The 288,358-nt window shown below is 39.5% G+C and overlaps 5 protein-coding genes, 1 long non-coding RNA gene and 1 pseudogene across 29 annotated transcripts; 5 read left to right on the forward strand and 2 right to left on the reverse strand.

Annotated features, from left to right (window-relative positions):
- Positions 1 to 823: 823 nt before the first annotated feature.
- Positions 824 to 35,585, forward strand: NMU (neuromedin U). Of its 4 annotated transcripts, none has more exons than XM_054484422.2 (10): positions 824 to 1,080; positions 6,679 to 6,737; positions 14,886 to 14,933; positions 22,112 to 22,171; positions 23,822 to 23,851; positions 23,940 to 23,990; positions 25,940 to 26,014; positions 30,212 to 30,265; positions 31,614 to 31,653; positions 35,406 to 35,585. In XM_054484422.2, exons 1-9 carry the CDS (start codon positions 969 to 971, stop codon positions 31,647 to 31,649), a joined length of 525 nt encoding a protein of 174 aa, XP_054340397.2. In that variant the 5' UTR covers positions 824 to 968; the 3' UTR covers positions 31,650 to 31,653; positions 35,406 to 35,585. The 4 variants fall into 4 exon arrangements, with proteins under 4 accessions (XP_054340397.2, XP_054340399.2, XP_063519129.1 ...); XM_063663059.1 differs by having other exon boundaries at positions 886 to 1,080; positions 25,967 to 26,014; positions 35,406 to 35,530; XM_063663053.1 differs by lacking the exon at positions 35,406 to 35,585 and adding an exon at positions 33,527 to 33,570 and having other exon boundaries at positions 886 to 1,080.
- Positions 35,586 to 38,487: 2,902 nt separating this feature from the next.
- Positions 38,488 to 75,450, forward strand: PDCL2 (phosducin like 2). Of its 3 annotated transcripts, none has more exons than XM_054484425.2 (6): positions 38,488 to 38,690; positions 48,564 to 48,684; positions 49,890 to 49,980; positions 62,127 to 62,270; positions 69,368 to 69,576; positions 75,268 to 75,450. In XM_054484425.2, exons 1-6 carry the CDS (start codon positions 38,685 to 38,687, stop codon positions 75,420 to 75,422), a joined length of 726 nt encoding a protein of 241 aa, XP_054340400.1. In that variant the 5' UTR covers positions 38,488 to 38,684; the 3' UTR covers positions 75,423 to 75,450. The 3 variants fall into 3 exon arrangements, with proteins under 3 accessions (XP_054340400.1, XP_054340402.1, XP_054340403.1); XM_054484427.2 differs by lacking the exon at positions 69,368 to 69,576 and adding an exon at positions 64,455 to 64,597 and having other exon boundaries at positions 38,539 to 38,690; XM_054484428.2 differs by lacking the exon at positions 69,368 to 69,576 and adding an exon at positions 64,455 to 64,573 and having other exon boundaries at positions 38,539 to 38,690.
- Positions 75,451 to 84,517: 9,067 nt separating this feature from the next.
- CLOCK (clock circadian regulator) lies at positions 84,518 to 206,472 on the forward strand. 11 transcript variants are annotated; one of them, XM_063664548.1, is made up of 24 exons: positions 84,518 to 85,235; positions 124,501 to 124,653; positions 124,900 to 125,053; positions 145,600 to 145,691; positions 152,250 to 152,339; positions 154,877 to 154,936; positions 155,620 to 155,768; positions 158,509 to 158,600; positions 163,750 to 163,839; positions 170,710 to 170,830; positions 175,277 to 175,390; positions 175,528 to 175,646; positions 178,243 to 178,325; positions 178,552 to 178,658; positions 180,740 to 180,887; positions 181,441 to 181,516; positions 184,320 to 184,461; positions 185,092 to 185,192; positions 185,718 to 185,807; positions 189,607 to 189,759; positions 190,501 to 190,710; positions 191,761 to 191,963; positions 195,853 to 196,108; positions 198,767 to 206,472. In XM_063664548.1, exons 5-24 carry the CDS (start codon positions 152,293 to 152,295, stop codon positions 198,944 to 198,946), a joined length of 2,541 nt encoding a protein of 846 aa, XP_063520618.1. In that variant the 5' UTR covers positions 84,518 to 85,235; positions 124,501 to 124,653; positions 124,900 to 125,053; positions 145,600 to 145,691; positions 152,250 to 152,292; the 3' UTR covers positions 198,947 to 206,472. The 11 variants fall into 11 exon arrangements, with proteins under 11 accessions (XP_063520618.1, XP_063520621.1, XP_054340404.2 ...); XM_063664551.1 differs by lacking the exon at positions 124,501 to 124,653 and having other exon boundaries at positions 84,905 to 85,235; positions 198,767 to 198,931; positions 199,580 to 206,472; XM_063664547.1 differs by lacking the exon at positions 124,501 to 124,653 and adding an exon at positions 148,529 to 148,685 and having other exon boundaries at positions 85,046 to 85,235.
- A 1,732-nt stretch (positions 206,473 to 208,204) lies between these two features.
- Positions 208,205 to 238,170, reverse strand: TMEM165 (transmembrane protein 165). The gene is made up of 6 exons (XM_054484924.2): positions 237,692 to 238,170; positions 222,495 to 222,720; positions 217,055 to 217,230; positions 216,317 to 216,499; positions 209,731 to 209,836; positions 208,205 to 208,998 (listed from the first exon to the last, which is right to left on the reverse strand). The coding sequence occupies exons 1-6, from the start codon at positions 237,896 to 237,898 to the stop codon at positions 208,922 to 208,924; spliced, it is 975 nt and encodes a 324-aa protein (XP_054340899.1). The 5' UTR covers positions 237,899 to 238,170; the 3' UTR covers positions 208,205 to 208,921.
- An 8,467-nt stretch (positions 238,171 to 246,637) lies between these two features.
- Positions 246,638 to 286,978, reverse strand: SRD5A3 (steroid 5 alpha-reductase 3). 9 transcript variants are annotated; one of them, XM_063664555.1, is made up of 8 exons: positions 286,554 to 286,872; positions 282,200 to 282,315; positions 281,893 to 282,010; positions 274,116 to 274,258; positions 269,244 to 269,441; positions 265,765 to 265,899; positions 251,061 to 251,124; positions 246,638 to 247,655 (listed from the first exon to the last, which is right to left on the reverse strand). In XM_063664555.1, exons 1-8 carry the CDS (start codon positions 286,772 to 286,774, stop codon positions 247,571 to 247,573), a joined length of 1,080 nt encoding a protein of 359 aa, XP_063520625.1. In that variant the 5' UTR covers positions 286,775 to 286,872; the 3' UTR covers positions 246,638 to 247,570. The 9 variants fall into 9 exon arrangements, with proteins under 9 accessions (XP_063520625.1, XP_063520627.1, XP_054340902.1 ...); XM_063664557.1 differs by lacking the exon at positions 265,765 to 265,899; XM_063664554.1 differs by lacking the exons at positions 246,638 to 247,655; positions 251,061 to 251,124 and adding an exon at positions 263,189 to 263,655.
- Positions 255,743 to 266,884, forward strand: LOC129034987 (uncharacterized). The gene is made up of 3 exons (XR_010126318.1): positions 255,743 to 255,906; positions 258,485 to 258,646; positions 266,324 to 266,884. It is a non-coding gene; the product is annotated as an uncharacterized LOC129034987 (long non-coding RNA).
- Positions 280,680 to 281,285, forward strand: LOC129034986 (rRNA-processing protein FCF1 homolog; annotated as a pseudogene).
- Positions 286,979 to 288,358: the final 1,380 nt, after the last annotated feature.

The raw sequence follows: 288,358 nt of genomic DNA on the forward strand, positions 1-288,358 counted from the left end.
ATAATAATAAAGACCAGTTTTCCCTCTTTCTGTAGAAGGAAATTAGGATGTATTAGCTGGTATGCTGGAAGGGGCTGCTTCCTGAACGTTTCCAATCAAGGAAATAAAGGAAAGCATAGAGATGGAAAAAGGGAGTCAGGTCACGGTAGAAATCAGGATGCAATAGCAGCAGAAATGCGTAGAAAAAGGAGTTTCCTTAGGCTTGGAAATCCGTAGGATAACCAGCGCTCCAGACCAGTTAGAAATGTGTGTGTGGTCAAGCCCCAGCAGTCCTTTCTTCTTTATCCTTTATTAACAGGCAACTGCATTTCCCTAAGGGGTCTGTGATTTTGCAGGAATTTGGGGGAGGGTCGATAGCATCAACATCACAGTTGAACCAACACTGCCCTGATATGCACCAGGCATTCCGCTTGGAACTGGGGATAAACCGGGGAACAAAACAGAAGTGCTTCCACAGAGGTGCGTACTAGGGACTGCCGAAGCTCTGGAAGAGGTGAAGGAGAAAGGGCGTCCCACGTAGACCCAGGACACCAGAGAGCGTCGCCACTACCAAGTTTAAAAACTCAGACGGCCTGGTTTGCCATCCACATCCTGTTCCCAGTCCAGTCCTTCCAAAGGTGGGAATGGTGCATTATTTAAATTCCATTCTCTTTATCCCAGAGCGAAAATGCGTGGTACTTGGGTCAGAAACTCAGGCTAGGGGGCTCGGGTCCAGCTGCAGGGTGCGGCGCGGGCAGGCAGCCGGGCAGGGTGAAGCGAGGTAGGCCGGGGGCGGCAGGCGGCGAGGTGACGCGCGGCGGGGACCGCGCAGCCCAGCCCACGTGTGCGCGAGATTTAAAAGTTGACGGCGCGCCGGTCGCTCAGTTCTGTGTCCGGGCCCCGAGGCACGGCCAGGGCACCAGGTGGAGCACCAGCTACGCGTGGTGCAGCGCAGGGTCCCTAGCACCGAGCCTCCCGCAGCCGCCGAGATGCTGCGAACAGCGAGCTGCCGCCCCAGGTCGCCCGCCGGACAGGTGGCCGCGGCTACCCCGCTCCTGCTGCTGCTGCTGCTGCTCGCCTGGTGCGCGGGCGCCTGCCGAGGTAAGACGGCCCCGCACCCGGCCGCTTCCACGCCATGCGCGCCTCTCTCTGGCTCCACTCACCGCTCTCTTCCACCCTCTTTCTCTCACCTTTACTTGGCTTCTGGGACTTCACTTGGCTTCTCTGGTGCCGCGGGGTTTCCCGCTTCCCAGGCACAGGTCGCCGCCCCAGGGCAACTAGCGACGTAGGAGCAAGGGGCCCGGCCAGGGCCGAAATACCCAGGCCTTGCTCACTGATGCCCAGCGGAGACCCTGCGTGGGGCCGGCTGCGATAGGTGGATACTGGTAGGGTTCCCTCATCCTCGGGATTTCCAGCCCCCCCTGGCCCATGGAAACGGGTACTAAAATAGTGAACATTAAAATGTTTTCCCTGTGATTGCAATTATTGGAGGGATTGATGGTTGAAGCAAAACAAGAGTGAGTTTGATACTTCATCCGCTGAGGCAAGGTAAACTTGGCGAGTGCTCAGCCTCTTTGGTGAGTAAGCTCGTGTTATGTTGAGATAAATCTGAGCGGTACAACGGGCCCCACGCTAACCGCTTAGAAGGGGGAAGGAGTGGGCTTTGTGCCTTATCGGTTTTCAGGCACTAGATCAGGAAAAGGAATAGAGAACTTCTCATCACACAAAGTCGGAGAGGCAAGTGTGCAAGCCAGGCTTTCAGGCAGTGCGACAGCTACAGCAAGTGATGGCAGATGTGATTTGATAACAATAGGGACTTGCTGAGCTTGGCTTAGAGGGAAGAAATAGGAAACGCAAGGTCAGGGAAGGAGATCTGAAGCTTTGGAGACATAGCTGAGAAGAACGCAAACGTTCCAGTGGAGATATCATTTTCTGGGTTTTCTAAGGGTTACAGCTTACGTTTGCAGGTGCCTTATGGGGACCATCATTCATCCCCAAGTCAGGGGTCCCTCCATTGCCAACCACTGCCTGGCTATACATTTTCTAGCTTGGCAGAAGGTTCTCTTAGCTTCCCTCTGCTCTCCTGTCAGTGAGGTAAAAGTGGCAGACTGTTGTGTCATTGTTCAGAACGTTGGGTACATAAAATCACAACTGCAGAGCCTGTAGTCCAGCCCTCAATTAGAGATGGGGAAATAGAGACCATTATTCTTTTCCTAATCTATTTATTTTTATTGTTCTCCTCTCATTGTTTTGATTTTGTCCTTTCCTGAGGCATTGGAGGGGTGTGTGTGTGAGAGAGAGAGAGAAAGAGAAAGACAGAAAGAGAGACTCCCCTACTCGAAAAGCAGGATAATTTGGCTTTGAAATCCAGGCAGTCAGAAGCTAGCAGACCCAAACCTTCTCCACATAGCCAGTAGTGATACAACATGACTTTCTCCCAAGGTAAATGTTCATCTTTTAGGATTTTAAATATATTATTGGTAACTTAGGACGGTAATCTTTATCTGCCTTCTTAAGGATGCTGATAAGCATAGTTTGAATACTGACTTTGCTATGTAAAGAAAATGGCTTTCTATGCATTTGCATGCTACATACTTGCAGTGAATTTTGCATGCAGTGAAATTTGCATCAGAGATAACTGCCTTGGGGTGGGTTGGAGAATTTCAGACTGCTGTTGATTGAACAGTAACTGTAGAAGGCAGCAGCTGGTTCCTAAAAGAGATGATTCTTGGTTTTTATTTCCAAAAGAGCATATCTGCTGACATACCAATCGTCTCACAAATATCCCCAATATTTTTCAAGTAAAAGAATGAGATACTTCTTTTACTACCCAGAGGCCCCTAGATTGCCCTTTTGTGTCTTCATTCCCCTTCAGACCTGCTCTGAATACTAAAAAACTAATTTTATCTCTTTAAAAATGTGGTAGGAGGGGCAGAGGGTGAATAGCCTTGTGATCTGCCCCAGTCCTGAGTCCCTAAAGATAGCACCGAGGGGGACGTGACATACATAAGCAAAACCCAGAGATTACCATGGTCAATCATCATGCAAGATGCAACTGGATGCCTCAACAAACAACACAACAAATGTCGCAACGCCAGAGGAAAATAAAAGTGTCACTAAATGCAGCATCCTTGGCAAAAAAAAAAAAAAAGAATTAGAGCATACAATGGCCATGTGAAGATAAAGGGTCAGCCACAGATTCAGTGGATGGAAACAATTTACTATTCAGAGAACACTAGTAAAATAAAGAAGGAAACTTCCTATAGGAGGAACACATTTTGGATATCTGCAACAAACTGTTACTTGATTTTGCCTGTGACAATAAGTTATCAAATGGTCAAGACTAAGTTAAGGAGTATCTTTTCCTGCCCAGGCCTCTTGCTCATAGAATAATTCTTAACATTCACTTGGCAGTAACGATTTCTCACTTCCCAATCCGACAGTGAAGTACATACTCGCAATGAGAAAAGAAAATTGGTGCTACTTTTAGAATAATCAGGTCTGTCTTTCTTATACATAAGGTACTTACGGATGTACAAGTTATTATTTCCAGCAGAGTATACTGTGTAAGACTGAAGATTTCACTTTACTAGATAGTAATGAAGTGTAAATACCTTGAAGTTTCTCAGTGAAACTTATCAAAAACAGTACAGTTTTTATGATACAGGCACTGTCTCTGAAAACATGGAAAGTGATCTAATTACAGTATTGCTCTTTGATAGTATGAAGTCCATATCCAGAATGAAAATCACATTGACTCTAATTAACACACAGACGAAAGAAAGAATAACTCCTCCTTACGTTTGGGTTCAGTCGTAGGATATTAGTCATTTTCTTTTTTTTTTTCTTTTTTGTTGGAGACAGAATCTCGCTCTGTTGTCCAGGCTGGAGTGCAGTGGCACCATCTGGGCTCACTGCAAGCTCCGCCTCCCGGGTTCATGCCAATCTCATGCCTCAGCCTCCCGAATAGCTGGAACTACAGGTGCCCGCCACCATGCCCGGCTAATTTTTTTGTATTTTTAGTAGAGACGAGGTTTTACCATGATAGCCAGGATGATAGCCTCCTGACCTCGTGATCCACCTGCCTCGGCCTCCCAGAGTGCCAGGATTACAGGTGTGAGCCACTGCGCCCAGCCAGGATATTAGTCGTTTTCTATAAATTATAGAATTTTTTTTAAATTTTGTTTCTTCTCCTTTTTTTTTACAGTGAAACTGTGTTTACATGTTTTTTAGAACGGCCACAAAACACACTTTTTCTATGTGCCTGGGGCTAAGTTAGGCATAGTGGCCTTTCTAAGTGGCCCATGCAAGCTTGGGAAATGGAAAGAAGCAAACTCTCCATGGTCCTGATGAGGCAGTGTGTCTGAACACAGTGAAGTTGAGGTGGAAGCTTCCACTTTTACTGGGGGTCGGGGATGGTCAAAAGTATAAGAATAAAAAATAGCATTATTTAAATAGGAATGCTCTGTCAAACCGAATCTCATTTAGTGAGATCACCAGGTGTTTTATATGGAAATTTGAGAAGCACAGCTTTATCCCTTCCTGAAAACAATGAGCTCAGGGTAGGATCTACCAAATAACTATGACTTTGGGATATATGTTTGTGGTAGGGTGAGAAATATATAATTGAGAAGTGTGTAAGATTGTTTACCCACTTTGAATAGTTGTCCCATGAAAGGGGATTCTGTCAGGTTCTGAAATAAACCAACTCTTTTATGGACTTCATGACCTCTATAAGTTATTTCTAATGCTTAGTACCACAGAAAATGTAGTTGATTACTGTCATTATTATTGTTATTAGAACTTAAATGAAATAAAAGTAAAAACTTGTATGACTTCAAGGCAAGAGTTGCCTAAAACATGGTAGAATTAGGAAAAAAAATCTATCAGGATATGCAATCAACCAGACTGATTTTCTGAGTTTTTAGGGCACCCATCATCTGAGCAGTGTACACTGTACCCAATATGTAGTCTTTTATTCCCCAACCCCCTCCCAGCCTCCACCTCCGAGTCCCCAAAGTCCATTACATCACTCTATGTTTTGTGTCCTCATAGCTTAGCTCCCACTTATAAGTGATAACATATAGTATTTAGTTGCCCATTCCTTCACTTCAAATAATGGCCTCCAGCGCCATCCAAGTTGCTGCAAAAGACATTACTTTGTTTCTTTTTATGGCTGAGAGATATTCCATGGTGTATATATACACCACATTTTCTTTATCCACTTATTGGTCAGTAGGCACTTAGGTTGTTTCCATATCTTTGCAGTTGCAAATTGTGCTGCTATAAACATGTGTGTGCATGTGTCTTTTTCATATAATGACTTCTTTTCCTTTGAATGGATACCCAGTAGTGGGATTGCTGGATCAAACCGTAGATCTACTTTTGGTTCTTTAAGGAATTTCCATACTGTTTTCCATAGTGGTTGTACTAGTTTACATTCCCACCAGTAGTGTAAAAGTTTTCCCTTTTTACACATCCATGCCAACATCTATTGTTTTTTGACTTTTTAATTATGGCTGTTCTTGCAGGAGTAAGGTGTTATCTTGTGGTTTTAATTTGCATTTCCCTGATGATTAGTGATGCTGAGCATTTTTTTCATATGTTTGTTGGCTGTTTGTATATCTTCCTTTGAGAAATGTCTATTCATGTCCTTTGCCGACTTTTTGATGGGATTGTTTTTTCTCACTGATTTGAGTTCCTCATAGATTCTGGATACTAGTCCTTTGTTGGACGCATAGTTTGCAAATATTTTCTCCTACTCTGTGGGTTGTCTGTTTACTCTGCTAATTATTTCTTTTGCTGTGCAGAAGCCTTTTAGTTTAATTAGGTCCCATTTATTTATTTTTGTTTTTGTTGCATTTGCTTTTGGGGTTTTAGTCATGAATTCTTTGCCTAAGCCAAAGTCCAAAAGAGTTTTTCCAATGGACCTTCTAGAATTGTTATGGTCTCAAGTCTTATATTTAAGTCTTTGATAGGTCTTGAGTTGATTTTTAAGGTGAGAGATAAGGATCCACTTTCATTCTTCTGTATGTGGCTTGTCAGGTTTCCTAGCACCATTTATTGAATAGGGTGTCCTTTCTCCAATTTATGTTTTTGTGTACTTTATTGAAGAATAGTTGGTTTTAAGTATTTGGCTTTCTTTCTTTGTTCTCTATTCTTTTCCGTTAGTCTAAATGCCTACTTTTATACCAGTACCATACTGTTTTGGTAACTATAGGCTTATAGTATAATTTGAAGTCCAGTAATGTGATGCCTCCAGATGTATTCTTTTTGCTTAGTATTGCTTTGGCTGTGTGGGCTCTTTTTGGTTTTATATGAATTTTAGGATTGTTTTTTCTAGTTCTGTAAAAAATGATGTTGGTGTTTTGATGGGAATTGCATTGAATCTGTAGATTGCTTTGGGCAGTATGGTCATTTTGACAATATTCATTCTTCCAATTCATGAGCATGAGATGTGTTTCTATTTGTCTGTAGACATAAGTAATTCATTCTTGAGAGTAATATCTTTGTAATGTTATTAAGGTTTATTTAGTAATTATGTCTCCTTGTACTAAGTCAAATGCTGAAATATTGAAATAGGTGGGTGATGATGTACAGTGAAAAATGAAGAAAGTGTGCGAGAAAGAATTATATATGGATATTTAATTTTAGAAGAAATGCTATAAAATTAATCTGTGGCTATAACTTTATTTTTAGGTGCTCCAATATTACCTCAAGGATTAAAGCCTGAACAACAGCTACAGTTGTGGAATGAGGTAAGGAACTATCATCACACAAATTTGTAGAAACTTTACCCTTCTTTGAAATTATCATGTTAAAATGTATAATTGAGCTTTGGGAGAACTATGATTTTACCAATACTCTAATAATAAAACCCAGAATTACTATTTTTATTAAATAAAAGAGAAGGAAAGAAGAAAAGCAACAAAAATTTTTTAAATAGTTAAGAGAGCAGAAATAAGTCCTAATAACAGGATATAATAGAGTAATACAAGAACAGAGTAGTTACAGTAAATCTGTATGTACTTAAAAGACAGAGATTCTAAGATTGGATTTTTTTAATAGATCTAGAAATATATTGTCTATCAGTATCACACTTAAAACAGAAAACAAAAAAAGACTTAAGTATAAAAGGATGGAAAATGATGTAGCAAGCAAATATAAACTGAAAGAGAATATATCTCATCAAATAGAATTCAAATGAACCATCATAACAGACAAATAAGATCTTATATGTTAATAAAAGAAAACCAGAACAAGAAAATATAGACATCATTAATATACACTAATAATGTAACCTTAAAATTTATTTAACAACTGATAGACCTTCAGGGAAAAAAATAGATAAATCAACAGTTATAGTTGGAGAGTTTAATACACCTCTCTCAAAAACTGACAGTTAAAGCAGATAGCTCACAAGTAGCTATAACAATGACATAATCATACAATTAATAAATTAGAGCTACTAGAAATATTTTTCACTACTTGGGAGGCTGAAATGGGAGGATTACTTCAGCCCAGGAATTTTTTTTTTTTTTTTTTTTTTTTTTTTTTTGAGACACGGTCTTGCTGTCACCATGCTGGAGTGCAGTGGCTCGATCTCCGCTCACTGCAACCTCTGCCTCCCGGGTTCAAGTGATTCTCCCACCTCAGCCTCCCAAGTAGCTGGGAGTACAGGTGCACACCATCATGCCCAGCTAATTTTTGTATTTTTAGTAGAGACGAGGTTTCACCATGTTGGCCAGGATGGTCTCCATCTCTTGACCTCATGATCCACCCACCTCAGCCTCCCAAAGTGCTGGGATTACAGGCATGAGCCACCGCGCCTGGCCACTTCAGCCCAGGAATTTAAGACCAGTCTGGACAACATAGTGAAACCCCATTTCAGGAAAAAAAAAAAAGACAGAAATATTGTTTAAAACCTGCACTAAATAGTATACACATTCTCATTGTGTATAATTGGAGCATATGAAAAACAGAATGAGTTAGACAGAAAGGAAGAGTCCATAAGTTAGAAAAAATATGCCTTCCAAATGTTTTCCAGTTATAATGCAATAAAATTAGAAATTAATAACAAAGTATAACAAATATCTCTTCTGTTTGGATATATATAGTATTTTGGTAAATAACCTTGGGCTAAAAAGAAAATTACAAAATTTATTTAACAACTGATAGACCTTCAGGGAAAAAAATAAAAACATTATAACTTAAAATGTATAAGCTATAGCTTAAACAGTAGCTAGAGAGAAATTTTAGCTTCATATATATTTATTGGGGAGAAGAAAATTTAAAAACATTAATAAGCTAAGCATTCTGCTAAAAATGAGGTGAAAAAGAACAGGGAAAATTAAAAAAAAACAGAAATGAAGTAAATAATAAAAATAAGGCCGGGTGTGGTGGCTCACACCTGTAATCCCAGCACTTTGGGAGGCCGTGGTGGGCGGATCACAAGATCAGGAGTTCGAGACCAGCCCGGCCAACATAGTAAAACCTCGTCTACTAATAACACAGAAATTATCTGGGCATGGTGGTGCGTGCCTGTAATCCCAGCTACTCAGGAGGCTGAGGCAAGAGAATCACTTGAGCCTGGGAAGCGGAGGTTGCAGTGAGCCGAGATGGCACCACTGCACTCCAGCCTGGGTGACAGAGTGAGACTCCATCTCAAAAAATAAATAATAATAATAATAATAATGGCAGAAATAAATTTTAAAAAGAGAGCGGAGCAACAGTTTTAACAAAACCATGTATTTGTTCTTTCAGTAAGTTAAGCGCTGGTAGTACTGATTTCCAAAGGCAGAGGGGAAGGCAAAGAAACAAGATATAGACCAAAAAAGGGTAGAACCCAAGAAAAATAGAGATATAAAAAAAGTTTAAAAATAATTTTATGGATAATTGACTGTGTGATGGATGGTTGCGCAATCTGTAAATACACTAAAAACCATTGAGTTGTACACTTTAAATGGGTGAATTGTATGGCTTGTGGATTATATCTCAGTAAAGCTGTTAAAAAGAAAGTATGGACGGCTATCTGGTAATAATTTTGAAATTAGATGAAATGGATAAACTCCTAGATAAATATGCTGTGCCAAAAAAGGTGCAATGGTAATATGATAAGCACTGAAGGAACAATTTCTTCTTTCCTTGTATCACTGGCCAAGGCCTGCTTACTATCTTACACAGTAAATGTATCTAAAGCTTTTCCATAAAGTATAAACTTGCTCTAGAAGTTTGATACATAACCTTTACCCAGTTAAGAAAGTTCTATTTTCCTGTCTTGCTAAGAGTTTTGTTAATCCTAAATAAAATGTGAACTTAAATACTTTATTTGTGTCACTATTGAGATAAGCAATATGCTTTTTCTCTTTCAGTCTATAACTGCAATGAATTGCATTAACAAACTTCTTGCTCTTGAACTATTAGAACTAGTTTGAGAGTTCAGGAGATTTTGGGATTTTGGATGTAATACCAATATACATTTCTTTTCACTAGGCAAAAGTAACAAAAAAGTACAGTTTAAAATACTGTAGTATACACAATGGTGACAAAATCTGTAAGTATTTAGAAATTAACCAAAAATACACCCTAAATTTATGGAGTAGAAAATTAATTTCCAAAGAAAATAGATGATGATATATATATTTGGAGGGACATTCGCTCTTGGATGAAAAAATTAATTTGATATAATAAAATATCAATTTTCCTCATTAATTAATATAAATCCCATAAAATCAATGCAATCCCAAACAATTTCATTCACTTTAAAAAAAAAAAACTTTAAAATTTAACCTAAAATTGATGTGGAAAAATAAAGGTCTACAATTAGCTGAAAACATTTTAAATATGAACAGCTACTAGTGGGAACTTGTCTTATCAGATACTGAGACATAGTATAAAAACTGCAGTAATAAAAAAAAAGGCATGGTAATTGCATAAGAACAGACAGAATGAAACAATGGAACAGAGACTAGAGCTTGGAGAGAACAGCAATCACCACCCGTACCTGTCATATCCCTTTGGCATTTGCCATCCCAGGGTACTGGAAATTTATAGTTTCTGATTACAAGCATCCATGACTCTTCCTGTGCTGCCTGTGCTTGCGCCAGCGAGAAGTGCCTAAGAATAAATGACTGCACCACTGAGAGCAGCCCCCAATTGAGGACCAAAGGGAGTTGGTGGATGAATGCCTTTGCCACCTCACCCCTAAAGAAAGAAATATAAAAGGTAAATTATAGAGTTAGTAGAAAATCATATAGGACAATATCTTTGTTAGGAGCAGGGAAAAACTTCTTGATGAAACTTCAAATATAAATCATAAGAAACTTCAGATATAAATCCTAAGGCCAAAAACATTCATGAATTAAATTACATTAAAAGTAAAACTTCTTTCAGCAAAGGACTACATGGAAAAAGGTAAGGGCCTTTGTTGGTTTTTTGTTTGTTTGTTTTGTTTTTGTTTTTGAGACAGGGTCTCGCTCTGTCGCCCAGGCTGGAGTACAGTGGCATGACCTCAGCTCACTGCAACCTCCGCCTCCTCGGGTTCAAGTGATTCTTGTGTCTCAGCCTCCTGAGTAGCTGGGACTACAGGCATGTGCCACCACGGCCAGCTAATTTTTGTATTTTAAGTGGAGACAGGGTCTTGCCATGTAGGCCAGGCTGGTCTCAAACTCCTGACCTCAAGTGATCCTCCCACCTTGGCTTCCCAAAGTGCTGGAATTACAGGTGTGAGCCACCCTGCCCAGCCTTTGAAAGAAGATATTGACAATGTCTAAAACCGGTAAGGGGTTGCTTTTCTGGAATATACAAGAAACTACACCAAATCAATTGGATAAAGATAAGACTTCGAAATAAAAATAGTCAAAGGATAAGAACAGTTTACAGAAGAGGAAGTTCAAAAGGTTAACAAACATCTAAAACATACAAACATGTTCATTAGTAACAATGAAATGAAAATTGGGACAAGAGCAAAGTGTCACTTTCTACCTATTAGACTAGCAAAACAATTGAAATCTAGTTAATCGCAAATGTTAACAAGGATGTGGGGTCTACAAACTCTCATGCACTGCTGGGCAGACTGCCAACTGGTAGAGCCATCTGGAAAACAACCTAGATATCCCCACGATCCAGCATTCCCTCTCCTGGGTAGATAGCCCAAAGATATTCTCCCACAGATCCGTAAGTGGAGGACAGATTCAAGGAGGTTGATTATAGCTTTGCTTGTAGTGGAAGGAATTGGAGGGAACCCAGCTGTCTGTCACTGGGGAGTGGATAGGCAACATGTGGTGGGCACACATTATATAATATACTACAGCACTTGAAGCAACATACTAGATAGACACTCAGCAACATGGATAGGTCTCAATGGATAGTGTTAAGTGGAAAAAAAGTGAGGAAATATACATGCACAGAAAACAACAATATGGGTTTTACAAAAACATATACAAATAGAGGATATGCCTCAAATACACTAGAAGAGTTGCCTATGGGAGGGTGGAATGGGGGTAGGAAATGGAAATATAAAAAGAATAAATAAGTAAAGCAAGGCTAATGATGATAGTGAACTATGAACTGAGAAGAGTACCCTTTGTACCTAGGTCACCCGCAACAAAATACATAAGGGAAAAGATAAGATAGATGCTAAGTGCCAAGTATAAAACAGTCTTCAATAGTATAGAAATTCATCAAGTGTATTACGAGGGCCTCTGCCTTGATAGAATATCTAGGTACATGCTAGCAATATAAATAAGATGAAGAGTGACTTAGATAACAGATATTAATGTATAGTACAGACACATTTATTTTAGCTTGAAATATTCTATATTTCCATGGAAAATATTTGGAAAAATACTTTAGACGATAATGCTGGAAAAAACTCAGACTTGCAAAAAAAAAGTATACATTCTTTTACAGAAAAAAATATATTTAAAGAAGTTAAGATGCAGCTGGGCAAGGTGACTCAGGCCTAATATCAGTTCTTTGACAGGCTGAGGCAGGAGGATCACTTGAGCTCACAAGTTCAAGACCAGCCTGGGTAATATAGTGAGACCTCATCTCTATAAATAATAAAAAATAAGCCAGGCATGGTGGTGCTTGCCTGTGGTCCCAGTTACTCAGGAGGTTGAGGTGGGAGGATCACTTGAGCCCAAGAAGTCAAGGCTGCAATGAGCTCTTATTGTACCACTGCACTGCAGTCTGTGCGACAGCCAGACAAAAAAAAAAAAGAAAGAGAAAGAAAGAGAGAAGAAAGAGAGAGAGAAGAAAGAGAGAGAAGAAAGAGAGAGAAGAAAAGAAAGAGAAGAAAGAAAGAGAAAGAAAGAGAAGAGAGAGAGAAGAAAGAGAGAGAAGAAAAAGCAAGAGAGAAGAAAGAAGAAAGAGAGAAGAAAGAAAGAAGAAAGAGAAGAAAGAAAAAGAGAGAAGAAAGAGAAGAAAGAGAAGAGAAAGAGAGAAGAAAGAAAGAGAAGAAAGAGAAGAAAGAAAGAAGAAAGAGAGAAGAAAGAGAGAGAAAAGAAAGAGAAGAAAGAGAGAGAAGAAAAGAAAGAAGAAAGAAAGAGAAGAAAGAAGAAAGAAAGAGAGAAGAAAAGAGAAAGAGAGAGAAGGAAGAGGGAAGAAAGAAAAGAGATAAGAAAGAGAGAAGAAAGAGAAAAGAAAGAAAGAGAAGAAAGGAGAGAAGAGAGAAAAAAAGAGAAAAGAAAGAAAGAAAGTTAAGATGCTAGGAACATATAGTTAAATTTTTCTGCTTGAAGATTTAAAAATTACAGAGCTAAAGCAAACCAACACAGGAACAGAAAACCAAACACCACATTTTCTCACTCGTTAAGTGGGAGTTGAACAATGAGAACAAATGGACACAGGGAGGGGAACATCACACACCGGAGCCTGTCGGGGGTATTGGGGGGCAAGGGGAGGAAGAGCATTAAGACAAATACCTAACGCATGGGGGGCTTAAAACCTGGATGACGAGTTGGTGGGTGCAACAAACCACCATGGCATGTGTATACCTATGTAACAAACCTGCACGTTCTGCACGTTTCCCAGAACTTAAAGTAAAATAAAAATAAATAATAATAATTACAGAGCTACCCAGGCACTAGAAACACATTCTTTCTAACCATATGTAGAGACCTAAACATTTTCAATGAGATTTACCAATGGTCTCTACAGAGTTCTCAAAAGCAGTCAGTGGCATTCAAAACCATTAGAGCCATATGCTGAGTACAATGAACAAATGCTTACTCAAATGGAAAGTGGGCAAGCAGCGTTCCTGTGTCCTTCAAAGAAATGAGAACAAAGACTGAAAAACTTTGCAGTTACCTCCTAATTTGACTAACTGGGTTTTTAAAAGTCTGATGTTTTTATTCAAATGACGTTGATGTCCTGAGATTCAAGGGTTCTCTGTTCTTGAACATGGACCACCTCACACAGATGGGCAGCCTGGTCTGTGGGTGGACAGTGTTCCCCTGGAGTGGGTAATGTCTTCAGATACCTGCACGCCATAAAAAACTCGGGAGGAACTACTTCCTTCTACCCTACTGAACCACAGAAGGTGACATTTGGAGGTGATGAAGTAAGCATTGCTCAAAAGTCAGAGCTTTAAAATGGTTATCTTTTTGACTTTTCCCCTCTCATTCACTTTTTTTTCCCCTGCAAGTTTAATACAACTTAATTAAAGGATTTTTGTTGAACACTTATTCTGGGCAATTTAGCAATAACACGGCCCCTACCCTCAGTGTGTGTGTGTGAGTGTGTGTGTGTGTGTGTGTGTGTGTCCATGATTTCAGGTTTGTATGGCAAGGAAGAGGGACCAGGTGGGTGGGCGCAAAGGATGAGTGGAACAAACAATTCCCCAAATATTTGGGACATAAAGGGAAGATGAGGCTAAAAGAAGGATAAAAGTTCTGTGAGGATAAAAAGGAAGGAGACATAAGCTTATGCTTTTTCTATAATGTCTTATACCTTTGTTATTCTCTAAGTTAGGAAATAATATATTTTAGGACATGTTCAACTTGGAAGCAATGAGGAGCTTGAGAATTTATGACAGTAAAGTATAATAATCCGCCCCCTGGTATGAGAAAAAGAATTCTGGTACTGAAACGGGCCTCTGAGATGGATTACCATAAATAGGACTCAACTTCAATCATTCCAGAGAGACAAGAATCAGTTCCATTTTTTTCCAGTTCCATTTTAAAAGGCCATCAAAGAAATAAATGTCATAAACAATGCCAGACATCCAGTTTAGTGCTTAACTTCTCAGCATAGTTTTTTTATGATTAATATAAATCTCTCATTCTACCATTTAAAGTCTCAAGTTTTCTTTTTAGGATAAGGACTGAAAATAGTTGCCAACTGTAGCTCAATAAACCCTCATTATAAAATAGAACTCTCTTCCAATACTGGTTTCATGGGAGAGATCTAGTGGATTGCCTATGTTGTATGAACAATTTTTCTGGTATGCTGTTTATCATGCTGTTATTATGTTAATTTAGGTTCATGTGTCATAAAGAACCATATGATAACCAAAGGTCTGCCTTAATTTCAAGATCATTCTTTAGCCAGCTCTCACATTTCTCAGGCTAAATAATACGTGAAAGTCTTTTCCTCAATATATTAATGTGAGGCATCTTCACGCCCTAGGATGGTCCCCGTCAGCAGTCACTAGAGACATATACCCTGCAGTTAGGGGGACATCTTGAGAGAAGTCTCATTTCTAAGACTTTCTTATAAAGTTTTTGAGGCTCCTCTCTTCCAAATCCAGAGTCCTAAACTCCGGTTAATGATGGTTAATGATGGAACATTAACCATCATGGAACTGTGGTTAATGTTCCATAGGTAATGTGACTTTGTAAAATCTACTTTCTGTTATTTTCTGTCCATTCCCAGGATGTAACTGACATTTTTGTTTTCTACAGATAGATGATGCTTGTTCGTCTTTTCTGTCCGTTGATTCCCAGCCTCAGGTAATTCCAATTGAAGATATTTTGTAATAATGTAGGTGTTTGTGTAGTGCTTAAACTCTCCATTGCTGCCTTTGGGAACCTTTATGTGTTCATAAAAACATGTCAACGTGTGAGATATTATTACATTTGCTGCAGATAATAATCAGTACTGTGGACTTGTGTTGTAATGTGCTAGGGCTTTCATCACTAAATAAAATAGATTTGCAGACAATATACACATATTTTGTAATGTCAAATTAAAATGTTAATTTCAAAATCAAATTATGTGTTAAGTTAGAAATACTGTATCTGTCAGGGTGCAGTGGCTCATGCCTGTAATCCTAGTGCTTTGAGAGGCCCAGGTGGGAGGATCACTTGAGGCTGGGAGTTCAAGACTAGCCTGGGAAACATAGCAAGACCCTGTCTCCACCAAATAATAAAAATTTAAGCAAACTAACACAGGAACAGAAAACCAAATACTGCATTTTCTCACTTATAAGTGGGAGTTAAGTGATGAGAACACATGGACACAAAGAGGGGAACAATGGACACAGGGCCTGCTAGAGGGTGGAGGTGGGAGAAGGGAGAGGATCAGTAACTATTGGGTACTAGATTTAGTACCTGGGTGACGAAATAATCTGTATAAGAGACCCCTGTGACACAAGTTTACCTACATGACAATCTTGCATATGTACTCCTGAACCTAAAATAAAAGTTTAAATAATAATAAAAATTTAAAATACTGTATCTATTGCTGTATTTGGGGACAAATATCCTATCTCCCAGTTGAGTTTGAAACCATTGAGAGATGAATTTATGAGTCAGACTTTTGGAGGTCAAAGCATCATCATTATAACTGAAAAGTCCATTTGTGACTGTGGCTTCAGATCTGATATCAAGTGTGTTTGCTATAATTGCCTCCAGAATTAAACTTGCCTGCAAGTCTCAGACAGTGACTCTGAGCTTTCCACCAGTCAGATTCTCAGCCACAGGGCAGAGACCAGGCAAGAACAGCTGACCAGAGCAAGAACACTGACTCCGTAGAGGAAAGAGCTGAACTGAACATGCCCAATTTCTTCTTCTCAGTTCGCCTACCAGACAACTCACTCCTCTTCAACAGAAAAGAATTAAGAGAAGGTTTTGGAAAGAGGCCAGGAGTGCTAATCTAGCTCCTCTGCATGAACACTTAAGGAGTGGGGAATAAGTGTGTTCTTACATTGTCTTTACTGGATGATGCTGCTTTCAGAGTCATCAGCTATGCTCCTGGGGCGTACTCCCTACATAGTTTGGCCGAGGTGCCCAGGCTGTTGGTCACACAGTCTCCAGTTGTGTTTTCCTGGCCAGTGTGAAGAAACAGCCTTGTATAGTGTTCTATTTCTTCTGCCTCAACCCATCCCCTAGATACCTGCTGGAAATTTGAGGTATTAGATAGTAAAGCAAGACCAGGATCACAATAGATGATGTTTTTGAACAATATTTCAAATTATTCAAGGAGCATTGGCAGATATATATTAATAACATGAGATGATATTAATCAGCCTATATGAATTTGTGTTGTATTTAAAATTCAGGAACATCCTCAAAATCACTTTTAGGTCTTCAGTACTAAGAGGATGAATTTTAAAGCACTCATTTAAACTTCATCAAGATAAACTAATGTTTGACTGGATTTCAGTACTGTGCCTCTTTCAAGAGGAGCTTAGTAAATTTACTATTTGAAAGTTTTACATTTACAATTGAAATTGTAATAAATTTAATACTTTAAAAAATTATTGTTTTATTACATGTGAAATTAAAGCTATGCATTAAAACCTAATTTTGGTTTCACCATAGTATATTGGTGATGCTCTTATATGGGATACATTTATAGCCAGCACCTGGAATCATGCTTGAGAAGAGACTCAATAAATATCTCTTTAATTACTTAGTTAATAAAACCCAGTAGCAAACATGCTATGCAGAAATTGTTCTCTTGTAACAAATATCATTATGTCATCCCTTTTTTTTTGGCCCATTCATTAGTTTAAAAACCATATAAATATGGTTTTACTGATTTAGCTCTCAAATAAAAAATATAAATTCTGGAAGAATACATACAAAATAAATGATAATGGTTATGTAGAAAGGGAGTCTTAGGTGGATAGGACAGAAATAGGAGGACTTTTTAACTGGATATCATCTTATAATTTTTTAGTTTTGAAACTTGTGAAATTATGAATTATAAAAAACTCAAAGGAAAGAAATGAAAGAAATTATATAAAAGAGATAGATTCACAAGTCCCTTCCCTAGAAATAGCTGCTAAACTAATACAGATGCATCTCTTTGGAATGGTGCTTATGTATAGTAAGTGTATTTGGGTACCTTCACAAGAATAAGTAATATTAATAAATTAGGAATTGTTTTTAAAAATTGTATTCCTGATGTTTTGGGAATATATCATTTTATGGGCTTACTTCTGTGGCTGGGTTTCTTCATATGCTTGGTGGTCGTTGGCTGGCTATCAGCAGGGGTGGTGGAGGCAACTGGGCGAAGTGTTACTTACAGTCCAGCAGGCTAGTCTGACCTTTTTCACGTGGTTGCTGGGTTCCACCAGCAGTGGGAGAGCAAGCTCCATCACCTAAGTGGGTTTCAAACCTCTGCTTGTGACATATTTACTCATGCCTCATTGGCCAAAGCAAGACAAAGAGTCAATGTGGGGGGCCACACACACTCAGTGTCTGCGTTAGGGGACTGACTACATAAAGGCAATGGATACAGGGGGGCGTGATTCAATGGGGATATTATTATAACAGTAATTACTATAATTTCTAAAAATTGTCATTATTTTCTCAAAACATTGATAATAAACTCAATTCATGAGTGGGCAATTCGGTACACAACTGAAAACTAGTGATAAGTATAGCTATTGTTGTACTCAGATTTAAGGTTTTAGCATCACTTAGTCATTTAAAATACTAAGACATCATATCACTGCTTTGCTCCAAATCTTCCTATGGTTTCTTATTACGATTAGAATAGTATCAAAATCCCTTGATAGAGCCCACAGACCCTAAATAATTTTTTTTTAATTTTAGGTTCAGGGGTAAATGTGCAGATTTGTTATGTAGGTAAAGTGTGTTGTGGAGGTTTGGTGTATAGATTATTTCATCACCCAGGTAATAAGCATAGTACTAGATAGGTATTTTTTTTATCCTAACCCTCTTTCCACCCTCCACCCTCCACCCTCAAGTAGGCCCCGGTATCTGTTGTTTCCTTCTTTTTGCCCACGTGCATCCATGTTTAGCTCCTACTTATAAGTGAGAACGTGTGGTATTTGGTTTTCTGTTCCTATGTTATTTCGCTTAGGGTAATACCCTCCAGCTCCATCCATGTTGCTGCAAAGGATATGATCTCATTCTTTTTTATGGCTGGGTAGTATTTAGTGGTGTATATGTAGCACCAAATTTGATACAATTTTAAAACATTGTTAATTTTCACATACACTATTATCTTATTATTTATGTGATTATGTGACCATTGCTTTGAAACATTTTCACCAAGTAGAAAATGTTATCTTTAAGGTCTATATATTTAAAAATAAGATATTAAAACTTTCATGTATTTAAATCCTTGAAGAATAGTTGAGAATTGGCTTCTTGTAAAGGGGAGTTGGGGAAAATGCATTTGCTTTGAAACTTTTTCAGTCAAAATTCAATCTTACTGAAGCTCATCCAGCTTAGAAACTGTTTTCTAGGAAGAAACAACTCACATGTGTGAATTTATTCTTCTTTGAGTTGAAATACATTTTTGAAACACGACATCACTAGGTATTTTCTTTCTATTGTTTTGTATTTTCTATTTTGAAATCAGCCATAAGTGTTTATTCTTCTTTGAGGTGAAATACATTTTTGACACATGACATCATTGGGTATTTTCTTCTTATTGTTTTGTATTTGCTATTTTGAAATGAGCATAAGTGGAGCATTTTGTTTTTGTTTTTAGAGATAGGGTCTCACTCTGTCGCCCAGGCTGGAATGCAGTGGTACAATTATAGCTCACCACAGCTAAGAACTCCCGGGCTCAAGCAATCCTCCCACCTCAGCCTTCTGAATAGCTGGGACTACAGAAGCATGCCACCATGCCCAGCTAATTAAAAGAAAAAAATTTTGTGTAAAGATGGGGGTCTCACCCTCTTGACCAAGCTGGTAAGGGAAGTTATAGGGATTTTATTTCAGATTTTTGTGGGGTGACCTGTGTATTCAGCCCTTAAGTATAACCAGTGAGAAAGGATGTATCAGTGTTCACACTCTAGATTTCTCGCAGCCAACTCCCAACTCCAGGCTTAGCAGGCAATACCAATGCAACACAATAATACCTACAAATCAGAAGGCCAAGGTGCCAGGCCACACTCCTCCAACTCCTAGCCATGTGTGGTATTGGGCAAGTGACAGTCTCTTAGAACCTTACTTCCTCTGTATATGAGAATAACAATTCATGTCCTGTGTAGGACAGAATACAAATTATGTATAGTCATGCATCACTTAACGATGGGGATATACATTCTGAGAAATGTGTCCTTAGACGATTTGTCATTGTATAAACATCATAGAGTGTCCTTACACAAATCTAGATGTACAGCCTACTACACACCTAGGCTATATGGCTACAAACCTGTACAGCACATTACTGTACTGAATACTGTGGGCAGTTGTAACACACTATGTAATTAAATATATCTAAATGTAGAAAAGGTACAGTAAATACATAATATAAAAGATAAAAAATGATGCACTTGTATAGGGCACTCACCATGAATGGAGCTTGAAAGACTGGAAGTTGCTTTGGGTGAGTCAGTGAGTCAGTAATGAGTGAATGTGAAGGCCTAGGACCTTACTATACACTACTGCAGATTTCATAAACACTGTAAACTTAGGCTGCATTAAATTTATTTAAAAATTTTTCTCTCTTCAATAATAAATTAACCTAGCTTACTGTAACTTTTTTACTTTTATGAACTTTTTAATTTTTTCTTTTTCAAGACAGGGTTTCATTCTGTCATCCAGGCTGGAGTGCAGTGGCATAATCATGGCTCACTGTAGCCTCGAACTCCTGGGCTCAGATGATCCTCCCATTTCAGCCTCCTGAGTAGCTGGGACTACAGGCATGCACCATCACACCTGGCTAATTTTTTGTATTTTTTGTAGAGACAGGATCTTGCTATGTTGTCCAGGCTGGTCTCAAACTCCTGGGCTCAAGCACTTCTTCCACCTCGGCCTCCCAAAGTGCTGGAATTACAGGCATGAGCCACCGTTCCTGGCCAACTTCTTAATATTTTAGAACTTTTTTCTCTTTTGTAATGACACTTGGCTTATAACACAAACATGCTGAACAGGTGTACAGAAATATTTTCTTTATATTCTCATTCTATAAGCTTTTGAAATTAAAAATAATTTTTTTGACTTTTTAAACTTTGTTGTTAATAATGAAGACACAAGCATGCATATTAGCCTAGGCGTACACAGGTCAGGATCATCAAGATATGACTAGATGATAGGAGTTTTTCAGCTTCATAATAATCTTATGTGACCACATTGTATATGCATTCTATCATTGACTCATTGACTGACATGCCATTATGTGGTGCATGACTGTATATGAAAATGTTTTCTAATTTATTGAAACACTATATACATATGAGGCATTATTAGTAAATATCCCAAGAATTTGCATGACAAGCAAACAAATGGAATGAAGAGAACAAAGCAGACCTCTGATGCTAGGAAGGATGCACAGAAAAACTGTCGACTCCACCTGTGTCTCTAACCACAACCAACCATGTCAAGCATGTACTGTTGTTCAAAGGGAGAGAAAGTGAGACTACTGGAGGCCCTGAACAATTCTTTTCATATGTCTTTCTTTCTTTTTTTTTTTTTTTGAGACAGAGTCTCACTCCATCACCCAGGCTAGAGTGCAGTGTCGAGATTTCGACTCACTGCAACCTCTGCCTCCCAGGTTCAAGTGATTCTCCTGCCTCAGCCTCCCGAGTAGCTGGAATTACAGGCGCATGCTACCATGCCCGGCTAATGTTTGTATTTTAGTAGAGACTGGGTTTCACCGTGTTGGCCAGGCTGGTCTCGAATTCCTGAACTCAGGTGATCCATCTGCCTCAGCCTCCCAAAGTGCTGGCATTACAGGCGTGAGCCCCTGCACCTGACCTCTTTTTCATATAACTTCTAAATTAAGAATCACTTCAGCTGTAAATCAACCTGAGAACTTTACCTACATTTAATTATTCTAAGAACTCTCTGCAGTGATGTCATCCCCGACTTAGAGCTGAAGAAATGGAAATTTAGAGAGGTTAGGTAACCAGCCCAAGGTTACACAGCTAATAAAAAGCAGAAATGGAATTTGCACTGCGATAAAGTTACAGGCTTCCCAACTCCATAGCTCATGCTTTTAACCACTAATTATATTGCCCTCCCTACTGTTCTAGTTCTTCATTACTTCCAAAATGCATACATTAAGTAATCAATTGTTTATGGTGCTACTGTGCTAAATTCTGTGCAAGGCAGGTTTCGCCCCTGCTTGTCCATTTCTTCTACTCCTTACCACACCCAGCTGGCTGCTAACCACAGAGCCCTGCCCTACTTCTGTGCTCGAATGCTTTGAAAAACCTGATCCTGGGGTGTGCAGTCAGCAATCTGGAAGGGTGGTACTCAGATTAGGTGCACCACGCATGGCTTCTTCTCCTCCACTTCCCATTGTTTTCAAGCAATTGCAGGATTTTCAAATTAGCCAATAATGAGTAATATTCAGCGAGGCTCACAGCTTTGGCATGTAGATACAGATTTTGCTACAAACTGGGAAGAATAATTCCTCTTCTGTCACTGTCCCTTGTTACTCTCAGTCATAGAATTTCATAATATTTTAGCAAGTGCTGAGAACTATGTATCTAGATCACAGCAGAAGCCTTCATGAGTGCATATGTACCATTCTTACCTTTTTTTTTTTTTTCTGGTTAGAAGGAAGGCTTTACTTTTATAGCCAAGTTTTTGTTATGAGAGAAATCAAAGGATTCCAACAGTTTTAATAATCTCCAGAAGGATTCTTTTCTAGGTAGTTAGCATTTCCTCATGCCCCTAACATTTTATAGTTATCTCTTCTATGTAAACGTCGTTAAAGCAGAAGCATAACTTACATATCTTCTCATTTCTGTTAGGCATCCAACGCACTGGAGGAGCTTTGCTTTGTGATTATGGGAATGCTACCAAAGCCTCAGGTAAGGTTGAAATAGTGTTTTGTTTGTAGACAAAAATTATCCAAAAATTTCTTGGAATTTCTCCTGGAAGAAAATATGCCCAATTTAGGAAGCATTCCAAGACAAGTTAGAAGAGGAAAAATTGTTTTTGGATAAGAAATACTTCAGGTTCTCTGATATCTGAGAATTGAGCATCATATTAATGGAGCTTACAGTAATCTAATTGGGAAATCATATGGCCCCATCAAATATAAAATGAGTTCCAGTCCGGAGGAATAAATATGGGGTCATGTTGGCTCTCTTTTTTTTGCCCTGACTCATGCTACTTTGGAGAACAGATGCATCTTTCTAAGCTGCTAAGCACATCTTATGGTTCAAAGGTTAGGACATTGTACTTTGTGGGAGAGTAGGGCATTAAGAATGCAAAAAAAAAAAAGCAAATTGTATTGTCATTGTCTTGGTTTCTTATTAAAATTACTTGATTCTTCTGGGAGAACTTTTTGTCTTGGAGTGAGAGTAGATGGGAACTTGAAAAGTAGCATAAGCACCATACCTAATTTTATAATCTCTATCTTATGAATGAACTTATTTTAAAGCTACTTTATTAAAGATGAGAGCTTCAGGTTTGGAATTATATTTTTCATTTGCAATTCTAACTTAATCTGTGGTCATTGGTACACTCTGACTTCCATACTTTTCATATATAATAATTCAAAGAAAAAAAATCCATAATTTGAAACCATAAATGTTTTATGAAACTAAATAATCTCTGCCTACAATTGTATATTTATCCATTGTTTCTAATGGTGATATTGTCCAAAAAGCATAATTGATTTTTTCCTAATTAAGATAAAAGAAATGACAATGGTGTGTATTCATGGTCTTCCATTTTTATTAAAAGCAAGTGAGAAAGAACAACAACAAAAAAGGAATTATATGATTTAAAATTTTTTTTTTTTTTTGAGTTGGAGTCTCGCTCTGTCGCCCAGGCTGGAGTACAGTGGCGCCATCTCGGCTCACTGCAAGCTCCGCCTCCCAGGTTCACGCCATTCTTCTGCCTCAGCCTCCTGAGTAGCTGGGACTACAGGCGCTCCCGCCACCAGGCCTGGCTAATTTTTTGTATTTTTTTTAGTAGAGACGGGATTTCACCGTGTTAGCCGGGATGGTCTCAGTCTCCTGACCTCGTGATCCGCCCACCTCGGCCTCCCAAAGTGCTGGGATTACAGGCGTAAACCACCGCGCCCGGCTAAAAATTTTTTTATGGAAGACATCAAAACCAACTCATAACCTTCATATTTAGTGATAAACAGTAAAAATATTTGCATGTGATTCTTTCAGTCTTCTCCTCTGAATATTCCATCATGTCATGATATAATAATTTCCCATTCTACCACTGTTGAATATTTAGGATGTTTCCAATTTTTTACACTTATGAATAAAGTTGCAGTAAAGAGATCTTTATGCACATCTTTATTTGTAAACAATATTCAATTAATTTCCCATTTATTTTTAGAGCAACGGATGCTTAACTAATTTCAGTCTTATATTTTATATGTAACATGAGTCATGTGTTTTAAATAATTGTGTGTTATAACATTATAAAATTACTGTATATAAGATAGTAAAATTTTACAATATATAATATATATATAAAATATCTCTTTTCAATAGGAACAAGATGAAAAAGATAATACTAAAAGGGTAAGATGATTTTCATAAATCTATACCTTATAAAATAATAAGGGAACCATTAATTTTTATAGTGAAACTTACTGCTTTTTTTAAACAGTTCTTATTTCATTATTCGAAGACACAGAAGTTGGGCAATTCAAATGTTGTGGTAAGTTGTAGAACTACTTAGTAATCACTAATGTTTGTTTAAAAGAATGAAACTGTTTTTGCAGCGTAATAGAGCTAGATCAGAATTCAAATTTTTTACTTTAAAAGTTTATATGTGAGTAAAGGAATGAAATTCAATATTTATTATACATTTGATTTATTTTATATGTCAATTACTACCTGCACATTAAATTCATTCGTTCATTCATTCATTTAACAGTTATTTACAAAGTATTAGCTATATGCTATGTGCCAGGCACAATCCTAGGTACTAGAAATATAGCAATAAATAAAACAAAATTTAAAAAAGAAATCCCTGGCCAGGTATGGTGGCTCATGCCTGTAATCCCAGCAGTTTGGGAGGCTGAGGCGGGAGGATCACTTGAAGTCCAGAGTTCGAGACCAGCCTGGCCAACATGGTGAAACCCTGTCTCTACTAAAAATACAAAAATTAGCCAGGTGTGGTGGGGCACGCCTGTGGTCCCAGCTACTCGGGAGGTTGAGGCAAGAGAATTGCTTGTACCCAGGAGGTGGAGGTTGCAGTGAGCTGAGATCATGCCACTGCACTCCAGCCTGGACGACGGAGCGATACTTTGTCTCAAAAAAAAAAAGAAAAGGAAAGAAAAGAAAAATCCCTGCTTTTGTGAAACACATTCTAAAGACCAAGAAAATAAAAAAAGCAAATAAATAAGTAAAACATATTGTTTCAGCGGGCAGTTGTTGCAAATTTAAAAATCATTTGATCCAAGGGCATTTTTTATTTTAAAGGATGATTGTCAAAAATGTAATTAAATATAATTAGAAATATTCTCTTCTATTCCTAAGGTCTTCTTATTAGTAATTAGGCATTTAATGTGAGAATGTATTCTCTAAGGTTAGCCAAAAACCGATAATTTGAATTCAGTTCACTTTAAAATCATGTAGTATTAGCGGTAGTTTTTCTTTTTGTATGCATGGATTTTAAAAATGCTAACCAACCTACTTGGTGTTTCAATCTAGAATACTTAGAAATTATTTGACTATAATATTATTTCCACACTTGTGATTCACTTCCATGAACCAATTTAGGGAATGAGGAGCATAGTATATTTTAAACAGATATATACCTATGGAAAGGTAACTGTAATCTTAAACTCAGTCTGAAATATTTATCACGTGGAATACTACATATGAGGAGGTGAAAGATTATACTGGCTTTACACCAAGTACAAGTTGAATTAGTTAACAGGTAACTGTTATACAGGGCTCAACATAATCCATGTGATAAATGAATTTAACATTAATGAGAAGTCTCAATGTGACCCATACCTTTTTAAAAAATGCAGCCGTATCAGGTAGGTAGCTACATATCTCAAGTGTGCTTTCATTTTCTTTGGCTTAGCACCTTTACATTTTGTGAAAATGTATCTTAGTCACAGTTTTCACTATCAAGAACACATTGTCATTTTCACACATTGTTGTCTTGCTCCCAACGTTTCTGTTTTAAGTATATAATTTATAAAGGAGGTTATTAGATGTGTGTATAGTATAATCTTCCAGATTAACATGTTTATAGTGGAAAATTGCTACTGGCAGTGTGGGTTTCGCCTGGTCTGAATTATTTTGAGTAAGTCTAGCAACAGACAGACTGCCTTTTGCCTCTCGAAGAGGCAGTGAGGGGTTTTACTTGCCGACAGTTCACAAGAGAGCTGCAGCCGGCGGGAAAGTGCTTCTTCTCAATATGAGGATAAAAATCCCAGCGTAGAGCTACCAAATTTTATCCCACCTCTTGGTTTATTCTCCACAGTTCTTTGAATTGCTCCCAAAGAGCTGTTTTAGGTGACATCTTTAATTTTCTGTTTTGTCTGGGACAAGTTTAGTGGGTAAAAACAAAAACAAATAGGAAACCGTCTTGATGGCCAGTGCTGAGAAGCCATGTACTCATTCACGTGTGTGTTCATGTCCTCTCAGTCGTCTGTCGTGCATCCTTTGCTGCAGCTCGTTCCTCACCTGCATGAAAGAAGAATGAAGAGATTCAGAGTGGACGTATGTAATACAAACTGCATGCTGGCTTTGCCATTCCATGTGGGGCAGCCCTTTCTGTTAATTCCCAGCTGTGATAGTTCATCAAATGCTGCTCTTCAGGATAAGCCCACACTAATACCCAGTTAGCCAACGTAAGAGCATCTGTTTGCAGACTAAAAGAGAATTGTTCAAGCCGCCCTTCCATGGCCCCCTGCAATATTGTGTCCCTTCTAGCTGAAGCTGTGGACATTGAGGAAAGCTGGAATTATACTGTTTTCCAAAAGCCGTGACTCTCTTGGTGAGAAAATCTATCCTTGGTTTAAGAAAGGACACTGCTTGTGTCCAGTCCTTAGGTAGGAATAAGAGAACAAATAAAAGACAATGTACTGCCCCTCTGTATCCAGCTTGGCAAATAGCTAGGATGGCAAGCTTTCTGCTCAAGTATTTAAATGTTGTTAAGAGTAGGCCAGGCCTGGTGGCTCACACCTGTAATCCCTTCAACTTTGGAAGGCCCAGGTGGGTGGATCCCTTGAGGTCAGGAGTTCAAGACCAGCCTTGGCAACATGGCGAAACCCCGTCTCTACTAAAAATACAAAAATTAGCCGGGCGTGGTGGTGGGCGCCTGTGTTCCCAGCTACTCGGGAGGCTGAGGCAGAAGAATCGCTTGAACCGGGGAGGCAGAGGTTGCAGTGAGCCGAAATCTCGCCACTGCACTCCAGCCTGAGTGACAGCGCGAGACTCCGTCTCAAAAAAAAAAAAAAAGAAAAAAAATCCTAACTCTTGTAACACTGATAATTTCTAGGATTTTATATATATATATATATATATATATATTTTTTTTTTTTTTTTTTTTTTTTTTTTTTTTTGAGACGGACTCTCGCTCTGTTGCCCAGGCTGGAGTGCAGTGGTGCGATCTCAGCTCACTGCAAGCTCCGCCCCCTGGGCTCATGCCATTCTCCTGCCTCAGCCTTTGGAGGAGCTGGGATCACAGGCGCCCACCACTACGCCCGGCTAATTTTTTTGTATTTTTAGTAGAGACGGAGTTTCACCGTGTAAGGCAGGATGGTCTCGATCTCCTGACCTCGTGATCCGCCCGCCTCGGCTTCCCAAAGTGCTGGTATTACAGGCATGAGCCACCGCGCCCGACCTCTAGGATTATTTTTAAGTAACGCCTTCCCTTGTTGTAATACATTATAATTTTCAGTCTTATATTATCTCATTTTATCCTTTGAGGAACTCTGTTAGTACTTATACAAGTATTATTCCCCATTTACAAAAGGGAAAGCAAGTCAGAATAGTTGAAGGAGTTTCCCCAGATCGTATTAGTAAGAGAAAGTACAAAATAGTCTTCTGACTTCTGATCTAGGCAATTTTTTTTTTCACTATGCTGTACCCTTTATAGTTTAATCTGGGATACTTTTATTATGTTATTTTTAAATTATGTATTTTATTATTAAAAGTTGAATTCAGGCTGGGCGCGGTGCCTCACGCCTGTAATCCCAGCACTTTGGGAGCCCGAGGTGGGCGGATCACCTGAGGTCAGGAGTTTGAGACCAGCCTGTCCATCATGATGAAATCCCGTCTCTACTAAAAATACAAAAAAAAAAAAAAAAAAAAAAATCAGCAGGCGTGGCGGCGGCACCTGTAATCCCAGCTACTTGGGAGGCTGAGGCAGGAGAATCGTTTGAACCAGGGAGGCAGAGGTTTTCAGTAAGCCGAGATCGTGCCACTGCACTCCAGCCTGGGTGACAGAGCAAGACTCCATCTCAAAAAAAAAAAAAAGAAAAACGAAAAAGTTGAGTTCAGATCATCAAAGTTTTCCTTAATTTCAATACCATATTTAATTTATTCTTCTTAAAGTGCTACCCAAAGTTTTCAGGTACTTTTAAAAACGCATAGAGTTTAGTTAGGTGAATATATTCCTCAAAATTTATTTTTATGGCCAGTATTTCCTCCCTAGAATCTTCACATTCTTAAATGAAGCTTCCATCAAAGAAGACAATATCTGATGCCAACTGTAAAGAGAAATGTAAGATCTTAGGCAGTAGCCCCTTAAAATTTTAGAATTTGCAGAATGAAGAAAAAAGCAGTTGTCATCAAACTCTCTAGAAGTAATACATGCTTTTTTGATTTAACTTGTACTTCTTAAAAAGTGTTTGCTCGAGTTATGAATTAGTAAACAATTTCAACTTAAAGATTCAGTTTCTTAAAAGACACCAACAATCATTAGTGTGACTACGTTATTTCAGTGCCGTGATTTACAAAACCAAAGCTAATCAGTCAGTATTGTGGCCAGTTTAGTACATTGACTGAATTTTCCACCTTCAGTGAAACCATCTATATTTTCAGACAAATGATAAATCTTAAGGGTATTTTGCAGCTAGTCAAGTTTCCTAGAAAGCTATGAAAGAAAATAATGTAAAAGATGAATAGAAATGCAATTGCAGGAGAGTGTTCACTTTGCTGGGCCTAAGTCATCTAATTTTAAAATATATCTTTGATAGTGAAATATTTTGAATTCTTGAAGAAAGGTTTTAGATCTTAAAACACTTTTCTTAAATTTTGTTTGCTAGACATCTTCCAATTTCATTCCCACATCTTTTATCTCTACCTCCCAAATTATTTTATATGATGCTCTATGCTAATGATAAAACTCTAAAAAGATCTGTATGTTTGGGTTTAGCATTTGGAAGTTTTAAATATTTGGCATATTTAAATTTACATTTTGTCCTGCCTTTTAGTTTTTTCTCTTTAATATAATATGCATTTGAATTTTTTTAGTTTTATTATTATTATTTTTTTGAGACAAGGTCTTTCTCTGTCACCTAGGCTGGAGTGCAGTGACGTGATCATGGCTTACTGCAGACTTGACCTCCTGGGCTCAGGCAATCCTCCCACCTCAGCCTCCTGAGGAGCCTGAGGAGCTGGGTCCACAGGTGTATGCCATCACACCTGGCTAAATTTTTTTATTATTTGTAGAGACTAGGTCTCTCTGTGTTGCCCAGGCTGGTCTCAAACTCCTGGGCTCAAGTGACTCTCCCACATCAGCCTCCCAGAGTGCTCAGATTATAGGCATGAGCCACTGTGCCCAGCTGAGAACGTTGCTTATATAGGTATATAAACATATGGTTTATATGTGTACATTTTTTTAAATTTTGAAAACTTAAAAAAACTTTGTTTTATTTTTCATTGGTATATTATAATTATACATATTTTGGGGGTACACGTGATATTTTGATGCATGTATACAGTGTGTACATTTTTAAGTACAGATTTTTTTCAATATTAAGTAATTTGGGGAGTTATAGTAAAGATGAAAATTAAGTACAAATATTGAGGATTTAAGATACATTTGTTGCAAACTAAGTATTTCAGAATTTAAACATATATCAGAGCCATTTCTTAGAATTTAATATGATTGTATTCATATTACAAAATAGTTGAAAAAGGTCTTGGCTGAAAGATTTCATGGTGATAGCCATGCTGATAATGCTTTTATGATATAGGTAATTGTTAATGAAAATAGGAAGCTATAAGCCAATTTTATGGAAACCATAAAATGTTAATGTATTTTTTTCATGAAGTTTAAAATGAAATGTTTAAGAAAAAGATATACTTATTATGAATAATTGGGTCATTCCTATTAATATTTACAAATTTAAAAATTAACATTCTGCACATATAATTATATTAGGAACATCTGTCCTAAAGCTTCATTGAATAAATGTAATTTACCAAATTTGTCCCTCAATTTCAAACTACATTTCTGTAGAAATATTGGATAATATTTTTTAGCTTTGACACAATTCTGTTTTATATTTTCCCCTGCTCATGGGTTAACACATGCAATATGTATTTTAAATAAATTATTTCATTCTAACAAAATGCTGAAAGGAGATTTTAAATATAGTCAGTTATGAAGTGTCTGTCATTTCTCTTTCTACTTATTGATGAATTCACCTACAACTGACAAAATTCCTGAAAGGCAAATCTGTCACACTGACAAGGAAATTATTTTTAAATATAAGATTCTGATGATACTGCTAGTTGTTGAAAATTTTCAGGTATGATACAAAAATTCTCTATTCAAGTCCCTGATTCCCTCTATGTTTAGTTATGATAGTTGAAAGTAATTTTGACCCTCAATGTACTTTCAAGGAGAATTTGCACTTATTTTTAGTGTTGTTTGATTTGTAATGCCCTCATTTTCTCTTCTAGGAAGAATTCCAAAGTCCCTTTGCAAGTCAAAGTCGAGGATATTTTTTATTCAGGGTAGGTACATACTGTATTTTTAAAAAATCAATCTACACCAAAATTTAAAAATATGTTCCCTGTGTATTTAATTAACTTTTACATTTCAATTAAGTTTTAAAGTTTATAGATGTTTGGCATCAGGTGTTACAGTCTGACATTCACTTCTGTCAGAAGTGAATTATTGCTTCAATACCACAGTATCTCTGATCTCTGATTCTCTTCTTGATCTATTGCTCATGTTTAAACACCTCAAATAGCATTTACCTATTTGACACTTTAATTCCATGACATTTTATGTATAGAAAGTAAGTGTCTTAAAGATACACTATTCCTTATGTTCTATGGAATTATTTACAAAATTTTTAATACAGTAGATTGGAAGAGTTATGAATACTTTCACAAATTCTTAAAATTAAAAGAATCTGCCATAATAAAAGGTATAAGTAGACAGAATTTCAAGGTTACATTTCTGATTTTGTTTGTCCACATTGTCTATAAAATGTGAGGTTTTTTTCTAGGCAGCTGCACTTTGCAAAATATTTGCATCCTTAATACATTACCAGAAAGTTTTAATTAATTCATTCAACAACTATTTATTGAACTCCTACTGGGTGCTGAGCAATGTACCAAGGGCTGGGACTATAAAGACAGATAGGATTCCATTCCTATGCTCTAGGAATTTAGATAGGCTCCAAAACAGATACGTAAACAAATATAAAGTACTGTGTGAAATGCACTTGTAATCCAAAGGCTGTGATTTCCAAAAGAAAAGCATTTAATTCCAGCTGGGGAATGGAAGAGGTACAGAGAAGACTTCAAGGGCTGAATCCTAAAGAATCAATGGGAATTGGTTGATGAAATATTTAGCTAAGAAATTTCAGCTTTACACTAAAGGCTAAGGAGGGGGCAAATGTGGTAAGATTTGCCTTTTGGAAAATAATTCTAACAACAAATTAGAGAATGGATTGAATGAAGGAATTGGACTGATAGCAGGAAGGAGTAAGCAACTAAACAGCCCTGACTTCAGTAAGTTCATTTTGGTTCATATCAAATTAAAATTGAGAACACTTGTTTTAAAATGTTGGTACCATCAAGGAAATAAGCAAAGTCAAATAGCATCTAGTTCATGGTGGTCTTTGCAGCATTAGCAGCACCTCAGAACTTGTTAGAAATACAAATTTCTCAGGATTCTCAGACTTACTAAATCAGAAATTCTGGCTATGGGGTCCAGCAGTCTATGTTGTAAAAAGCCCTCTAGATGATTGTGAGGCACATTAAACACTCCTGTAAATCATCAATCTGTTTCTGTGACTATTAGCTTCCATCTTTAGTTACACTGATTTATTTCTAATCTCTTATTTTTCAGCCACGGAATGGAAGAAGGTCAGCAGGGTTCATTTAAAATGGTATGTGAGAAATAAATAAACAAATAAATAAATAAAATAGTATGCATTTCACAGTTCAACACAGTTTGACATTTTCTGTTGTTTTCAAATAGTCACAAATTAAACTATGCTAAATATATTTCTATTATTTGATTGCATGTGTACATGAATGTTCCATATAAATACTACAATGATAGGAGCTGTAAGGGCTTTATTGTAATGAGAAAATACCAGTATTTTAGGGCCTCATATGCTTTGCCTATGTCATTTATTCCTCAGACTATGTCACAATAGTAATGATCATAAGTGATTTTGTAGACATTGATCTTATCATCATTTATTGTGCAAGTAGGATATGTCAAGGAATGAATTCTTATTGCAGTAATCAGTGTCTATCATAACAGGCCAAGATTTACAGACTGAAAGTACTTCTGTCATCTAAATAACCGATACTCAAAGATTCTTTATAAAAGCTAGTGATTTACCAGTTTCTAGAGAATATTTCAAAATGTGGAAAGACATGAGAGAATGACCTCTTCTTTTGTGCTACCAGAATTTCTACCTCAGTGCTGGACATAGAATAGAAATTTAGTAGCTGTTGACTATTCCCACATGTTTAATAAATATGTTAATCCTAATATTTTATTAGACAATAAATGTTGAAATCAAACCTAAATGCAGATTCATAAATTTATACCACAGAAATAAAAGTGTATTCTATTAAGCTTTTGTGATCCTAAGTCCAGATTTTATGCTGAACATATTTTTTCAAATATATCATTCATGTTAGACTGGGCATAGTGGCTCATGCCTGTAATCCCATCACTTTGGGAGGCTAGGGCACGAGGATCACCTGAGCACAGGATTTTGAGACCCCATCTCTATAAAAACTTAAGAAAAAAATTAGCCAGATGTGGTGGTGCATGCCTGTAGTCCTAGCTACTTCAGAGGCTGAGATGGGAGGATCGCTTGAGCCCAGGAGTTGGAGGCTGTGAGCTATGAATCTTTCCTCTGCACTCCAGCCAAGGCAATAGAACAAGAACTTACCTCACAAAAAAAAAAAAAAAAAAAAAAAACCCACAACCAAAACAACAACAAAGTAAACTTCAAGAAGGCAGAAGGAAGAAAGTTATAAAAATGAAAGAAGAAATTGATGTTAAAAATAGTAAAGTAGAAGGATGGTAAACAAAGCAAAAATCTGTCAGTAATTCTTTACAAAAAATAAAATAAATTACACTAGTGTAATCAAGAAAAAGGATAAAATCATAAATATAGAAAAGTACAAATGAAAAGAGAAATTAAAACAGAGAAGAAATAAAAATCATGAAAGAGTACTTTGCACATCTCTCTACATATCAGTTTGGAAACCTGGATAAAATGGAGGATTGTCTAATAAAGTAGGTGCTACCAAAATTGACCTCAGAAGAAAGAAAAACACTAAACAGACTAATAGGTATGGGGAAAAATTGGAAAATGTTATCTAGAAACTATACCCTCAGCTGGGCACGGTGGCTCACGCCTGTAATCCCGGCACCTTGGGAGGCCAAGGTGGGCAGATCACCTGAGGTCGGGAGTTCAAGACCAGCTTGACCAACATGGAGAAATCCTGTCTTTCCTAAAAATTCAAAATTAGCCTGGCGTGGTGGTGCATGCCTGTAATCCCAGCTACTCGGAAGGCTGAGGCAGGAGAATCACTTGAACCCAGGAGGCGGAGGTTGAAGTGAGCCAAGATCGCACCATTGCACTCCAGCCAGGGCAACAAGAGCAAAAAAAAAAGGAAACTATGCCCACTCAAAACTATACTTTGTCTCAAAAAAAAAGAAAAAAAAAAAAGAAACTGTACGCACAATATACCCTCAAAAAGTACTAAGCCAATAATTTTGAATTTTTTCAGCTCAGAGAAAGAAGAAAAATTACCAAATATTTTTATGAAGCCAGCATAATATTAATATGAAAACTTAAAAGTATAAAAAATGAAACTGTAAGTAAATTGTATTTATAAATATTAATGTAAAAATTTAAAATGAATATTATTAGACAGTATTCATCAGTATACTTAAATAATTTTATGACCCCACTAAGTAAGATTTGTTCCAGCAACTCAAAGATGGTTCAACGTTAAGAAGTGTGTTAAAAGTTTTCACTATCAGAAGAAAAATTATGATAATCTCGACAGATGCTTCCGGTAAAATTTCACATCAATTTCTGATCCATTAGGAAGAGATTAATCCTTTCTTGACATGATTTATATAATGGTCTCAAACCAAGTTAGTACAGTAGCTGGCTTGTTAGTGAAACGCTTTGGAGCATTTCTGTTAATGTCAGGAACAAGATAAAGATACTCTCTAATTTCTTATTTAACCTAGTTCTTAATGTGTTAGCCAATTCAATTAGAAAAGAAAGAAATAAAAGATTCAAATAGCGGAAAAGCGAAGGAAAAATTTAATGTGCTCATAGGACATGATTAGGAACTTGAATTTGCAAACTGTGTTTGATATTAACTCCTGCTTCAGAAGAGGCCTGATAAATTATGTTCACATAAGGAATATGAGAAAACATATTTTTAATTTTGTATTTTTTCAAGGAACAAAGAACAGAGAGCTAATCGAAAAGAAACTATTTTATCTTTTATAATATTATAAATGTACATTGGCATTTAAACATTTTATTAAATAGCTTAATACTAAATGGGAAAAAATACCTGTGATTGTAACATTGAAATAAGTATTAGAGTGTTCACAATGTGAAACGGAATTTAATCCATGATTTGGTGAATTTAGTAAAAAAAAAAAAAAACCTCCAAAATTGAGAATAATTGCTTTATTCAGATTATTTTCAAGATTAGGGTGTACATAAACTAATGTACTCATGATTTCATTTTATTTTGCCAATAGAAAAACAGTATAATAATCATTTTTTCTTTGTTTTTCTCATCTGATTTTCTAAGGCGTTTCTCTATCCTGATGACCTACATTTATTTAGAAAGTGGTTAAACATAAAATAGGATGATTTAGTTGCAAATATAGGAGGAAATAGATATACAAGGAGTAAATGTAAGCTTTTGAAATAGCTTATTCATAAATCTTATTGGTATTAATGAGCTTTAGGAAGTCACTTTTAAATAGTTAAATACTGTAAACTGTTGGAAGACACAGACATACAGAATAAGTGTTCCATTAGACATAGATTAAATGATATATAGTTAAAAATATACAGACAGGCCGGGGTACGGTGACTCACGCCTGTAATGCCAGCACTTTGGGAGGCCAAAGTGGGCAGATCACTAGAGGTCAGGAGTTCGAGACCAGCCTGACCAACATGGTGAAACTCTGCCTCTACTAAAAATACAAAAATTAGCTGGGCATGGTGGTGCACTTCTGTAATCCCAGCTACTCAGGAGGCTGAGGCAGGAGAATTGCTTGATCCCGGGAGGTGGAGGTTGCAGTGAGCCAAGATCGCTCCACTGCGCTCCAACCTGGGCAACAGAGCAAGACTCTGTGTCAAAAAAAAAAAATAGATATATCTACACATATATATATTTCTTCTCTGTGTGTGTATGTGTGTGTGTGTGTGTATATATATACACATATATATACACATACTTATATATGTATATATATGTATATATATATATACACACAGCTGGGAAATATGTCAGATGCTAATGTTATCATTCTATGACAAAATATTTATAGAAATGTCTATATACAAACATTATATACACACATTCACCTGGTCGTTTACACTTTAATTCAATTTTTCTTTTTTTACAGGATGCCAGCTAATTTTCCACAGAGCAATGCTATGGAATACAAAATGTACTGACATTTTGTTTCTTCTGAAAAAAATCCTTGCTAAGTGTACTCTGTTGAAAATCCCTGTGTTGTCAATGTTCTCAGTTGTAACAATGTTGTAAATGTTCAATTTGTTGAAAATTAAAAAATCTAAAAATATTTTTGCTTAGTGTTTTAATGAGAAATACTGTGTAATAAACCTGTAAATAATGATGTTCCTTAGATACCTGCCGGGTTTGACAGTACTGGCATACACGCATTTTTTTTTTTTTTTTTGAGACAGTTTGGCTCTGTCACCCAGGCTGGAGTGCAGTGGTGCGATCTCGGCTCACTGCAACCTCTGCCTCCCGGGTTCAAGCGATTCTCCTGCCTCAGCCTCCTGACTAGCTGGGATTACAGGCATGTGCCACCATGCCCAGCTAATTTTTTTTTTTTTTGTATTTTTTTGTATTTTTAGTAGAGATGGGGTTTCGCCATGTTGGCCAGGCTGGTCTCGAACTCCTGACCGCAGGTTATCCACCTGCCTTGGCCTCCCAAAGTGCTAGGATTACAGGCATGAGTCACTGTGCCCTGCCCACATGCTTTTTTGATGTTTTCATTAAAGGCACTCAGAGAGAGTTGAGAGTTGAGTTTTAATGAGCTGTTTTAGTTTATTGTATTTGGATTTTTGTCAGTGACAAAACCACCAGCTCTCATAAATACCAGAATGCCCAGTAGCTACCAATCTTAGAATGTGAGCACCAACTGAAACTATACTAGTTGGAGGATTGGGCCATAACCCATCCAATAGTCCAATAAGCAAGTTCTGATTTATAAACTGTATAATGGATTTCTGATTGCTACAAATATATCAGAGGACTAACTTTTTCTACCAACTCATAGTATTCAATTTATCCTAAAATAAGTTACTTCACCTCGCAATATCTGAAAGGCAACCAGTCTTGTCTATTAGCAGAAAGAAAATAATCTTATTAATAGAGGATCATGAACACACATTGGGAACTTTTAACATCAAATAAATGTTTAGTGGGCACAGAATTAACTTCAGATGGAGATTGAATTTATCTCCTCTCAGGTTCCCCTTGATCTTTTTTCCTTCTGACCTCTGTCTTAGATTCCCACCTCCTCCATCAGGAAGGTTGCTGGCTGATTAGAAAGGAGTGGCTCTTTTGAGTAGGTAGAATTAGGTCTATACAGACATTCTTCAGAGCAGAGTATCTAACAAATCTTTGTCTTTCTAATGTTGACCAATTATTATAGCTTAAGTTACACCTTTTACTAACAAAGTTCCTGAATTTCACTTCTTGTCAACCTGAGTGAAGAACATAAGAAGCAGCAGAAGAGAAAAAAATACATTATTTTTAGAAAAATAAATTGCCTTGATAAGATGGGGACTTGAGAGCAAGGAGAGCATGCTGCCCTAAAACCACAAATGCATGGGGCAGCATTAGCTAGTTCTGTGCACAGTACTTCAACTAGCCTGGACTTCGGATTGTCAAAATAACAAAAGAATATTAATTTAATCAGCAGTTATCAGGGCCTCTCAGAAATCCAGAGAGACATAGGTAACATTTTTAGGGCTCCTGGGATGAAGAAGAAGAAAGAGGAAGAAGAAGAAGATGAGAAAAATACCAAGACATGATTACAAAAATTGTGATATGTTTTTAATTATTTATATTTAACAGATTCATGTCTCATACACAAACACAACAGAATATATGGGCTACTAGGAGTATGAGATTTGTATTAAGTATTAGCTAGGCACTAGAGATGGACTGGTCCCATGTTGAACCCAAGTTTAAAGTTATGTCATTAAAAACTTTTTTTTTTCTTTCCAAGTCCTGTGAGTATATCTCTGGAACTGTGTAAAACAACTTGTATAAAACACAAAGTGTTTTCCTCAAGTTCCTGGCAGCTCCCAGTAAACATCCTTTCCTTAATTTAAACACAAAGGAACCCCTACCTGTCTAGGCATCCTACCTAAAGCCAGAGCTTTTTTTTTTTTTTTTTTTTTTTTTAATTTAGACAGATCTCACTTTGTTGCCCAGGCTGGAGTGCAGTGGCGTGATCTTGACTCACTGCAACCTCTGCCTCCTGGGTTCAAGTGATTCTCCTGCCTCAGCGTCCTGCGTAGCTGGGATTACAGGCACCCGCCACGTCCTGTTAGTTTTTAGTAGAGATGGGGTTTCACCATGTTGGCCAGGCTGGTCTTGAACTCCTGACCTCAAGTGATCCACCTGCCTCAGCCTCCCAAACTGCTGGGATTGCAGGCTTGTGCCACCGTGCCTGGCCTAAAGCCAGAGCTTCTGTCACTTAAGGCAGTGGATTTTTTAAGATGGAGTTGGGGAGCCTACAGTCCCATTTAAGCATCTAATGAAAGCTCTGGCTCTTAATTTCAGAAAAAAATGTACACATACAACAAAATTACGTGTACACTTGGGGGCTGGGGGGCAAGATATTCCCTAAAATCTATCCAAATACATTGTATGGGCTAAGTGTAGTGGCTCATGCCTGTAATCTCAGCACTTTGGGAGGCTGAGGTGGGAGGATCACTTGAGCTCAGGAGTTCAAAACCAGCCTAGGCAACATGTGAGACCCCTGTCTCTACAAAAAAATTAAAAAAGTTAGCTGGGTATGATGGCACATGCATCTGTGATCCCGGCTACATGGGACGCTTAGACAGGAGGATTGCTTGAGCTCTGGAGGTGGAGGCTGCTGTGAGCAGTGTTTGCACCACTTCACTCCAGTCGGTGAGACAGAGCAAGACCCTGTCTCAAAACAAAAAAATATATAGTCTATGGATTCCAGGTTGAGAACGCCTCCTCTGAAGGGTTCTCCACCCCAGGAGTTTGTTATTTCTCCATGAAGACAGGACTCAGGGTTTGAAGGGTGCCCGAGGCTCTGAAACAATCGGTTGATTCAATGGTGGTGGTGGAGGGAAAAGTTGACAGGAATGTCAGCACCAGCACCACACAGCGAACAGGAAATGCAGTGCTTGGGATAGATGCTCCAAGACCTGGCGCGTCAGTACCCACAACCATCCCCTGTGTTAGGCCTCTGCATTGCCTGGCAACCAAGCTGCCACGCCCGCCCGTGCGTAACAAGTCCTTGTTCGCCTCTCCCTCTTCTGGCTGGCACTCGAAACCGCCGGGCCTGAAGCGGGCGCTCTTCCAGCCTGGAGAAGGCTGCGGGTCTTAATCCGTGGCGCCTCCCCAGCTGCGGGACGACGCGGGCTCGTGAGGGGCAGAGCAGCGCATCATGCAGGTGAGGGTCGGGACCCGCCGGGCCACCCTGGAACACCCAGTGGGTCTCCAGCTGGGCCCGAAGCCAAGGGACACAAATGGGGAGGGCGGACACAGGAGTTAGGCTCTAACATTTGTTCTTGAAAAGTGCTAAATTTTGCGTGCTTCTGTGTCTAGTTTTGAGAAAAATCCTCTAGGAAAATGCCATTTTTTCAGCTTTTAAGACTTGTGTCTGTCGCTGGAGAAAACGTTAAAAGAGTTGTTACGTATTGTGTTTCACACCAGAATCATAGAAATCTTACTGCTGCATACTATTTTTGACTTAACAGACCAGCAACGTTAGCCCAAGTGTAATTCAATTTGATTGTCCTTCTCCACTACCTTAAAAAATAAGAACAGAAAACCTACTAGTCGCATATGTCTTAATACCATATGTCCCTAGAGTTTCTTGCACCTCACCTCAAAAACTCTGTTAGACTTTTGGGAGGTGGAGGCGGGTGGATCACGAGGTCAAGAGATTGAGACCATCTTGGCCAACCTGGTGAAACCCTGTCTCTACTAAAAATACAAAAATTACCTAGGCGTGGTGGCGTGCGCCTGTAGCCCCAACTACCTGGGAGGCCGAAGCAGGAGAATCGCTTGAACCGGAGGCAGAGGTTGCAGTGAGCCGAGATTGCGCCACTGCACTCTAGCCTGGCGATAGAGTGAGACTGCGCCTCAAAACAAACAAACAAACAAACAAAAACTCAGACTTCCAAAATGTTTCTTAGAAGTCTCCTCCTCTGTCTAACGGTTCCTTATTAATCAGAAGCCTGTGTTGTCCTTTTTTTTTTTTTAGTACAGTAAAATTGTCTTTCTAACTTACAGAAACACCTTTTCCCCACCTGCTCCTGCAGATTAAAACCACTAGGATTTTTCTCATTTTACATATTTAATTTTGGGTGTTTGTATATACTGTATAATTTATTAGGATATTTTGAACATCAATTACATATAATTTTTTATGGCCAGTCCTTTCATGCTAATAATGGATTCGTAGCAAGCACATTTTATATGTGTGTAAAAACATTGCAGATTTGTCCTGATTTGCATCTGCTCTTCAGGATTGAAATGTCATTGACAGTGAAGGCAACATCACATTAACCTTTGTTGGTTTACTGATTAATTCAACAGCCAGCTATTCAGTGCTTATGTTTTAGATACGGACCTGTTCTAAGAGCTTACTAATGAGGGAATAAGAAGAAGACAGATATAACTATTAATGGCATGGTAAATGCCTTCATAGTTTGAGCAAATAGATTGTGGTACCTGTTTCTGTTAGATAAAATTTCATGGCTGAGGGCAGTGGCTCATGCCTGTAATCCCAGCACTTTGGGAGGCTGAGGCAGGCAGATCCCTTGAGGTCAGGAGTTCAAGACCAGCCTGGCCTACGTGGCAAAACCCCGTCTCTACTAAAAATACAAAAAAAAAATTAGCTGGACGTTGTGGCACATACCTGTAGTCCCAGCTACTCGGGAGGCTGAGGCAGGAGAATCACTTGAACCCAGGAGGCGGAGGATGCAGTGAGCCGAGAGTGCACCACTGTACTCCAGCCTGGGCGACAGAGCAAGATTCCATCTCGGGGGAAAAAAAAATTCATAGTTCATGTCTTTTTTTTTTTTTTTTTTTTTTTTTTGGAGACAGGATCTCGCTCTGTCACCCAGCCTGGAGTGCAGTGACATGATCAACCTCCCAGGCTCAAGTGTTCTCCCACCTCAGCATCCCTAGCAGCTGGGACTACAGGTGCATGCCACCATACACAGTTAATTTTTTGTTTGTAGAGATGGGGTCTCGCCATACCCAGGCTGATCTCAAACTGTTGGGCTCAAGATGGAAAAGGTACCACCTGAAATCTGCACAACAAACCTTACTCTTTTTTTTTTTTTTTTTTTTTTTTGAGACAGAGCTTTGCTCTGTCATCCAGGCTGGAGTACAGTGGTGCCATCTCAGCTCACTGCAAACTCCACCTCCCGGGTTCAAGCAATTCTTCTGCCTCAGCCTCCCGAGTAGCTGGGATTACAGGAGTGCACCACCACACCTGGCTAATTTTTGTATTTTTAGTAGAGACAGAGTTTCACCATGTTGGCCAGGCTGGTCTTGGACTCCTGACCTCAAAGGATCTGCCCGCTTTGGCCTCCCAAAGTGCTGGGATTACAGGCTTGAGTCATTGTGCCTGGCTGACAAAGCTTACTCTTAATATACCCTGCTTTTCCTGGTTACCTCCCCATAACTTGCCTCCCACATACCCTTCTTCTTTTGTTTCAGTGAAACATGGTATTTAGGCCTGAATTTTAACCAACCTCTTTGAGATACACTAATTTTCCCTGGTATCTCCAATGTATCCATGAGGTATACATACTAATAAACTCTTTTTCTCTTGTTAATCTGTCTTTTATTACAGGAGTCTGTCCCAGCTAAGACGTCAGAATGATAGAAAATTATTTGAGGTGGAACCAAAGGGTTTGGGTCCATCAAAGGATGGGAGATGAATAGGAGGGTGAACCAGAGGTAAACACATGTCTAGGAGAATTCAGGGAAGGATATCTTGGTCCTTAGTGGAACAGAGGAGAAAATGAAAAGGAGTAAACCCTGTCAAAAAACATTTCGGCCTAAGACAGCTCTCATATGGATTTGTAACCTGAGTCATATTGTTGGGTGGTCCAGCAACCTTAAACTGTGAATTCGTTATATATTGTAGCACCCTCAAATACCTGGAAGAAAAAAATATAAATCCTCTGTAGAGGAAGATGTCTTTAGTTTAGGCTTCAAGGAATTCCCATCAGTAAGTTTTCGAGGACAGAAAGCAGAAATCAGTCAGAGGTAACCAAGCACACAAGGAAATAAGCCACCATGAGACCATGAACCAAGAGAAACAGATTTACAGAGATTTTTAGATAACAGAATGATCAGAAATAGGTTATAAAACATCTGTACTGGCTGGGCACGGTGGCTCACACCTGTAATACCAGCATTTTGGGAGGCCGAGGCAGGCGGATCACGAGGTCAGGAGATCGAGACCATCCTGGCTAACACGGTGAAACCCCGTCTCTACTAAAAAAATACAAAAAATTAGCCAGGTTTGGTGGCAGGCGCCTGTAGTCCCAGCTACTTGGGAGGCTGAGGCAGGAGAATGTCATGAACACAGGAGGCAGAGCTTGCAGTGAGCCGAGATCGTGCCACTGCCCTCCAGCCTGGGCAACAGAGAAAGACTCCAAAAAAAAAAAAAAAAAAAAAGAACTTATAAATACTGAAAACTGTAAAACAGACAAATAGAGTAGAGTAGAAAGCCTTGAAATAAACCCACGTATATTTTCAAAAAATTTTTAACAAGAGTGCCAAGACCATTAAATGGGCAACAGTTAATTTTTTTTCAATAAATGGTGCTGGGTAAACTGGATATCCACATGCAAAAGAATGAAGTTGGAACCTTATCTTAGACTTTGTGAATCTGAAATATCTGAAACAGGTTTCAGTTGACTTAGAAAGTTTATTTTGCCAAGGTTAAGGATGTACCCGTGACACAACCTTAAGAGGTCCTGATGACATGCGTCCAGTGTGGTTGGGGTACAGCTTGCATTTCGGGAGACATCATTCAATATGTGTAAGATGTACATTGGTTTGGTCTAGTAAGGCAGGACAACTTGAAGAGGGGGCTTTCAGGTCAGAAGTAGATAAGAGAGTCCTTGATCCTTTTGAATCCTTGATTAGCCTTCCACTGAATACACAATTTAGTCTGGCTCAGTGAGTCTGCACTTTTACATAAACAGTAGAGCAGAGGAAGCAATCAGATATGCATTTGTCTCAGGTGAGTCTGAGAGGGATGACTTTCAGTTCTGTCTGTCCTTTGTCCACAAGGAATTTCCTTTTGGGCAAATTGTGAGGGAGGTGTGTGGCTTGTGTCTTTGTAGCTATTTTATTTAGGAGTAAAATGGGAGGCAGGTTTGCCTGACATAGTTCCCAACTTTTCCCTTGGCTTAGTGATTTGGGGGTCCTGAGATTTATTTTTCTTTCACAACTGTATACAAAAATTAACTCAAACTACATCAAAGTCCTATAGCTAAAAGTAGAAATCTCTTAAAAGGAAACATAAGATAGATTCATGACATTGAGTTTGACAGTAATTTCTTGGTTATGACACCAAAAGCACAGGTAACAAAAGAAAAAAATAAATTGTACTTTACCAAATTTAAAACATTTTTTTTGCATCAGAGGATATTATCAAGAGAGTGAAAAGACAAGTGGTGAGACACAGTGGCTGAAACCTGTAATCCCAGCACTTTGGGAGGCTGAGGCAGGTGGATCATTTGAGGTCAGGAGTTTGAGACCAACCTGGCCAACATGGTGAAATCCAATCTCTACTAAAAATACAAAAATTAGCTGGGTGTGGTGGTGGGCATCTGTAATCCTAGCTACTCAGGAGGCTGAGGCAGGAGAATCGTTTAAACCCAGGAAGCAGAATTCTCAGTGAGCTGAGATCACTCCACTGCACTCCATCCTGGGCAATAGACTGAGACTTCACCTCAAAAAAAAAAAAAAAAAAAAGACAACCCACAGAATAGAAAATATTGGCTGATCATATATTTGATAAGAGGATAATATCCAGAAGATATAAAGACTTCCTAAAACTCAACAACAAAAAGACAACCCAATATAAAAATGGGCAAAAGATTTTGCTGTAGTTTGAGTGTGTCTGCTCCAAAATTCAGTTGTTTCCAATGTGATAGTATTAGGAGGTGGGGCCTTTAAGAGGTGATTAGGCCATGAAGTCTCCTACCTTATAAATGAGATTAGATACCCTTATAAAAGGGCTTGCTAAAGAGAGTATGTCCCTTTTTTTTATTTTTTATTTTTATTTTTTACTATTCTGTCTTTTGCCACGTGAGGACGCAGTGTTCCTCTCCTCTGGAAGACACAGTGTTCAAGGTACCATCTTGAAAGAAGAGATCAGACCCTCACTGGACAATGAACTTGACAGTGCCATAATCTTAGATTTCCCAGCCTCCAGAACAGTGAAAAATAAACTTCTGTTCTTTATAATTTACCCAGTCTAAGATATTTTGTTGTAGAGTACAAAATGGACTAAGACAAACTTGAATAGATGTTTCTTAAAAGAAGATCTCCAAATAGCCAATAAGCACATGAAAAGATGCTTAACATCACTAATAATGAGGGGGATGCAGCTCAAAACCACAGTCTACTTCACACCCACTAGAATGCTTATGATAGAAAAGATGGACAATAACAAAACTGTTGATAAGGATATAGACAAATTAGAACCCTTTTGCATTGCTGGTGGGAATGTAAAATTGCGCAACTGCTGTGGAAAACTGGTAATTTCCTTCCAAATTAAACAGATATCATATGATCCAGTAATTCTCCTTCCAGGTATGTACCCAAAAGAATTGAAAGTAAGGACTTAAACAGGTATTTGTATACCCATTTTTATAACAGCTTTATTCCTAATAATGAAAAGTGAAAACTACCCAAATGTCCATTGATGGATGAATAAACAAAATGTGGTATATAGGTACAATGGAATATTATTCAACGTTGAAAAAGAATGGAATTCTGCTACATGCTACAATGTAGTTGAACCTTGAAAACACGCTAAGCGAAATAAGCCAGTCACAAAAGGACAACTATTGTATGGTTCCACCTGCATGAAGTACATAGAATAGTCAAATACATGGTAGAAAGTAGAACATAGAACAATGGTTTCCTGGAGTTTGGAAGAGGAGAGAATGAGGGGCTATCGTTTAATGAGTACAGTTTTTCTATTACAGAAATGAATAACAGAGGAAATCTTAGAAAATTAACAAACATGTAGAAACTAAACAACATGCTACTGAACAACCAATGGGTCAAAGAAGAGATTAGAAGAGAAATTTTAAAATATATTGAGAAAAACAAAAATGGAACTACAACAAAACCTATAGAAGGCAGCAAAAGCAGATTTAAGAGGGAAATGCATAGCAATAAATGCCTAAAACAAAAAAGAACAAACTAAGCTTACAGTTATCAGAAGGAAATAAATAACAAACAGCAGAAATAAATGAAATAAAGACTAGAAAAACAATAGAAAAAATCCAGAAAATCTTTGGTTTTTTTGAAAATATAAAATCAACAAAACCTTAGCTATACTAAGAATAAAGAAGACTCAAATAAAATCAGAAACAAAAGAGGAGACCTTACAGCTGATACCACAGAACAGTTACATGCCAATGGATTGGATAACCTAGAAGAAATGGATAAATCCATGGACACATATAGCCTACCAACAGTGGATCAAGAAGAAATACAAAATCTAAACAGACCAATAACAAATAAGGAGATTGAATAAAAAATAAAAAGTCTCCCATCAAAGAAAAGTCCGGGACCTGATGGCTTCACCAGTAAATTCGACCAAACATTTCAAGGAGAACTAATAACAATCCTTCTTAAACTCTTCCAAAAATAGAAAAGGAGGGAATTCTTCTAAATTTTGTGTGTGTGTGTGTGTGTGTGTGTGTGTGTGTGTGTGACAGTATCTCACTTTGTCTCCCAGGCTGGAGTGCAAAAGCGCAATCTCGGCTCACTGCAACCTCCGCCTCCCAGATTCAAGTGATTCTCCTGCCTCAGTCTCCCGAGTAGCTGGGATTACAGGTGCCTGCCACTGTGCCCAGCTAATTTTTGTATTTTTAGTAGAGACAGGGTTTCACCATGTTGGCCAGGCTGGTCTCGAACTCCTGACTTCAGGTCATCTACCCACCTTGGCCTGCTAAAGTCCTGGGATTACAGGCATGAACCACTGCACCCAGCCCTAAATCTTTTTAATGAGATCAGCATTACCTTGATATCAAAGCCAGACCTGGACATTACAAGAAAAGAAAATTACAAGCCATTATCTCTGAAGAACACAGATGTAAAAATCCCCAACAATATACTAGCAAACTGAAGTCAACAGCACATTAAAAGAATAATGTACCACAATTAAGTGGGATTTATCTTGTGGATGCAAGGATGTTTCAGCATATGCAAATCTACAAATGTGACACACCACATTAACAGAATTATGGACAAAAATCATATGATCATCTTGTTAGATGCAGAAAAAGCATTCAACCAAATTTAATATCCTTTCATGATAAAAACTTGCAACAAATTAGGTATAGAGGGAATGTACCTCAACACAGTAAAGGCATATATGACAAGCCTACAGATGATATTATATTCAATGGTAAAGTTGAAAGCTTTTTTTTGTAGACAAGGATGCCCATTCTCACTACTTCTATTCAATATAGTACCAGAGGTCTTTGCCAGAGCAAGTAAGCAAGAGAAATAAATAAAAGGCATCCAGACGGGAAAAGGAAATAGTGAAATTGTTGCTGTTTGCTGATGATGTAATCTTGTGTATATAAAACCCTAAAGTCCCCATCAAAAAAACTGTTAGAACTAATAAATGGATACAGTAAAGTTGCAGGATTCCAAATCAATATAAAAACTAGTAGCATCTCTGGCCAGGCATGGTGGCTCATACCTGTAATCCTAGCACTTTGAGAGGCCGAGGTGGGTGAATCACTTGAAGCCAGGAGTTCAAGACCAGCCTGGCCAACATAGTGAAACCTCATCTCTACTAAAAATACAAAAATTAGCCGGGTGAGGTGGTAGGCACCTGTAGTCCCAGCTACTCGGGAGGCTGAGGCAAGAGAATCGCTTGAACCCAGGAGGCAGAGGTTGCAGTGAGCTGAGTTTGCACCACTGCACTCCAGTCTGGGTGACAGAGTGAGACTCCATCTCAAAAAACAAAACAAAACAACAACAACAAAAAACTAGTAACATTTCTGTATACTAACAATGAACTATCAGAGAAAGAAATCAAGAAAATAATCCCATTTATAATATTTACAAAAAAGTAAATACTTAGAAATAAATTTAACCAAGGACATGAAAAATTCATAGACTGAAAATGATAAAATGTTGATGAAAGAAGTTGAAGACACAAATAAATAGGAAGATATTCCATGTTCATGGATTGGAAAAATTATTGTTAAAGTGTTCATATTACCCAAAGCAATCTGTAGATTCCATATAATCCTTATCAAGATTCCAATATGCTCTTTTATACAGAAGTAGAAAAAGCAATTCTAAAATCCATATGGCACTACAAAAAACTCTGAATAGCTAAGACAATCTTGAGCAAAAAGGAGAAAACTAGAGGCATCACATTACCTGACTTCAAACTATATTGCAAAGCCATTGTAATCCAAACAGTGCAGTCACATTACCTGACTTCAAACTATATTGCAAAGCCATTGTAATCCAAACAGTGCAGTACTGGCATAAAATAGACACTGACCAATGGAGAACTCAAAAATGAACTCATGCATTTACAGTCAATTGATTTTTGACAAAGAGGGCAAGAACACACAATGGGGGAAAGAACAATCTCTTCAATAATGGGTGTTGGGAAACAGGATATCCACATATAGAAGAATGAAATTGGACCCTTATCCCACTCCATCTATAAAAATCAACTAAAAATGGATTAAAGACTTAAATATAAGACCTGAAATTGTGAAAATATTATACAAGAAGAAAACACAGGGGAAATACTACACACTATTGGTCCAAGGAGTGAATTTTTGGATTTAATCCTCCAAGCTCAGGCAACAAAAGCAAAAATAGACAAGATTACATCGAACTAAAAAGCTTCTGCACAGCAAAGGAAACAGTTAACAAAGTGAAGAGGCAATCTATATATTGGGAAAAACTATTTACAAGCAATACACTTGACATGGCATTACTACTTAAAATATATACGGAACTCAAATAACAGTAGTAAGAAAACAACCCAATTTTAAAATTAGCAAAGATAATCCCAGCAGTTTGGACGGCTGAGGAGGGAGGATCACTTGAGGCCAGGAGTTCAAGACCAGCTGGAGCAACATGGGGAAACCCTGTAAAAATACAAAAATTAGCTGGGCCTGGTGGAGCAAGCCTGTAGTCTCAGCTACTCAGGAGGCTGAGGCATGAGAATTACTTGAACCCAGGAGGTGGAGGTTGCAGTGAGCCAAGATTGTGCCACTGCATTCCAGCTTGGGTGATAGAGCAAGAATCTCTGTGTCTCAAAAAAAATAAATAAATAAAAGGGAATACTATGCAGCCATAAAAAAGAATGAGTTCATGTCCTTTGTAGGGACATGGATGAAGCTGGAAACCATCATTCTCAGTAAACTATTGCAGGGCCAAAAAACCAAACACCGCATGTTCTCACTCATAGGTGGGAATTGAACAATGAGAACACTTGGACACAGGAAGGGGAACATCACACACCGGGGCCTGTCATGGGGTTGGGGGAGGGGGGAGGGATAGCATTAGGAGATATACCTAATGTAAATGACAAGTTAATGGGTGCAGCACACAAACATGGCACATGTATGCATATGTAACAAACCTGCACATTGTGCACATGTACCCTAGAACTTAAAGTATAATAAAAAAAAGAAAAAAGGAAGTTCATCTGATGGTCTTGAATGCTTATGTAGAAAAAGAAACCAAACTGTATTTGTGTATGATGTGAATTGGTTTTGCCCAATACAGTCTTCAGCAAATTTTCCATGACTTAGGAGATACTTCCTTAATATTCTATATGTGTATTCTAAATTGATATTTTATTAAAGTTTTCAGTGGAGCATATAATCCCATTAGTGCTGGGAAGCAGGAAAAAGTAGGTCACTTTGCTTTATTCTTCAAAACCAATTAACTGTAGAGTTCATGAACAACTGAATACTTGGGAGTGCTACATGTTAATGAATTTTCCAAATACATATTAAAGTGTACAACCATGTTAATTTTCTTTTCTTTTCTTTTTGTGTAGGATCCCAATGAAGATACAGAATGGAATGACATTTTAAGAGATTTCGGCATTCTTCCTCCTAAAGAAGAGTCAAAAGATGAAATTGAAGAAATGGTTTTACGTTTACAGAAAGAAGCAATGGGTATGGTTGTAGATTTGGTGGGCTGGATGATGGGAATAATACAGTTAAGTTAGTAGTAAGGTATTTCATGAACATAGTGGGAGAGAGGACATTAGAAATCATTTAATATAGGCCGGGCATGGTGGCTCACGCCTGTAATCCCAGCACTTTGGGAGGCCGAGGCAGGCGGATCACTAGGTCAGGAGATCGAGACCATCCTGGCTAACACGGTGAAACCACATCTCTACTAAAAATACAAAAACAACATTAGCTGGGTGTGGTGGCGGGTGCCTGTAGTCCCAGCTACTCGGGAGGCTGAGGCAAGAGAATGGCGTGAACCCAGGAGGTGGAGCTTGCAGTGAGCCAAGATCGCGCCACTGCACTCCTGCACTGCTCTGGGTGACAGAGCAAGACTCCATCTCAAAAAACAAAACAAATAAACATTTAATATAACCCTCAACAACTTTCAGTATTTGGATATGACACCTAAAATGACTAATTTCACATGTTGAAAATCACATGCTAATTAATAACAGAGCTGAAATATCCTTATGCGTAACCAAGTGAGCTTTCTTCTCCCACCATGTCCCTCTACCTTATTACCATCTATTTTGATCATTCTTTATAGTATGTATTATTTATCAAGATTTCCAGGTACTTGAGGGAAATCTAAATTTATGAAATCTAATTGATTTTCATACCTAGTTTTAAATGTAGCCTGTCAGTTCTATGAACTTTGAGGGAGTAATACTTTAATGTTATACTTTCTATAGTATGTATAGCTTTTTTTGGTGGCTGGCTGCTTTATGTTTGTTTAAAGATACTCTTTTTTGTTTGTTTTTTTGAGACCAAGTCTAATTTTGTTGCCCAGGGTGGAATGCAGTGGTGCGATCTCAGCTCACTGCAAACTCAGCCATTCGGGTTCAAGTGATTCTCCTGCCTCAGCCTCCCGAGTAGTTAGGATTACAGGTGCCTGCCATCACACCTGACTAATTTTTGTATTTTTAGTAGAGATAGGGTTTCACCATGTTGGCCAGGTTGGTCTTGAACTCCTGACCTAAAGTGATGCACCCACCTCGACCTACCAAAGTACTGGGATTCCATCGCACCCAGCTGTTTAAAGATACTGTTGATCTCCTTTATATAAGACAGTTTTTTCTAGACATTGACTGTATGGTAAAAAAATTTTTAAACAATTTGATAATCTATAATTTATGTTGTTTTAGTGAAACCATTTGAAAAGATGACTCTTGCACAGCTGAAGGAAGCTGAAGATGAATTTGATGAAGAAGATATGCAAGCTATTGAAACATATAGGTACAGTGATTCATTTGGGTTAATTATAAATTTTTGAATGAAGTATCATAAGAATAAAACTAAAGAGATTTGTCTTGTCACATAGATTTTACAAAGAACAAAACTAATTTTTAAGTAACATTTTGAAACTCCCTTTATATAAGGTGGAATTTTATTACATCATTACATCATTTTTTCTTAATATTTTGCCTTTGATTTAATAGAAAATTGTCCAATCATGTATAATATAACTTCATCAAGCTATATATGATTAAGGTGGAAAATAGCAATAAGAGGCCAGTAAAAAGATGGCCATGATTTTCCTTCTAGCATGATGTCTGTCAAAGGTGACTATCATTTCATGAATAATTAATTACTATTCTTAAACAAATTATTTTAGAAACTAGAACAGGTTCATACATTTCCCAACTTACTTCACAACTAAAATAAGTTGGGAAATGTATGAACCTGTTCTAATTTCTAAAATACTTTTTACAAGACCAGTATTTATCCTGATACTGAAACCAGACAAAGACATCACTAAAACAGAGTACTACAAATATCCCTCATGACTTTAAACACAAAATCTTTAAGGAAATATTAGCAAATTAAGTCCAGCAATTTAAGGAAATAATAAATCTTGATCAAGTAGTATTGGTTGCAGGAATGCAAGGTCATTTTAATAATAAAAAAACAGTGGACCAGGCACAGTGGCTCATGCTTGTAATTCCAGCACTTTGGGAGGCCGAGGCAGGCAGATCACCTGAGGTCGGGAGTTCGAGACCAGCCTGACCAACATGCAGAAACCCCGTCTCTACTAAAAATACAAAATTAGCCGGGTATGGTGGTGCTTGCCTGTAATCCCAGCTACTCTGGAGGCTGAGGCAGGAGAATCGCTTGAACCCGGGGGACAGAGGTTGCGGTGAGCCAAGATTGCGCCATTGCACTCCAGGCTGGGCAACAAGAGCAAAACTCCACCTCAAAAAAAAAAAACAAAAAACAAAAAAACCAGTGAATTGGGGCTGGGCACAGTGGCTCATGCCTGTAATCTCAGACTTTGGGAGGCTATGGTGGGAGGATTGCTTGAGGCTAGGAGTTACAGACCAGACTGGGCAACATAGTAAGACCTTGTCTCTACAAAACAAAAATAAAAACCAAAAGCCACCAGTGAATGGAGTTAGAACAGCCACACTCCAGGAGCAATGAGCACATATAGCACTCAGATCTTTCTCAGGCAGGGTGCGGTGACCAACACATGTAATTCCAGCACTTTGGGAGGCCGAGGCGGGTGGATCACCTGAGGTCAGGAGTTTGAAACCAGCCTGGCCAACATGATGGAAACCTGTGTCTTTAAATTAGCCAGGCGTTGTAGCACATGCCTGTAATCCCAGCCACTTGAGAAGCTGAGGCAGGAGAATCGCTGAACCTGGGAGGTGGAGGTTGCAGTGAGCCGAGATCGTGCCATTGCACTCCAGCCTGGGCAACAAGAGTGAAACTCCATCTCAAACAAACAAACAAACAAAAAACAAATAAATACTGTTCTCTAATAACAGGAATCAGTGCTCCTTAGTGAACTGCTTGATCCCACGGTGTGTGTTAGGAAAGTATAATATGAATATGAAGCATCTTATGTTGCCAGTAGGTAAGGAAGTACGTAAAAAAAAAAAAAAAGTCCCAGGAGTCAAATGGAAAGATCTCCCAAGGGCCAAAGTTAGAACAACTTGAACAACAAAATCAATAATTATATGATAGGATTGTAAAGCAGATAATGAAATGAATTTATAAAAGTCCATAGTGATATAAATAAATAACTTAATACAAGAACAAATTTGGAAGAAGTAATCTCTCTCCCTTACAGAAGAATTTTAATTAATAAATGTAAATGAAATTAGAGAAATAGAAAAATCACCATCAGAACAGTGGTAATTTCCTATGGGTAAGATCCAGTGATGGATGCTAAAATGATTGGTTGAAAGTTTAAACACAAACAGGATATTGCATAATTTCAAAGAATTCTTCCCCAAATATTTAGTAATTATAAAGGAGGAAATAGTAAGTTTATAGGCAGATACTATCTTAGGCAAATGATCAAGGCTAATATCACCAGTAAAATATGCTGGGAGGTGATCAAGTAACCCCTGGTATGTTGTACTGAGAAGGACATATCACCTCTGTGGTATCGTTTTCAGTAACGCATAACTTTAATTATAAGAAAACTTCAAATAAACCCTAATTGAAGAACTCTTTAAAAAAAAACAACCCACTAATGAGACATTAGGGAAAATAGCAGAATAGGAAGCTCCAAAAATCCATCTCTACCTAATCAAAGATTGTACTAGCAGTAACTGTCTGAAGTGACTGTTTTAGTACTCTGGAGAATATTGAATGCTTGTAGTTTCCAAGTGAAAACTTGGCTGGTAAATGGCAGTATCAGTTGACTTCAGCCCTCAGTTCAGTAGCAGCTGTTCATACTCAACCCCTAGCTCCATGACAGGCAGCTGACAACCTGTATTTCTGACACAGCTTGCTGGAGCCAGGGTGGACAATAAGGACCTTTTCCTCCAAATATTGGGGTTCTGTGTTCTTATTACAGATTGCTGCTTCTGAACATGGATGTACAGGGACAGAGGCTGACTGCCATTGTGTGAACTCCCACTGGCTCAGGCAGCTATCAGAGAATTTAAAAGAGCTATAACCTTTTTTAAAGATTCAAAACCAACTATGCTTTTGGGAAAATATAGAAAGCCAATGCATTTACTCTGGGGAAGATGCAGGCTCAAAAAATACCTGAGAAGACCTTAAAGCTTATACCTCAGAATGATCCCCAGCACAAAGACAGCCTACAACAAGTAAAACAAAAACAAAAACAAAACCCCAGCAAAGGAGGAGAACTTATTTCCAAAGTTACCACATAATAGGATTCAAATGTCTAGTTTTCAACAAAAATCACAAGGCATACACAAACAAGAAAGTATAGTCCATTCAAAGGAACAAAATATACTGACAGAAAATGTGCTTGAGGAAGCCCAGAAGTCAGACTTACTAGACAAAGACTTTAAGACAACTATCTTACGGATGCTTAAAGAGCTAAAAAGATAGGAATATAACGTATGATCAAAAAGAGAATAGCAATAAACAAATAGAAGTTATAAACAGGAATAAAAAATATTCTGGAACTGTGATAATAAGAAATATATATTTGATCTTGGTCCCTAGTTCCTGACACAAACATACTTGGAATTTACTGGGTGATAAAAGTACCTTTGGTATGCTCATGAGATGATCCTTGGTGGAGGGGATCCTAGTAGCTTTAGGATGAGGGCTGGTTACCAGAGGAACCAACCATGTGATTAGAAGGTTAGAACTTTTAACGCTATTCCCTGCTCTCTGGAGAGGGAAGAGGGGCTAGAGATTGAGTTAATCACCAGTGGCCAATGATTTAGTCAATCATGCCTATCTAATGAAACCTCCATAAAAACCACTAAATGATGGTGCTGTGGTCTGAATGTTTGTGTCCCCCCCAAATTCATATGTTGAAACCTAATTCCCCACCAACGTGATGGCATTAAGAGGTGGAGCCTTAGGGAGGTAATTAGGTCATGAGGGCTCCCCCTTTATGAATGGGATTAATGAATGCCTTATAAAAGAGGCCTGAGAAGGCCAGACACAGTGGCCCATGCCTGTAATCCCAGCACTTTGGGAGACCAAGGCAGGCGGATCACCTGAGTCAGGAGTTCAAGCCAGCCTGGCCAACATGGTGAAACCCTGTTTCTACTGAAATACAAAAATTAGCTGGGTGTAGTGGCCTGTACCTGTAATCCCACCTACTCGGGAGGCTGAGGCAAGAGAATTGCTTGAATCTGGGAGGCAGAGGTTGCAGTGAGCCGAGATTGTGCCACTGCACTCCAGCCTGGGCGACAGAGCAAGACTCCATCTCAAAAAAAAAAAAAAAGACTGAGAAATCTGGAACATGCTTTTTTTTAAATTTGTTTTGCCAATCTTTGCCTTTACTTGGAGATTAATCACATTAATTTAAAATTCACTTACATTTAAAGTAAGTACTGTTAAGAAAGGAGTTGCTTCTGCTACTTGGGTGTTTTCTGTATTTCTTATATAATTTTTGTTTTTTAAGTCTTCCATTACTGCTTTCTTTTCACAGTTAGCTGATTTTTGTAGTGTACCATTTTTATTTCCTTCTTTCATTTTCTGTGTATCATTTAGTTTTTTCATAGTGATTATCTTAAGGATAAAAATTAACATCTTACAATAGCCTACTTTGAATAATACCAACTTAGAGTCAATAGCATGTAAACACATCTCCATCCTTCTCATTTGTTAGTGTCACAGACTACATTGTTATATATTGTGCATCCATTAACATAGATTTATTATTATTGCTTTATGTATTTACCTTTTATATCATACAGGAAAAAAAGAGAAGTTAGAAACCAGCCCTAGGCCAGCCATGATGGCTCACGCCTGTAATCCCAGTGCTTTGGGAGGCCAAGGTGGGCAAATCACCTGAGGTCAGGAGTTCGAGACCAGCCTGGCCAACATGGTGAAACCCCGTCTCTAATAAAAATACAAAAAATTTAGCCGGGCATGGTGGCACACACCTGTAATCCCAGCTACTCAGGAGGCTAGGTGTGAGAATTGCTTGAACCTGGGAGGCAGAGGTTGCAGTGAGCCAAGATCGCGCCACGGCACTCCAGCCTAGGCAACAAAGCAAGACTCTGTCTCAAAAATTAAAAAAAAAGGAAATCAATTCCAATAATGGCTTTTACATTTTCCTATGTAAAAGCCAAATGGTAATACTGGCTATTATATTTCCCTATGTAGTTAACTTCACAATGTTCCTCGTTTCTTCATGTGGCTTTGGATACTATCTGGTGCCTTTTCATTTCAGCCTGAAGTACTCCTTTCACATATTTTTTAGGCAGGTCTAGGTCCCTTGGTGTTTTTTTGTTTTTATTTTTATTTTTTAAATCTAGGAATGCATTAATTTACCCTCATTCTTGAAGCATAGTTTTGCCAAATATCAAATTCTTGCTTTTGACAGTTGTTTTCTCTGAGCATTTAAAAAATATCAACTCACTGCCTTTTTGGCTTCCAAAATTTCTACTGAGAAACTGGCTGATAGTCTTATTGAAGATCCCTTGTATGTGATGACTCGCTTCTCTCTGCTTTCAAGATTCTCATTGTCTCTTCTTGCCTTTCAGTAGTTTATGATGTATCCCCATGTGGGTGTCTTTGAGTTTATCATACTTTTATCATACTTGGAGTTTGTTGGACATCTTGGGTTTATAGATTCGTGTATTTCATCAAATTTGGGAAGTTTTCAGCCATTATTTCTTAAAATATTCTTTATGCTTTTTTTCTCTCTCTTTTCTGTTGAGATTCACACAACATGTGTGTTGGTCTGCTTTATATCATCCCACAGACCCTTTAGGCCCTGTTTATTTTTTTTCATTCTTTTTTTTTTCTGTTCCTCAGATTTGATCATTGCAGTTGTCCTATTTTCAAGGTTGCTGATTCTTCTGCTTCCTCAAATCTGCTTTTGGAACTCTCCAATGTATTTTTTTATTTTAGTTACTGTACTTTTTTAGTTCCTCTGGTGTGTTTTACTCATAACACTTCTGACATGAAATGTTGGGGCAGAGTCCCCCACAACCAATTCTTCAACTTTCTGGACACCAACTGGTTGTTCTACAATTCATTTCAATTCTGACACTAACTATTGGAGTTAGGGAAGACCCCACATTGGGAGACTACTTCATACACACTAAGGTGTTATAATAAATAAGTTGGTGAGGATTGGAACCCTTTGAATTGCCATTGGGAATGTAAATGGTACAGCCACTTTGAAAAACAGTCTGGTGGATCCTTAAAAGGTTAAATATAAAGTTAGCATATGACCCAGCAATTCCACTTCTAGGTATATACCCAAGAAAATTCAAAACATGTATAGGAATGGCCATAGCAACATTATTCACAATAACCCCAAAATGGAAACAATCTAAATGTCATCAATCTATACAGTGGAATACTATTCAGCCATAATTGAAATGAAATGAAGTACCAATATGTTCTACAATGTGGATGAAAACATGCTAGGGGAAAGAAACCAGTACAAAAAGTCATAGAGACAGAACGTAATTACTGGTTACCAGGGCCTGGGATAGGGGATAGGGAGTAACTACAAATAGATATGGGTTTATTGTGGAGTGATGAAAATGTTTTTGAATTAGATAGTGGTGATGGTTGCACAACTCTTTGATGCTTATCCTATAGTTCTCCTGAGTAGCTCTCCTCCAGGCGATGACTATGAACCTGGGCTGTTTCATTAGGGGCTACATAATCTCAGAAACCTTTACTTCCAGTTGTGTGAATCAGAACGTGTGAAAGGTCACGTGGGACATTTTAGGGGTGAGTCATTGAAATGTATATATCACTTTCACTTATGTGGCATGGGTTGTAATCTAGTCTCATGACCTTAATCCAACTGCAAGGCAAGCTGGCAAATGTAGTCTTCCAGGTAAATGTAGCTTCCCCAGAAGAGAAAGCTATAATGATGATCACCCTACCTGTCTCCACCACAGAGATTAAAGAGCGATACCATAAATAGAAATTCTTTTATTTGTATATTCCACATCAAAATCACAAATTTAGTTGCCACCAAATTATGGCATTATTTTCATTTCTGTACCTGAATGTTTAAAAATATTACTTGTTCTTGGCCGGGCGTGGTGGCTCACGCCTGTAATCCCAGCACTTTGGGAGGCCAAAGCAGGCGGATCACGAGGTCACGAGTTCAAGACCAGCCTGGCCAACATGGTGAAACCCCCGTCTCTACTAAAAAATACAAAAATTAGCTGGACATGGTGGTGCACATCTGTAATCCCAGCTACTTGGGAGGCTGAGGCAGGAGAATCTCTTGAATCTGGGAGGCAGAGGTTGCAGTGAGCTGAGATTGCACCACTGCACTCCAGCCTGGGCGACAGAGCAAGACTGCGTCTCAAAAAAAAAAAAAAAGGATTTCTTCTAAAAATATTACTTGTTCTTAAGAAATTCTGTACTTATCTTGATAGTGCTGATTTAAAGCAAATTCCTCATTTAAAGTAAAAACAAAACAGCAAGAAAATATTTTTTAAACACTAGTAATAAATGGGAGGCTGAGGCAGGAGAATCGCTTGAACCCGGGAGGCAGAGGTTGCAGTGAGCTGAGATCATGCCACTGCACTCCAGCCTGGTGACAGAGCGAGACTCTGTCTCAAAAAAAACAAAAAACAAAAAACAAACAAAAACTAGTGATAAGCTAAAGTAATGGAACTTTTTTTACTTGATAAAAATTTTAACAAACATTAAAAGTTACTATTATGAGAAAAAGATGAATTGTTCACTATCATCTCTGTTTTTTTTTTGTTGGGGGGAGGAGGACAGAGTCTTGCTCTGTTGCCCCAGCTGGAGTGCAGTGGCCCAATCTCAGCTCACCGAAGCCTCTGTCTCCTGGGCTCAAGCGATTATCCTACCTCAGTCTCCAGAGTAGCTGGGACTACAGGCACATGCTACCACGCCCGGCTAATTTTTGTATTTTTTGGTAGAGACAGCATTTCACCACGTTGGCCAGGCTGGTCTCGAACTCCTGACCTCTAGTGATCTGCCCGCCTTGGCCTCCCAAAGTGCTGGGATTACAGGCTTGAGCCATGATGCTAGGCCTCATCTCTGTTATTAAACACCATACAATAGGTCCTAGCCAGTATCTTAGAACAAGATTTTTTTTAAAAAAAGATGTAATATTCAAAAAAGGAGAGACAAATATTATTGTGTAGATAATTAGCTGTAAAATAACAAGGGAGTCAGCTCAGAAGCTCTTCTAGCTAAAAAGATGAAAAAAATTTATACATAGCAATAAACAAATCTGCAGTATATTGTTTGTGGCATATAATACTAAATTGGCCTTTTTGACATATATTCCCCTTTCTCTTAGTGTAGTCCAGTACCATGGAAGCTAAAAAACTAAAAGGATATTTCTCAGACTTTATTGCAGTAAAGGTAAAGAATATGATTTAGACATTTCACCAGGGATGTGAATTCAGAATTAAGTGGGGAAAAAAGCTGAAACACACGGCCGGGCGCGGTGGCTCACGCCTGTAATCCCACACTTTGGGAGGCCGAGGTGGGCAGATCACAAGGTCAGGAGATCGAGACCATCCTGCTAACACGGTGAAACCCTGTCTCTACTAAAAATAGAAAAATTAGCCTGGCATGATGGCGGGCGCCTGTAGTCCCAGCTACTTGGGAGGCTGAGGCAGGAGAATGGCGTGAACCCGGGAGGCGGGGCTTGCAGTGAGCCGAGATCGCCCACTGCACTCCAGCCTGGGTGACAGAGACAGACTCCATCCCAAACAAACAAAAAAAAAAAGTAGAAACACACAAAGCATCCATTTAGTTGGTACTAATCTAGAATTTGCATTATGGTTTTGGAGCCATTATTCTTTTTTTATTTTATAATTTCAACTTTTATTGTAGATTCAGGGGATGCACATGCAGGCTTGTTACACTGGTACATTGCATGATGCTGAGGTTTGGGATGTGATTGATCCCGTCAACCAGGTATGGAGCATAGTGTCCAATGGAGCCATTATTTTGGCAACAGTTTCTCATCCTCAGATTATTACTAAGGAGATGGGTTTCTAGAGACAAAAGTTGTTACACCGGCTTTCTGATTCTCAGAATAGTTTGATAGTAAAGCCAACAATGGAGTGGTAGTTCCAGATTCCCTAGTTTCTGGATTGTGGTAGAGAAAGCCTTGGCATACCAGTTTTGCATGTTGTTTTGAGAGTCATTCCTGGTATCCCAGCCTAGAGCCTGCTCCTTCTTTTTATTGGGTTGATAAAGCATTTAATTCCCCCATATTAAGCTCTTTTCTGCTTAAAATAGCTAGTGGGCCTTCTGTTTATGCAACTGAATCCCAACTGATAGGCTTGTTAGGTGAAAAATGCAGGCCATTGAACACTGTGTGTACTTCTAATGGCAAAACCAGCCCATGTATTTACTGTTCTCCCCTGCCCAATTCCATTGAAATAACAGAGAAAAATGTGAAGGAGGAAGAAGTGGAAGAGGGGAGGAGGAAGGGAAGTTGTTGATAGTTGTACCATTAGAGCATGGTGTCATCATTGGAACAAGAATATTTTGAAATTTCTGAATGATATTAAGCCAGTAAGATCAAATTGCGGGAAGTTAGATACTCGGTGCAAACAAAGTAGGGCTCCCAGAAGAACTGTGGAGTAACTCTAGGTTCCAAATATCTGGGCCAGTGGAGGAAAAATTGAAGGACTTCAATTTGAAAACTGTGAGAGGTCCCCAGCCTTGGGTTACTATCCTTGGCATTCTCCTCTAGGTTTGATTTTGCTTGGATTACTGGTTACGTAAAGTAAGAGGTTTTATTTGAAATGTTAATAGCATGGGAAATAAGGTCAAAATGTTTTAAAATATACCCAGGGTTTTGTTTTTATTCAAGTGTGTCAGGATATGGTTGCTATTGAAAGGATAGTTGGTTACTCACAGTTTCCAAGAGGAGGGGTGCATGCCACATCATGCCACACAGGGGCCATGCAGTGAAGCACCTGAATTGATCAGAAGGAGCAAGGGGAAAGCATGGGCATAAGGCTTTTATTGTGGTTTCTGTGGGAAAAGCATGGCAAGGCAGGGTAAGCAGAGTTAGGATTGGCTAGTTTCAATAATTTTGGTGGGCTCTGGGCTGTAGAGGCTATCTCTAGTTGTTTGGTACCTGGCCCTGGAATGATTAGGGCAGGGGATCATGGCTCAGTCTGATAAATGAAGTGATTGAAGGTATGGTCCCTAGATTGATTGGTTTGCATTTGAAGAGTGTTTGCTATTTCATGGAGTTCACTAGCCCTGGGAGGGGCAGACTCTATGAAGTCAGCAATGTGTCAGATGCCAGAGCATCAAGAATACATAAAATAAGAAAATATGGTTAATACACAGAGAAAGAAAGGGAGTAAATACTCCCAGCAAACTTAGAGGTATAGAATCATGAAATGTTAATAAACTTGCAGACAGTCAGAAACCATTTAGATTTGCTTCATGAATCCAGGCGTTCAACAGCGAAATTGTCAAATTATGTAAATGTTGAGAGAGTTGGTTTTTTAAACAGTTTCAAGCTTCTCTATGGATAGATAAATAGATAGCAACATTTATTGAATGCTCACAGTGTGTCAGGCACCCTGCTAAGAAATTTACATGTATTATTTCATTTTTTTCCCAGTAATCCCTTGTGAGTAGCTATTAGTATTATTCCCATGTACAGTTAGGGAAACTGAAGTGTAGAGAGATTAAATAACTTGCCCAAGCTTATGCTATTAACAAGTACTGGAACTGGCATTTAAACCCAGTGTAGTCTGAGCTTAGAATCCAAGCTCATAATCACTCTCCTCTACTACCTCTCTATCTATAATAAATCTATATTTATAACAAGTAATTACAAATATCCACAGAGGCTTCAAAGTGAAGATCATCTTAGCATGATAGTTACTAACATTTAAATGGGGATAATAATAGTACTGGCTTTGTAACATTTTTACAAGGATTAAGTTCATTAATGTTATGTATTTAAAATAGTGCCTGGCAACATAGCAAGCACTTGGTAAATGTTGGATATCATTATTCTCCTTAATGAAGTATTCAACTTGTACATGAGAATTTGTTGGCACAACATCTAGATAAACTCTCTATAGCTATGATTTAAACCTAGTCTTTTTTTTTTATTACACTTTAAGTTTCAGGGTACATGTGCACAATGTGCAGGTTAGTTACATATGTATACATGTGCCATGCTAGTGTGCTGCACCCATTAACTCGTCATTTAGCATTAGGTATATCTCCTAATGCTATCCCTCCCCCCTCCCCCCACCCCACAACAGTCCCCAGAGTGTGATGTTCCCCTTCCTGTGTCCATGTGTTCTCATTGTTCAATTCCCACCTATGAGTGAGAACAGGCGGTGTTTGGTTTTTTATCTTTGCGATAGTTTACTGAGAATGATGATTTCCAATTTCGTCCATGTCCCCACAAAGGACATGAACTCATCATTTTTTATGGCTGCATAGTATTCCATGGTGTATATGTGCCACATTCTCTTAATCCAGTCTATCATTGAATCCAACTTACAAGGGACGTGAAGGACCTCTTCAAGGAGAACTACAAACCACTGCTCAGTGAAATAAAAGAGGACACAAACAAATGGAAGAACATTCCATGCTCATGGGTAGGAAGAATCGATATCATGAAAATGGCCATACTGCCCAAGGTAATTTATAGATTCAATGCCATCCCCATCAAGCTACCAATGACTTTCTTCACAGAATTGGAAAAAACTACTTTAAAGTTCATATGGAACCAAAAAAGAGCCTGCATTGCCAAGTCAATCCTAAGCCAAAAGAACAAAGCTGGAGGCATCACGCTACCTGACTTCAAACTATACTACAAGGCTACAGTAACCAAAACAGCATGGTACTGGTACCAAAACAGAGATATAGATCGATGGAACAGAACAGAGCCCTCAGAAATAACGCCGCATATCTACAACTATCTGATCTTTGACAAACCTGAGAAAAACAAGCAATGGAGAAAGGATTCCCTATTTAATAAATGGTGCTGGGAAAACTGGCTAGCCATATGTAGAAAGCTGAAACTGGATCCCTTCCTTACACCTTATACAAAAATGAATTCAAAATGGATTAAAGACTTAAACGTTAGACCTAAAACCATAAAAACCCTAGAAGAAAACCTAGGCATTACCATTCAGGACATAGGCATGGGCAAGGACTTCATGTCTAAAACACCAAAAGCAATGGCAACAAAAGCCGAAATTGACAAATGGGATATAATTAAACTAAACCTAGTCTTAAATACAAACAAATTTAAAAGTTAATAGCAAACTTCTTGTACTTTCCAATATCCATGATAATACAAATTTGCATATAAAAAGAGAAATTGGCTTTATAAGATCATTCATGGTTATCCCATCATTTAAAGTGTTTGATATGGATAGGCATTATATTCATTGCCCTAAATTGTTATTACATATGAGAATAACCTTAAGAATATGACAGTAGTCTTATGTAATTTAATTTCATGTTTTAATTAGAAAGAAGCGGTTACAGGAATGGAAAGCTCTTAAGAAAAAACAAAAATTTGGAGAATTAAGAGAAATTTCTGGAAATCAGTATGTGAATGAAGTCACAAATGCAGAAAAAGATGTGTGGGTTGTAATTCATCTATACAGATCAAGGTAATTACCATAGTATTTCAAAATGTTAATATACTATTTTAAAAGACATATTTTTGGTTTTAAGGTTTTACAAAGTATATAACAGTACTCAAGAAAAAGCAACTATATACTGCACACATATACATCCATAGAGTTTTTGATAGTCATTGGCTTCAGGGATTAAATTAGGTATTTTAAGATCTTTTCATTTCTAATTTCAGGAACTTGTCACACTTTTTAGAAAAATAAGCACCTCTTTGGTAGTTTTGTTAAAAACTTTTTATTATAGAAAATCTCAAAAACACAGAGAAGTAGAAGGAATGAGAAAATGAACACTCTAAATATTGACCATACAGATTCAACAAGTAACCTTTTGCCATATTTATATAATTGTTTCTATGTGTGTGTATATTTGCATTTGTAGAAAGTGAACTGAAAGTAAACTGAACATAGCATGACGATTTATTCCTGTGTACTTCAGCATGCACCTTCAAAACATAAAGGTGTTGGAAAGAAAAAAAATTCTATTTCCTGTACCCATTTTAGGTTTATTAGCTGGGGCCCTGCAAATTGGACGGACAAAAGACAGGTTAACAAGAGGAAAACAAACAGAAGTCTATTAACAAGTGCTTTACACATACACATAGGAGAGCTCAGTGATAAGTAACTCAAAGGGGTGGTTAGAACTTGGGCTTATGTAGATTCTTAACAAAAGAACAGCAAATTTGTAGAGAAGTGATAAGACAACAGAAAGGGTCTTTGAGCTTCTAGGAGTGACAAACTGTGGGATGGTAAATACATGGGTGAAACTATGTATTCAACTTGTTGAATGTATATGGTCGATATTTAGTGTTTAATTTAATAGAAATTAAAGGTTGTTTTAGCAAGGTTTGTTATATAGATTCCTCTGGTGCCTCACTGGGATGATAAGAATCTAGAGCTTTATCCAGTGATGAAGAGTGTCCTGCCCTTCCTGGTAGAGACAGGAGTGAGGATGTTACTGGGTGGAGAATATTTTTCTTGTGTCTGTTTCTTTTCAGTTGTCTTTAGCTCAAAATAATCCTTATGCCAGAGTAGCTTATTTTGGTGTGGCATACTATGAATCCCTTCAAGAACGTTCTTCTACATAACCACAATACCATTTTCTCACCTAACAAAATTAACAGTAATTCCTAATACCATCTAATACGTCATCCTTACTCAGATTTTCCCAACTGACTTAAAAATATCTTTTATGAATACATATGTTTTGGACAAGGAGTCAATCAAGAATTATGCAGCACATTTAGATATATCAGCTCTCTGAAGTCTCTTCTAATAGAACAATTTCCCTGCACCCCTGCACTCCCCCATTCCTCCAAGACAGTTAATTTAAAAATACCTGGTTGTACTAAGTGTTACCCACTGTCCCTAGGCCTCACCAGTCTTGTCTAGTAAATGGGGAAAGTAGACTTTTGAATGTCTCTCATTCAGTCCTTCTAGCTTTAGGTCCCTACCCCTCTGCCTCAGGGCTATAAACCATTCTAGGAACAGAGGCCATGACAGCAACCTTCACTGTCCTTATCTCAATCTCTGAATAATAAATGTTTTTATCTTTAGGTCCTCAGGGAAATTATGTACAGAGCAATTTATGCAAATTATAGCCCTGTATATAACCCTGTGTAGCCTGTATGGCTATACTTTGCAGTTCCTGAGTCAAATTTTGACAGGACAACATGCCCCATAAAAGAAAATGCCCCATAAAAGTTATTTTATTATAACTAAAACTCTTGGTAGATTAATTTTTAAGTAGTTTTAAAGTATTTAAAAGAATGTGTTGACCTAAAAGGAAGAGGCTGAGGCACAAAATATAATTTAAAGAGTTTACTTGAGCCAAAGTGAGGATAGCTGCCCAGAAGACTAAACCCAAGTAACTTTGGATATGATCTCCCTTTGGCGTTTGTTATGAGCAGGTTTGTGAAGACATAAAAGGAGGACAGGGAGTGGACTGATACAAAGTTGTTTGTCAAGAATTCTCTTTGGCTTAAGGAAATAACATTGATTAGTGATTGGCACTATATTGTTAAGCTATAAAACTTACAGTGTCTGAAGTATTATTGGGTTGATTTATAGCTACTTGGAAGCAATAGCAAGCAGTTTCAAGAGATGAATACATAGGTCAAGAAGGGAGTAGGTTGTAATTCTCTCTTTTTATATTTGATACAGGGTCTCACTGTGTTTCCCAGGCTGGAGTACAGTGACAATTGTAGCTCAATGCAGCCTTGAATGCTTGGGCTCAAGCAATGATCCTCCTGCCTCAGTCCTCCAAGTAGCTTGGACTACTGGTCTGCACCACCACATCTGGCCAGGTTTCAAAATTTTTTTGTAGAAATGGGGTATTGCTATGTCGCCCAGACTTGTCTCGAACTCCTGGCTTCAAGTGATCCTCCTGCCTCAGCCTCCCAAAGTATTGAGATTACAGGCGTGAACCACTGTGCCTGGCCTGCTGTCTCATTTTAATGACTCCGTGGGGGTAAACATTTAAAAGGACTTGCATTCTTCAGAGAAAAGTTATTTCCTGAAATCACACTTCCATATTACCTATCCTATTTATTTGGTTAACCAGTTTGTAAATGCTGCCTGTAGATCTCACAAATAAGGAAGAGAAACACGGACATTTATAAAACAGGGATCTGCTTGTGGTAAATATTATATACTGAAGTGGTTTACTGAATGTTTTTTCTGATCCTGTGTGATTAGCACAGTAGATATGGCTTCTAAGTAAAATTATCTAGTTTAATGGTTACTTCCAGATAAATTACTAGTTTTTAGAAATGATTTTTAAAAAATTCATAAAGAGGTTGAATGTGTTATAGTCTGCTTCAAATTGTTGTATGCTTTGATAGACTCAAAAAGAAGGATGTGGTTTCAAAATACTTTAAATATTTGTGACCTTCTCAGAAGGTTTTTCTGGGCCACTCTAAAGTAGTTACGTATTAGTTTTCTGGACATTAAGAAAATACATTCCTGGGGCTGGGTGCGGTGGCTCATTGCCTGTAATCCCAGCACTTTGGGAGGCCGAGGCAGGCGGATCACTTGACGTCAAGAGTTCAAGACCAGCCTGGCCAGCATGGTGAAACCCCATCTCTACTAAAAATACAAAAAAAAATTAGCCAGGCTTGGTGGTGCATGCCTGTAGTCCCAGCAATGTGGGAGGCTGAAGCAGGGGAATGGCTTGAACCCGGGAGGTGGAGGTTGCAGTGAGCCAAGATCGCACATTGCACTCCAGCCTGGGCGACAGAGCAAGACTCCAAATCAAAAAAAAAAAAAAAAAAAAAGAAAAAGGAAAATACATTCCTGTGTTGGTATAAAACATATATTTTGAAAATTAATCTGTAATCCAAATTTATAAAATATAACAGAAAATAAGTGTGTTACAAATATTCTTTAGAAAACTTTAGTTTTTAACAATGGATTTACTGGCCAGGCTCGGTGGCTCATGCCTGTAATCCCAGTACTTTGGGAGGCTGAGGCGGGTGGATCACCTGAGGTCGGCAGTTTGAGACCAGCCTGGCCAACATGGCAAAACCCTGTCTCTACTAAAAGTACAAAAAAATTAGCCGGGCATGGTGGTGTGTCCCTATAATCCCAGTTACTTGGGAGGCTGAGGCAGGATAATCGCTTGAACCTGGGAGGCAGCTCTGCAGTGAGCTGAGATCACATCACTGCACTCCAGCCTGGGCAACAGAGTGGGACTCCATCTCAAAAAACAACAACAACAACAACAACAACAACAACAAAATTGATTTACTTACAGCTTTTTAATATTGTAAAGTTGAAGAACAGCTGTTAACTTATGTTTTTGTAACCACCCAATGGGTTCATTTTGCCTGCTGCCCACATAGAGCCAATTTATCAAGACAGGGGAATTGCAATAAAGAGTTTAATTCATGTAGAGCCAGTTGAACAGGAAACTAGAGTTTTATTATTACTCAAATCAGCCTCCCCCAAAATTTGGAGGCTGAGGTTTTTCAAGGATAGGTTGCCAGACCACAGAATGGGTACTGCTGATTGGTTGGGAATGCAATCATAGGGATGTAGAAAATGATCCTTGATATGGTTTGGCTGTGTCCTCACGAAATCTCATCTTGAACTGTATTTCCCATAACCCCCATTTGTCGTGGGAGGGACCTGGCGGGAGGTAATTTAATCATGGGGGCAGTCACCCTCATGCTGTTCTTGTGATAATGAGTGAGTTCTCACGAGATCTGACGGTTTTATAAGGGGCCTTTTCCCCTTTTGCTCAGCACTTCTCATTGCTGCCACATGTGAAGAAGAATGTGTTTGCTTCCCCTTCTGCCATGATTGTAAGTTTCCTGAGGCCTCCCCAGCCATACTGAACTGTGAATCAGTTAAACCTCTTTCCTTTATAATTACCCAGCCTTGGGTATGTCTTTATTAGCAGCATGAGAATGGACTAATACAGTCTTCATGTGTGCTAAGTCTGCTTCTGTATGGGTCCACAGGACTGCTTGGTGGGTCCAGGTAGAGGCATCAGTCATCAGAAATGCAAAAACCTTAAAAGATATATAAAAAAGACCAATCTTAGGTTCTACAATAGTGTTGTTACCTGCAGGAGTAATTGAGGAAGTTGCAAATCTTGTGACTTCCAGAATAACGGCTGGTAATTGTTTAAGTGTCTATCTTAGCAGAATTCGGGCTCCTCTCATCCTCCTAATCTAGTCTTCCCTTAGCTTTACAAAGGTGGTTTTAGTTTTGGGGAAAAGCTATTATCATTTAAACTGTAAACTGAATTTCTCCCAAAGTTAGCTTGGCCCAAGTCCAGGAATGATTCGGGGCAGTTTGGAGGTTAAAGGGAAGATGGGGGTTGGTTAGATCAGATCTCTTTCACTGTCATAATTCTCTCACTGTTAAAATTTTTACAAAGGTGGTTTAATTTTTAGCTACTTTCTATCAATTTTATAAAAGGGTGGTGTTTGTTTTTTGATTAGGCTCCTAAATTCTATAATTTCAATGGCTCTTTACCATTAAATTGATAGGATTAGACCCACTTTTTATCCGAATGAAGGCTTAGCCTCCTTAAGGTGCCTTACAGGGATCTAACTCAACCTGGGCCAGTAAGCCTAATGATTTAGCTTTAAGTCAGTCTTGTTTCTGGTTTTATTTAATCTTATGCCTGTACCCCAATTCTAATTTGGGGCTTTTATATTATTCTTATACCCAAATGTATATTTTGAAGCTTGAATACCATAAATAGGCTCTTGTTTTGTGATGTTAGAGGTCTGCCTCATATTTTACAGCTCTTCTGGGGTTAAAGTTCTGGCCCTGAACCCCAACACCAAATTTGTTCCCCTACTACTTGCTGTCAGAACTGTCTTCGGGCAACCCTTTCTCCCTGCATCACAATCTGTTATGCAATATTCTCTTAATTCTATACTTTTCACTGCCACCACCAATACCTACCTGCTTTCTGCCATTCACACTACTGACCCATCCCACAAATATGTGTTGTACCACTGACTGAGCTTTCATTCTGACAAAATTTCTAATGAAAATTATAAAATTTCTCTGAATTAGGTATTAGTGGACTCATTTCACCTTGAAGGAAATCAAAAAATTTTACCCTAAGATATACTTTCTTGACATATTTTGAGATGGGTGTTCAGAGAGCCAGCAAAACTGAAGTAACCCCGTAAAGCTGTCTTTTGTGGAGGGGATTTGCAACTGTAGAGAAAATCTGCATTCATGCAGTCAGGCCTTCTCTGAGGGCCTTCCCTTGTCTGATCTAGGACCAAAGTTAACTGAGAATCTGATGCCTTTAAAGGTCTAAAAGAAACATTTACCATCTATTCTCTTTGAGGGCTGCTACCTATAAGGTTTCATCTACATAACAACACCACTTTTGCTAGCCAGGCCTCCTCTTCTCTGCCTCCCATAGCCTGTCTTGTCACTGTAACCTGATTTACCCCAATAACATGTTTTTGGCCATGCCAGAGCCTCCATTCTTTCTGTAGCCTCAAGATGGCATATAAGCTTCTGTACCCCATTGGAGGGTTTGGGTAATTACTTTGTGTTTCCTCTCTCATGTACATGTTAAGAAACTTGTGTGCCTTTTCTCCAATTAATCTGCCTTTTGTTAGTTGATCTTTCGGTGAACCTTCCTTTGGAGGGCAAAGAAGTTTTCTCTTGGTCCCTAAAACCTTGCATTTTTTAGTAGAGACAGGGTTTCACCATGTTGGCCAGGCTGGTCTCGAGCTCCTGACCTCAAATGATCTGTCTACCTTGGCCTCCCAAAGTGCCGGGATTATAGGCTTGAGCCACTGCACCCGGCCCAAATTGAATATGTTTATGTAAAATGGAGAAAGAGTCTTTGGAGAAGGAAAGATGAGAAAACAGGAAAAGAGGGAAGCAGAATAACCAACAAAGGTCCCAAGGGAGATGGAAGGAATGTGGAATAAAGTAGAGGTGAAGGGATTCACTTGAAAGTTTGATAAACTGGGAGAAAAGCGACTAATTGATCAAGGAGTGTGATGAGAATTAAGTGATAAAGCAGGAAGAACTGAGGTTGTGGTCACACTTCCAATCAATATTAAATTTCTGGTAAGGAATAGTTCACATGCCACACCAGGATGTGGCATGGAGTGGGATTCCAAAGACTGTGGAAGAAGTTTGTTGGAGTCAGGAAAGACAGTTCTGGATATGATTAAACTCATTACCTGGAAAGAAGCTCATGATGGCAACAAGGGTTGGGATCCTTTTGTTTCAACTCAGAACTGCAAAGGATTTCCTAGAAGTGTCCTGTTTTTTTTTTTTTTTTTCTACAAACTGGGAACCTGCTTGAACCAAACTGATGCTCAGTTGGATGTAGTTTCCCTAAGTTAAGCATCAGCTTGCCATGGTAGCTAGCTTCATTCCCTGGCTATAATGGTGCTTGCAATAAAAACCAGAGGACTCTACATACAGTTCTTCATTGCTAAAGGTAAAAATAGAGGATGATAATAATATGCTTTTATATTAATCTAAGATATATTTTTGCCATGGCGATATTTTACTTATTTCATTAGACTGAGATGAGTAGCCCATTTATTAAAGATTGTGTGTACTGTTTCTCTTTTTAGCATCCCAATGTGTTTGTTGGTTAACCAGCATCTTAGTCTTCTAGCAAGAAAGTTTCCAGAAACTAAATTTGTTAAAGCCATCGTGAATAGCTGTATTCAACACTACCATGACAATTGTTTACCAACAATTTTTGTTTATAAAAATGGTCAGATAGAAGCCAAATTCATTGGAATTATAGAATGTGGAGGGATAAATCTCAAGCTGGAAGGTAATGTTACAAATTTTGTTTATAAAAATGATAGGTGAAAACATCCACAAACTAACAAGTATCCTGAAAGTTTACTTCCTTAGTACCAAGGTTTTTTCCTTGCTTCTAGTCTCTTTTTATATGCCTCCAGATTAATTTTCCTATAGTAATACTCTAATAACACCCCCTTCCTTAAAATCCTTAATAGTTCTCTGTCTCAAGTAAGTTAAAAATTTAGAATCTTCTCCTTTAGAATCTCCACCCACCTCTCCAACTATATTTCTCAGTGCTTGCTAGTTTCTGTTCCTGTTAGGCTGGTCTTCAGCCACAACCTGCAAATATACATTACTCATTTGTGCCATCACACTTTTTTACACATTCTCTGCTTGTACCTAATGTATTCTACCTTTCTCTATTATCCAAATCCAAACTTTATTCCTTCATGAGTCTACTCAATTTTTATTTACCGCATTATGTAACATTGGACCAATTCGTAATCTTTTTCTTCTCTACTGAATTTCTATAGCGTATATTCTCAATGCATCTTTCTTTTCACTTATTAGCATGACATCTAATTTTGTTGATGAATCAATTCCCTTTGAATTTTATCTTCCTAAAAAGTGCACAGACCATGCCTCCTATTACTTTATTTTTCTTGGCACACAACACAAGACTTTCTATTTTTATCTTCTTTAATTGTTTTTACTTCCTAAGGTCATTTCTTTGATATATTCATTTTTTCTCACTGCTTTAACTCGATTTTACAAAACTAAAAATCATTTTCTCTCACCATTGTGTTAAAGCCATCATGAGTGGCTGTTTTTGTTTTTTGTTTTTTTTTTTTTTTTTTGAGACAGACCCTTGCTCTGTCACTCAGGCTAGAGTGCAGTGGCATGATCTTGGCTCACTGCAACCTCTGCCTCCCTGGTTCAAGCAATTCTCCCTGCCTCAGCCTCCTGAGTAGCTGGGATTACAGGTGGCCACCACCACACCTGGCTAATCTTTGTAATTTTTAGTAGAGATGGGGTTTCGCCCTGTTGGCCAGGCTGGTCTTGAACTCCTGATCTCAGGAGATTTGCCCACCTCAGCCTCCAAAAGTGATGGGATTACGGACGTGAGCCTCTGCCCCTGGCTGGTTGTTTTCAGTAGGTATTCTTTGACTCTGTCAGTCCCCCAAAGTTGTTTTTGCCCTTACCGAGACCTCTGATACTTTAATTGTTTCAGAATTTTCCCATTTTTCTTTTAGTCTTCTAAGGCCTTTCCTTGTTTCACCACCTTGTTTTTGTAGCTTGGACCTTTTCTTTTTAATTAAAAAAATTAACAACGTAAGAGTACATAAAAGAATACATAGAATAATAATGTAGTAAGCATTCATGAAATCATTATTGTCTTCTCTGTTTGGGATACTATAATAAAAATACTGTAAACTGGGTGGCTTATAAACAAGAAACTTTATATTAATATCTCACAGTTCTAGAAGCTGGGAAGTCCCAGATCAAGGCGCCAGCAGATTTGGTGTTTTGTGAGGGCCTGTCCTTCATAGATGGTGACCTCTTCATTGACCTCACGTGGTGGAAGGGGCAAACAAGCTCCTTTTGGCCTCTCTGTTCACTCATTTCATTGATGAGTTCTCTGCCCTCATGGTCTAATCACTCCTAAAGTCCCCACCTCTTAATACCATCACCTTGGGGATTACGATTTCAGCATACGAATTTTGGGGAGACACAAACATTCAAGACCATAGTAATTACCAAAAGTAACAAATGTGAACATTTGTTTATGCTTCCTTCAGCTATTTTTTTGAGATAGCATCTCACTCTGTCACCTAGGCTGGAGTGCAGTGGCACAGTTATGGCTCACTTGCAGCCTTGACTTCTCAGGCTCAAGTAATCCTCCCACTTTAGCCTCCTGAGTAGCTGGGACTACAGGTGCCGGCCATCACACCTAACTATTTTTTAAGAAAAATTTTGTAGTAGAGATGGGGTCTCACTATATTGCCCAGGCTGGTCTCAAACTCCTAGGCTCAAGTGATCCTCCCACATTTGACTCCCAAAGTGCTGGGATTACAAGCATGAGCCACCATGCCTGGCCTATTTGCTTATCTTTTGAAAACACATTGCAGATAAAGTTGAAGTTACCTGTATTTCCATACTTAGTCCTGTTCCCCTCCCTGCTTCCTTAGGGACAAAAACTATCATGAATTTAGTGTGTATCTTGTCCCCCCCCCCTTTTTTTTTTGAGAGACAGTTATCAGTGAAATTTATTGGTGTATTTTAAGCATTGTAGAAGAATATGCATAACATAACATTTACCATCTTAACTATTTTTAAGCATACAGTTCAGTGGAATTAAGCACATTCACATTCCATCACCATCATCCATCGCCAGAAGTTTTTTCATCTTACATAACAAACTCTGTACTTGTTAAACAAAAACTCCTCAGTCTCCAATTGCTTCAGCCCAGGCAATCACCTTTTTAGATTCTGTCTCTATGAATTTGACAGCTCTAGATACCTCATATAAGTGGAATCATATAGTATTTGTCCTTTGTGACTGACTTATTTCACTTAGCATGATGTCCTCAAGTTTCATCCATGTGGTAGCATGTTATCAGAATTTTTTTCCTTTTTAAGTATATCTTGTGTATCCCTTCATCTGTTAATGGACACCTAGGTTGTTTTCACCTTTTGGCTACTGTGAATAATGCTGTTATGAACATGTGTATACAAATAATATGCTCATCTCCGTTTTTAATTCTTCTGGGAATATACACAGAAATGGAATTGCTAGATGATATGGTAATTCTATTTTTAATTTTAAAAGGAACTATCTGGTCTTATTGTTATGGTTTAACAAGTATATCTATAGAAATAGAAGGAATAATTAATTGCAAAATTGAAAGTATTTAATAAAGGGCATTATATTGTAGTATCATTCTGCAACTTGCTTTTTTAAAAATCTCAACCATAGTATTCAGAATCTCTTATTTCATATATGTCTGATTCAATACCTTTATCTCCTGTCTAGCATTCTATAATCAGCTATTCCTCAATTTATCATTCCCCTACTGTGAGAAATGCGAGTTGTTTGCGATTTTCCCATTATGAACAATTCTGCTGTGGCCGTCATTGTGCCCACCTGTGAGAGTTTCTCAAGGGCGTATGGAGAATTGTGGGGTCGTAGGGTATACACACTTTCAACTTCACTTGGTAGTTCATAGACTGCTCTGTGAGTGAAAGTACCAATTTATCCTTCCATCTGTGTTTGAAGATATACCCACATCTTCACCAGTTCTTGTTAATTTTAGACTATTGGTTTTTTGGTCAATCTGATGGATATGAAGTGGTATCATTTCATTGTTTAAATTTGGATTTCCCTGATTACAAGTGAGGTTATGGATTTTTTCATATGCATTGGTCATTCTGATTTCCTCTCCTGTTTATATACTTTGTCCATTTTGTCATTTGTGTTTTTTCATTGATTTATAAGAGTGCGTGTGTGTGCATATGTTGTTTCATTGATTTATAAGAGTGGGTATGTGTGCATGAATGTGTATGTAAAGTTCTGGATACTATTTTTATAGTATTACTAATATATTCTCACCAGCTATGGCTTATCATTTCGATTGTCAGATAAAAGTTATGATTTGGCATAGTGAAAATTATTAATCTTTTTCTTTATTTTGCACTTTTCATGCTTTCTTTTCAAAACCTTTCTGTATTCTCAAGGTGAAAAATATATTCTCCTACACTTTCTTCTAAGCGTTTTAAAGTTTTATTTTTGAGCTTAGGTCTTGAATAACATTGGGCTTTTGTGTATGATTTGATGTAAGGTATTGTATTAGTCTATTTTCACGCTGCTACTAAAGACATACCTGAGACTGGGTGATTTATAAAGGAAAGAGGTTTAATTGACTCACAGTTCAGCATGGCTGGGGAGGCTTCAGGAAACTTACAATCATGGCAGAATGGGAAGCAAACGTGTTCTTCTTCACATGGCAGCAGGAAGGAGAAGAATGAGAGCCAAGTGAAGTGGGGAAAAAGCCCCATATAAAACCATCAGATCTTGTGAGAACTCACTCAGTATCAAGAGAACAGCATGGAGGTAACAACCCCCATGATTCAATTACCTCCCACCCACAACACATTGGGATTATAAGAATTACATACAGTTCAAGGTGAGATTAGGGTGGGGACATAGCCAAACCATATCAGGAATGTATCTACTTTTTTTCTGTAAAAAAATGCAATTGTTTCAACACCATTTGTTAAAATTTCACTTCATTCTTTTTTTTTTTTTTTTTTTGAGACGGAGTCTTGCACTGTTGCCCGAACTGGAGTGCAATGGCGCGATCTCGATCTCGGCCCACTACAACCTCTGCCTCCCGGGTTCAAGCGATTCTCCTGCCTCAGCCTCCTGAGTAGCTGGGATTATGGGTGCCTGCCACCACGCCCAGCTAATTTTTCTTTTTTTTTTGTATTTTTAGTAGAGATGGAGTTTCACGGTGTTGGCCAAGCTGGTCTCGAACTCCTTACCTCAGGTGATCCGCCCTCCTCAGCCTTTCAAAGTGCTGCAATTACAGGTGTGAGCCACCACGCTCGGCCAACCTGTTTAATTTTATAGGCTCACAGCTGGAGGGAAATGTGCCTCAGTATGAGCTGTGTCTTGAGTCTTACCTATATCTGATTTAGATGAGACTCTGTTTGAATTGATGTTGGAACAAATTGAGACTTTGGGGGCTACTGGGATAGAATGAATGTCTTTTGCATGTGAGAGGACATGAATTTTGGGGGCTGGGTGGAATGGTATGATTTGAATGTGTCCCCCAAAATTAGTACTCTCCAGTAAAACAGTGTTGAGAAGTGGGACCTTAAGAGGTGATTAGGTCATGAGGTCTCTGCCCTCATGAATGGATTAATGTCATTATTGCAGAAGTGGGGTTGTTGTCATGAGAATGGGTTTGTTTTAAAAGTGAGTTCAGCCCTCTCTTGCTCTCTCTCTCACTCACCTTCTCTAACTCACTTGAATTCTGCCATGGGATAACTTCAGCAAGAAGGCCCTCACCTGATGCAGGCCCCTCAACCTTGTACTTCTGAGCCTCCAGAAGTATAAGAAATAAATCTCTGTTCTTTATAAATTACTCAAGTCTCAGGTATTCTGTTATCACAAAACAGATTAAGACCCAGTTTAACCATAATTTCTCCCTTTCAGTATAACTTTGCTGTATCCAATGTATATTTTGACATTGTAGTACTTTTACTGTCACCCGGTTCTAAAGATATCATCAGGCTGGGCATGGTGGCTCACGCCTGTAATCCCAGAACTTTGGGAAGCCAAGGTAGGGGGATCACTTGAGGTCAGGAGTTTGAGACCAGCCTGGCCAACATGGTGAAACCCTGACTCTACTTAAAAAAATAACAAAACTTAGGTGGGTGTGGTGGCGTGCACCTGTAATTGCAGCTACTCAGGAGGCTGAGGCATGAGAATCGCTTGAACCTGGGAGGCGGAGGTTGCAGTGAGCCAAGATTGTGCCACTGCACTTTAGCCTGGGTGACAGAGTGAGACTCTGTCTCAAAAAAGAAAAAAAAACTATAAATAAATATATAATCATTTCCATGGTAATATTACTAAGAGTCAGCTCCTGTTCCACATAGATGAAAAATTATTCATTTTTTCACGATTTTTAACTGAATGATGGGTTATTTATTACAGAACTTGAATGGCAGCTAGCAGAAGTTGGAGCAATACAGACTGATTTGGAAGAAAACCCGAAAAAAGACATTGTAGATATGATGGTATCTTCAATTAGAAACACTTCTATTCATGATGACAGTGATAGCTCCAACAGTGATAATGATACCAAATAGAAATATTCAATAAATAGCTTTTAGTATATGTGTACTGAATGTTTTACTTATGACTGCTTTTATAATTAGGGATCAGAAAAGTCATAAATAGATTTTATTTTCATTTTTATATTAGAATTACGGCATATATGTCATTTTAAAAATTTCCAGGCATTTCAGAATATTCATTGCCTCTGAAAAAAATAGAATTTGGCAGCCGGGCATCGTGGCTCATGCCTGTAATCCCAGCACTTTGGGAGGCCAAAGCGGGCAGATCACCTGAGGTCGGGAGTTCAAGACCAGCCTGACCAACATGGAGAAACCCCGTCTCTACTAAAAATACAAAAATTAGCTGGGTGTCATGGCACACGCCTATAATCCCAGCCACTTGGGAGACTGAGGCAGAAGAATCACTTGAACCCGGGAGGCAGAGGTTGTGGTGAGCCGATATCGCGCCATTGCACTCTAGCCTGGGCAACAAGAGCGAAACTCCATCTCTAAACAAAACAAAACAAAACAAAAAAACAGAATTTGTGTTAAGCCTTTAGTATTTTTCTGTGGTTTATCCTTTTTCTAACTCATGTTGGACAAAAACACAAATGTTACAAGACCTTTCTTGCTTACTCACTTCCAAAGAGAACTACAAATTAAAGCAATGAAAGAAAACCATGAAATTTTATTTAAGTCAACACATTTTAAAATCTAGAGACTTAAGTAAAAAGTTTTAAATTTATGACCATAATGCTTTTTCTTTGGAATCCCTTACCTATTAAAACATTAACCACTTAATAGCATAATGCAATTAATAGATTCTGAAAAGTACATAAAAAACATCTCTATTCATTATTATTGTTCTGAGTAGTTACTATTAAGTTAGAAAATTACTAAGTATTCTCATTAATAGTTAAACTATAGAATCATTAGAACACTACACCATGTAACTTTCTAAATCCTGAGCAGAGGTGAGAAAAATATATTGTAGGATGACCTATTTTTAACAGTAATCACAGAAGAATTCATCATGAGAAAATATACATTAGTACACTGCAGAAGGCCTATAGGATGTTTCGTCTTGGCATAATAATGAACACCACTTTTAGAGGAAAGGTTGGTAAATCCAGCATATAATACTTCAGTAACAGATTTTTTTCTACTTTGTTTGTATTCATGATCCATAATTCTCATTATGGATGTTCACTGATATTTGTAAGAGAATCTAGACTAGGTTTAAATGCCTAGATTACAAAAATAAATTGGTGAGAATTGAGGCAGTTGAACATTGAGTCAAGAAAAGGCTCTTTCTTGCTATTGGTGGGGGTTTAGGGATCTTAGAGGCTACAGAGAACCATGAAGTGGAAGGAAAGTTAAATACATATTTGAGTAAGGTAATGAGAATTTATTTCACCAGGTAAAATCAATTGATCTAATTCTGGGAAGGATTAGGAAAATTCTTCTGAGATACATCTTGGGACTAGATGAAGGAAAGTTCAGAGAGGTCCCACACAGTGGTCTTTATTACAGCATTACACACACATGTCAGAGAGGTAATTACCTAGTTTTATTTATCCAATTCCTGAACCTTCCAGAAATGGATGGATAAGTTACTATTCAGGATAAAAATAGCTGTGGAAATGAAAGGAAGAGCCATCTTCTAAAGTTACAATGTAACTCTAATGCCTATAATGCATATAACATCTAATGCATATAACCATATTTATCAAAATAACATTCATATACATTATTTTCCCCATCAATTGAAACCAAATGCAGAAAGTCCCCCTAAATGTAGTCTTTTAAAAAGTAAATACATATTTATCTGTTTTCTTTTTAAAGTTAAAAGAACAAAAGAAATACTAATAGTATTTTGAAGAGCTTAAAAAAGATATTTATTTCCCTTTGTCTTAACTCAGATCCACCAGGTGGCAGTAAGTTTTTACCCACAAACAGTTCTGAAGACTTTAACATTTGTAAAAATAATAAAATTGTATCATGTTAGAACTGACTGCTTGTGATTTCAGCCCCGCTCTTTAACAAAGTGCACACACACATTCTTTTAGCAAGGACTGATTGATGCCTACCAACACAGGTCACTACTACTTCCATAGTGCTTCATGTATACATTCTCATTTGACTAGGGTAACAATATTTGTCAGGATATGCAGAAATTATTTAATATGTAATATTGTTCCCCATTTTACTGAATGAATATTCAATGGAGTACAAAGTTAGTTTTTTTAATTGCCAATATTCAGTCATTTTTATCTATAAAAATTGATATTTTATCCTAATATTTTTGTCTATTCTTGGCAACTGTGCTCTATTGAATCTCCCTTCTCTATTTTATATGCCTTTCTTGTCAAAATGTGGTCAATGTGGTCCTAGAATCAGCAGCATTCCTAAGAAGCTTGTTAGAAATGCAGAATCTCTGGCCCCATCCCAGACTAACTGAATCATAATTTTCATTTTAATGAGATCTCCAGGTGATATGCACATTAAAATTCGAGAAGCACTAGACAGCAAATCCTTTAAAGACAACCTGAGCATCTTCTTTTACCCATCCCACAGTGTGGGTTATTAAGTCTGTCTAGTTGAACACTCCAGTGTCAGTTCCAAGCAAACATTCTCTGGCTGAACTTGTGACTTAAGCAACTCTGAAGATGAAAGGTGGGGTTTTTAACCAGTTTTTCCCTCTCCTTTTGAGGTAGGAGAATAAGGTCTGGAGGCAGGGAACCTAAGGCTGTTTCACGCCAACTTCCTAGAGCTAGATTTAAAGGAAAACCCTAACTTTCCATGCCTAAGTAACAAAAGGACCAGAGGCTACTTTGCAAACCCCCACCTTCTGTGCGTAGCAGATGGGAAATTGGCTGTCTGCAACCAATCACACTGATTGCTGGCTGAGAGTTCGTTTGCAACTTTGTAACTTCACCTTAGCCTCTGATTGGTTGCTTTTGGCAACCACTCAGACCAATTGCAAGCCACCACTTCATGAAATGAAGTGGCCAATGGGAAGCCTCTAGGGGGTATTTGCACCGAAGAAGATTCTGAGCCACTGCTCACGCCTGCTCCCACACTGTGAAGTGTACTTTCGTTTTCAATAAATCTCTGCTTTTGTTCTTTAGTTGCTTTATTCTTACTTTCTTTGCTTTGCTGGGTGTTTTGTCCAATTCTTAGTTCAAAACGCCAAGAACTTGGACACCTTGCAGTCAAGACCCTCTATCAGTAACACATTCAGGGCCTATCCCTCTAGTGTTGGGGACTGGGAGAGAGAATAGGGATGAAGGGGATAAATTTCCTTAACTGTACAATGAATACTGCATCCAAATGTTCACTCTTTAATGGGGCACATTGAGTTCTCCTAGAAACTCTGAAACAGCTTCCCAACTGCACAGTCCCTCGATCGACACAGGAGATGGAGCAGTCTTAGCTCTATCTCTAACTCTCTTAGTTTCCTCTCCCAGAAGTAAATCCAGCCTCTTGCTGCTAGAATTTCTTTCCCCCTTCAGTGTCAAGATGGTTCAAACCTGGACAGCATTTTCTATGCAGCATCAATTGGCCCATGAGAAACTTACACATCCTTGGTATCCTCGCTATACCACATGGTAGATGTTGTAGATTGCTTTATTTCAGCCCACTCCCTGGCCAGCTAGTTCTCCAACTCTTTTCCTGTTTCATGTAGGTACAAGGCAATATCAGCAAGTTTGACAGTGAATGAGATGCCACTCTCCCTCCCTCAGTCACCTAGCTGATTCTGTTGGAGTCTTGTTCACTTGGGGTAGGGTGAGGCATAAAAAGGAAAGGAAAAACCATAGTACACCCCAGGAACCTGGCTTCCGTGATTCTGTCAGGTGTTTTTCCTCTTGCCAAGTGTTGGACTTATGTGGTCTGAGGGTAGAGAGTTGGAGGTTTTGGCTATGGTAGATCCCTTTTGTCCAACTTTTATCCTTGGGTGAAGGAGTGGGTATCTGACCCCAAATGTTGGCAGCTGTTTAGAAGGTGAGGTACTTCATGCACTTGTACCCTATTTTAGATTTCAGTCAGCATCTTCTTTACAAGTATTAGCTGTATCTATTAGTGTTACATATTCTTGCTGGTTCTCAAGTATTCAATCACTAGAATGGTATTAGTCACATCATATTTCACTGACTGATTTTAGTTTGTTTGTCCTTTGTACTTTTGAGAGGTGAAGCCACCTGGGCTTCTGGGTTGGGTAGAGACTTGGAGAACTTTTGTGTCTAGCTAAAGGATTGTAAATGCACCAATCAGCGCTCTGTGTCTAGCTAAAGGATTGTAAACGCACCAGTCAGCACTCTGTAAAAACGCACCAATCAGCATTCTGTGTCTAGCTAAGAAGGATTGTAAATGCACCAATCATCACTCTGTGTCTAAAGCACTCTGTGTCTAAAGGATTGTAAAGGCACCATCAGCACTCAGTAAAATGGACCAATCAGCATTCTGTAAAATGGACGAATCAGTGCTCTGTAAAATGGACGAATCAGTGCTCTGTAAAATGGACCAATCAGCAGGATGTGGGTGGGGCCAAAGAAGAGAATAAAAGCTGGCCACCCAAGCCAGCAGGGCAACCCACTCAGGCCCCCTTCTACACTGTGGAAGCTTTGTTCTTTCACTCTTAACAATAACTCTTGCTGCTGCTCACTGTTTGGGTCCACACTACCTTTATGAGCTGTAACACTCACTATGAGGGTCTGCGGCTTCATTCCTGAAATCAGCGAGACCACGAACCCACCAGAAGGAACAAACAACTCCGGACGCGCCACCTTGAAGAGCTGTAACACTCACTGCGAAGGTGTGCGGCTTCACTCCTGGTCAGCAAGACCACAAACCCACCAGAAGGAAGAAACTCTGGACACATCTGAACATCTGAAGGAACAAACTCCAGACACACCATCTTTCAGAGCTGTAACACTCACTGCAAGGGTCTGTGGCTTCATTCTTGAAGTCAGTGAGACCAAGAACCCACCGGAAGGAATAAATTCCGGACACACTTTCATGCACATTAGGCTGCCCCTTGACAATAATCTGCCTAGTCATAATTTAGGATAAAGATGATCCTAAAAATCTTCTTTCTGGCATTTCATTCACTCATTAAATCATTCGTTCACCTCAGGCATTGGTGGTTTTGTTTGTTTGAGATGGACTTGCTCTGTCACCCAGGCTGGAGTGCAGCAGCGTGATCTGGGCTTACTGCAGCCTCTGCCTCCCAGGTTCAAGTGATTATCCTGCCTCGACTGACTCTTGCTCTGTCACCCAGGCTGGAGTGCAGCAGCACAAACTGGGCTCACTGCAGATTCTGCCTCCCAGGTTCCAGTGATTTTCCTGCCTAAGCCTCAGACTACAGACGTGCACCACCACACCCGGCTAATTTTTTTGTATTTTTAGTAGAGAGAGTGTTTCACCATGTTGGCCAGGTGGTCTCAAACTCCTGACCTCAAGTGATCTGCCTGCCTTGGCCTCCCAAAGTGCTGGGATTACAGGCGTGAGCTACCACACCCAGCCTGGTTTTTATTTTTTAAATTTAATTAATTTATTCTAGTGATGGGGTCTTACTACATTGCCCAGGCTATTCCTTAACTCCTGGGCTCAAGCAATCCTCCCGGCTCAGCTGGAACTACATGTATGTGTCACTCTACCCAGCTCACCTGAGGTATTGAAGTGGATGCTACACATACAGTGGCAAAGAAAACACATGGTTCTCGCCCTTCTGGAGTTTATCTTGTGGTGGTAGGGAAAATAGTTAATAAGAAAACAAATATCATATATACATATAACTAATATATACATAATTTAAACTTAACAAGTATTATGGGGGAAACTGGACACAATAGAAGAGAATAACTTTGGATATTATTGGTGGTGGGGGGGCAGGTGGGATGTTGGAAGGAGACCTCCTTAAATAGGGTAGTTAGATCTTTAGATGTGATGGTTGAGAAGGAGCCAGCCATGAGAAAAGGTAGGAGGGGTCCAGGCAAGGGCACAGCATGCATGAAAGCCTGAGAGCAGAGAGAAATTAGCAAGGAAATGAAAGGCAGTTTCTGGGTTGGAGTGTCACAGGAAAAGGAAAAAAATGGTAAGACATGAGGTTGGAGAGGTAGGGAGGGGCCACATCAAACAGGTTATTGTGACCATAATTAGAAATTTGTATGTAATGGGAAATGACAAAAGGGGTTTTAGAGCAAAATAACGTGACTTCATTTATATTTTCAAAATAATTTGACTGCTCTGTGGAGAATAGATTGAAGGAAGCATCCAAGATATTTGTGATACGGAAGAAGAGACATCAGGTAGATAACCAGACATGTGTGTATAGAGCCCAAGGGAGAAGTAAAGGCTGGAGTTAAAAATCTGTGAGTCATTTCAGCTATTCCTAGGGTTCCAACAAGAAATTGTAAAGATTTACAACCACCATCATCACCACCTAGCCTTTATGTAGCAGTTTAATTTACCTTTGATCATCACAGTTCTCTGAAATGCCTAGTCTTGTAACTTTACAGATAAGTACCTGAAGCTCAGAGGAATTACTTGATTTGCTCACTATCTCTCAGCATTAGTCAGAATTTAAGCCAAGAATTTTGACCACAAAGTCTATAATACTACCTCAGCTATGAGGCAGGGTTTTGTAGTTCTGTTTTAAAGGGATTAGAAAGAATATGAGTAACTGAATAAACTATGCAAGCTTTAAAAAAATACTTAACCTTATATTTTCTATTAAGCATATCTTAAAGCTTCCTGTTCTCCAATTCACCTTAAAGTATGGTAGTAAAACTAGGAATGTCAATGAATGAATGAGTTACTATGAAAGAACAGATATGACTTTGTGACTGATGGGACACAGATGTTAGGGCAAGAACTAGAGCAAAAGAGACATGAAAATTACCCAAAAAGGAACATCATTGACAAGAATAGCCAACATTTCTATGGGATTTCTTATGTACCAGATAAAATTACAGACACACATACAGACACACACTGTCTCAGTTACGCTATGAGATAGTATTGTAATTATCCCATTTTACAGATGAGGAAATTAAAGAACAGAGAAATAACTTGCTTAAAGTCATGCAGAATATTAGTGGTGAAGCTATGATTTAAATCCAGGCAGTTAAGATCCTAATTTTGTACTCTTAACCACTATGATACGTTGCCTACCAACTGGGGGAAATCAGTTGACAGAGGAGTTGGAAATACTCAAGTTTAAATGATAGCAAGGTTCACAAGAAAGAGTGAACAGAATATCTGAAATTATGTTTAAGGCTATGGAATATAAATTTAGGATCTATGAAACTATGAGGCAGGATTTTTGTTTTATGGAAATGTGGGATCTGGAAGTTGGAAAGGCTATTGGAAATATACAATACAGGCTGGGTACAGTGGCTCGCGCCTGTAATCCCAGCACTTTGGGTGGCTGAGGCGGGTGGATCACTTGAGGCCAGGAGTTCAAGACCAGCCTGGCCAACATGGTGGAACCCCATCTCTACTAAAAATACAAAAATTAGCTGGTGTGGTGGTGGGAGTCTGTAATCACAGCTACTTGGAAGGCTGAGGCAGAAGAACTGCTTGAACCCGGGAGGCAGAGGTTGCAGTGAGCTGAGATCATGCCACTGTACTCCAGCTGGGCAACAGAGCAAGACTCTGTCTCAAAAAATCTGTCTCAAAAAAAAAAAAAAAAGACATATCCAGTACATTTTTTTTTTCTTGGAGAGAATGTGGGAGAAAGGAGAAGCTGTGAACTGAACCGTGGGAAATCTTCAAGCAGTGAGAGAGGACTGGGCAGAAAAACGGGGGATTATCAACAGGTCTTGGTAAATAATTAAATACAGTGAAAGAGGGAGGAGTCAAAGATAGACATGGTTCGATCTTGGTGACTGAGAGGACAATGAAATCATTAAAAAGGGCAAAGGTATTTTGAAGATAATATGTTCTAGATGGTGGGGAATATAAGGAGGGATCAGTGTCTCTAGAATAAAATTCAAAAATCCATCCTAGGGAAAGCATTCAAACCCTCTCTTGTCTGGCTGCAACCTACCTTATCAGTATTACTAACTTTGCCTCCCGTCTTGCTACCTACCTCTTGTCAGTCGGGACTCTTGATTGCATGTGAAAGAAAACCTCTCACTGGTTTAAGCAATAAAACAGATGCAAAAATTTACTGACTGGTTTAACGAAATTTCCAGAGGAATCTAATCTACATTTGTTTCCAGGCCTAAAACATGTCTTTAGGCCAAACCTCTGTCTTCAAATCTGCTTTTTTTCCATGTTGCCTTCTTTCTCAGAATTCACGTGTGGAAAGATGGCTCCAGGTCTCCATTCTCCCAGATTTAAACCCATTGGTAAAGAGGTAACACCCTTCTTAGGAACTGTAGTTTGCAACCGAGGATTAAACTCAAATATGCCTTCCCCTTGTGTCCTGCTCAGACCATATGGACTGAGAGTGAATAAATTATAGTTCTTCAAAGGAAATTATCAGAATAGGGAATGAATGCTGAACAGGCAAAAATGTCGACCAAAATATCTTCTGCTATATGATGGGGTAAATTAACAAATCATGTTTTCCCACTCCTGAAAGAAAAATCCTTAGGTGAAGGATCAAGGATCTGAATAAGTGCTTCAGTTTGATGTTCTTTTGCCCAGAGCATACAGCAAGAATTGAAAATGTTTACTGAGGTGACTGTTACTTTAAAGGCAGGATTTTATGGCCAGAAAAGTGCATTTTTTGAAACAAGAAGATGGCTTTTATTTCAAATCCAAAGGATATTCATTAAAACATAGGAATTACTAGGAATTAAGACTGTACAGATCTCTTTTCCAGTAGAAGCACTGAAATGTGCTTTCTCATGTAGACCAAATGTGCCTTAACGCATCAAGGGAAGTAATTTCCCGAAGATAAGTAGTAGTCACACGTTGTTCCAACGAGGAAATCCATGCAAATTAGGGTCCTGGTTTATTTCTGATGCTTCATTCCCCATCTTCCATTATACTGTCACTTGGTTTTTAATAAAAGGCCAGGGGAAAATCTCCAAATGAGCAAATAAATCCCGACCTCCTGTCGCTTCCCTCCTCCGGCCGAGGGCGCATGCCCTGTCTCCCCAGGCCCACCCACCAATAAGAAGCAACCCAAGCCGCGCTCCTTCAGGAGATGGGAGAGGATGTTACTGGCGGTCCAGGCGCCTTTGCAACTCTTCTCTCCCCGTACCAGGAGAGGAAACGCGAGTGATGCCACTGGGGGAAAAAGTCTCCTGCCAACACCCGAAAAATCTAACCTGGCGTCGGCAGTGTTTTGCTTTGGAAGGGAGAGCGGGTTCCCTTTCTGGCCTCCGGATCCCTCATCCGGCAGGAAGCTCTTCCTCCTCCTCCTAGCCCCCGGCATACGGGGGGAAAGCCAAAGGGCCTCCAGGACCTAAGGCTAGCGCTCTGCCGGCCGGCCGCGCCCTCCACCCGACCAGGCCCCGCCTCCCCGGCTTTCTAGTAACCGGCGCCCTTCCCGGCCGGGGCAGGGAACGGTGCGCCTGCAGAGCCAGGTTTCGGCCCAAGGGGAGCGGGAGTCTCTTCGGGCGTCCGGGATCCCCTGGCGCGGCTCCGTGCTGCCTAACGGGGCAAGTCGCATGCGCACCGAGCCGCGCCGGGGAAAGGGAGAGTGAGGGGAGGGGCGAGCGCAGAGCCTCCGCCGGCCGTCGGAGCCCGCGGGGTTGCTGACGACGCATGCGCCGGGAGGGGGCGCAATCACGGACTCGGCTTGCGGCTGCCGGTTTAAAAAAGGAAACCCCGGAGAGCGAGAGCGCGAAGGAAATCTGGCCGCCGCCGCCGCCGCGAGCGCTCCGGGTGAGAGGCGCCCGCCCGGTGGGCCCAGGGCCTGCCGAGCGCCGGTTGGCTTCCTTGGCGGCGCATGCGCGCTCCCGGGCTGGTGGAGGAGGGGAAGGGAAGGGAGGGGGAGGAGGAGCTGGCCACAAGAGCGGCGAATTTTTGGGGGGGGTGGGTGGGGGGCGCCACTCACAGCCCCAGGTGCTGCTGGAGGTGGGAGCCGCGGCGCCTCCTGGACACAGGCGGGGTAGTGGTTCCGAGTCACCGCAGCGGGAGACCTGGGTGGGGGAGGGAAGAAGCCGGAGCCGCCGCAAGCCACACGGTGAGGGCGCGGGGAAGGGGAGGGAGCGGGGGGCGGTGTGTGTGGGGCCGGGGGGCGGCGGCCAAGGGTGGGGAAGGCGGGAGCTGAAGCCCAAGTTTGGCGTCTCGTTCTAGTGTGTCTTTTCCCAGGACTTCGGGCCGAGGCCCGCCCTGCCTGAGAGGCCCTCTGGGGCAGCTGGGGTTACCTGCGGGGCAGGGGCGGGAATGGGGTGCACGGCGGGGCCGGGCGGCTTGAGGGCGCTCGGAGCTGCGGCCGATTCCAGCAGCTGGGAGGCGGGGAAAGCCGGGGACTGGGTGCCGAGAGAGCTTTCGCTGGGGACCCGCTAGGCCTTGTGACCCACTTTATTCCTGTCACCACTCGGGCACGTTTGGAGCAGCGCCCAATGGGGCGCCGGGGAGGCCAGCTCCTCCGAGGAACCCCCGCCCTCCCGGTGCGGCCCGCGTGCCGCGGTCCGCAGTCCGAACGGCCGCCGTTGCCGGCCGCGGGCTGGTTCCGTTAGTGGTCGTGGTTCCGGGGTTCCGTCCCTGGACAGCGCGCGGCCCTTAGCGTCTGACTCCAGCGACCGCGCGCGGGTTCGAGGATTGGCAGCGAGGCGCTCAGTTTCTCTTTTTCCGTCCACCCGCGCTTCCCATTCCCCGGTGACGACCGCCGCTGGCGTTTGTAGATTTCTTTCCGCCAGTGAAGCTGGGTTTTCTGGAGTTGGCTCTGGCGCTCTGGCCCCTGGAGTGTAATTTCCTACACGCAGCGCCGCAGAGTTTATATTCTTTGAAAGTGTTTGTAGCTTTGTAGAGGTCCTTTTGTTGATGGTAGGTGAGCCTAATTGTGCAAGATAAAAGCCTCAGTCTCTGACCTGGCAGATGAAAGATCAGATCAGATTGTGGTTTCCTGCTATTAGAATGCCATGCTATTAGACTTTAAGGCTTTCTAACCTTCTTTAAAAAATAAAAAAAATTTAACGGTGGAAGAAAAGCACAAGAAGTAAACTTTTACAGTCGTTGATTTGACTATAACGCTGATCCCCCCAAATCAAAGGTAATTTCACTTTGAAGATTGCGTTCTGATTTGTAGCTTTAAGCGATTAGAGAAAATTGTGCAATATTCCCCTCTACCTGTTTGAAAATAAACATTCTTAAAAGGATGTAATTTAGATAATGAGTTGCTTTCTCTGAAACTTATCCCTTGGGACACCTCAAATCTGATTGGTTTTCAAATCTTGGGGGAAGGAAATTAATTCCAGTGTTAAGTGGTTGGCTGAACAGAATGTCTTGAAAGGTTAGCCTGTAGCATTAGGAGAAATACCTAAACGACGAGTTAATGGGTGCAGCACACCAGCATGGCACATGTATACATATGTGACAAACCTGCACGTTGTGCACATGTACCCTAGAACTTATAATAATAAAAAAAGAAAAAAAAAACCTGAAGAAAGCAGACTGAAAATGTTCTAAAGCTAGGCATAATCAGTTATGAAAAAAGAATAAGGAAGCTTTCTACGTACTAACATGGAAAGATTGCAAAAATTTGTTATGAAGTGAAAAAAGCAAGGTGTAGTAGTACTTTGTGATTAATGTGTTACATCTTAAGGGCGAGGTGAAATAATACAAATTTATGTTTGCTCTTTATATAAAGAAATTATGGGAGGATTTAGAAAACTAGTAACAATAGAGGAGAGGGAGAAAGTCAGGGAATGGTGGGAAATGAGATTTATTATGTGTATGTCTTCATGTTTTCAAATTTTTGTGTATATTATGGACTCATAAACTGGATTAAACAAAAATCCTCCTCCCCCAAATAATTTGTGTGATTTTTGTTGCCTAATTTATGGTGATTTGAGTCATTTTCAATATGATTGCTTTTCATATTTTTTAGGAAAATCAACTAAAAAGGAAGTTTGGGATACATTTTATGACTATTTACACTTTAGTTTTTAAGATTGCAGAGGTCACAGGCATTTATCTTTTAAAGATGTTTAATTATATCTTGCCTTGCTAAAATATATAATGACTGTTTACATTTGGCATTATGGCTGGATTATGCTGCTTTCAGAGTGTAGATGTGTTTCCCCCTCCTCTTTTTTTCAGGAGTCATAGATGGGTAAAATTTTACTTAACCCCAAAGTTTCATGACAAACAATCGTGAGGAGAATGTGAACATTCCCTTAAAGTGCTAGTAAACTTGATTGTCCAGGTTAGTTTGCTTTTCAGGTTGGGAAACTTTTCTTTCTTTTGAGGAAATCAAACATGAACCCCAGTGAAATGTAAATTGGAGGGTGTGTGTGTGGGTGTGTGTCTGGTTGTTTCTCATGAAAAAATAGTGTACAAAATGAACTTTTTTTTAGGACTGTGGATTGTTGAAAATCTGTTTAATGAGGTTAAGACTGCACAGGCAGCTGTTAGATGAGATATAATTTTAGGAGGGGACCCTCAAACTCCCCCGGTGACTAATATTGTATAATCAAAGTAGTGAATAGTGAGTAATGGATTGCAGTTGCTGTGGGCATTTTTGTAATATTACCAGTATTCTTTTTTATTTTGTAGGATAGGATACTTGTATTATTTCTGTTTGATATGTAGGTTTTTCTAATAGACTTCTGCAAAGTGTCACTTATTTTTCATTTGAATTCCATGTGGGTCCATTCAATCTTTTTAAAAAATGGAATTACATTTCAATATTTTTTTTTTTTTTTTTTTTTTTTTTTTTGAGACGGAGTCTTGCTCTGTCACCAGGCGGGAGTGCAGTGGCGTGATCTTGGCTCACTGCAACCTCCGGCTCCCAGGTTCAAGAGATTCTCCTGCCTCAGCCTCCCGAGTAGCTGAGACTCTTATTTTTAAAATTACAGAAGTAAATTGATGCTCATAAGTTAATACAGTGTATATATAATAAGTGACAACCCCTTTACATCCACTTCTAGCTCACATTCCTCCCCAGAGGAATCTAGGGAGCACAGCTACTGTTATACCCTTGACTGAAGGGTAACACTGTTAACACCACTGTATGATCTTCTAGATCTTTTTCTGTGCATTTGCAAATATGTCCTTTTCAGCCTTGAAAACGGAATCGTCTTGAATGATCATCTGCTTTGCCATTTTGCCTCTAGTATGGGCTCTGTTATTACCTACAGGACAGGGACATGACTTGGAGCCTGTCAGAAAGCTTAACATCTGATATAGACCATAGGTCATACTCATCTTTTCACTAGTGAGGGGCCAATTGTTATGGAGGCATTTGCAGAGTTTGAAGGGAGGTCATACTGATGTGAGTTTTATCTGGTATAGATTTAATTCACTGTAAACTTCGAGCGGCCGAGGTGGGAGAATGGCTTGAGCCCAGGAGTTCAGGACCAGCCTGGGCAACATAGTGAGACCTCTTTGCTACAAAATTTTTTTAAAAAAAATTAGCCAGATGGGGTGGTGCGCACCACAGTTCCAGCTAATTGGGAGGCTGAGGTGGAAGGATCACTTGAATCTAGGAGTTCAGCCTTGGTAACAGAGTCACACCCTGTTTTAAACAAAACAAACCCAAAAAGTGCTTGGATTCTATGAATTTTATAGGACTCTATTTAGAGTCCAAGTTTTAGGATTTTCTTTGGCTTTTGACTTGATCGATAGTGTATGGGTTAAACTTTGATTTTTTTTCCTTCTGTACTTGCTTGTAGACTCCTATGAAAGCCTGGTAGATTACACCAGCCTCTTGAGCTCCTCTGAAGTGAACCTAAGCAGACTGTCCTTAGCTAAGGGACACTGATACTGACTTGGATAAAATTTAGCTTTTGAAGGGAAAAGGAGAGAAGAGGCTCTTTGGTCTGGCTTTTGCTTAACTGACAACAAACAACTAATATGCACTACCCTCTCCTCCATCCATCCCTCTGGTTCTCTAATAGTTCCAGAGGGATTGTTTTAAACCAGGTTACAAAGAATTACCAAACTTTAATTCTTTTTAGCTGATAGAGTTTGCAAAAAGTTCAGAGTATTAATCAAGACTATTTACTATGGGAGATACCTAGAAAGATGCAGTACAATTGACCCTACCTTCAGTGGTTTTGAAATCTAGTATGGTTAAAACAGCATAGACATTATTATTATTATTATTATTTGAGACAGAGTCTCGCTCTGTCACCTGGGCTGAAGTGCAGTGGCGTGATCTCAGCTCACTGCAACCTCTGCCTCCTTGGTTCAAGTGATTCTCCTGCCTCAGCCTCCCAAGAGTAGCTGGGATTACAGGTATCTGCCACCACACCCGGCTAATTTTTGTATTTTTAGTAGGCACGGTGTTTCTCCATGTTGGCCGGGCTGGTCTCGAACTGCTTACCTCAGGTGATCTGCCCACTTCAGCCTCCCAAAGTGCTGGGATTACAGGCATGAGCCACCGTGCCCAACTGAAAAGCATAGACATTATAACACAGGGTAGAAAATGACAGATTTTATAAGAAAATTACATACAACATTTGTAAGGATGAGCCTATTTCTGGCTGTTTTTTTTTTTTTTGGTTGGGGGAGAGACATGGGGTTTTGAGGGAGAATACGTATCTCAACCTTTTAATTAGTTAAGAAAGGAAACTTAGCTCAGATCTTAGCTCTTGATAATGTAAGGAGTTGTTATGTTCTTTTAGCAGGCATCTGTGAGACTGATAGCTATTTCGGTAGTTTTTTTTAAGCTTTCCCGCTGGAAAGAACCATTTGATGTTTTATTTGATAATTATAATATAGCCTCTTTAATCATTTCAGGATTGCTAGAAAAATTAGGAAATTAAATCCTATCAGTTAACTGTTGTCTACCATCAAATATGTCAGCCAGTGTTTATATTAAAAGAAAATTGTTTCCTCTTATCTCAATCTTGAAACATATATTTTATGTCACCTCTTCCCCACATTTTTACTTCTAGTGCTGTGTCAAATAAAGCATTTATTTACTGTGACTATTTTAATAAAACAACATTGTGGGGGAAAAGTCAAAGTTCCGCATTGTAGCTAAACCTTTTGATGTTTATCTGTTTCCTTATAGATTTTACAGATGCATAAAGTAAAACATTTTTTAAGTTCCTTGTAGGCATTACACCAATGGCTGTTGCATTTTCTCCTTTTCTGAATCAAAAATTCTAGATGGAGTTGTATGAATTATTTATAGAACACTCAAGTGTCAGAGCAATATAATTGTTACTAATTGACTGTAATTACATAATGGCATTTATATTTACAGGTTGCTTTACAACCATTTGTTAAAAGCCCTCTTAGGTGTAACTTCTGTGAAACAGGTAGATAAAGAGATTCTTGTTTTTTTCCATTTTTTTGATTATGCAAATATTAAATTATTTAAACTTATTCTTACAGCCTCAACTCTGAGTTATTACTTTAGTTCGATATTTCACAGAGATGTAATTCTGTTAATTTTAAGTCTTAGAAGTCTACAGAAATCACTTGTGAAAAATAAAATTTTATGGATTACTTTGTCTTTTAAAGTATGCTGTTTCGGATATAATTTGCTTTTCATTTTTCAGAAATATTTTCATTTTTTACATTAATAATGACGAATATTAAGTTTCTTTTTCAAAGAGGTCACATTCAGGTACTTAACATTTTTAATTCTCATCCCAAATAGTGGAAAATTGAATGTGAGGGGTATCTGGCTGTGACATGTTACCCCATTGATCCCCAGGGTTGATTCAGCTCATCTGGCTGGCTCGGCAGGTGTCCCCTTCCTCCCTCACTGCTCCATGTGCGTCCCTCCCGAAGCTGAAGCTGCATGCTCGGTCAAAGAGGACGACCATCCCAAATAGAGGAGGACTGGTCTTGGGTCAAGGGTATACGAGTAGCTGCGCTCCCCTGCTAGAACTTTCGAGGAAGCTCTCAAGGTCCAAATAGTGGAAAATGAAAGTACAGGTTGATTCATGTTGGGAGGTTTTGGTATTTAAAAAAAAAACTAAAAAGCACACATGGGGGATATACCAATAAAGGTTAGACCATATGCCTAGCTAAGAACTTATCATTTGTATTAAAACATGGTTTAATGTAAAGAGTTGCCTTTCTCCCTCCCCCCCCTCCCCTCCCCTCCCCTCCCCTCCTCTCTTACCCCCAATTAAAAAATAGCACATCCCTAATGTAGAAAACTTGGGAAACACTAAGAAAGCATAGATTACATTTTAGGCCGGGCACAGTGGCTCACACCTGTAATCCCAGCACTTTGGGAGGCCGAGGTGGGTGGATCACTTGAGGTCAGGAGTTTGAGACCAGCCTGGCCAACATGGTGAAACCCTGTCTCTACTAAAAATACAAAAATTAGCCGGGCATGGTGGCGGGTGCCTGTAATCCCAGCTACTTGGGAGGCTAAGGCAGGAGAATCGCTTGAACCCAGGAGGCAGAGGTTGCAGTGAGCAGAGATCATGCCATTGCACTCCAGCCTGTGTGACAGATCAAGACTCAGTCTCAAAAAAAAAAAAAAAAATTAAAACAGTATCGTTGGAGATCATACCACCAAGAGTGTTGTTGTTAATCTTCTTGATTATCTATCTGCTTCCTGCATTTTGTTGTATTTGTGTACGTATACTTATGTATACGTAAGTATATATGTATACATACACGTATATGTATACTTATGTTATGGGCTCATAATGTAGTCCACTGTAGTGCAAGCTGTTCAGTTAACAGTGAATCATCAACATATTTTCATGTCAGTATTTTTCTGCTATGTGATTATTTTTAGTAGGTATGTAACATTCTCATCCCTGTGTAATAATTTACTTATCAATCTTCTGTTGGACATTGAAGTTGTTTTCAATTTTTAGAATATTAATACGGTCACTTCCCTATATCATGCATTTTGATACTGGCCTACCTACTATCAGTGATTTTTTCTATTTTTGTTTCTCTGAAAATATCTCAATTTCACCTTTTTTTTTTTTTTCTTTTTTTTTTGAGACAAGGTCTCACTCTGGCACCCAAGCTGGAGTGTAGTGGTATGAACATGGCTCACTGTAGCCTCCACCTTTTGGGCTCAGGCAATCCTTCACCTCAGCCTCCTCAGTAGCTGGAACCACAAGCATATGCCACCATGCCCAGCTAATTTTTAAATTTTTTGTACAGGCGGGGTCTTGTCTTGTTGCCCTGGCTGTTCTTGATCTCCTGGGCTTAAGAGATCCCCCCATCTTGGCCTCCCAAAGTGCTGGGTATAGGTGTGAGCCACCATGCACGGCAGTTTCACCTTTTTTGAAGTGGTTTTTGTTTTTTTGTTGTTGTTGTTGTTGTTGTTTTTTGAGACATGTTTTTGTTGTTGTTCTGTTGCCCAGGCTGGAGTGCAGTGGCGTGATCTGAGCTCACTGCAGCTTCTGCCTCCTGGGTTCAAATGATTCTCATGCCACAGCCTCCTGAGTAGCTGGTATGACAGGCATGTGCTACCATACCCAGCTAAATTTTTTGTATTTTTAGTAGAGAGAGGATTTTGCCATGTTGGCCACATGGGTCTCCAAACTCATGGCCTCAAGTGATCTGCCCACCTTGGCCTCCCAAAGTGCTAGGATTACAGGCATGAGCCACTGTGGCTGGCCTGAAGTGTGTTTTCACTGGCTATAAAGTTCTAAGTTGGTAGTTACTTTCTTTCAACACATTAAGAATGTTTGGTCGCTTTCTGTCTTCCTTTCTGTTTGTTGAAGTCAGCTACCATTCTTATTGAAGGCAATGTATTAACTATATTCTTGCTGAGGATAATGTGTCTTTTATTTTTCTTTGGCTACTTTTAAGACTCTGTGTTACTTTTAAAGCACTTTGACTATGATGTGTTCAGATGTGGTTTTCTTTGTTGCTTTATGTTTATAAAGTTTTTTGAATCTAGCTGGATGCCTTTTAGTTTTGGAAGGTTCTGTTATCACCTTTTCATATATTCTGCCCCTTTTTTCTTTTTGGATCCTAATTACACATATATTAAACTTAATTACCATGTTCCACATGTTGAAAAAATTTTTTTTCTGTGTTTGGATATTTTCTATTGACCTGCCTTCCAGTATGCCAAAACTATCTTCTCTTTTTGTCAAAACTAATCTTTTATGTTCTTAATTTTACATTGTGGTTTTGAGTTCTAGAGTATTCCTTTGATCTTGTTTTATAGACTTGTAATCAACTCCAGTTCTCTTGAACATACTAATTATAGTTATTTAAATGCTTGTCTTTTCCAATATCAGCTTCATCTATTGGTCTGTTTATCTTGTTTGTTTTTCTGTTGGTTATTGGTCATATGGTTGTACTGTTCTGTCTCTTCACATGCCTGGTAAGTTTTCCAGGGAACTTACCCATTTCATTTAACTTGTTGCATTTATTGGCAAAAAGTTGCTTATAATACTCTATTATTGTTCTTTTAATATCTGTAGAAAGTGTAATGAGTCTAATATCTGTATAACCTGTAGAGATTTAGTATCATTCCCAATACTAGTAATTTGTCTCTGCTCCCCTTTTCCCTGATTAGTCTGGCTAGAAGTTTATTGATTTTATTGAGGTTCTTGAAAAGTTAACTTTCAGTTTAATTGACTGCCTATGGTTTTCTTATTTCTGCCCTGGTCTTTATTTCCTTTCCTCAGCTTACTTTTGGGTTTAATTTGTTTTCTTTTTCTGGTTTCTTAAGATAGAAGCTGAGGTCATTGATTTGTGACCTTTTTTCTTTTCTAATGTAAGCATGCTATAAACTTCCCTTTAATTGTTTATAATTTATTTGTTTGTTTTTTGAGACAAGGTCTCACTACTGCTCAGGCAGTACAGTGGCATGATCATGGCCTATTGCAGCCTTGACCTCTCAGCCTCCTGAGTAGCTGGGACTGCAGGCATGTGCCACCATGCCTAGCTAATTTTTTATTTTTATTTTTATTTTTTTGAGACTGGGTCTCACTCCGTTGCCTAGGCTTTAGTGCAGTGGCCCAATCATGGCTCACCACAGCGTCGATGTCTCGGGCTCAAGAGATCCTCCCACCACAGTCTATTAAGTGCTGGGACTACAGGCATGTGCCACCATGCCTGGCTAATTTTTGTATTTTTTTGTAGAGATAGGGTTTCACCATGTTGCCCAGGCTGGTCTTCAACTCTTGAGCTCAGGCAATCCACTTGCCTCAGCCTCCCAAAGTGCTAGGATTACAGGTATAAGCCACCACACCTGCCCAGAGTTTATTAAAATTTTTTCTGAAGACAAGGATGTCACTGTGTTGCCCATGTTGGTCTTGAACTCCTGATTTCAAGCAATCCTCTTTCCTTGGCCTCCTGGAGTGCTGGGATACAGATGTGAGCCACCACTCCTGGCCATTTCCAGTTTTTGATATATTATGTTTCCATTTTCATTCCATTCAGAGTACTTTATAATTTCTTTCCTGATGTCTTATTAGGTCTATAGTTTATTTATAAGTGTGTTATATAGTTTTCAAATATTCGAGGATTTTCCAGAGATCATTGTTATTTTTAATTCCATTGTAATGAGAGAATTTTAAATTTATTTGGATTTATTTTATGGCCTAGAATATATTCTATCATGGTAAGTGTTCTTCATGTGCAGTTGAAAAGAATGTGCGTTTTGTTGTTAGTTGGAGTGTTTTAGAAATGTCAGTTAGGTCAGGTCTGTTGATTGTTTTGTTTATGTCTCATAATTTTTTATTGACTGCCAGGCATTGTGTAGTAAAAAAATTAAGTAAGCATTACCAGGTAATGGTACATTTTGCCAGACTGGGAGAGGGGTGGGGGAAGTGGAAGTTCATTTTCTATGCAGATAGGCTAGGGAGCTGTATTATCTGTTTGCATTACTATAAAAGAGTACCTGAAACTGGGTAATTTATAAAGAAAAGAAGCTTAATTGGCTTACGGTTCTCCAAAGTGTATAGGAAGCATGGTGCTGGCATCTGCTTATAGTGAGGCTTAGTAAGTTTCTAGTCATGGCTGAAAGTGAAGGGAGAGCAGGTGCATCACATGGCAAGAGTGGGAGCAAGAGAGCAAGGTGGGGCAGGTCCCAGACTTTTCAACAACCAGATCTTGTGTGAACTCACTTACTACTGAGGAGATGGTACTAAACCATTCATGAGGGATCTGCCCCCATGATCCAGTTGCCTCCTACTGGGCCCAACTTCCAACATTGGGAATTACATTTACATTTCATCATGAGATTTGGAGGGGACAAACATCCAACCCATATCAGGAGCCCATCATCTTAAATTATGTGGAGGCTGGGTTGCTATTTTAATAGTTTGCTATCCTTATTTTTCCTTGTTTTTTCAGATGTTGTCTTCTAAGGCTTTCATTTCAAAGCCTGTTGGTCTTGTCCCTTTAGCAATGCCAAAGGTAGGAAATTTCACTTTCCTTTCAAAGTTTTTTAGTTAACTTTGTAGCCTTTTACCCTGCACGTTTTAAAATTCAGCAAATATGCTGAGGGGAGATACCACCTTTGAGCTTGAGGTCCTTGCGTGAAACTTTTTAGGAGAATTAGTCTCCTAGTTTTGTTATTCCAGCCCTGTGTGAACACCAAAAGCTGTCCTGGCTTCTGTGTTCCTCAGCAACAATATTTTACACAGGTCAGGCCTCAATTTTCAGCCTCTAGCCCAAGCAATAATTAGGAAATACTCCCAGGGAAAAGACAGATGCTGGTCATCTAAATACCTTTAAAATATTCTCCCCATCTCTGAGGTGGAGGTTGCAGTGAGCCAAGATTGCTCCACTGCACTCCAGCCTGGGTGACAGAGCAAGACTCCATCTCAAAAAAAAAAAAAGATTCTCCTGTCACTGGAATTTTAGACCTTCTTCTTTCCCATGCTTCCACAGCTCACTACCTTTAAAAATATGATTTTTATAATTTATTTGGCTTTTTAAGTTGTTCTTAGCAAGAGTATTGGCCTGCTTCAAACTAGTTCATTTTACCTAAGTGCAGACAATTTCCTATTATTATTATTGACATTTATTTTTGCAGAGATAGGATCTGACTTTGTTGCCCAGGCTGGTCTTGAACTCCTGGGCTCAAGTGATCCTCCTGCTTTGACCTTCCAAAGTATTAGGATTACAGGCATGAGCCACTTTAGCTGGCCCCTGTTATTTTTTAAAGGTATGCAGAATACTCAATATTTATGAGCTGTTTTATGTAGTGTTCTTTAGGTATTTTGTTGTTGGGTTTCAGTTTTTTATGTATATTTTTTAAAAATTTTTATTGGGATATAATGTATATATGTTAAAATCTGCCCAATTTAAGTATGCAGATTGAGTTTTGACAAACCTAAACGTTCTTGTAATCACCACGGTCAAGAAGCAAAAAAAATTTTTTTTTATACTGATACGAGGTCTTGCTGTATTGACCAGGTTGGAGTGTAGTGGCAATATAGTGAGGCCTTTGGCTCTCCAAAAAAATAGAAAAAAATTAGCCAGACGTGGTGGCATGTGCTTGTAATCCCAGCTACTCAGGAGGCTGAGATGGGAGGATTGCTTGAGCCCAGGAGGTTGAGGTTGCACTGAGCCATTGACTGTGCTGCTGGACTCCAGCTTGGATGACAGAGCAAGACTGTCTCAAAAAAAAAAAAAAAAAAAAAAGTCACTTTATGCAGAAAAGGCTGCTGAGATTTTGTTTAGGGTTGTATTTACTCTATAGATTAATTTAAAGAAAATTGATAGCAACATTGAGTCCTTTGATCCTTGAACACAATATACCTCTCCATTCATTTAGGCATTTCATTTTTCTCAGTAGTGCTTTAAAGTCTTTTAGTATACCTTTAATGGTGGTCTTCATCTTGTTCATTCAGCAAGTATTTATTGAGCATTCTGCTGTTTGCCAGCTACTATCCTATCTGCTGGGGAACAAAGCCCTGCCTTCAGGGAGCTTATGTTCTTACTGAGGAAACCAGATGAGAAACTAGTGAGTTAAATATATGCTAGATGGATATTTGTATTGTAGAGAAAACCAAATCAAGGTGTAGGAGATTAGAGTCTATTAGCATGTGAGGATAGAATGGATATCTTAGTTTTGGCTGCTATAACAAAAATACCCAGGAGTATTAGATTCTGCAGTACAACAGCACATAGACTGTGTGCTGTTGAATTTGGTTTGCTAGTATTTTTTTTAAGAGTAAGAAAATCAGTATTCATTAGATTTATTGCTGTAGCTTTCCTTTTTTGTGATATCTTTGTCTGGTTTTGATATCAGGGTAATGCTGGCCTTTTAGAATGGGTTTGGAAATGTTCTCTCACATTTAGTTCTTTGGAAGAATTTGAGGAGGATTGGCTTGGTGATAGTTGAGAGTAGAATAAGCACTCGTTTCAAGTTTGGTATTGTTCCACTGATGCTCCACTTGACTCACTGCATATTACAACTGTAATTATTAATTACTTCAGTGCTGTTAATCATAGGGTAGTACAAGCTAGATTAAATGGCAAACAAATGTACAAAACATTTTATTACTATTGGGTTCTGTATACATTAATGTTTTAAGATACAGGCAAAAAGGAAAACATCGAGAGTTTACTGAAAAGCAAAAGTTTTGTAGTGTGTCTTGAATTTAGTAAACAAGTATCCACTCTCCTGCATCTTTTTTTTTACTTTTTTTTTTTTTTTTTTTTTTTTTTTTTTTATTTTTTTTTATTTTTATTTTTTTTTTAAATTTATGAAGTATTTATTGATGATTTTTGGGTGTTTCTCGGAGAGGGGGATATGGGAGGGTCATAGGATAATAGTGGAGAGAAGGTCAGGAGATAAACACATGAACAAAGGTCTCTGGTTTTCCTAGGCAGAGGACCCTGCGGCCTTCTGCAGTGTTTGTGCCCCTGGGTACTGGAGATTAGGGAGTGGTGATGACTCTTAAAGAGCATGCTGCCTTCAAGCATCTGTTTAACAAAGTACATCTTGCACCGCCCTTAATCCATTTAACCCTGAGTTGACACAGCATATGTTTCAGAGAGCAGGGGGCTGGGGGAAAGGCCATAGATCAACAGCATCCCAAGGCAGAGGAATTTCTCCTAGTCAGAACAAAATGGAATCTCCTATGCCTACCCCTTTCTACACAGACACAGCAACAATCTGATCTCTCCTTCCTTTCCCCACACTTCCCCCCCCCCTTCCTTTCAACAAAACCGCCATCGTCCTCATGGCCGGCTCCCGATGGTCGCTGTCTCTTCGGAGCTGTTGGGTACACCTCCCAGACAGGGCGGCCGGGCAGAGGCGCTCCTCGCTTCCCAGACGGGGCCGCCCGGGCAGAGGCGCTCCTCGCTTCCCAGACCGGGCCGCCCGGGCAGAGGCGCTCCTCACTTCCTCCCAGACCGGGTGGCAGCCGGGCAGAGGCGCTCCTCACCTCCCAGATGGGGCGGCCGGGCAGAGGCGCTCCTCACTTCCCAGAGGGGGCGGCCGGGCAGAGGCGCTCCTCACTTCCCAGACGGGGCGGCCGGGCAGAGGCGCTCCTCACTTCCCAGACTGGGCGGCCGGGCAGAGGCGCTCCTCACTTCCCAGACTGGGCGGCCGGGCAGAGGCGCTCCTCACCTCCTAGACGGGGTGGCCAGGCAGAGGCGCTCCTCACTTCCCAGACGGTGTGGCGGCTGGGCAGAGGCGCTCCTCCCTTCCCAGATGGGGCAGCCAGGCAGAGGCGCTCCTCACTTCCTCCCAGACGGGGTGGCGGCCAGGCAGAGGCGCTCCTCACTTCCCAGAGGGGGCGGCCGGGCAGAGGTGCTCCTCACTTCCTCCCAGACGGGGTGGTGGCTGGGCAGAGGCACTCCTCACCTCCCAGACGGGGCGGCCGGGCAGAGGTGCTCCTCATCTCCCAGACGGGGCGGCCGGGCAGAGGTGCTCCTCACTTCCCCCCAGACGGGGTGACGGCCGGGCAGAGGCACTCCTCACCTCCCAGACGGGGCGGCCAGACAGAGGCGCTCCTCACTTCCCATACGGGGTGGCAGCCGGGCAGAGGCGCTCCTCACTTCCCAGATGGGGCAGCTGGGCAGAGGTGCTCCTCACTTCCTCCCAGACGGGGTGGCGGCCAGGCAGAGGCGCTCCTCACTTCCCAGACTGGGCGGCCGGGCAGAGGCGCTCCTCACCTCCTAGACGGGGTGGCCAGGCAGAGGCGCTCCTCACTTCCCAGACGGTGTGGCGGCTGGGCAGAGGCGCTCCTCCCTTCCCAGATGGGGCAGCCAGGCAGAGGCGCTCCTCACTTCCCCCCAGACGGGGTGGCGGCCAGGCAGAGGCGCTCCTCACTTCCCAGAGGGGGCGGCCGGGCAGAGGTGCTCCTCACTTCCTCCCAGACGGGGTGGCGGCTGGGCAGAGGCACTCCTCACCTCCCAGACGGGGCGGCCGGGCAGAGGTGCTCCTCATCTCCCAGACGGGGCGGCCGGGCAGAGGTGCTCCTCACTTCCCCCCAGACGGGGTGACGGCCGGGCAGAGGCACTCCTCACCTCCCAGACGGGGCGGCCGGACAGAGGCGCTCCTCACTTCCCATACGGGGTGGCAGCCGGGCAGAGGCGCTTCTCACTTCCCAGATGGGGCAGCTGGGCAGAGGCGCTCCTCACTTCCTCCCAGATGGGGTGGCGGCCGGGCAGAGGCGCTCCTCACTTCCCAGAGGGGGCGGCCGGGCAGAGGTGCTCCTCACTTCCTCCCAGACGGGGTGGCGGCCGGGCAGAGGCGCTCCTCACCTCCCAGACGGGGTGGCCGGGCAGAGGCGCTCCTCCCTTCCCAGACGGAGTGGCCAGGCAGAGGCGCTCCTCACCTCCCAGAGTGGGCGGCCAGGCAGAGGCGCTCCTCACTTCCCAGAGTGGGCGGCCGGGCAGAGGCGCTCCTCACTTCCCATAGGGGGTGGCAGCCAGGCAGAGGCGCTCCTCACTTCCCAGATGTGGCAGCTGGGCAGAGGTGCTCCTCACTTCCTCCCAGACGGGGTGGCGGTCAGGCAGAGGCGCTCCTCACCTCCCAGACGGGGCGGCCGGGCAGAGGCGCTCCTCACCTCCCAGACGGGGCGGCTGGGCAGAGGCGCTCCTCACCTCCCATATGGGGTGGCAGCCGGGCAGAGGTGCTCCTCACTTCCCAGACAGGGTGGCGGCCAGGCAGAGGCGCTCCTCACCTCCCAGATGGGGCAACCGGGCAGAGGCGCTCCTCACTTCCTCCCAGACGGGGTGGCGGCCAGGCAGAGGCGCTCCTCACCTCCCAGACGGGGCGGCCGGGCAGAGGTGCTCCTCATCTCCCAGACGGGGCAGCCGGGCAGAGGTGCTCCTCACTTCCTCCCAGACGGGGTGGCGGCCGGGCAGAGGCACTCCTCACCTCCCAGACGGGGCGGCCGGGCAGAGGCGCTCCTCACTTCCTCCCAGACGGGGTGGCGGCCGGGCAGAGGCGCTCCTCACCTCCCAGAAGGGGTGGCCAGGCCGAGGCGCTCCTCACCTCCCAGACGGGGCGGCCGGGCAGAGGCGCTCCTCACTTCCTCCCAGACGGGGTGTTGGCCGGGCAGAGGCGCTCCTCACCTCCCAGAAGGGGTGGCCAGGCAGAGGCGCTCCTCACCTCCCAGACGGGGCGGCCGGGCAGAGGTGCTCCTCATCTCCCAGACGGGGCAGCCGGGCAGAGGCGCTCCTCCCTTCCTCCCAGATGGGGTGGCACTCTCCTGCATCTTAAACAAGCACTTTGTTTTTGTTTAATTTTTTTGAGATGGAGTCTCACTCTGTTGCCCAGGATGGAGTGTAGTGGCGCAATCTTGGATTACTGCCTCTGCCTCCCAGGTTCAAGCTATTCTCCTGCCTCAGCCTCCTGAGTAGCTGGGATTACAGGCGTGTGCCACCACGCCTGGCTAATTTTTGTGTTATTCGTAGAGACGGGGTTTCACCATGTTGGCCAAGCTGGTCTCAAACTCCTGACCTCAGGTGATCCACCTGCCTTGGCCTCCCAAAGTGCTGGGATTACAGGCATGAGCCACCGTGCCTGGCCTTAAGCACTTTTTCACAGATTTATGAACAATCACAAAAATCTTCAGTCAGTGAAATGATTTAAATTACTTTCTAGGCAGAAAAATATTCTAATATGTATCTAAAATACTTAATTAAAAAGTGTTGAAAAAATATTCGGAGATCAAAACTTTTAGGTCATCATAAAATAAATTAGTAACATCATATTTTGGCTTCATTCTTTAGCATGTGGATATTCAGTTTTCCCAACACTGTGTGTTGTAGAGACTGTTTTTTTCTCCATTAGGTAGTCTTGGCACCCTTGTCACAAGTCATTTGGTGGTAAGTGCAAGGGTTTATTTCTGTTCTGTTCCATTGGTCTGTAGCTCTGTATTTATGTCAGTACCACACTGTCTTGATTACTGTTGCTTTGTAGTATGTTTTGAAGTAAGAAAGTACGAGGCCTCCAAATTTTTGGTGGTTTTTCAAGACTGGTTTGGCTACTTGGGGGTCCCTTGAGATTCTGTATGAATTTTAGGATGGTTTTGTTTCTATTTCTGCAAAAATAATGTCATTGAGAATTTGACAGGGATTACATTGAATCTGTAGATTGCTTCAGGTAGTATGGACATTTTAACAGTATTAACTCTTTCAGTTTAAAAACACAGAATGTTTTTCCATTTATTTGTATTCTCTTTGATTTCTTTTAGCAATGTTTTGTAGTTTTCAGAGTACAAGTCTTTTATCTCCTTGGTTAAGTTTATTCCTAGTATTTTTATCCACTCTACCCCCCCGTCCCGGCCCCTTTTCTTTTTTTAAAGAGATAGGGTCTCTGTCACCTAGGCTGGAGTGCAGTGGCACAATCATGGCTCACTGTGACCTTGAACTCCTGGGCTCAAATGATCCTCCTGCCTCAGCCTCCCAAGAAGCTGGGACTAAAAGTATATGCTTCCACACTCGGCTAATTTTTTGGTATTTTTATAGAGAGATAAGGTCTCAAATTCCTGGCTTCAAGCAGTCCTCCCACCTTGGCCTCCCAAAGTGCTAGGATTACAGGTTTGAGCCACCATGGTTTGCCTTTCCTCTTTTGATACTATAGTAAATTGGGATTTTTTTTTTTTAATTTTCCTTTCCAATTGGTCATTTTTGGTGTATAGAAACGCAACTGATTTTTGTGTATTGATTTCGGATCCTGAAACTTTGCTGAAATCATGTATTAGTACTAACAGTTTTTTTGTGGATTCTTCTTTAGGGCTTTCTGCATATAAATCATGTCATCTGTATACAGAGATAATTTCCTTTCTTATTTGAGTGCCTTCTATTTATTCTTCTTGCCTAATTGCTCTATCTAGGACTTCTGGTACTGTGTTGAATAGAAGTGATAAGAGTGGGCATCCTTGACTTGCTCCTAATCCTAGAAGTAGTGTTCAGTCTTTTACCATTGAATAGGATGTTAGCTGTGGGATATTCATATATGGTGTTTATTATGTTGAGATAGTTTCCTTCTATTCTTCATTTATTGAGTGTTTTTATCATGAAAGGGTGTTGAATCTTGTCAAATGCTTTTGTTCATCAATTGGAATCATGTGGTTTTTGTGCTTCATTCTATTAATGTGGTATATTACCCTAATTGATTTTTGTATGGTGACCCATCCTTGAATTTCTGGTATAAATCCCACTTGGTTATAAATCCCACTTGGTCATGGTGTATAATCCTTTTAATGTGCTGTTGAATTTGGTTTGCTGGGGTTTTTTTTGAAGATTTAAAAAATCACTCTTCATTATGGTTATTACTGTGGTTTTCTTTTCTTGTGGTATCTTTGTCTGGTTTTTATATCAGGGTACTGGTGGCTTTTTAGAATGAGTTTGGAAATGTTCTTTCCCATTTTAGTTCTTTGGAAGAGTTTGAGGAGGATTGGGTTAATTCCTTTTTTTTTTTTTTTTTTTTTTTGAGATGAAGTCTTGCTCTGTCGCCAGGCTGGAATACAGTGGCGTGATCTCGACTCACTACAACCTTCGCCTCCTGGGTTCAAGCGATTCTCCTGCCTCAGCTTCCAGAGTAGCTGGGGCTATAGGCGCATACCACCATGCCCAGCTAATTGTTGTAGTTTTAGTAGAGCTGGGGTTTCACCATGTTGGCCAGGATGGTCTCGATCTCTTGACCTTGTGATCCACCCTTCTCAGCCTCCCAAAGTGCTGGGATTACAGATATGAGCCACGACGCCTGGCCTGGTTAATTCTTTTAAATGATTGATAGAATTCTCAGTAAAGCCTCCTAGGCTTTTGTTGTTGTTGTTGAGATCTGCTTTTATTTCTTGATTTACTAACTTCAAATTATATCTATTGACTCACTGCTAAGAAAGATGAGGATTTAGCTTACTTACACTTTACTTAATTATAGTGCTAGGGCTGTTTTTTTTTCTATGGGTCTAAAGTCATAATGCTAGTGGAACTCAAGAAATAAAATATTTACTTATTTCTTCTTGTACTTCATCAGTTTTTCGAAATCATGCCACTAGATTGCTTTATATTCTAGATGACTTTTTGTTCATCTTTTCCTCCCACAGTTTGTAATTGTCTTTTTTTCTTGATAGAGAAATATATACCTTTATCATATCCTCAGATGTTTTTCCTGCTTGGATCATAATATCTATTAACTGTTAGGTGGAATGCCTTTTCCTGGAGATATCACTCTTAGAGCCCTCCTACTTCCTGCTTCAGTCTTGACAGGTTGGAAGCTGCTGTATATGTGTCATTCTGAGATATTCTGTGTCTGCATTTCTGGTTAGATTTACTGTTTCTTAGATGCTACATCTTCCTCTTTTATGGCATTCTTCCTTTTTTAGCTGGAATGTATTTACTCTTTTTTTTTTTTGCGATGGAGTCTTGCTCTTTTTCCCAAGGCTGGACTGCAGGGGCACAGTCTCGGCTCACTGCAACCTCTACCTCCTGGGTTCAGCTGATTCTTCTGCTTCAACCTCCGCAGTAGATGGGATTACAGGCGTTTGCCACCATGCCTTGCTAATTCTTGTGTTTTTAACAGAGACAGGGTTTCACCATGTTGGCCAGGTTGGTCTTAAACACCTTATCTCAAGTGATCCACCCTCCTCGGCCTCCCAGAGTGCTGGGATTATAGGCATGACCCACTGCATCCTGCTTTGAATGTATTTTAAATTAACTTCAGTATACAGAGTACTTACAATGTAAATATTGTGAATTCTTGCATGTTTGAAAATAGCTTTGGCCTGGGTCTTAATTGCTTGGTAGTTTGGCTGGGTGTAGAAATTTAAATTGAAATTAATTCTCTCTTACAACTTAGAGGTTTTTGCTCTATTCTGTTGAGCATCAAGATGATAAGATGTCTGATGCTATTCTGTCTTGTTATTTTCTAAATGATCCTTTCCCTCACTCACAAAGATAAGCTTTAGTATCTTATCTTTGTCCTTCGTAGTTATGGAATTTTATAATTATGTGTTTAGATATGAATTTTTGTCATTCTTTGCTGGACTCAGTATGTCCTTTCAGTTGAAATGCAAGTGTCTCCCTTCAGTTATGGAAAATGTTCTTTTAGTATTTCCTTGGTAATATTCCTTAGTCTATGTTTGCCCATTTTGGGATACTTACTAGCAGAATATTGGCTTTCTTGATTGATCCTCATTTCTTTATCTCTTTTCTCAAGTTTTCTGTCTTCTTTATGCTGTATTTTGACAGATGTTTTCAATTATATGTTTCTGACCTGCGAATGTTTATAAATTGTTAATGAGTAGCTTTTGCTTATTTTCTGCTGGTATCATTTCAAGAGACAACACAGGATAGTAGCTAAAAGCATTCACAATGGAACCAGACTTCCTGACTGTGTGGGTTTAGATCCCAGCTCCACAACTTCAAAACCATGACCATGGGCAAATGATTAATCTCTTTGTCCTCAGTTTCTAATCTACAAAATGAGGATAATAATACCTACCTTGTGAGTAAAGGAGTTCATATTTGTTAAGGATTTGTAACAGTTCTTGGCATAGTGGACTCTTGTATTATTATTTGTTAAATATACCTATTTTTGTATAATTGAATGCAGTATCTTCAGTAGTCCTTTGAGAATATTTTGTTCTATTTTGAGATTTTTTTCTGTGTCCTGAATAAACTGTGATTTTTTTGAAGTCAGTTTGATCTATTTATTTATCTTGGTCTGGGTGGGACGTAGTGGCTCATGCCTTTAATAACAGTACTTTGGGAGGCTAAGGTGGGAGGATTGCTTGAAGCTAGGAGTTTGAGACTAGCCTAGGCAACATAATGAGACCCCATCTCTACCAGAAAATTAAAATATTAGTTGAGCGTGGTCATGCATGTCTATAGTCCTAACTACTTGGGAGGCTGAGGCAGGAAGATCACTTGAGCTCAGGAGTTCGAGGCTGCAGTGAGCTATGATTGTGTCACTGCACTCCTGCCTGGGCAACAAAGTAAGACTGTCTCTTTTAAAAACTAAAAAAATAGATAATGTCTTTATCTTGGTCTTTTTCTAGCTATTTCTTATTGTATGTCTGGGGATCCTCATTGTTAGTTCATGGTTCTTGCTAAAGGACCATCTTGATTATGTTAGGTACTGCTGTTGGTTTCCTGTATTGTAGTCATGGACTTGTTTTCTAATTGCTATCTTGGAATGAGAAGACTGTTTGGCAACTCTTTGTACATAGTTGGAGCATCTCTTGTTTGCTGGCAAGTTAGGTTTAGGGCAAAAGATCAGGCTTAGGAGCTTTCCAGTTGCCATATAGAAGTGGGCTCTACAGATACTGACATTCACACCAGAAGACCCAGTTTCTTTCTGTTCAGTTTGTTAACTGTCTTTAGGAAAAAAAAGAGTATTTCACTTTTTGTACTTACAGGTGACACTGGCCCTTGCTTAGTCATTGAGGGGAGCCTAGAATCTCTGAAAGATTGACTTAGACCTCCACTGTAGTCCTTTCATGTATAGATTTTGGGCTGTGCTTCACTTAGTTCTGTTTAAACTTAACACACTTGGGTCTGCTTTCTGTTCTCCGGAAATCTGTTGTAAACACTTTCTCTCTGTTCTTTTCGTTGTCTTATAGATTTATTCTTTTTTGTTTGTTTTTATATGCTCATTTGTACAGACTTTCTGCATGGAGGGGCGGCAAACATGAGTGTTTATCACCATCATCATCTCATTCACTCCCCAGGTTTCTTTAAAATAAGGCAGTTGGGGGGGATGAAAGAAATAGTCATTTCACCCCTAAATACTTCAGTATATTTAATTAATTAATTTTTTTTTTGAGGTGGAGTTTTGCCCTTGTTTCCCAGGCTGGAGTGCAATGGCATGATCTCGGCTCACTGCAGCCTCTGCCTCCTGGGTTCAAGTGATTCTCCTGCCTCAGCCTCCCAAGTAGCTGGGATTACAGGCATGTACCACCAGGCCTGGCTAATTTTGTATTTTTAGTAGAGATGGAGTTTCACTCTATTGGTCAGGCTGGTCTCGAACTCCTGACCTTAGGTGATCCACCCACCTCAGCCTCCCAAAGTGCTGGGATTACAGGCATTAGCCACTGCCCTTGGCCTCAATATATTTATTTTAAAACATAGGATTTTTTTTTTTTTTTTTTTAGAGACAGGGTCTTGCTGTGTTGCTCAGGCCGGAGTGCAGTAGCCCAATCATAGCTCACTGCAGCCTTGAACTCCTAGGCTCAAGTGGTCTTCCGAAAGTACTGAGATAATAGGCATGTGCCACCATGCCCAGCTAATTTTTTAAATTTTATAGTAGAGATGAGATCTCGCTGTGTTGTCAAGGCTGTTCTCGATTTCCTGGCCTCAACTGATCCTCTCACTTAGGACTCCTAAAGAGCTGGGATTACAGGTGTGAGCCACCACACCCAGCTGATATTTTCTTTCATAATCTCGGTGTCATTACCACACCTAACAAAATTAACGATACTTCCTTAATATCATAAAACACCTAGTTCATATTCAGCTTTTTCAAAAATGCCTTTTTGTTGCTTTATTTGAATCAGGTACATACCTCCCAGTTATGTTTTTTTAGTCTTTTAAAATTTTTATTTTATTTTCTCATTTTCAGTCATGCCTATATAATGATTGAATCTTTTTTAAAAAAAGGTATTATTTGGGAGAGGAATGACATCAGTTTGTAGATCACCTTTGATAGAAAATATTTGGGCAAGATATGTGTTGTATAGTTTTGTTCTCTCTAATATCCTAAGAAAGCAAAATCTGCCCCAAACATGCTTTTGTTTTTACAGGATGTATTAAACATATACAATAGTATATAGAATAGTAAAATGAACTCCTATGTACCCATCACCTACTTTTAGTGATTTATTTACTCAACACCTCTCGTTTCATCTATACCTTAATCTCCTTACCCTCTTCTAATATTATTTTGAAGTATATTCCACATATTATTTGTCCGTTAATATTTTAAAGTATATTTCTAAATATGATTACCACAGTAAAGACTCCCAAGTCTTTTTACCCTCCATGTTGAAGGAACTGGGTCAATTTTTCTTTATAATGTTTCACATTCTGCGTTTTCTTACTCCTTTTGATGTCATTTTACTTATTACTTTCTTGTATTCATGTAACTGGAAATTGGATGTGAAGCAGTGTTTCTCAACCCTTTTTTTTTTTTTAATTGTTGCCTCCTTACGGAGTTTTTAGAGCTTTTTTTTTTTTTTTTTTTTTTTGAGACGGAGTCTCACTCTGTCACCCAGGCTGGAGTGCAGTGGTGTGATCTCGGCTTACTGCAAGCTCTGCCTCCCGGGTTCACGCCATTCTCTTCTTGCCTCAGCCTCCCGAGTAGCTGTGACTACAGGTGCCTGCCACTTTGCCCTGCTAACTTTTTGTATTATTAGTAGAGACAGGGTTTCACCGTGTTAGCCAGGATGGTCTAGATCTCCTGACCTCGTGATCTGACCACCTCGACCTCCCAAAGTGCTGGGATTATAGGCGTGAGCCACCATGCCCGGCCTAGAGCTTTTTTTTCCCTTATTGTCTACACTGCACCTTTTCCCCAGACCTGGGGGCAGACACAGTAGTGTGATTTGGAGGATGAGAAACTGTCATTTACTGTTAAAGATTTCTTTGCCTTCTTGAATGTGACATTGCTACTGTTGAGAATGTATGATCTAAAGGTTCATAGATTCTAGTTTGACTCTTAACAAGAATATTCTGTAAGTAGTACTATTACTACATGTTATATCATGATATGTGGTTGTCCCAGTGTTAGAGATGTTAAGATTGATCAGTGAATTCAGTTGGTGACAATATGATCCATTGTGAAATTTACCATTACTTTTTCTCCTGATGGTTTTTAGGATTGATGATTTTTGCCTATTTATGTCATTTCTTTTGTTCTTAGTTGAAATTTTTCTTTAAAGGAGTAGCTTTCAGTACTTTGGTCCCTTTGCCTACCTTGAAATACAGTTTGACAGGCCAGTCAAGGAAAATGCTTTGTTAATTTCCTGTTACAGGTTGAATATCTCTTATCTGAAATGCTTGGGATTAGAAGCGTTTCAGATTTCATATTTTTTCAGATTGTGGAATATTTATAGTATACTTCTCAGTTGAGTATCCCGAAAATCTGAAATCTGAAATGCTCCTTTGAGTGTCATGTTGTTGCTCAAAAAGTTTCATATTTTGGAGCATTTCAGATTCTGGATTTTTGTATTAGGGATACTCAACCTATAGTTAAACATTTTCGTATTAACCCTTGCCATACCATCAGTACACACTGGAATTTTTATTTATTTATTTATTTTTTTGAGCAGTTCTAACTATGGAAGGACTAATAATTTCTTGACTCATTTTTTCTTAAAGGCCTTTGAAAGAAGAAAGGTAACATATACTTAAAATTTTTTTTTTATTTGGCCAGGTGTGGTGGCTCATGCTTGTAATTCCAGCACTTTGGGAGGCCGAGGCGGGTGGATCACTTGAGGCCAGGAGTTCGAGACCAGCCTGGCCAACATGGTGAAACCCTGTGTCTACTAAAAATACAAAAAATTAGCTGGGCGTGGTGGTGGACACCTGTAATCAGCTACTGGAGAGGCGGAGGTTGCAGTGAGCCAAGATCGTGCCATTGCACTCCAGCCTGGGCAACAAGAGCGAAACTGTCTCAAAAAAAAATTTTATTATTCATTTATTTTATTTTTTTAGAGACAAGGTCTTGCTCTGTTACCCAGGCTGGAGTGCAGTGGTGTGATCATAGCTTATCATAATTTCCAATTCCTGGGCTCACGCGGTCTTCTTGCCTCAAGACTTCTGAGTAGCTAGAACTGTAGGCGTGTGCCACCATGTCTGGCTGTTTTTCTTTTTTAAAATTTGTTCTAAAGAACAGGGTAAGTGGCCTAGGCTGGTCTCGAACTCCCAACCTCAAGTGATCCTCCCATGTTGTCCTTTCAAAGTGCTGTGATTATAGACATGAACCACTGTGCACAGCCAAAATTTTCTTTTTAAAAACTGAATAAAACTCATTCTGTCTTTCATTGGTTATATTCCTGTAGCTTTAAGGATTGTGATGTCATCATTCTGAGACTTGTTTCATTACTAAGATTTGTTTCATTTCATTCATAACAAATTACTCATCAATTATTTCCATCCCTCCTAAAAGATAATATGAAAATGGAAAAATGATGGAATCACCTAGGAGAGTGATAGAATATGGAAATAAATTGTCACTATTGTATTTTTTTTTTTGTTTTTAAGATTTTTGCATTTCCCAAAGTATTATATCATCTTTCTAGAAGTTATAAGTCTGGAGATATCATCATTGTAGGCCGCTTTCAGCTTTCATTAGAAACAGTTGAGAATTTAGAAATTTTCATTTCTGCCCATTATGGCAAAGAGGAAAAATTACAGGAAGATGTTTCACATCTCTTTGACAAACCAGCACATAAATGCAAAGAGAAAAATAAATGCACCTCAGGCTTTATTCAATAGAAATTTCATGTGAGTCACTGGACCATCATTCTCCAATAGAAATTTTATGTGAACCACAAATGTAAGTAGTAGGTATAATTTAAAATAAAAAAGTAAAAATAGGTTAAACGAATTAAGCAAAATCTCAGGCTGCACTTATTCATATAATAGGTGAATTTTCTCAAACTCAGAAATCAATGCATGAAGAATTATATTTCTGAGTGTAAAAATATAAATATAGTTATTCTTGTCAGTCATTTAACAGGTATTAATATTTTCTTTTTTCTTTTTTTTGTTTTTGTTTTTGGTTTTGTTTTTTTTGAGACAGAGTCTCATTCTGTTGCCCAGGCTGGAGTGCAGTGGTGTGATCTCCGCTCGCTGCAATCTCAGCCTCCCAGGCTCAAGCAATTCTGCCTCAGCCTCCTGAGTAGCTGGGACTATAGGCTGGTGCCACCATGCTCAGCTAATTTTTTTTTTTTTTTTGTATTTTTAGTAGAGACAGGGTTTTGCTGTGTTGGCCAGGCTGGTCTTCAAACTCCTGGCCTCAACTGATCCGCCCGCCTTGGCCTCCCAAAGTACTGGGATTACAAACATAAGCTGCTATGCCCGGCCGGGTATGAATATTTTCTGGTGAGCCTTACACCATCCTGTTTTGCTAAAATGATGTGTTCTTTCATCTTTTATGGTGTCTGCATGCCAAAATTTACTGGATAACAGTTTGTAATGCTAAAGACATGTAACAAAGGTGACTGGAAGGAAACAGATTATTTAAAAAGAAAAAAGTTGTTGGATTGCTCATTTTAATTGGTGCTTAAAAACAAGAATGTTTTACAGTTTGGAGCAAAAAAAGATGGTATCCACTCTTCAATAAAATTATAAGCCATCAAAGGTTTCAAAGACTTCTTCAATTTTTTTTATGATGAAATTGCAAGAAGAGTAGAAATATTGATAAGCTGATATAAAATTAGAGATATGTATTAGAAATCTGGAGAAGTATTAGAAATATAGTTGAAATGTATGTAGAGATGTATCTGGAGAGGTATTAGAGATGTATGTGAAACCTGGAAGCAGTACAGGATGATTATGTTCCAGATTCATGCGTGGATGATCAGTCAGTTGCATTCAGAGGACATTACCCATGTCATGTAGATACATTTTCAGAGCCTCAAAAAATGGAATAAAAATTTGGTTGTGATATATTTTTCAGTGTCAATATTTTTTCATTATCCCTTTATTCTCGTATAAATAATTCATAAGATGACTTGAAAACATAAAGGGTCCATTGGACCAAGAAGGTGTAAATGGTGATGACTGTTCTGTACCCTGAGGGTTGACTTGATACTCTAGCTACTCTTTGGTCACAAGTGAGAGTTTTACATTTGTTCGTTTGTCTGGTTTTGTTTGTTTGTTTGTTTTTGACGGAGTCTGGCTCTGTCTCCCAGGCTGGAGTGCAGTGGTGCGATCTCGCTCACTGCAAACTCTGCCTCCCAGATTCATGCCATTCTCCTGCCTCAGCCTCCCAAGTAGCTGGGACTACAGGTGCCCACCACCATGCCTAGCTAATTTTTTTTTATTTTTAGTAGAGACGGGTTTCACCGTGTTAGCCAGGATGGTCTCGATCTCCTGACCTCGCGATCTGCCCGCCTCGACCTCCCAAAGTGCTGGGATTACAGGCGTGAGCCACTGTGCCCAGCCTGTTCGTTTGTCTTATGCTAAACAATACACATTATATGTTACCGTCCTTCACAATTTCTTTTTATTCAACCTGGCCTGTCTCTGGCCAGTAGGAGCCCCTTCAGATTTGCCTCTAGATCTTTTTTATATGACCATATTAGGTTTTGATAGCTTCCTTGCTTTCAAGCTTAGAGTTAGTCATTTTATATGGTTCAGAAGTAAATGAATGTGTGTGTGTGTGTGTACATGTGCATGTTTGTATGTTGTATATGGAGATGCATACATATATATGAGGGAGGGAAAGTGCATTCACAAATACATATATATGGTGGAAAGTGTACAGATGTGGCAAATTGTTAACAGTTGATGAATCTAGGTGAAGAATATATGGCTGTTAATCTTATTATTCTTTAAGGGGTAGGATACCTGTTTAAGTTACCTATTTTTCCAACTGCTTATTCTGTTCATGAAGTTTAGCATGTTTTCTTATGTTTATTGGTTCTTTATGCTTCTTTTTAAAAAAAAACAGTTTATTACTGGTTGACATCTTTTGTCTATCTTTTTTTCTTACTGATATGTAGTATCTTGTTACGAACTTTGGATACTAATCTTCTGTGGTATATTTTCTTAGTCTGTGGTTGTCTTTTCATTTGTTTATGGGATATTTTGGTAATTAGAAAAATTAAAAATTTAAATTAAATTAGATTTCAGATTTGAATTAGAATGAAGCCAAATATTTTTTTTCTTTAAAGTTTATGCTTGGCTTGTTTTCCTTAGGTTTATGATAGTTTAAGAAAGTTATTTTCTACCTTATAGATATGAAGGTATTGTGTGTTTTCTTCTAAAAATTGGTATGTTTTGCCTGCATATTTGGGTCTGAAGCACTTGGAATTTATGTTTACGTGTGGTAAGAAAGAAATCCAGTATAACTTTTTGCCTTATTTGGGTACCTGTTGTCTCTACCATTAATGGATAGTCCATTCTTTCCCTCTTTGTTTATAATGCTGCCTTTTTAATATACATATGACTCTATTTCTGATCTTCTCTCTATCTCTGTTTTGAAAGACCCATATTACAAGGCTTGATTATTTGTAGGACTGCCCTCTCCATTTTCTTCTTCAAATTATTGTAGCTATTCTTAGCCTTTTGCTCTTCCACATAAATACTAAGATCAGTTTGTCTACTTACATACACACTCATATATGCATACCATATGGACACAAATCAATATAAGATATTAGTAAAAATTGCATAGCATCCATAGATGTATTTAGAGAGAATTCAGAGGTGAGGAAACTGAAATTCAAGCAAAGTGAATAATTTGCTCAAGTATGTCTGAGTCTGAGGCCCATTTCTTTCCTTTGCATACTTGTGAAGGCCAATAATTCATGGGGCGTTACCACTATGGTATAACCATAGCAAGAATCAGAATTTTGAGAGCAGCAGCACACATCTAAAATGTATAAGTGAGCTCTATAAAACATAGTAATTTGAGCCAAGTGTGTTGACGCACGCCTGCAGTCCCAGCACTTTGGGAGGCCAAGGCAGGTGGATCACCTTAGGTCAGGAGTTCAAGACCGGTGTGACTAACATGGTGAAACCCCGTCTCTACTAAATACAAAAAATTAGCCAGGCGTGGTGGCGCATGCCTGTAATCCCAGCTACTTGGGAGGCTGAGGCAGGAGAATTGCTTGAACCTGGGAGGTGTGGGTTGCAGTGAGCTGAGATCATGCCATTGCACTCCAGCCCGGGCAACAAGAGTGAAACTCCATCTCAGAAAAACATAGAAATTTGAATTTGTGTGACAGATAAATTAAGGGACACAAATTACCGTAGTTCCATTTAAAATTGAATTTTTTTCTAGTACATTTGAGAAAGAAACCATTTTACCAACGTCAAAATTGCACTTTTGTAAGAATATCTGTAAAAATATTGTAGACTGAAAAAACAGTGAGCATAGACTTGGAGGTGTGACAAAATTTGATGTATGTAGGGAATAGCAAGTAAATGGGAAAGGTTAAATCATGAGAGACTTGAAAGAGAAGGTTGAACCTTGGGGACTAAATCTGGAATTCACAAAGGAGTTGTTATAGGGAGCAATTTTTATATCAAGAAATTTGAGTGACATGATCAAATATGAATGTTAGAGTCTTCTGATATAAAGCAAGGGATGGATTCTAGAGGGCTGGTGCTGGAGGCAGGGGATGGGAAGAGGAATTTATGAAGATTAATTCCAGTCACAGAATTGGGAAAATTGTGAAGGAGTAAGGGAGAAAGAATATTTAAAATTCCTCTAAAATTTGTAGCTTGTATGAGTTTAACATTACCTCACTTTGTTTCCTTAGAACTGAACCTTAGTATTAAAAGGATTTGGGAGGGAGAAAAACCCTGTATGTCTACTGTGGATTTATTTATTTTAAATTTATATTGTAAAATTAATATAAATTTGAAGCTGGGATACCTGTGTCAACAGTCTGTTTTGCCTCAGGTGTTGTTTTCTAGGAGTAGTTCATACTACAAAAGCAGAACCTCATAATGACATTTTTGGAGTTGAATTTTCACCAGTTCATCTGCATATTAGGGAAAACTATTGCTGTTAGTAAATGAGGCATTGATGACCCTTGGATACAGTTGGCATTGTAATTCTAAAGCTTTCATCTGTAATTAATGGGAGTGAGGCTCATAGAAATCAAGGTGTTGGGAGAAAACAGATACTTCACTTGATTGGTGTGGGGGCAGTGATAATTTTAAGGATTGAGGTATGAGGTTTTTGTTGGTGGTCTTAAAAAAGTGGTTCGATTTAGCACAACTAATTTAAGGCATACTCTGGAACCCAGAGGGCTTCTATGACAGTTATAGAATAACAGAATCTTATCCTGTTGACTTTAGGGAGACTATGCTAAAATGTTGGCCTTGAATTCAGATTATTAAGGTGATACAACTGCAGAGAAGACTAAATATGCAACCTTTGCAGGTCTTCTGTGTCTAAGTCAGGGCCCTAATAGGGAAAGAGTGGATCCCTGTACTTCAGAATTTTTAATCCTGCAATTCATGCTGAAGCTTCCTGGCAAGGAGAAGCATCCCATTTCCCTTTGGCAGAGGAAGGACCCCCTGCCACCCCTTCTGTCATCATTGCTTGAAGACTGTGCAGTGACCCCATAAATGTTCAATGATGTTTATTTATTTTTATTTATTTTTTTATTTTTTTGAGGGAGATTTTTGCTCTGTCACCCAGGCTGAAGTGCAGTGGCCAATCTCGGCTCACTGCAGTCTCCGCTTTCTGGGTTCAAGCGGTTCTCCTGCCTCAGCCTCCTGAGTAGTTGGGATTGCAGGCGTGTGCCACCACACTCGGCTACTTTTTGTATTTTTGTATTTTCACCATGTTGGTCAGGCTGGTCTCGAATGCCTCACCTCAGGTGATCTGCCCACCTTGGCCTCCCAAAGTGCTGGGATTACAGGCATGAGCTACCGCACCTGGTCCAGTGACATTTATTCTTAAGATCTGCCTCTACTATGACTCATTATCCTCTGGTTAATAACTATAGTCAGGGTCTTAGCACATCCCAAGAAGAGAATTACAAGCCCTACTCTGGAAAGAACTATCCTGTATACAAAAAGAATTGCAGGACTGCAGGCTCAGTGGCTTGCACCTATAATCCCAGTGCTGTAGGAAGCCAAGGCAGGAGGACCACTTGAGTCTAGGAGTTTGAGACCAGCCTGGGCAACATAGTGAGACCTTGTCTTTACAAAAAACTTTTTTTAAAAATTGGCTGGGCATGGTGGTATGTGCTTGTAGTTCTAGCTGCTCCAGAGGCTGAGGCGGGAGGATCTCTTGAGCCCAGGAGTTTGAGGCGGTAGTCAATTATGATTGCTCCATTGCACTCCAGCCTGGACAACAGAGCGAAACCCTATCAAATAAAAATAAAATAAAATAAAATTGCAGGACTTGAATAATAAACATCTGGAGAAACCAGGGAAACAGGTATGAGAATGTTTTGAAAGGTGTTGGATTGGGTAGGGGGCAGAATATAAGGTTAGCTTGAGGAAAATGTATTGACATGAGGATACTCGTTGATGATCTGGGGTTCAGTGTCATCCAAGGGCATTGGAACTGCCTCTTATAGCTTGTGGGTTGTCTTAGTCCATTTGGCTGCTGTAACAAAGTATCTTAGTCTGAGTAATTTATAAGCAACAGAAATTTATTGTTTACAGTTCTGGAGACTGGGAAGTCCAAGATCAAGGTGCTAGTAGATGCAGTATCTGGTGAAGGCCCATTCTGGTGCCTTCTTGCTGTGTCCTCACATGATGGAAAGGGAGGGGAACAAGCTCCCTCAGGCCTTTTATAAGGGCACCAATCTCATTGATGAGGGTGGAGCCCTCATGACCTAATCACCATCCAAAGGCCCCATGTCTTAATACTATCACATTGGGGATTAAGTTTCAACATAAGAATTTTGGAGGGGCACAAACATTTAGACCATAGCACTGATATAGTTCTTTGAAGTCTGAGCACAGTGAGTGTCTACAGTCAACCTTTTAAGCAAAGATGGTGTCATGAGGAAAACAATAAATATTTGGGATTTTTGTTGAAGGATTAATACCCTGTGGGAAAATCTTTGTCAGATCTCTTATGTCTCTTTAGCACTGGTCAGATAAATTCTCCCCGTCTTCTCTCCTCTGCATTTACCCCAAATAGGCCAGTTTTCTCATGGCTCTGCATAGCTTGGTAATGTCATACCTCACATTTGCTTTGTCTCCTTATCTGCCTTATTTTCTTTAACTTTCTCTTCATATCCTAACATTATACCCTCCCTTCCCTAAGTGTCAGCTTATAATTTTTGCCTCAGGTTATCCTTTTAAAGCTGAAACAGTAGCTCCCAAACTTCTATGGCCACAACTCATAGTAAGAAATATATTTTATGTTATGACCTAGTACACTCATACACACTCATAAACACATATCTGAAACAACAGTTTCAGGAAATACCCTTTACCATAACTAGGTGTCCTGCGATCCGACTCCCCACCCCCCACCATGTTTCATTTTTAAAATGTACCAAAGGGTAAAAACATTTGTAATTTTGTTAAGGGTATTGACATAATGTTCTCTATAAAGTTTATATCAATTTATACTCCCACCAGCAATGTATGTGAGTAATGAAAAAGCCAACATTCTACTACTACTATCCCATAATCATTAAGGAAATTGATTTTGTAATTCTGAAACTCCCCAAAAAGATATCTCTAGGCCCAGTTGGTTTCACTGCAGAGTCTAATATACATAGTCTCTTCTAAAAAACAGAAGAGAAGGGAACATTTCAAGTATTATCCTGATAGTGCAACCAGACAAAGGCAGAACAAAAACAACAAATTAAAAACCAATATTCTTTATAGAGACACAAAAATCCTTAACAAAATATTAGCAAATAGAATTCAGCAACATGTAAAAATAATCTTTTGTGTTTTGAGATGGAGTCTGGCTCTGTTGCCCAGGCTGGAGTGCAGTGGTGTGATCTCGGCTCACTGCAACCTCTGCCTCCAGGGTTCAAGTGATTCTCCTGCCTCAGCCTCCTGAGTAGCTGGGACTACAGGCCCGTGCCACCAAACCCGGCTAATTTTTTGTATTTTTAGTAGAGACGGGGTTTCACTGTGTTAGCCAGGATGGTCTTGATTTCCTGACCTCATGATCTGCCCACCTCAGCCTCCCAAAGTGCTGGGATTACAGGTGTGAGCCACCATGCGTGGCCAAAAGAATCTTATACTATAATAATGACATGGAGTTTATTCCAGGGATACATGGCAGGTTAAATATTCAAAAATTAGTGTGATCCACCACATTAACAGGCTTAAGGAAAAATCATTGTCTTTTTAACTGATGGTTTGTCCAAAATAATGTTATCAACAATGTATTCAATTATATGTGCTTATATATACACGTATGTATATATGTGCTTATGTAAAAGTGAAATGAATGACAGGAATGATATAAAGGATAGGAGGGAGGTATTAGGATTATTACATGGTACTTGCACTACCCATAAAGTGGTTTAGTGTTATTTGAAAGTAGACTTAGATTTGTTGTAAATGTGTATTGTGAACTCCAGGGCAACTACTAAAAAAAAGTAAAACAAAAAAGTATGCCAAGAAAGGAGAGGAAAATATAATCATGTAAAACTACAACAGGCAGAAAAAGACTGGAAGACTAAAATAGGAATAAAGAACAGAAAGCAATCACAAATATGGTAGCTACTAATCTAACTGTATCAATGATCACTTTAAATGTTAGTGATCTCAGCACACCAATTAAAAGACAGTGCCAGAGTGGATGAAAAATCAAGGCTTAACTTTATGTTGTCTACCAAAAAAACCCACTTTAAATATAGATACATAGATGAAAAGAAAATGGATGGAGAAAAATACAGTATGCTAACACTAACCAAAAGAAAGCATGAATAGCTATATTAATTTCAGACAGAGCAGCTCTCAGAGCAAGGAAGTTATCTGGAATAAAGAGGGGCATTGCATAAATAATGATAAATGGGTCAGTTCTCCAAGAAGATATAGTAGTCCTAAACATCTGTGCAGCTAACAGTGGAGCATGTAAGTATGTGAGGCAAAAACAGAACTGCAAGGAGAAACAGATTAATCTGCTCTTATAATGGAGACTTTAATACCCCATTATCAGAAACGGACAGATGTAGCAGGCAGAAAACCAGTAAAAACATAGATGAATTCAACAGTGCTGTCAAACAACTTGATATAATTGACATCTATAGACTACTTCATCCAACAACAGCACAATACACATTCTTCTCAAGCCTACATGGAACACTCGCCACAAGAGACAACATTTTGGGCCATAAAACACCTTAACAAATTTAAAAGAATAGAAATCAGACAGTATCTGTTCTCAGACCACAATATAATTAAAGTAGAAATCAGTAACAGCTGGAAAATCCCCAAATACTTGAAGATTAAACAACACCCTTAAACAACACATGGGTCAAAGATTGTCGAGAAATCTATTAAAAAAATTTTTGTTTTCATCTTTTTTTGCCACGCTACACTGACATATCAAGAGAAATCTAAAAATGTTTTGAACTAAATGAAAATGAAAACAACTTAACAAAATATGTGGGATGCAACAAATGCAATGCCTAGAGGGAAATATATAGCATGGAATACATATATTAGAAAAGAGTAAAGATCTAAAACCAAAGTTTCTGCCCTAGGAAACTACAAAAAGTAGAGCAAATTAAATCCAAAGTAAGCAGAAGAAAGGAAACAATAAAAATTAGAGCAGAGGCTGGGCATGGTGGCTCACGCCTGTAATCCCAGCACTTTGGGAGGCAGAGGTGGGTGGATCACGAGGTCAGGAGATCGAGACCATCCTGGCTAACACGATGAAACCCCGTCTCTACTAAAAATACAAAAAATTCAAAAAATTAACTGGGCATTGTGGCGGGCGCCTGTAGTCCCAGCTAATTGGGAAGCTGAGGCAGGAGAATCGCTTGAACCCGGGAGGTGGAGGTTGCAGTGAGCCGAGATCGTGCCACTGCACTCCAGCCTGGGCAACAGAGCAAGACTCCATCTCAAAACAAACAAAACAGCCAGTGAAGTGGAAAACAAGAAATCATAGAGAAAATCAACAAAACCAAAAGCTGGTTTTTTGAAGAGATTAATAAAATTGATGTACTTCCAGCTAGGCTAACTAAGGAAAAAGGATACATATTACTAATAGAAAACATGAAAGTAGAAATCATAACAGATTTCCATTTATATTAAAAATATAAAGGAATATTATGAACAACTCTGTGCCCACGAATTTGATAACCTAGATGAAATGGACCAATTCCTTGAAGGACGCAATCTGCCAAAAGTCATACAAGAAGTAGACAATCTGAATAGGCCTTTATCTATTAAATTGAGTCAACAATTATTTATAATCTTTTAAGATAGAGATCACCAGGTCCAGATGGGTTCATTGGTGAGTTCTAATTCTACCAAACATTTAAGGAAGAAATTACACCAGTATTAACATTCTCTTTTGCAAGGCAGAAGCAGAGGGAATACTTTCTAACTCTTTCTGTGAGGCCAGTATTACTCTGATACCAAAACCAGACAAAGATATTGCAAGAAAAGAAAACTGTAGACCAATATCTCTTATGAACATAGATGCAAAAATCCCCAACAAAATATTAGCAAATCAAATTCAACATTTATAAAATGAACTATATGCTATGATCAAGTGGAATTTATCCAAGGCGTGTAAGAAATTAATATAATCCATTACATTAACTGGCTAAAGGAAACCAAATCATATGATCATATCAATAGATGTTTAAAAAACATTTGACAGAACCCAACACCCATTCATGATTTAAAAAAAAAAAACTCTGTAACTGTAAAACTTGGAATAGAGAGGAACTTCTTCAACTTGAGAAAGAACATCTATTAAAAAATCTACAGCTCAGCAAAGGGGCGGGGGGATAAAAATGTTCTAAAATTAGATTGTAGTGATAGTTGCACAACTCTGTAAATACACTAAAAAACACTGAATTGTAGGTTTTAAATGGGTGAGTGTTATAGTATGTGAATTGTGCCTCAGAGTGGTAAATAATAATTTTTTCAAAAGAGGTAAGGGGACATAACAGCCTAAATGCAGTGAAGAGCGTCACTGAATTAGGTGTTGGTATTGGGATATGAATGGAAGATTAAAAGTATTTTATGAATGTGAGAATAAAACTATAGCTAACGTTTTATGTAATGGTGAGAATCTAGAACTTAAGATTCCCAGTAAGATCAGGAACAGGATAAGGATGTCCCGTTTTACCACTCCTTTTCACATCATACTGGAAGTTCTAGCTAATGCAATAAGAAAAGAAAATGAAATGAAATGTATACTGATTGGGAAAGAAGAAATAAAACTCATTTTGTTTGCAAGATCATATGGTTGTCTATGTAGAAGATCCAAAAGAATTGACAAACTGGAACCAATAAACACAAGGTAGCAGGATACAAGGTTAATATGCAAAAGTAGATTATGTTCCTATATACCAGCAGTGAACAAGTGGAATTCTAAAATTAAAAACACGATACCATTACATTAATATCTCCCAAAATAAATACTTAGGTATAAACCTAATAAAATATATATAAAATATGTACAAAGAAAACTTCAAAACTCTGATAAAGAAATCAAACAAGAACTAAATAACAGATGTTCATGGATAGGAAGACTATATTAACAAGATGTCAGTTCTTCACAATTTGTAGACTGAATATAATTCTAGTCAAAATTGCAGTCTGTTGTAGATATTAACGAACTGATTCCAATAAGTTTATATAAAGAGGCAAAAGACCCAGAATAGGCAACTTAAAATTGAAAGAAAAGAACGAAATTGGAGATCCAACATTGCCTGACTTCAAGACTTAATATACAACTACAGTCATCAAGCAGTGTGGTATTGGTGAAAGCATAGACAAATATTTTAATAGATCAGTGGAACAGAATAGAGAGACCAGGAATAGATCCACATCAGTACAGTCATGTGTCACTTAATGACAAGGATACATTCTGAGATGAGAAATGCATTGTTGGATGATTTTGTCATTGTTCAAATAACATAGAGCATATTTACACAAACTTAGATGTATAGCCTGCTCTGCATCTAGGCTGTATGGTGTAGCCTACTGTTACTAGACTGTACAGCATGTTAACTGTAGTGAATACTATAGGTAATTTTAATATAACAGTAAGAGTTTTTGTATCTGAATGTAGAAAAGGAATGTAAACATACAGTATAAAAGATGATGGTATACTTTATATAGAGTACTTACCATGGAGCTTGTCGGGCTGGAAGTTGCATAGGGTGAGTCAGTGAGTGAGTGATGACTGAATGTGAAGGCCTAGGACGTTAGGGTATACTGCTATAGACTTTGTATACACTGTACACTTAGACTACACTAAATGTATTTAAAAAGTAATTGCATTACAATGTTATGATGGCTACAACAGCTATAAAGTCACTAGACAATAGGAATTTTTCAGCTCTGTTATAATCTTATGGGACCACTGTCATATATACGGTCTGTCCTGAAACATTGTTATGCAATTCATGATTGCATAGTCAACTAATGGTTCACAGAGGAACAAAGACAATACAATGGAGAAAAGATAGTCTTCAGCAAATGGTACTGGAACAACTGTCCACGTGCAAAAAAATGAATCTCGACAGACCTTATACCCTTCATAAAAATTAACTCAAAATGGATCAGAGACCTAAATGTAAATTGTGAAAGTATAAAACTCCTAGAAGATAACATAAGAGATAATCCAGATGACTGGGTTTGGCAGCGAGTTTTTATCCTCAACATCAAAGACATATTCCGTGTTAGAAAAAATTAAATTTAATTAAAATTAAAAATGTCTGCTCTGTGAAAGGTACTTATCAAAAGAATAAAAAGACAAACCACAGACTTGAAGATATTTGCAAAAGACATATTTGATAAAGGACTTTTATCCAAAGTACACAATGGACTCTTAACAGTAAGAGAACCAACAAACCAGTTAAAAAATGGGCCAGGTACGCTAACAGATACCTTACCAAAGAAGATATACAAACCTCAAGAAGCATGTGAAAAGATGTACCATATCATCTGTCATCATGGAAATGCAAATTAAAATGAGATACTACTACATACGTATTTGAATGGTGAAAATCCAAAATACTGACTACATCCCGTGCTGGTGAGGATGTGGAACAACAGGAACTCTCATTCATTGCTGGTTAGAATGCAAAATGGTACAGCCTCATTGAAAGGCAGTTTGGCAGGTTCTTACGGAACTAAACATAGTCTTACCATATGATCTAGCAACCAAAGAATTGACAATTTCTGTCCATACAAAAATCTTTATATGGAAGTTTATAGCATCCTTTTAAATAATTGCCAAAACTTGGAAGCAACCAAAATGTCTTTCATTATGTGAGCGGATAAACTGTGGTATGTTCAGGCAATGGAATATATCATTCAGTGCCAAAAAGAAATTATCTATCAAGCCGTGAAAAGACATGGAGAAATCTTAAATGTGTATTTACTAAGTGAAAGGAGCCAATCTGAAATGGCTACATATTGTATGATTCCAACTTTATGACATTCTGGAAAAGGCAAAATTATGGAGGTAATAAAAAAATGAATGTGGTGTAGGGGTTAGTGAGGGGAGGGATGCATATGCGGAGCACAGAGGGCTTTTAGGCCAATGAAACTATTCGGTATGATATGATAGTGGATGTGTGCCATTATATTTGTCCAAATTCATAAAATGTACAGCACTAAGAGTGAAGCCTAAAATTTTGGGTGATAAGGATGTGTCAGTGTAGATTTGTCAGTTGTAGTAAATGTACCACTCTGGTGGGGAATGTTAAATATGGGGAAGGCCGTGCATTAATGGAGTCGGGGTACATGGGAAATCTCTGTACTTTACCCTCAGTTTTTTATGTGGACCTGAAACAGTGGTATTAAATTAGAAAAGCTAAAGGAACCAAATTAATGTTCTAAAGTCTTTTTTTTGTTGATATTTAAGCAGTACTTTTCTGATAGAAGAGTCGCTAAAGTGCTTTCAATATTGTGTCAAGAAGTATTGTTGACATTTCTGAGAATGTTGTCAGTACAAGAAAATTAATAGCCATGATTGGACTGTGTCATTAAAATTATACTAGATAAATAGGATAATGAAAGCACTTGCTTGATAGTGATGTTGTGAGGATTGAATAAATACATGTCAAGTGCTTAAAACAGGGCTTTACACATAGTAAAGTGCTTAGTAATTGTTAATTATTAGTTGAGAATTGTGATGAGACTTTTTTCTCATTCTGCGCAATGGACGCTTGATCAGTTGATTCTTTTATCCATCCATGGCAAGGTCAGCTGTTGGCCCAGGGCAGTCATTCCTTGGGCTCTTGCAAAAGTCCCCTGAAATTCCTCTCCAGAAACTTTTAGCTTCCTGCTCAGAATTTCAGAATGGCTAGTAGATTGCAGTCAAGTGGTAAGGGTTTAAAATGGGCTCTGCCTTTAGCGCTGTGTGATTCAAATTGCTTCACCTTTTACTTTCTTTCTTTGCCCATCTTGTCTCAGGAAATGCCCTTTCTCATTTCCTGTTTCATTCTGAACATCTACATTGGACTTCTTTTACTTCCACACAAATGTCATATTTTCACCTACACCTAGCCATTTGAACACACTGTTCCCTTTGGACAAAAAATTTTCTTTCTCACCTCTTCCCTCTTGCTTTATTTGGCTAGATCATACACATTCTTGCATTAAATTCTCCCCCTTTACGAAAACCTTTTTTTTTTGAGACGGAGTCTTGCTCTGTCGCCCAGGCTGGAGTGCAGTGGCGCAATCTCGGCTCACTGGAACCTCCATCTCCCGAGTTAAAGCTATTCTCCTGCTTCAGCATCCCCAGTAGCTGGGATTATAGGTGCATACCACCATGCCTGGCTAATTTTTGTATTTTTAGTAGGGACGAAGTTTCACCATGTTGGCCAGGCTGATCTTGAACTCCTGACTTGAAGCGATCTGCCTGCCTTGGCCTCCCAAAGTGCTGGGATCACAGGCGTGAGCCACCGCGCCCGTCCCAGGAGAACTTTTCTAACCAATTTCCAGCAAACTGGTTTGTATCTCTATTATGCTTTCCCTTAACACCATTGTGATTTTTCAAACTTTTTGTCCCATTTATGGTTGAGTTCCCAGAGGGGTTGATGAGATCTGATCTGTTTATTGACACATTCCCAATTCTTGGCACGTAGAGGAGGCTTGCAATACATGTTCTATACATCGATGAAACAAAAATACTAGTGATAATAATATTACTTAAAATTTGGTTAGCTTTATTTCAGCAACTGCTGTTTTTTTACAGAATTTTTATTTGTTCCCGCAAAGCTGCTGAAGCTCAGAAGCTGATTCTATCACATTGTAAGATGCCTTTGGATAATTCTACAGTCCTCTTAAATGAATCTTTAGAACTTGGCGCGTTTCACTAGATACCTTCAATCATCATTTTGAGCTCAAAGGTATGCTATCTTTGTTTTTTTTCCCTTAATCATGGTAGGGTGGGATTTGCAGTGTCCTGGTGGAAGCATAGGACAAGGAATTATAAAAATACTTGGGGAATGATCTGCTACTTTCCTTTGCAGCTTTTATTTATCTTTAGAATTTTCATTCTTATGAGGAGTAAGAAGGTTATTCATTGGGAAAAATAATTGAAATCCAGATGGAAAGTATTTTAGCAATTCCTGAAATTTCTCAAAACTAGTGCTCAAAAGTAAGAATCATAACTTATCTTTTCCTGAGTTTAAGGAAGATGATTTGCAAATGACTGAAAGTCGAATAAGAATTATTTCCTGCCAGGCTTTAGCTATAGAGATAAAGTGTCAGTTGACTGAGGTAAAAGAAGAGCCAGACTGCAGCTCCTCTTTACAAGCAGGCCTTCATTGGGGTCTGCACATCACCAAATTTATTCAGCCTGGTGCCTGCTTTGGTATGACTCATGAGCTAAGAGTGGTGTTTGCATTTGTAAATGGTTGAAGAAAAATCTCGAAGACTAACTCATGACATGTGAAAATTATATGAAATTTAATTTTTAGTGTTTATAATTTTTAGTGTTTAGTGTTTAGTAATTTTTAGTGTTTATGAGTAAAGCTTTATTAGAATATTAGCCACTCTTATTTTTTAGGTATATCTATTTTTAGTCATACATATTTTGTGTATGACTGCTTTTAGGCTATAGCAGCAGTTAAGTACAGTCATGTATTACATGGTCAGTGATGGACCAAATATACGACAGTGGTCCCATGAGATTATAATGGAGCTGAAAAATTGCTATTGCCTGGTAACATCATGGCCATCATGTCATCATGGCACAACCTGTTACCTTTTCTATGTTAAGATATGTTTAGATACTCAAATACTTACATTGTGTTACAGTTGCCTTGAGTATTCAGTACCATTGCATGCTGTGAAGGTTTGTAGCCTAGGAGCAATAGGCTATTCCAGATCGTCTAGGTGTGTAGTAGGCTATACCATCTAGGTATAGAAATAGTCTGTGATGTTGACACAATGACAGATTGCCTATGCATTTCTCAAAATGTATCCCCATGACACATGTCTGTAGTTACAGCAGAGACCCCAGCACTTTGGGAGGCCGAGGCGGGCAGATTATGAGGTCAGGAGATCGAGACCATCCTGGCTAACACGGTGAAACCCCGTCTTTACTAAAAATACAAAAAATTAGCCAGGCGTGGTGGCGGGCACCTGTAGTCCCAGCTACTCGGGAGGCTGAGGCAGAAGAATGGCGTGAACCTGGGAGTCGGAGCTTGCAGTGAGCTGAGATCATGCCACTGCACTCCAGCTTGGGCAACAGAGCAAGACTCCGTCTCAAAAAAAAAAAAAAAAAAAAATTTACCCATGTGGCCCTTTACAGAATTAAGTTTAGCTGATCCTTGCTCTACATGGCTGAAGAAGTGTTTATAGATTTGAGTGCTATGGTTTAAGAGATGAATTGGGGGGAAATTAGAGAGAGGTAGGAGTCCATGCCAATTCTCAGTGACTTAATTGTACTTTTTTCTTTAGTGGAAAGTATAACCCATATTCTAATTATATTGACCTGTGTTGTTTTAAAATAGTAAATCAGGGGAAATGGATTCTTCTATTATTTTTATTGTGAAATGAGTATGTGGGAATATGTAGAAAGAAAATTAGTATGCTACTCTGTTTTTAACCAAGTTTTAATGTTACTATAATACCTTACATACCTAATATCTTAAGAACTTAAAAGATTAGTTGATGACTGACTCAATGAAACAAAAGTAGTTCATTGGAGATGAAAGTACACTGTCCCTTTGGAGTCAATGGATAGGCCTAAAGGATATGGTTAAGGAACTCTTGTAGTCAGACACAGGCAGGTTACGTACTATATTAGGAGATAGAAGACCATAATTTTTGTGTTTACCTTCTTTGTCCCTTGAGAACACTTAGCTATGTGACTCGGGGCACATTTAACACTCTGAATCTAATTGCTTCATTTCCAAATTAGGGAAAACTAATACCTTTACTGTCTGAAAACAGGAGTCTTGGTGGTTTGCTAAATTACCAGTTTCCTAAGAGTGGGTACTCTGCCTTTTTAGCTCACCACTGGATTTCTCAACTCCACAGTTAGCATAGGCCTGGCACATATTTGGCACACAGTAAATGTCCAATGAAAGAACAAGGTACGTGCCAGTTCCAATAGCTGTTATGTCTATGCATGATCAAAGTCATTCCCCTTTCTTTAAAGGTTTGCTTATTGAGACTGGGTGTTTTTGTTAAATGGAGGAGAGAATTTTGATGAAAATAGTAATTTTCTGTAGATCCTTTTTTAAAAAGTTATTTTATTTATTTATTTTAATTTTTGAGACAGAATCTTGCTCTGTCACCCAGGCTGGAGTGCAGTGGTGCTCTCTTGGCTTCCACCTCCACCTCCTGGGTTCAAGTGATTCTCATGCCTCAACCTCCTGAGTAGCTGGGACTACAAGCGCGCGCCACCATGCCTGGCTAATTTTTGTATTTTTAGTAGAGATGGGGTTTTGCCATGTCGGGCAGGCTGGTCTCGAACTCCTGACCTCAGGTATTCCCCCGACCTCAGCCTTCCAAAATGTTAGGATTACAGATGTGAGCCACCATGCCTGGCTCCCCGCCCCCCGCCTGTTTTTTTTTTTTGAGACACAGTCTTGCTCTGTCACCCACGCCGGAGTGCAGTGGCATGATCTCAGCTCACTGCATCTCCCAGGCTCAAGCGATCCTCCCACCTTAGCCTCCTGAGTAGTTGAGACTATAGGTGCATACCACCATGCCCAGCTAATTTTATTTTTTGTAGAGATGAGGTCTCACTATGTTGCTTAGGCTGCTCTATAACTCCTGGACTTAAGTGGTCCTTCTGCCTCAGCCTCCCAAAGTACTGTGATTACAAGTGTGAGCCACCGTGCCCAGCCTAGATCCATTTTCTACAGATACCAATCAAATCATTGGCCAGATTTATTTGTATAAATTGATTATATATGCTATTTAATAGAGAAAATATAAACCTCTAATCTAAGAATTGCTGATCTCAAAGAAACCTGGAAACCTCCTCATTATAAAGCTTTAAAATGTATATACTATAGACCGGGCGTGGTGGCTCACGCCTGTAATCCCAGCACTTTGGAAGGCCGAGGTGGGTGGATCACCTGTGGTCATGAGTTTGAGACCAGCCTGGACAGCATGGTGAAACCCCATCTCTACTAAAAATACAAAAAATTAGCGAGGTGTGGTGGTGGGAGCTTGTAATCCCAGCTACTTGGGAGGCTGAGGCAGAGAATTGATGGAACCTGGAAGGCAGAGGTTGCAGTGAGCCGAGATTACACCAGCCTGGACAGAGCGAGACTCCATCTCAAAAAAAATTTAAAAAAATAAAATATAAAATAAAATAAATACCATATTGCTAAAAAGCCACTCTTGAATAGGAAGATTTATGTATTTTTTTATCTAAGTCTTCTGAACTTTTCGCAACTCTTACACTGAACCTCTTTTTTTAATGGAACTTCCCTATATAGTTTTTTTTAAGAATTCAACTTTTAAAATCTTATCTTGCAGGATACCATGTAAAGATAAGATTGTTTAAAAGGTATTTAGCAGAAGCTGAGTGTGTTGGTATGCACCCCTAGTCCCAGCTACCCAGGAGGCTGAGTCAGGAAGATCATTTGAACCTAGGAGTTCAAGACCAGCCTCGGCAACATAGTTAGGCCCTGTCTAAAAAAAACAAAACAAAAGATATTTACTGAAAGAAAAGTGTTTCAGCTTAAAGAAGTCTGGGTAGACATGACAGCTAAATGCAGTACATGACCCTGGATTGGATTCTGTACTGGAAGAGGGAAAAAGTCTTGGAGGGCAGTTTTTGCTCAACTAAAACAAAAAGAGAGAGAAAATAGGCATTACATTAAGATACTGTATAACTGTTAAGTTTCCTGAAGTTGGTAACTATACTGTAGATATTTAAGAGAATATCCTTGTTCTTAGGAGGTATAGTTGAAGTATTTAGAGGTAAAAAGGTATGATATGTGCATTTTACTTTCAAATGGTTCAAAAATATGTTTATGTATGATATGGACAATAATGCAAAATGTTGACAATTGGTCAACAGGATTGTTGTTGACAGTTGGTCAAATCAGGGTAAGGGATATGTAGAAGCTCTTTGAACTATTCTTACGCCTTTTCTGCATGTTTGAATGATTTCCAAGTATAAAGTTTAAGAAACATGTTTAGCAGCTATGTATAAAAATGGAAATTACATCCCGTTAATTTTATTTTTTATTTTTTATTTTGAGACAAGGTCTTGTTCTGTCACCCAGGCTGGAGTGCAGTGGTGCAGTCACAGCACATTGCAGCCTGGACTTCCAGGGCTTAGTTGATCCTCCTGCCTCAGCTTCCCAAGTAGCTGAGACCATAGGCACGTGCCACAACACCCAGCTAATTTCTGTATTTTTAGTAGATAAGGGGTTTTGCCATGTTGCCCAGGCTGGTCTTGAACTCCTGAGCTCTAACGATCTGCCTGCCTCCGCCTCCCAAAGTGCTGGGATTACAGGTGTGAGCCACCTTGCCTGGCTACTGTTACTTTTAAATCAACATTTATTTCCATTAAAAATACACTTAGAGTATTGCAATAGGACTGTTTAAAAAATACAGTCCTCTTTTTTTTTCAAACTGCTTTTACATATACTTTGTTTACATGATGGTACTGTTATTGAAAAGAATTATTTTGTTGGGTGGCATATCATTATGTGATCACAAGTATAAATATTTCTTGTTCTGTGGGTTTTTTTTGGTAGGGGGGTTGGGGGGGACAGAGTCTTGCTCTGACACCTAGGCTGGCATTGTCTCGGCTTACTGCAACCTCTGCCTCAGCCTTCTGAGTAGCTGGGACTATAGGTGTGTGCCACCATACCTGGCTAATTTTTGTATTTTTAGTAAAGACAGGGTTTCACTATGTTGGCCAGGCTGGTCTCGAACTCCTGACCTCATGATCCGCCTTCCTTGGCTTCCCAAAGTGCTGGGATTACAGTGTGAGCCACTGCACCTGGCTTGTTCTGTGATTCTTTGCTGGATTTAATATGTTTATGACTTATGTTTTATAAAATAGGTTTAATTATTTTATAGTAATACGGTAATGAAATACAACTTTGCTAATGTAAAAAATGCAATGCAAAGATGAGCTCTTTATATTAGCAGTATTTTTCCTGATTATCCGAGTTATTTTAATCGTAGGGTCATAGTTAAATACCAATAAGTATAATTTAGAACTTAAAAAATTCTTGAGTACAATTTACTAAGTTTTTATTGATCCTGTACTTTAATATGTTCAGTTCAGATTCATTAAAAATTGATTTTGTTCTCAGCTCCATAAAAATACTTTGTTTAAAAGTGGGTCTGGTTTTACTACCATATATTTATTATATTTTGAAGGAAATTCAAGAATAAGGGTTATTGCATGTGTTTCTTAGAACGGTATTAATACATTTTTGAGCATTTACTTTGAGGTATTATATTTTAAGCACTTTACATTTAATAATTATTTCATTCTTATAACAACCTTATTGTGATACATTGCCTTGATTTGCTGAATGTTTTCAATTCCAGCTAAAACTAAGCTTAGATGTGAAGCCTCAAGTTGTGTTTTGTTTTTGTTTTGTTTGTTTGTTTGTTTGTTTTTTTGATGGAGTCTCGCTGTGTCGCCCAGGCTGGAGTGCAGTGGTGCGATCTCGGCTCACTGCAAGCTCCACCTCTCCAGTTCACGTGATTCTCCTGCCTCAGAGTCCCGAGTAGTTGGGACTATGGGTGCCCGCCACCACACCCAGCTAATTTTTTTGTATTTTTAGTAGAGACAGGGTTTCACTGTGTTAGCCAGGATGGTCTCGATCTCCTGACCTCGTGATCCGCCTGCCTTGGCCTCCCAAAGTGCTGGGATTACAGGTGTGAGCCACCGCTCCCAGCCTTTTTTTTTTTTTTAACCTCTTTTTGCCAAATAGAAACTGTGGAAACTAGTGATCTGGGATGTAATAAAGAAAAATTGATTGTTTATAATTACACTAAGAAGAAGTACCTGCAGTGTTCCAATTTTCTAGTTTGGGAATATTGGATAACTCTAGCTTCAAGCTGGACTTTCTGTTGACCTCATGTTATGGGAAGGATCCACATACCAAAACAATTCCTCAGTAATTGTGTTAAGAAAGAACGTGAACATGACTTTTAGTACCCACAAAGAGGCAGGCTGATGTAGAACTTAGCTTTACTAGACTTTTTAATTTCATAGACAAATAACCAAAAAAAATTAAATTAAAAAAATCAAGGGACTGACATGATATCACTAACTTTTTTTTTTTACTCTTTCATCAAATTATAACACACATATTATAAAGTGCATAAATCCTGAGTGTCATTTTGATGAATTTTTATGAAGTCAACACCCATTTAACTCATATCAAGAATAAGATATAGGACATTTTCATCAACCCAGGAGCCTCCTTCATGCCCCTTAACAGTTATTACACACTCCCAAAGATAACTATTATGTGACTCATTCAGTATTGTCTATTTTTGAATTCTGTGCCTAGCCTTTTAAAATCTTGTTTATGACTCATCCATGTTGATGCATGTAGCAGTGGTTCATCTTTTCTGTTGTTGCTGTGAAATACTTCATTGTATGGATATGTCAGTATTCTACTGTGATGAACATTTGGGGTGTTTCTAGTATTGGCTGTTATGAAGAATACTTCTGTGAACATTCTTGAGCATGTCTTTTGGTCCACATGTGTACACATTTCTGTTGAGTAGACACCTAAGAGTGAAATTGCTGGGTCTTAAGGTATTTGGCTGTTTGGCTTTAGGAGATTATCCTAGTCTTCCAAAGTAGTTAAATTAACTTACATTCCCATTAGTAGTGTACAAAGAGTTCTCATTGTTCTACATCCTCACCAACACTTGAAATTATTAGTGTTTTTAATTTTAGCTCTTATGGAGCGTATGTAGTAAAGATCTATTGTAGTTTTAATTCATAACTCCCTGATGATTTAAAAGGCTTAGAATATTTTCAAATGCCTGTTGACCATTTGAATATCCTCTTTTGGGATATGACTATGTCTTTTGCTGATTTTTCTGTTGAGTTGGTTGTCTTGATTATCCCAGAAATAGATAATTTCAGTTGTTCACTTGTATTGAAGATATCTTTCCTAGTCTTTGGCTTGCTTCTTCACTCTTAATAGTGTATCTTGATTAAGATAATTTCTTAATTTTAATAAAGTCCATTTTATCAAATTTTTTTATGGTTAACGCTTTTTATGTTTCATTTAAGAAATCTTTGCCTACCCTAAAGCCAAGAAGATGTTATCTATGTTTTCTTCTATAACCTTGACTGTTACAACTATTGCATTTAGGTTTATGTATGATATATGTAAGCCTCATAGTTCATTTTATTTTCTGTGTGGAAGTCCAGTTGTTCCAGTAGTATTTATTGAGAAGATCATCCTTTCCCTACCGTAATGCAGTAGTACTTTTGTTGTAATTCAAGGGACTGTTTATTCATGGGTTTATTTTTGGACTCTATTCTGTTGGTCTGTCTGTTGTGCCATTGCCATACTCTTTTAATTACTGTAGCTTTATAATAAGTCATGATATCTGATAGTTTAAATCCTCTAATTTGTTCTTCAGAATTACCTTGGCTTTCGTGATCCTTTGAATTTCAATAAAAATTCTGCACTCAGCTTATAAGCAGTTCTCCGCACCACCCGCCGCAAACCTGATTGGATTTTGTCTAGCTTAATGTAGAATTTATAAATCAATTTGGAGATATTGGATGTTTTTCATTGTTGAGACTTCCAGTCAATTGCGAGGTTGTATGCCTTCTTATATTTAAAGACTTTTATAATTTCTCTCAGGGTGTTTTGTTATTTTGTGTGTAAAAAAAGGTCTTACGTGTCTTTTGTTGACTTCGTAAGATATGGTAATGATATTGTAGTTATGTTTTATAAAAGCCCTTGTAATTTATACAGATATACTGGACTGTTTACAGTTGGAATGATACAGTACTTGGGATTTGCTTCAAATAATCCGAAAGAGTGGAGAGGAAGGGAAGGAGCAAAACAGATGAAACAAGATTGATTAGCCATGAGTTGATAATTGTGGAAACTGGGTGATGGATATATAGGATTAATTATATTGTTCTTCTAACTTTGTGTATATTTGTAATTTCCCATAAAAATAGGTTTAAAAAAGTGTAATATGACTAGTCTAAAGGTAATGGTTATTTCATTTGATTGTTCACAGTCAGTTACAGATTGAACTCCTTGTTCTACTCTTTCCTCCTCTTCTCACTACTGCACTTGACAAATTTAAAAAAATATGTATAAGCCAGGCATGGTGGCTCATGCATGTAGTCCCAGCTCCTTGGGAGGCTGAGGCGGGAGGGCCACTTGAGCCTAGGAGTTTGAGGTTGCAGTGAGCTGTGATTATGCCACTACACTCTAGCCTGGGTGACAGAGTGAGATCCTGTCTCTTAAAAAAAAAAGACAGAAATTTTAATATAAATAAATACTAAAAAGTGTAATGATTATAGTACATTGAAATACACAAATATATAAGAATTCAATAATTCATAATAATTCTTTTAAAAAACCCTCATATACACCAATTTATTATTCTGAAAATAATTGGTAAGTGAAAGGAAAAAGTCAACCATTTATTAATCTTTTTCTGTACAGATTATATTCCAGGACTACCAAATAGTTAAGAGGGAAAGTATATCTTTAGAAGAATTGTAGCTATTAAAAAACATTGGAGGTCAGATGTGGTGGCCCATGCCTGTAATCCCAACACTTTGGGAGGCTGAGGCGGGAGGATTGCTGGAGCTCAGTAGTTTGAGATCAGCCTGGGCAACATAGCAAGACCTCGTCTCTTCTAAAAACACAAAAATTAGCCCTAGGCATGATGGTGCTTGCCTGTAGTCTCAGCTGCTGAGGAGGCTGAGGCAGGAGGATCACTTGAACCCAAGAGATCAAGGCTGCAGTGAGCTGAGATTGTGCCACTGCACTCCAGCCTGGGTGACAGAATAAGACCCTGTCTCAAAAACAAGCACAAAAACAGACAAACAAACGGAAACACTGGAGAACGATCGGCTTACAAACTCACCACAGTGCATACTCCTAATGAAATAGTGATTCTAGATGACAATTAGTCGTGACTACTAAAGCCATTAGGTGAAATTTAATTGGGAAATGGATAAAACATAATGGATAGGCCAAAGTGGAGTAAGCCTCTCTGATTGGAACTTAAAACCCCAGTTAGGCCGATGCTATGGCTCATGCCTTTAATCCCAGCAATTTGGGAGGTCAAGGCAGGAGGATTGCTTGAGCCCAGGAGTTAGAGACCAGCCTGGGCAACATAATGAGATCTTGTCTCTGCAAAAAATTAGAAAGTGAAAAATCAATAGGGCATGATGGTGTGTACCTGTAATCCCGGCTACACTGGGAGGCTGAGGCAGGGAATTGCTTGAGCCCAGGAGGTCGAGGCTGCAGTGAGCTGTGTTCACACCACTGCACTGCAGCCTTGGTGAGAGAGTGAGGCCCTATCTCAAAACACACCACCCCCCCAAACAAAACAAAAACAACAACAAAAACCCTCTAGATAGAAACAAAAACAATTATCTGAAGACTTTCGAAAGTAAACAGTAATAGGCAAACTGAGAAGGGAAGTCAAAACCTGAATAGCTTGTGTAGTGCTTAGCTTACCTTTTTTTTTTTCTTTTTGTTATCCAGCTTTAACCAAATGGTAGGCTGGGTTGTAGAAGTACATATTGAGTGCAGCAGTTAACAAAAACTCCCAGAGAAACCCTTTATTTCTAGTCATAGGACAAGGAAAATTCCCCCCTTTTTTTCTCTCCCAGCCGTGCCCTGAGACCATCTCCACTTGTAAAATTACATTGCCATAGTGGTACATGTACTTAAAATCCCAAGAAGAAAGCCATCTCTCTGGCCAGAGGAATTGGGAAAGAGAACTCTGGAAGCTGGAGCATGCTTTGGAAGTCTCAGAGAAAAGAGACCTAGTTTGGGGGGAGATTCCCTAATTGTGTGTATGAACACACAAAGGTCCTACTGCATCCATGAGCTACACGTACATGGAACAGAGCCAAAGAAACATAGCAAAGACCTAGAGAGCTGAACTATGGTGTAAACCACTGCTCAAATCCCAGAGTTGCCCCTGAGAGATGCATGCGGAGGATAGATTTAAGCAGCATTGTGAAGGCTTTGAAAACTGAAACAACGATTGGTACTGTGGCCTGTTAGGAACCAGGCTGCACAGCAGGAGGTAAGTGACTGGCTAGTGAGCGTTAGCGCCTGAGCTCTGCCTCCTGTCATATCAGTAGCAGCATTAGATTCTCATAGGAGCATGAACCCTCAGGTGAACTGAGTGCAAGGGATCTAGGTTGTATGCTCCTATGAGAATCTAACTTAACAAGCGTGATGATCTGAGGTGGAACAGTTTTGTCCAGAAACCATCCCCGCTGTCCATGGAAAAATTGTATTGCATGAAACCAGTCCCTGGTGCCAAAAAGGTTGAGGACTCCTGCTTTAGAGGATGTTAATAGAACCTAGAATCTCATAACTTAATATCTAGAATGTCCAGGATATAATCCAAAATTACTTGACATACAAAGAAACAGTAAAATCTGACCATTTTTAAAGGGAAAAGAACATAAGCAGATGACAACTCTGAGATGATCCAGATGATGGAATTATCAGAAAAAAGCCTTAAAGTACTCATGTTCATGAGGTAAAAGTGAACACTTCTGAAAGGAGTGGAAAAATAGTTCTCTGAAAAATAAAAACTATATGAAATAATCAAATGGAAATTTCAGAGCTGAAAAATACAATATGTGAAATACAGATGTACTGCATGGGCTCAATAACAGAATGGAGATGACAGAAGAGTCAGTGAGCTTAAAGATGAATCAGTAGAAATCCCATCAGATTTTGTGTCTTCTGTATCAAGAGTATATGTCTGTTCTATAATATACTTGTTATGTCCATGTTGGATTCTGTGAAACCTGGTCACAGGCCTTCTGGCTGGTGGATTCTTGTACTATCTACACATCCTCATTTATCCTATATTTACTCCTACTTACGTGATGCAAAGACCTGTGCAGTTTGAGCCCCATCTCCCCTGCCACTCCACAGATTGAGATGTGGTCTTGGCCTGCCGTTTTCCCAGACCTTGTCATTTTAGGGTAAGGATCAAACAGTCAGTGGGTTAAAATAATAATAATAATAATAATAAGGAACTAGATAGATCAGTTTTTTAAATTTGAGAGCTTTGAAAGTAAATAGGGACAGAAAAGCAGAAATGGATAATATATGTATAAATTATATATTGCAAAATCTTCTAGTTCAAAGGGAGTACATTTTTTCCTAAATATAAACTTAGATATAATGATTATTTTAGTGAAGAAGACATGCTTTATGGTAGTTTTTTTCTGAATTATCTGTGGTTCAGGATGCATCTAAACTTCTTTGAAATACTTTTCAGATGATTTTGAATTTGCTTGTCCTACTTGGCTACACAAAAGCAGCTGGCAGTTTACCCGAGTTTTAATAAGTCAAAACAACTGTCTTTTCAGTGAAATGATTATTGCACAAAGGATACTTGTGGCCTTGAAAATTGATGCATTTTTTGGTGGTGTTTTAAGTGGCTCTGGTGACCTCATAGATGTAGTACATAATATGTCAAACATTGTCATTATATTTATACATATTAGTTGTATGTTATTAAGCATCTCATGAATTAGTTCTAAGCCTAGTATTGTCATAGTACTACTTAATAATCAGATTTCCTAAGAGGTCCCTAGAGGATTTATAGTACTAATGAAATTCTGTACTTCTTTTAGGTTGATAAAATTCTGTATCTCTTTTCTTTTTCTGGAGATCCATCTCAGAAATCTACATACATTTGCCCTTTTAAAAAATAGGCTTCTACAAAGTCTGGGGTTTAATTCATCTTTTTTGGACAATCTGTTTAGTGCATATAAATTATATCATATTTGTTTATGGTGTAACAATTAGTTTTCCAAAAGGGGAAATATGCGCTAGTATTCATTTGGACATTGACAGATTTTTCCGTTCAGAAGAATATCCGTAGAGCCTGTTGCTACCATATAGCAATAAAGTTCGACTTTAGTTACAGTTGAACTCATGTAGCCTGAATTGTCATACACATTATTTTCCAATTCCCTTTAAGAAATATGAAAGGTTAAGATAGTTCAGAAGTTAAGAACTACTGGCATAGTACTGTAGTCTTTTATCTATTAATAGATCAAATTATCCTTTGATGTTTCATCTTTCCCCTCAAAAAATATTTGATTTTGTCTTTGCCAAACAGAGACTTCTTGGTCCATGGTACGTGGTAGGCAGAATACTGACCCTTCAGAGAGGTTCATATCCTGATTCCTGGAATCTGCCACTATGTTAGGGTACATGGCAAGGAATAATTAAGGTTGCTAATCAGTTAACCATAAAATATGGAGGTTATCTTAGATTATCTGTGTGGGCCTAATGTAATAAGAGAAGAAAGAGGCAGAAGAAATGGCAGCCCGAGAAGGACTTGGCCTCCTGCTGGCTTGAAGATGGAGTAGAGGGAGCTATGAGCTAAAGAATATGGGTGGCCTCTAAAGCTTGAAAAGGCAAGGAAACATTCTCTGCTAGAGCTTACAGGAGGGAATTCAGCCCTGCCAACACCTTGATTTTAGCCCAGTGAGACCTGTATTGGGCTCTCACCCGCAGAACTGTAAGATAGTAAATTTGTGTTGTTTTAATCCATTAACTTTGTGATAATTTTTATAGAGGCCATAGGAAACACATAGTACCTCTTCAGTTTTTCACTAATAACATAAAGTTTATATCGTGATTAGTTGAATCCTGATGTGAATGACAATATGATTTTCTTGAAGGTCAATTCCGGTTTATTGTATTAAGATATTTATGTTGATAATATGTTGGGTACTGATGGACAAACCTTTGTTTTACATAGAGGTCTTCATTTTCTACTATCTAGGAATTGTGACGTGATTCCTTAGTGTAGCTGGAGAATAAGGAGTCTGTGTACAGTAAAGTAGAATGGGAAATGAGGAAGGAGAAATAAGACTAAAGCTAGAAAGGAAAATTGGTGTCTTGGAATGTGATAAATAATCTTCAGAAGCCTTAGAGCCCTGAACAAGTTTTTCATTATTTGCATTATATGTGTTTGTGTTAGTAAATACTGTAAATTAGAATTTTAAAAAGTTTTCATAGTCAGCACAACTTGAACTATATTAAAGTGGTAAGCAATCATTACATTTTGCCACCCTATAGCTTATCAATATGATAAGTGTATAAAGGACTCAGTGGTCAAAAGGAAGGCTAGAGTTTAGAGAAACATGAAAAAGAATGAAGCATTTCTCATAGAAGATAATTAACAACCTAACCAGTCATTGACTGTCACTGTATTTAGTCTTCCCGACCATGTCAAATAAACTTGCTTTACTCCCTTGTGCCTTTACTAGGAAGAGAAACTGAGGCTTCAACAAAGATTATGAGCTGGCACAGTTTTCTTTTTCTTTTTAAAGACCAAACATAAATAAATTAGAGCTATATTGTCAGTTTTTTTGTTTTTGTTTTTTTGTGTTTTTTTTTTTTTTTTTTTTTTTTTTTTGAGACGGCCTCTCGCCCTGTCGCCTAGGATGGAGTGCGGTGGAGCAATCTTGGCTTAATGCAACCTTCACCTCCTGGGTTCAAGCGATTCTCCTGCCTTAGCCTCCCAAGTAGTTGGGATTACAGGCGCCTGCCACCACGCCCGGCTAATTTTTGTATTTGTAGTAGAGACGGGGTTTCACCATGTTGGCCAGGCTGGTCTTGAACTCCTGACTTCAGGTGATCCACCCGCCTTGACCTCCCAAAGTGCTGGGATTACAGGTGTGAGCCACTGTGCCCAGCAGTTTTTTGGTTTTTTTAAAAAATGTTTGTATTGTCTTTTTGCGTCAGGTGGATCACATGCTATCCCAGTTTGTGAGAGAGAGGGGTTAGGTGCTTAAAATTGAGGATACGGAGGGTCTTTTGGATATTAGTAATGGTGAATTCTGGGGTAACACTAGCAGAATGAGTGGGAGGTGGGGTGGAACACAAAATTGTTGCAGAAGAGATCAAGGAACTGACTGGCCAGTTTGGGGGGATCATTTTGTGTACACTGAAATTCAAAAGAGGTATTGGAGAGGGTCGCACCCTTCGTGGAGTGAAGGGGCTTATCCTGGGGTTTGTGAATGGCTACAATAAGGAGGGGATAATAGCTGATGTAGTCTGGTGGCATGAGAGTCAAAGCTAAGGTTTTAGGGAGGGAGAGAATAATTCAGAAATGACAATGAGTTACAAGGAAGTTCACCCCGCCAACAGGGCTTGGTCATCTGAGATATGGGAGAGTAAATACATTTTATCTCACATGGGAGAGAAGCCATCGTTTGAAAGGGCTGGAGCTAGAGCAGGACTCCTAGGGGGGAGAGAGGTTATGGCTGGTGCAAGAAAGGTGAAGAGTGTGCAACAACAATACTGAAGAAATAGGATATTTTAACGACGATATGTACCATGAGTTCCAGAAGACACTGCAAAAGGATTTCGGGAATTGGGGGAGGAAGAGAAAAGGGGTCAGTGTAGGGACATACAGAGTATATAGGGATGAAAGTATATAGGGATGGGGGATGACTTGGGAGTCTTGGGCATTTCTTGTTGACTCATGTGAAAAGAATGGAGGGCATAATGGGATTTGCTTTGATGATCTCCTATGCAGGTTGCTGTAAATACTGAAAGGGAGGTGTTGGTGAGAGCCAGGTTTATCGAGATAAACCGGATTCTGTATAGTTTTCTGTTGCCTACCATACAAATAACCACAAACTTAATGGCTTAAAACAATACAAATTTATTGTTTTACAGTTCTGCAGCTCAGAAGGCCAACACAAATCTCACTGACCTGAACTCAAGGTGTCAGCGGGCTGCATTTCTCTCTGGAGGCTTTAGGAGAAAATCTGTTGAATCTGTTTCCTTGTTTTTTCCAGTTTGTAGAGGCTACCTGAATTCCTTGGCTTGTGGCCACCTTCTTTCACTTTCAAAGCCAGCAACTTTGCATCTTTTTAAAAGAATTATTATTTCAATAGGTTTTTGGGGAACAGGGGGTGTTTGGTTACGTGGATAAGTTCTTTAGTGGTGATTTCTGAGATTTTGGTGCACCCATCACCTGAGCACTGTTCCCAGTGTATGGTCTTTTATCCCTCATCCCCCCTCCTATCCTTCCCTTCCCCCTGAGTCCCCATAGTCCATTGTATCATTCTTATGCCTTTAACTTGGCATCTTTTTGACCCTTCTTTCTGGTATATCAAACCACAGCTAGGAAAGGTCCTTTGCGCTTAAGAACTCACGTGATTATTTTGGACCCACTTGGATAATGCAGGATAATCTCCACATCTCAAGATCCTTATCCTTAATCACATCTGCAGTGTCCTTTTTTGCCATGTGGGGTAACATCTTCATAAGGTCCAGGGAAGAGGGAATGGACATTCTTCGGATGCTGTTATTCTGCCTACCACAGGGCTCCCTCTTTCTTCCTGCTGGTGTTAGGATGAAGGCCAGGTGTAGAGTGGTATACCTTCAGATTTATGGTACCTGATTACATGTGAAATTCATTCTGAGGCTTGTGCTCTCCCTCCACCTTCAGGTTTTATGTGGGGCTTACTTGGGGCTGAGGACAGGTGTAGGCCTCAGTCTTATCTCTGAAAAGGGGATAAGGTGCTCCTATACTCTGTGGGCAAGATCAGTCTATTACATGAATACGAAGCTCAGACATTACTTGAAAAATATATATTAGTTGAATTGTTGGAATAGTATTGTCCCACTAAGAGAACTGTATTAATTTTTTAGTTTTTGTTTATTTAATGAGGTTTAGTGAATATCTTACATCTTGACATTCAGCAGGCTAGAGTTATAGTGTCAGTTGATGCTTGTCTTGAGCCAGAATCCTCTCTGGTTCTAAGAGGTCTAGTTCATAAAACCGGTTTGGGATGTGATTCTTATTCTTACAGGTCAGTTTTCAAATTTAAATTGATTGTAGAGATAGCTGTAAAACCAAATATGTGTTTTATTTTGCCAATATCTTATATTGGTTGTAGAGGTGGCTAATACATTCAGTATTGAATAAATTGAAAACTACTGTTTAATTTCATTTTTTCCTCGTACATTAAACAATGAATCTAAAAAGTATTAAATATTTGGGCCTTTCTTTGCAAGTTAAAATAGTTTTTCTCTTAGAAATAATTACTGTTTCAGTTATAATACAAAATCAGTAATTTGCAGAAGCGAGTTAGAATTTTTCATAAATGGTAATAAACGTAGTTAAGGTTTGTTCCTTAGGTTTTGTATTATACCGGTCAATTAAATTTCAGCACTACTTTTAATTAATGTTAATAGATCCGTCAGTTCCCGAAATACCTGTGGTATCAGAATTAACAAACCTAAATTCCAAAGTAGGTCAGTGGGTCAGTAGGTTATTAGGTTAGGGAAAAACTGTAGTTTTAATTTTTAAAATTCAAATTCCTGAGTTAGCCATTTGTAATTAATAATTTTAAAATTATTAACTAGATGAAACTTTTTTTTCTTTAAATGACTAGAACATAGAAAAATAGTCTCTGTTACTTAAGTTTTCGTTCTCTGGAATAGATAACAGGTTCTGTTTTATCTTATTTGCCTCCTCATGTATAGCTAGGCCTCTAGTATTGGACAGTTAAAAGAAAAAGAAAAAAAATGCAGCACTTAAGTTTTCTGATTATAAAAGTAATGCATGTTCATGGGAGAAATTTTAGAAAGTACTAAAGAAAGAACAAAAAACACCATCCATAAACTACCTAGGAGCAATCACAGTTGATACTTTTGGTATATTCAGGTTTATGTCTGATATATTTTCATGCCACTGTTAATGCAGTTAGACATTTAAATTTGTTCTAGCTTTACTGTTTTTATTTTATTTTATTTTTTTGGAGACAGAATCTCGCTCTGTCACCCAGGCCAGAGTGCAGTGGTGCTATCTCGGCTCACTGCAACCTCCGCTTCCTGGGTTCAAGCGATTCTCCTGCCTCACCTCCTGAGTAACTGGGATTACAGGCGTGTGCCACCATGCCCAGCTAATTTTTATATTTGTAGTAGAGATGGGGTTTCACCATATTAGCCAGGCTGTTCTTGATCTCATGACCTCAAGTGATCTACCCGCCTCGGCCTCCCAAAGTGCTAGGATTACCGGCATGAGCCACTGTGACTGGCCTAACTTTATTATTTTTAATAATATCTCAATGAATATAAATGTTTAGATGTATCTTTGATTATTTTCTTATTTCTCAAAGTGAAATTACTGGGTCAAAGGGCATAATTTTCAAACCAATTTATTTTTTAAGCAAGAGAAATTCCTCCTTTCCCTGGTTTATAAATTCCTTCTATTCCTAGTTTGTTGAATGGTGTTTTGTTTTTTTTTTAATCATGAATAGGTGTTGGATTTTGTTAAATGCTTTTTCTGCATCAATTGAGATCCCTCATACGATTTTTATCCTTTATTTTGTTAATGTGGTGTAGCACATGGATTGGCTTTATTAATATATGTTGAACCTTGCTCAGATCCCAGGGATAAATACCACTTGGTTATGTGGTGTAATCCTTTTAATTTACTGTTGCGTTTGGATTGGTAGTATTTTGTTGAGAATTTTTCATCAATATTCATCAGGAATATTGGTCTATAGTTTTTTTCTTATGGTGTCTTTGGCTTTGATATCAGCATAATGCTGGCTTCATAAAGAGTTTGAAAGTGTTCCCTTTTCAGTTTGTTGGAAGCATTTGAGGGGGATTGGTATTAATTCTTTCACTATGGTAGAATTCTTCAGTGAGGTCATGTGTATGGTCCTGGCTTTTCTTCGTCGGGAAGTTTTTGATTCAATATAATTACAAGTTATACGTGTCTGCTCAGATTTTCTTTTTTTATTTTATCATTCTGACTTACTGATTAATTTGTCTATTCTTAAAAAAACTATGTACTCTCCTGTAAAGTCATCTGTGCTGTGGCATGCAGTCTTCTCTTTGTTGTATAGCATTCCATTACATGAATACCACATTTTGTTTATCCATTGTGCTGTCAATGAACATCTGGGTTGTTTATAGTTTTAGAGCATTATGAATAAAGCTGCTGTGAACTCTGTTCACATTTTCTATTCATGATTCAGCCTTGGTGGTAGATGGCGTATTTCTAGGAATTTATCAATTTTTTCTAGGTTATCCAATTTGTTGGTGTATATTTATTGAGTTGTCTCAAAAAAATACTTTTTTATTTCTGTGACATCAGTTGTAATTTCTCCTTTTATTTCTGATTTTGAGTCTTCTCTTATTCCTAGTGTAGCTAAAGGTTTGTCAATTTTGTTAGTCTTTTCAAAGAAACAACTCTTAGTTTTGTTGATTTTTTTTTTTCCTATTCACTGTTTTATTTCTACTCTAATCATATTTCCTTCCTTCTGCTCTCTATGGGCTTTGTTCTTCTTTTTCTAGTTCTTTGAGGTATAAAGTTGCATTGTTTGAGATCTTTCCTTTTTTTTTTTTTCTTTTAGCACACCTACTGACAGGAATCTTTCTTCATTTTTAATGCAGTCATTGACTGAAATAAGATTCCCTGTCAGAACACTTTTGCTGCATCCCATACATTTTGGTATGTTGTGTTTTCGTTTGTCTCAAGATGTTTTCTGATTTCTCTTTTGATGTCTTCCTTGACTCTTTGGTTATTCAACAGTGTGTTTAAATTTCATCTGCTTATGAATTTTCTAGTTTTCCTTCTGATACTGATTTCTATTTTCATTTCACTGTGATCAGAGAAGATACTTAGTATAATTGAACCTTAAATTTGTTAAAACTTGTTCTGTGCCCTATTAGGTGATCTGTCCTAGAGAACGTTCTCTGTGTACTTGAGAATAATGTGTATTCTGCTGTTGTTGGGTGGAATGTTTTGTGTATGTCTGTTAGGTCCATTTGGTCTATACAGTTGGCCTTCTGCATCTGAAGGTTCCACATCTGTGGATTCAACCAACTGTGGATAAAAATATTCAGAGAATAAAACCATTTACAAATAATACAAATTTAAGAAACCAATATAGTATAACACCTATTTACATCACATTTACATTGTATTATGCATTATTAAGTAATCTAGAGATGATTTAAAGTATAGGGGAGGAGGCACATAGGTTATATGCAAATACTACATCATTTTGTATAAGGGACTTAAGCATCTGCAGATTTTGATATTAATATTTGGTGGGGGGTCCTGGAACCAGTCCATCTCAGATAATGAAGGATGACTGTACTGATACACTGTTTAAGTCTATGCTTTCCTTCTTGATTTCTCTTGGATTGTCTGTCCATTATTGAAAGTGGGGTATTGACGTTTCCTGCTACTATTGTATCTGCTATTTCCCCCTTCAGTTCTATTGATGTTTGCTTAATATATTTGGGTCCTCTGATGTTGGGTGTATATATATATATATATATATATATATATATATATATATATATATATATATTTATAATTGCTATATTTTCCTAATGAATTGACTGTTATTACTATATAATGTCCTTCTTTGTCTCTTGTATTTCACTTTACATCTATTTTATCTAAGTATGGTCACTTATACTCTTTAGGCTGCCATTTACATGGGATATATTTTTCCATTCTTTCACTTTCAGTTTCTGTTCTTAAATCTGAGGTGAATCTTGGAGACAACATGCAGTTGGATCTTTTTTTTTTTTTAAATCCATTCAGCCACTCCATGTATTTTGATTGAGGAGTTTAATCCATTTACATTTAAAGTGGTTACTGATAGAGAAGGGCTTGCTGTCTTTCTTGTAGTGCTGTTGTCCCTCTTTTCCTTTCCTCATGTTTTTCTCTGTGTTTCTTATTTATTTATTTATTTATTTATTTATTTATTTATTTATTTATCTTTTGTAGTTGTGCTTTGACTCCCCTCTCATTTTCTTGTTTCAGTCCTCACATGTGATTACCATGGGGCTTATATATAAAAACACCTTATAGTTAAAACAGTCTGTCTTAAGCGTATAACAATCTAAATTCAATTGCATATAAAAATGTAACTTTCTTACTCTCCCCTTGTTATTGATGTCACAATTTTATCCTTTTATGTTGTATACTCATTAACATTTTTATAGTTACAGTTTTTTAATACTTTTATCTTTTAACTTCTGTACCAGAATTAAGTGATTGTTTTAGTTTATTCATGTTTTAAGTTATTTTGTTTTCTTTTAGAAACAATTTATAGAATTTAAAATTGGTTATATACATTTTTGTGACAGAGTTCTAAATTTTATTTTTAAAAATTATTTTAAAACCCTTTTAATGATAAACTTCTATGTAAGTTGAATAAATCTAACATTTTTTCTTGTTTAAACAGAATTCTGAGACTTATGGTTGGTCATATAGAAGATTACCTTGAACCTATAGTTTCCTGAGGAATCAGTTTAAAAGATCCAAAGAGTACAAAAGGTAAAGAAAGGTGCATCTTAGAATGCATCATAAAATGATATTTTTCCAGAAAAATAAAAGAATCCATCAACTATTTTGACACACTAATTTAAGGAAAGTTTAATTTAAAAAAATTTTTGTGTGTTAATTTACCGCCAAATGTAGTATCAGCTATGTTCTGATAATTACTTTAGATACTGAGGATTCAGTGATGAACAAGACAGAAGCTGTCCCTGCTGTCATGAGAACCACCTTCTAGAAGAATAATAATACACAAGTGAGAAACACAAATAATACAAAGTGAGAAATTTGTGGTTTGTACTGTGCAGATAATTAAAATGGATAAATGGATAGTGTAAGGCTGGGCACTGTAAGGTTTGTGCCTGTAATCCTAGCAGTTTGTGAGGCTGAGGTGGGAGGATTGTGTGAGCCTAGAAGTTTGATACCAGCTGGGGCAACATAGTGAGACCCCATCTCCACCAAAAATTTAGAAATTAGCTGGGCATGATGATGTATGCCTGTGATCCCAGCTACTTGGGAGGCTGAGGCAGGAGGACTTGAGCCTAGGAGGTTGAGGCTACAGTGAGCTGTGATTGTGCCACTGCATTCCAGCCTGGGAGACAGAGTGAGACCTTGTCTTACACATACAAAAAAAAAAGGATAATGTGGTAGAGACTGGTGACTGCTTTCATTAGGCAGTCAGAGATAGCCTAATTGAAAAAGTGGAATTTTAATTGATATCGGAATGGCAAAAGGAGCCAGCTGTGTGAAGATCTGAGCGAAGAGCTTTATAGGTAGTGAGAACAAGAAAGACAATGAAATGTTTGAGGAACATAAAGAGCATAATGTGCCTGGAATACAGTAAATGATGGGGAGAGTATATGGAGATCAGGTTGGGGGAAAAAACTGGGAGAGAAGCAAATTTACAGAAGAAAGTTAAGTGTTCTGTTTTAAGTATATGACATTTTGGACACCTTTAAAATCTGTAGAAATTTCTGAAAAGCAGTTGGATATCTAACTGCATTTGACAATCTATTCTAGGGGTGTGGATTTGGGAGTCATTGGCATGTAGAAGTGTGATTTATCTAGGAAGTGTATACAGATTTAGAAGGATTCAGCCCTGGCACATGCCAGTATTAATTAGAGGAGAAGGAGCAGCCAGCAAGATGAGTAGAAAAGCAGGAGAATATTCTGTCACTGGAACCAAGAAAAGAATGTATTTAATAAATGCAGAAGTGGTCATCTACATCACATATTGCTTAATGGTCAAATAGAGAATAAAACAGCCATTAGACTTGGCAATATGGAGATTTGGGATAACTAATAAGAGTGAGCAATTTGAGTGGAGTGGTGGGGATGAAAGCCTAATTAAGAGTGATGAACAAAGAATATGGGAAACTGCTAGAGATGGCAAACAATACAATTAAATTTTATTTTCTCTTGAAACCTTACTGAAGCTAAAGTAAGAAGATTTTTACGAAAGACATAACAGGACACAGAGAATGGAGAAGAAACAGTAGCAACAAAATTTGGGACTGCAAAAGGGAGCATAGTAACTTTCTTGCAAATCCCAGGATCCTAAGCCTGCTGTGGGAAAGCTGAAACAAACCTCTTGGCACTGTAGAACCTCTATAATTTTCGTGAATTGAAAACTATTTCTGGAAATAGGAGTGATGGTGGAACTAAAACAGGATGATTTGTTGCAAATCTATTTAAAGGGTAATTATATTCCATGGATCCTTTTCTTAACTTTGGAACCAAGGCAGCCACCTTTTTCCTATCTTAGCAGAAGTCTGGAGATTTATTCCCTATTAAGGATAAAATAAAGGAGCCACAAACATGGCTGAGAATGGGGGTGACATGTTAAAAATAGAAGGGTTAAGAACCCAGGGTACCAGGTTTTTATACTCTTCAGGCAAGAGTTGAGAAGATACGTAATTCTTTTTTCTGAATTATAATCATCTTCAAAGAAAAGATCTAAAGATTCTGACATTGAGAATTCCCCAAAGAAATATTTCAACCTGATAGCCCTACAATAAAGTTAACAGTCAGCAAGCTGTATCACACAGAGCTTCAGTTTTTTTAGCACTTACCCTTAAATATGAGCTCATGTTCAGAGATCAGTAGACAGCTGAGGAAAAACCTCTTACGTGCAAGACAAAGGCCAAACCAAAAGGTAAAACACCAAGTTAGGCTAAATGGAGAGCAGTTAGGTGGGTGAAAATTAAACGCAAATCTTAGATAAAGGTAAGAGGGATGCTATATCCATGAAATATGAATGAGAAACAGTAAGAAATGAAATTAGAAATGAAAAACTCATTGGAAAGGTTGAAAAATAAAATCTATTGAAAGTAGAGCAAAGAGCCAAAGAAATGGAAAATGGTAGAGAAAAAATAAGAAAATTACAACTGTCCAGGATCTCCAATGTTCAAATAAGTGCTCCAGAAGGAGAGAGGGGAAATAGAGGGGAAAAACAAATAATAGAGAACAACTCAAGAAAACTCTCCAGAATTAGAGGACATGAGTTACCAGTTAGGAAAAGCCTGTTGAGTGACCAGTACAGATATAAAAACAAGCCAAAACAGGGCATATCACTGTTCAATTTTAGAAAACAAGGGAGTTTCCAGAGTGAAATAAAATAACAGGTGACATCTAAAGGATCAGTAATCAGAATGGCTTTGCACTTCTTGACACCACACTGGAAGCTAGAAGATAGTGGAGCCTTCGGCATTCAGAGGGAAGAGTGATTTTCAACCAGGTATTCAGTATCCAACTAAACTATTGATTAAGGATAGACTAATGACAGTTTTAGACTTATGAAGCCTTAAAAAACTTACCTGTCATGTCCCCTTTCTTAGGCAGTTATTGGAGGAATTACTCAACAAAAATAAAGAAGTAAACTAAAAAAGATGAAGGCATAGGATACAAGTAACAGGGAATATGACCTAACTAGAGACCCAGGGAATCACCAGGATGATGATGAATAATGATCACAAGAAGACAGCTGGTCCTCAGGTTAGTAGATAGTTTCCAGTCCCAATTAGAAACAGGTTGGAAGATTTCTAGAGATACAGCTGTGAGAAGGTGAAATTGGTAGAATGTGTAATGTGTTTGAAGAAATAGTAGATATAGACAGGGAAGAATTTGTAGTTGGTAGTAAGTTTAAACAAAACTAGGTAAACAATAAAATGGTAACTCTAGGAAAAACTGCTCAAAAGGAAAAGTAATTATAGTATACTATATGGCTCAGCTGTGAATTGGCATTTACGGAGTCATAATGATGTTAACTCCAAATATAACCACCTAACCAAAATTATGATATTGAGAAATTGGGGAAATGTGCATGTGTATGAATAAAATAGTAATGTGATGCATGTTGAGCTGGGAAGTCATATCACCAGATGACTCTGATCTCAAGTTGCTTAAGTAAAGGAGCATTTGATTCCTAGCTGTAACTTGATCCTTTATAGTTGGAGAACTTTGTTTTTTGGAATTTTTAATTTTAATTTTAATTTGTGTGGGTACCTAGTATATATATATATTTTATGGGGTACATGAGATGTTTTGATAAAGGCATGCAATATGTAATAATTACACCATGTAAAATGGGATATCATCCCCTCAAGCATTTATCCTTTGTGTTATAAACAATCCAATTATACTATTTTAGTTATTTTAAATATAACTGGTGAATTTTGGATTCCAGTAACTGCAACTGATCTTTTTGAAGACATTGCATATCATTGTGGTCTAATGTTGAACTTAAAAAATAATGAAATTTATTCTATATTAGATTATATGTTTGACATTCCACTTCAGCTTGTGTAGGGAAGTGGCATGGCATCTGTATCCTTAGACTCCACAACATGGACAAATGTGACTAGCTAGTCTCTTTCTGAATTGAAAGCGTGGGACTTGCAGTAGTCTGCAAACAAAGTATTTTGACTGTTCCACCTTACCAGTTTGTCTTGTTAAAGTTAATTTGACACCATTTTAAAAAGTTTAGGGAAATCTTCTAACGTTTGCTCTAGGGTGCATGTCTAGCCTATTTTACTTATTCCTTTCCCTTTCCCTTAAGTAAAATGTGTATGTCAGTTGGCTGAAAAGATGAAGATCTTGCGCTAGACTGTTAAGAGTTATATCTGACCGGTCATGGTGGCTCACACATGTAATCCCAGCATTTTGGGAGGCTAAGGCGGGCGGATCACCAGAGTTCAGGAGTTCGAGACCAGCCTGACCAATATGGTGAAACCCCATCTCTACTAAAAATACAAAAATTAGCTGGCTTCTGGTGGTCCGGGCCTGTAATCCCAGCTACTCAGGAGGCTGAGGCAGGAGAATCACTTGAACCTGGGAGGCAGAGGCTACAATGAGGTGAGATCACGCCACTGCACTCCAGCCTGGGCCACAGAGGGAGACCCTGTCTCAGAAAGAGAGAGCTATCTTATGTTGTTCTATTAGCTGGACGACAAATAATTTTTAGAAGAATGTTGTTAACAACAATAGTAAAACAGTGTAATAAAGCATCAGCCTGTATCTTCTAAACTATATTGGATTCACCCTTCTAGTAGTCAGCAAGGCTCTTCCTGTAGTATAACCGTTAATTCTTGGCATTGTCCAGTCCCCGCCACCATCCCCCGCCGTGTTTTTGGTAGTTTGTCTTATTTTCTACCTTTTGATAATTAAGCCATACTGATGGCTTACTGGGTGCCTTATAAGGCTCAGATCTGGCCTTTTGAACTTTTTACTGTTAACAATTCTTTTTGAATTCACTGAAATTTGCCCTATTACTTTTATACTGTTCTTCTTGTTCTAGTGATAGAATCAGCCTCAGTTCTTACCATGAAGATAAATATGTCTGTTGGACCAGAGGGATGTACTTAGGTGGTCTTTAAATTCTCTTCTACCTCTAAAATTCTGTAGTTCTGTGTTCCATCTGCTGATACTACCTCAGACACTTAAAATCACAACATTTCATCCTGGTGTTAATCCTTTTTATTTTATTATTTCTATCTTTGACTCTGCCACTCATTTTCTTTTAAAAACTCTTAGCCCTGGGTATGGTAGCAAGCACTTGTAATCCCAGCTACTCAGGAGGCTGAAGTGGCAGGATTGCTTGAGCCCAGGATTTCAAGGCAGCAGTGAGCTATGATCATGCCACAGCACTCCAGCCTGGGCAACAGAGTAAGACCCCATCTCAAAAACAAAAAGAAAAAAAAAATATTCTGAGCCCTTCACAGTTCTGCTTCTGCAGCCGTAACCATACAGGCAATGCAGCAATGTTACCAGGGTTATTCTCCTTTCCTTTCATGAAGGTGCATTTGAAAACAGTGACTGAATGTTTAGAATCTCATGTTCTTGTGATATCTTTAATCTTCTCTGGTTTAGAAATGCTCCGTTGAGCATTTCCTTTGAATGTTGAACATTATGTTGATGCTCAAAAGCTTTCAGATTTTGGAGCATTTTGGATTTCAGGTTTTCAGATTAGGGATACTCAACCTATAGAATATAGAGAGACAAATTTTAGGCTTGTGATCCAGCTTTAAAGCAGTAAGTTTTGCTTCCTTCAATTTGGGTATGAGACTCTTTATAGTAAGACTCTCCTGTACTTGACTTGCCTTTGCCAGTTTACCGCTTGTATTCTCAAACTTTATGGTCTAGTAATTAAAACTTTAAATTGTAACATCTCAGGTATTTCATAAGGAAAATGCTAAACCTCTTAGTTTCTCAAATACGATATTCTTTTGTCTCACTAAGGCCTGTGCTTTTACAAATTGCCATTCCTATCGCTTAAAATTCTTTCACCTATTACCTGTTTCTGTCCTCCAGCCTGTTGCTTCTCAAACTTAAGTGGTCATACATTATCACATGGAGCCCTTGTGAAAATGTAGATTCTGGTTCATTAAGATTTTGCCTTTGAAAACAAGCTCTCAGAGGATGGTGATGCTGCCCATCCCTGCACCATATTTGCATTAAAAAAGAATTTTGACTCCCTGACAGACTTACTGTCATCAAGAATATTTCCTCTTGTTTCCCTCCTCTAATTCCCATGGGTAGACATAATTGTTCCTTGCCCAGTGATAGCATTACACAGTATATGTCTTCATTATACCTCTTATTATAATTATTTAGATATCTATCTTCCTGCTCAATTGCAAATTTTTCCTACAGGGACTGTGTCTTTCACTGTTATGTGCCCAAAGCCTGCTGTACTGTTTAGCAGAAAATAGGCTTTCAACAAATATTTATTGCTGAATAGATGGTGTTATTACAGACTATTTGTAGTTATATAGTCAAATATGTACTGAATATTGAGAATGTCCATTTTATTTTGATTGATAGTAAAGAGAAAGTTAATATGAGCCTGAATTACTTTTTTTCTTGTAGTTGTTTTTTAGGAGGGAAAAAGCCTCAAATGTACCTCAGCCCTAGGTATTTGCTTGAAAATAACGTTCTGGTCTTCAGTACAAACAAAACGTTTTGAAGTCTCTGTGATAACATATAGTATTTCTCAAGATAACTTTGTGGAAGTAAGATTTTTAGAAAACTAATGACCATTTATTTTTCTTTTCACCTAAGGAGAAGTACAAATGTCTGCTACAAGACGAAAACGTAGTATGTTATGTTGTTTACCGTAAGCTGTAGTAAAATGAGCTCGATTGTTGACAGGTATGTTTTTGAAGACTTATTTTAAGTTATATATAGTTATTTTAAAATGCACTATTAGAATAATGGTCTATATGAAATTGATAGAAGGAGTTTTATGCCTAAACATAATTACTATTGCATTCAGTTTCTGTATTAAACAAATTTAGTATAAAAAAATAAGTAAGGTATATCAGTATTTTCCAGAGGCAAAGTCAGCAGCATATGGCTTGTGTGTTTTAAATGAGTCCTGACCTGTAATTTTTAGTGATTTGGTCATAGCTTCTCTGAAGGAAATTCTGACAGTTGCAAATGTTTCCTTGGAACCTTCTAGAGTCTTTTTTCTTCTTATCTAACTTCATCCCTTCAAGCATCTTAGTATTTGTGACTGATAAGAGGTAACTATAATTAGGATTTCATTAGTTAAAATTGTAATCTTTACATCTTACTCTTGGGAAAAGGGTAAATCTCCATATTCCTTTGATTTTAATACTTGAAATTTTTGGAGGAGGGTGGAAGGGGGCAGTGAGGGTTAAAAAACTGTCGGGTACTGTGCTCACTACTTGGGTGGTGAGGTCATTGGTACACCAAACCTCAGCGACACGTAGTCTACCCACATGAAAAACCTACACATATACCCCTGAACCTAAAGTAAAAGTAGAAAAGAAAAGACTAAGTTGTCTTCGTTTTTTACATTTTAGCATCTCTTATCATAATTTAATTGGTAGCACTCTTTTTTTCTTTCTTAAGGGCACATAAAATAGTGGTAATCTTAACAGTCAATAATATCTTAAATTTGATATAATCCAACAACATTTTTAAAGCATCTACTCTGACAGCAAATGTACAGAATACTTTTTTACATGTTATTTAACCTCAATAATTCTGCAAGATTTTACAAATGAGAAAACTGTAGGTCAGAGAGGTTAAATAACTTGTTTAAAGTCACATAGCTAGTAAGATATGATCTGGAATTTTTACTTGTGTTGGTTTGTCTGACATTAAAGTTGTTAATGCGTTTATTGCACTGTTCAGTGTACTCCATCTGTTGGGGATTCTTTAAGAGTTTTGCAGCTAGACTTGTACATAGAAGTGACTTTTGACATCTAGGGACAGATTTTCTCCCTTTTTATGAGCTAGATAGTAAAGATGTATACTCCACCAGAACTTGAGATCTGAGGAGCAAGAAACTTCCTTAAAGAGGCCTGCCTGCACCATGTCAATAGCTTTGAACCGTGCCATAGTTACAGGTGGAATTAATGATAGTCTTTTTCTTGGAAAAGATATTTCTTCACTGCCTTTGATGGATAAAATATGAATTTGGCATTATGCTTTTCCCATTCTAGATAGTATGACATCTAGGGATGACATTTGTGTTTTCAGACATAAAGCAGTGATTATTAATATGGGTTCCTTATCTCTGAATGTCATGAAAGTTATGAACTCTGTCCTCGGAAAATTCATATACATATAAAAATTTTTTATAAATTTCAGGGCCTAGTGCCCACCACCATGCCCGACTAAGTTTTTGTATCTTTAGTAGAGACTGGGTTTCACCGTGTTAGCCAGGATGGTCTCGATCTCCTGACCTCATGATCCACCTGCCTCGGCCTCCCAAAGTGCTGGGATTACAGGCGTGAGCCACTGCGCCTGGCCTCATCTCCCATTTTTATACTTGTTTCTATCAACTAGAAAATGAGGCTGGGTATGGCATCTCACACCTGTAATCCCAACACTTTAGGAGGCTGAGATAGGAAGGTCATTTGAGCCCAGGAGTTCAAGACCAACCTGGTCAACATAGCAAGACCCCATCTCTACAAAAATATAAAAAAAACTAGCCAGTCATGGTGGCATGTACCTGTGGTCCCAGCTACTCAGCAGGCTGAGGCAAGAGGACTTCTTGAACCCAGGAGGTTGAGGCTGCAGTGAGCCATGTTTGTGCAACTGCACTCTAGTCTGGGCAGCAGAGTAAGACTCTGTCTCCAGAAAAAAAGGAAAAACTGTAGGAAAGCAGCTAAATGTCTTGTTCATTGCTTGCTAAACATGTCCAGAACAGAGCACATGAGTGCTAATACATATTTGTCAAATGAATTAGTAAATGAATGAAATGTATTAATATAAGTTAATGCATTACATTGTGATGTTTACGAGTAATTTGTGGTTTTAGAAAGTAAATATCTAAGAAAAAGTTTAAATTATGCTGTTATAGTTAACAAAAATAATTTTATATAATGGCAAACACTGACTTTCTATACGTTTTTACTGATTACTGAACGTTTGAAACAAGATATTTAAACTGGTTAAATTCTTGTTTAGCGTGATGTGTTCATAATATAGCTAAGTATAAATACTTTTACAATTTATGTAATAAGCTTAAAAATATAATTATTACTGAATTTTGATTTTCGAATGTTTACTAGGAAATAGATTAGTAGTTTGAATGTTATAACTCATTAACTTTACAAAAATCATAGGGCATAACTGAGTTGATTTACATGTCACTTTAGTATTGCTGTTGCTTAGTGAGTCTGCTCTTACTTTCTCTATCCGCTTTCTTTTAGAGATGACAGTAGTATTTTTGATGGGTTGGTGGAAGAAGATGACAAGGACAAAGCAAAAAGGTAGTTTGATTAGAGATATAAAATACTAAATAAATGAATACTAGATAAATATAATGGTAAATAAATAGTGAATTAATGATTTCCAAAAGCTATGTGCTTTAGGAGTTTAGATATATTAGCAAGGTGGAAGAACTTAGAATATTGGTATGTAGTTTATAAATTAAATATCTTCTGACCATTTGGAAAAGTATTATGCTTTGCTTAAACAGAAACTGAATTAGAAAATCTGACTTCAAAGCAGATAATTACAGGTATCATAAAATGATTGTTTTATAAATAATCAAGTTTATTTTTCTCAATAGCTCTTTGTTTACTGGTTACTGCTTCACATAGAATAGCATCTTTATTCGTTTAGTACATATATTTATAATAACCATGTAAGTTAACAATCACTGAAAGTATTAGATTAAATAAAAGTTGTGATTTGAATGCAGTTTTTCTTATTGGCATTTTCATAAAAACGTGTATGTCAAATGCATGATTTGTAAAATTTTCTTTAATAATAAACTGAGCTGAAAAATTATTGCCCAAATTAACTGTATATTGTTGGTAACCTGGGAGATATTTGTTACCATCTATGTTGACAGACGTACATGCTGTGTCATGTCTAAATTAACATTGTATTAAACTACTTGTGTAATTAAATAGATTGTTTAAAAAATGCATATTTTTCATTTCATCAGAGTATCTAGAAACAAATCTGAAAAGAAACGTAGAGATCAATTTAATGTTCTTATTAAAGAACTGGGATCCATGCTTCCTGGTAATGCTAGAAAGATGGACAAATCTACTGTTCTGCAGAAAAGCATTGATTTTTTACGAAAACATAAAGGTAAATTTTTAACTTTGTAAAATGGAACAGACTCTCAAAGCATTAGTTAGAATCTTGGCAGAGATACTTAAGATTGGATGCTTCCTTGGCTTTTTTAAGAGAGAGAAATCAATTGCGTTTTAAAAGATTTCCTAATATATTCATTCTTTCATTCAACAAACATTTATTCCGTGCCTACTACATTCTAAATCCTCATAATGCAGGGTAACAGTCCTGGATTTGAAGTAAGTCAAGCCAGGGCAGACAAACATGTAAGCACATAATTACAAATATGAGTAGTGCTTGTAAACTGTTTGCAGCAAGAACACAGGAAAGAGTATGTCAGGGAGACTTTAAAAATAGTTGATTTTTCAACTGAGTCTTTTAGATTAAGGAAGACAGTGTGTCACACAAAGGGAACATGTGCAAAAGCAGAGAGTTCATTGACACTGAAGCATGTTTGTGTTGGAAAATTATGGGTGTATTTGAAAGAAAGGAAAAAGCTAGATAGTATAAAGTTCTCGTGTCATTTTAAAAGGTTTCAATGTATATCTAGTAAATCAATACTATAAAATAAAATATTTGTTAATAGAAGAAAATCATCTTGACAAATGAGTCATGGAAAGAAAATTTAAAGAATATTAAATATTTTGGTAACAAATAATAGATTTAAAAAAAACCTGTAAAAGGAAATTTCCTTTTTCAAATGCAAATGAAACTGTAAAGCTCAGGACAGTTAGTAATTAGTGCCTCTGTTTTACTTCTGCCTAGCTCAGTTGGTAATGCCTTACCAGACTGGTTTATGCTCCACCACTCGTTGAAACTGTTTTTGTTAATTTCACTAATGACATTACCTTCCTATCCCTCAATAAAGCAATAGTTTTTTCTTATACTGCATCTTCTTCTGCATCTGTACAGCACTGGAAATTTTTATCCCTCCTCCCTTGGCTTCCCTTATATTGTACTTTCTCCTCCCCCTTTCTAACTGAAACTAACTTCTTTCCTCTCTTTCTACCCTCTAAATGTGACATTCCTAAGTCTTATCCTTGTTCTCTTGCTTTCTGTACACTCTTTCTCTTGCTTCATTCCATAGCTTCAGCTATTGTGTCTCTATTAAACTACCAGATTTCTATTTTTAGATGCAAACATTTTAGCCATGTATTTCCAGATAACTTCTAGACTTTCTTTTGCATGTCCTCAAACTCAGTGCATCTAAAATTGAATTTATTTTCATTTTGTCAAGTTACCTCTTTCTCTTAACTTGCCTTTTTTCATTTTTATACCACCATCCTTTTAGTCACCTAAGACTTAAACCTGAAAAAATTTTAGGATTTTTTTCAGCTTCCTTAGCACCGTATCACAGTTGCCAAATTCTGTTGATTCTTTTGTAAATGTGTCAATATTTATTGCCACCGCTATTATTACATTTTACCTCTACAAATAGTATCTCACTAACCTCAGTGCCTGTTGTTAAATGGCACACTCATTGAAACCAGTCCAAAGGTACTAGGAGTTCAATAAATGGTTGTTGAATGAAATGAAATGCATATATTTCCCCCTGACAATAGAGGATGAATTTTGGGATTAGGTAATTTTTTTTTTCAAAATCAGATATGTAATTCTCACAAAAATAGTATTTCTGTTAAGGTAAAAGGATTTTATATACATATCATCCTAAAATAGGCCTGTGTTTAATGAAACTTGATTGGATTTGTTTGTGGATTTAAATTCTTTTCCCAAATATATATAATTGATGTGAATTTGAAAAGCACAACTATATTCCACACATTTAGTAGCTCTACTTCTTAGTTACTCTTCATATTCCACTACAGGCATTTCTAATATGCTAACTTTTGATGAGGGACAGTATGCTGTATTTCTCTATCTGATGATAAAATCAGAATTTAGTTTATACTTCTTACTACAAAGTAGAGTATATTTTGTAGAATATAGTCTATGACATAGATTTTTATTCTGCCTGCTTGTTTTAATATGTCTACATTTAAAAATAGAAAAACATTTGTTACTAGGTTTCATCATTTATGAATAGCTTTTTCATAACTAAATCTATTAGAAGTATGTAGTGAAATAAAATAGTAATAATTGTGACAAACATATGTCCCACAGCAGGGATCTCCAAATTTTTGACCAGCTCTCTACTATTGTACAAAGAGGACACTAAGAAAAATCACTGTGGGAATATTACTGTAGTAAAGTTTTTGCATAAAATGTTAATTTAGTCTCTTTAATTAATTAAGATAGAGCACTTAAGATTGGGAAGAAGCTTTTTGCCCAGCAGTAGGCAGGCCTAAGGCCTTCTTTGTTGAAAGCAAACCTAGTGACCTCTTTGGCCTTTTTCAGCTAATTTCCCTAGTGCTGCTCTAGACATTGCTATTTGAATGGCAAGGGAAGGAAAAGGAAAAAAAGAATTTCTTCAGAATTCTTGGAGCAAAAATCTTCTTTGGTCATTGTGTCAAATAGGAAGCAATCGCAAGCCCATCCGCAACATAGCCATCAGAGCACCAAGAGAAAAACTGAAGAGACTGGTATTACCAAGAGACCAAATCCAAGGAGATAACTTGCCATGTTATCTCAAATATTTCATCATACCAAAACCTGGACCTCTTGATATCTACCCAATAAATGTTAATGCCTATGGTTGTCATCTTTAATTAGAATGGGAAGAGACAAGACAACTTGTAGGGCTTTTGTACTCCTCCGGTGGTTGGAGTATGCCACTAATATGTCGATCTGTTTACAGAAATCACTGCACAGTCAGATGCTAGTGAAATTCGACAGGACTGGAAACCTACATTCCTTAGTAATGAAGAGTTTACACAATTAATGTTAGAGGTATGTCCAGATTTAATTTTTGAAAGTTTTATTTTCCTCAAAAAAGAAATCACAGGGTGACTTAATATACAGGTGTACCTTGGTGATATTGCAAGTTGAGTTCCAGACCACTGCAATAAAGCTAGTATTTCAATAAAATGAGTCACATGAATTGTTTTGTTTCCCTGTAGTCTATTAGGTGTGTAATAGCGTTATATAAAAAATACTGATCATACCGAAATTTAAAAATACTTTATTGCTAAAAAATGCTAACAATCATCTGAGCCTTCAGTGAGTCTTAATCTTTTTGCTGGTGGAAGGTATTGCCTCAGTGTCAGTGGCTACTAACTGATTAGGGTGGTGATTGCTGAAGGTTGGGGTGGCTATGGCAATTTCTTAAAATGAGTCAGCAATGAAGTTTGCTACATCAATTCACTCTTCCTTTCAAGAAGATTTCTCTGTAACGTGCAATGCTGTTTGATAGCATTTTACCCAGAGTAGAACTTCTTTCAAAATTAGTCAGTACTCTCAAACCCTGCTGCTGCTCTATCAACTAAATTTATGTAATATTCTGTATCCTTTGCTGTCATGTCAACAGTATTCACATCTTCTTCAGAAGTAGAGTTGATCTCAAGAAATCACTTTCTTTACTCATCAGTGGAGCAACTCCTCATCAGTTCAGGTTTATTAGCAGATCACAGCAGTCAGTCACATCTTCAGAATCCACTTTTAATTCTAATTCTCTTGCTGTTGCCACCACATCTGCAGTTACTTCATTCACTGACACCTTGAACCCCTCAAAAGTTATCCACAAGGGTTAGAATCAACTTCTTCTTAACTCTTGGTAATGTTGATATTTTGACCTTCTCCCATGAATCACAAATCTTCTCATGCCATCTAGAAGGGTGAATTCTTTCCAGAAGGTTTTCAGTTGACTTTGCCCAGATCCATCACAGGAATCACTGTCTATGGGAGCTGTAGCCTTATGAAGTGTATTTCTTAAATAAGACTTGAAAGTCAAAATTATTCCTTGACCCATGGGCTGCAGAATGGATGTTGTGTTAGCAGGCATGAAAACATTAATCTCCTTGTACATCTCCATCAGCACTCTTGGGCAACCAAGTACGTTGTCAGCGAGCAATAGTATTTTGAAAGAAATCTATTTTTCTGACCAGTAGGTCTCAACAGTGGGCTTTAAATATTCAGTAAGCCATGTTGTCAACGGATGTGCTGTCATCAGATGTCCTGTCATCCAGGGTTTGTTGCTGTATTTATAGGGCATACTTCTTAAGGGCTTTGGAACTTTCAGAATGGCAAATGAACATTGGCTTCAACTTAAAAGTCACCAGCTGCATTTGCCCCTGACAAGAGAGTTAGCTTGTCTTTTCAAGCTTTGAAGCCAGCTTTGGCTTCTCTTTTCTAACTATGAAAGCTCTAGATGGCATGTTCTCCCAATAGAAGGCTGTTTGATCTGCACTGAAACTCTGGTATCTAGTGTAGCGACCTTCATCAATGACCTTACCTAGGTCTCCCGGATCACTTGCTGTAGCTTCTACATCAGCACTTGCTGCTTCACCTTGCACTTTTATGTTATGGAGATGGCCTCTTTCCTTATATCTCATGAACCTACCTCTGTTCTCTTTGAACTTTTCTTCTGTAGTTTCCTTACCTCTCTCTGCCTTCACAGAATTGAAGAGCATTAAGGCCTTGCTCTGGATTAGGCTTTGGCTTAAGGGGATATTGTGGCTGGTTTGATCTTCTGTACAGACCACTCAAACTTTCTCCATATCAGGAATAAGGCTGTTTCACTTTCTTATCATGCATGTGTTCACTAAAACTTTTCTTTTTCATTCACAACTTTGCTACTTGTTTGGTTGCAAGAGGTCTAGCTTTTGGCCTGTCTCAGTTTTCGACATGCCTTCCTCACTAAGCTTAATCACATCTAGCTTTTGATTTAAAGTCAGAGATGAGGGACTCTTCCTTTCACTTGAATACTTAAAGGCCATTGTAAAGTTATTAATTGGCCTAATTTCAATATTGTTGTATGTCTCAGGGAATGGGGAGCTCCAAGGAGAGGGAGAGGGATGGGGGAATGGCCAGTGAGTTGGTGGAGCAGTCAGAGCACACACAACATTTAAATTCGCCACCTTATGTGGGCGAATCACCATTACAGATATAATAATAATGGAAAAAGTTTGAAATATTGCAAGAATTACCAAAATGTGACACGAGACACAAAGTGAACACGTACTATTAAAAAAAATGATGCTGATACACTTGCTTGACCCAGGGTTGCTACAAACCTTCACTTTGTGAAAAAACGAAAAGCAAAACAAAACCCAGTAACTGAAGTTCAATAAAGTGAAGCACAATAAAACAAGGTATGCCTGTATAAATAGATTATGGCCATGTCTCAAGTCTGAAGCAAGGTAGAGTATTTTGCAAATTGAGTTATTTTTCTGTTTGTATTTTAGATGGGACAATTAATTGTGTGATTAATTCTTTATGTATTCAACAGAAATGTTACCCTACGAAAATTTGTTAGAGTATAAATATAAACATTTAAACCTGTACTTTAAATCAGAAAAATAAGTGAATAATTTTTATATATTAACTCACTGAATCCTTTATGAAGTAAACACTAGTATCTATGTGTCATAATAGCTGGTATTATGAAGTAGACAATAGTATCTGTTTCTTGCTTTCAGATGGGGAAATTGAGGAACACTTGTCTTCTTTTTTTTTTTTTTTTTTTTTTTGGAGACGGAGTCTTGCTTAGTCGCCCAGGCTGGAGTGCAGTGGCACAATCTGCCCACTGCAACCTCTGCCTCCCAGATTCAAGTGATTCTCCCGCTTTAACCTCCCAAGTAACTGGGATTACAGGCATGTGTCACCACGCCCAGCTAATTTTTTTATTTTTAGTAGAGACGAGCTTTCACCATGTTTGTCAGGCTGGTCTGAAACTCGACCTCAGGTGATCCACCAGCCTTGGCCTCCCAAAATGCTGGGATTACAGGTGTGAGCCTGGCGAACAGTTGTCTACTTTTGACCCTATTATGAAATAATAATACTGGCATTATTGTACTAAAGGGTTTAAAAAAATAATTCATGAGTTTGCTCGAATGACAAGATTTCTAGTGCTATGTTAGCGAAGACTGGGTTTGCTTGAGCCATTCTAGAAGATAGGCATCTACTCAAAATAAGTTCTTTGTGATAATCCAGATCTCTTTCCCAAAAGAAGGGGACATGGGGGAGGGTACCATTTTCTATATATTCGTCAGTTACATAGAGTTAGGAAAGGTTACTCTAACTCCCAGCTCTATAAATTACATACTGCAAGTATTTTTACTTGTACTACACTAGTGCTGCAGATACAAGGATTAATAAGATATACATGGTTCCTATCAGAGGTCACTATCCTTTTCGAGCGCCATTTAAGTAAACAAGAAATTAGAATTTAGTATGTTAGCCATTTTAATAGAAGAATCCCTCTTATAGTATCTTTTCTGCTGTGTATCTTCTACTTCTTCTCCACTGGATCTTCCTTTCCCTTAGACTACAAATATACTTGCTCTTTTTCCAAATGCCTTCTCTTGATACTTCACCCCCTTAGAACTGTTTGCCTTTTTCTTCCCTTCTAAAGTTCATGAATGAGTGACTAGTAATAGCCTTCTGATTTTGTACTCATTTTTAAACTCATTGTAGTCTGACTTGCCTTCCTGTTAACATAACTTTTTGAAAATCACCAAAATTCATTTCTCATTTTCTTATTCTTTATCTCATTTTATACCAAACCATTCCTCTCCTCTTCACTTTGTCATCCTCTCTTCCATTGATTCCTTGATGACAGTGTATTCTGTCTTCTCTATCATTTTCTTTTTTGTAATTTTAATTTTTATTACTATTTTGAGACAGGATCTCACTCTGTTGCTCAGGCTGGAGTGCAGTGACATGATCGTGGCTCATTGCAGCCTCAACTTCCTGGGATCAAGTGATCTCGCCTCAGCTTCCCAAGCAGCTGGGACCATCAGCATGTACCACCACACTTGGCTGATTTTGAATTTTTTTTCAGAGACAGGGTTTCACCATGTTGCTCAGGCTGGTCTCAAACTCCTGGGTTCAAGTGATCTTCCCGCCTTGGCGTCCCAAATTGCTACCGTCACAGGCGTAAGCCACTGCACCCAGCCTTCTCTGTAATTTTCTCTGGCCTTTTTCTCTTCCTCATCCCTTATATGTAGATAATTCTTCCAGGATTTGTCTTTTGTAGATCTCATTTCTTCAGCTGTCACTTCTGTGCCTAGGATTCTCAAATGAAAATACATTGTAGTGTATAAAATACAAAATTGCTTTTTTATTAAGTCTTGTACTCCCTGCTCTGACTTCTCTTCTGAAATCGAACTTCACATTTCTCAATGCTTGCTCAAAGTACTTTCTTTATTCCTAATACTACTGATTTCATTCAGATTCCCATTAAGTTCCTTAATTATTCCAAAAGCCACTATGATTTTCCTAACTGAATTTTCTTTTCCCTCTAAATCCATTTTATACCCTGCTTCCACACTAGTCTTATTGAAGCACAGCCCCCTTCCCTAAAATCTTCTGTTGGCTTACCATTGTATACAGAATAAAATTCTTATGTCTTAACCTTATATTCAAAGCCTTTTATGATATGAACTCAGCCTAATTTTTCACCTTAATTTCCTGCTACTGCCTTTTACTTTATTCTTCATATATCTCCTTAAACTTCAAATGTACACCTCTGTGTTAACATATCCATGATAATAACAAAGTGTTCCTTTGTGTGCCTACAAAACATTGTTGATGTCTTGTATGCTTTGGAGACATTAGCATCTTCAAATAAGCCATAATACTGTATATACATGGTTGGATCATGTAATATACCTAGTGATGAAGGTGGAACATTGTCTCTATCTTTTAGAGACCAGTTGTCCAATAGATGGCCAGAGAGAGACTTTTTTTCTCCAGAAGCATTTAAAAATGAACAAAGATACATACCAAGGTATTGTAAAGGGGGAAAGCTAGTATTAAATTTTGACAGAACTTTGGATATTTCCATATTAAATCCTTTGTCATTTATCTCAGATTTTTATTTCTGTCCTGCAAAATACTTTTTTCTTTTCATTTAACATATCATTATGTTTAATTTCAGGCTCTTGATGGTTTTTTTTTAGCAATCATGACAGATGGAAGCATAATATATGTGTCTGAGAGTGTAACTTCATTACTTGAACATTTACCAGTAAGTATAAAGATTCTACAATCTACTTCTTATTAAAATGCCTATTTTAAATATTCTAAAGCACTGGGAAGTGGACTTTGAGAGCAATGTACAACAGTCATTAAAGGGGTAGGGATCAGAGCTCTAAGTATGTCTTTGTTTTAGCATGTATTTTCTCAGCTCAGTCATAACTAATCTGTACTAACTTAATATTCAACTATAGTTATGCATCACTAAATAACGGGAATATGTTCTGAGGCACTTTTGTCACTGTGTGAACATCATAGAGTATACTTATAAAAACCTAGATGTATAACCTACTACCCTCTTAGGCTATATGGTATATATAGCCTGTTGCTCTTAGACTACAACCTGTACAGCATGCCGCTGTACTGAATACTATAGGCAGTTGTAACACAGTATTTATATGTTTAAAAATACCTAAACATAGAAAAGGTACAATAAAAAATACAGTCTCAAAGGTAAAAAAATGGTATACCTGTACAGGGCACTCACCATGAATGAAACTTGCAGGACTGGAAGTTGCTTTGGGTGAGTCAATGAGTGAGTGATAAGTGAATGTGAAGGACTAAGACAGTACTGCACACCTTTATAGACTTTATAAACACTGTACACTTAGGCTACTTTATATAAAAATGTTTTCTTCAATAATAAATTAGCCTTAGCTTATTATAACTTTTTTACTCTTGTAGTAACACTTAGCTTAACACTTTGGGAAGCCAAGGCTGGCAGATTGCTTGAGCTCAGGCGTTTGAGACCAGCCTGGGCAACATGGTGAAACCCTGTCTTTAAAAAAACATAAAAATTAGCCGAGTGTCCTGGTATGCGCCTGTGGTCCCAGTTAATCCAGAGGCTCTAGTAGGAGGATTGCATTGAGCCTAGGAGGCCAAGGCTACAGTGGGCCGTGATAGTGCCACTGCACTCCAGCCTGGGTGACAGAGCAAGACCCTGCCTCAGAAACACAAATGCATCATACAGCTGTACAAAAATATTTCCTTTCTTTATGTCTTTATTTCAAAAGCTTTTTTCTATTTAAAAAACTTTTTTTAACTTTTTAAACATTTGTAAAACTAAGACACAAACATACACACATTAGCCTAGGCCTACACGGGGTCAGGATCATCAACATCACTGTCCTCCACATCCTGTCCCATTGGAGCGTCTTCAGGAGAAACAATAGGCATGGAGTCATCTCCTATAATAACAGTGCCCTTTTGAAATACCTCCTAAAGGACCAGCCTGAGGCTGTTTTAGAGTTAACTTAAAAATATATATATATATAAGTCTGGGCGTGGTGGCTAATGCCTGTAATCCCTGCACTTTGGGAGGCCGAGGCATGCAGATCACCTGAGGTTGAGAGTTTGAGACCAGCCTGACCAACATGGAGAAACCCTGTCTCTACTAAAAATACAAAATTAGCCGGGCGTGGTGGTACATGCCTGTAGAATCGCTTGAACCTGGGAGGCAGAGGTTGCGGTGAGCCGAGATCGAGCCATTGCACTCCAGCCTGGGCAACAAGAGCGAAACTCCATCTCAAAAAAAAATGTAAATAGAGAATACTCTAAAACATTAGAAGTATAGTAAATACATAAACTAGTAAGATGATTGTTTATTATCATGTACATGTGTACTGTATATAATTTTATGTGCTAAACTTTTATATGATTGGTGGCACAGTAGGTTTGTTTACACAAGCATCACCACAAACACAAGTGCAAAGGATGACCAATGAATTGATCTATGACATTACAACAGATATGACATCACTAGACAGTAGGAATGTTTCAGCTCCACTGTAATCTTAGGGCCACCTGTGGTCATATATGCAGTCCATTGTTGATCGAAACATTGTTATGCAGTGCAAGGTCGTACCACTTTATCTGACCTCTCTTCTTCCTGTCTTCTTTATTCTAATGCTAACTTTTTAGCGTTTCCATTTTAATCAGCCTGTTGAAAATGTTAAATCACTGAGAATGTCTTGAGAATAACTAAATTTCTGCTGAGATACTTGTTGCAATTTTTCTCAATAGAAATATTTTTCTCAATAGAATTACTTATAAAAAACACTCTAAAAATAGAAGATACAGAACTTTTTATGCTGTGTGACTTTCAACTGATAATGTCATATTGGCCATATTTTAATTCATTATCTATATGACCAAAAGGGTGGAGTATTAGAAAAGTGTATTTTGTTTCATTAGGATGGCGAATACCTGGTTTATGTGCTTACTTTTTTTCTAATGTGTATTTATTAATATCTACTCTGTGCCAGACACCATGCTAGGTGCTGTGCCACAGCTGATAGGCTTTTGGGGGGAATTTTCAGTTTTTAATATGTAAGGATGTTACTGAAGATGGAGCTCATGGTATAAATATTCTAAAGTTACTTATAAACTACTCTTAAAATGCCTCTCTCTGTCTGGGTGCAGTGGCTCACACCTTTAATGCTAATGCTTTCAGAGGCTGTGGTGGGAGGATTGCTTGAGGCCAGGAATTCAAGACCAGCCTGGGCAGCACAGTGAAGCATCCTGTCTCTACAAAAAATAAAAAAATAGCTTATCTCTCTATAACAGGGTAAAGTAATTCTGCTTGTAAATGTTTCTTTCAGGAGATATTGAAAAGTGGTATTTCTCTCCCTCTGATTAGTCTGAAACTTCATACCTTATAAAGAGAATGAATGGATTTTAGCACTTAAAAGTCCAGGCTCTAAAGGGGCATTTTTTAAAGTCGAAAGCCATGCAGTACATAATTTGCTAATTTCTTTGGTTCATACAGAAAAGAACTTTGACTTTACTACTCTTCTGGGGCTTTATTTTCTAGTAAGCTCAAATAGTAGGATAAGCCCAACATTTAAAAACTTGTTTGAGAGTAAAACATGAGATTATTAGCAACACATAAGTAAACTAGCATAGGCAGAAAAAAGGACAGACTGATTAACTGAGTTTTCTGGACAACTTAAAAAAATTTCTTTTCATAGCAAGAAAACCCAGGGAAAGAATCCCATTATAGGATTAAGATAATGTTTAAGTAATTTAAAATAAGTATAATTATATGCTTTAAAACCATATATAACTGTATTAGGTTTTGTCATGTTTACAGAAACTATATAATCTAGTCATAGAGCATTGTTTGCAATGTGTTCACACTTTCTAAAAGCTTGCTTCTTGGCACTTGCTTGAATTCCATTCAGAATTAGATGCCCTTCATCTCTGTTTTACTGTTGCCTTGTATGCACTACTGTCATGATACAGAGAATTGTAATTTTCTGTTTATTTGGATAGTTATGGTAGTTGTAGCTTCTTAAAGGCAGGAACTTTATCTTTGTGTCCAGAGGAGCTAGCTAGTTTCTTGGAGAGTCACTCAGTGATTATTTGTTGAAGGTATGAAAATGAGTATGCTACTTAATTTGGCTGTTTTAAAAAAATCCCTTTCTAATCTTTAGTGAGTTTAATTGCCCTTTGAAATAGACAACATGTGATAGATCTCATTGGAATTGAATTGTTTGATTAACACTTCCCTCAATAAAAACGCTCTCACCTTCCCATTTTCTTCTGGACATTTTAAAAAATATTTTTAATTTTAGAACCATTTTTAGATATACAGAAAAATGGACAAGGTAGTACAGAGAATTCCCATGTGCCCCATACCCAGTTTCCTCTGTTATTAACATCTTCTAGATTTTAAAAAATTGTTTGTGTCATCCAATCACTAAATGGTAACGCTGACCTAATATAGAAAAAACAAAGGCTATTGATTTATGTCATATAAGTAAATCAGCAGAACTTATATTTCCTTTTCATGAAACGAGTAAGGGAGATAACAAGATCCAAGTAGTTACCATTTTCTTTTCTTACTTTTGAATTGTGTTTGAGAACTGAGTGTATGTATCATCACATAAAGTATGGTCAGCCTCATTTAGAGATTTTAAGTGTAGCGGTTAATGGAAAGTTTGACACCTATTAAAGTGGCAGGAGAGGGAGAATGGTTGGGGGAGGCATTGCTTGTGATCATACTACTCTTGATACAGGCATTCATTTTCTTTTCTCTATGAATATGAAACATCCTATGAAGTTATAGATGAAAAAACAAGGATAAGATAGGTCACATCATAATTTACCGAATAGTAGTAGAAGAAATTGTTAGTAACAAATAATAGTAGAAAACTATAATCATTCTCAAAAATGAAAATTTTAGTTCCTATTAATATTTCAAGTTGGTGGCATGTTTTTCTATTAAGATGATGTATTAGTCTGTTGTCACACTGCTATAAAGGACTCCCCAAGACTGGGTAGTTTATAAAGGAAAGAGGTTTAATTGACTCACAGTTCAGCATGGCTGGGGAGGCCTCAGGAAACTTACAATCATGGCGGAAGGGGAAGCAAACATGTCCCTCTTCACATGGCAGCAGGAAGCAGAAGTGCTGAGCAAAAAGGGGAAAAGCCCCTTACAAAACCATCAGAACTTGGGAAAACTCACTCACTATCACGAGAACATCAGCATGGAGGTAACTTCCCCCATGATTCAATCACCTCCCACTCGGCCCCTCCCATGACACATGGGGATTATGGGAACAACAAGATGAGATTTGGGTGGGGACACAGCCAAACCATATCAGATTACTTTTTGCATCAATATCATATACTATATTTTGATTCTTTGTCAATAGAAGGCAACTTTCTAGCATTTGTGTTATTCAGGCCTGACTATTTATTTATTTATTTATTTTTTGAGACAGAGTCTTATTCTGTCACCCAGGCTTGAGTGTAGTGGTAGGATCTCAGCTCACTGCAGCCTCTGCCTCCTGGATTCAAGTGATTCTCCTGCCTCAGCCTCCTGAGTAGCTGCGATTATAGGTGCACACCACCATGCCCAGCTAATTTTTGTGTTTTTCATAGAGACGAGGTTTCTCCATGTTAGCCAGGCTGGTCTTGAACTCATGACCTCACACAGTCTGCCTGCCTCAGCCTCCCAAAGTGCTGGGATTATAGGTATGAGCCACTGCACCCAGCCATGCCTGAATTTTTAGTTCACTCCTTCAGTTGTAGAGGCTTTTCAGACTTCCAGAAAAATCCTTTATTGAAATACAGATATATTTTTGGTGTAGTTATCCCTTAAGCCATTATCAAATACCTCCTTAGTCTAAAATCATTTATTGTACTAATAACTGTTAAACACAAGGCACGGTGTTAATGTGCCTTGATTGGAAGTGAGAAAGATAAAGTTGTAAGAGATAGGCCCCTTTTATTCACCTATAGGGCAACAGGACATAGACATTAAAATATAGTCAACCTTTGGTATCCATGGGGGAATTGGTTCCAGGACCCGCTGCAGATACCAAAATGCATGGATCATCAAGCCGCATAGATAAAATGGTGTTGTATTTACATGTAACTTACACACATCTTCCCATTTACATTAAATCATTTCTAGATTATTTATAATAACCAATACAATGTAAATATGTGTTATAGTGTTTAGGGAATGATTAGAAAAATGTCTGCACGTATTCAGTACAGACATAACCATCCGTTTTTTGTTTGTTTGTTTTTCCTGAATAGTTTTGATCCATGGTTGACTGAATTCTGCTAAATGGGAAATGAATGATACAAGTAATAAATACTAGAGGAATTTTATTTTTAATGTGGATTATGGTGTTAAGGGAAAGCTTTCTTGAAAGAAGTAATTTGAACTGGTCTTTGAAAGGGGAAAGATACAGATATGTAGAGAGAGGGGAAGGTCATTTCACTTCATGGAGTGGGCTTGGAGGGCTGGAGAAAAGACAGAAGAAATGATGGGAATGTGTGGCCTATATGAAGAATAGTGTTAGGTTGGTGCAAAAGTGATTGTGGTTTTTGTTATTAAAAGTATGGCACCAACCTAATACAACACCCCTTTCTCCCCTCTTGCCATTCTTACTGCCTCCGTTTGTTGTTGTTTGTTTTTTGTTTTTAAGCAGTGGAGCTCTTCAAACAAAATCTTCACAGATGCATAAAATAAAAACAAAAAGTATAACTGCTTTAGTTTAATGCAGGGGCAGGACCCTGGGCCCTGCTTCACAGCTCCTTTTTACTTCCCCACCCTCTAGTCCTACCTTTACAGGCCTTGAGATACTGTCTCAGCATCCCTAGGATTCCACAGAGCAGTTTGAAACACAGGAAACCAGGTAGAATGCATAGTAGCAAATGTAGAGTCATGGAAGTTTCGTTATCAGTGGTACTTAAGTATAGGAACTATCTTATTCATCTTTGATTCCACAGCCATGGCACATTGTAGCCAACCTGATGTTTGTCAAATTGCTATTGATTAATCACGATTAAAGCTATTTATTAACAAGAATTCGAATGCTTAACATATTGTCCTTTTGAGGGGAGATAACTAAACACAAGGGTTTTGTACAATGGGATGCAGGATAAATGCCAGGAAAAGATGAAATAAAGGACACATTGGACAATTGAAATCACATCGAAACAAAATCTCCTCTTTATTTAGCTTGTGCGTCGTCCTTTATAGTAGGATATACCACCATTGTTTACCATAGGTTTGAGTATATGGTAAGGCTATGACTTGTTGCCAGAGATTTTTCTTATGAACTCTCTTGGTCCCATTGTATTTTGAAATGTTCAAAACATTTTGGTGAAACACAGCTTTGCAAATAATTTATCAGGCTTTCAAGGTCATATTGGTCATGGATCGGATGACATTAGTATCATCTCAAACTTGTTTTTTGAGATTTGGTCTATAACTTGACATTTGTTGGTTTTCACAGATAATTGAAAGTTAACTGCTGTGTTTAATAGCAATTATGTACTTTTAAAGCAATTGTCTCTTGAATCATTAAAGTTATTTTACTTTTAACAATTTTCTTTTCAGTCTGATCTTGTGGATCAAAGTATATTTAATTTTATCCCAGAAGGGGAACATTCAGAGGTTTATAAAATACTCTCTACTCATCTGCTGGAAAGTGATTCATTAACCCCAGAATATTTAAAATGTAAGTAGTAGCTGTTAAGCAAAAAAGTCAAATGTTATATTCCGTAGCACTATCCTTTTGCAAGTTTATGAAAAATACAGACTTCTTTAAATACAGCATTACTCCATATGCCCTATTAGGTCCTTTTTCAATGTTAAAATATATATAAAATGAAATTGTGACCGTATTAAAAATCTGTAATCTATTTCAGTGTATATTGAAATCCCATTTTATTTGTTATAATAAATCCTGGACTCCTGTTATGCCATAAAGCTGTATTTTATGCAAAAGTGAGACCTGGCAATATATTGTTATTAATTTATAAATAAAACTTTATTTAATAAGGGAAAATTAAACATTCTAATTTTCACCATTGTTAACCAATTGGACACTCAAACTGGAAAAAATTTCTCTGTTTCTTTTAAAATTATTAAATATAAAGATAAATTATCTACTTTATTAATTAAACAATTAAACAGTCATTTGTTCGATGTATCTAATTTGCTAGGTACTTGTGCTGTATCATAAAAATATCAACAATAGTGAAAATAGTTCTCACCATCAAGATACACAACATATTATGGTAGAATCAGATATTTCTAATAGGTCCATTGACAAATTTATTTGACCGGAGTACCTCATTTTCTTCATATATTACCCTGTATAAAATCCAGAATTGTTACAGCAGTACATTTGGCCATTAGCTATTAGATACCTTCTTTGATCGCCTTTTTCTTTATTTTTAAATGTGTCTCATCTGCTAATACTGACATTATCTTAAAGGTTCTTTGTATTTGAATCCTCAAATTCTATAGCATACTGTCTAAAAATTGAGGTATACACACACACATACACACGCACACACAAATTTGTATGTATCTATAACTTTGGTAAGAGTGGATGGCCTTTCAGCGAGAGTTGAGAAAAACTAGACTTGGAGAATTCATTTCAAGCCTTGTTTTAAAACCAAGTTTATATGACATTGACCATTAGGCCATTCTAGTCTGGTACTTAGAAAGATTTAGGCTGGATATAATAGATGCCTACAATTAATATTTGAAGCCATGGATGGAATGGATTGCTTGAGGTAAATATATAGAACAAGGAGAGAAAAATTAGAAAGGTGGAACCCAGCCGGGCCCGGTAGCTCATGCCTGTAATCCCAGCACTTTGGGAGGCTGAAGTGGGCAGACCACTTGAGGCTAGGAGTTTGAGACCAGCCTGGCCAACATGGCGAAACCCCATCTCTACCAAAAATTTGCTGAGCATGGTGGTGCATGCCTGTAGTCCCAGCTACTTGGGAGACTGAGGTAGGAGAATTGCTTGAACCCCGGAGGCTGAGCTTGCAATGAGCCAGGATCACACCACTGCATTCCAGCCTGGGCGATAGAGCGAGACTCTGTCTCAAAAAAAAGAAAGAAAGGTGGAACACGTTGGAGATAGCAATAGGAAGACAAAGGAGAAGGCGTTTGCTTTGAAGACCCTACTAAGAATAAAATCGGCTGGAGAACTAAATAAAAGCCTTTGGCAGAAAGAGCTTAGGCTTCTGCTTCCAAGAACAGAAATGAAAATGGCAAGAATACTTAAGAAAAGTCTTAATTAAATGGCTTGCTGATCTCCTAGTTAAACAAGTGATATACGAAAGATTTCTTGCCCCAGAAAAAAGAAAGTTTCATGCCAAAAGAACTTGTGTTTTAACACAAGGTAAAACACAGGGAAAATTGCTTAGAAAATTCGGTAGGTCATTTTGGCCATGATGAAGTTGAGGTTATACAGGTGGTAAAATTTGTGTCTAGAGAAGGAACAAGGACAGAGTGATAAAGGGGCTAAGGAATTTGAGTTTTATTTTTTACAGAGTAGAGAGCCAGTGAAGGAGGTTTGGGTAGTTTTGTTGTCTGCAAAAAAAGGAAAAACAAAATGAGGTAAATAGTGGAAAGTTCATTTGGAGGCGGCTAGGAAGAAGACTTGCAGCAGTGGGTTGCCTACCCCAGGCCTACCTGGCTTCTGCTTCATAAAGAGGCCCTGAGTCTGAGAGCTGAATAAGAGCCCTGGATTTCTCATCATAGTGGCTCAACTCAGGCTGTGCTCACCTGACCTGCAGATTTCCTACTATACAAATCAAGTGATAGCTTTATGGAGTTACTCCTCAGTTTCATTCCTAGGGTTCAGTTAAACACAACCAGAGATCTTATGGATCAGACCATTCTGATGATCAAGCTGGCCATCCTGCCTGGTACAGTAACTATGACTACTTTTCCTGTAACAGCTGTTCTGCCTCCTGGAGGTCCAGGTCTTCATTGCAGTGAAAGCATCTTTCACCAGCATCTCTGGCCTAGAAAGAGCAGCAGTACCTTGCTTATAAAAGTTGCTGCCACTTTCGTCATCTGGTTTGGGAGACTAAAAAAATCGCTGAGGTAGAAAATTTTGAAAAGGACCAGACTGGAGACAAAAAGGAAAACCATATAATCCTAGCAATAAAAGTAAGGATGGGCTGAGCACAGTTGTTCATGCCTATAATCTCAGCATTTTGGGAGGCCAAGGCAGGCAGATCGCTTGAGCCCAGGAGTTCAAGACCAGCAATGGGCAACATGGTGAAACACCGTCTATACAATAAAGAGAAATAGAAAAATTGGCTGGGGTGTGGTGGCACATGTCTATAGTTCCTGCTACTCAAGAGGCTGAGCTGGAGGATCACTTGAGCCCAGGAGGCAGAGGTTGCAGTGAGCTGAGATTATGTCACTGTAGTCCAGCCTGGGTGACAGAGTGAGACTTTTTCTCAAAAAAAAAAAAAGGATGGAGAGGAAAGTGTATGACTGTTAAGTGTGTAAACTCAATAGGACTTGATGTGGTAGGCTCAGGTGACCAAGTGACTAAGAATCATCAGTGGGGAAGGTTGAAGATAGTTAGATATTGAACCTATTAGGTTAGATGATAAAGCCATCTATGATGATAATAACCGAAGAATATAAGCTTGAAGTAGTGAGCAAAGAAAGGTGTTACTAGTCCTTGAGTGCTGAAATAATACCATGAAAGTAATTACAAGTCTAAGAGTAATAGACAAGACTAAATCAGAGTGGCAGAATGTGGAGGCATAATGAATACATATTTCGGTTACCTAGATGCAAGGTAATTTGCAACTGCACTAAGTTGGCAGGCTTCCTTGGTGAAATAAGTAGCAGGTCTTGGTGACAGATTAGGTTAGGGACTTGTGATGGGAAGAGAAGAGACCAAATTGATACGGTTTCTGACTTGGGAAATAAGCATACATAGATGAAGGGAGCTTGAAAGAAAGATAAATTCACTTTCAAATATTTTGAATTTAAGTTACTGATGGGACAATCAAGTACGAATGTCCTGAAAGCAAATGATAGGTAACTTTGTCTCACATAAAATGCTAGAATTGGAGAGAGTGATTTAGGATCAGAAGAACCTTTGTGAAAACCCCTAGTATGAAAATGGATTAGCAGAAGAGATAGGAATAGTCAGTAAGGTAGGAAGGTAAGTTTATGCTGTGGGAATGACAAAGGATGACTTTTAAGAAGAAGTGGAAATGAAAAACCATGAAGTTAACGATACAAATGTTAGTAATCTTGAGAAGAATAATTGCTGTAGAGGTGTAAGTCACAGTGTGTGAAGTTAAGGGAAATGAATATATGGAAGATGGAGCCCATAATGAAAAGGAAGGAGATCTATAATACCAAATAATTAGCAAAACTCCTTTGTTTCAGATGGAAGACCTGAGCAAATTTAAAAGTAGATAGTAAGGACCCTTGGCCAGGTGCAGTGGCTCTCGCCTATAAATCCCACCACTTTGGGAGGTTGAGGCAGGAGGATCGCTTGAGCCTAGAAGCTTGCAACCAGCCTGGGCAACATAGTGAGACCCCATTTCTACAAAAAATTAAAAATCAGCCAGGCATGGTGGCTTACACCTGTAGTCTTGGATACTTGGGAGGCTGAGGCAGGGGGCTCACTTGAGCCCAGGAGTTCAGTGCCACAGTGAGCTATGATCATGCCACTGCACTCCAGCCTGGGTGACAAATCAAGACCCTGTCTCAAAAAAAAGAAGAAAGTAAGGACCCAAAGGTATAGATGCTAAAGAAATAAGGAACAGTGATGTGGCCCGGGTCCTAGAGAAAATAGGAAAGACTATAAATGGTAGAGATGGAAGGATTAGCTTTAGAGTGTGAAGCAAAACTTTCCTTTGAAAGTGAGTAAAGAATGAGAAGTATGAGTAGATAAAAATAGGGAAACATTAAGTTGTTTGCACCAGAAAATCTATTTTTTCTATTAAAGACAAAGTGAGGTCCTCTCCTGAAGGTACTCTCCTTTTATGAACTAAATGTCATTGGCGACTTCTGTTGGGGAAAATAATGATTGTAAACTTACACAACTTTTATGATCTTATGTGGTATATCAATCATTGTTTTATATCACAAATATGTGATTTTTAAAATCTCTTTATTTCAGCAAAAAATCAGTTAGAATTCTGTTGTCATATGCTCCGAGGAACAATAGACCCAAAGGAGCCATCTACCTATGAATATGTAAAATTTATAGGAAATTTCAAATCTTTAAACAGTGGTGAGTTAAAATGCTTCTCTCACAATGTGTTTTAACTTGTTATTTTTCTATGCTCTTAAAGACATAGATGTTTGAATATCAGTAACAATTAGGTTTTGCTGGCATAAGTGATGATACATATTTCCCTATCGTTTTAGTATCCTCTTCAGCACACAATGGTTTTGAAGGAACTATACAACGCACACATAGGCCATCTTATGAAGATAGAGTTTGTTTTGTAGCTACTGTCAGGTTAGCTACACCTCAGTTCATCAAGGTATGTTTCTAATTTTATTTCCTAAAGGGGATTTCAGTTCATATGCTGAGAACTGCCTGAAACTTCCTGCAGACATTGAGGTGGAATGGCTATGAGTCATTAAATATGCATGATAATATTTTTGAAACAACGAGTTATCAAGACACTCATTAAATTGTATAACTAATTTTTTAGTATATATCCTTTGCAGTTAACCAGTAATTATTATATATCAATATTGCCCTACTTTTGTGGAAGATTTTAGGATCCTTTTGTGTGTTGTTCATTATCTCTATTAAAAGGGAAAGTCCAAAAATCTAGGATTTTAGAATCTTTATTTTTAGAAGGTCACTTTTAAATTTTTATTTGAAATGTACAAGTGGCTCTTTGCCACATATAACTTACCTTTTCAAATGTAAAATTAAGTATTTTATTTTTATTTCCTGGACCCAACAAACAGATGACAAGTAGGGAAGTGGGAAAGTGAAAGAGTTCAACCACTAGAAACTGACTGGAAAGAGGCAGCCAGGCTAAGATTTAAAATTTTGGCGGGGCTAGGCGAGGTGACTCATGCCTGTAATCTCAGCACTTTGGGAGAGCAAGGCGAGAGGATTGCCTGAGCCCAGTAGTTTGAGAGCAGCCTGGGCAACATGACAAGACCCCATCTCTACAAAAAATACAAAAAATTAGCCAGGCATGGTGTTACACACCTGCGGTCTCAGTTACTCAGGAGGCTGAGGTGGGAGGACGATTTGAGCCCAGGAGGTCGAGGCTGCAGTGAACTGTGTTTGCATTTTATTTTGAGACAGAGTCTCACTCTGTCTCAAATAAATTTGGGGGGACATAGTATAGGACAAAGTACTGAATTAATAGAAGATCTTAAGCCAGTCTTGCTTGGTTTGTTTTGATCTTATGAAATAATAGTTGTTAACATTTGAGTGCTTACTACATGCTGTGTATTTTACATGCATTATCTCATTAATTCTTATGACAACCCTATAAGGTAGATGCCATTACGATCCCTCATTTTACATTATAAGGAAACAGAGGCTTAGGGAAGTTAAGTTACTTGCCCAAAGTCTCAGCTATTAGTGATGAAACTGGGACTTGATTCTATTAATTAATAATTGTTTTTTTCTCAAAGTCCAAGCTCTCAACTATTACAGTGTGCTGCAGGTCATTCAGGGACACAGAGGCAGGATGGAATACATTGTTTAGTATGACTAGAGTCTAGGGTTAGTGTGTGGAGGAGGAAGAGATAGTGGGAGGTAAGGCAGAAAAGTAATCAGAAACCAGAAATCAAATTTGTTTCTTGTTTATTTCTCCATGCTGAAGAGAGTTTAGCACAAGGAACCATTGAAGGTTTTTTAGCAGGGAAGTCGTATAATATTTGAGTATTGGTAAGGTAATTGTGGCCCTAGAAGAGAAGATGAGTTGAAGGACAGGGAGACTGGTGAACACTGTAGCAAATCAGTGATGGCAGGGGTCTAAACCAATGCACTCAAGATGGATGAGATAGAATTGATTTTTAAAATACTTAGATGAAATGGAAAAGATTTAGTAATGGCCACTTAGATGACGAAAGGTAAAAATGAAAGAGTATGTTTTTTTAACTATCAGATTTCTAGACACTGGCCACTACACATGTATAGAATAATACAGAAAATTCTGTGACTGGGTGTGAGGAGTAAAGCAATTAGTTTATTTTAGGACATACTGAATTTGAGATGTATGAGGACATTCAGATATTTGGAAATATGGAACTGTAATTCAGGAGAGAGGTCTGAATTTTGAATAAGGGTTTAGAGGCATGTATGAATGGAAAATGTGTAGAGTGAGAAGTACCCACCCAAAAGCTTGCATCTAAGGGTTATTTATTACCACTTTCTTTAGTACTGGAAAATTAAAATGTATTAACTTGTTTAGAAGGGCCTGCATTTTGGCTTATGCCTAGAATCCCAGCACTTTGGGAGGCTGTGGTGGGCAGGTTGCTTGAGCCCAGTAGTTGAAGACCAGCCTAGACAACATAGTGAGACCCTCACCTCTACAAATAAAAATACAAAAATTAGCCGGGCGTGGTGGTGCATCCCTATAGTCCCAGCTACTTGGGAAGCTGAGGCAGGAGGATCCCTTGAGCCTAGAATGTTGAGGCTGCAGTGAACTGAGATCACACCACTGTACTTCAGCCTGAGTGACAGAGTGAGACCCTGTATCAAACAAAGAAATAAGTAAATATATACATACATAGAAAGAAACAACTAACTAACTTGTTTAGGAAAAGTTATCTAGTAATGACTATTTAGTTATTTATTTATTTAACCTCCATCTCCTGGGTTCAAGTGATTCTGCTGCCTCAGCCTGCCGAATAGCTGGGATTACAGGTGCCCGCCACTGTGCCCTGCTATTTTTTGTATTTTTAGTAGAAATCGGGTTTCACCATGTTGGCCAGGCTGGTCTCAAACTCCTGACCTAAGTGATTTGCCCACCTCAGCCTCCCAAAGTGCTAGGATTACAGGTGTGAGCCACAGCACCTGGCCATGACTTATTTTTATATGTAGCAATATTTAATATTCTTAAGGACACAAAGTATTTATAAATTTTAATTATTTATTTTTAGGAAATGTGCACTGTTGAAGAACCCAATGAAGAGTTTACATCTAGACATAGTTTAGAATGGAAGTTTCTGTTTCTAGATCACAGGTAATTCCATTTTTAAATTCCATGAAAAGGTAATAGTCATATATATACATAGTTATATAATTCTTGAAATTAATGGATCAAGAGCAAACTTTTTTTTAAATTAGGACTTTGAAACCTGTTTCCATTTTTTGAAAAATAAAGCCCCCCCCCCCAAATTTTATTTCTAGCTGGAATATTTCTTATTATGGAAAAACTTATAATAATGATTGTTTTCTGTGTAATTTAGGGCACCACCCATAATAGGGTATTTGCCATTTGAAGTTCTGGGAACATCAGGCTATGATTACTATCATGTGGATGACCTAGAAAATTTGGCAAAATGTCATGAGCACTGTAAGTAGATTTTAACATTTCTGGTGATAATAACTGTTTATATAAGCAGAAGTCCTGTCCTGAAATGATAGGTAGGAAGACAGATTTATAATCATTTTCATATTTTTGAAATATGCTAAAAGATTTTGCTTTATGTATATAACCAATGTAGTAGGAATCATAGATCAAGTTTAAATTAAACGTGTTCCTATTTTTATAATAAGTAGAATTTTATAATATTGCATCTAATACACCTTGTTCTGAAGCATGTGAGCTCTATATCTGGAGTAAGAGAAGTAGATTCCTTTGAAAATTGTAATACTTCAAACTTTTGGAGTATTGTTTCCTAAATTTTGATTTTGAGGCATGTGAATCTTTTCAGGAGCTAGGTACATGTTTGGAAAATCTGTCTTAGAAAGCTCATAGTAAGTGCTTGGTGTTATCTGCTTATTATTATTGTTGTTAGAGCAGGAGCATTATCATCCTTTGTGCCAGGCACTGTTCTAAACACTTTACATCTATTATCTCCATTATTCTCCATCACAGTTCTAAAAGGTAGATACTATTATTATCTTCATGAGTAAGCTGAGAACACAGTAAGGCTAAGTAATTCACCCATAATTTCATAGCTCATTGGTGGCAGAGACAGGATTGGAGCCTAGGCCTACTCTTTTTATCACATGTATTTATTTTAGAAGTTTGTTTTAATGATGAGGTTTGTCTTAATGATATGTTTTATTTGCTTCTCTGATCCTCTTCCCAGATGCTTACCCTCTTGAGTGTTCACTAAAGCCTAACTAGATATTTTAGACCTTTTCATGACGTTTTATGATGCTGTTATAAACCTCTCTGTATAAAAATGAAGCAGGTTGTATAATAGCATTAACTCTATGGAAAATTTTCAGAGTAAAGTCATTTCAGCACAAAAGATGTGGGCATTAAGCACCATGATGTTGTGTAAAGAGCTGATACCTCTATTAACTAGCTGGGTAACTTTGAACAGCAAGTTTGTTTGTAGACCTTGATTTCCTCCTTAGAGAGTGAGAGGCGGTGGCGGTGGGGTTGGGGGGTGGGAGGACAGATTGAGAGATTCTTGACTAGCATTTCCTAAGGTTTGTTCCACCGAATGTTGGTCCATAAAAAAAAGACTTTATAGTCAAGGAAGATGGGGAAACACTTCATAATCCCTCAGAGAATCTGCACATGCATTAGCATACTCTAGGTTTTGAGAAAACTGAAGACACCTATTTAACAAAAAGTTTCCCAAATTAATTTAACTACAAACCCCCCCTTTTTTTTTTTTTTTTGAGATGGAGTCCTGCTTTGTCACCCAGGCTAGAGTGCAGTGGCGCGTCTCAGCTCACTGCAACCTCCACCTCCCGGGTTCAAGTGATTCTCTTGCCTCAGCCTCCTGAGTAGCTGGGATTACAGGCACGTGACACCATGCCTGGCTAATTTTTGTATTTTCAGTAGAGATGGGGTTTCACTGTGTCAGCCAGGGTGGTCTCAAACTCTTGACCTCAAGTGATCCGCCCACCTCTGCTTCCCAAAGTACTGAGATTACACGCGTGAGCCACCACACCCGGCCCAAAACCCATTTTTTTGTTTAATATCTGTTAAAAACGCTTCAGAACTTAAAATCTACAGCACATGTTTTGGCAGTTACTGCACTCAGTTACTTCAGACAGTGAAGTTATTTTGATTTTGGTTAGTTAAGGTTGAAAATTAAATGCTTCAAAGATTCTGTGCCTGCCAGAGTAGTTAGGAGAAAAAACTCAGGGGTGATTATTTATTGTTATTACCCTCTGTATATCTAGGCAGGGGGAAGTCAGCAGTGTGAATTCTTAAGTATTAATTGTGTATGGAAAGATTGTAAGATCAGCAGTGACTAGCTGTGAGTTGGGCACTGTAGATCTGATAATTGCTTGGGACCTTAAACTAGCTCTAAAGAATAACATTTTCATATTGACATATATGTTATCAAAAGGCCAGAAAAATAATAGTGTGTGTAAACTTAAATGTAAATGATAGCTTTTGGTTAAAAAACAGAATCTTTATGTAATATGAATTAAAGAAAAAATATTTTTCTATTTTCCTTTTAGTAATGCAATATGGGAAAGGCAAATCATGTTATTATAGGTTCCTGACTAAAGGGCAACAGTGGATTTGGCTTCAGACTCATTATTACATCACTTACCATCAGTGGAATTCAAGGCCAGAGTTTATTGTTTGTACTCACACTGTAGTAAGGTAATAACTCTTCTAGAGAATTTCTGAATTATTGTAACATCCTATGATGATTTTGGCAATGTAACTTTTATGTGTAAGTTGTTACAGAACTACAAAATGCTCTTTTCTCAATTGCTGACAGATCCTTTCAATATATTATTAAATTTACTTATAGGCATTATATATAAATATAATATAGGAATGATATCGATATATAAGGCTTGATATAAATTTTGTGCTTTACAGCAGAAGTTGTTACTGTCATTTATGTAGTAGTGTCAGTCATGTAAAAGGAAAACTGTAGGTAGATAAGCATACACTTCCTTTATTTAGCTTTTCTTAATTTAAGTATTGTGTGGTTATGGATCATTTACAGCAGTGTATGAAACTTTAAGATACCTAGAAAAATGCAAGTTAAATTAAGACATTATAGGTATATTTTAGGTTTGTGTAGCACACAGCAAATAGTCTAGATGAACAGATGAGACATATAACAACACTGAATAGTTACAGCTGTGCAGTATTTTAAACGAATGACCAAACACTAAAATTTGATTATTTTTTCCATTTGTAGTTATGCAGAAGTTAGGGCTGAAAGAAGACGAGAACTTGGCATTGAAGAGTCTCTTCCTGAGATAGCTGCTGACAAAGTATGTTTCTTATAATTAAAAAAAAATTATTTTTAATTTCTCCCCAATAAAAGATGGAACTCAATAATTAATAGGAAAACTATTTTTCAAAAATACTTTATTTCCTCACTTATAACAGGGATGTGATTATACTTTACTACTTATTTTTAATTTAATATTTTAGAGTCTCACCTGCCTCTAAAAAGAAAATTGGATGAGAGATGTATCTGATCTCAGATTAAAACTACCATTTAGTCCCAGTGATGTACTAGTATCTGGCTAGGTTATTTATATGAATTATGAAATATAATTTACACTTCAGATATTTTTATCGGGTAAGTAATATCCCCACTTTGAAAATACTGAAATTGGGGTTTCAAGAGGGGAAAAAAATCTTCCCTAAAGACACTGGCTGGGAAATTATAGTCAGAATTGGAACTCTGCTTTCTTTTTTGTTATATCAGGTCAGAAGTGTAGTATGTTAGTTATCTATAGCTGTGTAACAACTTACTCCAAAATTTAGTGATATAAAACAGCACACTTGTTATCTCCTAGTTTGGTGAGTCAAGAGTCCAGGCACAGTTTAGCTGAACCCTCTACTTCAGATTCTGTCATGAGGCTGTAACCAAGATGTTGGTGGGAGCCACAGTCATCTCAAAGTTCAACTGAGGTGGAATCTGTTTCCACCTCACTTAGTGGTTGCTGGCACACTTCAGTTCCTCATGAGCAGTTGGACTGAGGGCCTTGGTTTCTTGCTGGCTGAAGGCTATCCTCAGTTCCTTTCCAGGTGACCTTTTCCATCAGAGCAAGCATGCAAGATGAGCCAGGGAGAGAAACTACCTGCAAGATGGAAGTCACAGTCTTTTGTAACCTAATCACAGGATTGATACCTCACCACTTTTGTCTATTCTATGCATTATAGAAGGAAATCAGTAGATCCAGCCCACACTCAGGATGGGAGGATTATGCAAAGGCATGAATACCAGGAGGCAGGAATTGTGAGCCATGTCAGAAATTGCCTACCACAGTATTTTTGGACCTGCAGAAAATAAGTAGAATGAAAAGAGTCAAAAATCTATATAAAACTTGAGTTAAATAGGCAGCATTCCAGGGGACAATATGGTGGATGTCATTCAGTCATTCAACAAATGTTATAAAGTACCTTCTACCCAGCATGGATCTAGATGCTGAGAATACAGCACTGAATAATACAAACAACTTCCCTGCTTTCATGGATCCCACGTGAAAGAACTTTTCCAAAGAGGTTTTGTATGTTTAGAAGAAGAGGACATAGTATGTTTTGGTAAAAGGTATTATTTTCTGAGAAAAGTTCTTAAAATCTAGGGTTCCTTGATTAGGGGACCATTATGAAAACTGAAGTAATACAGAGATTAATTATCCTTCTTTTTCCCTTATGCAAAGATTCAATCCTAGTAAATCCTAAATTAGTCCTGTTTCCAAAATACACTCCAGCTATGTCTACTTTCCCACCATATTTACTGCCAGCATCATGTTCCACCTGGGGTTTAGGGGCGAGGTCCTTCTGAGATATTTTTGAGAAACTTCAATGTGTGGATAGTTTCAAAATCGTGAATTTTGATGGGATCACCAAGGTGATGGGCATGTCTTGGAGCACTCCAATATTAAGAGGTGATAGAGACAAGGAAGAATCAACAACAGGGGGGTAATAGCTAGTAAGTTAGGAATAAAACCAGGAAGTTACTTAGAAGACAAGAGTATAAGTGAGGAGTGAATGATCAGCTTTATCAGATTCAGCTGAAATAAGTTAAATTTTAGATGAGTGTTGAGAACTGAGCATTGACTTTAACATTTAATTCATTGGTGATCAGTAAGAACAGATTTTGTGGAGTAGTAGTGTGAGTGAAAGTGTGATTAGAGTTGGTTTAAAAGACAATTTTCCAGGATAGGGGAATTAGGGACAGTGAATAGGGAGGGGTTTTGCTACAAAGAGAAGAGAAATGGGGCAGTGGTAGGAAGGGAAAGTGGGCTTAAAGGAAGTTTTTCCTTTTGTAAGTTAAGAGAAATAACAGCATGTTTGTATACTGATGAGAATGAGCTGATGGAGAAAGAAACATTGGTGATGGGAAAGATTAGTGTCTCTGTATGAAACTATGAAACTCTAGCTCCTGGGCTTAAGCAATTCTCTTGCCTCAGCTTCCTGGGTAGTTGGCACCACAAGCATTCACCTGGCTTTCTCCCCTATGTTTTCTTGTAAGAGTTATGTAGTTTTAGCTGTTAACATTTAGGTCTGTGATTCATTTTGAGTTAATGTTTTTTTTTTTTTTTTGAGATGGAGTCTCGCTCTTTTGCCCAGGCTGGAATGCAGTGGCAGGATCTCGGCTCACTACATCCTCCGCCTCCTCAGCCGCCCGAGTAGCTGGGATCCACAGGCACCTGCCACCATGCCTGGCTACTTTTTGTATTTTTGGTAGAGACGAGGTTTCACCATGTTGGCCAGGCTGGTCTCAAACTCCTGACATCAGGTGATCCGCCGCCTGTCTCAGCTTCCCAAAGTGCTGGGATTACAGGTGTAAGCCACCACACCTGGTCTTGAGTTAATTTTTGTATATGGTGTAAGAGATTCCAACTTCATTCTTCTGTTTCTTTAAATAGAAAATGAAGCCAAAACTTTCTGGCTATAACACATAAATTTTCATTTCTTTACATGTGTATGTACATACAGGTACTTTTGCCTTGTTATAGACAAAAACTGATTTTGTTGTTGTTGTTGTTAACAGTATTGTGAATTTGAGATCTCTGAACTGAACCACAAGAAAACATTTATTTTACTCTGTGTCCATAGAGCCAAGATTCTGGGTCAGATAATCGTATAAACACAGTCAGTCTCAAGGAAGCATTGGAAAGGTTTGATCACAGCCCAACCCCTTCTGCCTCTTCTCGGAGTTCAAGAAAATCATCTCACACGGCAGTCTCAGACCCTTCCTGTGAGTACTCTTGCTTCAAAGCAGACTTCGTTTAAAGTAACTAACTAAACTTTTAGTTACTTATATCAGCATTTCTCATCAAACGCTTTTTTAAAATTAAAAGTTTTTACATTTCTGAAATGTATTAACCTTTCCAGTGAGTTAAAGGGACATTGCCCACTTTCAGCAAAGAATTAAGTTCTTCAAGTAGCCTATTAAAATGTGTAGGTGGTAATGGTGGTGGTGGTGTTTTTAATCATCCCTCAAAAAGAAAGGCAACTATTTATTGTGTTTTTTACTAGGGCCAGTATTGTGTTTTTTACTAGGGCCAGTAAGTACTATTCTGTTTTTTCTTAGGTTTGCTTTTTGAAAATTTTTTATTGTCTTCTCTTTATGAAGACTTGTATAATTGTCATTAAATTAGTGACTTTTTGTATTTAAAATTTTCCTATTTCAAATATTTTCTTTGTGCTCATAAAAAGATAGAAGTAACTACATTGAATCATCTGTCATGGACTTCACTTTCATTGAATGGTTTGGAAAAATAATTCAAAGCCATTTTTATTAACTGAAATACATTTTGAGATTAATCTTTAAAAACTGTATTTTATAAAGTACTAATGCTCTTCTGATTTTGTTGACTAACTTCAGCAACACCAACCAAGATCCCAACGGATACGAGCACTCCGCCCAGGCAGCATTTACCAGCTCATGAGAAGATGGTGCAAAGAAGGTCATCATTTAGTAGTCAGGTAAGCTCTTTAGTGGATATTCTTCTGAATAAAGATTTATTAAGAGGGGAAAAATGATCTAAATCTTCAGAAATTCATCTATTTGTTACCCCTCTTTGTAAAAATCAAAGTAGTTACTGATATGTGACACTTACTCAAGACTTCCTTTTTTTGTATGAAGTGGTTATCGTATGTATTGGTCCTTTTAATTCTTTTTCAAGTAAAATGTTAGTTTTTTTTTTTAATTGTGGAAAGCTCATAATTGATAGCTGTTTTATGTCTAAGTTCAAATACCAGTTGTCTTAAGTCTGGCCAACTTTTATTGAGAGCTTGTTCAAGGTACTGTAGGAAGTTCCTTGGAAAATAAAAGATAAATAGGGAACAGGCCTTTCCAGTATAGATGGGAAGACATAGCTGTATTCAGCTAACAAAAGTATGAGGCAAATGGTAAGTTTATTAATATGAATATCATATTGATATTTCTGCTGGAAGTACTCATGTATGGGAATGAGAATCACTTCAGTGTTATTTTTTATTTTGCTCTAGTCCATAAATTCCCAGTCTGTCGGTTCATCATTAACACAGCCAGTGATGTCTCAAGCTACAAATTTACCAATTCCACAAGGCATGTCCCAGGTATTTTTTGGTTTTTGTTTCAGTTGTGTATTTGAATATGATAAATTGCTTTTAAGCTAATGTAATTTTTTAAAAAATCCAGGCTTGCTGGCAAGCACCTGTAGCCACAGCTACTTGGGAGGCTGAGGTAGGAGCACACACACACACACACGCACATATATAATTATAGTTACAGATGCAGTGAATCTTAACTGGGGTCATTTAGGATATCTGGGGACATTTTTGATTGTTGTAATGATTGTGGGGTATCACTGGCCCTTAGTGAGCATGGTCCAGGAATACTAAATATCTTTCAGGATGCATAAGAGTCTTGCGCAACAAAGAATTGTCCTGCCTAATATGCCATAACACTCCCTCATTGAGAAACACTGTAGACATAAAGATATTAAGGATGAAATGTAGCTGTTCATTTTGTTCTTCCTATGAATACTGGAAGAGTTGAGTAACTTTATTTGTATATTCATTCTTTAGATATTTATTGAGTTCCTTGTGTGTAACAGGCATTGCAGATGCCGACAGTACAAATATATGTACTAAAAAACCATTACATCTAGAGGGAATGACAGATGCCTACAATACCATGTTATATTGCCTGTGCTGGAAGTATATAAGTTGATATGTAAGCAGATTGTGTGAATCCTTAATGCAACCTGAGGAAGTGAAGGAAAACTTTCTAGGAGAATTGTTTCTTGGCCTAAGTCCAGAAGGAGGCCTGAATGTGGAAAGTAGCCCAAAAAAAAGGGGAGTAATTCCAAGAGTGATGCTGTGTTACTTTGGAGCCTAACTTCTCAACTTGTAATTTATGACTCTGTACTCATTCAATGCCTCAAACACATTAAAAATACTATGGAGAAGTAGTATTTTTCTTCACCTTTTCTGTTTTGTTTGGCATTAAATATACCTTAACTTAGCAGGTCTTGATTTCAAGGAATGATCATTAATAATAGGTGAAAACAATTTTTTAAAAATAGGTCCATCTTATATGGTTAATTCATACATATATGATAGGAGATACATACTTTCTATATTATTAGTTTTTTAATCTCAGGATTCTAAAGCATTTCTTAACGTGTTATGGGGATATTTTCATGAAATAAAGGATATGTACTATGTCAAAAATGTTAGTAAGCATTCATATCTCACATTTTGTTCACCAATAAAGCCAAATGCTTTGCCTCTTAGTTCTGTGGTTTTACTTCCTGTTATCCTGCCTTCTGTGTTTGTTACTATCTTCTTTTGTACTTTATAGAAATCCTTTAAGTGCTATATTGCTATCAATATAATGCTTGTCCAAAGGTACAAATAACTTTAGTTATAATAAAATAACATTTGTATGACATAAATGTAACTTTTTAGTTTTTTTTTGAGATGACGCCTCACCCTGTCACCCAGGCTGGAGTGCAGTGGTGCAGTCTCGGCTTACTGCAACCTCTGCTTCCTGAGCTCAGGAGATCCCGCCTCAGCCTCCCGAGTAGCTGGGACTACAGGCACATGCCACCACACTCGGCTAATTTTTATATTTTTAGTAGAGACAGGGTTTTGCCATGTTGCCCAGGCTGGTCTCAAACTCCTGGACTCAAGCATTCTGCCCACTTCGGCCTCCCAAAGTCCTGGGATTACAGCTGTGAGCCACCATGCCCAGCCATAATTATAACATTTTGACTAATAAATTAAAAAAAAAAAAAAAAAAAGCTTGAGGGAGTTGTACTAAATTTTTAATATTTTCTCAACCACTTAATATATGATATGGTCTGGTTATTGTTAATTTCCGAAATCAAAGTTGTGTGCCCTGAAATGTAATTTAGTATCCCAAATACAGACTATTGAAGATAGAGTTAAAAAGCTTTGGATGGGAAGGACATTTCTCACTTTTACATACAGTTCACTGTAAGAGGCTACTTTAAGACAGATTTCCTTCTAATAAAGTGAAACTCTTTCTGCTTTTATACTGTATCATATACTGAAAATTCATGGGAATAATTAAAGAGCCTGTATAGACTTAAGAGATGAATCACCAAATGTGGGTAAATTATAAGCAGGAGAAAATAGGAGCTGCTCATGACTCAAGTAAAACAGAAATAAGATTGAAAACATAATTTTATTTTCATTCATGTATGCGTTTATTCATTCATACTTGCCTAGTCTTTAAAAGCCCATGTTCTGTACTTACCAGAAGATAGTTTCCATTGAAGATAGAAGTGAAAATATTATTATTGGTTATCTGTCAGATTTTTGCAATTTTGGGTAATTCTACTCATGTACACATAGAGGACATTCTAGGGATGACAGAAATTGATGCAAATTAACTCCAGGTGCAGACTACTTTTTCCTTTGTTAAGGGGTAAAAATGAAGCTAAGAAGTTAAATAAGCCTGGGCATGGTGGCTTGTGGGAGGATTGCCTGAGCTCAGGAGTTCAACACCAGACTAGGCAACATAGTGAGACCCCATCTCTTAAAAAAAAAAAAAATTAGGCAGGCATGGTGGCATATGCCTGTAGTCCCAGCCACTTGGGAGGCTGAAGTGGGAGGATTGCTTGAGCCTGGGTGGTTGAGGCTGCAATAAGCTGTGATCACACCACTGCGTTCCAGCCTGGGTGACTCTGTCTCAAAAAAAAAAAAAAAAAAAAAAAAAAAAAGTTAAATTTTTTTCCAGTAAGTGGTAGCCACAGTATGAGCTCAGGTCTTGTAAATCCAGGGTATATGTGTAATCAGTCAGTATCCAGTCAGAAGCCAGAAGCATACCAGAAATTTGAACAGGAATAATATAAAAAATTATTAACTGGTAACACGGATTAACTCCTAAAAGTAGTAAAGAGAACTTAAAGAATATAGGAATAAGTCCGGGTGTGGTGGCTCATGCCTGTATTCTTAGCACTTTGGAAGGCCGAAGTAGGAGGACTTCTTGAGCCAATGAGTTCAAGACCAGCATGGGCAACATAGCAAGACCCTATTTCTACAAAAAAATATATTTTTATATTAGCCAGGTGTGGTGGTGCATGCCTGTAGTCCCAGCCACTTGGGAGGCTGAGATGGGAGGAGCTCTTGAACCCAGAAAGTTAAGGCTGTAGAGAGCCGTGATCGCACCACTGCTTTCCAGCCTGGGTGACAGAGTGAGATCCTGTCTCCAAAAAAAAAAAAAAAAAAAAAATGTATATATATATAGAAGTAGCAGATGCAGAGAGCAACCACTAACTGTAAGGTAGATGGAGAGTACCCAAGGAAGGAACATACTTAGAAGACTCCCCACAAGCTCCTAACCTCCTCTTCCCCCATGCCAGGCTAAGATGCAGATCTTCTTGGGGCAAATGCGGCTATAGCAACTGGATAATAGAGAAGTTCACTGACATGCCACAGATTAGAGCTAGAGAGCTGGAAGCCATCAGCTGGGATACTGGTAAAGCTTGCAGGGAAGCTGCCCACTAGGATGTCATTGAGACTTGCTGGAAAGCCACCTGCCGGGGAGCTGACAAGGCTAACTGGGAAGCTTCACGTTGGCACCCTGACATAAGAGCAAGAAGGAAAAGCACCAGAACCAGGAGTTGAGCACTTTCTTGGCAGTGTCCCTCCAGCACCACCTACTGATGTGGATAACTTTGTGCCTGCTGGCAAAGGAGAAATATTTTGAAGGTCCAGGTCCAATATTACAAAGCAGAGCAAAGATGGGTGGATTAGAAACTAAGGGGCATAAGTAGCATAACATCCTTCACTCACGTTATACTGCTTACTTTTCACGTTGTGCAATTATAAGGAGTAAGTCATTCTAAAATATATTACACTTTTTCCATACGTGGTACTTTAGTTTCAGTTTTCAGCTCAATTAGGAGCCATGCAACATCTGAAAGACCAATTGGAACAACGGACACGCATGATAGAAGCAAATATTCATCGGCAACAAGAAGAACTAAGAAAAATTCAAGAACAACTTCAGATGGTCCATGGTCAGGGGCTGCAGGTAATTGTTATATTTGAATACAAAGCATCCCATTCACATTTTGGATTTCCAGGAAAATTAACTTTTCTTAATTAAAAGTGAGATGCAAGAGATACGTTTTATCAATTCAGTTCAATAAATATTCACTGGTTACCTACTCAGTATGATTATACTTACAGTCTCTAAAGATAATTCATTTCTGAGGGTATTTCTGTCAACATCCTTGTTTCTCCAGTCATCTTTTTTTACCAGTCCAAATTTTAGTAAGTTTGAATCCATAATATAAAAATTATATTTTACATAAAGTTTTAGGTACATCTTGGGTACAGAATTTATAAATCAATCATCAGTAGTATTTTTATTAAGATACCAGTATGTATGATTCAAATTAGTCTTGTATGACCAACCAGCAGGACCACTCTAGGAGACTATGACTTTGGTAAAGGGAAACTTGGAGTGAAAACTACTTCTGTCTGATGTTATAAATTATAAATGATAAGTGATACAGAGCTGTCAGTCCACAGACTAACACTAGTTATACTTTTTCTAACAATTGGAAACATGGTAAAATTAAGATAACTGAAAGATTGAATATAAAGTTTCATATTTTATTGACTACTTATTTATTGCTAATTCTTCAAAGTGACAGCCTTGTTACTTGCTTTTTAAACGTACTTTGTAGCTTGATTTTGCCTTCTTTTTAATGCTCATTCTTCTTTTCAGTCTACAAAGCTCATTTTAACATAATCTTTATTTTTAAAGATGTTTTTGCAACAATCAAATCCTGGGTTGAATTTTGGTTCCGTTCAACTTTCTTCTGGAAATTCATCTAACATCCAGCAACTTGCACCTATAAATATGCAAGGCCAAGTTGTTCCTACTAATCAGATTCAAAGTGGGATGAATACTGGACACATTGGCACAACTCAGCACATGATACAACAACAGACTTTACAGAGTACATCAACTCAGGTAATGTTACTGAGCACACCAGGCTATGGAGTGATCAGTGGTTGGAAGGCACACTATAGCTGAAACAGAAATAAAGCTCTAATGATAAAATATCATTTCAAAATTTAATAGCATTTAGAAAGTATAGTATTGAGAGTGATTTTTAAAATATTTTGTGCAAATCATATTAGTATCAAATATTTTCAGCTTTTTTTTTTCTTTTTTTTTTTTTTTTGTGACGGAGTTTTGCTCCTATTGCCCAGGCTGGAGTGCAATGGCGTGATCTTAGCTTACTGCAACCTCCGCCTCCTGGGTTGAAGCGATTCTCCTGCCTCAACCTCCCCAGTAGCTGGCATTAAAGGCACCCACCACCACGCCAGGCTAATTTTTGTATTTTTAGTAGAGATGAGGTTTCACCATGTTGGCCTGGCTGATCTCGAACTCCTGACCTCAGGTGATCGCCCACCTCAGCCTCCCAAAGTGCTGGGATTACAGGCGTGAGCCACTGCACCTGGCTGAGCTTTAAAATATGTCACAATCTGCTTAAAGATGTAGTCTAGTAGTTATACCAAGTTCTTGTAACTTAGACTATTTCTGTATTTTAAAAGGTATGATTTGCTCAAGAGGCTGACCAGGAAGCCTGTTCCCATATGTGCAGAATAGACTGTTGGGGGAGAGGGCATAATGGTTTATTGGATATTCCAGAAAATGTTGGTAATTACTGTAGATCTGTGACTATAAATCTCAAGGATTTAAATGAAAAATAGAAAAATGCCCACTAATTAGTCATTCACTTTGGGCATTTAACAGAAATTCTTTGGGTATATTTTATATCATCTCTATTACAATCACACTCCTTTCTAAAGTCATAGCTTGCCTTCCAGCAAGATATTCAAGACTAATTCATTCTCAGTTACCACGAGTCATTCCTTTGTGGTTATATTTCCCCCAGAGTGATATATCCTGCCACTTCTTTCTCTGTCATATTGTTAGAATGATGAATTCTAGCATACTTCCCAAATAATTATTTTCAGTTAATCTGTCTATAAAATCTCTCTTTATTTTTAACAGAGTCAACAAAATGTACTGAGTGGGCACAGTCAGCAAACATCTCTACCCAGTCAGACACAGAGCACTCTTACAGCCCCACTGTATAACACTATGGTGATTTCTCAGCCTGCAGCCGGAAGCATGGTCCAGATTCCATCTAGTATGCCACAAAACAGCACCCAGAGTGCTGCAGTAACTACATTCACTCAGGACAGGCAGATAAGGTAGTTGTCATATTTCATTTGTTATTTTGAAAATTGTAAACCGATTGATTAGAAAACAATAATTTGATTTTTTAATCAAATTTTTTAATGTGATTTTGATGAGATGCTCACTGCAGCCAATGTTCTTAAATTTGAAATAAAAACACAGAATGTATTCATTGTTTAAAGACTTCATAATTAAAGGGTAACAACAAATTTTTTTTCTTGTCCAAAAATATGCTACAAAATATTATAGAATACAAATTCTACAGCACACTGTTAGAAAAGGTTTATGACAGGCTCTGTGTCACTATGAAGCTTTTGTCTTTTCAATATAGATGCTAGAGAATTTCCATGTAGTAACAGTGGTTAGGGTAGCTTACCTTTTTTAAGTTTGTTAAATGCTCAAAATATATTATCTCAAATTGTCATTTATTAAAAGAAAATGTACGTGAGGGCCTCCTTTTATTTCCCAGATAAGAAAAAAGTGAGTTTTCAGTAATTAGCCCAGGGATCTGTAGCTAGTTAAGGTGATGAGGAAGGGAGCTCTGAACACAGACCTTGGTGTCTTCATTTCAGTGCTCGAGTGCTTAAGCATGTATTACAGGAAGGTTTTGTGGACTGCTCTGGAAAAACAACCATCTGTGACTTATTCTGGTGCACTGATCACCCAAGTAGTGCACATTCTATCCAATATGTAGTTTTTTATCCCTCACCCCCACCATCCTCCTCCAAAGTCTGTTATATCACTCTGTATGCCTTTGCTGTACCCATAGCTTATTTCCCACTTACAAGTGAGAATACATGGTATTTGGTTTTCCATTCCTGAGTTACTTCACTTAGAATAATGGCCTCCAGCTCCATCCAAGTTGCTGCAAAATGCATTACTTTATTCTTTTTTTATGGCTGAGTAGTAGTCCATGGTGTATACATACCATATTTTCTTTCTCCACTCATTAGTTGATGGGCACTTGGTTGATTCCATATCTTTGGAATTGTGAATTGTACTGTGTTAGACGTATGTATGCAGGTGTCTTTTTGATACAGTGACCTCTTTTCCTTTGGGTAGATACCCAGTAGTGGGATTGCTGGATCAAATGGCAGATCTACTTTTAGTTCTTTGAGAAATCTCACGTTCCCACCAGCAGTGTATAAGTGTTTTCACCACATCTGTGCCAACATTATTGTTTTTTGACTTTTTAGTAATGGCCAGTCTGGCTGGGTAAGGTGATATTTAATTGTGGTTTTAAGTTGCGTTTCCCTGAACATCTGTCTTTTGAGGGGGACAGAAACCACATCTTAGCAAACATTTGAAGGCCTACCTAGATGAGCATGGCATCGTCCCTTCCCCAAGGGAAAGACCAAACTAGTAAAAGCAATAGAAAGATAAATTGTTTGGTGTGATGAATACTTCAGAGGTCTTTAGAAAGGAGGAAGTGAGCAGTTTTTTGTTTTGTTTTGTTTTGTTTTTGTAAGCAGTTTCATGGGTTGAGGCAAGCAGGTGAATAAAGGTGTGATCAGGAAAGCTTCACCAAGGCAGAGATACTTGCCCTGACTCTTCAAGACTTTAGCTTGGCTTTGGGTGTGGGTGTGGCTCGGAGTCTAGGGAGGCATTCTGGGCAGAGGAAGCCCAGAGTATACAAAGCTGCAGAAGTGTGAGTTACACGAAAGCAGATTAAAGAAAATGTTCTTATCACATTTACCAGTGAGCCATGGGCTAATTCAGGTATTAATTTCATTTAAGATTATGGAGAAATCAGCACTTAGTACTTCTGTGACTAAGTGTACTTTGTAAATATTACTTATTTCTTTGGACTTTCTTAATATGGACAATTTTAATTCTTTTTTGTTTTACATTAAAGTATTTGGTTGTGTAGTATATAAAATACAGTATTTTATTTTCAAGATCTGTACTAAGTGTAATATTGTTACATACTTTAAACAGTTTGTAAGTACAGTTATGTCATGCCACATGTACGTTAGGGTCATATCTCACTGTAATGACCAATGTTATAAACTAACTTCATCTCACAGAAAAGGCAAATGGAAATAATATTGTTCCACAAAGAAGCATCATTTTTTTGTGTGTTATTGTTCTTTCATTTCAAAAAGCAAAAGGAAGCAGAGAAAGAAGGAAAAATTAATGAATTCTAGCACAGAGGACGCTATGCTGCGTTGATAAATTTATAAATTGAGAGTTTTTATTCACTGGTAGAATGTCATTTGGTTTTGAATTAAATTTATAGGATACAATTTTGTGTAAATTTCTTCTATAAACCTAGAGTTTAAAAAATTACATTATAATAGCTTTGTTTATTCATGAACTGTGTGCCAGTGTAGCAGATGAATCATGTGCCACATATATCTGACTCCCCTAGTACCTAGTAATTTTATAAAAAGAAAAAGGTTTTTTTCTTATAGATTAAAAAAATTTTTATTGTGGAAAAATACAAATGACATAAAAGTTACCATGTTAACCATTTTAAAGTATACAGTTCATTGTCATTGAGTACGATTGTTACCATCTGCCCTAACCATTTCCAGAACTTTATTCATCTTCCCAAACAGAAACTCCATACCCATTATACAAGTCCCCATTCTTCTCTCCCCAACCACCATTCTACTTTCTGTCCCTGTAAATTGGACTAGTCTAAGTACCTCATATAAATGGAATCATACAGTATTTGTCCTTTTGTGAATGGCATATTTCACTTAGGATAATATTCTCAGGGTTCATCTATGTTACAACAGTTGTCAGAATTTCTTTCCTTTTTAAGGCTAAGTAATATTCCACTCTACTATGTTTTGCTTATTCATTCCATCTGTCAGTGGAGTCTTGGGTTACTTCCACTTTTTGGCTCCTGGGAATAACGCTGCTTATGATTATGGGTGTACAAATATCTCTTTGAGTCCCTGCTTTCATTTTGGGGGGTATATAAGCAGAAGTGGAATTCCTTCATATAGTAATCCTATAGTAAATTTTTGAGGAACTGCATACTGTTTTCCATAGTGGCTGCACCATTTTTACATTCCCACCAGCACTGCACAAGGTTTCTCTACTTGCTTGCCAACACTGGTCATTTTCTATTGTTGTTTGTTTTTTATAATAGCCATCCTGATGGGTATAAAGTAGCTTCTTGTTGTGGTTTTGATTTGTATTTCCCTAATGATTAGTGATGTTGAGTACCTTTTCATGTGCTTATTAGCCATTTGTGTATCTTCTTTGGAGAAGTGTTTGTTCAAGTTTGACCTTTGCCTGTTCTTTTAATCGGGTTGATTGTTGGTGAGTTGAAGGAGCTCTTAGACATTCTGGTTATTAATCCCTTATCAGAAAGATGATATGCAGATATTTTCTTCCATCTGTGGGATGGGAGAGTTACCTTTTTACTCTGTTGATAGTGCCCTTGATTCACAAGATTTTTAATTTGATACAGTCCAGTTTATCTGTTTATCTGTTCTTTTGTTGCCTGTACTTTTGGTATCATATCCAAGAAATTATTGCTAATTCCAGCTGCTAATTATTGCTAAATCCAGTGTCATGAAGCTTTTCCCCTATGTTTTCTTCTAAGAGTTTTATAGCAGTAGCTCTTATGTTTTGGTCTTTGATCCATTTCAAGTTAATCTTTGTCTATGATGTGAGGTAAGGATCTAACTTTATTCTTTTGAATGTGGATATCCAAAAACGTTTTGTATTTTTGTTATACATTGATCTTGCTGTATGAATTTTTTGTTTTACTGTTATACCAAAGGGAATCTTTTAAAATGAAACAAAGTAGGAATATACAGACCTTGAAAAACTAAACTGGCAGTGTCATTGGGTATTATCTTAGGTAAGTATTTACTCCACTGCCTTTTATGATGTATACCTTGTACTTTGGACTCCAATTTTTTTCCTTCTTTCTTCTAACAGGTTTTCTCAAGGTCAACAACTTGTGACCAAATTAGTGACTGCTCCTGTAGCTTGTGGGGCAGTCATGGTACCTAGTACTATGCTCATGGGCCAGGTGGTGACTGCATATCCTACTTTTGCTACACAACAGCAACAGTCACAGACATTGTCAGTAACTCAGCAGCAGCAGCAGCAGAGCTCCCAGGAGCAGCAGCTCACTTCAGTTCAGCAACCATCTCAGGCTCAGCTGACCCAGCCACCGCAACAATTTTTACAGGTAATTCTCCCCATGGGGAAGCTGCTTCAAACTCATTTACTTTCATGTAATGAAATTAAGCATTAAGTGAACAGCTTTGTGAGTGATGTGAAAAATTCACAAAAGCTTATTGTACAGTTTAAATCTCTACAAAGATAGAAAGCTTGTCCTGGTTGGCGATTTTTTTTCTTCCCTTGCCCAGTCGTTGGAAGACTTTAGACCTGCCATTGGGCATACCCAGTTATCAAAACTGCTGGATAGAGTGAGTGGCCTACTTCCTGCCCACCTGTTTTCTCAGTCTCTGGCTAGAGTTTCTGGAACTTAAGCAAGCACCTCTTTCCTCCTTTTTCTAGCCAACCATAAACTCTACTCTGTACAGAGCAGGGATTTCTTTTTACTAGTATAGGTGTTACCTTAAATTATTTTGTTGAATTCAATCTTATTAAAATTTTTCAGTTGTAAATTAATATCAGGAGAAAAACCATGGAGGTGTAGTATATCTATGAGCTAAGTATATGTATAGCTAAGAACTTGGGCTGTAAAGTCTAGCTGCCCTGGGGTTGAGTCACTGCTGCACCACGTACTGCGTGACCTTTGGCAGGTTGCTTACTCTTGCTAAACGTCACGTGTAAAGTGGAGGTCATAATAGTTGATACCTCATGGATTAATAATGCTTGTAAATCACTGAATACAAGACAAGGCACATAGCTAGCTGTTATTTGTGACCGCTGTATTGACAAATGTAATAGACACTTGGATTAGCCAAAATATAGACACAGATATCATGTAGATTAATCAGACAGGCTCTCCTTATCTATAGGATACAGAAGAAAGTCACTAGGCAAGATCCTCAGCAGAGAAATGAACAAAATCCTTATCTGGACCTCAGGATCCTCACTAGAAATCTACCTTTTCCCCTTCTGGCCTAGCTGGAGCAATTTTGAATGTAGGCTAGTCTGGATGTGTACTAGAGACCACTTCATCTAGGCCGGGCCCTTATCATCAATTTCTGAGTTATATAACATGTGATGTGATTATCGTACTCTATATTCAGGCATAAATATAGTCTTAATTTGTCACCCTTTGTGTCCTGGTCCAAATATAATCCTTGTCTTTGTGATGTAGAAAACTAAAACAGGCTAGTTGCCTAAATATCTGAGAGTCATACAGTCTCTTAGACCTTAAGCCTATGCTGCAGACCTAACTGGGGTAGCTACTATTACAAATAAATAACAAAACAAGTTCTAAATTATTATGTAGGGAAAATGTATCCAATGAGAATTAAGCATAAGCTGAAAAAAGGAGAGGACCTGCCTTAACATCTCAGTCTTCTAAGTATGTCAAGGAACAAAGGCCCTTAAAAGAATAAACATTCTCAAAAAAAAAAAAAAAGGCATCCCAAAGACATAGGACCCACAAAGAAATAAGATAGGCAATACCCCTCATAAATACACTTGTATGTAGGTAATAAATACACAATTTGGCTTTTTTAAATTATGTAATACCTAGTTTTAAAACATGCTCCTGTTGTAATCTTATAAGGCTCATAAGTATCCTGAAGTCTTTGCCTTACACAGCTTTTCCTAATAACAAAGAGAGAAAGAAACCTCTGAAAGTCCTTGACAGCGTAGTAGTCTTTAAGGTTTGTCAGGGATTTGCTCTTTTTTGTGTGTGTTTGTGCATGTTTCTTTCATATACATTTGCAAAAATTGCCCACCACAGCTCCATTTTGAAATTAAGAACCCTGCATCAAGTTGTACTGTCAGTAATGGGGAAAGGACTTTCATTGTAAAAATTCACTTTCTTTCCGTTAACGATTTTTTGTATCTGAGAGTTTTACATTAATGAACAGCATGTCAGAAGTAAAAATTTGGTGAAAGGAACAGAGGCTTATATATTTGAGTCTTGCCCAAAGTCACACAGCTTACTTATGTAAATGGCAGAGCAAAACTCAAATGCAGGGCTTCTGTCTGCAAATCCTGTGCCTTTTTTCGTTTTGTTTTGTTTTGTCTGTCTTTATACCACACTGCTGCTTATTGGACCTAAGGCTGCAACTTTGCCTTCATATTTATGATGCTTTTAAATAATATTTAATCTTTATTAAGAACCCAATGTGGTAGGCACTGTTATTCCTATTTTCTAAAGAAAGAAACTGAGGCCCAGAGAAGTAAACAGCTTGCCCAGGTCACACATGTGGTAAGTGGGCAGCCCAAGTTTGAACCGTTCAGTCTACCTCAGGGCCCACACTCCTGGCCACTGAACTGTGCTGCTCCAACCAGCCGAGCGAACCTGTGTGCAGAAGGCATTGTCTGGCTTCACAGTATTTGTGTTTCATATAGTCATGACTATGCTCAAATTTTATAATTTAAAATATGGGTCTTTAGGACATAAAGTGAAAGAACATGTGTGATTTGGCTCAAGATACAGATTGCTTTCTGTATCATAAAATCTGCAGCTCAGATTCCTTTAAAAAAATGAAACTCTCTCATACTTTCAGAAAGAGGGAAGGCCTCATAAGCATTTTCCAAATTAGAATTTTTAAACCAGAGAGTGAAAGTGATATGCATTATGTAGAATTTTAAGGATTTTGTCCCTATGGACAGGGGAGAGTGTGAGTAAATCTTATGTGGGTGCCATAAAGGGAGTAAAGCAATGCTGCATAATCCATTTGTTTTTTAGACTTCTAGGTTGCTCCATGGGAATCCCTCAACTCAACTCATTCTCTCTGCTGCATTTCCTCTACAACAGAGCACCTTCCCTCAGTCACATCACCAGCAACATCAGTCTCAGCAACAGCAGCAACTCAGCCGGCATAGGACTGACAGCTTGCCCGACCCTTCCAAGGTTCAACCACAGTAGCACATGGTGCTTCCTCTCTGACATCAAGGGAGGAAGGGGATGGCCCATTAAGAGTTACTCAAATGACCTGAGGAAAGGAGGGAAAGTTCCAGCAGTTTCATGAGATGCAGTATTGAGTGTTCTAGTTCCTGGAATTAGTTGGCAGAGAAAATGCTGCCTAGTGCTACAGATGTACATTAAATACCAGCCAGCAGGAGGTGATCATAGGGGCATAGCCAGTTCTGACAGTGTTTTAGGTGCCTGGATATTTTTTGATGGAAAAAGAATATATTGCCAAATGTTAAGAAGCTCAGCTATGAAATGACCTCCAGGGAATCAGAAAGGCACTAATGATGTTAGTAACTTTTAGTGGTTCTGTGCCTCTTATCAAGTGTTACAGAGGACATACCACTGCCATGTCAGGGGTTTGCTCACAGTGATGCCATGAAGACAGTCCAGTAGACTTGGTAGCGACCCCCTCCCCCAACCCCTCTCCCTTTTCAGATAATGATGGAACAGTAATTACTTTCAGAATGTTGTGTGGGTTCAAATTCTCTATGTACAGATGATGTAAAAATATGTATATGTCTAGATAAAAGGAGAGAAAGCAAAACATTTTGTATGCTGCATGAAAGCGTTCTCTCTTCCTTACAGGTATGAGCACCTTTCCTGAGATTCTGACACCACGTGCAAACTGATCCATCCTCTGTCTTTCCTTTTGTTTACAACACAGTAGTGTTCTGTTCACTTTTCCGGGGCACAAGTTTTTTTGTTCATACTTTGGCTGTGATGTCACAGTTTGTTCAGTGAGGTATGATGTGCTGCTGGGAACGGATTTTTTTTTTTCAGGTTAAATTATTGATACAACAGGATTTTCAAGTTATTCAGAAATATCCCTCATTTCATTATTTTTCAATTATGTTTGAAAATAGGATTTGCACTGCTTTATTTTAGGTGGTTGGGAGTTTTGATTGCATATTTTGTTATAGTTCATAGTTGGAAATATTTGCGTAAACGGTTTTCAACAAGCCTGAAAGTAATTTCAAGAATGTTTCAGTTATAGAGGTAAAATTTGCACACAAAACATCTTAGGCACTTTTTAACATTCTCAATCATGGGAATTTTAACTTTTGGGATTTGTTGAAATATTTTTTATTATCCTTCACAATTTCAATGCTTCTTTTAGTCAGAAATAATTCAGGGTTATTTGAGGGGAAAAAACCCCATAGTGCCTTGATTTTAATTCAGGTGATAACTCACCATCTTGAAGTCATTGTCCGGTTTCCGTAGCAGTTTTGAAACCTTAGTACCTTTAACAGCATGTGGGTGTCAGTGTCATTATTAGTCTCCTACTAAGTTCCTTTGAAGACTGCTATCAGTCTCTTGGACTGGAGGTACAAATAATTTAGAAATAAAAGATGACAACCTAACACTATCATAGTTATTAATGTGATCCTAAAATTGTTTCCTAAATCAGCATTTTTCTTTAAAGTTAGTCATTTAAGAATTTACCAGAAATATTTGCTCAATATGATCTTGATATTCCTACAAAGAAAAAAGAAGGGGTAGGGATTTGACTATGCCTTCACTACAACGTTAGAATATTGTAACTCACATGCCTTGTAAACGTGAACTAAGATTTCCTTTGGCAATATCATATTCTAAAAGTAATAAATTCCAATACAAGTTACATACATTTTAAAAACATTTTATAGATTTTATGGTATTAATGAAATTTACAGTGAACAAGAGGATTAGTAGAAAATACGTTATTAGAATATAAAAAATGTTATTACTGAGGAAAGGGAGGAGAGGACAAGTGTAATAAATCAAAGTTGACCTCAAAAGAAAATGTGTAACAGAGTTGAGGTTGTTAAAACAGAAAAGGTTCTGAACAATGAAAATTAACCTAATGCAGAATTGCTAGGTAAACAGGTCAGGGGAATGCTAAGCCAGTTCTTAAGACTTCTCTGTCCTCTGCTTTGCTGTTGTCCTTAAGGCGTATACTTTGTCTTTCTGCAGAAAATTGTACCTGGCTACAATTACTTTGAACATTAATGTTGAAAAAACAACCAAAGAAAATTGGTACTTACCCTTCTACAAAAGAAGTGCAACTAGATACCAATCAGTAATTAACATATCAAGGAGCTCTTCTAGCTAAATGACCATCCAGTATAGATTTCCCACATTCCCATGAATATCAAGAATAGTTGTCAGAATATGTATGTACCTGAGCATATGTACACAGACAAGGGGGATGTTGTGGAATATGGCAATAGCATTGTTCTTCTCCCCTTTCAAATTGCCTTTCTTGACCTTATGCCATTCCATATATGTCTGAGTTGTGCCTCATTTATTTATTGGCAATACCTAGTGATATGGATTTAGCTAACAAAAGATATGAAGAACTATTATATTGAGGCCTGTCCTCTACATACCACACTTAAAAATGGTGAACTGTGAGTACTACTTAGGTTGACAGCAACAAAGCATAAGACAAGCCCCAGGTAAACGTCTAAACTGTTTACTCACATTGTCCTACTCCAGCCCCTTCAATTATTTCCCATCTCCACAAATAGTCGGGGAAAAAAATTAAAATTTTCCTTTATGATTCTTACTGCTCTTCGCAGCTCTTTTCCTGCTTAGAATTAACCATTGCTAATTTAAAGGAGCAGCTAGCTGCTTTTCTTTCAGTCTGAAGCGTAGTAGTGGAAGAGGCAGTAAGCACCAGCTGCCTCTTTGCTGCTTTGTTTTCCTCCTGATTCTCTTAAATTTGGGTTGCAAAGCTATCCCGCCCCCCACCCTGCCCCATGAAACTTGAGCATTCAAATGAAGATTCAGCAGTGTCTGTTCTTCATTCATTTCTATAGCCAAAGCTGTTAGTTCAAATCCCAAATCTATAGCATTTAAAGATAGCAAATAGAAACACCTTCCAGCTTAAAAAAAATAAAAATAAAAAGTCTTCCCTCTGCTTTACTCTCACAGGTATTCATCTTTCTTAAAAACACTTATTCTGGGTGGTACGTTTTAGGTAAGAAACTATTGAGTTTCAGGAAAAATGCTAGCTACTCTGCAGTTACTGTGCTCTGGACTTGCAGTTATCATAGTTTTGGGGGAGTCAGTATTGTTTAACAAATGCAAGTGAGAACTACAAGGGTTAATAAAGCTGCTCCTCAGAGTGGTGTCAAACCAGAACCCAGACACTTAAAAAGTACTTCATTTTTTGAATGGAAAATATTGGAGGAACAAGTATGGGAGATGCAGGTAGCACGTGAGTAAATACTACAGTCTAGCCTTCGAGCATCCCAAATTCTGGGGGTAACTTGACGGTGCTGTGCTCTCCTTTGTCATTTATATCTGACTTAGGAATGGAATAGTAATAACAAGATGCCAGTGATTTGGAATAGTTTGTTATAGAATATTCAGTGCAAAATAGTGAAAATGTTTGGATTCTTCAGAAGTGCTATAGTTGTTGGTCATTGCCTTAAAGCAGTCTGCTTGACGCTAGGAGCACTGAAGCAGTCCAGCTCCATCAAGAGCATTGTTGAAGGGAGAAGAACCCTTGTTCAGGAAGCCTTAGAAAGGGATCCTTAAAATAGTACTCTACGCAGACAAGTGAAAATTCTTTTAAACTGGATATTACTCAACATGTTTTCAGATGTTTCCACTACATTGAGGCAAACTTTTTAAAAGTGGAATGCAAATAGCATTTTACTTTAGTATTTCTGCTTTTTTCCGTTTCTTTGGTAATTGAAAGTTTGTTGATGAATATTTGTGTAAAACGCATTCAAGTCTATAACCTTTCCAATTACCTGTGGCCCTGTCTTAGTCCCACGGGAGTCCCTGTTGGAAGGGGGTAAACACTGGATATTAATGTTGCTGAGTGAGTCTTTCTAGCCAGGACAAGCTGATTGGAATTTTTGAATGGTAGAGAAGAAACAGCACAAAGGCACTTGCCATTTTAAGTGTTTGGAGAAAGAGAACCTTTTAAGTTTGGATTGGGTGAGCTTTCTTCTAAAAGGAGCTTCTGAAGTAATTGCAAAGGAATAGAATCGACTATTTTTATAGTATATTTAATATATTTGTATATAACTATGAGTATAATAGGAACCCTCTACATGTCTCCCACTTTTCTAATTTACTTCCCCTTTTGCCATAGCACTAGTATAGCCTCATCCGCATGGGTAATGTGCCTATTGTCAGCCTACCAAAAGATAGTGCTGCTGCTTTATGAGACAGGTGAGAAAACCCAACTCTCATGCCTGGGGATCCTTTACGGAAGGAATAGCACACACTTTTAAAACAACAAACCACAGTCTAAAAGCATCATTTTGAAATGTAACAAGCACTTTATTGCAATTACTCATTTTGATAAAGTTTATTCTTCGGCGTTAACCATTTCTAAAGGATCCCCAAATCATCACTTACTTAGGTGAAATTATATAAAATGACACATTTCTGAGAAATGTTTAGGTCCAGTGAACCGTAGTTGGTTTATGGGAGTGATTTCAAGATAGCCAAATGAACTTTGACTTTTGTTTTGAATGTGGTGGAGTCAAGAGATTGTAGATGCCTAGTTTGATTTAAACACTATTATAAACCTATCTTGCCTATTGTGTGGACACCAAAAGAGACCAATGAGCCTGTTTATTTTTCAGAGGTCTAGGAAAATTGCATCCGTGTGAGTAGATGTACAGAACTAATCTAAAAGTGATCGCTAGTAATATTTTAGAATATAATAATTTCAAGAATCATTCTGAGTGTTTTAAATGTGCCCTGAAATGTTGGCATGTCATTTCAGCATTTCCATTTGAATTGCTCTTGTAATATTTTTGCACAAAAAGGACTGAGAAAAAGACTACTTTGGTTAAAGGAAAAAAATAGTATAATTTGGTCTTTAATTTTAATGTCTCTTGTGGAAACACTGGGGATGAATTTTGTTGGCACAGTTATTCAGGATATTTAAAACAGTGTTGAACAGTTCACAAGAAATTAAGCAAACTTGGATTTTAAAAATTAAAATACTTTCTTTCCATGTGACTGTTTTGCATAGTTTTTTCCCCCTATGTCATAACACTACATTCCTTGTTTTTCTTAAATAAAATACTCTGCAGGTTTTGTTGTGAGTGTTTAACAGTATTTTGTAAGCTGCCTGGGTTTCCTCAGGGAAACATTATTTAGTGGAATAGGATATAGTTTATGGAGAGACAATTAAGTGAAATTCCATCACCACCACCAGCAAACACTGAGGTGCTGCATTAAGTGACAATCAAACTAGTAAGTATTTATGAAAGAATTTAGAAAGGGGTTCAAAGAAGCAATTGCTTTTAAAGCAGTTCTCTGGGGTTCTTGAATAAAAATGGCTAAATGTATTTATTTATATTTTAAAATATCTGTGTGTTCTGTTCTCTCATCAAAGTGATTTCGGTGTCATGTATTTAATTTGTGGTTTGTTTTGTTTTGCACCATATTCTTCTTAGAGAACTGGCTCTGATTTGGGGTGCAGTCACCAACTCTCATGATAATCTTTACGGACAGTCTGAATCTACTTTACTTCAGGACGGCAGTGGAGGGGCCAACTCCAGATGCCCCTGCACTTCCCTCCTCAAGTCATCTAAGAAAGAATTTTAAAAATAACTCCTTTCAAGTCTGATTCATACAGTTCCAACCTTTTTCTAGTTTCACTTGCTGCCTTCTCTGTTTTATGGGCACTTTTTGTGTGATTACTTCCCCAACACAGCCAAAGGCCAGTATGACAGAACCAATGGCACATGATGCCTCTATTTTGCTCATTTGGGGAAATGTTAATAAAAGAAATCTCTTTTAATGGCTGTCATTATCATATCCATATTAAAATCCATTTAAAGTTCTTAAATTTGGTGGAATAATGTATACAGGCTGTAAACTTCTACAAAAAAATGTTGGCTGTCTTTAATATGGTGTCATGTTACGTGTTCCTTTGAAAACAAAACAAAACTTCCATACACAGCACTGCCCAGTAAAGCAGTGTTGGAATATTGGAAGCCTAGACATTTGAGGATCCTTCTTGCTCACATGCATTGGAACAGAATCCTCCACTTTAGGACTCAGAGAAGCTATGGAGTCCCACAGGCTAGGTATAGCACACAACTTAGAGAATGGTAGTTAAAGCACGTCAACCACAATTGAATTTAATGATCTAAAAAATATTTCTTAACTCGGAGGGTTAAACTGAAGATACGTTTTCAAATAAAAGCTATTACATTTCTTAGGAAACAAACTGTGACATCGCTTCTAAAAATGACTTTCAAATGTTTATAATGTGTGTTTTTGAGTTGGCTTGGACTAGTGTAAGTTCACTGCTGGCAATGATTACGCCAGTAGTTAAGTTAAAATAAGTTGTTACCCTTCAGATTGATGTCTTGTATAACCAGACAATCATCTTCAAGCAAAAAAATTGGCCAGGAAATGTTTTTTTTTTAAAAAAAAAAAAAAAAAAAAAAAAAGATGTGTCAGCCAGAACAGTTATCATTCAGACCATACTGGAATGATTTTGAAATCTTTACTATGGTGTAAGTTGGGGAAGGCCTCAGTATGGCACTTTCATATTCACTCTGTGTAAAGATTGAAGCCCAAAGATGAGTTAAATTCAGTGCTGTATTGAAACCAGTCAGTGCAAAAAAAAAGTTTTACCTTTGTAAATTTTTCATTGTTAACATCAGTTGGTAGTTGTTAAAACATGCACCAAATTCTTTATAATGTTCTGTGTGGTTCTCAATGTGATATTGTTGACATTGCTGTCCTTACTGCTTGGTTCTTGGTTTTAAATTAAAAAGTAGATGTAGCCCATCATTTTTACTTCCAAAACGGTGGAGCTAAAAACGGCTAATTGATCTTGAGATAAGAATACCCTTTACTAAGGCAAAGATTTAATTGAAATCCAAATTGATTTATAGAAATGAAACTGACATTTTCCATTTGTTGTCTTCTGCCGAAATTCTGAATTGCATACACGCATGAAGGATAATGAATGGTTTCAACGGTGCTATATTAGGTTCTCTGATTTTCATGACCTATGTATGTTTGGAAATACAATATTGTATAAAATGTGGATCGTTTTGTTACCGATTTAATATTGCCATTTTAATTTGGTGTAACAATTGGTTACACTTATTTTTCAAAGCTATCCTTTGAGGAGAAAGTCAAAATGTGTTGTTAGCCTACCTCCACTCAGGCCTCTTGCTGTGTAATCATTATCCCAGGTTATGATGTGCATAGCTTTTAAAACTGCGTGTACTATTATTCTGCTCTTTCCCATACTCTTGTCATGTATTCAGAACCTAAACGTATAGCAAAAGAGCCAAGCAGTAGCAGTTTTTGTAAATGTAAAAATAATTAGATCCAGACTTTGTTTCCTTCCATTTTAAAAATAAAAAATACCTCAGTGCTATGTTTTTCAGTATCACCTGCATTTCTCAAAAAATAACACCTGCTTCATGTGGCACATAACTTGTAAGAATCACATTTTGGATTTTAAAGAAAGACTATTAAATATTTTAAGATCACTATCAATGACATTTCCCTTTCTTTCATTCAACAATGGAGCCTAATTGCAGTAGCGATTTTTACCTTGTAGCTTAGGTCTGACCAACAAATTCTCAGAGGAATTATGTCCTGCTACAAGATTGTGGCGCCTCAGAATGCGATGCTGTTGTTATTCGCATATGAAGCTAGTAATGGGACCAAGCTACCTGAACCTGAGGTTAGGCGATGATGGTGCCAGCTACTCTCTACGAGGAATAGTCTTTTCTGTTATTAGAAAAAACGGCTGGGCGCGGTGGCTCACGCCTGTAATACTAGCATTTTGGGAGGCTGAGGTGGGTGGATCACCTAAGGTCAGGAGTTCAAGACCAGCCTGGCCAACATGGTAAAACCCTGTCTCTATTGAAAATACAAAAAATTAGCCGGGCGTGGTGGCAGGCGCCTGTAATCCCTGCAACTTGGGAGGCTGAGGCAGAACTGCTTGAACTCAGGAGGTGGAGGTTGCAGTGAGCTGAGATTGCGCCACTGCATTCCAGCCCAGGTGACAGAGTGAGACTGTCTCAAAACAAAACGTATTAGTAGGCCAAGCACGGTGGCTCACGCCTGTAATCCCGGCGCTTTGGGAGGCTGAGGCGGGCGGATCACAAGGTCAGGAGTTTGAGACCAGCCTGGCCAGCATGGCGAAACTCCATCTCTACTACAAAAAATTAGCCAGGCATGGTGGTGCACGCCTGTCATCCCAGCTACTCGGGAGGCTGAGAGGCAGGAGAACTGCTTGAACCCGGGCGGTGGAAGTTGCAGTGAGCAAAGATCACGCCACTGCACTCCAGCCTGGGCAACAGAGACTCTCTCAAAAAAAAAAAAAAAAAAATACTAGTTACAATTCCTCACTCTTTCTTTATAATAATAATCTACTAAGGCAATATAGACTGTCTAACCACAGAGTTTATCTTAATCCACAGACATTGTTTTCTACCCTTTTATACTTCCTATAGCAGAGAACTACAAATAATATGACCTTTTTCACCAACATGTGCTACTTCTAACTAACTTGGCATTTAAAAGCTACTTTTTAGCTGAAAACCCCTCTTTAAGATCTCCACAGTAGTAGCTATCTTCCTCACAGAGTTACCATGTAGGACAATTGCTGCGTCCTACAGTGCTGGATGATTAACTGGGTTCTTTCGCAATCTCTTCAAATTGCAAACTACATTGTGGACCTTTGTAGTAGCTCATAAACCTGAATTGCTCTGGGTCTCCTATTATACCTCACACAAATAACATGGATGTTTCTGTAGAATTGTCCTTCAATTTAGTGAGGCTATTAATGGGAATGTTACTGCATATGATTCTAGAATATAAAAGGCTGAGAGAAAGCAGCTGTTATGCTACTTGGGTGAAGTAATAGTCAAATCAGAATATACTCAAACGACGGTGACGACTGAAGTTGCTATGAAAAAATGAGGTAGTCTTAGCATAATGAATGACGTTAGGCTCTGGAATTAAACAGCCTGGTGTGACTACCATGTAACCTTTGGTGAGTGAATTTTTTTCTTTCTTAACCTTATATTAGTACCTACTACCTCACAGAACTGTAAGGGTGACGACAGTGCTTTCGAACAATGCCTGGCTCCTGTTTAGCTACTTTAGGCGTATCTCAAGTATCTCAAATATTTAATATGTTAGTGTTTTTACATCAGCTTTAGAAATTGGCCTATCAATACTGATAATTGTATACGACACACAAGGAAAAACAAGCACTGGTCATACCACTTTTATTTATATTGTTATCTATGTTACATTGTTTATTCAATATAGAAAAAATATGAATACATTCATAGTATTCTCTTTTAATTTGGTAATTCCACATTGTCAAATATTGACTGTTTTTATATTGGGTGTCCTACCCAATTAAAAAAAAAAGAGGAAGAATGACCTGGCAGACAGTTCTTGTTGTGCCATGTTATTGATATAACAGTAATATCATATATGTCTCTTTTTTTAAACACCTAATTTTGAAAAGACCAATGATTAAACTACTGCTTACTGGCTCAGGGAAATGTTTTAAGAAATAGAAATTAATTCATTCTTTCCCCAAGAAAAGCTTTAAGGTAAACATCTTAAAACACCTAAGTGATGAAGGAGAAAATTTGTATTCCTTAACAAGGGGTCAGTGCTGAAAGAAAATTGCATGGTAGACCCCACTGTACAACGGTTCTGCACCAAAAGAAAAATGAGGACCATATTAACATAATTATGCTGGAGAGAAGAAAAACTTAGAAGTCAGGTTTCTTTTAAAACTCCTTGTTACAAATAGAATCAATGAGTATATCTCAGACATAATAATGGGTCAAACTCACAAAATCAGTGCTACAAAATACAGTATTTTTCCATCACTTTTAGTTGTAATGTACACTATGTACAGAAAGATAATATTACCTATTTTAAACTAAATACAGATGAGCAAACAGCTTGTTAAAAACCAGAATCAGGGCTTATAAATAGTGCAGAAAATGCAAACGCCAAAAAAACGATGCCTCCTATGATTGTCACTGGAAGAGAGAGAGAAAAAAAGTCAAATACAGCAAAATTCCTATACCTTGATACTGTACAAAATGAAAAGGGAGCCGATGAGGCAGCCAATTATTCTTCCAATCTATTAAACTAACCTTGAAAACAAATTAGAATCACTTCAACCCCTTTTACATAGCAAGGAACAATACTTAACATGCTTGACTGTGAACACTAAGAATCAGGTTTTTCTCCAGCACTGTTTTGAGAAATGACAGGATTGTATTAAATCCAGGCAGTGCTGGCAAGCAACAGTAGAACTATAACTCATGTTAAAATCCAGTCATAAAAGAAAATGTTCAAGTCTTCTGACTAGCAAAGAGACAATTCTTCCATCTCTAGACCTAACTGTGGCTTCACAGGACATACTCAGCAGAATCAGTACATATGGTCTCCACATGATTCCAGTCTTGTAAGACACATTTTTAGAGCCAAAAACTTCTCATACTTCCAAATGACAATTGTTTTACTAAGATAATATGTTAAGAAGCAACTATGAATTCAATAAAAATGACCTTGTATTTTGCTAACTTCTACACAGGTGAAAAAAGTCCGTATTTGCAATACCAGAAGTAATACCTCTATAAGAGATGGTAGGTAATTACAAAAACCAAGTATACTTCAGCAGCAGAAATTTAAATAATCAAAGCTAACACCCTTTAATCTCTCAGTGATTCTACAATGTTATCTGATTTGTAATTTTCAAAACTTACCAGTTCTGACAGAGATTTTCTGTGCTATCATTCTTCCTCCAATTACTGCCAATCCCGTGCACAGGCAGTGCCCCACAGTTCCACCCACGGCTACACCATAGGGGTCCTGGAAGCAAGCGTCACAGCATTAATTCAAAACCAAGGTGACAACTGCTGCTTGAGAACCGTAACAATTCAGAAGCATTAAAAATGGTGGCCAACGATTAAAAAGTATAATAGTTATAAAAATGCAGGTGTATAAATTTATGAAAGGTGTAATGGCTGCTTGAAGGAATACGTACCAGTTATACTTAAGACTAGACCTAAAAGTTGAAATAAAATCCTGATGAAATAAAGCTAATCGAACCTTTCAGCAGTTATTAAACTTCCTTCACAGTCAATACGTAGCACTGCTATGACAAGTGCTAGGGAGGATTTTAAGCTAGACATCCGTTCCCTCAGGTACTGCTTGGTATTATGAGAAACTCAGTCAATCCTTTACAGAATAGTATGCCTCTGCTTCCTGGGAACAGAAACCCTGCCTCAGTGCCAGGAACCAAGGATTTATCCAGTGAACACATGCTACCTGAGCAAAGCAGGCACTCAGATTAGGGGGAGAGGGGTATTTAGTAAAAGTTTCCCAGAAGACAGCCCTGAAGAATGAGCAGGGGGTAGTGAGAATGTGATTTTTGTGGGAGAAGGAACATGTAAATAGAAAGCAGAGGCCAGCAGTACCAGACAACCAGCTGCAGAGCCCTTCAGCATTTCACAAAAGGAGGTCATGAGGGTAGGTGGGAGCCCAGGTCAGGGAGGACCCTATCATCTTGGAGTTTAAACTGTGTCCTCAGACACTTGTTAGTTTTTAGCTGGAAAGTAACAGAACAGATTTATGCTTTAGAAGTCCACTAGGCCAGGTACAGTGGCTCATGCCTGTAATCCCAACACTTTGGGAGGTTTGAAGCAAGAGGATTGCTTGAGCCTGGCAGTTTGAGACTAGCCTAGGCAACATAGTGAGACCTCATCTCTACAAAAAAATTAAAAATTAGCCAGGCATCCTAGCAAGCACAAGTGGTCCCAGCTGCTCGGGAGGCTGAGGTGGGAGGATCATTTGAGCCCAGGAAGTCGTGGCTGCAGTGAGCTGTGATTGTTCTCCATCCTGGGCAACAAAGCAAGACCCTATCTCAAAAAATTTTTAAAGTCTAGTGGAGAGAAAGAACCAGAGGGGAACAAGACTAAAGGAAGGGTGATCCACTGCGATGCTACAGCAACAGCGCTGGGAAGAAACTGCATTGCCCCAGATCAGGGTAGATGACCGTAGGCAAAGAGCAGGTGAATTTGAGAGAAATTAAGAAGGCAAAATTAACATACCTCCATGATAAATGAATGATAGGCTTTATGGAAAAATATCAGAGCCAAGCATAGTGGAGCCAGCCACTCAGGAGGCTAAGGCAGAAGGATCACTTGAGGCCAGGAGTTCAAGACTAGCCTGAGAAGTACAGCGAGATCCTGTCTCTTAAAAATAAAATAATGGTGCAGTGGTTCATGCATGTAGTTCCAGCTATTCAGGAGGCTGAGATGAGAGGATCACTTGAGCCTGAGTTTGAAGCTACAGTGAGCTATGATCATACTACTATGCTACAAATTCCATCCTGGGTGACAAAGCAAGACTCCCATCTCTTATTAAAAAAAGAAAAATTGGCTGGGTGCAGTGGCTCACGCCTGTAATCCCAGCACTTTGGGAGGCCGAGGAGGGCGGATCACAAGGTCAGGAGACTGAAACATGGTGAAACTCCGTCTCTACTAAAAATACAAAAAATTAGCCGGGTGTGGTGGCAGGCACCTGTAGTTCCAACTACTGGGCAGGCTGAGGCAGGAGAACTGGCTTGAATCCAGGAGGTTGAGGTTGCAGTGAGCTGAGATCGTGCCACTGCACTCCAGCCTGGGTGACAGAGTGAGACTCCATCTCAAAAAAAAAAAAAATCAAGCATGACACCCTAGTTTCTCTTCCACAATTCTTTGGATGAACTATGGTAAGACCAATGTGATTTTTAAAGTTAAGAGTCAGTTGAATCAGGGTGGGCAGACGGTTCACACATGTAATCTCACCACTTTGGGAGGCCGAGGCAGGCAGATCACCTGAGGTTGGGAGTTTGAGACCAGGCTGGACAACATGGTGAAACCCCGTCTTTACTAAAAATACAAAAACTAGCCAGGCTTGGTGGCACATGTCTCTAATCCCAGCTACTCGGGAGGCTGAGGCAGAAGAATCGCTTGAACCCAGGAAGCAGAGGTTGCAGCAAGCCAAGATTGTGCCACCACACTCCAGCCTGGGTGACAGAGCAAGACTCTCAAAAAAAAGAGTCAATAACCCTGTTATAGAGAAAGCAGAAAGAGAAGAATGTTGAAGGCATAATCATGAGGGACAAAGGCAGCATTCAAGGAAGGACAGAGAAAGAAGGGTCCACAGGAGAAAGCAAGTGAGGTGGCCAGCCAATCACCTCTTGTAAGGACCAACGGAGGCACCATCGAAGGCCACGGGGAGCTCAAAGCACAACAACGTTCCTGGTGAGGCCAGAAATTGGGTTCCCATGGGCTAAGTATGCAAGGAGAACAGAGCCAAGGCTTATTCCCATCACAGCCAAGCCCTCTGACACTGCAGGAGGGAAAGAGTGGGATTTGCGATGTAGAATTGAAAAAAGGGGCTTTTTTTTTTCTTTTTAAAGGATGAGAAAAAATTGGTACACAGAAACACTGCTCACAAAATGGCTGGGAGAAAGGCGAAATCTAAGCATATTATAAGGGTGGGATTCAGAATACAGGAAGGCAGAGGGGGCTGCCACTGTGATGGGTGGGAATGAAGAAAGGGAACTGCTGCTGCTCTGAAGAAGAGAAAGCCCGCTGTCGGGCAGTGTGTGTGCAGAGACAGGAAACTGGCTGAAGCATCCACTGTGAAGAATGGAAGACTGGGACTACATTTCCCAAATTCTACTTGTGTATTATAAACTGCTACCCACGAAGATGGTTCTATTTGAAAGTAATATTTAGGCTGGGCGTAATCTCAGCACTTTGGGAGGCCAAGGTGGGCAGATTGCTTGAGCTCAGGAGTTTGAGATCAGCCTGGGCAACATGGCAAAACCCCATCTCTACAAAAAATACAAAATTAGCCAGGCGTGGTGGTGGGAACCTGTAGTCCCAGACTCGGAAGGCTGAGGTGGGAGGACAGCTTGAGCCCAGGAGGTGGACGTTGAGGTGAGCTGAGATTGTGCCACTGCACTCCAGCCTGGTTGACAGAGCCAGACCCTATCTCAAAAAAAAAAAAAAAAGAAAGAAAATATTTAAAAATTCACTAGATTAAGTAAAATAAACTAGTATTTAACTAGTTGCTTTAATACAGGATTTTTCAGTCTTTATTTGTATACTGAGTCGTCGTTTTTTTTTTTTTTTTTTTGAGATGGAATCTAGCTAGCTCTGTCGCCCAAAGTGGAGTGCAGTGGCGCGATCTCGGCTCACCCGGGTTCAAGAGATTCTCCTGCCTCAGCCTCCCGAGTAGCTAGGACTACAGGCATGTGCCACCACGCCCGGATAATTTTTGTATTTTTCGCCATGTTGGCCAGGCTGGTCTCGAACTCCTGGCCTCAGGTGACCTGCCCACCTTAGCCTCCCAAAGTGCTGGGATTAAACGCGTGAGCCACCACACCCGGCCCGAGTCTTAAAAAGAAAAAACAAAACACCAGGGATATATTATTTGCCAAATTTGACTCTGAATTTCTTCCTTCCCCCTCACCCTTTTTTGGCCTAGAACCAATTCAAGTCTCAAAGGACACTAGGATTATATGAAATCCAATTTGGGAACATTAAATCATGTTGGAAGCAAAGATAAAACTGCATACTAAAATGGCCTGAACTAGACAACTGCATGGTTCATAAGAAAAATTACCAACAAAAATAGGAATACTAAGGGAACAGGAAAAGACACAACATTTCTGCCATTTAAGAGCTCATTAAATATCCCTGCAGTGCAGTTAGTATGGAAGTGTGGCTAACACTGAATGTGCCATATCGGGGACCGTGCTAGATACCCTGCGTGTGTTATTCCATCTGCAAACCAATCCACAAAGCAGGTAATCCCCATTTTTGGATGAGAAAATGAAGGGAAGTGCAGTAATGTGATTATACAGCAAGAGACTCAAACCCAGTCAGCACGTGCCATACTGCTAGAATGGACCAGGGTGTCTCGTAGGTAAGGAGCCTCAAGCCTTTCACACGTCACTCTATGGCATAGAGTCTATGCCATAGAGTATAGAGAAAAACGCACTGATTCTGCTGTCGTGATAACTCACGCTGGTAGAACCACTACCACCTCAACAAACTGGTTACTTACTTTTGAGTCCCAACTGGCAATCTGAGAGCCAATAAAAGGCTAGAAATCAAGAAGAATATAGGGTACAGCCATTAAATAAATAAATATATATATATATGTATATATGTATTTTTAAGATAGTGTCTCACTCTGTCACCTAGGCTGGAGAGCAGTGGTACCATCTTGGCTTACTGCAACCTCTGCCTCCTGGTTTCAAGTGATTCTCCTGCCTCAGCCTCCCTAGCAGCTAGGATTACAGGCACCCGCTACCACGCCCAGCTAATTAAAGTGATATTTTTAAACAAAGTTTGTTTTATGAGAATTAAATGAAAATCAGAGTTCCATTTTTTTTCCCAAAATACAGCATTTTTGAAGCTTCTCTGACAAAATAGCCTTTCCCATCTATCTTAGTCCTGGCCTTCAACTGTCTTATATTTTAAACCACAGCCTATAATTAAAGAACTTGTTCTTTTATGATAGTTCCAAGGAATTAGAAACAATCTTAATCTTATAAAAAGAGAATCTGATATAAACACAGATAAGAAATAATACTAGTTAAGATGAAAAAGAGGTTGAAAAGTGGCAGCAGTATTCCATTCCATAACCGTCTCCACGGGAAATCTTAATAAATCCGTGTGAACAATGACAAGTGCCTCATATAAAACCTCGCTATTCCCCTCAAAAGAAAAATTAAAAAATAAAAAACCAATGGGCATGTTTTAAATAAATGGCATTGAACATCTGAAGAAGGCCACAGCCAGCCAGCTTACTCCCTCACACAAGTCACCCGATCTCTCTGGGGGTCAGGTTCTTCATCTGAAGAATAAAAGCCACAAGATGAGCTGAGGTCTCTAGCTTCCCACTCCAGAACTTAGGATTCTTGGGCTACTTAGGATTCTTGGGCTAAGACTCAACAAAAAGTTCCTACACAGAAACAAACAAGTCACCTAGGCCAGAGCAGTGACTCTCACCTACAATCCCAGAAGGATTATTTGCAAGGCTGAGGCAGGAAGTTTCAGGCCAGGAGTTCAAAACCAGCTGGACAACATGGTGAGACCCCACCCCTACCAAAAAGTAAATAAATAAATTACCCATAATAGCAGTACACAACGATAGATAAGCACTGAAATAAAAATAATGTTTTCATTTCGTTAAGTCTTTTTTGTTCTTTTTATATATTATTTATTTAATTTTTTGAGACAGCGTCTCGTTCTGCTGCCCAGGCTGGAGTGCAGTGGTGCAATCTAGGCTCACTGTAACCTCTGACTCCCCGGTTCAAGCAATTCTCCTGCCTCAGCCTCCTGAGTAGCTAAGATTACAGGCATGAGCCACCTTGCCCGGCTAATTGTATTTTTAGTAGTAGGGGGTTCTCCATGCTGGTCAGGCTGGTCTCAAACTCCTGACCTCAGGTGATCCGCCCACCTTGGCCTCCCAAAGTGCTGGGATTACAGGCGTGAGGGACGGCGCCCGGCCTTCTTTTTATATTTGAAAAGTAAACCTCCTTTAAAAATTTTTCCATGTCACTGAAATGATGTTGAAGAGTGAATATTCTAAGAGCTACACAGAGATCTGTAAACAGTTGAACCAATTTTCTGCTGGATTATTAGGCTGTTTCTAAATTTTTACTAAGTTACAATAATTATAAGTAGTCTGTGCAACACTCAATTTTAGTGTAACAGATGAACCAAAAGCTATACACTTTTTTTTTTTTTTTCCAGACTGGGTCTCCCTGTCACTAAGGCTGGAGTGCAGTGGCGCGAACACAGCTCACTGGAGCCTCAACCTCCCGGGCTCAAGCAATCCTCCCACCTCAATCCTGCTGAGTAGCTGGGACTACAGGTGCATACCACCACGCCCGGCTAGCTACACATTTTTAAGGCTTTAGATGTGAAACACCAAAATGGCCTTCAATAATATTATACTGATTTATATTCTCAATAACTATAAAAAAGTTCTATGATAAGAAAACCAAGCTAAGATGACAAGTACCACGGCATCATCTTGGCAAAACCAAAGGGAAAAGGATGAGTAAAAAGAGCCCAACTGAGCTTGGTTACAAGAATTTCACCTGCAGGTAGCAGGAACTGGGAGGAGGCCAATTTTAGAGAGCAGCAGAATTATCAGATGTAAAACAGTCTTGCCTATGAAGGAATGCTGTGGCCCACTTGAGTGTGTCCAGTGTTTTCTGGAACAAAGTAGTATTAATTACGTTTCATTTTAAACAGTCTCCTCTCAAACATCACTCACCTCTCTAGCTGCCAATACAATTGTAGTTAGTTGAGAGCGATCACCCCATTCTGCTAAGAATGTTAATGTAAGAGCTTGAACAAAAATGGGTGAAATAAAATGCAACCACTTTTTCTGAGGTACTGTTATGCTTGTACCCGTTTCGACATCTCCCGGTCCATTTAAAAGTTTGGTTCGTTGAAACTAAAATAAATAATAAACAAATGAAAGTAAGCACAGGAAGCAAATCAAAATAGCACACAAATCACTTAATTTTTCTAAGTGTTTAAATTCTATGAAATATGCTCCAAAAAAACTACGTTTATGTGACCTCCAAACCTCCCCTCTGAACCACTGGTCTCACACAGCAACAAATGCTATAGTCTCAATTCTTCCGTTTCTCCTCAGCAGAACGAACCAAACAGTATTTACTGCTCTGCTCACTTACTATCCTAGACACTACGGGAGAAACATGTAAAATTATAAAATACAGTTCCTGCTTTTCAGGAGCTTATAATCAACCTAATTAAGGAAATTGATTACCTGTGTTCAGTATTCATCTGTCACCTTCCTTTCTCTACTACATTCACACCAACCCCAAGTCAGATCACAAACAGGTATAAGAAAAGAACAAAGCAAAAGAAGCTATTTTTGTGTAGCCCCGCATATCACACAGATGGGGCCACTGAGAAACCTCTGTAGAGTGTTTATTCCTAGTTGAGTGCCTTTTTGGTCCAGATCAACAGTGCCATGGCTTACTTCTTCATCTTTCTTCTTTAATTCAGCTTGAACTTCTTCCAGTTCCTCTTGACCCTCATCAGGGCTCATCTTTAAGCCTTCCCGAAGCATTCTAATGCCAAAAATGGCAAATAATACAGTTGAAACATAGTATGTATAGACCCTGGGGATGACTGTGGTGGCATAGCCAAACAAAACTGGAAAAAATAACAACAGTATGTTTGTTAATCGAGTGTGTATCACCACCAACTAAAGGAACAGTTAACTTCAGAAACAATAATTTATCACTGTTAAAAGAAAAATGGTTCACATTAGAAGCTAATCTAGTATGTAATAAACTCAAGTATTTCCAGATCTTTCTCTCCACCAATAATAAACCATTAGGTCTAGCCCAGGCCTAACACAGCTTACTCAGAAGCCAATGGTCCAGTTGAAGATGGCACATCTTCCTGAGAGATGTTAAGTAAGATATTGAACTCCTTTCCAGGCATGTTCAGTCAGAGGCTGGCTTGCCTTATGTTGTGCAAGGCACAGTACCTGGGGTAGAAGTTAGCTCTGAGGCCCTCTCAAGAGCTGAGATTTTATAACTGGGAAGTCACGCCACTTGCATAGTGGTATTTCTTCATCACAAATCTTTAAATTACAAACTTCTAGTGAAGAATCATGACAAGATTCTCACATAGCAAGATTCAAACTCTGCTCCTTTGTAACTATTTAAAATAAGTACATTTTATGAAAAAAATCTAAAAATTTCTTATAATATATATTAAAATAATGTTACAACAGGCTCACACATTCAGTTCCACTCTTTCCCACTGATAAGGAAAGACATCTGTGTAAGTTATATAAAAAATGATGCCTGGAACTATATCAAGAACTCAAATCCTAATGGTGAAACACAAGTACATCAGTAATACTAATTCAGTAATTAAAACTTAAAAATTTGGCTGGGCAAAGTGGCATAATCCCAGCACTCTGGGAGGCCACGGTGGAAGGATTGCTTGAGTCTAGAAGTTCAAAACCAGCCTGGGAAACATAGTGACACCCTGTCTCATAAACAAACAAAAACAAATATGTAAGGAACAGAGGACACGACCATACGTATAATAAATACAATTACTCTGGCCAGGCACGGTGGCTCATGCCTGTAATCCCAGCACTTTGGGAGACTGAGTCGGGTGGATTACTTGAGCCCAGGAGCTTGAGACCACTGGTCAACATGGCAAAATCCTGTCTCTACAAAAAAAATACAAAAATTAGCCTGACGGGGTGACACACGCCTGTGGTCCCAGCCTACTTGAGGGGCAGAGGTAGGGGGATCACTTGAGCCCAGGAGGTCAAAGCTGCAGTGAGCTGCGATCATGCCACTGCATCCCAGCTTGGGCAACAGAGTGAGACCCCATCTCAGAAAAAAAAAAAAGAAAGACAGAAAGAAAGAAAAATACAATTACTCTTTAATTCACCAGCTCTTTTTATAAAATGGGTGCAACACTTAAAAATCTGCCTGAAAATTAAATGTATAACCTGTACGTAAATAATTCCCTACATTACAAAACTGAAAAGATGTTAAAATCATGGTTAGAAATGTAGCAAACCTATGTTTGTGTGCACATCTGTATTTAAATTATTGTGTGTGTGTATATGTATGGATGTAAATTTGTATATATGTATGTGTACACACAAGACACAAGCATATATTTTCTAGCTCTGTCCACTGAAAAAGACAAGAGGCAAAGACATCTCAGTAACAAGGAACTCAGTAACCTTGCACACCTAGATCTTGGGTTATAATACCATTCTCCCCTAAAAAGCTCCTCAAAGCTCCGCTGAGAAATGGCCAGTTCCAGGACTGGGCAGAGCAGGTGCATGATCAACCTGTAATATCTTGTTGTACTAGAAAGTGAGGAGCAAAAACAAATGGGAGCATGCCACAAAGACACAGGACACAGTTTGGAGAGGCTCTCACTGCCCTAACATCGGATAATTTAATCAGCAAAACAGTTAAATAATTAATTATAAACCACTGAAAAAAGGAATCCATGAGTTTGTACTGCTAGTAAAAAGACAAACAAACGGGAAAGGAATGAGAGCTCTTGCTGGCAGTAGAATACCAAGGCTCACTGGTGAATAGGCAAGAAGTATTAGAATTAAAAGCATCATTTTGCAAGCATCAAGGAAAGATTTAATTATGCAAGAATCATCAATTGATGCAAAATCTTTGGAGAAATTTTGATGAGGAAGAGGGTATTTGTACTGTCTTTAAGTATATCCCTACAGATTAGATATTAGTTGCAAGGGAAGACAAAGACAACACAGAAAAGAAATACTGACTGGGTCACCAAAATTAATGTCACCAATGAGGAATAAATGGACACCATGTGCTTCCAGATAAGACATTCTTGGAGAGACAAAGTATCACCTATGCAATTTTCTAGTCAGGAATGCCTACCTCAATCTAACCATGAGGAAACATCAGACAAACAAAAAATGGGGAACAGTCCATTCCTGGGGTAGAGGGAGGAGGGATACACTGTATTCTCCCAAAAAAGTTGATGACAGAAAACATTTTAAAAAAAAGGCTATGGATATATTTCAGATTAAAAGACTAAAAAGATAATAAATAACTAAATGCAATATCTGACCTAGACCGAAGGGAAAAACACTGATATAAAGGACATTACTGAGGGGTCGGAGGCAAGGGGAGGGAGAGCATTAGGACCAATACTTAGTGCATGAGGGCTTAAAACCTAGATGATGGTTTGATGAGTGCAACAAATCACCATGGCACATGTATACCTTGTGTAACAAACCTGCACGTTCTGCACATGTATCCCAGAACATAAAGTATTAAAAAAAAAGTGGTTAAATCTATAAAACTAAATAAAGCTGTAAAAGAGAAGGAAGATGTAGAAATAAAGACATATGATTTAACAGTTGAGGCAAAATAATAACATAAAGACTGTTAAACCCACTTAAATTACATAAAACTGATATCACAAGTGAAATATTTAATAAATTTTATGTCCTTTCTTTTTTTTTTTTTTTGAGACAGAGTCTCACTCTGTCACCCAGGCTGGAGTGCTGTGGCACAATCTCGGCTCACTGCAAGCTCTGCCTCCTGGGTTCACGCCATTCTCCTGCCTCAGCCTCCCAAGGAGCTGGGACTACAGATGCCCGCCACCAAGCCCGGCCATTTTTTGGGATTTTTTTTAGTAGAGACGGGGTTTCGCCGTGTTAGCCAGGATGGTCTCGATCTCCTGACCTCGTGATCCGCCTGCCTCAGCCTCCCAAAGTGCTGGGATCACAGGCGTGAGCCACCGTGCCTGGCCTATGTCCTTTCAAAAAACAAGAAAGGACATTAGGTCATTGAAAATTAAAATATGGATGACAGATTCAAGTACTGTATCAATACATAATATATATTAAATGTTGTGATTACATGTGTGCATTATGTCGCTTATAAATAATGTATGTATATGTACACACTATAGACAGGTATTTAAACAATGTGTATATACACACATTTACAATTTTATTTAGATAGAGCACAAATGCTAAAACAAATGGGATAAAATGTTAACAACAGGTGAATCTAGGCAAAAGGTATTTAAGTGTTCTTCGTACTATTTTATTTTTGCTGCTTTGTAAACTTAAAATTATTTCTATAAAATGTTTAAAAATTGTAAAATGATGGGCCAGGGGCCAGGCGCGGTAGCTCACGCCTGTAATCCCAGCACTTTGGGAGGCCAAGGCAGGCGATCACTTGAGGTCAGGAGTTTGAGACCAGCCTGGCCAACATGGTAAAACTCTATCTCTACCAAAACATACAATAAGTAGCCAGGCGTGATGGCACGTGCCTGTAGTCTCAGCTACTTGGGAGGCTGAGGCAGGAAAATTGCCTGAGCCTGGGAGGTGGAGGTTTAAGTGAGCCGGGATCATGCCACTGCACTTCGGCCTGGGTGACAGAGCGAGAGTCTGTCTCAAAATAAATAAAAAGATAAATAAATAAAAATTTAAAAAATAAATACAAGGTAAAAGAATGGGCAGGCACACATACTTATAATATCAGTACACTGGGAGGCTAAGGTGGAAAGATAGCTTGAGCCCAGGAGTTCAAGATCAGCCTGGGCAACACAACCAGACCCTGTCTCTACAAAAAACAAAAAATTTAGCTGGGCATGGTGGCATGAGCCTACGGTCCCAGCTACTCAGGAGGCTGAGGTGGAAGGATCACTTGACCCCAGGAGTTCCAGGTCTCAGTGAGCTATGATCATGCCACTGCACTCCAGCCTGAGTGATAGAGCAAGACCCAGTCTCTAAAAAAAAAAAAAAAAAAAAACATAAATAAAAAATAGCCCTATCATCTCATTAAGAGATGTATTTCCAATTTTTTAAAATGATTATTTAAATTTGTAATATATTCTCTTTGAGTACTAATAACTATTAACAACTCAAGTCATGGAGTTAACACTTGAGAGATTTACCAGGAGAAATTTACAATATCTTTGAAAATTCAATGATATTAAATGCTTATTTTTATTGCAGGCAGATATGATGGGGTGATCCATACGTATATTTCTTTAGGCTCGTAACGTGAAGCAGTGAGGGTGGACAAGGAAGAAAGAAATCTGTAACTGGTTTGTCATCGATTAGCTGTAAACACCATCGCACTTGGACCAGCTTTGTAATAAATTTTGAAGCAAAAATTTATAATCATTAGAGTAAAATTAAGGAAAGTAATGAAAATATAAATTATAGGAAGAAAGAAATGAAAATTTCCAACTGTTAAAAAAGTATATTCACATTTGTTTTAAAGGAATGATGGTGATAGTGGGTATCAAATTGCTAATGGTATTTAGAGTCACTGGGTATATTTTAAAAACACCCTAAGTCTCTTTTTTTTTTTTTTTTGAGATGGAGTCTTTATCACCCAGGCTGGAGCGCAGTGGCGCGATCTTGGCTCACTGCAACCTCTGCCTCCTGGGTTCAAGCGATTCTCCTGCCTCAGCCTCCTGAGTTGCTGGGATTACAGGTGCACACTACCATGCCCAGCTAATTTTTGTATTTTCAGTAGAGATGGGGTTTCACCACGTTGGTCAGGCTGGTCTCGGAACTCCTGACCTCATGATCCGTCCACCTCGGCCTCCCAAAGTGCTGGGATTACAGGCGTGAGCGACTGTGCCCAGCCCTAACTGTCTTACTTTATACAATATAACAGAAATTAGATCTTTGCAATTCCTTAAATTTAAGATGAAAAATTTTAGACAACTATGCGAGAGGGGGTACAAAATTATTTTAGAGGCTACACAAGGAAAGGATACACAAGGAAAAGGTTGGAAGACCACAAATATGGTGTAAGCCAAATTCCCATATGACTAGGTTAATGACTCAAGGACTCCATGTCACACAACATGCTTTCCCTTTAATTCAGCGAATTCATGAGGGGGAAAAGCACACTCACCTGACAAGCATGTCATTAGTCCCAAGGCAAGCATTGCACCAGCCAGCACGGTCAGGCGGTTATAGCGCATTGCCATGATGGCTGCTATAAAAAAGGTCTTATCACCCAATTCAGATACAATGATAACTGATATGGCAGCGACAAATGCATGGATAAATCCCAGATTAGTTTGGGTAGCAGGATCTTCTTTATTGGTATGAACTGGAGCTGCTGGTGTAAATATTTTCTGGAAAAAAAAAATCAGTTACTTCTTAAAATCATTATTCAAAATTATTTTATTTTGCATGTAAATAAGATTTAGTTTTTTTGAAAATTTTCTTGTCACGGTCATTACACTTATTTACTGTCTAATCACTCTGAAAGCCATCAGTAATGACAGTAACCTCCGATGATGGTTGCTACAATTTGAGTATCCCTTACCTGAAATGCCTGGGACCAGAAGTATTTGGAATTTTGGATTTTTTTAGATTTTGGAATATTTATATCATAGTTGAGTACCCCTAATCCAGAAATCCAAAATGTTCCACTGAGCATTTCATGTGAGTATGTCAGTGCTCAAGTTTCAGATTTTGGAGCACTGTGGGTTTTAGATTGAGGACACTAAACATGTATAATGCAGATTTACATATAATTCTCCAAAACAATTTTAAGAACAGAGTACAGACCTGCTATATCCATGCATTAAAATTCCCTTTTTTTTTTTTTGAGACAAAATCTCACTGTCACTCAGGCTGGAGTGCAGTGGTGTGATCTTGGCTCACTGCAACCTCCACCTCCCTGGTTCAAGCGATTCTCCTGCCTCAGCCTCACAAGTAGCTGGGATTATAGGTATGCACCACCAAGCCCAGCTAATTTTTGTATTTTTAGTCAAAACGGGGTTTCTCATCATGTTGGCCAGGCTGGTCTCGAACTCCTGACCTCAAGTGATCCACCCACCTCAGCCTCCCAAAGTGCTGAGATTACAGGTGTGAGCCACCATGCCTGGCCAAAATTACTTTATTTGTTAGGCATTTGTGATTTCAGATTTAGTTCTTAGCTACATCTCATTCAAATTTGTATTAGTAACTTGCATGAAGGACCCAGGTATGTTTAAAAAACACTTGAATGACAGGAAGCTAAGAAAAATTTCATTAACACTCTAAAGGACAAAGTAAGACCCACAAACCTCAGCAGGGTATAGAGAGTTGGTTCCAGCTAAGACAAGTTTAATACAGCTGTTTACACCGACGGTCCTACGCTGAAGTCTAAAAATATCTTAGAAGGTAAAGTGGCACGGTGGTGGAAGCCTATAATCCCAGCTACTTGGGAGGCTGAGACAGGAGAATTGCTTCAACCTGGGAGGCGGAGGTTGCAGTGAGCTGAGACTGAGCCATTGCGCGATGGGCAATGAGTGAAACTCTGTCTCAAAAAAAAAGAAGGTAAAGTGGCCTAATGAAAAAGGCAAACCAGTGTCTTGGCTGTCATTACACTGTAAATGTGACAAAGCTCCAAAAAAGCAGTAAGCTCTTCGCTTGAAGGAGTTAATGACAAGTCCAACGTTATTCTATGCTGCTCAGATGTTCCCCAAAGTTCTATATACAGTTCTAAAGCACTGTACTGCCCTCTGAAGATTAGCAGATGTCAAAGACTCTAAAACCAGGGACGGCAAGTTACTGAAGCCAAAACCCAGCCTATAAGAGCAAAAAAATGTTTTTTACATTTTTAAGAAGTTACAAGAAATAAGAAGAAAGAGAAAGGGAGGGAAGGCTGGTGGGAGGCAAGGAGGGAGGGAAGGAAAGGAAGATTATGCATCAGAGATTGGTAGCCTGCAAATACATGGCAACTACAAAAAGTTTGCTGACTTGGCTCTAAAACAATCCCATGATGGACCAGGAAGGACGGGGTATCATGTTCCAATAATTGGGAAAGTTTATATGTGAATCTATCCAATCTATACGGTCCTAAGAGGCAGAACTAAAAAGTTAGAGATGGCAGGTTTTAACTTAACAGAGAGGAGAGATTTCTATCTCCAAAGACGCACCCAAAGTTGGAATAGACTGCTAGAGGAGGTGGTAAATACCCTTCTCTTCTCAACATCTGAGTTCCAGACAAGGGAACCACCACTCCCAGGAAATGGGCTAGAAAAGCAGTTCTCAACCAGGGCGATTTTGTCTCCCAGGGGACATCTGACAATGCCTGGGGACATTTTTAGTTGTCACAATCAAAGGGGAACTACTGGCACCTAGTGGGTAGAGGCCAGAAATGCTGCTAAACATCCTACAATGCATAGGACAGCCCTTCCACAACCAAGAATTATGTATCCAAAATGTCAACAGTTCCCAGACTGAGACGCCCTGGGCTAGATAAACCACTTCCAAAGGTCTCTTCCAATCCTAATAACTTATTTTTAATTTTTAAAGCTTATGAATCTCTAGAAACCCAAGAGATAACAAAACAACAACTTCCTTTCTCTTCCAATATTAAGAATCCTTATATTAAAAAAAAAAAAAAAAAAAAAAGGCATTTCAAATGCCAACTTGGCTCTGACACATTTTCCTCCTGAAAATGCTTTTTAAAGGTTCGTATAAAATTTCAGGATCTGAAATCCCAGAAAAATTTTAGGAATAAATATACACCATTTATGATCACTTAGCTCTAAGCTCAAACACAAAATGTTTACTTTTTAAATCAAACACAATAGTGATCAAAGCTACATAGTCTCATGGTTTTATAATTGCCAGCCACAAAACCTCAGCCACATTATTTAATCTCTGTTCCTCTGCAAAATGTAGGGATAAAATAAAATTTGCTTTAAGATACAGACATGCACCACATGATGACATTTTGATCAATGATGGGCCGAATATACAGCAGCAGTCCCATAAGATTATAGTACCAAATTTTTTACTGTACCTTTTCTATGTTTTTTTACATATATGTTACAACTGCCTACAGTATTTAATATAGTAACACACTGTACAGATTTGTAGCCTAGAAGCCATATGCTATACCATTTAGCCTAGGTGTATAGCAGGTTATACATCTAGGTTTGTGTTGAGTACACTCTAGGACGTCTGCACAACAATGAAATTGCCTGATAATGCGTTTCTCAGAACACATCCCCATCATTAAGCGATGCATGACTGTAAAACAAAACAAAATTTTAAAAAACTACATATTCTTAAAACCTTCCTATACACAAAACACAAGAAAAATAAACTTAAAGCTTGTTACATACTAAGCTGGTCCTGGGTGGCCAAAATCATACAACCAATCATGGTGACAAGAACTTAAAACGAAAAGTATCAGGGTACTGTGAAGATAGAAGATCTTTTTTAATTAAAATATTAACAGGATTAAAAAGCGATCCATTACCATTCCTTCACTGCTATGTGCAAAGATCATCTTCTTTGTCTAATTCACCTTCACAGGGACACAGTGTAGTGGTTAAGTGTATAGGCTCTGGAATCAGACTGCCAGTTCATAGCCAAGGCATTATCAGTTACGGCGTGACCTTGGGCCAATAGGTACACCTCCCTGTGACTCAAATTCACCTGTAACTTAAGGGCTACCTATGTCTCAAAGGGTTGCTGTGAGGATTAAATGAATAAAGCCCTTTAGGACAGTGCTCAGTACACAGTAAGTGCTCAATTAGTTTTTGTAGTGCCACAAAATATGAACAGTTGAATCTTCCTGAAACTAATTTCATGTTACTTCACCGTTTTAAGAAACGTAATGGTCTTTTCATACCAAATACTTGATTCCGGTAACTATCCAACAGTTCTCACTGAAACACATACTAGGTTCCCCAAATGAACCTGCTTCTCCATCCTGAAGGATGAGCCAGAGCAGAGTCTAACAAAAAATCATGCAGCCACAAAGGTAGGCCACATAATACAATTTTACATTTTCTGGTAGCCATATATTTAAAAGTAAAACCAGGTAAAAATTTTAATAACATTTTACTTAACCCTATATATCCAAAATGCTATTTAAATTATAAGCAATATTTTTAAAACTACTGAGACATTTTAACATTCTTTTTTTCATACTAAATCTTCAGACCCTGGTAGGTATTTACTCACCGCACACCTCAACTCTGGACTAGCCATATATCAAGTGCTCACAGCCACACGTACTCATGGCTCATGGTTACAGTGCTGGGCAGTGCAGCTCGAAAGCATGACACGCTTTTGCTAATCACAAGCCTTCAGCCACACAGTCCTTTTTCCCTTCCCACCTCCTTTTCATTATCCCCCTCTTCATCCAGATTCCTCAAGGTCCAACTCAAGTAGAACCTCTTGAGAAAGGCCTATCCCAGCAACTCCAGCTCTTAATGATCCTGACCCACTACAATAAAACTGAATGCAAACTGTGGGCAACGAGTATGGGAGGCCTATTACAGAAAAAAGTTCAAGATAGGAACACTCAAGGAATTGACCTTTTCGGATTACAAATATGTATAAATGTAATGCTATCATTTGTAATAAAGAGACAAAATAACTAAATGTCGGCTGGGCTCGGTGGCTCATGCCTGTAATCCCAGCACTTTGGGAGATGGGTGGAGCCCTTGGCCCAGGAGTTCAAGACCAGCCTGGGCAACAAAGTGAGACCCTATCTCTACAAAAAATACAAAATTAGCTGGGTGTGGTGGCACACACCTGTAGTTCCCAGCTATTTGGGAGGCTGTGAGGTGAGAGGATCGCTTGAGCCCAGGAGGTACAAGTTGCGGTGAGCAGAGATCACATCACTGCACTCCAGCCTGGGCAACAGAGTGAGACCCTGTCTCAAAACAAAGAGAAAGAAAAAAACAACTAAATGTCCATTGATAGAAAACTAGTTAAATAAATGGTAGATCCACATAACGGAATATTATAGAGCTAAAAGAATAATAAGAATGTTCTATACACTAATATAGAAAATCACTAAGATATTTTGAAGTTGAGAAAAAGTATATACTAAGTATGTGTGTATGTGGATGGTGTATTATAAATACACACCAAGTCTCAAGAAACAAGTTAATGATGAATGTTTCCAGGAAAGGAACCAGAATGACTAGAACAGGGGTTGGCAAACTTCTTCTAGAATAAAAAAAGGAAAAGAGACATAACTTCTCACTCTACATTCTTCTGTATCTTCTGGAATTTTTAACTTTCACACCATTATAGACACATGCTATGTACCATTTCAAAAACCTCTTGACCCAATATCTTATGCCAGCTATGGAGGATCAATTTCTTGTAAGCTGTGACTGACTTCAGGCAGGTCCAACCAAAAAGCACTGCTCTGTATTTACTCATTCACTACCTGGAAGTGTGGGGAGTCAATAGTTGTGGGGCAACCAATATGGAAGCTGGGTTCTAAGATTCATTTCATAAGCCTCCTGGGAAGTTTCAGTGGGATTCAGTACTAGTCACTTATGGAGTGGCTAACTTGAAAATACATCACTCCTTTTCTGCATATACTATCTCTTTTCTGTACTGACAATGTGAAAGAATACAGGCATGTTCTGAGAACAAGAAGTAAACCATCAGAAGAATGGTTGGGGCAAGATGAGACAGATAAACTGGGCCTGAAATCCATTATGTTTGTGGACAAGCTCAGAGGCAAGAGGGAAGTCCTTACATATTTTTGTGTAACACATAAACACCATCAAGGTACTGTGACCAATTATCAGGGCAGAGTGGAGAGTATCAGCCACTGGATCAATCAGGAGGTCAGCTGCATGAAACCTGTGTTAAGACAAATAAGAGAAGGAAAAAATTCTGCACACGATGGAAAGAAAAATCACTAGACCTTTAAAAAAGGTAGGCGGGGTGGGGGGAATCAAAGATGGTGGTGAGGTTTTCTGGTTGGCAGAAATATTAGTACTCTTAAAATGCTATTATGTATTTAGTACTCTTAAAAGGTATGTGGGAAAGGGGAATAAAAACAAGGGGTTTGGTTTCATATACATTCCACTTGGGGTGATAAAAAGCATTTCAAATGAAGGTTTGAAAGAGGTTATTGGAAATGAATCACCACAGTTTAACCTAGGACAGCCTCAAGGTATGTAGCCTCAAGGTATGTAGCCTCAAGGTTGACAGCCTCCGTGTCCTCAATAGGTTCTTGGAAACTGCAACTTTAAGTGAAATGATGTAAAAGAAAACCAAATTTTTTCTCTCATCAATGTTATAATAAAACAACACTGAATTAAAATGACATCATTGATGTCATTTCAGTTAAAGTGACAATTTCCAAGAATCTATTCATAACATTAAGTGAGGATGTACTCTATCTGGTTGCTGGCAGCCCAAATTTATCAGCTAAAGCTCTTCAAGTAGATGAGATTTCCAACAGATAAGGCAAAGAGATAAAGTTCAAAGAATGCACCTTAGAGAATGTCTTTATTTAAAGAAGGTGGAGGGAGGAAAAAATAGGAAAAAAAACTATCTTAGATATTTCGAGAGCCAGGCAGCAACTAAAGCATCACAGACCGTCAGGTTAGGGTGAGCGACTAACTAGATGCCAGATATTTTCAGACATATTGTTGCATTTGATACTCAAAAAAACTTAGGAGCTGTTTTAAGTTTTAACACAAGAAAACTGAGGTCAAACAGGCTTCATTATTCTGCCAAGTTCATACACCTGAGATGGATTCTTAAAAAGTAGAGAATTAACAGTGTCAAATGAGAACTGAAAAAGATCCCTGGATTTAGCAATTTGCTAACTTACAAGATTCTTTCAAAAAATGGAATTTGTGGTGGCTCATGCCTATAATCCCAGCACTTTGGGAGGCCGAGGCAGGAGGATTGCTTGAGGCCAAGAGTTTGACGCCAGCCTGGCCAACATAGTGAGACCTCATCTCCACAAAAAAAATAAAATAAAATAAATAAAATTAGACAGGTGTGGTGGCATGCACCTGTAGTCCCAGCTACTTGGGAGGCTTAGGTGGGAGGATCACTTGAGCCCACTTGTTCCAGGCTGCAGTAAGCTATGATTGTGCCACTGAACTCCAGCCTAGGCGACAGAGCAAGACTCTGTCTTTAAAATTAAAAAAAGAATTTCAAGAAAAAGGCAAGGACTGAAGCCAGATAACAACATACTAAAGTAAAGTGAAAAAGCAGCAAATCCCCTAGTTAGAAGTTTGGTTTATAAAACTGAAGAAACTAATATGGCTGGGCACGGTGGCTAACGCCTGTCATCCCAGCACTTTGGGAGGCCGGGGTGGGCAGATCTGAGGTCAGGAATTCAAGAGCTGCCTGGCAAACATGATGAAACCCCGTCTATACTAAAAGTACAAAAAAAAAAAAAAAAAAAAAAATAGCCAGGCGTGGTGGCGCACATCTGTAGTCCTAGCTACTCGGAAGGCTGAGGTTGCAGTGTGCCAAGATTGTGCCACTGTACTCCAGGCTGGGCAACAGAGCGAGACACCGTCAAAAAAAGAAAGAAAGAAGGAAGGAAGGAAGGAAGGAAGGAAGGAAGGAAGGAAAAAAAGAAAACAAAACAAAACTAATAGTCAAGTTAAGATTAAATGAATGACCTTTTTTTTCTTTTCCAAAATAGGAGAAACATATGAACATGTGTAAGCAGATATAAAGGAAGCAATGGGAAGGGAGAGAATAAAGGCACTGAGGGAGGAGAATAGGAACGTGGACACAGAGAGGAGGTACACAAAGGATGACAGTTTTGTCCAAAACATGAAAAAGGCAGAAAGTACAGGCACAGAAGAATATACTTAGATGCATACAGGATTAGATGCAGTGTGCAATTCCAATTTTGGTATTCCACTATTCAGTTATACAGTGTTATATATCATGGTAAGTAATGAGATACTAGTGTTTTGGTACAAATACCACTATTTCAGTATTTTAATAATGTCTGAAACACACCTTACTTACATCTTGAGAGCAGAATTAACAACTTAGATTTTTTTTAAAAAACTTGCTTAATAAAAACTCTTTTCTAGTTAAAATTTTAATTCCAAATTTAAAAATTGTAAAAAAAAAATGAAAAAAGCACCCTCATTTAGAAAGTATTCTTTTATACTTTCATGATCCTCAAGAGAAGGAAGAAAAAGAAAATCAAAGAAAAAAGTAATTCCTATTCTAGAGTTCAAATAAACACAAATGTGACTGTATTGAAATTGATACAGATACCTGCATCGGAATCTCCATCTATACATGATGAAACTAGAGAAGATGAAAATGCTTTCTTTGAAACAAAATCTACAGCTTGCTACCAAGAAAAAAACTGATGTCCCTGCAAAAAAACAAAAACAAAGTTGCTCAATAAGTTATCAAACAAGAGGTGAGATTATCTGAAGACAAAGGAGTCAGAAGAAAATGCTTACAATTTGCTTAACTGTCTCCTGGGCACTACTAAGTCAAAAAAAGCTTTTTTTTAGGGGCCGGGTGTGGTGGCTCATTCCTGTAATCCCAGCACTTTGGGAGGCCGAGGCGGGGGCAGATCACGAGGTCAGGAGATTGAGACCATCCTGGCTAACATGGTGAAACCCCGTCTCTACTAAAAATACAAAAAATTAGCTGGGCGTGTGGCGGGCACCTGTAGTCCCAGCTACTTGGGAGGCTGAGGCAGGAGAATGGCGTGAACCCAAGGCAGAGCTTGCAGTGAGCCGAGATCACGCCACTGCACTCCAGCCTGGGCGACAGAGCAAGCCTCCATCTCAAAAAAAAAAAAAAAAAGGCTTTTTTTAAAAGTTGTAAAAATGTGCACAAAAATATATATGCACTTAGGCCGGGCATGGTGGCTCATGCCTGTAATCCCAGCAACTTGGGAGGTGTGGTAGGTGGATCACTTGAGGTTGGGAACTTGAGACCAGCCTGGCCAACGTGGCAAAACCCCATCTCTACTAAAAATACAAAAATCAGCTGGGCGTGGTGGCATGCACCTGTAGTCTCAGCTACTCTGGAGGCTGAGGCATGAGAACTGCATGAACCCAGGAGACAGAGGTTGAAGCGAACCAAGATCTCACCACTGCACTCCAGCCTGGGTGACAGTGAGACTCTGTCTCAAAAAAAAAAAAAAAAAAAAAATATATATATATATATATATATACACACACACACACACACGCACATAAACAATGACACCACAGATAAACCTGATTTCAAAAGATGTCATTAAAGATAAAATATTTTAATTTTCATTATTATATATTTTTGTGAATGGTTTCACTATTTTTAAATACTTTATTAATGTTACTTGTTAATTTATTAGAATTTATATGTAATATTTTGTTATAAAATTATCTTTTTTGTTCTAATGAAAGTTTATTTTTATGAATGTTGTTTTGTAATGTATTTATGCACTTGAAATTTATTAAGTGTGTTTAGTTTGATTTTTTTTTTTTTTTTGAGACAGAGTTTTGCTTTTGTTGCCCAGGCTGGAGTGCAGTGGCACGATCTTGGTTCACTGCAACCTCCACCTCCCGGGTTCAAGCGATTCTCCTGCCTCAGCCTCCTGAGTAGCTGGGATTACAGGTGTGCACAACCACGCCCAGCTAATTTTTTGTATTTTCAGTAGAGATGGGGTTTCATCATGTTGGCCAGGCTGGTCTAGAACTCCTGACTTCAGGTGATCCGCCCACCTTGGCCTCCCAAAGTGGAGGGATTACAAGCGTGAGCCACTGCGCCCAGCCTTCATTGATTTTTTTTTTTAATGAATTTTTTTTGATGACAGAATACCACTAAATAAATTCAGTATTAATACAATTACCTTCTGAGAAGGTAATTATGAGCAGGCGTCCTTATAACTGATGGCCTCAATCTTAGCTGTATAGAGGCTAGAATTAGGAGGCTGGACTGGGTGGAGTAGGACTGCAACTTAATGAAAACAGAAAAAAGTTTAAAATGTTTTGTAGAAGGTACTCTCACAGCTGAAACATAATAAATAAATGAAATACCAAAAACAGTAAAGTAAAAATATGATAACAAGAACTGGCACTGAGTCAGGTAATGATTTTGTGGCTTTATTAAAAGTGCTATGCAACCAGAGTCATTCTTCTTTGGACTTCCAGAATATGCAATAAAGCATAAATGACTTTTATTAAATCTATCTGATCTCCCTCAACTCAAAGGACTTATGTTTCTTATATTACATATTCTGCCCAGGGAAGGAGTAAGAAAAAACTATTGAGTAAGTCACTAGAAACATAAACTGCAGAAAAGATAGGATCCAAGTAATCAACAACACTTTTTATCATGGGTTTGTAAATTGGGGGTTAATCATGATTGTAAGCTTCATATTACCAACTTTTTTTTAGCCTAATTATAGAGAAAAGTACATACTCAATGTAGAATGAACTGTTAGAAGTTCAGTCACCTTGCTTTTAGCACTCTATAAGATACAACTAGGTTTTTATAACATATCTTCCACTTGAATGTCTACTAACCAAGGAGAGATGCTTCCCCCCTCCATTTTCAGAAGCCCACTCTCACACAGTGGCACAAAAAGGTTAAATTTAAATATCCTACCCTCTTAAAAGATCTACTGCATGTAGTTGCAAAGCAAATCCGTTGAAACTTACATATTCAGCAAGGCTCAACTCTTGCTAATACTGCTGTTAAACTGTACTTTGATCATTTCTTACCTCCATCAGGTGGACAAAAATAGCAAATGACACTTACATTACATAGTTTAGAAAACATGTCCAGCATAGTACCGTAGAGGAAAAAATACTTGAGTAGTATCAAAAAGTTTCATAAAAATATAATTAAGGCCAGGCGCGGTGGCTCACGCCTGTAATCCCAGCACTTTGGGAGGCCAAGGCGGGCAGATCACGAGGTCAGGAGATGGAGACCTCCTGGCTAACACGGTAAAACCCCATCTCTACTAAAAATACAAAAAATTAGCCGGGCCTGGTGGCGGGCGCCTGTAGTCCCAATTACTCCGGAGGCTGAGGCAGGAGAATGGCATGAACCCAGGAGGCAGAGCTTGCAGTGAGCCAAAATCGCGCCACTGCACTCCAGCCTCGGCGACAGAGCGAGACAAAAAAATATATATATATATAATATATATAATATATACACAATATATAATATATATAATATATACACAATATATAATATATATAATATATACACAATATATAATATATATTATATATACACACTATATAATATATATTATATATACACACTATATAATATATATTATATATACACTATATAATATATATTATATATACACTATATAATATATATTATATATACACTATATAATATATATTATATATACACTATATAATATATATTATATATACACTATATAATATATATTATATATACACTATATAATATATATTATATATACACTATATAATATATATTATATAATATATATTTTATATATACAATATATTATATATAAATATATATTACATATATAATATATAATATATGATACATATTACATATATTATATATAATATATATATTATATATATAATATATATATTTTATATAATATATTATATGTAATATATTATATATATAAAATAAAAACAAGACAAGGCCAGGCATGATGGCTCATACCTGTAATCCCACCACTTTGGCAGGCCAAGAAGGGAAGATCCCTTGAGCCCAGGAGTTTGGAGCAGGCTGGGCAACATAGTGAAACCCTGTCTCTAAAAAAAAAAAAAAAGGGGGAAGAAAAGAAGACAATTATATTCTATTATAATACAAAATTAGAATAAACAATAATAAATAAATGCCTAACTAAAATGAATCACCAAGAATATATGAAAATATTAAACGGAAAAATCATATTATATTATACCCGCCCTTCTCTCCACACCCCTAGTTTTAAAGACAAGGATCCCTTCCCAGCTACTCAGAAGGCTGAGGCAGGAGGATGGCCTGAGTCCAGGAGCTGGAGGCTGCAATGAGTTATGAGCTATAAGAAGACCTTGTCTTCATAAAAAAAATTAAATAAAACTTTAAAAGACAAGAATCCTAAAGACCATTTAATATGTTTACTAGACACTGTTGCTACCACTGTGGCATTCTGCATGGCTGGATTTTTCCCAGCTTCTTAAAAAGGATATTAGTAGCTCTACACCTACCATCATTTCTATCTTAAAAATTCCAATATGACTAAAACTTCAACAAAATACCTGCAAAGTTACATATTCATAATCTCTCACTCACACAATTAATCCAAAATAGTTATTGTTTTAAAATAAACGTCATACTGGGGTAAATGACAGGGCTAAAAGATGAACACTAAGAATTAAGTTCATGAATCAGCGTTTCAGTTCAATTACTGAAGTGGATATGTCAAGTAGGGTCAGGTGAGCCCAGGAGTGACAAGCAGGGCAGTGTTAATGGGAGCCCCACTCCTAAGCATATGGCTGGGGGCAGCAGGGCAGGCAGAGGGAAAAAGATGGAGAAGCCCACTCACTACTTTGCTCTCCCCAAGTGGACTAAAGACCCTGGCTTCACATGTTAAATGATTCACACTTCTTGTACACCTTTCACATCACTGCATTATATCTCTCTGTTACTATGGGTTATTTACTCGTGAGTTCCAGTGCTTTTGATCTTCTCTTTTTCTCTTTTTTAAAAAAACTTTATAAGAGTCCCAGAATTAACTATACAGTCAGCTGAAACTAAATTGTCTAAACCAACACCAATCCAATAATGGTTACAAAATCACATTATATCCAGCAGATGATAAAAGCTTAGTTTTCTTAATTCCATCTGGTGGATCCCTTGCAACTTAAAAAAAAAAAAAAAAGGTTGGATAGACACTATTAAAAATCGAGGTTTTTTTTTTTTTCCTGGTTGAGTTTATTTTACAGCCAGTTTTTCCATAAAGGTATTTAACAGCTGATATAAACTTGACATGCAACTATTTCAACCCAGTCTTAGAAAATTACTTAATAAATGCCAAGAACAGACAAGGTCTTCTGGAATAGACAAAGATGAGTAAGCCAGAGTCATGCTCTCAAGACACCTAAAAGCTAGTAGGGGCAGATAAAACATGCACACAACTTGCAAGAACCCAAGGCAGCAAGATGTATGTGTAAACATGCCACAATATACACAATAAAGCTCCCCAAAAAAGGAGAAAGAGAAAGCTAGGCTCAAGATCAAAAACTGCACCAGCATACAATCCAATAAACCATTAAAATCCATTAGTGAATTAAATAAATCAAAAGAGTAAGACACAATGAACGCTAATAAAACTTAGTAAGGCACAGAAGTCCAGATTCTAATTCTGGTTCTGCTGAAACTAGCTTCTAGCTCTGTGATATTAAACCATTATTCCTTCCAAACCTCCTCTACCTGTTTAACGTGCTGTTGTGAGGATTAAATCGGCTCACAGAATCTTCACTTCCCAGTAACTTTATCGTCCAGCTTCCCTCCCATACCAGAATCTCCTCATAGGCAGTTAATTATTCAACTCCTTCCTGAGTACTTCCAGTAAGGGGAACTTCATTATTTCTCAATATCGATTACTACATCTGGGACAGCACTGATTCTTACAAATGTTCTTGCTTAGTGAAACCAAGATCAGTCTCTCAGAAAGTTCTATCCTATGGTCTTACACAGAAAAACAACAGAAAACTGGAAAAGCCTAAGAAAGTAACATGTAATGAAAACATGAAACACGAAAACAATGCACCGGTGTGAGAGCTCACCAGCACTTGGGAGGCCAAGGCCGGAGAAGAGCTTGAGCCCAGGAGTTTGAGACCAGACTCGGCAACATAGTGAGACCTCCTCTCTAAAAAAAAAATAAAAATTAGCCGGGCGTGTTAGCACACGCATGCAGTCCCAGCTACTCAGGAGGCTGAGGTGGGAGGATCAATTAGAGGTTGCAGTGAGCCAAGACGGGGCCACTGCACTCCAGCCTGGGCGACAGAGCGAGACCCTGTCTCAACAAACAAAAAGGAAAAAGGAAAGGAAAGGAGAAAGGAAGGGAGAAAGGAAAAGACAAAGGAAAGGAAAGGAGAAATGAAAGGAATGGAAAGGAAAAAGGAAAAAGGAGAGGAAAGGAAAGGAAAGGGTTAGAGATAAATCACCCTTAACCAAGAAATTTTAGGGAAAGCTTCAGAGTAGGTATCTGCTGGTTCTCCAAGGTGGGAAGAGTTGATCCGTGGCTTCAAACTCCAGGTCTTTTTTTTTTTCTTTGAAAAGGTCTTGTGTTAGGGAGGAACTGGCAAGAGAGCACAAAGCCTGTCCCAAAGGGCTCTTGAAGAACATTCTTTTTTGCAGATGAGCATATCCCTTTAGCATATGAGCAAGAAAGCGGTGGCTAAAAAGCCTGGAGGTGAGCTGGAGCCAGATCAGCAGAAACCTGAACATCACTCTCCTAAAAAGGCTGGACTGAAAATTAGTGGAGGCAACTCACCGACGACTTCTGACAAGATGGCAGAATTCAATGTTCGGGAAGATTAGTTACGTGGAGATGGGCTGGATGTGGCCTGGGTGGGAGTGGGGGTTTGAGTGCCACACTGGCCGGGATTCAGGGAGCAGATACTGGAAATGACGACAAAGCCCACGACTGGGAGAAGGGAGAAATATTAAAAAACTGCCAAGTGACTAAGGACTGATTCTATTAACAGATTAAAAAGTTGATTTATAGTATCTCTTAAGGGAAGGACAAAGTACAGGATTCTGTTTTACTTATAAATGTAGTTTTGGCAACCCACATCGCTGCAGCACGCTGTACTGCCGGAGACTAATCCCTCTGCGTTCCTAAAGGCTACTTCCTGCTAGCCAAAGCACATTTTAAAAAAGTGACAGTCATGGTTCATAATCCATATTTATTTGGCAAAAAGCACAGGCAGTGCCAAGTTGAATTTGGGTAAGCAGTTTGGGATAAGCTATTTCAACAATGAAATGGCCGATGTGATGATCCTCAGGGAACACAAAAAGCCTAGCAGTCTTCTGTTAAAAACTTTTTGGTAGGGATGAGTCTTTCTAGCTACTCTAAGACACATCTGATCAACAAAACGCCCATCCCTGAGCAGCATCTTGGTCCTCCGGAGATCAACGTTTATAGCGGGCTCCTCTTGGACTCTCCCTCTCCCTTTCCCTAAAGGAGCTGGCAAGACCAGGCCTCACCGGAAAACAGCGCAGCCGACCGCCCTCCACCCCGGGAGCAGGGGCCGGGATCCCCTCCCCCAGCCGAGGACGGCGGAGTGCGGCGCTCTCAGAGGCCTGGAGCCTGGTACCCCCGCAGCCTCGCCCGCCCCATCCCGGCTCGCTCACCTCGACCCGGGCCGGCTCGGGGCCCTGCACAGCCACCGGCTGCGGCTGCAGCTGCTGGGCAGGCACCGGCGGTTCTTTGTTCCGGTGGCTAAGGTCTTCATCTGGGCCGGCCCGGACCGCAGCCGGGGCCCACAGCAGCGGAACCAGAAAGAGCAGTAGCAGCCGGGGCGCCGATGCGCGGCCGTTCCCCGGAGCCACGGCCGCCATCCCGCCTGCCGGGCCGGCCGCGCACGGGCGCCGCAAGAGGAAGTGCCGGCGACGGGAAGCCTCGACCCCGAACAGCCTCCGCGGCTCGTCCTCACGAGTCGCCGCCGCCGCCGCTTAGGGAGCAGTCAGCACCATCCGGGAGGTGCAAGCAGCGGGAGTGAGGTGAGGGGCAGGCCTGAGTCCGCAGCCCCGGGTCAGCGCCCGTCGTCTCCCGCGGCGGCTGAACTGGAGTCAGCCAACCGCCTCGGCGCGGCCCAGCCCCGACTCCTCCTGGCCCCGTCCCTGCCCGCGACGGCCTCCCATTGGCCCGGCGTCCGCCTTGGCGTCGTGACGTCCTCGGCCAGGTTGAGGTGCGGCGCGCGCCCTCCTCCCATTGGACCCGGCGCTCCCGGCAGGTACCCGGCGCCGCGTGTCCTTCCTCTGCTCGCATCCTCACCGCGCCGCGCCCGGGGCTCCCTTTCTCTCTCTGTGCCCCACCGTCCCAGGACTGCGGGGCCCTTCACTTCTGCTTCCTCCTGAGCCTTCCGCCGTAATGTCCGCACCCGCTGTTCCCTGCGCTTAGTCTCTCTTAGAGGTCAAATTAGTGCCAGCGCCTCTGGTTACGTGGCGCTGAGTCGCAGGCACTGTCACGCCCAGCTCTGTTCCGCTCTCCCCCGCCGAGCCTCTGTGCCACCCCTCCATGTGGCCACCTACCGCCAAAAACGTTCTTAGGAGCTCAAAATGCTGTTTTTTTTTTTAAGTTCTGAAATGGGATTTGGAAATAACATGAAATTTTTCAAGCCTTGTTTTAAGATACTGCCTGTAATTACCCCAGACCAAAAATGGCTAACGTTGCCCTTGTCCAGTATGGCCTTGACGTTTTGGGTGCATCTTGTTTTGTGCTATTCCTTAGACCCTTTAAAAATGCTGGGCTTTTGAAAAGACTTTTGCAGGATGGAGCTTTGAGTGGGCAAGACTAGAAGACAGGAAAGGATGGTTAGTTAGGCTTGAGAATATTTTTACGTCTTCCCAAAAGAAAAAGTGAGCTACTTAATTACCATAAGTTTGAGACCTAGTCCCTAATAAAAATCGATAGTGCTAACCATGTGCCAGGCACTAATCTTACACATATTTACATACAGTAAATCTGTACTCAGTAAAGAGCTAAGGAAGTTTATCACTAACTGAAACAAAAAATTAATTCACCAAAACAATCTGTGGGAAAGTGGGCAAACCTACTTTGAGTTTACCGAAGATAACAGTGTTTGTCATAGGATAATAAAATTTCCGTCTGTTTTTTTGTTTTGTTTTGTTTTTTTTTTGTTTTTGTTTTTGAGACGGAGTTTCGCTCTTGTTGCTCAGGATGGAGTGCAATGTCGAGATCTCGGCTCACTGCAACCTCTGCCTCCCGGGTACAAGCGATTCTCCTGCCTCAGCTTCCCGAGTAGCTGGGATTACAGGCATGCTCCACCATACCCGGCTAATTTTGTATTTTTAGTAGAGATGGGGTTTCTCCATGTTGGTCAGGCTGGTCTCGAACTCCAGACCTCAGGTGATCCGCCGGCCTCGTCCTCTCAAAGTGCTGGGATTACAGGCATGAGCCACTGCGGCCAGCCTCCGTCCATGTTGTTCTGTCCGTAATTCCCCTTCTTCCATTCTCTCCTTGTAAACTCCTACTCAGACTTCCAAAACCTATTCAAACCTCCACTCTCAGAAGTTTTCCGCAACACATGGCGTTACAGAATTTGTCACTTGTTCCTTCATGTTATAGCTTTATGCATTCTTCTATTATTGTGTAAGTAGGATGCCTCCACTTACAGTTTGGGGTGTGTTAAAAGAAAAACCTTAGACAAATTAAACTTAACAGCGTTTAATCAAGCAAAGAACCCAAAGAATGATTTGCAAATCAAAAAGACCGCAAACCAAAGTAAGTTCAGAGAGGCTCCAGTCTTGCCGAGTGGTCGGAAAAAATAAAGTGACTTACAGAAAACATAATTGAGGGACAGAAACAGCTAGATTGGTTGTAGCTCGGGTTTGCCTTATTTGAACACGGTTTAAACAGTTGGCCACTTGTGATTGGCCAGAACTCTGTGATTGGTACAAGAATAGGTTACAGTCTGTTTACATACCCGATTAGGCTACAGTTCACTATGTATGGGGAAACCTTGAGGCTGAACTTAAAATACGTAAGGAGGCAGCTTTACACTAAATTTAACAGATGCAAGTATCATCCCTGGAGTGCAAATGTTTGAGCTTTCATAAGCCAGTAATAACATAAAACCCAGAAGCCCAAACTTCTTCAACTACCTCCCCTTAATGCATACAGGATTTGCTGTGCTTAAAAGGGGCCTGAAAGGGAGGCTTGAGGTCCCAAGGGAGGGACCTGAAAGGAGCAGCTTAGGCAGAAGACAGAGCCAGAAGGGTGAATGTAGCAAAACTGGCTGTGTGTCCCTCATTGCTGAAAGCTGCTTTGTTTATTTTCTAGGATGGGCTGCCCACACTCCAGGGCTTTCTCACAGGAAGGACTCCTGGCCAAATTCAGTCATCTCAACATATGAGGCAGTGAGGACTTCTGGGCTACAGCTGCAGGATGCTGAAGCACTAGCTGCTGAGCGTGCAGTGGCTCAGGGGCAAGGCAGCAAAGCTATTTGGCAGAAGATGTAACATAAATGGAGATGAAGCATTGGCGAACTGGCACAGTGGTGTCAGCAAAGCATCAGAATCTGGGCCAGAGTGAGACCTTTCTAGCCTGCCCCAGTGTCACCCTGATCCAAGGGCCTTCAGGTGCTGCCAGGCTAGGCTCTAGGAGTCTGATTCTCATGGGATCTGGTATTTCTGTTTCCACATACATCTACCTCCTGGGGTCTGTGCTCAGGCATGCTAAATCAAGGCTGGTTCCAGTTTTCACCACCTTGAGGGTTTAGAGCCATGATCCTTCTAGTCCTCATTGGTGACTAACTCCCTTAAAAAAAACAATTAAAAAACTATAGGAGCTTTCCTGTAACCTTTCTTGAAGGGCAACTGAAGCTACTTATTTGACCCCCTACCCAATAAGGATGTGGGTGGCTCAACAATTCCAAGATGATTTTTTTTTTAATCATAGCCTACACCGATACACTCTTACTAAAATGTAACCACTGTCAGGCATCCTATGGAAAGAAACCCTACTACATGTGCATTACATTGTATTTTATTTAATTTATTTATTTATTTATTTTTGAGGTGGAGTCTCGCTCTGTTGCCCAGGCTGGAGTGCAGTGGCAAGATCTCGGCTTATTGCAACCTCCGCCTCTTGGGTTCAAGCAATTCTCCTGCCTCAGCCTCCTGAGTAGCTGGGATTACAAGCATGTGCTACCACGCCCTGCTAATTTTTTGTATTTTTAGTAGAGACGGGTTCACCGTGTTAGCCAGGATGGTCTTGATCTCCTGACCTCGTGATCCGCCCGCCTTGGCCTCCCAAAAGTGCTGGGATTATAGGCGTGAGCCACTGTGCCCGACCTATATTTTATTTTTTATTTATTTATGTACAGATGGAGTCTTGCTCTGTCACCCAGGCTGGAGTGCAGTGGTGCGATCTCGGCTCACTGCAACCTCCACCTCCCAGATTCAAGCGATTCTCCTGCTGCAGCCTCCAAAGTAGCTGGGACTCTAGGCGCCCGCCACCATGCCTGGCTAATTTTTGTATTTTTAGTAGAGACAGGGTTTCACCATGTTAGCAAGGCAGGTCTCGAACTCCTGACCTCAAGTGATCCATCCACCTCGGCCTCCCAAAGTGCTGGGATTGCAGGTGTGAGCCACTGAGCCGGGCCTGCCTTGTATTTTAATGTCTTTTATTCCAACATCCTTACTAAGCCTTAAGCTTCTAGATGGTAAGGTTATGCCTTTTATCTTTATATTCCTAGCACCTAGTAGATTATATAAGAAGGTAATGGGAATGGTTATCATTAAAGTAGTAGTAAAACTTTATTGAATGCTATTCTGATCCAGTCAGAGCACTAAGTGTGTTACATGAATTATTTCTATCCTCCTTTTTGCAAATGAGAAATCTGAGACTTAGGTCAAGGAACTTTCCCCAAATTACACAGCTAGTAAGTAGCAGAATTATGCCTCATACCCGTTTGTTGAATTCACCTATGCTCCACTTACTGAAAATCTACTTTATGAAAATTTAAACATATAAGACCAGCCAATTAATTAATGGTGAACATTTTCATTAACTGTTAGAGATTGCTGTTTCTCCACTCTAGGGTTCTATGAAAAGGACTGTTTCCTGCCGGGTGCGGTGGCTTATGCCTGTAATCCCAGCACTTTGGGAGGCTGAGGCGGGTGGATCATGAGGTCAGGAGTTTGAGACCAGCCTAGCCAATGTGGTGAAACCTCGTCTCTACTAAAAATACAAAAGTTAGCCAGGCGTAGTAGTGTGTGCCTGTAGTCCCAGCCACTTGGGAGGCTGAGGCAGAAGAAGCGCTTGAACCCGGGAATTGGAAGTTGCAGTGAGCCAAGACCCCACCACTACACTCCTGCCTGGGCGACAGAGAGATGCTCTGTCTCAAAAAAAAAAAAAAAGAAAGAAAAGGACTATTTCCTGGCCTCTCTCAGTGCCTTCGTCATTCCCCTCTGATGATGTAGAGTCCATCTGAGCAGGGTAACTGAGCATATTGGGCTCAGCTTCATTGCCTTCTTCCTCTGGGGAGACAGACCCCTAAGGGAAAAACATTATCTGCTGTTCTCTCCGGGGCTTGCCCCTAGCCCAGTGCAGCCTGCAACTCAACAGCTCTTGATTCTGAACTTCAGTATTAGCCCAGCCCACCTGGCCACCAGACCTAAAACTATTCCTTCCAACCCGGCCTCCTGTCTGTGTCACTCTCTGTTTTCATCCTCAATGTTTCAGAAATAGGGAGAAGTGAGCTATTTCCTGAGCTCTGCTAGAGAACCCTCCTTCCCCATAATCAGCAAAGGGCCGATTAAAGTTTTTTGCCTTAAATAGTCCACAGAGCAAAGGTTGGTTAAAGAAGCCAGGGCAGGGAGATATGAGGAAAGAGGAGAAGCAAAAACCAGAAACTTCACGCTAAGAGTCAACTGAAGATCATTCAAATTTAAAGCACTCAGGCTGGGCACGGTGGCTCACACCTGTAATCCCAGCACTTTGGGAGGCCGAGGCAGGTGGATCACCTGAGGTCAGGAGTTCGAGACCAGCCTGACCAATGTGGTGAAACCTTATCTCTACTGAACATACAAAAATTAGCCGGGTGTGGTGCCGTGCGCTTGTGGTCCCCACTACTTGGGAGGCTGAGGCAGGAGATGGCTTGAACCCGGGAGATGGAGTTTGCAGTGAGCTGAGATCACACCACTGCACTCCAGCCTGGGCAACAGAGCAAGACTCTGTCTCAAAAAAAAAAAAAAAAAAAAATTAAAGCACTCAGCAAATGTAAGTGAATGACGAATAGCAATTTGCGACTTGCTTGACCTTCTCAACTCTTTAAAGCTCATGAAACGAGGCACACTGCTACCCATCAGCTTGCTAAACCCCTTTAAATGATGGGGATCTGGACCCTTGTATGCGAACTTTGCTGGTGCAGGGGAAAGGGAGGGCAGCCCTTTCCCTACATTCTTGGGCTTTCCTAGGTTTCCACAAGCAGGCTGAAAATTCCAAAAAGAATGCTAAATACATGCTCCAGGTTCATTTATCCAACTGTTTCCTTGCATCTCCTTCTGGATGTTTCACAGGCATTTCCAACAGAGCAAGGGCAAAACAGGTCTTTTGATATCCCTCCAAAAACCTGTTCCTCCTTCAGGCTTTCCATCTTAGTAAATGGAACCAACATCCATCATATTAGATTACTCCATTAGATTCCCCATACCCCACATCCAATCCACCAGCAAATTTTGTCTCTAATTTTAAAATCTATCTGAATCTGTTCACCTCTATCTCCACTGTTACCACCTTGTACAAACCAGGTGTCATTTCTCACCTGGACAATTAAATGGGCTCCTAATTGGTCTCCCTGCCTCTGCCAATCTAGAATCTAACCAGCAGCCAGAATGAGCTTTCAAAATTAAAATAATTTCATTCCACTGCTTAAAAGTAATGACTTCTAAATGGACAGAGAATAAAGTCCAAAGCCCCTATCTCTGAATGAAAGTTTAATGTGAGCTAGGCTGAGTGCGTTGGCTCACGCCTGTAATCCCAGCACTTTGGGAGGCCAAGGGAGGTGGATCACCTGAGGTCGGGAGGTGGATCACCTGAGGTCAGGAGTTCGAGACCAGCCTGGCCAACATGGCAAAAACCCATTTCTACTAAAAATACAAAAATTAGCTGGGCATGGTGGCAGGCGCCTGTAATCCCAGTTACTCGGGAGGCTGATGCAGGAGAATTGCTTGAACCCAGGAGGTAGAGGTTGCAGTGAGCCAAGATTACGCCATTGCACTCCAGCCTGGGTGTCAAGAGTGAAACTCTGTCTCAAAACAAAAAAAAAAGAAAAGAAAGTTTAATGTGAGCTACTCCTGCCTCCCTGTGTGACCTTGTCTCTTGGCTTTCTCCACCTCATGTGCCATGCCCAACCAAGAGCTTATTTCCACCTCAGACTCTTCATACTTCTGGTTTTCTCTTCTGAGAACACTCTTTTTTTTTTAGGTCTTACTCTGGTCATTTAGGTTAAAGTTCACTTCCTCAAGAGCAGCCTTCCCAGACCACCCATCTAAAATAGACTCTTCCATTCACCCTTGTCACTCTGTCTCATTGTTGGTTCTTTTTAAGTTTGGGGATTTTTGTAAGTTTTTTCATAGCACTTATCACTATCTGAAATTATCTTTTTTTTTTTTTGAGACAGAATCTAGCTCTGTTGCCCAGGCTGGAGTGCAGTGGTACGATCTCGGCTCAATGCAACCTCTTCCTCCTGGGTTCAAGCAATTCTCCTGCCTCAGCCTCCTGAGTAACTGGGACTACAGGCATATGCCACCACACCTGGCTAATTTTTGTATTTTTAGTAGGGAGGGTTTCGCCATGTTGGCCAGGCTGGTCTCAAACTTTTGACCTCAAGTGATCTGCCCATCTTGGCCTCCCAAAGTGCTGGGATAAAGATGTGAGCCACCACACCTGGCCATCCTGATTATCTAATTGTTTACTTCTTTTTTTGTTTTGTTTTGTTTTTCAAGACAGAGTCTCACTCTGTAGCCCAGGCTGGAGTGCAGTGTCGTGATCTCCACTCACTGCAACCTCCATCTCCCAAGTCCCAGTTGAGCACGTCTCCTCCCTCAGCCTCCTGAGTAGCTGGGATTACAGGCACGCACCACTGTGCCCAGCTAACTTTTGTATTTTTAGTAGAGACGGGGTTTCACCATGTTGGCCAGGCTGGTCTTGAACTCCTGGCCTCAAGTGATCCACCCGCCTTGGCCTCCCAAAGTGCTGGGATTACAGGCGTTAGCCACTGCGCCCAGCCTGTTTTTTTTTTTTGAGACAGGGTCATGCTCTGTCACCCAGGCTGGAGTGCAATGGTGCGATCTCAGCTTACTGCAACCTCCGTCTGCTGAGTTCAAGCAATTCTCATGCCTCTGCCTCCCGAGTAGCTGGGATTACAGGCATGTGTCATCATGCCAGCTCTTTTTTTTTTTTTTTTTTTTGTATTTTTAGTAAAGACAGGATTTCACCATACTGGCCAGGCTGGTCTTGAACTCCTGACCTCAAACGGTCTGCCCTCCTCAGCCTCCTAAAGTGCTGGGATTACAGGTGTGAGCCAGCATGCCCGGCCTTTGTTTACTTCTTATATTTATTATCTGTATTGGCAACTAAAATGTAAGTGTCATCAGGGCCAGAATCTTGTCTAAAGAGTTCCTGGCTGTAGAAGACACTCATACATGAATGAATAATTAGTTTAATGAAATTCTGACAACAAAAAGACAAAGGCAAATCTAGACACAGACATAGTCTGGCTCAAAAATACAGATTTCTGATCTGTCACAGCTTCATCTTTGAAAGTCAGCCTCATTCCATACCCACCCCTTCCTCCCAAAAGGCCTGAAAGTTTTGAAGTGGCTTCTGTGCCTTCTTTGCCCTTGGCCTGCCTCCGAGAGACAGAATTCATCTGACTTTCCACTCACTTCCTAGTGACCTTGAGTTCATTTACAGCCAAAGACAATAATGGGTCTTTAACTCACCAAGAATCCTTCAACCCAGGGCACTCCACCTCCCCCAGTTATTGCCAAGTCTGGTTTAGGTCTGACAGCAACTGAGGCTATACCCTCCATCCCCTCCATCCTCCCCCAGGTTAGGTGAAATCCTCTCTCCATTGTCAAGTCAAGGTGTGAATTTTGATGAAGCTACTCAGGGCAGAGAGGTGGTTGGAAATTAGGTGGGGGTGATACTCTTTCATCAAATTAAGGCTCGGGTATTACCAAGAAGTAGGGTCAAAATTACGTCAGCCAGAGAAATATAAATCCATTAGACTAGAGGAGGATCTTTAAAATGAGAAAAAGTTGCAGCCATGGAGTAGAAGACCGTCTGATTCCCTCTTCCCAAGCGTTGATACTAGAGCTTCACCGCCATGAAAAGTCTATGGATGCTGAGACCTGTGCTCCCCTTCTCTCTGAGGCAGGCCTACAGAATTGGGCGTGAAACAGCAAAGGATGGCCTCTGCTTCCACCACCATCAGAAATGTTACATTTTCACCAGTGCACCATAATGTAGCAGTCTCTTATTGTGAGGTATCACCTGGAGTTCTTCGTCTCATGACCAAGAAAATTAAGGAGCGTGGATGCAAAGGGTGAAGTTGCAGCGAAAGTTTAATAAGCAAAAGAAGAAAGCTCTCCACAGTGGAGAGGGGACCCGGAGGAGGGTTGCTGTTTTTACAGGTGACTGCAAAGGCTTTTATAAGAACGGGTGAGGGCTGGGCATCTCATTTGCATAAGGCATGAATTTCTGGTAGCTCCACCTCATCCTTCTAGTGTGCATGTGGGCCCTTAGCTTAAGTTTTATTCCATATTGCTTTGTTCCCCTTACTGTGCATGTGTCAGGGGATGGAATTTTCCACTGCAGAAATATCTGGGCAAGTCATCTGTGTAGACTTTCATATCTGTGCGGCTGTGGGAATGTCTTAGGCAAGGCCACCTGTGCAGATCCCCTTATCTGTGCCTGCAGCTTGATTTTTCAGGCTATTCTTTTGTTTGAAAGAATTTAACCAAGGACGCACCCTAACTGATGCCTGAAAGGTTTCTTCCTTTCTCCTCTCTCAGTATCTTCCCTTGTGGACTACACCAATGTCGAAATGTTCTTGCTAAAAATGATGCAGGGAGAAAGACAAAGTTATAAAGTTGGCATCCACAATTTTTCCATCTTGCCCCGCTCCCCAATTTAAATGAAGGAAAAAAAATTGGTGAGGTCTCCAGCCCTGTCTGAAGCAGGCATCCATTATCCTGCTCAGGTCAGTTGCTGCAATGGGAAGCATGACCTCATGTTTTGTCAGATGCACCAAATTTTCAAGAGAAAAGCCAGAGAGCTGAATATTTGTGTGAAATTTCCTAATTTTTAAAAGTTGGCAATTATATCAAATTAGGATTATACTCCACTAAACATAACATAAAATCGAAAAGAACATGCAGCGTAAATGAGAGAGAAATGTTTTCCTTCATTAGAGGCAGTTCAGTGGCTCCACAGAGATCAGGGATCCAGGTTCCTTCCAGCTTTCTGCTCTATCATTCCTAGGGGGTGACCTTTATCTTCATGGCCCAGTGTGGCTGCAAGAGCTCTAGCATCCAAGTTCCCAGCAGAAGGATGGAGGACTGGCTGGAAAAACAAGGACACACAGGGTATGCATCAGGTATGTTTCAAGGGAGCTGCCACAAAACACATCTGCTTACACCTTATTGGCTAGAACTTAGCTGCATGGTGACAGCTAATTGCAAGGGAAGCTGGGAAATGTAGTCTCTATTTCAGAGGCACTTACTATAGGGGAAAAAAGGGAGAAAGGCTCTTGGGGTCAGCAATTAATAGTCTGTGTCATAGTAACTATATCAGTCAGGGTTCTCCAGAGAAACAGAACCAGTAGGAGGCATACAACAAGTCTGAAATCTTAGAAAACACCAGCAGGCTGGAAACTCAAGCCAGATTTTTACGTTACAGTCCTGGGGCAGAAGTCCTTCTCCAGGAAATCTCGGATTTTGCTCTTAAGGCTTTTAACTAATTAGATGAGGCCTACCCACATTATTGAAAGTAGACTCCTTTACTTAAAGTCAACTGGTTGTAGATATTAACTATATCTGCAAAATATCTTCACAGCCACATTGTTATTAGTGTTGTAACGAAAAACTGAGCCCCACAGCCTAACCAAGTTGACACATATAATTAACCATTACACTAATTCACAATTTTAAAAACTGTGCATACAAAACAGTAGCTATGAGCAGAGTATGACCTGCAGCCTGCCAGTTTGCAATCCTTTCTTTGCATGTCAGAGCAAGGGGCTTGGCCCTTTATAGACCTACGATGTAATAATACCCTAACCACATACCCACCATACGACTGGAATCACACATACACCGCCACAAGAGGTCTGCAGTGAAGGTCCCAAAGTCCCAGACAGTATGTAGAGAAATAGTCCTGTTTTTTGTTTGTTTTGCTTTTACCACTGTGGAATGCTATCTGATAACACACTTTTCTCACTCCTTTCTGACTCATAAAATTATTTTCACTGTAAAACCCAAACCTCAGTTGCTAGGTAGTGATTTGGAGTCACAGGAGGGGGCAGTGAGGGGAGAAGGCAGGGAGCTGGGGCTAAGAAAAAGCCTAGGGCTTTGTCAGCCTATAATCACCAACCATTCCACTCACCCAGTACCACTCAGACAGAGGAATGAGACTCTTCTATGCTCGCCCCAGACAGTTCTTATCTGGTGTTCCTCTTTCAAAGTTGTCATGCTCTAAAGTTGTGTTGTCACTGATTTGTAAGAGCAGTTTATATATTGTGAATATTTATTTTTTCTTTCTTACGTGTATTGCAATTGGTTTTTCTAATTTTTAAAACATTGTTTATGATGTCTTACACTGTAATTCTTTACAGGCATACAGCTTTTCTGAGTCTATTTGAATAATATAAGTACTAGAAATGTGGCTAAAATTGGCCCATTAAAAGGATTGGGCCAGGCACAGTGGCTCATGCCTGCAATCCCGGCACTTTGGGAGGCTGAGGTGGGCAGATTGCTTGAGCTCAGGAATTTGAGACCAGCCTGGGCAACATGGTGAAATTCCATCTCCACAAAAAATTAAAAAAAAAAAATAGCTGAGTATGGTGGCATGTGCCTGTAGTCTCTGCTACTCGGGAGGCTGAGGCAGGAAGATCACCTAAGCCCAGGAGATAGAGGCTGCAGTGAGGTATAATTGCACCACTGCCCTCCAGCCTACGTGACAGAGTGAGGAAAAAATAAAAATAAAAAGGAGGAAAAAAAAAGCATTGACATACTTTTTTTTTTTTTTTTTTTTTGAGACAGGGTCTAACTCTGTCATGTAGGCTGGAGGGCAGTGGCGTGATCACAGCTCACTCCCAGGGTCAAGTGATCCTCCTGCCTCAGCCTCCCGAGTAGCTGGGACTACACACGTGCACCACCATGCCCAGCTAATTTTTACATTCCTTGTAGAGACACAGTCTCACCCTATTGCCCAGGCTGGTATTGAACTCCTGGGTTCAAGTGATCTTCCTGCCTTCACCTCCCAAAGTGTTAGGATTACGGGTGTGAGCCACTGTGCCCAGCCAGCACACAAATTATATCACCTAGAAATCGATCATTTCACTAAAAGCCAGGAGATAGAACTAAAATTATTTAGGGTAAATATGTCTTATGTTTCTTAATTCAGCAACAAATTAGTTTTATGCAACAATCATCATATAAAAATAAAAACAATTAAAATTCAGTGGATCTTTTTTCACTTTATGGGAAGCAGATTTGGTTTATCTGGCTTCAGTGCTTTTCCCTGCTGTTTACTTTTCACAAGTAAGTCATCTTTATTGTCATTTTGTTTTTACTGCAAAGTTCATTGGAGTCATCATTTTTGAAGAAACCAAAAATAGATGAGGTGGGCCCATATTGTGGTGGCCATTTCTCTGATCTTTGGAAAAATAGTTCTCCATATTTGAAAACTAAGAATGCTCATAGAAGGACAATCTAATAGGCTTGCTATTTATAAGATACCTGAATTTGACTCCCATTTGAATGGATGTTTATCACTGTCAAACTTCTGCTTTGGACAGTAAAACACATAATTTTTAAATTATTATTATTATTTTTGAAACAGAGTCCCCTCTTGTTGCCCAGGCTGGAGTGCAGCAGCATGATTACAGCTCACATCAGCCTCGACCTCCCGGGCTCAAGCTATCCTCCTACCTCAGCCTCCCAAGTAGCTGGGACTATAGGTATGTACCACCATACCCAGCTAATTTTTTTCTATTTTTTGTAGAGATGAGGGTCTCACTACATTGCCGAGGCTGGTCTTGAACTCCTGGGTTCAAGCAATCCTCCTGCCTTGGCCTCCCCACATGCTGGGATTACAGCCATGAGCCACTGTGTCCAGCCAAAACTCCTAATTTTAATGAGAATGGCATCCATTGAAGGCATTGTCCCCAATTGCTTTGTGACATCAGTCCTGGATCAAATGCAAACATATTTTTCCTTATGACAAATTCTGCACTAAAGCCCACAGTATTATTTACTCTTTTCTTCTTTCTTTCTTTTTTTTTTTTTTTTTGAGACGGAGTCTCTCTCTGTCGCCCAGGGTAGAGTGCAGTGGTGCAATCCTGGCTCACTGCAACCTCTGCCTCCCGGGTTCAAGCGATTCTCCTGCCTCAGCTTCCCGAGTAGCTGGGACTACAGGCATGTGCCACCACGCCCAGCTAATTTTTGTATTTTTAGTAGAGACAGGGTTTCATCATATCAGTCAGGCCGGTCTTGAACTCCTGACCTCGTGATCCTCCTGCCTTGGCCTCCCAAAGTGCTGGGATTACAGGTGTGAGCCACTGCGCCTGGCTATATTGCTTTACTCTTAACATAGATTAAATGCCTATTACCTGATAGATTTTGTATGGCACACATTAAGAACACGCATTTTCTTGCATTTCTTGCTCTTTTTCTACCCTCCTTAAGCATTCATAGGCATGCATTGTCTACTATGATGGCTTATAACAAAAATCTGTAACACTCTTACTTGTGGTCATTGCTGGCTATATAATTCGCTGAGCCCAGTGCAAAATGAAAATATGGGACCTCCTCTGTAAAAAACAGGAAAAAAGTACAGTTAAAGATACTAATGTAATGGGATAATAGTGATACTGGAGTAACTACATGAACTTAAACATTGCAAAACTAATAGTTGTGATGTCATAATTTTATATAATACAATAAACAATAATCATTCATTAATGTGACGTCCTATTATATTTTTCTGGCTCACTTTTCTGCAAATTCATCAAAATGTATTCTTTTCATTTCACTTTCATTTTCAACAGATATGAAATTTATGTCATACAATTTCTTTACCAATAGATAAGACTGAAAGCAACACCAGCCAGTCTTGGGAAATATAAAATCGCAAATAAATTTTGATAATTTTTCATTTTGTAAAGGATCTTTCTGCTGATGCAGCTGTTAAGAGTGTTTCATAAACTGTGACACTGAGATACATTTCTGATAAATTATTTTGAAATATAAATTTTAGTACTTCTAGAGTTGTTGGTTCTTGTGGAATGATTTTTCTAAAGGGACTTAACTCCTTAGACAACTCAGTTTTATGTAAAAGTTTGAATTTAATTTTAAATATAAATTTACACAATGATATTTTAATGTTTCTGCAGACATAAGGAAATATTTCCTGAAACTTGTGGAGGTTTTACAAGAAACTGAAAGTGGCTTCATAATTTGCATATAATTCATAAGGCCTGTTTATGTATTCTGTCACTGACTCTTCAATTACAAGAAAAAACATGTTTAATTATCTTTCTGCTAAACAATTGGTTTGTACTTCCTAGGAAAATAGCATTCTTTTCTGTAGAATGTGACAATCTTTAAACTTAATTTCTGTTTCTAAGCCTGAGGTTATTTGCTTTGCCATGTTGTAGTAGTTTTCAAAACTAGACATTCTAAATCCTTTAAGAATTCTAATAACCCCCTGCTATGCTATGACAATATTCATGTATACACTTTTATTGTATACATGTTGTACTAATTTACTGAGAAGTTAGCAGAATGAGTTCCTGTCCCAGTACTCAGTGTGGAGAGTTACTATTTGTGCACATGATGCAGGCCCAAGCTCTGGGAACGGACATGTGAGCTGGTCTCCCACTGCTGGTCCTGGTAATGTCGATATGCAGAGCCCTTTCCTGTCTTTGGAGCCACAGCCATTGCTGTCCTGACTATTACTCCTGCTGCCCGCCACCATCACCACTGCAACTGGGCCCAGGTACTGGCTCAGCTGCACTCTGGACTGCCCTGAATCATGCACACATGCATGCATTCCCAGCTGGGGTGTTTCCACTGCTCATGTGCATGCTTCATTGTCTCACTGGCTTCACTTACCAAACACAAATTCAAAGATAAAATCACTAAGAATTCCAAGACAGCAACAGCAGAGGATTAAACCAAGCATGGGCCCTTTCTGAGAGTGCAACTGCACAGCATATGGTCCTATAGATAGTCTATTAGGTGTCAGGATTTGGGCTTTGTGTAGAAGAGAGGATAAGGTGGTGAGGAAATGATGGGCACTGACAGATTTCCTCCATGATCTTAACTTAAAACAATAGGTTGTTGATAAATCTACATCATCTTCATACTGAAATGAATGCTCTTTGAGAGCAAGAATCTTGTCTTATGCAGCCCTGTATTCCCCATGGGACTGACCTCTGTGCCTTCCATACAGCAGATGTTAAGTACGTTAGGTTGAACACATAAATTGCTATTCGTCTGTTTCAGAAGGGTAACGTGTAAAGAGTTGGAAACAGGTGGTCCTTTTATATAAGGCATTAAACTGATCAAAACTGGTATAAAAAAACTGATCTTCTTGTCTGATCCAGGAGGAGAAATATCATTAGTAAGCATTGTGTTTTCTGTGTTCTTTCCACAAATGTGCCCTGTATAAACTTCCTGAGTTTGGTAAAGGAGAATCCTTCTGGTTTTGCTTGCACATACAGAGAATCGCATGATGGATTTCATTTTTTCCCTTTTGTTTCCATGTCTTAAAAGCAAAATCATAGAAGGAAACTCTATGGACAATTTCAGATGGAGAAGAAGAAAGGATTGGAAGTTCAATTTGGCCATGACAATTAGGTGGGAAAGGGTGATGAAACTTATTAACCTAATAAGCTAAAGTACTTAAAGTAATAAGAAGTAACTTATTAAACTAATAAGCTAAAGTCCATCCTTTTCCATCTATTACTATGGGCTACATTTTGCACTGAACATTATTTACGTTCACTGCATAAGGACAGAAAGGAGGGATAACATTATAGAGGAATGAGTTATTTCCCATTTACTGGATTACATGGTTCCTGTAGCATGAATTTTTTTTAACCTCAAAGATTTTACACAATCTACATGTCAAACATTCATGACTGGCTGGGCGTGGTGACTCACGCCGGTAATGCCAGCACTTCGGGAGGCCGAGGCGGGCGGATCACCTGAGGTCAGGAGTTCGAGGCCAGCCTGGCCAACATAGTGAAACCCTGTCTCTACTGATACAAAAATTAGCCGGGCACGGTGGCAAGTGCCTGTTAATCTCAGTTACTCAGGAGGCTGACGCAGAAGAATCGCTTGAACCCGGGAGACAGAGGTTGCACTGAGCCGAGATCATACCACTGCACTCCAGTCTGGGCAACAGAGTGAAATTCTGTCTTGGGAAAAAAAAAAAAAAAATCATAATCACTAGTCATGCTATTAGTTAATAGCAGATCACAGGATTATAGGTCTAGACGTGAGGAAGCAAGAAATCTCAAGGTGCTGATTTTTTTTTAAGTTTATGGGAAGAACAAATATTAAAGATCTAAGTCTCTAAGTTAAAGACTAATCACTGTCCTCTTCACCAACAGGTCTTAATCTTAATATTTTGAAGAGTAAATATATTTATTCCAATTCCCACAAATGCTGCATTTCTCTAATAAAACCTGATAAAGGCCGGGTGTGGTGGCCTGTGCCTATAGTCCTAGCTACTTGGGAGGCTGAAGTAGGAGGATAGCTTGAGCCCAGGAGGTCGAGGCTGGTGTGAGCCGTAATCATGCCATTGCACTCCAGCCTGGGTGACAGAGTGAGACCCTGTCTCAAAGAAAAAAACAAAACAAAAATCGAAAAACCTGACAAAAAGATGTGGATAAGATTGTAACAGTTTATGGATTCCTAAACATCTATTTTGCCTTTCATTTTACTTCCTCCTTGTGAGAATTGTTACCAGATTCTTGGTAATATAAATGCACAATTGGATGCATTTCACACATGTCAATATAAACTGCATTCAATCTTTGAAAGAAAGATATTGCAATTCTGCAACAGAGTAAAGTAAGCCAGGGGACCTCGTTACTTACGCAGATAACGGTAACGGAGTCATACATTTAATAAATGTTGAGTGTCTACTATATATCAGGCACTTTACTAGTGCTGGGGATATATCTGTGAACAAAACCATAAAAACAAAACCAAAAATTTTTGCCCTCATGTAGCTCACATTACATTGAGGAAACACAGGCAAAAAATAATGTACCGAAGTGTGTTGGGGGCCGAAAGATTGAGGGTCGTGATCAACTCAGTATACCACTGGAGGCTATATGAGTAAACAGCAGACTGTTCTCATAAACACAGAATGTTGGCAAACTGACAAACTGCGTCTGCCACCAGAAGGAAAGCTGAGGGCAGTCACGCCCCACGTGCTGTGTTTCTTGTGATTAGGTACATCTGAAGCCTGTTAGTAATAATATGCACCTGTGACCAATTAAGCAGCTGACCAATCGTTACCTCCTCCTCTCTGCTCTTTCTACCCAATAAATAAGAAGGGCTGTGGAAACTCAGGGGCTGCCTTTGCTCACTAGAAGCGGGGAGCTCTCTTCTTTCCTGATTCCCTTCCTTTAAAATAGTTTCTTTTGTCTTAAGTTTACATTTCTACGTCCGTCCCTTCCTTCAGTCTTGTAATGACGGTCTCAAGCAGTAGCAGTGGCAGTCAGTCACATAAGTGAAAAAGTACATTGTAGAGGTTTATTTCTACAGAACAATCCACCTCAAAACCAGGTGACTCAAAACAATAAGTATTTATTATTGCTCACCAGAGCAAAGGGAAAGGAAAATGGAAATGTGTGTGTGATAGAGAGAGAAAGAGAAAGAGGAAGAGAGAAGGAGAGGTACAAGGGGGTTGGGTTGCAATTTTAAATAAGGGGATCACCTTATTGAGAAGGCAGCTGTGGTATGCAGCCTCTTTGATGGTCCCCAATAGTTTGAATTTCCTGGGCTTCCTTGAGGTTTTGCCATGTTGCCCAGGCTGGTCTTGAACTCCTGAGCTCAAGCAGTCCACCTTCCTTGGTCTCCGAAAGTGCTGAAATTACAGGTGTGAGCCACTGTGCCTGGCCTGGAACTAGGGCCTTTAGTTCAAGAGCCCGTGGGGAATTGAATCCTGCTAACAACTATGTGAGTGGGCTTGAAGGTGGGTCCTCCCTCAGTAGAGCTTAAAGATGAGACAACAGCCCTGGGGACATCTTGACTGCAGAGAATCCTTGAGGCAGAGGCACCCAGCTAAGTTGTACCTGGAATTCTGACCCCCGAAACAATGAGATAATAGATGTTTGTTTTTAGCTCCTAAGACTTGGAGTACTTTGTTACACAGCAGTAAATAACTAATACTGTGATGTTTGAACAAAGACTTGAAGAAGCTGAGTGAGAAGGCCATGCGGATATCTTGGAGAAGTGCATTCCAGGAAGAGGAAAAGCCAGTGCAGAGACACTGAAGCAGGGCATGACTGATGTGTGTAAGGAGCATCATATATATGATCATCTACAGTCCACTGAGGAGAATAGCAGACGAGGTAATGTGTGTGACTGGGAGCCACAACATATTGGGCCTAGTGGGTTGTTAGAAGAACTTTAGCCTTACTCCGAGAGAAATTGGCAGCTGTGTTGCAGGGTTTGGGACAGTAGTGGCATGATCTCATTTATGTTTGTGAAAGATCACTTTAGCTTGTGTTGAGAATTCTCTGTACGGTATAAGGGGGAAAGCAGGGAGCTCACTTAGTTGCAATAATCTAGGCAAGAAATGAACGAAAATCATGATGGTAGTTTGTAGAAAGATGATAACAGAGGTAGATTCTGGACATGCTCTAACTGGAGACCCACTGATTTCTGGATTGTGAAAGAAAAAGAAGAATCAAGGAAGACTCCATGGCTTTTGGTTTGAGTAAGTGAAAAAACAGGAAAAATGTAGGTGGATCAGGTGTGGGGAAGAGGAAAATCAGAAATTCACGTTTAATCATGTCAAACTTGAGAACAGCTAGTGCTGTTCAAGTCAAGTAGAGCTGTTAAGTAGGCAACTAGATATATGAGTCTAGAGGTCAGGGTGATGTCTGGGCTGAATATATAAATTTAGGAGTTGTCAGCATATAAATAGTATTTAAAGTTATGAGACTGGATGAGATCACCAAGTATTGATAAAGAAAGGGACCCAGGACTGAGAACTGGGGCAAGTCAACATTCAGACATCAGGAAACAGAAGAGATCAGCAGAGGAAGCTGGGAAGGAACAGCCAGGGAGGCAGGAGGAAAATCCACAGTGTAGTGTCTCAGAACCAATTAAAGAACGCATCTCAAATGAGGTAACCAACTGCTACCATGCTGGGATGAACACTGAGAAACAACTGTAGGGTTTAGCAGCGTGGTCGTTGGAGACCTTTTCAAGAGCAGTTTAGTAAAGTTCTGAGAGCTAAAAAAAATAAAATAAAAATAAAAAAAGTGACTGTAGGAGATTTAGCGGTGGGAGGGAAAGAACCGATGTTAGTAAGAATAGACTAATCTTTCCAGGAGCTTTGCTGCCAAGGAACCAGTGAAATCAGGTGGTGTCTGGTGAGGGAAATGGAGTTAGGTTTTAAAAAGATATTTGGGGCCAGGTGCAGTGGCTCATGCCTGTAATCCCAGCACTTTGGGAGGCCAAGGCAGGTGGATTACTTGAGGTCAGGAGTTTGAGACCAACATGGTACAAACATGGTGAAACCCCGTCTCTACTAAAAATATGAAAATTAGCTGGGCGTGGTGGCACACGCCTGTAATCTCAGTTAGTCAGGAGGCTGAGGCAGGAGAATTGCTTGAACCTGGGAGTGGAGGTTGCAGTGAGCCCAGATCACACCACTGCACTCCAGCCTGGGTGACATAATGAGACTCTGTCTCAAAAAAATAAATAAGTAAAATAAATATGAAGATATTTGGGCCTGGTGCGGTGGCTCACACCTGTAATCCCAGCACTTTGAGAGGCCGAGGTGGGCGGATCACCTGAAGTCGGGAGTTCGAGACCAGCCTGACCAACATGGAGAACCTCATCTCTATTAAAAACACAAAATTAGCTGGGCATGGTGGCGCATGCCTGTAATCCCAGCTACTCGGGAGGCTGAGGCAGGAGAATCGCTTGAACCCAGGAGGCAGAGGTTGCAATGAGTCAGGATCATGCCATTGCACTCCAGCCTGGGCAACAAGAGCAAAACTCCATCTCAAAAACAAACAAACAAACAAACAAAAACACATTTGGGTCAGGCGCAGTGGCTCATGCCTGTAATCCCAGCACTTTGGGAGGCCAAGGCGGCCCAATTGCTTGAGCCCAGGAATTCAAGACCAGCCTGGGCAACATGGTGAAACCCCGTCTCTACAAAAAATACAAAAATTAGCCGGGCATGATGGTGTGCACCTGTAATTCCAGCCACTCAGGAAGGTGAAGCAGGAGGATCACCTGAACCCAGAGAGGTCAAGGCTGCAGTGAGTCGTGATCATGCCACTGCATTCCAGCCTGGGTGACAGAAGGGGACCCTGCCTCAAAAAGAGATTTGTCTTCTGATGAGAAAGTGGGAATGTTGAGAAGAGGGCAAAAAATTGATGTAATAGAGGGAAGAATGGCCAATGTCCTTAGGTGAGTGAAACGGAATCCAATCTAGTGCTCAAGAGGGCTGAGTTTTGGGTATAAATTCCAAGTTTCTTTACAGTTTCAGGAAAAAAAATGTAAATGGCTGAAATGAACAAGAAATATTACTGGTGTCTTATATAGTAGTCTCTTCAAGTTATTATCTGTGTCTTTCATTGTCTTTCTGGTATTTTACAACTCTGTAAATGGCAGACAACTGATAGAAATGCAAATAATTCTCTTCCATAGACATACAAGTGAATTTTGCCCAGTGGAGGCACAGTTGATTCCCCTCCCCCATTATAGAGGCCAGTTGTGCATCTATTAAGCAAATTCATTTTGACTGCCTCATACCTATACATGTATCTGTTTCTAGGATTATTTTTTAAACTGGTTCCAACATCTGAGTGGTTCCTTTGCGAGTTAAGTAAAATCTTTGGCACATGTTCATTTTATATTTACATGAGAATTTATATGAGAAACTTTTTTTTTTTTTTTTTTTTAAAGAGGCCAGGTGCAGTGCATGTAATCCCAGCACTTTGGGAGACTGAGATGGGAAGATCGCTTGAGGCCAGGAGTGCAAGACCAGCCTGGGCAACATAGCAAGAACTTGACTCTACTAAAAAAAAAAAGGATCCTTCAACTTCAACAATAACAACACGAGGGAAGGTAATGCACACACAGATGCTTAGGTGGGTGGAAGTGGTGGTGCCAACCGGTGCAAGTTCTTTCCAATAGCTTCACTTTTCTGAGAAAAGAAAAGATGTAAAATAGGAGAGTGGCAAATGGACTAGAGAATTTTATTATGACTGCAGCATTAAACGCCACTTGAGGCCAGGCAAAGTGGCTCATGCCTGTAATCCCAGCACTATGGGAGGCCGAGGCAGGCGGATCACCTAAGGTCAGGAGTTTGAGACCAGTCTGGCCAAAACGGTGAAACCCGTCTCTCCTAAAAATACAAAAATTAGCCAGGCGTTGTGACGCTCGCCTGTAATCCTAGCTACTTGGGAGGCTGAGGCAGGAGAACTACTTGAACCTTGGAGGCAGAGGCTGCAGTGAGCTGAGATCACACCACTGCACTCCAGCCTGGGTGACAGAGGGAGACTGTCTCCAAAAGAAAAAAAAAAAAGCCATTTGAGGTTAGTGGTCATGAATTTAAAGTGCGCTGTTAATGGATTGAATTTCTCCAGGCACAGTTCAACTGCATAGGTGCACACGCAAAGGAGGGAGGGTTGAATTTAACCAGGATTTTCACTTTGCTAAGTGAGTAGGCAAAAGCAATGTAAGGAGGCAAGAGAGTTGGGGATATATATAAAGGACTGATTATAATGATTTACTAGGAATTTAATCCAGGTAAGGAGGTAAGAGAAGACTCATGAGAAATGAATGACAGTGAAAATGTGATGAGATCAAAAGACTGGAGATCCCAGTAGAGTTGAGAGATTGTTGGAGTTGCAGTACTAAAACAATGAGCTGGAAAGGCAGGTGTTAGTAGTCAGAAAGGAAGAAAACAACACTATTTCTGTTTAGGGTCAGCATTCTAGCATCTGAACAGACATCCTACTGTGCGAGGATCACTTACCTGCCAACCACCACACTCCCCTTTCTGTGTGTAGGAGGACAGGTGTTTTCCATGGAGTGCTTACTTCTTCCTCCTCCTAGTCTCTTTCAATGTGATGATTCCATGCAATCAAGTTTTTTTTTTTTTTTTCAAGAGTGAACAAAATCTGCAGACAGGCAGGCAGCATGATGAGCAGGGTCTCTGTGGAAGGTTGTGCAGTTTGTACACTGCACAAGGGACACTGGGCTGAGATCCATCCTGAGCTCTGCTCACTGACTGTGGCCCCATCACCAGCTGACTTTTTTGGCCCACAAAGGCTCATGCCCTGCCACCATGGGGCTGTTCCTTGGGTCGTGCCTTTTCTACTTCCCAGAAAGGTGCTGTGTAGGCCAGGGAGCTCTGATAAAGACTGCATATGCACCATGGGGTTTAAGCCAGAGGGCTGAACTTGAGAGAGATGTGCCCTTTTGTTGAAAAACCCCTTGTGGACTGGTATCCTCAAATTGCTTCAAGCATTCAGTCTTTTTGAAGGAAGAGACCCGATATTATACTTTCTCAATTATATGCATAAAGTAGCTCTTGACATATAGTTTCATTTGGATAATTAGGTTTGACTTCTCCCAAAACCAATACTTGGCTTTCTAAGAGATCACTGCTATTTGAGAAAAACGATGAGGTATCATATGCATTATTAATGGATCACTGGCCTCTCCACTGTTTCTTGTCTATTTATCAGGAAAATCTTAGATTAGACTAATATATTTATGAAAAACCAGTTGTATGTTGTTTTTTTTCCCCCCGATAAGTAATGTGAAAGAGTGGGCAGAAGTTGCTTAGATAGGTTACAGGGGTAAAGAAATTCGACTTGCTCATTTACTGTTTTAAGGTCTTCTTTAATATATCAGCTCATTTTGAGTGATCTCACTTATCAATGGTTCTTGAGTTTTCAGGCACCTTATGCAAATGTTGCAGTCTCCTTAAACCAAATATCTATTAAGCTACATACACAAATATCTGCGACGGTTTTTTTTTTTTTTGTAGGAATTCTAGCAATAATCACTTGAAGTAAAAATCGAATACAAGGCATAGCTTTGTAGAGACAAAATAATCCATGGTTAGAGTAAGTAAATGTTAGTGTGTAGGATGAGCTTCACAAAAACAAAGGCCATTTTCAGCACACTTTTAGTCAGCAGTTAATCCAGGGAAGGCTGCTAATGAGGTAGTTCAATGTCAATTCCCCTGACTTAATGGTAGTAGAAAATGAAAGATTAAGGCTATTTAACTAAGCCAACAGGAAAATCATGAATCTCTACCTTGAAGCTATTTCTGGGTCCTTGTGAAGAATTTGCAAAGTCCCTGATGCTCTCCCATTATGCACATGGAATATTTTCACCAACACAAAGAACAGTGCTGATTCTGACACTGCAAGCACTGCACAATTCTCAATTATTTCCCATCGGTGACGCTTTCACCAAAGGCCATGCTATGTTGTTCTGAACCCCTTTCAGGACATCACTATTTTCTCTTTTATCTTTGCCTAGAAATGTGACGTTTGGGCAAAGAAGGAAAAGGGATGAGTAAGAAACAGGGATGAGTGGGAGAGAGACAGCAGGAAACAGGGGTGGGAAACTGGACACTGCAGCTTTCTCACAACCCCTGACAGGGTGTGTCATGGGATGCTCATTATTTTACTTAAGAGTACAATGAGATTCCAGAACATCAGCCAAATCTCTAGTCTAACCTGGGCATAAAACTGCATGCTAAAATAAAATAAATTTTTCTCCAAATAATTTATTAAAAATTACACTTGATATTCATATGGAAATTAAGACCAAATTGCAATATGTTTTCCATTTCCAATGTACAAAGAGTTTTGTTCCTGAGAATGGCAAATTCTAAATGATAAGTAAAATAAATATGGCATTTATTTAAGTAGACTGATCCACAGGTTAATCTTAAGTGGTGTTTGGTTGATGGGAGAGAAAATGCTCCATCAGAATTGTTGTAAGAACTTTTGAATGTGCTTGACATGCATCTAGGAGCAGTGCCTTACACCTGTAATCCCAGCACTTTGGGAGGCTGAAGCAGGTGGATCACCTGAGGTCAGGAGTTCGAGACCAGCCTGGCCAACATGGTGAAACTCCATCTCTACTAAAAATACAACAATTACCTGGTCATGGTGGCATGTGCCTGTAATCCCAGCTACTTGGGAGGCTGAGGCAGGAGAATCGCTGGAACCCAGAAGGTGGAGGTTGCAGTGAGCCAGGATCCCACCACTGCACTCCAGTCTGGGCGACAGAGTGAGACTCCATCTCAAAAAAACAAAAAACAAAGGAATCTTAGTTTAACAGTTTCGGGTTACAGCTCCAGGGATGGGGGTGGTAATGATTGACTATGCATTTGATATGTGTCTTATTAATCATAAGGTTCTTTCCCCCATAGCAAAGTACATATAAATGCAAAGCTTTAGTGCTTAGCTGACTATAATAGGACATCTTCATAAAAGGAATAAACTTAACACCTCAGCCAATAAGCCAGAGAATCTTATGCTGCACAAGTGTGCAGTTTTAATATGCTGCTCAGGCTATAGCATTATTTTTTAAGTTTTTGGTTTTCTTTTATACCATGCATTTATTTCCTTCTGAATTAATCACAGGTATTTTCTTTAACATAAGCTATTTTAAGTGTAAACTTTATTCCTGAATATCTTCAGATACATTCTGCTAGTTCAAATAAACTCACACAGACATTAATCCAATTTGAATAACTACATATGAATGAGGCTACAGTATTATTCAATCGAGTGTGTCACTTCCGTTCATGAAGGCTTGCTATGCATAAATATAAAAATATTTTATCTTCTGATGCTTTCGGTTTTGAAGCACTCCCTTCAAAGGATGTAAAAAAATATTAAATAAAAGAGCTTTCAAAGTGTTCTGTTAGGCTATGATTTGAGGGGGAGATGAATGGAAATGGCTATTGATAGTTATTTAACTGGAGATCTTTGTGGTAATATGTGAAAGTATAAACTAACTCCAACAAACTCATTTTCCCCTGAAACTTTTGGTGTAAAATTATATATTATTATTATTTTGAGACAGGGTCTTGCTCTGTTGCTCAGGCCAGGCTGGAGTGCAGTGGCGTGACCTCCTAGTGTTACCACTGTACCCTTGACCTCCTGGGCTCAAGCGATGCTCCCATCTCAGCCCACTCCCAAGTATCTGGGACTACAGGCATGTGCCACCACTCTTGGCTAATTTTTATATTTTTTCATGGAGATAGGGTTTCACCATATTGCCCAGGCTGTTCTCGAACTCTTGGGCCCAAGCGATCTGCCCACCTTGGCCTTCCAAAGTGCTGGGATTACAGGTGTGAGCCATTGTACCCAGCCTGTTATTATTTTGAAAGGTTATTCTGCTTTTACTGAAATGCAACAAACAGTTATTGAGAACCTGCTATATTATTATATAGTCCATTCCTACTAGGCTACCGCAGCCATTGATGATCTTCCTTTGTGTGTGTGTGTTTGTGTGTGTGAAGCTGTTTGTATATTTTCGGTTAGTCTGCTTGTGAAGCAGCTTGGAGAAGTCTCATCTACTTTTTATCAGTTGGTTGGTTTTATAAAGCATCTCAGAAAGTGGACCCAGAAATCGCAGATCTACCATTAGTATTTATTCTTTGAAGATACTTTGGAGATTCATTTTCTTGAGTGGCACTGCCATGCTCATTCAGTGAAAACTTGTGGGGTATAGAAATGGAATGGAGAGTTTCAAACAGCTTTGCCGAAACTGTACTTTGGGCTCCAGACTTCCTTAGGCATTGAAACCATCACCTCATTCTTCATGACTGAGGTTAACTTAAAACAAAAATGGTAGGAAAGCTTTCCTATGCTTCGGGTAAGAGACAAATTTGCTTTTGTAGAATTGGTGGCTGAGAAAGGCAGACAGGGCCTGATTAAAGAAGACATTTGTCACCACTAGCCACCAAGTTAAGTTGTGGAACCCAAAGGTAACAGCCATGGAAACATAGATCATCAGCTCTGCTAAGTAGTTAGGGGAAGAAACATATTCAAACCAGTCTCCAAATGGGATCCTGTGGTTACAGTGAATGATCACTCCTGAAAGGGTAAAAGAAGATCTCATAAGCATTTAAAGGTTTGAAAAGAAAGTTTCACCACTTCACTCCCAAATCATTTACAGATTTTTCTTTTTTTTTTTTTTTTTTTGAGGCAAAGTCTTGCTCTGTTGTCCAGGCTGGGGTGCAGTAGTGCAGTCATGGCTCATTGTAGTCTCAACCTTCCAGGCCCAGGCAATCCTCCCATCTCAAACTCCCCAGTAGCTAGTACCACAGGTATGCATCACCATGCCTGGCTCATTTTTTGAATTTTTTGTAGAGATAGGGTCTGCCTCTGTTGCCCAGGTTGGTCTCAAACTGCTGGGCTCAAGTGATCCTCCCACCTCAGCCTCCCAAAGTGCTGGGATTACCAGTGTGAGCCAACCTGCCCAGCCCAGAAACTCTTACTTAGAAAAGAGTATCATACATGTGTGTAAACCACCATCCTGTCACACTTCTACTGTCAGTCTATTACATATTGAAAAGTCATATGCTTAGGTTAAATTGTCAACTGTCAATAGCACAAGAGAAAAGCCAGTTACTCCAGCAATCCCCCAAGCTAGTAATTAAGAGCTCAGACTACTCCAGAGTCAGACTGCACAAGTTTAAATCCTGGCTCTCCCACTTACTAGCTGTGTAACGTTAGATAAGTTGCTTAACCTCTTGTGCCTTAGTTCCTCATCTGTAAAATGAAGACTGGACCGTAGTCATCTCATGTTGGCATTCTGAAGCTATATGTAAAGCACTCAGAACACGGCCTGGGACAAAATAAGTACTTGATAAATATTAAAACTATTCAATTTTTTGGCTGGGCGCAGTAGCTCATGCTTGTAATCCTAGCACTTTGGGAGACTGAGGTGGGCGGATCACCTGAGTTCAGGAGTTCAAAACCAGCCTGGCCAACATGGTGAAACCCCATCTCTACTAAAAATATAAAAATTAGTCAGATGTGGTAGCACACGCCTGTAATCCCAACTACTTGGGAGGCTGAGGCATGAGAATTGCTTGAATCCAGGAGGTGGAGGTTGCAGTGAGCTGAGATGGTGCCACTGCACTCCAGCCTGGATGACAGAGTGAGACTCTGTCTCAAAAATAAATAAATAAAATAAATAAGTAATAGGCCAGGTGCAGTGGCACACGCCTGTAATCCCAGCACTTTGGGAGGCCGAGGTGGGTGGATCACCTGAGGTCAGGATTTCGAGACCACCCTGGCTAACATGGCGAAACCTTGTCTGTACTAAAAAATACAAAAATTAGCTGGGCGTGGTAGTGTGCACCTGTAGTCCCAGCTACTTGAGAGACTGAGGTGGGAGAATCACTTGAACCCAGGAGGCGGAGGTTGCAGTGAGCTGAGATTGTGCCATTGCACTACAGCCTGGGTGACAGAGCGAGACTCCGTCTCAAAAATAAAATAAAATAAATAAATAAATAAATACAACTATTCAATTTTTTTTTTTTTGAGACAGAGTCTAGCTCTGTCACCCAAGCTGGAGCGCAGTGGCGTGATCTCAGCTCACTGCAACCTCCACCTCCCAGGTTCAAGTGATTCTAGTGCCTCAGCCTCCCAAGTAGCTGGGACTACAGGCACCCACACCACCACACCGAGCTAAGTTTTGTATTTTTAGAAGATACGGGGTTTCGCCATGTTGGTCAGGCTGGTCTTGAGCTCCTGACCTCTAGTGATCCTCCTACCTTGGCTTCCCAAAGTGTGGAATTACAGGCGTGAGCCACTGCGCCTGGCCTATTCAATTTTTAATATTTCAAAAACCTAATGGAAACTATACCTGTGATAAGTCAACACAAGCTAACTTAAAGGTGAAGTTTCTATGCCGTGGCTGGTACTAACTCCATGGTAACACTAGCTCTCACATGCTGATCAGACGCAAAACGTAGAATCACAGAATGTCAGGGCTACTCGAGTCTAGAGAGGTCTTTCAGTGTAAGGCTCTCATTTTCACAGATGGGAAGATCAAGGGCCAGAGAAGTGTCTTGCCAAAAATCAATATTTGATACAGTCAACTAACTAGGGCAGGAAGGAAAAGCATGCAGGACCATGGAGAACTAACTTCTGAGGGTTAAAATCCATATGCGGAGGCTCTAAAAGAGGTCTCACCTGCTTTATTTTTCCTGAGATTGCCGAGAATAACATGGCACTTATACTGATGGGCAGATGACCAGATGAACATCATCATCCCAAGAATATGGAACCACCGTGCTTGCATCAATAGATTTTTCCCTGTTACGTAGGCTATAGGAATGAGAATTGTTAGCCAACACTAAACAATTTCACAGGCTCAGGGAATTAAACATATCATTTAGTTAGCAGAAACACAATTATCCACTTATTCCGTTCCTCAATATCCTAATATAATTTCCCAAGTACAAAGAGGGGAACCTGTTCCTCAATATCCCGATGTAATTTCCTGATGTAATTTCCCAATTACAGAGGGAAAAGCCCTGTCTCTCTGGACAAAGGAGATATGTTCCTCAGCTACGGGCAGCTTCAGTTCCCCTGGCAGAGAATTCCACACAGACACATTGTCTTGCTTCTTCTCTAAATGGTTCAAGCACAAAGTTCAGCTCCCCTACTGTGATCTACTTTCGCATGGTAAGACTCCTTTGTGTTTCCCTTGCTAAGTCCAGTTTTAAGTCTTCTTTCTTATGTTTTACAGTGAAGAAAAACACTTTCTAAGGAAATCTCTCTCTGAGCTACCATCTGGCTAGGGAGAGCCTGAAAGCAGAATGCTGACTTGACTAGCTCTGGCCAATAAAGGAAATCACCAGTGGAAAGGCTACCAGGGGGCTTCCTCAAAAGAGAGGGACGGTAAACTGCAAGACGAACAACTCGATGCCATCCAGGTCTGGATGAGAAAGAAGAGTCGAGAGACTGAGTTTCAGGAGTGGAAACACTCAAAGCATCATCTTCCACTTTCTTCTCTGGCTGCTAGGAGGAAGGGAAAAACAGACCTTCTGAGGACCTGCGGAGCAAACCACTGGCTTCAGAAAAGCAAACAGGGACTTCCCTCTGAGCAGCAGGAAGCAGTTAGCCTAGTCGGAGGCTTGACTGAAGAAACAAATGTATCCACTGATAATGGGCAAGAGCCTGAGGCTCTGGAGCCAAGGGGGAACCCTAAAAAGCTGATTCAAGTAAGAGAACCAAGGATCATGCAATTCCACATGGCCACCTCGAAGCAGGAATCCGTTAATGATACTTAAGGACTGATGAAAATCCACCGGTCTACCTGTGTCAGTTTATTTTAAAAGCTTATTTTATATAATCAATCTACTATAGTCTTTTACTGTTTACAAGTTTAGCCATTTAACTACTAGGTTATATTTTTATAAGTTCAAAACAGGCTAGGTACAGTGGCTCACACCTGTAATCTCAGCACTTTGCGGGGGCCAAGGCAGGAGGATCACTTGAGGCCAGGGGTTTGAGACCAGCCTGCCAACATAGCGAGAACCTGTCTCTACAAAAATGAAATAAGCAAAATACTAAAAATACAGTTTTAAATCTGACAGACTTCAAGAGCAAGTCAACAGGATGAAAACTTACAGTGTCTGGAAGTTCAAATCACTAAGTCCCTTACGCTAAATGCAGAGAATTTACCTACAGGAAAAAGGATTTGTTAAGGGTAATGCCAGAATTATAATGCAGGAAAAGGGAGGCAGGTGGAAGGCTCACATTTCCTCAGTTCTACTCAGTATTTAATTATTTGTTTATTCACTAGTTACTTAAGGAGTGCCTCCTAAGCCTGGCCCTGCTGAAGGCACAAAGGATAAAGCAGGGAATAAGTCAGGCAAGATCCCAGTCCTTATAGAGCTTACATCCTAGTTTACAGATAGTCTTCTTTTCACTTTAAGAAGAACCCTGTGAAATCAGTATGTGTCAGTAATTACTAATGAAGGCTCTGAGGCTCAGAGTTGCTCAATGAGCTGGACGCAGGCCCATCAGACTCCGGAGCCCATGTTATTTCTATCACACCCTTTGGTTGGCAAATGCCCCAATGTGTTTTCTCTCAATGAATTACTGAAACCAACTTTCCCCATATTGTCCCAAATGATCCCAGATGACCCTTGAAGGACAAGGAGGTGAAACAGAAAACAGCTTCCGAAAGGAGTGCTTAGAAAGCTATTTTTGTGGGCTCCTCCTCCTCGACTGTCTACGCAGGAGGGAAGGCAGAAGCTGAGATGCAGCCAGTAGAGGAAACTCCGGGAGAGGCAGGTAATGCCAACAGTCACAAACACGCTGAAAGCTAGCAGCCACCAAGCGCTCTGCAAAGTTCCTTTAGGGGGAGAACCAGCACTGCCCACCAGGAATGACAGCCCCTTCCATGGTACTGGCTGGCAGAATGCCACCACAGATATGCCGGGGAGGAATAAGTTCAGAGGAATCAGAGAGATGCTAGCTAAGTGGCTGGAGCCAATCAAATAATTCATGAATTGAGAAAGATCGTCAATAAATTCTCCTTTAAAATCACTCCTCTAGTCAGAGGCCTTAGGTTGAGCTACGGCAATAGGGAGACGACTTTCACGGGGCACTCATACCAAAATCTAACCTGAGGAGGAAGCTCACTCACAGATTGTTGGAAATCGCTAGACCTCAGCCTGAGTTTACAGGGATGGACAGGGCAGCTGGAAACACAGAGCCCTGGGTTTAGAGACAATGGTCATTACAGACCTACAGGGTCTAGACTGACAGATACTAAGGCTGCAAGGTCAGGTTAACCTCAGCACTATAAACTCATTCCCATCACCCCAAGTGACTTGAATTCTTTATAATCATGCACTGTTTTTACAAAAATGGTAGTCGTATGTGTTAGGTAATGTCCCCTTCTCTCCCCATAAAACAAAAATCCATTTCATTTGCTTCTCGTAAACAAGGTCATGGTTTGGCTTCCCTCTTCCTGGCTAGTGAGAGCTGAGACTAAAACACAATTTTCACTACCACAGTAGTCTTTGTCCTCTCCTCTCGGGCAGCCTCACTTGAAGAAAAGCTCTGTTGTGATGGGAACAATCACAGGAACTAAGTGGCAACAAAATGGCTCCCCACCCCCTCTGCAAATCCCAACTCCATGCAAGCACCCCTCCCTTCCCTCATTTTCTTTTTGTTTCTTTTTTTTTTTTTTTTTTTTTTTTGAGATGGAGTCTCGCTCAGTTGCCCAGGCTGGAGTGCAGTGGCACGATCTCGGCTCACTGCAACCTCTGCCTTCTGGTTTCAAGCAATTCTCCTGCCTCAGCCTCCCCAGTAGCTGGGACTACAGGCGTGTGCCACCACGCCCGGCTAATTTTTTTTTTATTTTTAGTAGAGACAGAGTTTCACCATGTTGGCCAGGCTGGTCTCGAACTCCTGGCCTCAAGTGATCCACCTGCCTCAGCCTCCCAAAGTGTGGGATTACAGGTGTGAGCTACCACGCCCGGCCTTTTAAAATCGATTTTAAAAGATGATTTAAAATCATCTCCTCAAATGCAAAATGCACTGGGGCTGTCTCTTACTTTTGCATGTCTCATAATGCTTAGCAGAGCACAAGCCCCGAGAGCACATCATACACCCTGGGGTGGGGAGCTCCTGGCAGGGCTGGATCCACTCACCATTCCTGCCATCCATTGGCACTTGGCTCAGCACAGTTAGGCCAACAAGGACATAATAGACAAGTCCAAAACAGTACTGCACGACGTGAATCATGACATTGGAGAAGACACTGACGTAGAGGCACTCGAAGAGTCTTCGTAAGCTGTGCAGCCACAGAAATACTAGCACTAAGAATGCAGACAGTGCCAGCTCCCCTCCTACAATTCAGAAGGTGACAGGGTCAGCATTTCTCTTCTGGGATTAATCCAAAGTTTTGTTTTTCCCTACTGTTAAGCAGAGTATTAAATCCCGTCTAACATCTTCCTTTTTGATAGTAAGGAAGAAATGGGCCAAATGAAGTCAAGGAATTTGACTTCACTCAAATTACAGTTATACAGTAAGCTAGTGACAGGGCTGGCCCAAACACCCATCCCTCAATTCTGCTTCATTGTGTGACAGCCTTCCAGGCTTCAGGGACATCATGGTCAGGAGGTCTGTGAAGAGGTCTGTGGGTTTCTGGTCCCTGGCACTAACAGCCAGATGCAAACTGGAAGAGCTCCCGGTAGCCTCTGAGTGGCCCCAGCTGTGGGATCCCCAGCATCTCAGGCACCACAGAGGCAGAGAGGGGGACAGGAACAGAAACAGAGTTATGCATTTCTTTCCACATTAAAAAAAAGAAATTATCCTTTTAGAAGGATGGTGAGCCCAAGATCTACTTCCCCACCTGTCTTTCACGACCTGCCCACCAAAAAATCTGAAGAAAAGCTGGCTTAAAAAAAACACACTTAGTTTCTCTTTTTTTCTTTTATTTTTTGTTTTTTATTTTTTGGTTAATTTTATGTGTCAACTTCTTTATTTTTGAGACAGGGTCTTGCTCTGTCACCCAGGCTGGAGTGCAGTGGCACAGTCAGGCCTCACTGCAGCTTTGAATTTCTAAGCTCAAGTGATCCTCCTGTCTCAGCCTCCTGAGTGGCTAGAACTATAGTCATGTGCCACCACACCTGACTAATTAAAAATTTTTTTTTTTTTTGTAGAGACAGGTCTCCCTATGTTGCCCAGGCTGGTCTCGAACTCCGGGCCTCAAGCCATCCTCCAGCCTCAGCCTCCCAAAGTGCTGGGATTTTAGGTGTGAGATACCACGCCCAGTCACTTAAAAAAAAAATGGGCCACGGCCGGGGGCGGTGGCTCACGCCTGTAATCCTACCACTTTGGGAGTTGGAGGCGGGTGGATTGCCCGAGCTCAGGAGTTCGAGACCAGCCTGGGCAACATGGTGAAAACCTGTCTCTACTAAAAATACAAAAAATTAGCCAGGCGTGGTGGTGTGCGCCTGTAGTCCCAGCTTCTTGGCAGGCTGAGGTAGTAGAACTGCTTGAACCTGGGAGGTGGAGGTTGCAGTGAGCCAAGATTGGGTCACTGCAATCAGCCTGGGAGATAGAGCGAGACTCTGTCTCCATTAAAAAAAAAAAAAAAAAAAAAAGAGTCTCACATACACACACACACACACACACACACACACACGCATGTACACCATAAAGATGCAACTTAATTAACTTTTACAAATTAAGCCAACCAATCCCACCCATATAACAGCACCCAGATCCAGAAACAGAACACTTTAGGAAGCCGAGGTTGGAGGATCGCTTGAGACCAGGAGTTTGAGACCAGCCTGGGCAACATAGCAGGTCCCCCATCTCTAAAAACATTAAAAAAAAATTAGCTGGGCATAGTGGCGTGCACCTGTAGTCCCAACTACTCAAGAGGTGGAGGAGGGAGGATTGCTTGAGCCCAGGAGTTAAAGGCTGCAGTGAGCTATGATCATGCCACAGCACTCCAGCCTGGACAATAAATAGAGTGAGACCCTCTCTCTTAAAAAAAAAAAAAAGAAAAAAAAGAAAAACACGAAACAAAGAAAAGAAACAGGCCGGGTGCGGTGGCTCACGCTTGTAATCCCAGCACTTTGAGAGGCCAAGGCCGGCGGATCACAAGGTCAGGAGTTCAAGACCAGCCTGGTCAACATAGTGAAACCCTGTCTCTACTAAAAATACAAAAATTAGCCAGGCATGGTGGCACATGCCTGTAGTCCCAGCTACTCAGGAGGCTGAGGCAGGAGAATCACTTGAACCCGGGATGGGTAGGTTGCGGTGAGCTGAGATCAGGCCACTGCACTCCAGCCTGGGCAACAGAGCAAGACTCCAGCTCAAAAAAAAAAAAAAAAAAAGAAACAGAACACAACCAGCACCCCCTAGTGTTCCCTTCCAGGCACTACCCCTCCCCCAAACTTCCCATGGGGAACAACCCCTATCCTGACCTCTATCAGCACAGATTAGCTTTGACTGTTTTTGTATTTTAAATGAACTAAAACTTAGTTTTAACTCCTTAGGAACAAGTTAAAGCAAACAAATAGAATTCCTCATATCCTCACAACCAACCCTCCAAATACCAAAACACCCCAGTCAGTCTCACAGTAAACAAACGAAGAGATGAAGTTTTAATGAGTGCAGTGAGATCCGCTGACGTAGCCTACCCTCCCAAAGAGGATGTCCACGGGTTTGCTCTTTTTTTTTTAGACGGAGTCTCACTCTGTCGCCCAGGCTGGAGTGCAGTGGCATGATCTCAGCTTACTACAACCTTTGCCTCCTGGGTTCAAGCCATTCTCCTGCCTCAGCCTCCTGAGTAAGTGGGATTACAGGCATATGCCACCACGTCCAGCTAATTTTTTGTATTTTTAGTAGAGACAGGGGTTTCACCATGTTGGCCAGGCTGGTCTTGAACTCCTGACCTCAAGTGATCTACCTGCTTCAGCCTCCCAAAGTGCTGGGGTTATAGGCATGAGTCACTGCCCACTGTGCCTGGCAGGGTTTGTTCTTTTTTTTTTTTTTTTTTGAGACGGAGTCTCGCTCTGTCCTCTTAGGCTAGAGTGCAACGGCACGATCTTGGCTCACTGCAACCTCCGCCTCTTGGGTTCAAGCTATTCTCTCTCCTCAGCCTACCGAGTAGCTGGGGTTACAGGCATGCGCCAGCACACCCAGCTAATTTTTGTATTTTTAGTAGAAACAGGATTTCATCATGTTGGCTAAAGTGGTCTTGAACTCTTGACCTCAAGTGATCTGCCCACCTCGGCCTCCCAAAGTGCTGGGATAACAGGCATGAACCACCACACCCGGCCGGGGTTTGCTCTTCTGTTTGTCATCTTTTGCAACCAGTTTCTCTGGTTATACAGAAAAGGATTGCTTCTAGGTGGTTTGGCTACTGGAACAAAGGACAGAGATGAGACTAGAACAATTTGTTTCTAATTCTGCCCCTCACACTCTGCCTGACCTATTAATTGAGGACATTTCATTGTTTTCACTTTCAATTCTTTATTTTAAAAACTGTTCTGGCCAGGTGCGGTGGCTCATGCATGTAATCCCAGCACTTTCGGAGGCCAAGGCGGGCGGATCACCTGAGGTCAGGAATTCGAGACCAGCCTGACCAACATGGAGAAACCCCATCTCTCTACCAAAAATACAAAATTAGCTGGGCGTGATGGCACATGCCTGTAATCCCAGCCACTCAGGAGGCTGAGGCAGGAGAATCGCTTGAACCTGGGAGGCAGAGGTTGTGGTGAGCCAAGATCGCACCATTGCACTCCAGCCTGGGCAAGAAGAGCGAAACTCCATCTCAGAAAAAAAACAACAACAAAAAAAACTGTTCCACATATTCTTCATCCTGATGCTGAGGATGGCAAACTTAAAGGCTATTTTGTAATCGTCTGTTCAACAACTGTTTAGTCAATTTTATTATACTACCAAAGCCTCACAGCATAACTTTTTTTTCCATGTTTATCAAAAAGTAATTTTTATTTATTTAACTCATTTATTTATTTATTTTTTTGAGACGAAGTCTCCCTCTGTTGCCCAGGCCTGGAGTGCAGTAGCTCAATCTTAGCTCATGGCAACCTCTGCCTCCCAGGTTCAAGCGATTCTCTTGCCTCAGCCTCCCGAGTAGCTGGGATTACAAGCGCCTGCCACCACACCCAGCTAATTTTTGTATTTTTAGTAGAGTCGGGGTTTCACCACATTGGCCAGGCTGGTCTCGAACTCCTGATCTCAAGTGATCTGCCCGCCTTGGCCTCCCAAAGTGCTGGGATTACAGGTATGAATTAAAAAGTAATTTTTTTTTTTTTTTGAGACAGAGTCTTGCTCTGTTGCCCAGGCTGGAGTGCAGTGGCCCGATCTCGGCTCACTGCAAGCTCTGCCTCTCGGGTTCATGCCATTCTCCTGCCTGAGCCTCCCGAGTAGCTGGGGCTACAGGCGCCCGCCACCATGCCCAGCTAACTTTTTGTATTTTTAGTAGAGACAGGGTTTCACTGTGTTAGCCAGGATGGTCTCGATCTCCTGACCTTGTGATCTGCCCGCCTTGGCCTCCCAAAGTGCTGGGATTACAGGCATGAGCCACTGCACCTGACCGAAAAAGTAATTTTTAAATCACATTTCTGGAGTTCTAAGTCACGATTTTTGTTGGAACGGTATAAATGATAAATGTTTCCAGACAAACCTGACAGATCCTAAAAGCTTTACCCCTTTTGTGTAAAGACTTCTTTATAAATTTATCAACAGTACTAAAAATACCAGAGGGAGGACAGCCAGTTCTGCACACAGCACAGCACTTGCTGGGAAGTCAGGAGCGCTAACTCTTGGCTCTGTCTCCTTCTCAGGGAAGGGCTTAGGGACATCCCTTTGGCCATCCAGCAATGAACCGTGCAAAGCTCTTTTTTGCCCTCATCCTCCACTTCCCAGGCCCTTCTGAGGAGGCGCCTGAGAGGGGTGACAAAATACCAAAAACTGCTCCCTTGCAGACAGGAATGACAGAAACAGGATGCAGCGTTGTCATAAGCCCAGGGAATCCTTACCCTGGAACTGTGCCGCCCCGAGAATTCTGAGCAAACCATGAAGCCAGCTTGGAAAAGGTGCTCCCAGGAACAGAGATTGAGTAAGGCACCAAAGCAGGAAGCCATTCCACAGCACTGAGATTATATAAAAGTGGGAAAAATATCTGCAAAAGGAAAACAAGTGAGGCAATAATTAGGGTAGATCCACTAAGCTGTTATACGGGAAGATTATTTTTAGTTTCTCTGCCTTTCCCCACCCCTCCATTCCCAAAGTATACTTTTGCTTTTTAGTAGAATCTGAATCCTGTAGGTGTTCAGGTTCTTAAAATTTCCTTTCAAATAATGGGACCAGTTAACTTTCAGGAAAAAGAGGCCTCTCTGAGGTTAACAAGAACACAACCAACTGTGTTAAACTTAAAGTTTAGTTAGCAATCTCTCTGATTGCTGGGTAACAGAATTGGACTCAAGTTCCCAAAACGGAGGCCGCAGGCCCTTGCAAAGAGAACCTAGACTGTGCTAAAACAAGCTAAATCTGTGAAAGATTTCGATTTCTGTATCCCAAACAATATTGCAGTAATAGCCACACAACTGTTACACATGATTTGCATAATCGCAGACACTTGGGGCTAGAGGAAGTAAAAGATCTTCAGGCATGACTCAGTGTTTTTCCAAATTGGGTTGACCTAAATTACTTTTATTATAACATGACTAATACTACAATCATAAAACTAAGTATTAACTCCTTATGGTTGTAATTCTCAGACAACTACAGGGCCTATTTTGCAATCAACACATCTACAAACTAAATACAAATAGGACCACAAAACCAATGCAATTGAAATTAGCAATGTTAATTTAATGTGAAAGATGATGTTGATTTGCTGAAACAAAAAAAATCACCTAATATGGCACAAGGGCCTAGGGCCTAGCAGTTTCTTCTTCTTCTTTTTTCTTTTTTTTTTTTTTTTTGAGACAGGGTCTTGCTGTGTTGTCCAGGCTGGAGTGCAGTGTCGTGATCACCACTCACTGCAACATTGACCTCCCAGGCTCAAGTGATCCTCGCGCCTCAGCTTTCCAAGTAGCTGGGACCACAGGCGTGTAGTAGTCCACCATGCCTGGCTAATGTTTAAATTTTTTATAGAGATGTGATCTCCCTATGTTGCCCAGGCAGGTCTCAAACTCCTGGGCTCAAGAGATCCCTCCCACATTGGCTTCCCAAAGTGCTGGGATTACAGGTGTAAGCCACCATGTCCAGCCCCTCATAGGTTCTTTTGAGGTCTGTTTATGTATACTTTTCTATTTTTTTCTATTCAATCTGAAACCTTTCTGACTCTATTGAGCGCCTGGTGGTCATCTGGCTTTCCCTGGTCTTCAATGCTCGTGTATATATTAAATCCCACTCCTCCTTTTCTTTTTCTCATTAGTCTGTGACAATAAAAGACAACCTGGAGCCAAAAGAGGATTAAACATAATCTCAGGGGCTCCTCCAGATGATCCAGAATATGCTTGTAAGAGAATGCGCAGCCCCTGAGATCATCCCTACAAACTCAGTCTGATAAACTCTGATCCAACCTGATCATTCCATGGCAACCCACTCCACTCTGCCAATTACTATTAGCAAATCCTATCACTGGCCAGGCACGATGACACATGCCTGTAATCCCAGGGCTTTGGGAGGCCAAGGTGAGAGGATCCCTTGAGGCCAGGAGTTTGAGGTTATAGTGAGCTATGATCCTGCCTCTGCAACTCCAGCCTGGGCAATAGAGCAAGACACTGTGTCTTAGAAAATAAATAAATAAAATTCTATCACTGGATTTGCCATCTCTGGCCACACAGAACGAGAATTTTAATTCCACACAACACCTCTTAAACTATTTGAAGAGAGCCATCCTGTGATTCCCAGTTGGGATCTTCTCCAGGCTCAAGAGCCTACTTTTCACAGAAGTTCATGCATCAAGGTCAATCGCCACCCGTGGCTACTGATCTTTGGTTATACCACAGGGTCTTCCTTAAGACACACTTCCCACAACTGACCCCAGGTATAGTCTGAGCCTCGTGGAGCAGAGTGGAAGGTCAAGAACATGCTGTTCTGCAGGCTCCCAGGGAAAGGCAGGAGGGATAGCTTCTGAAGGACAATTTCTGGACCAGCCACTTTACGTACTTAATTTTTTCACAAATATTTACTGAGCACTTCGAATGTGTTGGGCAATATTCTAGAAGCTGGGGACTCAGCAGGGAGTAAACAGACTAGGTCTCTGCCTTGATGGAGTTTACCTTACAGTGGAGAGTCAGACGGTCAACAACTAAACCTGCAGACATCTAGCATAATGCTGGGTCAGGGGACAGAGGGTGCAGAGGGGAGGCTGTTCTGGATGGGCGGTCAAGGATGGCTTCTCTGGAAGTGACATTTGGCTAGAATGAGTCATCCTTGTGGATTTCTAGGGGAAGAACTTTCTAGGCAGAAGAAATAACAACTGCAAAGGCGATGAGGTGTGTGTATATTAGGGGTGTTCAAGGAACATTAAAAGACATCTGTACATTGGCATGGCCAAGGGCGAGGGTAGAAGGTGAGGCAGGAGTGGGGAGAGGACATGAAGCCTTGTAAGGCCACTAGCTTTTATAATGGGGAGCCATTTGGGCAGATGAGTGACTTGAGGTAGCAACTTATGTTTTAAAAATCCCTCTAGCCTACCCGGGAGACGGAGGTTACAGTGAGCCAAGATCGTGCCATTGCTCTCCAGCCCGGGCAACAGAGCGAGACTCTATCTCAAATAAATAAATAAATAAATAAATAAATAATCCCTCTAGCCTGAGCAACATAATGAGGCCCCATCTCTACTAAAAAAAAAAAAAAAAAAAAAAAAAGAAATAAAAAAATTAGCTGGGTGTGATGATGCATGCCTGTAGTTCCAGCTACTTGGGAGGCTCAGGCTGAGGCTGCAGTAAGTGGTGATCATGCCGCCACAGCACTCCAGCCTGGGTGACAAAGCGAGATTCTGTCTCAAAACAAACAAACAAACAAAACCCTAAAAATCTCTCTGGCTGATGGACAAGTTCTGGAGATATGTGGTGGTGATAGTTGGATAACAAGATGAATGTATTTAAAGCTACTTAACTGTATATTTAAAAAACATTAAAAAGGCAAAATTTAAGTTATGTGTATTTTACCACAATAAAAACATTTTAAAAGGCAGCAAAAGAGGCCAGGTGCAGGGGCTCAGGCCTGTAATCCCAGCACTTTAGGAGGCCGAGGTGGGCTGATTACCTGAGGTCAGGAGTTCGAAACCAGCCTGGCCAACATGGTGAAACCCTGTTTCTACTAAAAATACAAAAATTAGCCAGGCATGCTGGCATACACCTGTAATCCTAGCTACTTGGGAGGCTGAGATAGGAGAATAGCTTAAACCCAGGAGGCAGAGGTTGTAGTGAGCCGAGATTGCACCACTGCACTCCAGCCTGGAAGACTGAGCAAGACTTTGTCTCAAAAAAAAAAAAAAAAAAAAAAAAAAAATGGAGGCAAAAGAAAGCATTGGTCATATATTTCATTATTCTTTAAGTGAAAAAATATCCCTCTGGTAACGAGGTAGAGAATAGTCTAGTTGTGGGGGTAAGGGGTGCCAGGTAGAGCATGGCAAAACAGTTAAGATTATTTAATTCATCTTCATAACAATCCTATGAAGCTTATGTGGTTATCTTTGTGTGGCAGATGAGAACCCCAAGGCTCAGAGAGGTTAAGTTACTTATTCAATGTCACACACTAAGTGACAGCCCTGATGACTGTGAAGTTAAAATCATACTATTGTGCTCTCATTCATGCAACCTAGGCGTGCCTGAACCTGCTTTTCCAGCCTTATGTTACACGTTCCAATTTATATCAAGCCTAAAGTCAAGCACATCACTCAAGTGGGTTTTGTGTAAGTTGCTAGGCTACACCGTGCTGTGCTCTACTCGTGTCATGGTGTCTTTAATTCACAAGCATATTGTGTTGCTTTTCATTCCCACATTTTGTTTTGCTTGCCTGATTTCCCTCTACACATTTTCTATTCTTTTTTTTTTTTTTTTTTTTTCAGACGGACTCTCGCTCTGTTGCCCAGGCTGGAGTGCAGTGGCACGATCTTGGTTCATTGCAAACTCTGTCTCCCGGGTTCATGCCATTCTCCTGCCTCAGCCTCCCCAGTAGCTGGAACTACAGGCGCCTGCCACCACGCCCAGCTAATTTTTTGTATTTTTAGTAGAGACGGGGTTTCACCGTGTTAGCCAGGATGGTCTCGATCTCCTGACCTCATGATCCACCCGCCTCAGCCTCCCAAAGTGCTGGGATTACAGGCGTGAGCCACCGCACCCGGCCTATACATTTTCTATTCTTTAGAGCAAGTCATAGCTCTTGTTTGTTTTTAAAGACCCAAGTTGAGCCTCCAAAAGCCGATCTAAAATCTCCACTGCCTTCTGTTTTGGACACACTCCTTTTTTCCTCCTTTGGCACTTTGCTTACTTGTAGCACTGTTGTCCAAGCCCTTGTAAGCAGGGGTAAGGTGATCTTTATAGGATAATACAAGGTGCTGAGTGAGCACTCCCTTGCTTAACAAACATTTGAGTGCTTACTTTAAGTCACAACTGCTCCAGGCTCTGAGGATACAACAGCAAACACAACAGACAATTCCTGCCCTCATGGAGCTTACACATGCGTATGCGCACACGCACGCGCACACACGCACACGCACGCGCACACACGCACACGCAAGCGCACACACACACAGTAAATTTTATAGCATGTCAGGTGATAATTGCTACTGAGAAAACTAATGCAGAAAAGAGGAAGGAGGAATGCTGGGATGGCAGAATTATAATATCAAACACAATAGACAGGGAGGGGTGTCTCATTGAAAAGGTAATATTTGAGTAGAATTACAGGAAGTGAGGGGATAAACCATGCGGCTATCTGGGGAAAGGCCTTTCCAGGTAGAGGGAAACAGGCAGTGCAGGTAGGAGAGAGAACTAGCAGAGAGGCCCTCAAACCTGGAATAGAGCCAGATGGGACAAACTAGAGACAAAGTCAGTAAGGTAGTGGGAATGAGACCATATGAGGTCTTGGGCTTTTACTGTGAGTTAGAAGCTACTCTATGGTTTGGGGCCTAAAACACAATCTATTTTTAATAATACATATTTGCTGGCCGAGCGCAGTGCGTCAGGCCTGCAATCCCGGCACTCTGAAAGGCTGAGGGTGGATCACCTGAGGTCAGGAGTTCAAGACCAGCCTGGCCAACATGGTAAAACCCCATCTCTACTAAAAATACAAAAATTAGCCAGGTGTGGTGGCACACCCCTGTAGTCCCAGCTCCTTGGGAGGCTGAGACATGACAATCACTTGAACCCAGGAGATGGGAGGCTGCAGTGAGCCCAGACTGTGCCACTGCACTCCAGCCTGGGCAACAGAGCGAGACTCCATCTCAAAACAAACAAACAAACAAAAACTATTTGCTGACTGCTGGAACAGACTCCAGGCCCCAGTCAGAGGCGTTATGGGGTTAAGAAGGGGAATTAATGTTTACTGAGTTCTGGCTAGATCCCTGGACCTGTGGCCAGCTTTTAGTCCTTTATTTGGCCCCGCCCACATCCTGCTGATTGGTCCATTTTACAGAGTGCTGATTGGTCCGTTTTTACAGAGTGCTGATTGGTGCATTTACAAACCTTTAGCTACACAGAGCGCTGATTGGTGCATTTTTACAGAGTACTATTGGTACGTTTACAAACCTTTAGCTAGACACAGAGTGCTGATTGGTGCATTTACAAACCTTTAGCTAGACAGAAAAGTTCCCTAAGTGCCCACTCGACCCAGGAAGTCCAGCTGGCTTCACCTCTCACTATTATGCTAATAATCTAATGCACACCATCACCATCTCTTGCCTGGACCACCACAGTAGCCTCTTATCCAGTCTTTTCCACATGATGGCCAATCATCCTTTAAAACATAAATCACACAATGCAATGCCTCCCCCTCCCACACAAAGCCCTCAGTAGCTTCCACTCACTCAGAATAACATCCAAATTCTAGCATAGGCTGCAAGGCCCTGGCGAGCTGCTGTTTCCCCCACCCCATCCATCCTTCTATGTTGTCACTCACGCCCACTTCAGTCTTGCTCATGATCAAATAACCCTGCTGGATTTCCTCTAAAGCACTTACAGTCATCTGAAATTATCTGGCTGGTTTTACAATATTTATTGACATGTTACTGTCTGCCTTCCTAGAAGATAAGCTCTAAGGAGCCTAGAATGATTCCTGGCACACAGTAGGTATCTATAAACACTGGTTAAATAAATGAATGAGAGAAGGTAAGCATCTCTTCCAAAGTTACTCTCAGAGTAGGCATCCAGTTAATCAACAAACAAATTAAACCTCAAACACACTGACCGAGGTCCTTATTACCAGTCAGGTGTTAAGCTAGGGATATGGTAGCAAACAAGACAAATATAAACTCATGAAACGTTTACAGTCTAGAGCAGGGGTTCTCACCATTTCTCCATCATGGACCCCTTTGGCAGTTTGGTGAAGGCTACAGCCTTCTCAAAATATTATACAAGCACAGGAGTGTGGTGTGACCATGGGGAAGCAAAAGAAAACAAGGAAGTATGCGACCATGAAGCGAATGCTTAGTCTCAGAGATCAGAGGCTTACAGAAAAGGATAAATTAAAACCTAAAAAGAAAGAAAAGAAGGATCCCAGCATGTTAAAGGAAAGAGAAATTCCCCAACACCCTACCTGCTTATTTTTCCAATATAATACACAGCTAGGCCCACCTTACCACATCCTCATTGATACCAACCTTTATCAACTTTTCCATAAAAGCCAAACCAGACTTAGTGCAGTCAATGATGGACTGTCTGTATACCAAGTATATTCCTTGTATAACTGATTGTGTAATGCCTGAAATTGAGAAATTGGAGCAGAAGTATGGAGTGGCTCTAAGGATCACCAAGGATCCAACATTTGAAGGATAACCATGTACACACAAAGGAACCTACGCAGATGACTGCTTAGTACAGACAGTAATTCAGCATAAGTGTTATATTGTGGCCACAGTTGACCGGGACCTTAAAAGAAGAATCCCTAAGATTCCTGGAGTTCCTATCATGTACATTTCTAACCATAGATACAACATTGAATAAATGCCAGATGATTATGGAGCCCCTTGATTCTAATTCTTATAAGACACAGTTCCTCTGCCTTTCTTCAACCAGCTTTCTCTTGTTGCCAGTTCATTACACATGCAAGAGCATGAATTATTATTCTGTTGACCTATTTGCTCTATTATGAGTTGAGGATGGTTAAATATGCTCACCCTCTTTTTTTTTGAGATGAAGTTTCGCTCTTGTTGCCCAGGCTGGATGGAGTGCAGTGGCACAGTCTCGGCTCAATGCAGCCTCTGCCTCACAGGTTCGGGCAATTGTCCTGCCTCAGCCTCCCAAGTGGCCAGCTAATTTTTTTTTTTCGTATTTTTTGTATTTTACGTCTTTTCAGTACAGAAAAATATGCCTCAGCCTCCCACGGTGCTGGGATTGCAGGTGTGAGCCAACATGCTTGCCCTGCTCACTTTTTGATGCTGTTTTGAAATTGATATTTTGTCTCATAAAAATGTTAGGCCAGACCAGACACGGTGGCTCACGCCTGTGGTCCTGGCGCTTTGGGAGGCCGAGGTGGGTGGATCATCTGAGGTCAGGAGTTCAAGACTAGCCTGGCCAATATGGTGAAACTCCGTTTCTACTAAAAATGCAAAAACTGTCCGGGCATGGTGGCGCGTACCTGTGTTCCCTGCTGCTGGGCGGCTTAGGCAGGAGAATCGCTTGAACCTGGGAGGTGGAGGTTGCAGTGAGCCGATATTGCGCCATTGCACTCCGGCCTGGGCAACAAGAGTGAAACCCTGTCTCAAGAAAAAAAAAAAAAATTAGGCCAGGCACACGGTGACTCACACCTATAATCCCAACACTATGGGAGGCCAAGGTGGGCGGATCATCTGAGGTCAGGAGTTCCAGGCCAGCTTGGACAACATGGCGAAACCCCATCTCTACTAAAAAAACAAAAAAAATTAGCTGGGTGTGGTGTCACATGCCTGTAATCCCAGCTACTGGGGGTGCTGAGGCAGGAGAATTGCTTGAACCCAGGAGGTGGAGGTTGCAGTGAGCGGAGACTGCGCCATGGCATTCCAGCGTAGGTGACAGAGTAAGACTGTCTCAAAAAAAAAAAAAAAAAAAAAAAAAAATTTAATGATGGTCAGAAGGTACAAAATCTCAGACAGGAAGAATATGTTTTATGCTTTTTTTGAGTTACGTTATACAGTGTGTTGCATATACTTAATAATGGAGTGTTATACATTTCAAAATTGATGTTCTCATCACAGAAGTGTATTTGAAGTATTAGATATGTTAACTAGCTTGATTTAATTATTCCACATTGCATCCACAATTTATGACATCACTTTGTAACCTATAAATTTATACAATTATAAATTGTCAATTTACAAAAAAAGTTATACAAGCATAAAGTAAAATGCAGCAGGCTTACAAAGGAAACCAATTATAGTGACATACAAGTAATGCAACTACTAAAAAACAAATTTGCAATATAGTAATATGTATATTTCTTTCTTTCTTTCTTTTTGAGATGGAGTTTCAATCTTGTCACCCAGGCTGGAGTGCAGTGGCGTGATCTTGGCTCACTTCAACCTACACCTCCCAGGTTCAAGCTATTCTCCTACCTCAGCCTCCCGAGTAGCTGGAATTACCAGTGCTCGCCACCATGCCCGGCTAATTTTTGTATTTTTAGTAGAGATGGGGATTCACCATTTCGGCCAGGCTGGTCTCCAACTCCAGACCTCAGGTGATCCACCTGCCTCAGCCTCCCAAAGTGCTGGGATTACAGGCGTGAGCCACCGCACCCAGCCTGTAATATGTATACTTCTTAATGTGTCTACTAACAAGATCTAGTGATGAAAGACTACAGTGTTCTCATAACGAGGAAAACAGTAATATTTTGAGGTATCATCAATATTCTTAATATAAAAAAACTATCACAGAATTACAGATACTGCTAATTCTACCGTAGTTTGTAGATTATATTCATAATTAAGGCAATGCTAAATTTCAGCTAGAGGTTAGTGAAAATAAAGACATAACTTTCTTCCAATCCAAGTTTGCCCTGAATTCTATCCACAGATCCTCTGAACCTCCAGTTAATGCTCCCTGGACTCCAGTAGGGAAAGTCTGGGCAGCTCTTTTTGCCTCTAGAGCCCAATTCAATTCCAAAGCTTCGATACCATTTGGAATCATTTTGAAATTTAAGAAGTTCTTCTACATTCACTGTGCAACCCAGAGCATCATGATACATGTTCGATGTCGCCTGTTTATTCAGACTTCCTGGGAAATCAAAACTCTAGGAACCAAAAGGAAAACAAAAAAAAGCAACCATCACCTTAATTAAAAAAAAAAAAAAAATCTACCAGACAGGAGTCATGGAAACAAACATTCCAAGAACTGATTTCAGGTTTTACTCTTGCCTCCGTAGGAAAGAAAAAAATAATCCCAAACAAAATTACCTACATACTGCCTTATTTGCAGAAATGGGATTTACAACTGCCTATTTCTAACTGTAGCAATTATGAACTTATTTTCATTTTTAAGAGTACTGCTAGAGGGCCAGGCGTAGTGGCTCATGCCTGTAATCCCAGCACTTTGGGAGGCCAAGGTGGGTGGATCACTTGAGGTCATGAGTTCAAGACCAGCCTAGCCAAAATGTTGAAACCCCGTCTCTACTAAAAAATACAAAAATTAGCCAGGCATGGTGGTGTGCACCTCTAGTCCCAGCTACTCAGGAGGCTGAGGGAGGAGAATTGCTTGAACCCAGGAGGCGGAGGTTGCAGTGAGCCAAGATTGAGCCACTACGTTCCAGCCTGGGCGACAGAGCGAGACTCCATCTCGACAAAACAAAAGAGTACTACTAGATTTTGCACAGGAAAAATATTCACATATAAGTATCAAGGTTAACGTTACCAAATGATTTTAAATTTGGATTAACCAAGATATTTACTAAATGCTACCATCTGGGATAATTCCATTCGCACTTGATCTTTCACACAGATTGAGCTTCACATGGTACAAGATATTTCCCATGAAGTATACGAGAGGATAAGAGCTTGGGATTTAAATTCCAACAGGCAGGGTTCAGGTACCACCCTTGCTAGTACTAGCATCATTGCACAAGTGCTATCTTCTAAGCTTGAGTCTGCATGTGTGTAAATGGAAATAATGACAATAACATCTCCCTCACAGGTCTACTGTGAGGATTAAATGGGGAAAGGCATGTAATCCTTAGTGGTCATCACATAAATCATATATGTAAGCATTTAGTCAATGGTGGTTACTATTTATAAACCAGTAAAATCTCTCCCACATGCTCTTTAGCCATTAGCACATTTTTTTAAATGATAAAAGTGATAAGCATCTTGTGAATGAAGACATTTTGGAAAATACAGAGACGTATAAAAAAGAGGCCACAGACTCTTACCTCCACCCAACTCTAACTATCTCCCTATTTCATATAAACAGGGGTACAAAATTTAAAAAGAGAGTAATACATGTATTAATTTTTTGGAGACACTGCCAGTTTTGATGCAAGTTATCTTTTTTTGTCGCAATAAAAATGCCTTTCATTATTGGTCTGGATGTTTTGTACCTTTTCCAGTACTAAAAGAAATGTCTGTTTAAATTTAGAGAAGTCGGGGAAGGGCACTTGAACACTATGGGAGGTTCTACTGTAGAATTCTGGAAGAAGAAAAAGGTGTAAATTATTTCACAATACAGTAGAAATTACAGGAAGTCCAAACAGAACAAACTGTTACAGTAATGAATAAGGAAAAGGTACCAAGTCTCTTTCTTGGCTGTCATATAATAACAGACTTGAGTTGCAACAGCTGGGGTGTATGCAAGTTCAGGGGATGATTTTACACGTGCCATTTAATCCAGGTACACTAGACTAGTACCTTTCTCAAAACTCAGAAAATAAATTGCTGTGAAGTATAAAAGGATTCAACCCTGATTACAAATGGGGTAACAGGTAATTTTTGCTTAAAAAGAGCCTCTAGGAAACAGGAGGTTTGATCAATTTGTTTCATGTACTTCTACTTCTTCCCTTTAGGGTGCCTCAGAATGACCTAGTTCTCCCTTCTCTGTGTTAACACCTGACACATCTTTCTCTGACAGTCAAAACTCGCAGATTATCCAAGTTTTAGAAGCCAAATTATACTTGTCCTTTTGTTGCCTGCGGACCTGGGGCACTGCCTATGAGTGTTTCAAGCGACAACCCAGATGTTTTTAACCTTTAAAAAAAATTTTTTTTAAATACAAGGTATTTCTCTGTTGCCCAGGCTAGAGTGCAGTGCCATGATTATAGCTCACTGCAGTCTCCAATGCCTGATCTCAAATGATCTTCCTGCCTTCATTCCAAGTAGCTGGCACTACAGGCACACGCCACCAAGCCCTGCCAATTTTTTGTATTTTCAGGAGAGACGGAGTCTCACTATATTTCCCAGCCTGGTCTCGAACTCCTGAACTCAACCGATCCGCCCGCCTCAGCCTCCTAAAGTGCTGGGATTACAGGCGTGAGCCACTGCGCCCGGCCTAAGATGCATCTTAAGAGGCACTGTTCTATTTCTACCATCTCGAATAGTATTTGGCCAACTCTTTCCAGCTATGTCATGAATTCAAAGTGGAAAAAGGAGAAGAAGAAAATTATAACAGGTCTCTATTTAAACCCTGACGATTTAATCCTTCGCTGAACTGGGTTACAGAATTTTTCGAAAGTCAAATGGAGCTTCGGGACTGGTCTGCCTATGACGTGCACCTTGGGCCACCTTCCCCAGGGGCACCTGCCGAGGTGCAGGTTAGGACGACTCAGTCCTTTGTCCCCACTGCGAGGGTTGGGGAGAGAAACGGGGGAAGCCGAGGCCGAAGAGCCGGCCTGACTTCATTTCCACAAATGATTCCCGGTGACCTCAAGTTAGAGTATGAGCCACTGGAGTGCAGGGGACGGGAAAGAGGAGAATTTGGGGCAAGGGGGACTTCAATTTGCCGCCTAAATTCGGAATGACCAGGCCTAAATTCGGATGCGTTGCCATTTCCCCTCAGGGAAAGGCTCCGTGCGGCTACCAGTTCACATTCCTCCAGCTGAGTGCAAGCGGCTCCGCTCTCCCTCGGCGTCCGCGGACACCTGGGCACTGCTCCCCGGAGCCACGCAGCAGCCCGGGAATGGCCGGGGCCAGGCCGAGGGAGCGCCGTGCTGCGCCAGGGAACCCGCCGGGGCCTCCCAGGCCGGGTCCCGCCTCTGCTGCCCCCTGCCGGCTGCCCGCGAGCCGGGGCGCCATGAACTCTCAGCGCCTTGACCACCGCGGCTCGGGACCGGGGCGCGGTTACCTCTTGGGGACATCAAAGGCGCGGCAGGCGGCGGGGCGCGGCGGCTCCCCACACTTGGTTTTCCCATAGCGGATCAGGTCCTGGAAGATCGCGCAGCCCGGGAGCAGGCCGGGCGGCAGGAGCTGCAGCAGTAGGGTTAGCAGGAAGGCGGCGGTCAGCGTGAGCCACACCGCGCGCAGCGGGTCCAGCGCCGAGAGCTCGGCCTCCGCCCAGGGAGCCATGGCCCGCGTGCCCGCCTTCCACGCTGCTGGCGCCCCCACCGCTCGCCCGCGGAAGAGCGGCCACTAGCGCGCCGCGCGCCGGTCTCAGCCTAGCGGGACGTCGGTGACGCGGCGCGGGGCGGGGACTCGCAGAGCCCCTCCCGGACTCGCCGCTCAGCCGTGGAGGTCTTTGGTCCCGGTCGCGCTGGCGCTGGGTGGTCGCTCGCAGTTCCTAATGTGGGCATGGGGTTGCTTAGATGGAGCTCTAGAATATGATTCATCAGAAGCAAAGACGCAAAACAGACGAGACCACGTGTCTGCCACTCTTATCAGCATTATCTCCAAAGCAAAAAATGGAAACCTTACATGTTCCATTTTAGTTTATTTAGCTAAATTATGGTACACTGACATGTTAGAATATCATGCAGTCATTGAGAATTATTATGACTAGTGTAGAAACACGGAAAGCTGTTTAGGAAACAATATGTGAAGTGAAAAACAAAACCAACCATAAAAATACATAGCTATGATTGCAAACAACTATATTAATATGAATGTGTGTATATATGGATAAAGAAGGCAGATCACACACAAAAAATGAATAATTGTGTTAGGATGCTGGAAATGTGTTGGATATGTGTATAATGTAAACATGTAGACACGTAATTGCACATAATAATAAAAATTATAGTGGTAAAAACTGTGTTTAAAAAACAGCAGTCGCTTCCCAATAGGGTTCCAATCCTTAGAAGCAAAGTTTTTAAATTCCATCAGCTGTTTCCTGTAACATTTATCTCAGATAGTGACAATGCTATTTATTGACTCATTGATTTTAAACAACACTGATTTTATTTACTATAAGTGAAAATCTAGCTTTTTTAAGTATTTAAAAGCCTTTAAAATGTTAATTCTGAAATATTGTATGCCTACTGTATGACAGGCATCATTTTGGATACTGAGGACAGAGGGGTTTACAAGACAATTGTCACTGCCTATTTGGAGCTTACATTTTTGAGATTGGGTGGTGGGTGAGAAGTGGAAGAGGGGAGAGGTAGCCAACTCATCACCCTTACTCCAATGAGATACCCAATATGTGTGTTGAATAAACATCAGGGTGGGTAGGTTAGTGGGACTTTGGATTGTTAAATGAGCAAGGTTTTAAAGTTTTGCTTCTTTGTGCAAAGACACCTAAGGCTTTATCAATCCTTTGACAGCCAGGTGATTAAGGATGGTCAAACTGGCATTCTAGCTAGGACAATGAGGCCTTATTGAGTGATCCTGGATCTCTTTTGTGGGAGTCACCCCTTTCACTGTTTCTTTTCTTTTCTTTTTTGAGATGGAGTCTCGCTCTGTTGCCCAGGCTGGAGTGCAGTAGCCTGATCTCTGCTCACTGCAAGCTCTGCCTCCCAGGTTCACACCATTCTCCTACCTCAGCCTCCCAAATAGCTGGCACTACAGGCGCCCTCCCGCCACGCCTGGCTAATTTTTTATTTATTTATTTATTTATTTTTGTATTTTTAGTGGAGACGGGGTTTCACTGTGTTAGCCAGGATGGTCTTGATCTCCTGACCTCGTGATCCGTCCGCCTCGGCCTCCCAAAGTGCT

This window comes from Pongo pygmaeus, chromosome 3 (genome assembly GCF_028885625.2).
Source record: "Pongo pygmaeus isolate AG05252 chromosome 3, NHGRI_mPonPyg2-v2.0_pri, whole genome shotgun sequence".
NCBI lineage: Eukaryota > Metazoa > Chordata > Mammalia > Primates > Hominidae > Pongo > Pongo pygmaeus.

Bases quoted from the DNA above. Each gene is read 5' to 3' on its own strand.
- CLOCK (XM_063664548.1), top strand. From the start codon at position 152,293: ATGTTGTTTACCGTAAGCTGTAGTAAAATGAGCTCGATTGTTGACAG. The intron at 163,840-170,709 runs GTAAGTATAAAG...TTTTCTTTTCAG, and splicing joins CATTACTTGAACATTTACCA to TCTGATCTTGTGGATCAAAG. The intron at 181,517-184,319 runs GTATGTTTCTTA...CTGTGTCCATAG, and splicing joins CTGAGATAGCTGCTGACAAA to AGCCAAGATTCTGGGTCAGA.
- NMU (XM_054484422.2), top strand. From the start codon at position 969: ATGCTGCGAACAGCGAGCTGCCGCCCCAGGTCGCCCGCCGGACAGGTG. The intron at 6,738-14,885 runs GTAAGGAACTAT...TGTTTTCTACAG, and splicing joins AGCTACAGTTGTGGAATGAG to ATAGATGATGCTTGTTCGTC. The intron at 23,991-25,939 runs GTAAGTTGTAGA...ATGTCCTCTCAG, and splicing joins TGGGCAATTCAAATGTTGTG to TCGTCTGTCGTGCATCCTTT.
- TMEM165 (XM_054484924.2), bottom strand. From the start codon at position 237,898: ATGGCGGCCGTGGCTCCGGGGAACGGCCGCGCATCGGCGCCCCGGCTG. The intron at 216,500-217,054 runs GTAAGCCATGGC...TATTTATTTTAG, and splicing joins TAAAGAAGAAAGATGAAGAA to TTTCAACGAACCAAACTTTT. The intron at 209,837-216,316 runs GTGAGTGATGTT...GCTTGCTTCCAG, and splicing joins TTGTATTGGCAGCTAGAGAG to GACCCCTATGGTGTAGCCGT.
- SRD5A3 (XM_063664554.1), bottom strand. From the start codon at position 286,774: ATGGCTCCCTGGGCGGAGGCCGAGCTCTCGGCGCTGGACCCGCTGCGC. The intron at 282,316-286,553 runs GTAACCGCGCCC...TTTTTGAGACAG, and splicing joins GCCTTTGATGTCCCCAAGAG to TCTTACTCTGTCACCTACGC. The intron at 269,442-274,115 runs GTAAGGATTCCC...TCTGAATTGTAG, and splicing joins CGGGGCGGCACAGTTCCAGG to GAGGGGAGCTGGCACTGTCT.
- PDCL2 (XM_054484425.2), top strand. The intron at 49,981-62,126 runs GTACAGTGATTC...TGTTTTAATTAG, and splicing joins CAAGCTATTGAAACATATAG to AAAGAAGCGGTTACAGGAAT. The intron at 62,271-69,367 runs GTAATTACCATA...TTCTCTTTTTAG, and splicing joins ATTCATCTATACAGATCAAG to CATCCCAATGTGTTTGTTGG.